Source organism: Cupressus sempervirens, chromosome 2 (assembly GCF_028749045.1).
Source record: "Cupressus sempervirens isolate cs-2001-9-10 chromosome 2, ASM2874904v1, whole genome shotgun sequence".
Lineage (NCBI taxonomy): Eukaryota > Viridiplantae > Streptophyta > Pinopsida > Cupressales > Cupressaceae > Cupressus > Cupressus sempervirens.
In genome coordinates this window covers 419,672,859-419,961,216 of record NC_143119.1, presented here as the reverse complement: position 1 = coordinate 419,961,216, position 288,358 = coordinate 419,672,859, and the positions used below count along the sequence as shown (strand labels likewise).

At 35.7% G+C, this 288,358-nt stretch overlaps 2 protein-coding genes across 5 annotated transcripts; both read right to left on the bottom strand.

Annotated features, from left to right (window-relative positions):
* Window positions 1-91,679: 91,679 nt before the first annotated feature.
* Window positions 91,680-236,652, bottom strand: LOC149572881 (ubiquitin carboxyl-terminal hydrolase 26-like). 4 transcript variants are annotated; one of them, XR_016359991.1, is made up of 14 exons: window positions 236,392-236,652; window positions 235,767-235,853; window positions 234,843-235,439; window positions 197,894-198,149; window positions 196,964-197,718; window positions 195,670-195,778; window positions 190,675-190,856; window positions 190,122-190,406; window positions 189,810-190,017; window positions 181,023-181,094; window positions 98,514-98,738; window positions 98,086-98,405; window positions 92,736-92,877; window positions 91,680-92,356 (listed from the first exon to the last, which is right to left on the bottom strand). XR_016359991.1 is itself a non-coding variant. In XM_089813974.1 (14 exons), exons 2-14 carry the CDS (start codon window positions 235,844-235,846, stop codon window positions 92,262-92,264), a joined length of 3,273 nt encoding a protein of 1,090 aa, XP_089670100.1. In that variant the 5' UTR covers window positions 235,847-235,884; window positions 236,392-236,632; the 3' UTR covers window positions 91,680-92,261. The 4 variants fall into 4 exon arrangements, 3 of the variants coding, with proteins under 3 accessions (XP_089670100.1, XP_089670101.1, XP_089670099.1); XM_089813974.1 differs by having other exon boundaries at window positions 98,086-98,352; window positions 235,767-235,884; window positions 236,392-236,632; XM_089813975.1 differs by having other exon boundaries at window positions 98,086-98,352; window positions 235,767-235,856; window positions 236,392-236,632.
* Window positions 131,385-134,679, bottom strand: LOC149572882 (uncharacterized). Its single transcript, XM_089813976.1, has 3 exons — window positions 132,809-134,679; window positions 132,487-132,651; window positions 131,385-132,366 (listed from the first exon to the last, which is right to left on the bottom strand). The coding sequence occupies exons 1-3, from the start codon at window positions 133,645-133,647 to the stop codon at window positions 131,964-131,966; spliced, it is 1,407 nt and encodes a 468-aa protein (XP_089670102.1). The 5' UTR covers window positions 133,648-134,679; the 3' UTR covers window positions 131,385-131,963.
* Window positions 236,653-288,358: the final 51,706 nt, after the last annotated feature.

Below are 288,358 nucleotides of genomic sequence, written 5' to 3'. Positions count from 1 at the left end.
TTACCATTATAGTAAGAACCATCATTGTTAAGCACATTTTGGCTATCATCATACTTATTGATATCAGCATACTACATGTTATTGTTCTTATTATCAACAAGAATGCTTCCATTATTTGGACAGGTGTTCCATTGCTAGTTTTTTCTTTGGAAGCCATTATTTTGATTAGGAGGATTGAAGTTGTTCCCTCCATTGTTGTTAATATTCCCGTTAAAGTTCCTATTGTAATTCTGACCAAAATTGTTGTTGTCGGGACCAGCATTGTTTCTTTGGAAGTTGTTATTTTATCCTTGTGACAATCTAAGATGTGTCAATTCATTGTTCATCTGTGACATATTCTTCTTCATTTGACCAACTTTTGAAATGAGGTTATTGTCTATTTCCACAGGAAATATGGCCTTCTATTCAAAGAAAGTTGTTTTTGGAGGCCCATAGCCTAGATATGTTATCACTTGATTTTGTGGAGTGGGTGCCTATTGTAATGGAACTGTATTCATAGGTATAAACTAGCTAGGCACAATGGGTGCTCCCATAGGGTATGTTCGTATTGTAGGGACTACTTGTGTTGGAAGCATCATTCCTCCTCCATTAGGATTGGCTTGCTTCGTGAACATGATTGCATCTGTGAAGACTTTATCCAATGTATCAATATTTTCTATAGGAAGTCTTCTCAAAAAGATCGCAGTAAGAGGGTCCATAGCATTCAAATAAATCTAAATAGCAACTTCAATGGGTATGGTGTATGGCATTTCCAACTTGAACTAGGCCATATGAAAGTGATGGTTGAAGTGGGAAACTATCTCAGTCGAGCCCCTTTTGATTGATATGAATTGTTGATGTATCATAGCTGGGTTGATGAATGTTTTGAATTGTTCCAAGAATAAATTTTTGAATGTATCCCAATCTCCAATGCATCTAGGTGGCAAATTGACGTACCAATTAAAGGAAATTTCTCCCAAAGAGTAGGGGAATAGACAAAGAACTACATCCTCATTAGCAACCTACTTGTGATTGCAAATTTCCTTGAATACCTTGACATGATCTTTAGCAGTTCGAGTCTCACCATAGATGAATCTGGGGAAAATTTTCTTGGGATTCTTAGGGAGGTCATGGAGTGCACCTCTCAAGTTTATTGGTGAGTCTATAGCATTTGCAAAAAAATGCCATTGGAGGGTTTGGCAGACCTAACAGTGGTTGTTGAGGAGTAGCTATTGGAATATGTGGTGGTCCACTAGGAGGTTGAAGTGGAGGTGAAGTTGAAGAAGATGATGAAAGCTCAAATGGAAGTGGTTGAACTCGGGATGTTCCCTTGTTACTACGTGGTTTACAGAAGTGGGTAAGCTCGAGAAACTCATGTTCACTTGGTGTAGACCTTTATGATCATTGAAATGGGGATTTTGGATTAATATCCTCTAGCTTGCATCAATATTGGAAAAAGTGCACCTCTGCAAAAGTACACTTTCTTAGCTCTCTAAATTTTGCCAATCACATAGTTTTACACACCTGCAAAGTTACAAATATACAAACCTACATAGCTATGGACCTATAGACCTACGGAGCTGTGGACCTGAATTTCTCAAAAGCTCAGGAAATTTTCTAAACTTTTGTAAAGCACAAATTATTATAAAAGTGCAAAATTCTGAAACTTTAACAAATTTTCTTCATTTTTGGGAGTCAAAAAGGGCCCTCCTTCTAGCACCAATTATGTTGGGCAGTCATTTTGCATGAGGTCAATGGCAAGAATTCATTGCACAATTCCTCTCTTGAAAAGCTAATCTTTTTGGGATCAACTCCAAGGTTCAGTATTTGTCTTGCGATGTACCAAAATTTGCTCAACTGAAGATAAATGTGATTGTTCACGAGTAGGCCTTTGTTGGTTCTAATTTAAACTTGGAATGAAGTAAATTTGTTTGTTTTCTCAAAATAACACACAAAAGAATAATATTTTTTGATTTTTTGATTTTTTCAATGAATGCAATCTAACAGTGCAACTAAAAATGAGTTCCTATTCTAACAAGGGGTTAGCAAAGCAAATAACAAAATTGAAAGAAAATAACATGAAATTGAAATCCTAAATGGATATAAGCTATAGAGAACAACATGCTGCGAGTTAAACTTTTGATGAAATCGATAGGAAACCAATGAAAATAGGAGCAGTGCTTCCTAGAATCCACCGATGTAATCGTTGATGAGAAACTTTAACAATCATATGATATTTCACATTTCATCAAATCGCAAGGCCACAAAAAGTGTGCTCATGTGAGACAAAAGGCTATGCAGACACAATTTGATGATTTCTTCTCAAGCTTGTTATGTCAATAGAATTCATAAATCTATAGCAAACACCAAAACTAAAAGATCACACAACCAGAAACAATGCAATAAACCTTTGGCTCAATCACAATATCATGAACAAAATTCACAAAAATATGACACATTCAGGAAAGAATCACTACACTCCAAATGCAAGCACCAAAAGCATAATTTTATTGCATAATAATGGTGGCCCTTGTTACACATTAAAATGGGATATTTATAATAAATCATCTCCTCAATTTGTATTGAGAGTGAGAGATATCTTCATCTAATAAAATGCTTTTAAAACATTAAAATGAACTAAATATATATAATCTAACAATTAATCAGGTGCTTAGTAGGACTCCATCCATATTTTATTCATTAATTGGATGCATGAGTCCTTTACATGTCAAAAATAGCGAAAACATGAGAGAGAAAGTAGGAGGAAGCCTTCAATCGAAGTAGGAGCATTTGGAGGTGCCAAAAATAGAAGCTGGTACTTTACTAGGCGTGTGTCAAAGTTAAACTATCATCAAAATGTGTTCCAGATGCATAGAAAGCACTATTTTTGGAACTAGTAGTTAACTATCAATGCACCTCTAAATTGTAGAGCTATGGACCTACATACCTGTAGACCTGTGGAGCTACAGAGCTGTAGACCTCGACAGGGTCAAAATCTCAAAATTTTACTAAGTGTCAAAATTGAAATCCTGGCATCTGGGTTTTGTTCTTCTTCATCCCAAAGCTATGTTTAGATGTTTTCCCTTGAAATTCTCTATCATCTCAATTATCTTAGTAGCATCCAAAAGATCTAAAGCCTCATACTTGTCCTTGACCTTCTATCTATAGTTACCTACCTCAATTTGAGTCTCTACAAAATCTTTGAGTTTGGTGTCCAACTCTAACAAGGCTTCTTCTATCCTAAAGGCTTGTCAGATGTCTTCATAATCAATAACCTTCACAAAAATCTTCCTAAAATTCTCCACTACTATCTCTACATGTAACAACCTTTCTCATTCCTCATCTTCAAAAATATCCAAGCATCCATCACTATAGTGTCTTTCTACTTCCAAAATTCACTCTCGAGCTTGGTCCTTGAGTCGATGGATCTCCTCATGCAATGTTTCCATTACTTTATTACTATCTATTATTTTCTCTATCCAATCATTGATCGAATCCAATTCTTCTTTGATATATACATCAATCAAAACCTAGTATATTTGGCCCTTTATGGCTTGTAGAGTCTACAAATCCTTATTCCAGGCACGTACCTCATCCATGATATTGAAATCCTGCTTCAAAATTGCTACGATCATATTCATGTCCTCCTGCGTAGCATGCAGTAACTTCAAATTCCCTATGATAATGGTAACACCTTTCTCCTCAAAACTTTCTCGCCACTCTTGACAAGCTCTCAAAAATGGATCAAGTTGCACACCTCCCCCTTCTCTAATTACAGTGTTCAAAGTATGCTCCGAGTGTTTAGGATCAAGAGGACCAATGACCTCGAGTAGATATCCCTTTAGGATCTCAACTTTCCTTCAAAGTGCATGAAGTTCAATCTCTTCCTTTTCCATATACTTGAGGACCTCTTTGACTCCCATTTTCATCATTTGTCAAGTTGAATCCTCTGTAGGCCTTCCCAACATAACATCCTTCAACTCATAATCTTTGAGGCTAAGGCCTTCTACATCTGTGCCTTCGAGAGGGAGAGCCACTTGTGCAAATAAATCCTAGTTTTGTATGGTGGTGACAAATGCTAATGGCATTGCCTCATGTGATAGAGACTTAGGTTTGTTTAAGATCTCTGCAATGTCACAAATGTCTTCCTCTAAAGCATGAAATTGAGGCTTAGTACTCCTCATTATCTCTTTTCGGATCCATCTAGGGATGCGTCCTACTAAGGACCTAAATTTTGATGATGAAGGAGTGTGTTCTACAACTTCCTTCCCTTTTTCACTCTTGCTGGGAGTTGTATCCTACTGGGAGGGCTCTTCTTTTGTAGCCTCAGTCTTAGTAGACCTTGTACCCTAAACCTTGGTGTCTTGGGAAAGTGGCTAAGAATATTCCACCATTTGTCCTTTTGACACTTCACTAGTCACCATTTGCTCTAGTCTCTCCTCAGATATTGGTTCCTTTTGAATATGTTCTTCCTCCAAAATCTTTGGTGGAGGGGTCACCGAGCCCTATTCTACCACTGTAACTTGTGGTGGAGGAGGAATAAGATCAGTACCCTAGGTATCTGGTGGCATTTGCATCTAGTCTTCTTGTTGAGGTCCACTTGTAGGGGTGTCCCTAATCTTATCCCCGATCAACTTTGTACCTACAGGCATGAAATCAAAATTTGACATGGAGAAAACATCATTTTTCTCTTCAATCTACTCATCCACCAACTATTGTACTTCATCTTTTGAGGAAGAGAGATCTAATGGTTCTGCTTGAGTGGATGGCGGGGTACCCATGGCACTCTTTCTCCTTTGTAACTTTGTGGCTCTAGCTAGCTAAGTTCTTCCCTATAGGGGCACTTTTTCCTCTTCCTCTTCCTCTTTTGATTCTGTTTCTTCTTCTTCATCATCTCCTTCTAGAATGCTTTCAAGAATAGATGGATTAGGCACTAATCCTCTACTGATCCTTTTCCTTTTCTTCATCCAAATATTAATTCTTTTCTTCTATTTCTTGGAGGTAGAAGGAGAAGCCGGCTCATCTTGTGCAGAGGAATGTAGACTTGCAGAATCTCTCCCTCTTCTGGTTGGCTAGGTACAATGGGAGGCAACTGCAGTTCATCCTAGACTTGGGTAGCTCCAATATCTTGAAACCCTTGTGCACTTAGTTCCTACTACTGGGGAGGCACCTATTCTATCTTAATCCTCTTAGAAGAGGTCCTCTTTATTTTTTTTCTTTCCCTTCCTTTCAAGACGGTGATAATATCCAACTAGGTGATCAATTTGGTACACTATTTTTGGACTAATAGGAGACTAGAGAGCAAAGGTAGGAATTGTTACTTTCCTTCCTTTCCCCCTTTCCGGGTGAGCATGTGCATGGAAGATTACTGTGTCAGGAATTGGATCAAGTGAAAAAGGTTTCTTGATCCAATCCTTTGTCATTCTGATTACATGCCTCGCTCGATGATTAATATCAGTCCCTTCTTTCATGTCAACCTCTGGATTCAAAATAGGCCTTTCACCAATTTTGTCAGCATTGAACAGGGGGTCCAGTAACTCCTTAGAATCTTGTTGCCTTGTTTCCTTAGGAATGTTCAACTAGAGAGCCTTTTCTACTAGATACAAAGTCATCCTACAATAGTCTCTAATGCAAACATCGTAGTCATTTGCGGCATTCATCCAGTGATCTTCAACATCATCCTCATGATGGAAGTCTTTTCCTGCTAGGCTCTCCACTTTCTCCACATTGTCAAAATATGGCCGGGGAGAGTTGTATTCTTCAAGAGGATAGTTTTCCCAATCCCACTCGAAGGATGAAATATCTTGTTTCCTCTTCACCTGATACGGTCCTATGATCAATGGGCATGCCTAGTAAGATCTTTGTTGCCTCTTTATCTTCTCATAGGCTAACTTAATTTGCCAAGAAATCTCCAACAGTACCAACTTGTCACTAGGATATCTCAGGAGCTTCTTAGGATTGATGGATGCACCAGCTACCTGTAGATATGTGAAAATTTTGAACTAGATAAAGTAGGCTTCGAGAGCTATGACTCATGATTTGTCTTCATCGGATAACCTCTTTCCATAATCACCCTTGATGAATCAAATGATCGCAAAGATGAACACATCATTCACAATTATGTATTCTTTGCTCTATGTTGAGATCTTCTTCTCCACTAGCTGAGGATAGACTATGTATGGCCAGGCATTCGGGTCTTGCATACTGCCTCTCTTGTAAAAACTAGGATAGTTGGTTGCCCTCACTGCAAGAAAGTACACCATGTAAGAAGTCATGTAAAAATTCTTCTTATCCTTCACTATCCTAAGTTGCTCACACAAGTTTTCACTTAGTGTGGTGGTGCAATCTAGTGGTATCTTTGCCTGTCTGATGGTCTCAATGAAGTTGACCATGAAGGTGTTGAGGTGACCAACTGTAGATAAGCCCATGACTCTGCTCAAGAGAATAATAGAGTACCTGATATCCTCCTTCATGTATCCTCAGGTTATATCCACTTTACCAGTTATCCTTCCCCAAGGTGGCTTGTCAATGAGATAAGAAGATTGTATTATGTCTATGGCCTCTTGCTGATGCTCCCTGTACCATCTCTTAGCCACTTCATAGGAAAGTCAGATGAACTGGTCTGCTCTTGGTAGGTGGAAAGCCCTCTTAATGTTGTCAAGTCATAGATCCAATACCACTTCCCTTGTGATGCTCTTGGCCACCCTCTCATCAAGCACGAAGTGTTGTGATAGGGCCATGATTAGTTCAACTGATTGTACAGATACTAGATGTGATGCTACATTCACCAATCCTGAATGGATCAAAGTGGACATCATAGCTGACCTCTCTATTGGCTTGTTGCAAATTCTCAAGAATTTGCCTAAATTTGTGTGTTCGAGGTCGGTATCTCTGATCTCTGCGTAATCATCATGGAATCTAGACTTTGAAGGTATGCCTTGGAGCTTGAAGTCTACAAGTTTGGGTACTGCTCTGAACGTGGATGCCATTTGGTTACAGTTACCTGCACGTTGTGAGAAAAGCGTTATTAGTCCAAAGTTAATGTAAAAGCTCATAAATAAACATGAGTAAAAATAAAATAAAAATGTCCCCTTTGGGCATTTATTTACCTTTTATTTATAGTTAATTTTGTCCCCCTTTTTAATTTTAATTTTTAAAATTTTATATTCTCTCTCTCTCTCTCTCTCTCTCTCTCTCTATCTCTCTCTCTCTCTCTCTCTCTCTCTCTCTCTCTCTCTCTCTCTCTCTCTATATATATATATATATATATATATATATATATATATATAACATTAAATCCAAATAATAAAAGAAATAAAAAAATAAAATGAATGTGTGGGTGCACCATGGGCGCAGGAGGTGCACCGCAGTTAGGGTTTTGCATTCACGACACCAAGGTTGGGTCCACGTGCAAGGTAGAGCATGGTGGTGTAGCATTCAAGCAAAGAGCACCCGCACGCAGTGTCTAGGGGTAGTGGTGCAGTGTAGGGCTTTGAGGGGCCACGCATGACATTTAAGTAAAGAGCATCTACATGCAATGTCTAGGCACAGGGCTTTGAGCACCCGCACAATGTATAAACAAAGAGCACCCGCGTGCAATGTGTAGGCACGGCGATACGGCTTAGCAAACAACTCAAATGTGTGGTGCATATAGACCTCACTTTAACTTGTAATCGCTGCTTTGTTCGTTGACTGTTATGAATTAAGTGAGTGGGGGAAGGGGAAGAAGGGGTTTCATAACCCCTCCCTCTGCACGTCGAGCAAGACATATTTTGCACCTTGGTGTGCGCACTGGTGTGCGATGTGCGCCTCACTCGCATGCGCCCAGGTGAGCACAATTTTTATTTTTTATTTTTAATTTTTTGATTATTTTTTTATTTTATAACTTTTTTTAAAATATATATATATTTATAATTTTTTGCAATTTTTTGATTTTTCTAATTTTTTGCAATTTTTTTATTTTTCTAATTTTTTGTAATTTTTTAATTTTTTGACTCTAGAACTCTAATTCTAATAAAATTTTCTTCTCCCAACTCTCGAACTAAGAGTCCAAGAGTTGAAAAAAGTAGGGGGTCCCCATTCCTAATGAGGAATGGGGTGTGTGTTGTGGACACCACAATGTAACCAAGGACAAAATTTATGTTTTCATACCAACACCGATCGACATGACAAATAAATTTTAAAAATGGACATATGAAATGTTCATCCCATATTATGGAATGTAATAAGAAGAAAGGGAGTCTGAAAGTGGTAAGAAAGAGGACAAAACTTGACATTACATAGAGATCGAGGTTGAAGGAAATATCAAAGAAGATAATAGAAATATGAAAAAGGTGGCCAAAATGATTTGAAACATAAAAGAGATACATGATCCTTGAATAAGGAATAATACAGGTATTCGTGAAGCCCATATAAGTATAATAATAAAAGGAGATACTTGAGAAACCCATTGAAAATAGAATAATGGCAAGAATAGACATCAAATACTTTTTAAATAATTAAGACTAAAGGAGGTCTATTCAAAAACATATATGTAATGATGTCAGATCAACATTGAATAAGGTACTTTCAGATAAGGGACTTTAATATGGAAAGTGGCCATGAAGGTTACTTGATACTCCTAAATCACTACTTCAACACATAAAGGTAATGAGGTAAGTTATTTATTTTCTTTATATATTTTAATATGAAATAATTGTTAGTACCTTTCTTATTATTGACACATGATTTTGTTATTGTGAAGAATATGAATAGTCTATCAATGATTCTAATGAAATGAAATTGATTTCTAAGTTGGTAATAATCAAAGAATATTGTTAAGTAAAATCAATAAGATTATCTAAGGTCGTCATCTTCCAAGATAAGATAAGACCTACGGTGGAATGGGCTAGGTGACACCACTCTGAGTTACTAGGTAAGGCCTACAGTGAGATGGGCATTGGGTCGTATCATCCAAGGGTTCTAGGTAAGGCCTATGGTGGAATGAATACCCTAGGGTACATCATACAAAGGCACTATCTTGGAGATGATGATCAAAGAGAGATAAAAATAATGATGTAGAATGGTGAGGCCCATGATTGGGTAATAGGGCACCCTATTATAGTTTCTCCTCCCGTACTCAAAAAATGATGAGTTAATAAATGAACTATACTTTTGATTAACAAGTCACTAAATTGAGACCATAAATACCTTGTCAAGGGATTGATATAAGGAAATCCAAAAAAATAAAAATTTATATATAAATGTGTACTAATAATTTTGTTGTTGCAGGCTCATGATCAAGGAATTACGTAACGTGTGTACTGTGTATTAACATCATGTTTACTTTGTGTCATCATCTGTCTGCATCATGTTTCCTTCATGTCTTCATCTATCTACATCATGTTTGCTTCGTGTTTTCATTCATTAAAGATGTATATTTTATATATCTTTTAGGACTTTTGTATAGAAATATGTTTTATATCTATGAAGGAGTTTGTGTATGATGGTTTTGCTTGAGGACAAGCAAATTCGAGAGGGGAGGATTGCGATATCCCCATTTCGGCATATAAATTAACAAATAAATAAGTATTATATATAATGAGTATAATATTAATAATCAATAATTTATATAAAATATTATAATTATACTAAGATACAAATATAAATTGTTATATATTATTTAATTATAAATATTAATTATACATATGTATGTATGTATGTATATATATATATATATATGAATATTATTATATATTTATATGTCATAGATAATTAATATATATATTTGTATGACAATAATATATGATATTATATCTTTGTTTTTGAAATTAAAAGCGACCAAAACAAGGGGGTCAACCTATACAAGCAAAAAGTTGGTAACTAGCAGAAACCACCAGCAGACAAAAGACTAACTAAACATCAACATAGTTCCAAATGTCTACAAAAACCAACAGAGTTTAAGAGAAACTAAGCTAGAACCAAACAAAGATAACTAGCAAACTACGAAAGTTTAACATAAGCAAAATTGGCATAACAAGCCAACCCGAATCTTAATTACAGCTATATAATAGTAAAACCTTAACCAATAGTAAAACATAAAAAGTCTTGGATCCAAGGATCCCAGTAAACTAAAAAACTTAATTTTTTTTTTCCCCTTCCCCTTCGTGTCCAATAGGATCTAGGCCTAGTCATCAGCAAGGAACTTGAAGAGCAACTTGTGGTCCTCCATATCCATACCCATGTCCTCCTTTTCCTATGCCAGCAACTGAAGGGTAGTGGCTACAGCATGTGTGACTTTGAGGCCAAATTTGGAGAAGGTAAAAAATCCTTCCTCCAAAGCTTTAACCCTCCTTTCCAATTTAGCATATCGTTCCTCCAGCACCACTATCCCTTCCTTAGTCTCCGCTTCCATCTTTAATGCTTCCTCCTTAGCTTTATGTACATGGATATCATCCTGCAAAACCCTTGGGTTAGAGGAAACCTTAGAATTATCCTTAACTGGGGATGAAATAGTTATGGGGGAAGTGTCCATCTTGCTGCTCTCTTCACAAAAGGTAACGAGTTTGAGGGAAAAGCTAGCAGACACATGGGTGATCCGTATTCACAACATTACCAACAGATGCTTGGGTCTCAGCATTATCCACTGAGTTATCCCCCAAGTTAAAAAAATTCTCCACCTCCTCCTTTCCATAATCCTTCTTGGAATTGGAATTATCTTCCTCCTCCCTCCCTTCATTATTGTTTTTTGAACTATCTTCCTCAACCTCCTCAACCGGACATCTGATGGATTTCTATTTGCACCTAGCCTGAGATTGTGCAAGCCTACCAGATCTTCTCCTAGCCTTACCCTCGGTCTCCTCCTCTAAATCCTCTCCATCAACCTCAACTAGTTTTTCAATTTTTATCTTCTTATTTCCCTTTTGTTCCACTGTTATTTCAATTTTTTCTTTTTCTTGTTTTCCCTTCTAGGGGAGGGTCAAGGGGTGTGAATTTTAGTGCTCGTACTAGAGCTCGGGGGTAAATTTTGGTGGTGGCACTGGTTATCGACCACCACGACCCTAGGGGGGCATAGGGCAAGGTGAAACTAATAGAGGCAAAAGATTAAACCTTGATGAATTATGGTAAAATTTAAACCTTTACTCCCATTTTCTCTAACATCAACAACCATATCCTCAAGAGAATGTATAAGATAAAAAGGGATAGAAATGAAATCCCTATTCCTAAAATGATTTAACAAAGGGAAATGATAGTAATAGTAGACACTGAACCTATCCTCCAGCATCAGATACCTCATAAGGACCAGGTACACATCATCCCATGGGGCGGGCAGCTTGTCTCTTTTAAACCCTCCTCTATAATGAATCGACTCCTCATCTTCCACGAAGAAGCTATTCATACTTGCCTCATCAGTAATTTTGGTAACCTTTCTCCATTTTTTCCCCTTCATTGAGAGGCCATTCACCATGGCAATCACTTCCTCAATAACTTGGAAGGTGATTCCATTAATGGTGACCTTTCTATCATTCCATCCATTAACAAACTGGAGAGTGCAGTTCTCATCATACCCCACCATCGATTACATGTAGGGAAAAAAACCCCCTTCCTTCAGAAGAAACCAGGTTGCCATCCTATCTTTAAAATTCTCAATTCTCGACTACAATCTCTCTACAACTACTCTCTGCCTTAAACCCTTTAACAACAAATAAATAAAATTTGCAGAACCATGCTTGATGAGCTCCAAAATCCCATGGGAGATTATTATGGGATTCATGAATGTATAAAATCATAATTTTCACACCCTGATGTTTTTTGATAGCCTAATTAATGATATCTTTCATACTTCTAATTGGGAAGTAATTTGAAACTTGCAATGGGTTACCATAATTATGAAATGATATCTCTCTTAATTCGTAATCACTCTGATTACCATTTGTACAGCCACGTCTTCCTTTTATTTCCAAAAATCCATTGTTATATTTAGTGAAAATTATCACCATGTTGCCAAATTTGGCCCTACTTTTAAAATTTATAGTCATCATCATATATTATTCCCGCCTCTTTCCTTGATTATCAATGACTTAATATCTTCATTGAGATCAACCCAATTCCTCCAACACGTGATTATCATTGCATTAAACCCCATGGCAGCCACCACATCTACCACCTTACTACCTTCCCTGTAGACGTGCTACAGGTGGACACTTTCCATTTCATTCAAGACTTGCTTGATATCCATAATGATGTTTCAAATATTCCAACCCGATCTAGCCACTCCCTTAACCAATTCAATGATTAATTTGGAGTTCCCCTCAATTCTTAACTCCTTAATTTTCATTTCCCTAGTTAGTTGAATGCCCCATAACAGCACCATGCCCTCAACCAAGTTATTGCTTCCATTTCCCACCTTTCTTGCATACACCAATAGCACATCACCATTCTTGTCCCATAGCACTCCTCCCATTGCTCCTATTCCTCCATTTATAGTACCATCAAAGTTTAGCTTATACTGCATTAGGGTGGGGGGTCTCCATCTCATCTATTGTCCCATCATCATTTTTTAGTTATCAAAGAGTAAAAATCCTCATGACAACCCCATCTTTCAGCAACTAGGCCTTCATGTCTAACTGGTTCCTCCTTTGGCATTTTGCATTTAGCCACTCTTAAATTTTCCTTCAACAATTTGTCCATTATTCCAAAAACCACCTCCTCTAGTTTACTCTCCTCCCTAAATAATCTATTATTTCTTTATTTCCATATGTGCCAACAAACACATGGTGGAACAATTTTCCTTAGAAAAACTAGTCTAGGGTGATAAAAGGGATAGCACCAATTCTCCACAAACTGTCCCAGATTATCTTTCATAACCCAGTCCAAGCTAAATCTTTCCCAAACCTTAGTCCAAATCCCTAAAGCATACTAGAATTCTAAGAAAAGGTGGGAAATACTTTCTTTCTTTTCTTTACAAAGATAGCAATGATTTGTTATATAAAATCCCCTTCTTTTCAACTTGTCCAAAGTTAAGATTTTACCATGCTGAGTCATCCACCAAAAAAAATTAATTTTAGGAATAAGGTCAGTAATCCATACCTTATGCCACAATGTTGGGTAGGGGTCCTTACTAAACATGAATGTGTATGCTGATTTGACAATGAACTTACCACTTGGAGTTAAGTCCCAAGCCGTAGTGTCCTCCTGAGGTAGTAAGAGGAGTCTTTATTCCTTTATCAACTCTTCCTATTCCTTAAGGAGAAGAATATCCTCTTGGGAGTAATCTTCCTTATAAAGCTTCTTCCACCTCCTCCCCTAATCAATACAGTCTCCAACTTTTCCCCCCACATCTTCTTTAAGTAATTCCATTAATCTTCTGAATTTATTGAAGAGCAACAGTTTCCCACCCATCCACCTGTCTTCCCAAAATTTGATATTAAAACCATTCCCCACAATCCACCTCAAACCTTCTCTTAATAAGCCTCTATTTTTAACAATATTCTACCAGATATTTGAACCTCCTGTAAGGTCAATACTAAATAGATTCCACTTAAAGGAGGTATTAGACAAATATTTAGCTTTCATGATATTGCCCCAATCAGTATTTTCTTCAACTAGTCTCCAGCCAATTTTCATAAGGAGAGCTTTGTTAAGGTCCTAAAGGCTTCTTACACCCAACCCCCCCCTTAATCTTTAGTTTACACACCTCCTCCCAATTAACTAAACTCAATTTATTTTTCTCCTCTGTCCTTGACCAAAGGAAATTCCTTTGTATTCTCTCAATTTTCTCCACCATGTTTTGATTTATTTTGAAAATGGATAAGAAGTAAATAGGGATTCCCTGAAGAGCAACAAAGAGTAGTTGTAATTTTCCAGCATTGCTTAATATCTTCCCTTTCCACCCTACAAGCTTCCTCTAAATTCTCTCCACTATCGTGTTCCAAAAGTCATTAGTCACTTCCTTAGTAGTAAGTGGTAATCCAAGATAAGTATCTGGGAGGCTAGAAAATTGGCATTCCAGAATGTTCCTTATCCTCCTTTGTAATGAGGCTTCGGTATTAAAGAAATAAATCTTACTCTTGTGGTAATTCACTCGCTGCCCTAAACATTCTTCACAATTATGTAATATCATCTTCCAAGCTTCTGCCTCCATTATTGAAGATTCTCCAAATAGGAAAGTGTCATCAAAAAGCTATTGAATGACCTCAGTTTCAGCAGTAGTAGCAGGTTTAACCCCTTTGACATAGCCTGTATTCACTAATTTATAGAATGATCTCCTGAAGACTTCAACAACCATAATAAAGAGGTAGGGAGAAATTGGATCACCCTATCTTAAACCTTTCTCTACAGAAAAGTCACTCTAGGGGGAACCATTAAGTAGGACAAAATATTGCACTGAGCCAACCATCATCATGATCAAGTTTATAATCTTATTGTTAAATCCCACTTTTTCCAGCACATCCTGAAGGAAGTCCCAGTTGACCTTATCATAAGCTTTGGAAATATCCAATTTGAATGCCATCCCCAATTTTCTATTTTTCTCCATAGAATGAATAACCTCATGTGTGGTTATAGCCACATCCAATATCTGTCTTCTCGAAACAAATCCTTTCTGAGGGCTACCAATTATTCTTTCCAAGAAAGGCTTAATTATGTTCACCAAAACTTTGGCAAAGATCTTATAAATAGTATTACATAAGCTTATAGGTCTAAAGTCAAGCAGGCTCAAAGGAGTAGGGATTTTAGGAACTAAAGCAATAAAGGTCGTGTTAATCCTCCTTAGTAGCTTATCGGTTCTGAAAAAATCCCTAGTGACCCAAATCACTTCTGGTTTAACCACCTCCTAGAAATGCTGGAAAAATGCCGAAGGAAACCCATCCGGGCCCAGAGCCTCATAAGCTTTCATGGAAAACACTGCACTTTTCACCTCCTCCTCAATGATATTGCCAAGTATCTGGTTATTCTCCTCCACACCAAGTACCTATGGGACTGAATTAATCAAGCTTCTTCTGATTATTGGGTTCCCTACAAAATTGTCCTTAACAAAAGCTTTACTAAAGTGTTCCACTACATGTCTTCCCAACTCCTCCTCCTCTTTTAAGACCCTTCCCCCTTCATCATTCAGCCTATTGATTGTGTTTCTTCTTTTATGGTTAGAGGTTGACCTGTGAAAGAAAGTAGTGTTCTTATCCCCTTCCTTAAGCCATTGAATTCTTGATCTTTGCTTCCAAAAAATTTCCTCCCTTAGTAGGATATCCTTCCACTTTTTTCTATACTCCTCCTCTTCCTGAGTTGCACCTTCCAAGTTGGTTCCTTCTACAATTTCTCCTTGGAGTTTTTTGAGCTTTTCCTCCACTTCACCTTTAACTTTGAATAAGTCACCAAATGAACTCTTAACCCAAACCCTGACATTCCTCCTAATATTATCCAATTTTTGGGTAAGTTTGTACATTGTAGTACCATCTATCCTTATATTCCACCAATCCTAAACTCTCTCTTTGAATTTTGGGTGAAACTGCCACATTATTTCATATCTAAAAGGTTTTTGTCTACCTTGAAAACCATCCTCCCAATGGAATAATATAGGGGAGTGGTCTGAAATAGTTCTAGTAAGGTTCTCAAGGTGAGAGTTCCCCATTCTATTCCAGTTCCCTATCACCAATAATCTATCTAGCTTAACCTAAATAAGGTCCTTCTCTTTCCTACTATTAGTCAAATTATACAAGTTTCCTATCAACTCCACATCCATAAAGTCCAACCTACTCATGAAGTCATTGAGGTCTTGCAAACTTTCTAGACATTCTCTGTTACCACCTAGCTTCTCTGAATGGTAAACTGGGGTATTAAAACCTCCCATATACATCAATTGCTCATCCTTTATAGATTTAACAATCCTAGCCAATTTATCATACATTTCCTTCCTCCCAAGTTTTCTATTAGAGGCATAGATATTGATCAGCCCCCAACAATGGTTGCTAGACTAGAAATTGGTAATGATAAAAAAAATTCCTTCCATACCTCAGTACCCTTCATAGAGTTTGGATTCCACATGGTGGAAATACCCCCCCGAAGCTCCATCAGCATCCATATGTAAATACCCAGCCCCCAGCCAAATATAACTAGCTATTTTATCAAAACTAGCACAAGACATTTTAGTCTCCTGTATTAAGACACATTCAACTTTTTCCTAAAAAATAAATTGTTTCAGAGCATATTGCTTCTAGGGATTATTTAAACCCCTCAAATTCCAAGAAAGGAATTTCATTTCTTACCTCTAGTAACTATCTCCAGTGTAAGTTGCTTACCACTGGCCATATCCCTAGCTGTTATAGATTAAAATAATATTTAATTAAAATGATTCATATATAATATATAATCATATATTATTATAATATATAGTCATATATAATTAATATTAATATATATTATTAATATATAATATAACTTCCTTATTAAATATAATTAATATTAATGAATAGACACATCTCTATGAATACACTTATACATGTGTATGTGTGTGTGTGTGTGTGTGTGTGTGTGTGTGTGTGTATAAATATAATATCGTCACATTGAAAAGGATATCATAGGGAATATTTTAAAACTCATACAAATTAAAAGATAAATAAATAATGTTTGGTAAGGAGACATTACAAATATAAATGGAACATCCAAGTTCCAACCAAACCTCTGCTCCTAATAGCATAATGGGAATTATTATATGAAAACTCTACTTGAGGAAGATATTCTTTCCACTTGTGTTGTTCATCTATACAATGCATCCAAAGAAAAAATATCCCCACCTAATTCACATACTTTTTCTTTCCATCTATCTATGGATAAGCGGTTGTACTAAATTTAAATATTTTCCATAAAGTAGCATTCAATATTGCCCAAAATACTTACATCGTTGTTGTGTCTTTGTCATAGATAATAGTCTATAAATACCATGCAATCTAAATATTTCTTACATAAATTTCTCTTTCAAAGCTAACGATCCATCTCTAAGATTCCCCGATGTGAAATGTGATACCTTATTTATTTCATTAACAACTACTAATGTGACTTCATGTTTATTTCTAGTCATGATCAATCCCTGAATAAAATCCATGCTAATTACTTTCCACTTGTATTTTTGCATATCATGTGGATATAAAAAATTTGTGGGGTGAATATGTTCAACCTTAACTCATATGCATTCTAAACATAAGGCCATATGTGTAGTAACATATTTCTTAATTCTTGGCCAAAATTATATTGGTCTCATGTCAACTACCATCTTATTTACATCAGAATGTCTTGAAAAAGGCATATTGTGCATCTCATCTAGAATTAACTTTCTCAAACCATCTTAGACTTTTACATACTTTCTACCTTGACATCTTAATACTTCATCTAGATAATAAGTATACATGCCAAGGAGGTATTCATATGAATCTTCTTATAATTCAAATTTCACCAATTCATAATTCACATCATCTTGAAGATTTTGGAACACTTGTTTCTTCAAGTTTCTTCCAATGGTGGATATAGCTTTATATGTCTTCTCTTGCTAAGGGAATTAACCACCCTAATTTTTTCCTTTATATAGTTAATTCCAAAATCATATTCATTGAGGTACTAAATCCACTATACCTAATGAGAATTGATATTAGTTTGTTTTAAAATATGGCGGTAGATTAGTACTTGGTGGTGCAGATGCAGGGCTAGAAGGAGGTCTATTATCTATGGGGCCCACCTTATGCTAGCTTATTCTAGAATCCCTACCATTCTATAGGCCCCCTTATTAATATTAGTGGAGATACTTGAGTCCCAAATTGTCAGTCTTCAACTCAAAGGGATTTCCTAGTAAGTAATGTCTCCATATATATAATGCATGCACTATAGAAGTTAGCTCCAAAATGTCTAGTGCAATATTTAGTTCATATTGTTTTAATTTCCTCTTCATGTCCCACTGATTTCCCGTTCTACATTAGAATTACTCCAACTCCTTCACCTAATGCATCTAATATAATTGTGAATTATCAATTGAGATCTATACTAGTCAAGATAGGAGTTGAAGTGATATTCTCCTTATGAAGCTCTAAATATTATTTGCATTTTTCTCTTCAATCAAATTCCTTTCCTTTCCTCTATAGAGAAGAGATGGCTGAAAAAAATTTGGAGAATTATTTCAAATACTTATGATAGTAACCAATAAGTGTCATAAAATTTTGGGCCTCTTTGACATTCTTTGGAATAGTTCATTCTACTATAGCATTGAGTATTTAAGGTCAACTAGAACTCCTTTCATTGATAATATATGACCTAATTAGTGTAACTATACAACTTATGTTATCTCAATTGTTACAAAAATATCATGAGGTATTTTTCATTCTTCTCTAGTGATTTAGAATAGGTCAAAATATCATCTATGAACATTAAAAAAAATCAACAAGACAAAATCTAAAGACACTATTTGTCAAATGCATAAATACTAGATCTGCATTCATTAATCCAAAAAAAAAAAAAAAAACTCATAATGTCCATACCAATTTATCAATGTTGACATAGGTACATCTTATTCTCTAATTCTAATTTGATGGTACCCAAATCTTAAATCAATATTGGATACAAAATTATAGATCCCTTCATCTAATCAAAAAATTAATCAATTCTATTAGAGAGGATATATATTGTGATATTGCTATCAGGATTTAACTTTGAGTCAAACTCATTGACCCATGCTTCATGAGTAGTGATTCAACATGAATCCATCTCTCATGAGGATATATATTCTTGATATTCACCATGTTCAACATTTTGTAGTCATCACACAACTACAAGATGTCATCCTTCTTCTTGAGAAATATGATTGATGCTTCCCATGGTGATAAATTGGCTCTAACAAATCCCTTTTCTATAAATCCTTGTAATTGCACCCTTAACTTACATATCTTAGTAGTGTTTATCTTCTATGAAGTGTTAGACTGCGACTCAATTCTTGGAAGAAAATATAAAGAAAAATCAAGCTCCCTCTTAGGTGGTAAATCGAGTAATAGATCTTCTTGGAACACATCTTAAAACTCTTTGAGAATTGGTAACTTATCCAATGATGAAGTAGTATCATCAAAGTCCTTAACATGGGAAAAGTAGATCATACACCCTTTACTAAATGCATTGGTCATTTGCATGGCTAAGATTTGTCTTAACTCAATTGGCCTCTTTAGTCCTTTGATATGTACAAGTTTCCTTGTGTCATTCAGACATCTAAAATATAGCCTTGATAATTTCATATATCCTTAAGCTCAATCTAGTAAATTGATCCCCAATATTACATTGTAAATCCTAGAGAGGTTTCATTAAGGTTCTTGAGTTTGCAAGCTAAAAATTTCCAACTCACTACATTGTTAAACATTGTTCTACCTTATTCTCTACATGATTTCAATACTAAGTTGGCTAAGATTTTGATATATAACTAGCTCCAATAGGTAATTCTGATGTAATTTTTTGATCTGTATAATATGTAATAGCTTGAGTATCAATTAAAATAAATACTTGGTAACCAAAGAGCCTACCTGAACTATGGATAGGTTTTTCTTGAAATTTGGCTTGATAATTATGAACCATGAGATATATCTAGTGTTGTTCCTAATCTTGATGTCCCTTATCATTTGACATGTCTAAGTATTGGGTACAATTTTTGCATAAGAAATCTCCTCTACATACATTACATCCATCAAGAGATTCTTTTCTACCATCTTTCTTATTTCTCTTTAAATTTATCTTAATGTTGCCCCATTTTTTTTGTGAAACTTTAATATTTATATTATTTTAAACTAGTTCAAAAGATTCCTAGAGAAAACAAACAAAAAGAAAAAATTTGATTCTTATCCATAAAGATACAATAAGAGTTTGTAGGAGTGTGACATCTATAAAATGAAACCATTCCAAGTTTACCAACATCCCCAAAGGTACAACTAGAAGCTCAATTATTATTTTGATTAAAAACTCATTTTATTATTGTTGTGGTTCTTGTTCCTATTTTTATTTCCACATGAATTCCCTTGAGCGCTCTCATGTTCCCCACTGTTCCCCTTGATATTTTTTATTTTATGATCACTTTGTTGACAATAAGGTCAATTTTTCTATTAGTGACTTAACACTTAGTCAATTGGTTACATTGCTACTAAACTCTACAATTTCTAGAGAGCTTATTAGTCATCTAGTAGTGTTAACCAAGTGCTTTAGTTGCAACTGAGCTAAGTAGTTAGAATGTAGCTCATGTTGACCTTCACAGTGCCTACCATATATTTGAGATAGTTTATAGTATAGCTCGAGCATAGTAGATTCTACTGAGCTATCTAGTAGAAGTGATTAAGAGCTTAGTGTTAACCGAGCTCATAGTGTTAATGAAGTGAATGTAGTGTTGACCAAGTCATGCAGTGTCAACTGAGTGATTCAGTATCTATCAAGTTTCTCAAGGTTCACCAAGTCATACAATGCTAACCAAGTTCATACTACTCAAAGTGGTCAGTATGGATTAAGCTTCAATGTCAACCAAGTGCCAGAGTATGCCAAGTGTTGAAAGTGTTTGCCAAGTTTCAAAACATCATCAAGTTTTTTTTTTAAACCTAAGTTACAAAAATGGGTTGACTTTGTGAATTATGATGAATTTGGTATTCTAGTCAATGTTAGTAACTAGTTAATTGGATTTATATGTGTGTAATATATTGTATCATATCCAAACAATAAATTGAGTATGAGTATGTCAAGAAGTAAGAATAGATGTGTGCAAATTCAAGAAGCCTACAAGTAGTACATGGTACATCAAAGACTTATCTATCAAAGTTAGGTGATCATTGCAATTCAAGCAATCTCATTCAAAAAATCAAAGTTGTTAATCAGAGATTATCCACTAATTCATTCTAACAAGGTGCATTAGTCAAATCCTTTAATCGAGTGGACTTAATAGTCTTTTGCTAAATCTCCTAACATAGTGCATACTTCACTGTATGTTTGTAAATCCTATAATAAGGTGGACTAATAGTCCTTATTGCTCCTAACAAGACAGATCACCAGGAGTGGTCAATTGTAAGCCTTAACAGGATAACATTATACTACAGTACTAAAGCTTGTGGGTATCATCCCCACCCCAGTTTTACTTTCTAATTGGAAGGTTTCTAGGTCACTATATCTTGTGTCAAAATGTTATGAATGTTTTATTGCTTTCATTATTTAATGCATGTAATTAGATTAGAATTGTATATGAAGGATTAATTGGTGAAGTTAGTTAAAGTTTTATTGGTTCCTGATTCACCCCTCCCCTCTTAGTAACCTAGCCTACCTTACATATCCAAAATTTGGTATCAAATCAGTTGGTTCTCACATCAGAAGTTTAACAGCTTGAGATAAGATTAGAGGTAATGGAGGTATACAGGCTAGAAAAGGCTATTGAGAATGAAAAAATGGATCTTGAATTAGTTATTGGTAAATTCAAGAAAGAAAAGGAGAAAATCTCTCATTCATTGCAAAGAAGGAAAGATCTTGCAACAAAAATGGATGACAATCTCTATATTGAAGAAAGAATTGAAGATTTATGGGTAGAAAGAAATTCAGATGAAGTTGATGCAATAATCAAAGACCTACTTGAGAAGATTTATAATCTTCAAGAAGAAGTTAGAAAGCTAAAAAGAGAGCAAGAGTTCCAATTAGTCAGATATGTGGATTCATGGAAGAAAAAAACAAATCCAAAGAAGAGATTGAAGAAAAAGGCAATGAAATTCAATAGTTATCCCTCCAGCAAACTGACTTTATTGATCAACTCAATGATGCAAATCAAGAGCTTATCAATCTAAGGATAGAAAATGAAAGAATAGAAAATGAAAGAATACAAAATGATCTCAGTATTGAAAAGGAAACCAATGAGAGAATGATGAAATTACAAGAAAGAATGAATCAGTTGAATGAGAAAACTCAATATAGACACAAAGGAAAAGTTTTATTAGGATATACATATGAAGGTGAATCATCTCAGCAAGGAGCTCAAAAGAAAAAAAGACCTCCTTACAATCATTATGGTAAGATAGATCATACATCAAATAAGTGTTGGATCAATGGAAAAGAAAAATTCAATGGAAAGTGTTACAATTGCAATAATCATGGTCATAGAGCAAGTGAATGCATAGAGAAACCTAATTTTGAAGGAAAGAAACACAATTACCACAAAAAAGGACACAAATCTTCAGAGTGTAATACCAAGAAGTGGAACCTAGCAAAGAAAATTTTGAAAGAAAAATTTGGTTGGGATTACAACACATGGTGTAGATGTCACTATTGTGATGAGTTTGGGCACACTGGAGAAAATTGTGTAAAACATCACATAAGGAAAACAGTGAAGATGAAAAGAAAGTTAGAGATGACAATATTAGAAAAGAAATGAGGTAGCAATGGGTGCAACAATATTTAGAGAATGCAAGCCAAAATCCTGAAGTTGTTGACACCCAAGTCAAGGAGTTGGGTGGCACAACCACCTTGACTTAGTTCCCTATGGAGATCACTAGAACTATGATTCAGAAGAAGCCATCTAACATCAGTTATAGATAGCAAGTAGAAATATCCATATCATCATTTGAGATGGACTAGGATCACTGAGTAATGATGAAAGAACTAGACCTTACGGAGCAAGGTAAGATCACAAGACCATATCGAGCAAGGTTGGGTTGCATATATTTTTCAAGATGCAGATATCAAGTTGGTAGTTCCTATCATGTAAGGAGACCTTAATGAGTTGAAGGTGTCTTCTAAGCACTAAGGACCAAACTAAGTGGAGGACAAATGTCACCAAGTGGATATGTGTGAGAAGCATTGATGGTGATCATAAAGATTGAAATTTGTTAAAAGGAGGAAATTTGATGTATTATTTCATGACAAATTTTTAAAGCATAGAGAAAAGATAGAATTTAGAGCCTCTAAGTGATTTAATCAGTTGTTTTTGAGTATTTCTCCTGTGTTCAAAATCTTGTCAAGAAATGGCATCTTCCAATAGAAAGGTTAAGAAAGGTTTTGAAATGTTGGTTCCTGGGGTTGATTGTAAGGCTCCTGCATGCAAATTAAGTCTGGCAATTTCAGAGGCACTTGACCCTACTGGAGCACAATCCCAAATTCCACCTAAGGTACTTCTTATTCATAGAATCCAATCATTTTATAACTTTTCTATTTAGGGTCTTGTAACCCTAGAGATGAATGATGCATTCAACAAACTATGTGTGGATGGTATTCTAAAACTTGAGCACAAACATTTGTAAACAAAGGGTTTGATGCATATTTTTGTTCAGGCATTTTAAAGTGAAGTGGATCAAACTCATCTTGATTTGTGTTCATAACATATAGTTACGATTATATCATCCTATTTTGATAACCAAGAAGATGATACATAGGATTACTAGATTGTCCATAATGAATAAAGTGAAGACCACAAAAATCCTAGGTCGGGTTGAGTTAGCAAAGAGGACTCTTACCAAATGGGATGGAAGAGGAATGAAACTAATAGGTGTAACTAACATGCAATTGAAGTTTGGAATCCATGTGACAAGTCACAAAATATACAACTCAAGCTAGTTGAACAAAATGTCATGTGAAGTAGCTAACCTAGTGTATAAGGTGGTAAAGAACAACTTATCCTTTGACCTTGCTGAGCTCCTGATTAATCAATTGAGAAAGAACATGGACAATGTCTAAGTATCAAATAAAAATTTGTGTAACTTTGGTTCTCCCTTGACATGTTTATTTTTCTATTTTCATAAGTTTTTCCCTTCTAAAGGAACTGTAGTATGGAAGAAAGATGCTCCAGTATTGTACCAAATCAATGAACTTATAGCAGAGATGGGAGAAAACTTTGATAGTGTTATGGATAATTTTTTTGAGACAATCAAGGAGAAGATGCAAAGTAGATTTGTGATCCCTAGGAAACTAGTAGAATATTATGTGAAAAATATTTATTTTATGGTTGATTGTGACAAGGTTTATATTCAAGATGTCATGCCTAGAGTGACATGGGTTAAGCCTTTGGAATATGAGGTTAACATTGATGACACTAAAGATATCATTAAGGCTCTTCTGAATGAGCATGTGGATCCTAAGGAAACATATTTTGGTACTTATGAAGAAGTTAAGGCCAAAATTGAGCTTGGGATCAAGTTACCTCAAGTAGTGAGTAGAGTAAGGAAAAGGATTGAGAAAAAAAATGAAGAATACTAAGAAATCAAGCTCTTCTCTCATGCTTACAAAGGGAAAAGGAGATGATATAGTAGATGAAGCTGAAGAGGAGGAGGTAGACAAATCAGAACTTGAGGAAGAGGAGCTTCTGAAGAAGAAAGGGAAGGTTATAATAACCAATTCTACCAAGTCTTCCCCTACTATATTTACAAGAAAATCTACCAAATCCAAAAGGAAGATGAAGTTGGGTGAAGAGGATGAAGTTGAATAGATTATCTTTTAGAGGTTTTCCTATAAATTTCAAGAACGATTGAAGAAGATGGAACAAGGAACATGTATGACATCTTTTAAGTCTCTTAAGTATGAGACCAGGAATGAAGAGAAGAAAAAGAAAATTGAGGATACCCTTGTGACAAAATTGGGTAAGTGGAAGTATTCACCTAATGAGCTAACATAGAAAGTTCTTGATGTACCTTTAAAAATAGTCAAACCTCAATGGGATAATGCAATGAAATTTTCTAAAGACATTAGTGAGAAAATTTTGAGACAACTTATGCCAAGTCTTGGCGAAAAAGAGGTGAAGGAAGAATTGAAAGAAAATGAGAGCAAGCTCACACCTAAATTTAATACATATCTAATATTGCTAAAGGACATTGAATTTTTGGTGAAGTCTACTACTACCACATGGAAAAATATCTATGGGATACACAAGCCTAGTGACTTTTTTGTGCATTTTGATGACAAAGATGGTGAAGAAGATGATGTAGAAGAAGAAGTAGAAGTTAGAGGTGATGAAAATGACAATGTTGATCTTGATGATGAGGAAGAAGTGTAAGAGGCCACTAGAGGAAGTCTTCTAGAAATGCAAAGTATCGAGGAAATAGATGTAGAAAAGATTGTAGTAGAAGTTATAACTTCCTTTCCTCACTCTCTAAGAAAAGCCTTAGTGCAATCAGGCACAAAGAATGCTTCTACCAAGTTGGTTAAGGTCAAATTTGCAACGCCAAGCACACAACCAATCTCTAGAATTTCTCTGTTGAGTGTTTCAATAGCTAACGTACCTAGCACTTCATCTATTGAGTAGAAAATCTTCCCAACATCTAGCTTGACTAAGGAACAACAAGGTATTCATGTTGTTAATGTTATTTTTTTTGTTAGTACTGTTGGTTCTATTCCTACTTTTTCAATTATTGTTTCCACCATGGCTAGTGTAATGATAGTTGAGACCCAATCTCAACTAAGAACTAAAGTTTTGAATAAAGGTAAAGAAGAGGAAGAAATTGATCTAGATGAGGATATTATTATTCCAAATTGGGATACCTCTATCCTCACTTCAAAAGAGATGGATACCATTGGATAGCTTTGGAAGAAAATGGATAAGCAAAAGAAGCTTATAGAAGAGAGGAAAAGATTAATCAAGTCCTTGAGGGCATAAAGAGCATATTTGTTGATGCTCTAAATATTGAGGTTGATGGGAAACAACCTATTGTGGATTAGTTAACTGAAATTTCCCACAAGTATAATGAAGAATTGAATGGACAAGAAAGATTGTTGCAAAGAGTTGAGAGAAAATTTGAAAATAAAGTTTTGGAGCATGTAGCACAAAACATTTATATTGATCAAGTAGAGTTGTCTACTATTCTTGCTACACTAGAAACATCTATCAATAATATTGTTTCATTATTTATCAAGTGACACATCTATCTTTACAAAGGAAATCAAAGATAAATTATCCAAGATAGATGAAGATATGAAGGAAAGTGCACATCAGCTATCACTTGTCCTATTTGTAGTTTTGCACACTTTACAAAGACCAAATATCTTACAAATCTCCAGGCAGAATTATTGAGGGAAGAAGCTAGAATTAGGGCCACACTTGTAGAAATTCAAGGCATGATTCTTCCAAACATGGATGCACTACAAAAGCACATTACACATGCAAAGACACTCATCCATGACAACAACTTCTCCATAGCTTACCACATGATTTAACTATCAGCATAGGTATAGATATCCTTGCATGCATGTAAGGTATTACAAGAGAATTGGGATAAGACTATGTCAATCATTTTGAAGGTACGCACCAATTTCTCATCACATTTTGGTATTAACTTATTGATATTATACACCTTTAGAATTTATTTTTAAAAAGGAGAGCAGAAGACTATCCTTATAGAGTATGGGAGAAGATCTATTTATTAATAATAAGGAGGAGAATATTATTGATAAAGGGAGAGAAGAAGATTATGTGTATAGAAAAGATTATCATACTCCAGATATATGTATAGAGGGGAGATATATGTATGCGGGAGTAGTAATATATAGATAAGATACAACTAAGAAATAAATATACTTACAAAAGAAATTTTGAAAAATTAGAAAAATAGAGTAATTTATTGAGCTACAATAGCAATAAGTCAAAATTGGGTCGGAGACATAGAATGTTGATAAAGGAAAGTTTTTGACTTGTAATTTTGAGAGTTCATATTTTTGGTATGATAAAGGGGAAGATTTTTTATATTAAGGTTAGTTTTTCTATTATTGAATTAACACTTAGTTGGTTACATTTCTATTGAGCTCTATAGTTGCTACTAAGCTTATCATTCATCTAGCTATGTTAACCAAGTGTTTTAGTTGCAACCAAGCTAAGTAGTCAAAATTTAGTTCATGCCAAGATTCATAGTGCCTACCATGTATATGAGATAGTTTACATTATAGTTCAAGTGTAGAAGAGTCTAACAAGTTATCCAGTAGAAGTTATGAAGATCTTGGTGTTAACCAAGCTCATAGTGTTGACCAAGTCATGCAATGTCAACCAAGTGAGTTAGTATCTACCAAGTTTCTCAATGTTTACAAAGTCATACAATGTTGATCGAGTTTGTTCTATCCAAGTGATTAGTATGGACTAAACTTCAACATCAACTGAGTGCCAAAGTATGCCAAGTGTTGACAGTGTTTGTCGAGTGTTAGAACATCATCGATTTTGTCTTCTGAACACTAGTTACAGTAATGGGTTGAATTTGTGAATTATGATGAATTTGGTTTTGTAGCCAACTCTAGCAAATAGTTAATTGGATTGATATATATGTAATATATTGTATCATATCCAAACAAGAAATTGAGTATGAGTATGTGAAGAAGTAAGAACAAATGTGTGTCAATTGAAGAAGGCTACAAGCAGTATATGGTATAGCAAAGATTTGTCTATCATAGTCAGGTGATCATTGCAATTCAAGGAATCTCATTCAGAAAATCAAAGTTGTTGATCAGAGATCAACCACTAATTCATTCTAACAAGTGCATCAGTCAAATCCTTTAACTGAGTGGACTTAACAATCCTTTGATAAATCTCCTAACAGAGTGCATACTTCACTTTATGTTTGTAAATCCTTTAACAAGGTGGACTTAACAGTCATTATTGCTCCTAATAGAGAAAATTGCTAGAGGTGTTTAATTGTAAGCCTTAACAAGCCAACTTTATACTACAGTACTAAAGCTTGTGGGTATCATCCCCACCCTAGTTTTACTTTCTAATTTGAAGGTTTATAGGTCACCATATCTTGTGTTAAACTATTATTAATGTTTTATTTCTTTCATTATTTTATTCATGCAATTACATCAAAATTATATATGAAGGATTAATTGGTAAAGTGAGTTAAATTTTTATTGGTTCCTAATTCACACCTCCCCTCTCAGTAACCTAGCCTGCCTTATATTTCCAACAACCTCCCCTTAATTCAATCTCTTCTTTGAAATTTCCTTTTCTTGTATCCTTGTATGTTGCTAAATTTTGGCATATTTTAGACCTTTTTTTCTTGCTTGATATCCTTTTCATACACTTGATCCATGGTTTCTAGATTATGCATGTCAAATTTGGTACCAATCTCTAATCTCAACCACAATATAAATTTAGGTACCTTAAAATAATGATATGTCATATTGAGGAACATAATTCAAAAGGTAGCAAAATATCGCATGATACTTTATCACAGTCCAATCTCCCTATCTAGGATTTTGGAAATATGTCACATTTGTAAACATATAACTATGAGAGCCATCCTTATATTCAAAAAAATTGCAAGAACATCTACCAAATCACCTCTCCAAGTACTAACTAATTATCAACATGTTCATTGTCAAACTAGGTAGCTTCTTCACCTACAAGTTGGTAGGCACCCCACATAGCTCATGTTTCATCATAAATATCATGGGTCTTAAAGTAATCCATAGAAATTATTGAAGCCTTTGTTACATCAATGATTAATTTCTCATCAAGGTAAGTGGGGTTATCTTTTTGAGGTCTTTGCTAATTTATTTTTCTATCTTTCCTCTACTCGGTTTTGTCTCATCTTGTTGATCCTCTCCTCCCTTTAATTATTCCTCATTTCTCTTTTTTACCTCCCTACAATGTTTCTCCTCAAGTTGTTTCTCTTCTTCATGGATTCCCTTAAATCATGTTTAAAATTATTTATATGGAATCCCTATTTCTTCAAAAGATTCTCATGTTGATTTTAGGAGTTCAAGGATCTCATCCAACCTCCCATTTGTTTCATTTATAGGTAAATTTCTTGACCCAATGCAAATTATGTTGGCAATATGGATAAGTAGGATGAGTAAGGGTTGTCATTTATGGAAACATATAATTCTTGAATGGAAGTCAAAATGTACAATTGAAGATTCCATGTTCAAAGACAAAAAATTGTCTAAGTGTTAGACAATTTTAATATTAGTATAGAGATAGTTTTTGATATTGCAAAGCCTACAATGATATTTAGCATATGAACAATTAAGGACAGATAGTGCAAACATTTCTAATGATGTGGCTAAGTTTGAAAAATGGTACAATCAATATGGTGTCTATTATATCAGATTTACCAATAAAGGCAATGAACAAAGAAGAAGGGGCACAATAATAAAAGATGAATAACATGTCAAGGAATTATTTTATTTACAAAATAATTACTTAATCAATTAGGGATGACATCCTATATGTTAACCCTAATTTAGCATAAGCTAATTTTTTATTTAGCCAAACATGTGGAAGCATTTAAGATGACTAGACAAAGTTTTGCAAAAAGGAAAGCTATAAACAAGAAATCATTATTGTGGTGTGCATGCGAACTATATATGTGATGTGTGAACTTATGTGAAGGCTATGTAATGTGAATTCTGATGAAAGCTCAGAGATATGCTAAGTACAATAGTTAGTAGTAAAAGGGTTATTATATCTATCTCATTTTGTATAAAGGCATTGTATTGTATAATTGGATGTTAGGGTAGTGGGCTCTTCTTGCATACATTTTAAATTGCATTACCAACTCCTAATAGGATTGAAGAACTTAATAGGTTGAGACTTTTAATAGGGCCAAGTCCTCTAACAAGGACTAAGACACTATATGTACTTCATAGACTCCTAACAAGGTCAATATCCTTAACTATATTATTTTGATTAGTGGATTATTCTGTGGGTACCATCCCCACTGGGGTTTTCCCTTGGTCGAGGTTTCCCTAGTTAACAAAATATGGTGTTATGAGTTCTCTTTATATATGGATTTATTTACTATTCAGTGTTATTGGTTTACTTTCATATGCATGTTGTAAAGTAATTAATAATATCCAGTTGTGGGAATAAAAATAGAATACTGAGTCATCCCCTCCCCTCCCCCCCCCCAGTATTATAAATTTCTAACAATTTGTATCAGAGCATGAGAAAGATGATCTAATTGTTACACCTATGATAAGAAAATTACCATTAATTCCCACACTCCTAGCAGCATTTGATGATGATGATGACCACAAGGGTCTCATATCTTCATTTAGTAAGTTGTTTGAAAAGAACAACATAGTGAAATCATTAGAGAGAACTTTGGGAGAAGTCTTGGAGAGAATACAAAGTGTAGTGTCATCCAAAATAACAAAACCTGATTTATAGAGAAAGGAAAAGGATGTGGTGAAGGTGTTTAATAAATAATTTTCTACACTATTAGATATTGCATTTGTACAAGCACAGACAAGGCACGATGCACAACTATTTGATGTAGTTTGCACAAATGTGTGTAATGACTTGCAAACATTGGATGTCTATGTGAAAGAGTTAAAAAGTTTTCTTGAAGAGGGAAAGAAGTTGTATGGGAAATGTATTATGTCCTATAAATATTTAAAAGACATTGACAATAACACCTTACCATAGATGAGTGAGCTTCAAACACTCACTAACAAATTGCAGCAACTGAATGTGATATTGAAGATATTGAGGATGAGTTGCAAAAATTTTATGATGCCATCAGCATCAGTGAGCTAGAAAAGGAAAGGGTAATTAAAAGATTCTCTATATTTTGAGAACATCTATCCCCTAAGATCAATATGCTATAGAGAAATTTGGAAGAATGCCTTACTGCTAAGACATCTTATAAGAAGTTTGCATATAGTTATTTTAATGAAGCAGAAGTGGCATCCTATGCACTGTGTGCACTTTTAAGAACTATAGAGGCACTGAGAGACACATGGAAGAAATAGCTAATGAGGTTAAAGATAGATTTTTTAGATTGCATCTCCAAAATATCAAGTTAAACCACAAGAGATAATTCAACTTTGACATGTAACTAAATTTTGACACCTTTGTCATTGATGTCAAAGGGGGAGAAGAGGACAAGAAGTTTGTATAGAATAAAATGTAAAATTAAGTAACAAATATATACTAAGGGGGAGTAGTATTATTAGGAGATATAATAAAAATATGCTTATAAGTGTAATGATCCACAAATTTTTGTAATTTTGAAATTTTGTAAAGTTTTGTAAAGGCCAAATTTTGAGAAAGTTTTTTAGTAACATTTTGGGACTTAGTCAATTCTTCCATATGTTGCCATCATTACCAAAGGGGGAGATTAGATTTTTGGAAATATGGCTTAGTAGGATGAGTAAGGGTTGTCATTTATGGCAACATATAATTCTGGAATGGAAGGAAGAATGTATAGTTGATGATTTCATGGTCAAAGATAGAAAATTGTCAAGTGTTAGACAACTTTAATATCAATAGAGATAGTTTTTGATATTGTGAAGCCTATAGTGATATTTGGAACATGTGCAATTAAGGAAAGATAGTGCAGATAGTCCTAATGGTGTGGATTAGTGTGCAGCATGGTATGACATCAATTATATTAGATTTACCAGTAAAGGAAGTGAATAGAGCAACACAGGGCACAAAAGTAAAAGATGAATAACAGGTTAAGGAATTATTTTATTTATGAAATAATTACTTAATCAATTAGGGATGACATCCTAGATGTTAACCCTAAGTTAGCATAAGCCAATTTTATATATATCCAAATGTGTGGGAGCATCTAAGCCAAAAGAATAGAGTTTTACAAAAAGGAAAGGTATAAGCAATAAATCATTACTCACGAAGTGTGTGGTATGTATGTGAACAATGTATGTGATATGAAAACTTATGTGAAGGCTATATAATGTGAATTATGATGAAAGGTCAGAGATATGTGAAGTACAACAATTAGTAGTAAATAGGTTATTGTATCTATCTCATTTTGTATAAAGGTGGTGTATTGTATAATTGCATGTTAGGGCAATGGGATCTTCTTGCATACATTTGAAATTGTATTGCCAACTCCTAATAGGGTTGAAGCAACTCATAATAGGGTTGAGTCTTTTAACAAGGTCTAGTCCTCTAATAAGGACCAAGATACTATGTGTACTTTATAGACTCCTAATAGGTTCAATATCCTTAATCAGATTCTTTTGATTAGTCTATCATTCTATGGGTACCATCCCCACTGGGGTTTTCCCTTGGCTAGGGTTTCCCTAATTAACAAAATATGGTGTTATGAGTTCTCTTTATATATGGATTTATTTACAATTTAGCATTATTGGTTTACTTTCATATGCATGTTGTAAAGTAAATAATAATATCCAGTTTTGGGAAAAAGTTTGTAGAATAGTAATTCACACCCCCCCCCCCAACGCTCAATATTATCTATTTCTAACAATTTGTATTCATAGTATCCATCCTAGTTACTTAGAGGAATTGTATCATTAATAGTCCATCCCTTTAGTAATATGATAGACCTATGCCCTAGTATTTAACCTAGAAATCTGATAAAAAAATGTGAGTACTCAAGTGCACATATACAATTATCCAAAATTAATGAAACACAACATAGTAAAAAAAATTCATTTCATATAGAATAAGATGTACAATACTTTTCTCCTACATGAAATAATAGAATATAATAAATACATAAATTTGACCATATTTCTAAAATACCATATAATAATGATACAAATATACCATAAAAGGGTCAGTACATCATATAAATCAAATAGTGATACTATGTTAATAGAATGCCCTAATTATCACATTAGTAGATATCAGTCAGATCAAATAACAAAAAAGGTGCCTTACAAGGTTCTTTGGTACATTCCCATTGTTTCATTTCTGCAATGATTATTAAGGTGTACTAGCTTGGCACAATTAATGGATTGTCATGCACGCAATAGAAGTCAAGATAACATTATGTGAATGCCTACAGATGGTTCTTCATTTAAGGACATAGAAGATAGGTGGCCAATATTGAAAGAAGAACCTCACAATCTAAAGCTTTCATTAACAACAGATGGTATCAATCCATTTGTAGAGACGAGATCTATTTACTTAGTTTGGCCTGTTTTTATTATTAACAATAACATTCCTCCTTAGATGTTTGTAAAGAGGGAGCACATGATGTTGGAAATGATTGTACTAGGTATTTTTCCATTTAATAGTCATCTAAAATAATTTATAAACATAGTATCAAAATGTTCATAATAAATTTTTTTTGTTTATGTTCATTCAACTAGGTAAGTACCAAGTGAAAGATATGAATGTATATAATAAGCCCTTGATTGATGAGTCTTTGGAATTATGGAATGGGTTCACTATGTGTGTGAAAGGAAATTTCAATTTTACACAATTCTCGTATGGACAATACATGATGCCCCTGGACTAACACATTTTTGTGCTATATAAAACTATTAATACATATTTTTGGTATGTAATAGTGCTAATGAATTTTTATTGTATGTTTAAGTTGTGTGTGATAATTATAAATATGCATCTTATAGTACACATGTCATATAATTATACACAATCTTATAGGTCTTCAAACAAAGGGAAAATTTGTATGTCCAATTTGTGGTCCAAAGATGAAATCTCATCACTCAAAAAGTTTAGGAAAGTAGGTGTTCGATGATCATAGACACTTTCTCCAAAAAATCATAATTATCGAATTAATGAAAAAAATATTTTCAATGGGAAAGAAGAGACAACATCAAAGTCGTGAAGAATGACACCTCACATGTGGAATTTAAAATACAATAGAATGAATCTTCAAGGTAATGTTATTCCATCTGATGTAGGTTTTTGTATGAAATTTAAATTTGGATACTATTTTTTGTTTACTAATGATATAATTGATGTTTGTTAAGGTCGTTAAGGCATTGATGAGAAACTTCCAAAAGGACTTAAAAGCTTTCCCAAAAAATTTAGTAGGTTGTCATACTACAAGCACCTCCCAATCATGCATTTGTTTGATGCTATGCATATTGGAAAGAATGTAACGTAGACACTATAGAAAATATTGGATGGAAGGCATGACAAAGAAAAATTGATCAAAATTTGCAATGACATTGATGAATCCAATTGTGCATTGAATTTTTTCCTTGAAAAAAATAGCAATAAAAATTGGATTAATACAAGTGTCATTCCTTGGTTATTAACGCAGCAACAAACTAATGTCATATACGAAGCCATAAAAAAAAAAACTAAATTTTCCATAGGATTTTCTACAAACATAAGTAGTCTCATATCAAAGAAAGGTGATTTTGGGTTAGGGTTGAAAACACATGATTGGCATACCTTCGTGAAGGTAAGTCATATTCTCCTCTATTTACAATAAATGTGTAAGACATCATGTACCTTTGATTATTTTAATTTATAATATATTAAAAAGATCATTTTATTATTACTATAGTATGTTCTACCTCTATCTCTCCCACACAAATTCAACAACATCAGTTTGAAACACATTATATATGATCTTGGGAAATACATGATGTTAAAAGTGTTATTTGTTAAATTTGTTGTATAGAAGTGTTATTATTCTTGTTAATATATTTTTTGTGTGATGAATATCTTTCTAGATGGTTGTCATCTAATGAAATTGATAGAAAAGACATAAAGCAATGGAAGAGAAAAAATCCTCAGCTTTTATGTGAGATGAAAAAGTCTCATATGATTATGTTACTTTCGTTAAGGTTTCGAACTTGTGTTGATTTTTTTAGTGATGTTTTTGTCACAATTTGATTCTTATGGAATGGGAGAAGAACATCTTACACAAGACAATTACTTGCTAATATGGTAGCCATAGTATTATGTGATGATGACATCACATATAGCAGTGACCCTATAACCATGTGTAAAAAGACTCTCAAGAAAATCAATCTACAAATTCTTGGGCTTTTGATGGATCCAAATCCAATAGAAGAGAAACAGGCCACAAGAAATGATTTACATGTTGTAGAGCATATTGTCTGTAAGTAAGCAACAATGAGTCTTTCGCTAGGACAATAGTTCAATAAGATTTATGTTTTATACTAATTTATGGATCATCAACCACAATATGTATGTTTTGTTAAAAGATTTTTTGAGACCACACTGAGTTATTCCACCTGATGAGGGTACTAGTGTAGGTCCTACAGGTATGTGATTTCAATTCTAAATCATCAGAAGGGACATTATTTTCTTCATGATTATTACTAATAGTTTTATATTACTATTGTCATGTTTTTGCAACCTATATTTAAAAAGACAATACATTGTATGTGTGTGTGTGTGTGTGTGTGTGTGTGTGTGTGTGTGTGTGTGTGTGTGTGTGTGTGATTATTTTTTAGGTGTTGATGATTTCCATACGCCTACTTTCATGAGGTCGGCCAACACTCTAAGATTGTTGACTGTAGGATCGGTAAATGTAATCATTTAAAAATGGTCATCTAGACTATTAGCCCCCTTTTCAACATTTTGGCTAAATTAATTTAATCATTTACCTAGACCAAATTGCTAATAATCAATTTATTTGATTATAACCTATAATTTGACTATGCTATCCTAAGTTCATTATTTGATTAAAAGAACATGTCCCCTTTTAATTAAATAAAAGATCCCATTCTTCTAACCCACTTAAAGTGAACACATAAAGTCCTTTTTCTATTTTGTAATTAAAAGAAAAGGCTTTGTGACTTTTGTCTTATATGATAAGTCAACTTATATTCTATTGGTTGACTTGTGTGTGCACATGGATCACTCCTCTTTTCAAATTCCACCATTGATCATCCACCATCTTCATCTTGATCTCTACCATCCATATGACTTTAAACGAGAGAGAGCTTTCCCCCTCAATGATCCATCCTCATTTGAATATTGTTATGCTGCAGATTTTCTAACAAGTTTCTTTGGAGCTTTGTGGAGAACTTCTCTATTTTGTCTACATTCTCTCATCCATGGCATTCTAGCTTAGCTTAGCTTTCATTTTTACTTGTAGCTTAAATCATATAGTCTAATAGTTGGATTGTAACACTCTCATACATGTTTTAGCATAGCTGCATTTTGCATTCTCATCTTAGCTTAGTTTCCATACTTGCATTGCATTCTTGAGGAACTCTTTGAGACATTTGCATTCTTGTATCTTGTCTTTGGAACCTCCCATTACATGGTTTACTAACAAGAAGAGTATTCCTAAGGATCAGCTGAGAGCCCTTGAACTTGAAATACACTCTCTTGCACTCCGTGGATAGGGAGCTCTAAGCCAACATCCAAGCATTCCAAACTCATGGAATCATTTGGATAGAAGGGTTGAGAGTGTGACACAATTCAAGTGTACATTAATAAGGAGCTTGTAAACATCCATGCCTACTACAACTAAAGTTGGTAAATCCTTATTTTGCTATATTTTTTATGTGTTAAATATAATTTTATTTGTACTTTCTTGTTCATTTGAGTATAGTATGACATTGATTAACTTTGTGTAGGAAGGGGTACACCTTTTCATGGTGATAATTTACCATCCTTTCCTGAAGCAACCTATGTTACTTGTTATGGATCATTGGAGGCATCATTATTGTCGAGAAAGATATGATTCTCTTAAAATTGCCTAATCTTTCGAGTACTTTAAAATTGTAATTATTTAGATGTAATTTTAGTTTACTTATTCATAACTTGTTTTTGACTAATAATATCATAATGATGTTGCAAGAAATGATATTTTCTATGAAACTTTTTTATAACTTAACATTGAAGATATTTGGGTCCACATAACATAAAAAGTATGTAGCTTGATATAATTGGTTGCTACATTTTTCTGTTCATCCATTTGTTGAAATATATTCAACATACATAGCTTGAACTAATTTTTTTATCTAACAATTTTGTTTTTTGTTAAAAGGTGGAATGAGCAAGGCCCTGAATTAAAAGATCAGCTCATAATAACTATGGAGGAGTTCTTTGGTCAAAATATTTTGAACATAGCCCAAATTCTTAAAAAAATCTTGCAAACATCTAAAGAATGTGAGAGACCAATATAAAAGGGCTCTAAAACTCAACCCAAAGTGCAAGTGTCCTCCTATGGTGCCATAGCTAGAGTGGAATGAAATTATTGAAGATGCAAAAGAGATAAGACTAAGAGATAAAGGAATAAACCCACCACCTAGAAAAAATAGGTATGTGATAGTATTAATATAATTATGCACAAATTAGTAATCTCTATTTATTCATTAAAATGCTTGACTTGATTACAATAACTGTAATCATATATCTAACATCTATAATATTCTATGTTAGATATTCACCTTTTGAAAAGATTACAGTTATATATCTAACATGTGTATGATTCTATACATTATATTAAAATGTATAATGTAGGAATTTTTCAATGGTGGAAAGAAAATGTATCAATTAATTTGTATTCGTACCCTTGAGTTCAGAATCTACTTGTAAGCAATTCCTATAAAGAAAATGAGATTCATGAAATCTGAAAGTGACATTTTATACACCACATTTTTGAAATCATGTAAAGCCAAAATATATCTCAATTGCACCTCCAGAGAATCAATTAGCATTAGATGACTTGGTAGAGGCAAAGTGTCAAGCATATTTGATGCAAAACCTAATGAATCTCTAATAAATCGATCTGATTCATCGATGATCAGCTCTATGCTGCTACCAACATTACACCCACTCATTAATTAGTCATTCCATTAGATACTCTAGGATAACAGAACTAAACATTGGAAAACAATCCTATTCTATGCATGAATATCAGATCATTACTCAATCTGTTACCAAGAGAAAATGAATTTGCACATTCAGATTTCAATCAAACACATACACATTTTTAGTACATTTTAAGCACATTTGTACATGATGTGGTCAAAATTTGAATGAAATTAAATAATACAATTTTGAAAAACAATGATATTGCATATCATCAACCTCTCAAATGGTTGTGTTGTAGATTACTTTTTCTAGTTAGTAACCATTCAACAATCAGTCAATTAGTAACTATTTAACTATATGATCATTGTTTAAATCACCTCTTAATAGTTGAAAAGATTATCCATTTGTAAATAATTGAATCAAAAAGTAAAATTTCTTTGTTTCTATCTTTCATTGTCTTTATGTAGTATCAGACTATTATGGGTTGTCAAATGTGCAAAATAGTGTCTTCTCTGTAGCACCTCTATGTTTTTAGGAGCATGTCATAGCGAAATAACTTATATCATTAAAATGCAGAGTAGATATGGTGTAAGTATTTGTTGAACCATATCTAGTTGGAAGTCAAATAACATTGCGATGGATTAAAGTTATTAATGCTTCCTATAATAATCAATTATAGAGTAACCTATTTATATGAAAGTCATGTGTTTAGTTTGAAAAGGAAAAAGATAGTTTGAGTTTTGCATTGTTAATAGGATGTGAGTCATTGGGAGTCATCTTCAATTACCTAAATTTGTTGATTGTTTGAAGCACTGCTAGTCATTGTGCCTATGAAGAATGTGAAAGATGATTGTAAAAGCTAAGCATGAGTATAAATTCAAGACATGAATTTAGATAAATAGGTCATTCAAAATTTGATGTAGAATTCATACTATTTGACAAAGAGTGGCAATAAAACAGCCTTCCTTCCCCTTCAGAAGATTTAGTGGTTAGGAAATTGGTGGGTTCAAACAAATTATGGCTTAAGGCATATAAAAAAGAAAAAATATCAAAACACGTTTGCAATACATTGATTTAAATTTTTAATGAGAAGATGTTAAAATAATTGAATGAATTAAATAAATGAGCAAAGTGATCATCTATAGGAGCTACAAAGACGATGTTTCTATAAAGATACAATAGTAAATTAGAAACTATCTAATATTTACATAAATTACAATACCGACCAAGTTTTTCCTGGAAAGTTCTATAATGCTATCAATAATTAAATATCCTTATGACACTAACAACATGCAATTTGCACCATACTTGTACCATCCTAAAATCAACATAGTATGAAATGGCATGTTTATTTGGATTATGGATTTTGGTAGATATTTTTAGAAGTGTGATTGTGGATTTATATAGTCTAACATATTTCAAAGTTTACATATATAGGCTACAGGACACATCAAAGGTGACACAAGCTAGGAACGAGAAGGTTGATCAACACCATGTTGGCTCTACTGGATATATATGAAAATTCAATCATGCCTTAAATAGCAGTAAATGAAATTTCATATCAATTTTTTTATATAAAATTAAAAATAAGCAATACATTCAATATTGATGATATTATGAAAAAAATGCAAGGCATTGAATTTAATCTAACACCCACAGAAGAGGACAAATAAATTGGCATCAAGAAAGGCTATAAAGAAGTGGTTGTCCACCACCGCACAAATTCCAGTGGCCAAACATATGCAGAATATTTTGGTGCACCATTTCATACATAGGTAAATAGGCCTAATGAATAATAATAGTAATTGAGAACTTTATGAGAGGCAATCTATTTGATGTTAATTTCAAACAATGATAACAATGTATGCATGACATTTCACTGCAGCCTACTACTCCTCGCACAAATCTTACTTGTGATAATAAAGGCATAGATCCTACACATGACAAAGACCTTTATGTGCATCAGAATGATATATGTACATATTCAATTTCTATTGAAAATTAATCATGTAATTATTAATAAAATTTAACATCTGAAATTACAATTGGTGTAACCTTTATGTGATAATTTATTAGTATGCATAGCGTGATGTTAGTGTTGAGCATGTTGAGTTTGGGGCTGAAAAAAATGTGAGAGTAAATTATGTGGAACTATCAGGTAAAGAAAAATCCCCATTATATTCTTTAGATTAACAAAATATTTATAACATTAAAAAATATTTAGAATTAAACCCATTTATTTCTTATTGTAGGGGCACATTGGCCTTGTCCTTGAAAAAAGAAGAGGAAGCCTCATGTCATATGATCAAAACCACAAAAGCCACAAGAGAATGTTGAAGATAGTCATGATGTGCCTATTAGCCTTTATCTTCAACAAAAGAAGATAAAAATGTTAAAAACCTTGTTTGATGATGAATATGTTAATGATTTTTTATCAATGTTTCTTATTAATGAATTTTATGTCATGTTATTGCATATTGTTATGTGATTATAATGATTGATGTGTTCACAAATTATTGATGAATGTTTATAGGTATTAATGAATTATATGTCGAGTTAATGAATCTTATGTGAATATAATGATTGATGTGTTCACAAATTATTGATGAATGTTTATATGTATTAATTAATTGTATGTCGTGTTAATGAATGTTATGTGATTATAATGATTCAATGATATACTTATAAAATGATTGAATGAAATATTTACTTAGTTGTTAATGGGGAATTTAGAGTGATTATAGGGGGAAAGGTGAAATGGGCTTCCACCTTCATGTGGTTGGCCTTGTTAAGTAGAGAATATGAAAGGATTCTTGAAACCAAGTGAAGCTCAAACTAAACCTATTGGGTTGGGTGAAAACAAGACTTTCAGCTTGGAGGCATGTGGCATCCTATAGTGGACTGGGCTGAAAGTGAACAAGAGGCTTTTTGCTTTGTGTTATGTGTTTCAAGGTCTCATATTAGGTTATATGATTTTCATACATGATTGAGACAAATAATTTTGTATCAACTATCATGTGTTTCTGATTTGATATGATTTTCTTTTTGAAATGCAGGTTAAAATTTCATTTGTCAGGAATCTTCCAAACAATGCTAATGAAGACTTTGTAAGAAAGTTATTTGAACCTTTTGGGAAGGTATAGTTTTTTCTTCATTCTTTGTTATAAAATGAAATTTTGACAATGGTCAATTTTCTCAGTTGGTTGTTGAGATATTTGTCTGTGGCCACAATTAGAAAGAGTTGCTATATCCAGAAAGAGTAATGTGCCTATTGCCTTTGTTCACTTCTTGACACGTGTTGTAAGTATAAAATTAGATGTCACAACAATAATTTGACATAAGTATGCTTTATTCTTTTTTGATACCACAGTTTGATTGATATAAAATTACAACATTTTTTCACACATTTGAGGTCTGATGTATTCTTTTGACTTATTTTTTCACATTTTATAATGGTTGTTATGCTTGGTTTCTTTGTTGAGTGCGGATGGTGCATTTTTTGTGGTTCATTGTTGAATGGGTATCATCTATTTTGTAATAGGACCTTGATAAAGCAATCAAAGAACTTGATGGAAAAACTATTGATGGTCCTAATAAAGGTCCTAACTTAAGATACAGGTTATTTTTAAAATTTTAGTTAAATTAATTTTATTCTTGTGCACCCTTCCATTGAATATCACTTTTATTGTTTGTACATGAAGTTTTATTACTATTTTAAAGCTCCTATGTTTGTAGTGTTGACCTAATATCAAAATATAGATTCTAAAGTCCAGTAGAATTCACATTAGTTTCATTCATTAATATAGTTATGTGGTTATTCAACCATTGTTTGGCAAATTGGGATGATGGTGTGATAACAAGTGCAAGGTTTAAGGCATTTAATGGGCAAAGGTCAAATTGAGAAGCTAGGTTTTAGTTCTAGAGAGATCTCATCATTAAGATTGCTTCAAATTTGGGTCAAATTATAATCAATACAGAAGAGGTTAATTGCCTTCTCTTCCCTTTGTTGTTGGTATAATCAAATCGTGCAGATTTTTGTTTTAATTTGGACATATGCACTATATGAAAATATATTTTTTTTACACAGCAATATGAATTTGATTATATTTATGCTTTTTTTTCCCAGTAAATCTTTCTTAATATTTATATCTAGTAAGGCTATGTTAATATTTCATGCACTATATTTTAACAATTTGTGACCATGGATTCCTTTTGAATGAATCTATCAACAATCCTATAACAAACCTCACTAAATGTCTATTTGGTGGTTTTACTGATGTGGCCAAATTCATACTTGGTTTATGGTAGAATTTTTATCCATAGTCGATAGGAAGCTTTGTCTTAGGCTATATAACCACATAATTTCTAAACATAGCTTATCCTTTCCCTATTTATATTCTCATATAGCTCATTTCAAAATGATGTACTCCTATTCATAGTGATGAGGAGATAATAAAACTAGATTATGTTCACTTGAGTAATGGGCCCTCAAACATGCTTAAATAGGTAACTAGGTTCATACCCCTTGATATGATAACTCAAAACCAGACTATTCCCAAAGCCAATTTAGATGTGTACAACTGTATAGAGCACTCTTTCAAACTACAAGACTCAAAGTTCAACTCCTTAACTATTTGTGTGACAAGATCCAAAGATCATTATCCCTTGAGTGTATACTCTTCTCCACTAAGTGGTAAAAAATGAATTTAGTGGTAGACCCTCAAGCTCCTATTCTCATCAATCATTTGGATGCAAACTACCAAGGTTCCCAAACCTATTCTTCCTCCAAGGTTTGAACTCTACACTTTAGGCCTAAAAGAGACCTAGTTCCAGGTGAACGCCTTAAAATGGCCTTAACAATAAAGCTATTGGGATGTTCATTTCTAAGGATTGATATTTGTACTAGAGATTGAAGTTGCATATTATATTCAACTACAATCATCCACCTCTCACTTGAGTGTAACACAATATGAGCTTCAAAAAGTGGTAAAATTGATGCAGGAGCATCTGGGGTTTCCTTAAAATCCTGCACTTTTGTTCTTTCTGCCTATTGATGTCGAGTTCCTATTGGTGCCAAGTGATCTTTTCGGTGCCGAGTTCTTGTTGGTGTCGAGTGATCCTTTGGGTGCCAAGTTGTTGTTGGTGTTGAGTGATCCTTTGGATGCCAAGTTCCTATTGGTGTCGAGTGATCCTTTGGGTGCCGAGTTTTTAGTTGTTGCCAAGTGATTCCTTTGGATGCCAAGTTCATGTAGATGTCAAGTGGTAGTTTCTATGAAGTCTTTATTTGCTGATTTATCTATGTCTAGTTCTAGTTTGGGCTCACTGTGCTTGCATTTAATTTTGGTATAGGTAGTTAATATATGTTATGGGCCGACTTGTGGCTTTCCTTGTTCTAGAATATTCTATAAGCCATTTTGGCTAGTATCTAAAGAGGTTTAGGTCTGAGTTTAGGAGGGAGTAGAAGAGGAATTTGGAGAGAAAAACTAAAAGTGGGAATTTGCAGTTAGATCTTTGAATGTGAATGTATTTGTAATTGGTCATAACCTAGAGGCCTTACAGTTGGGCATGTATGAAGATGTTTTGATGAATCAAAAAAATTATTTCTCTCTTCTTCCTCCTTTGGTTGTTGTTCCTTGTGTTTTCTTCTATTGTGTTAACTCTTGCAGGGTGGTTTGGATAGCTAGGTGAGCCTTTGGCCCTAGTTTTTGTACCATTTGCCTACGTCAATTGGTATTAGAGCTTGTTGTTCCTGAGTGTGCAAGTAGATTGTCAAAGTGTGAGGTAGTTTGTACCAAGACCTTGGTTGGGAAAAGTTTATCAAAGCTTGAGGTTCATCCTTGTGGAGATTGGATCATGTAGAACCCTAATTTGGATTTGGTTGTAGGGTTGCAAATCTGTGGAGTTGACCTATAACATGTAGAGGGTAATGATCTTGCAGAAACTTGATTTGTAAAGATGGTTCATGGTAGAAGAAATGTTGATGATGCTATATTGGATCAGTTGAGACAAATTGTAGATAGATTAGATGTTGTGGAGACAGCCCAAAGGAGAGGAGTACATCTTAATGATGTAAGTGGTGATGAAGTAGCAGCACCAAACCATGATCCAGAACCTGAAGAAGATCAAGATGAGGATAGGGTAAATTTGAAGCCTATTGTAGAAGTTGTCCCTTATGATGGAAAATTGGATACCAATACCATGTTGGATTGGATCTCAGATATGGAGAAGTTCTTTGAGTATGAAAATACTCCTGATAATAGAAAGGTGAAGATTGCAGTCACTAGGTTGAAAGGACATGCATCACTATGGTGGGAGCACTTGCAAACTAATAGACAAAGGAGAGAAAAGGAGAAGATCAGAACTTGGCTAAAGATGGTGAACTAGGTAAAGAAAAAATTCCTCCCTACTGATTACCAAGTTAGCTTGTTGAGAAAGATGCAAAATTTGAAACAAAAGGACATAACTGTGAAAGAGTATACTAAAGAATTCTATAGATTGGACCTCAGATCTGGACATGTGGATGATGATGTTGAGAAAATTGCAAGGTACATTAATGGATTGGGATCTAAAATTCAAGATGAAATAATTTTTGTGAAGTTGGAAAGTGTAGCAGAAGCATATCAATATGCCTTGAAAATTGAGGAGATCTTGACAAAGAAGCATGAACAAAGACAAAGAGGTAGAGGTGGTAGATTCTAGAGAGGCAGAGGTAGATCTTATGGTGAAGGTGGCAAATCTGAAAGTTTTGTGTAGGATAAAGGAAAATCTAAATGGAATGATTATGAAAAAGGCAAGACCGAATGAAAAAGCGGTAATTTTTACTGAGGAGGTACTAATTCTTACCAAGGAAGAGGTAATTCCTATTCTAGAGGTGGATTTCATGGTAATTGTTTCAGATGTGGTAAAATGGGACATAGATCTTTTGAATGTAGATCCTCTAAAAGTTGGCAAGGTAATAGAAATAATGTGATTTAAGGAGATGATGATGGTTCACCAAGTGGGCCTGAGGCAGGAGAAAATTTTATGGTGAGAAGAACCTTATGTAATAAGGGAAGTGATGAGGAACCTATTCTAAGGAGAAGTCTTTTCAAGACCAGATGTAAGATGGCTTGAAAATGCTACAATGTGATCATTGATAGTGGAAGTTCTACAAATCTGGCATCAAAAGAGATGGTTACAAAGTTTTAATTACAGAGACTAAAGCATCCTAAACCTTATCATGTTTCATGGATCAAAGATAACCATAAGATATTGGTAAGTGATAAATGCCTTGTGAAGTTCAAGATTGGACATTACTTTGATGAAATTTTATGTGATATTATGCCCAAGGATTGTTGTCATATTTTGTTGTGTAGACCTTGGCAATATGATAGATATGCTATACATGATGGAAGATTGAATCAATATACTCTTTGGGAAAATGGGAAGAAGCAAATATTTTTTCCTTTGATTGAAAGTCCATATGAGGTTAGTTGCACTACGATAAAATTTTGCATCGTTAATGGGAAACAATTTGAAAAGGAAGTAAAGAAGAATCAAGTTTGTTTCGCTATAGTTCCTAGAGGACCAAGTATTGGTAGTAATGACCGAGTGACAATAGATAGTGATAGCCAAGTACTAGTCAAAATTACAAAATTGTTGAATGAGTATAAAGACATTATTGCTAATGATATTCTTGATGGTTTACCTCTTGTAAGAAGTATAAGTCATTGTATGGATCTGATTCTTGGAGCTAGTTTTCCAAGCAAAGCACCATATAGATTAACAACTGCAGAGAATGAAGAACTTAACAGACAATTGCATGAGTTGTTGCAGAAAGGCTTGATCAAAGAAAGATTGAGTCCATGTGTTGTACCTGCTATATTAGCGCCTAAAAAGAATGGAAAATGGAGAATGTGTATTGATTCCAAAGTTATTAACAAGATCACAATGAAATATAGGTTTCCTATGCCGAGGATGGATGACATAATGCATTGTTTGAGTGGAGCAAATTATTTTACCAAGATTGATTTGAAGAGTGGCTATCATCAAATTAGAATTAGGGAAGGTGATGAATGGAAGACTATTTTCAACACAGAAGATGGTTTGTATGAATGGTTGTTTATGCCTTTTGGTTTGACTAATGCACCTAGTACTTTCATGAGGTTGATGAATGAATTTCTGAAAAGATTCTTGGGTAAGTTTGTGATTGTTTATTTGGATGATATTCTAATATTCAGCAAGACTAAGGAAGAACATCTTGAGAATATTAGACAATTATTGCAGAGGTTGAAAGAGGAAAAGTTGTTGATTAATCTGAAAAAGTGTTCTTTTATGCAAGAGGAAATTGTGTATTTAGGATTTGTGATTTCAGCTGATGGCTTGAAGATGGATCCTAAGAAGGTTAAAGCAATTTTGGAATGGCCTACGCTTGAGAATGTGGGCGAAGTAAGATCATTTCATGGTTTGGCTAGTTTTTATAAGAAGTTTATAAGGAATTTCAGTTCTATCTATAATGCTATGACTAAAACAATGAGGGGAGATTAAAAGGAATTCAAATAGACACATGGAGTTGATAAGAGTTTTCAGAATTTGAAACAAAAGGTTTCTGAATTACCTGACTTTGCCTGATTTCAACAAAGTATTTCAAGTTGAATGTGATGCAAGTGGTAATGCAATAGGAGTTGTATTAAGTCAAGAAGGTAAACCCATTGCTTTCTTTAGTGAAAAGTTGAATGATGCTAAAAGGAAATATTTTGTGTATGATCAAGAGTTTTATGCTATTGTCCAAGCATTGAAGAAGTGGAGACATTATTTGATTCCTAAAGAGTTTGTGTTGTATATTGATTATAAAGCTTTACAATACTTGGGAAGTCAACATAAATTGAACCAAAGACATATGAAATGGGTTGAATACTTGCAGAGTTTTACATTTATGATCAAGCATAAGAGTGGAGTTACTAACAAAGTTGTTGATGCATTGAGTAGAAGACATTCTTTGTTGACTAAAATGAAGGTTGAAGTTCTTGGCTTTGATGAAATGAAAGAGTTGTATGATGCTGATCCTAATTTTTTTGAGGCATGGAGAGAGTGCAGGAAACCAAATCTGACAAATCACATAATTAAGTATGATGAATATTTCATTTAAGAAGGTATGTTGTTCAAAGGTATTCAGTTGTGTATTCCTAGAAGTACTATGAGGTTGAATCTGATTGAGGAAAAGCATAGTGGTGGATTAGCTAGACATTTTGGAATTGATAAGACATTGAGTTTACTAAAAGAGAAGTATTATTGGCCACAGATGTATAAGGATGTTCAAAATTTTGTAAAGAGTTGTGGAGTTTGTCAAGTTGAAAAAGGAGTGAGTCAAAATACTAGTTTGTATACACCTATTACTGTTCTTGGGAAACCTTGGACTAACATCAGTATGGATTTTGTTTTTGGATTGCCTAAGACAGTGAGGGGTATGATTCCATATTTTTTGTAGTGGATAGATTTTCTAAGATGGCTGATTGCATACCATGTAAGAAGACATGAGATGCTAAGCATGTTGCTGAACTTTCCTTTAAAGAGATTGTGAGATTGCATGGATTACCAAGAAGCATTATTTATGACAGAGATAGTAAGTTTGTTGGTTATTTTTGAAAGACTTTGTAGAAGAAGATTGGTACTGAGATGAAGTTTAGTTCTACATTCCATCCACAGATAGATGGACAGACATAGGTTGTGAATAGAAGCTTGGGTAATTTTCTAAGATGTTTAGTTGGGAATAAGCCAAGTAATTGGGAAATGGTATTGGCACAAGTTGAATTTGCATATAATAATTCTTTGAATAGGAGTACAGGGAAGACACCTTTTGAGATTGTTACTGGAATGCATCCTAGAGTTATATCAGACTTGAGAGATGTTGCAGGTGAAGAAAAGAGAAGTGTTGTAGGGGAAGAATTTGCTAATTTTATGGATTCTCTACATAAGTAAAGTTGAGGTTGGAACAAAGTAATCAAAAGTATAAGGAGAATGCTGATAATTCTAGAAGCCATCATGATTTTGAATTTGGTGATGAGGTAATGGTTCATTTGAAGAAAGGAATATTTTCTAGTTGGAACATACAGTAAGCTGAAAATAAAGAAGTTTGGACTTTGTCAGATCTTGAAGAACTTTGACAGTGGTAATTCTTATGAAGTTGAGTTACCTGATGACATGGATATATCTCCTATATTCAATGTTTCTGATTTATATAAGTATCATGAGTTAGATGATGAAGTAGTTGTACCTGATGATTATCCTAAGAAGTAGATTGAAGAAGTTGAACAGATTTTGGATCAAAAAGTTGGCAAGAGCACAAGAGGAAAAGATTACTATGAGTATTTGGTGAAATGGAAGAATAGACCAATTGAAGATGCTACATGGATTTCTCAATCTGAGTTGGATTCAGCTTAGGTTATGAAATTTGCATGATTCAAGAGAATCATTTCTCCAACCCCGGTTGTCTAATGCAAGAGCATATGGGGTTTCCTTGCAATCCTGCACTTTTGTTCTTTTTTCTTGTTGATGTCGAGTTCCTGTTGGTACCAAGTGATCTTTTGGGTGCCAAGTTCCTATTGGTGATGAGTGATCCTTTGGGTGCTGAGTTCCTATTGGTGTTGAGTGATCCTTTGGGTGTCGAGTTCCTATTGGTGCCGAGTGATCCTTTAGGTGCCAAGTTTGTAGTTACTACTAAGTGATTCCTTTGGATGCCGAGTTCTTGTAGATTTTGAGTGCTAGTTTTTGTGAAGTCTTCATTTTCTGAGTTATCTGTGTCTAGTTCTAGTTTGGGCTGACTTTTCTTGCATTTAATTTTGGTATAGGTAGTTAATATCTGTTATGGGCCGACTAGTGGCTTTCCTTATTCTAGAATCTTCTATAAGTCATTTTGGCTAGTATTTAAAGAGGTCTCGTTTTGATTTTAGGAGGGAGTAGAAGAGGAATTCGGAGAGCAGAACTGAAAGTGAGAATTTGCAGTTAGATCTTTGAATGTGAATGTATTTGTAATTGGTTGTAACCTAGAAGGCTTACAGCTAGGCATGTATGAAGATGTTTTCATGAATCAATAAAAGTATTTCTCTCTTCTTCCTCCTTTGGCTGTTGTTCCTTGTGTTTTCTTCTGTTGTGTTAACTCTTGCATGGTGGTTTGGATAGTTGGGTGAGCCTTTGGACCTAGTTTTTGTACCATTTGCCTATGTCAAAAACTGACAAGTGTTGTAATGATAAATGTCAACAATGATGTTATTATAACCAAGAAAAAGAGTCAATAATCATAAATGACTAGTATTGATGTTATTAGCCTGTTATTAGCCTCATATATAATGAGACTATTTGATTTTAAGTTTTTTAACTCCAGTTTTCATCGATATTTCGACGCGACCTACCATCGATGGTATGATAAGGTTGTTGAATCATCTATGGATGTTGTCAATATTTTGATGTGTCTAGACATCGATGATATCACAAACCTACCAAATCTTCTCTGGTGAGAGTTAATATTTTGATGTAGTCTATTGTTGATGGTATGACAAACCGGTAGAATCATCTCTGGCTGTTGTCTATACTTTGACATTTTGAACTAAATGTTTGATGTTGCAATGTTATGTAGTGCATGTCCTAGTTCACATTTTTGTTATCATTGTCAGACTCTTTCTTGGTGTATTTTCTATTAATTAAGTCTAATTAAAAGATTTAATTAATGATGTAATTAAATGGAAAATTAATATGATATTTTAATATTTATTTTTATTTAATTAATTGGAAAATTAATTAAATAAAAAGAATTAAATTTGAAGCTAAAAGTTATAAATTTAAGTTTCGAACATGATAATATTTACTTAATTTAATAATAATATATTTAGAGTTCATTTTTTAATAAGTGCTAAATAATATTATTATTTAAGTTAATAAATATTTTATCAATTAAGTTTTGAAAATAAATTTAAAAGTGGAAAAGAAATTAATTTATTAATAATTTCATGATAAGTGCATGAGATTTAAAATTAATAAATTAATTTAAAAAGAACCAAGTAAATATTAAATAAATTAATGTGTATTATTTTAATATTTATTCACATAGGAGTATGCGAACTCTTGTGAGTTGTCATGTTGACAACACAGGAGTTTGCACTCTAATTATGCACATGTTGTCTACACTTAGGAGTTAGCGCATTATTGAGCACATGGTGTCTACAACATTCTAGATACCTCATCATGTTTATCTTCTTATCGTGGAAGTTAAGTGCTTAATTGTCATGCTTATCTCCTAGTTCTTTCTAGACACATTCTAGATGCATCTTAGAGGCCTTTATATACAGGCTCTCCTAGTATGCTACTACATCCTCATATGTCACTTTGGGGGTTCAGTTCTTGGAGGAACTGCAAATGTTGGAGAAGGAAGGGACTTTGCATTATAGATTCGGAGGAGTAGTGATTTAGCATCAGTGTCCAGGTAGACAATCATGATTTACACATATTCTATTTCACACTTTTTCTTGTTCATATCTTCATCTGTCTGCTATGGTTTGTTTGAATAAAACTCTGTGAACAAACCTTTAATTTTGTAATTTGGAATTCGAGCATGCATGTTGTCTTCGTCTGGTTATGAGGAATTTTTTAAAAAAAAGCATTACAACATTCCCTTAGTAGAATCACAATTTGGAAATCAAATCAAGATTTGGGAGGAATTAATTAGAATTGAGAAATTGTACGAGGAGGGTTTGATAGTAAATCCGAAGAGTCCATTGTGAAATCAATTGTTTAGCAATGTTTCCCCATCAGATCAAATTGGAGTTTTGAATTTAAAAAAAAGAGAGAGGATTTATGTTAGATAAAATTGTTTCATTCAAATGGGAGATACAATAATCCTATATTATAAATTAAATAAAATATGATGTCAACACTCAATTGTGCCTGTAGAACTCTAATGAGAATAAAAAATTTCCAAACCACTATTCCAAATATAGAGAGACCTTTAAAATGACATACACATCTCTGTATTACCTTGTGATAAGTGTGTAGATGCAAATTTCAGTCTGAATGCAACAGCGGAAGGGATCAGCAACAATTTCTAAGTGCATCCGGCTTATTGAACACTAAAGACTTTGTACAATTCCTAGTAGGTAAAGGCTAAATTGATATGGAGCATCTACTCTTGAGGTGTGTGCTTATAAAATGCAAGCATATAATAACAAGTACACTAAGTTAATGTATCTTACTTACAATATATGCAAGACCCCAATTATGCTATAGAGTTAAAAAAAAAATTGATGAAAATAACAAATGCTATCAACAATTTCGGCCCTTGTTGCACCACTCTATGGTGATTATGCTTGGAGATGATATGCAAGCACCACTTACCATTTTAGCCTAGCAGCGGTCAACGACTTTTCCAAGAAGGACTGTACCTGCGATGGGGCAGGTTTAATAAATAATGCCGCACGCCTGCCCGCACGACTCGTTAAGCCGCAATGATTGATAATCGCTTGTTAAGCCGATAGGCTTATTGTGGGAGCTTTGCTCCCAAAATTTAGTTTATTGCCGAAAAATTTGTAAGACCATGTCGATTTTTTTATTTTTCGACGTGACTTAAAACTCATTTAAAAGAGTTTCTAAAAATGATTTACTATTTTCACATACTTTCCTTTTAAATATTGTAATTCCTCTCATTTAGAAAACTTTCCAAAATTTTAAATATATATTTTTGTAGATTTTTTTGAAAACATTCTAATATAGAAACTCTATTAAAATAGAATTTTTGTGGAGACAAGCATAAATATATATGAGATCAAAAACATGTAACTATTTTCTTTTATGTTATTAATATTATATTTTGAGTAACTTTAAATATAATTTTTTTCACATTAAAATTAGATTTAACAGTAAATATGATAGAGTTATTTAAATGTGATAAGGAATAAATCATATAATTTAAATTTAAATGTGAATATTAATTTTTTTATTTATGATAATTATATATTTTTAAAAAAATTCCTCCTCTTCATATTAAATAAACTTTCCTTTCTCATGATGTTAAAAAAAATAATAAATAAATTTTTCAGTAATCATTTTTTTTAGATTTCTTCTATAAATATTAGTTTTTATTATTTTCTTTCAAATACATATCCTCTTTATATAAACTTTCTATTTTTCTGTTAAGCTTTTATATAGACTTTCTATAAACTCTTAAGTTTTCTAATTTTGTTCCAACTTGCTAAATGTCTGATGTCTTTTGTCAATTTCTATAAATGTTTATCCATACTTTATTTTTCAATGTGCCGACTTTTATCTACACACTGAAGAGAAATACATGGTAAGAGCTTTTAGATATTGTTTTTTTCATTTGCAATGATAACTTTTACACTTTACAAGACTATTTGATCATATTGTTCATTGTGTCAGATTTTTTACCGCAATCTTTAGTTGGAAATGATTTTTTTCCTCAACAAACCCAATTTACCTTTCTCATGTCATGTGTTTGCTATAGATTTGGTGGCTGGTTAGTCATTCATACATCAGTTTGGCAATGTATGAATGGTTAGTTAGATCACCTAAATCAAACGTGGTCATTTGTGCACTGTGGAAATCATGTTTGTATTATCACGACGAAGATTTATGCCCTACATACTTGCATACCATGCAAACATTTTTACTATGGATTTATGATTCTTTTCTCTTTAAGAATACATATCTTCTGATGAAGACTTAGTTCTATGAAAGGGATTGATGATCCCATTTTTTTCTACTCTACCGATGTATTTTCTTCTGTGTTTTTTAAGGAATTTTTAATATTTCGAGCAAGCTAAAAAAATATAAGGGGTGCCCTTGTTCCTTTTTTCTATTGTGTGAGCTTTCGTGCCATTGTCTTTGTTGTTCCTCTTATGTCAGCTCTTGTGTGAACTATCTCCAACCTATCTAGCCACCAGAACCTCCATTTCACCTCTTGCTCAGTCGTCCCTCCTTTTGTGCATTTTTGCACTGCCTCCTTCCCTTCTCCTTCACCCATGCTACCCACTCTCCCTGTTTGTTTTCCTTCTCCCTCACTGCTCTCAATTTAATCTGCTATTGATCTATTGTTTCAAGCATTTTATTAAATGGTGTTTTAGAGATTTTAATAAATGCTTTCGTTGGACTTTGCATTGTCATTGCCCTTTTTCGTAATTCAAAAACATTGTTTCATTACTCCTAGTTGTTGAGAATAGTTAATGATAGTTTATCTTCTTGAATGTTGCCTTATTTCAATTCTTCCATGGGGTATGTGTTAAGTATAAAGTCCTTCCTTTTTTAATCGAGTTAGATAACTGTAGTTAAGTGAGTTTGGTGTTCTTCTTTTTAGTTCCATTTGATGTCGTTGAATTCAGTCATTGAATTGGGCATTTATTTCTTCCATATTACCACTCCATTTTGTCCCTTGGGAAGTGCATTGTCTTCCTTGATTGGTCTACGAAATTTCCATGTGTATTTCTCTTTTGGAGCTTTATGTATATCTCCATTCTATTAGTGTCTTTGTTCCATAGTTTTTCCAAATAGAAAGTGCCTCTCCTTGGATTGTCTTTGGTAACCATGCAATTTTGTTTGGCATGTATTTGATGTTTTATAGCAGTTGTAAAAATAAGAAAACTGCTACTTACTCATGGTAGTTTTTCCCAAATCTAAATGTAAGATCTAGGTTATTTTGTGCAAATTTTGTGGCTTATATTTATGCCACTTCTTTGTCATTTTCACATAGCATTTGCTTTTTTTATTTTTAGTGTAGGAATTATAAATAATTAAGTGCTATATCTTTTAGGAAAATCTAGAAGATATGGTTTAGGGCAATGAGGGGAACAATAATATGAATTTATTTTATAATAGATTAATTGATGATTGATAAGATTATTATAAAAATTTATAATTTGGAAATATATTATTTAAATTATGATAGTTATTATAATTATTGATAAGTTATTAAAAAAAATTCTTAATATATATTTTATTTCAATTTAAACATGCTCAAGTACAATGTCTTAGTAATGAGAGAGAAGATAGCTTTTGGTAGGAGTTACTTCTTAAACATAATTATTATTTCTAATCATCTTTTGATGAGTATAGTCTTAACCAAATCATTAGTTTCATATATATATTCAATGAATGTAAAATATTCCATTTATATTATTTTATATTACAACTTATTATGAAGTTGTATTGGAATTAATTTTTCTTCTTACCAAAATTGGAAATTTTATCATTTTCGTAATTGTATTGTGTGTCCTTAAATGAGGACTCATTTTGTGTCTCTTATGTCTCATTGTGATAAGATGTAAATTAGAGTACAATGGTGAAACCAATCCTAATCAAATAAAATTTCAACACAATATGTAGATTAAAACATAATATGACGCTCCTTCCAAATCCATTGAATAACATAAAGTTGCAAATTTCTCATAAATTTCAAAAAAAAATTATTTAACTTCAGCATAGAATTATGACTAATTTATATTGATTTTTCAAGCTATACTAGCATTATACTGATCCTTATGCTCACCTGGTAGCCAAGCTAAACTTTGTTTTTGCACATTTCATTTTGTCCATGTTCATTAAATTCCTTCTACATCTCAATTCTAAATAAAAATTCAATCTAGGATATTAAATATTATTTACTTTAACTAATTACACATCAATAAAATATAGAGTTCCATTGTTTATCAAGAATCAATAAAGGAAATGAATTTGGAAAAAGAAAACTTTAATCAATCAATAATAATAAAATGAACTATGTAGTTATGCGTGAAACTTTCTTTGTGTTGTACATACTTAGAAAAAGATGCAAGAAGAGAAATCATCTTTCTCACCCAACCAAATGACAAAATTTGGTATCTACCTACCTCGCATGGAAGTTGAGCTACCTAAAAGTGTTAGTCCTATAAATGATTATTGGTGTACGTATGAGTATCAACAACAAACTTCCACTCATATGCATGGTTTTCTATGGCTTCCAAATGCACCAATGGACATGATCAATTGGAACAACCAATACAAATTATATCAGGCAAAGAAAATCATATTTCCATGATCAATGGTTACACTCCTATTATTGGGTTGAGCTTTTATTTGTTGATCTTATGTGCTAACTCAAATTTTTTTGGAGCACTCAATTGTAACATTTTGGAGATTCAAAGATCTACATTACAAAAAAAATTAATTGAAATTGTAAGCTAATTTTCCATGAAGCTTATACCATAGTTTTTGTAGGATTGTAGTAAATATAAAGATTTTGATTTCAACTATTTTGTAACACTTTTTAAAGATTTAAATGGAATATTATTAAGTTACTTTCACTTCAATACATGTTTTTTTTTCATGTTCCATTTATCACATGAGTGAATGTAATTTTCTGTCAATAACTTTACAATAAATACACGGGGTTTGATCTTGACTATTTCTTAACTCTTTTTTAAGTTTACATAGAAAATTTATCTTAAATTTTTGTTTGTCTTTCCTATCGGCTCATCGTTGCATGCAAGTGCTAGTTATAATGTGTCAACCTGCATCATATGTAATATTACAAAGTGTTATTATAATCTATGGGATATGCCAAACGTTGGATGAGACATATACAGGCCACTAAACAACAAATGAGTGATTCCACCATTTTCATTCTACTGGATATAACTTCAAATACTGAAACAAATTCTATAGTTTAGATTTTAAATGAAGGCATTTGGGGAAATAACTAATTTCACTGTTGTGGGCTCTCAACTGTTCTCATCTATCATGAGATGTTCAATCTTCTATTTGTAACTCCCAAAAAAATCTCAGAACCGCAAGAAATGCTTACCGAGTACTACAATAATTATGAAGGTTGTGTTCCAAATAAGCCAAGGCTGAAAGATTCAATAACACTTGGACTCTCAGAAGTTCATGACAACTAAGAGAAAATTTATGTACACAATGGCAATGGGACTCCATTCTCGTTTGCTTGTTACAAGAGCTTCACATTTCGTTTGGCTAAGCTCAATTTTATTTGAGTCTATAGTACAATCCAATCTGCAATTGCTTTCGGCAAGTATGATTAAGCTGTAGGAACCCATGATATGGTCTAAGTGTAAGATCTGAAGATATTCTGTACTACGGCTTGATATACTCTACGCATATTAGTGTATTGCATGAAACTTTATGCATATTAGTGTATTGCTGGCCTATAATATTGGTTTATTGTCTGGTTTATGTTGCTAGATTATATTGTTTAAGTTATCTGTTTAAATTGTTTGTAAGCAAATTTGTAGATAAAATCCTATTGGAATATTACATAATTGCTTGGTTAAGATTTAACTAGAATAACAACTGTCTATTGAGCTCAACAACCAATAGATTGAAGTAATCTTTTACATAAATTCTTGAATTTAATCATTTATGACAGCTTGTGCTATCATTAGCGAATATCCAACAAGCTTTCACTTGAAATAAGATGTTTATAAAAATAAAATTAACTTCAACAAATTGATAAGCTGAGAAAGTGCCAACTTCAAATAAATAATATTCTAGTTTTAGTTTAAAAAATGCATTCAACCATGAGAGACCTCATGAATACGATCTTGCTGATGTATGCATTCAAGACCAGTGACGTTAATTGCAGAGATGACTATTTGTTCACATCTAAGATCCTACCATTAACAAATATGGCTTGCTTGAGATCTAACTACGACTTACTACAACTTACCGCTCGTCCACTGAACAACTACCAATATAAATGTAAAACATTCTTTAGCGGGGCTTAGGTTTTGTATGTTGTTCATTTTGGAGCTTATTGTTGTTAAATTACCTGGGATAGGAACCGATTATTAGCGGAGCCTTTTTGTGAATAAATATTTATGCACGGCTTCTCATTATAGCCGCACAGGCTTTAAAAGTTTATTAAAGTTTATTAAAGTTTTCCTATTATTGTTATTAAAATGTTTTAATAATAATTTTGTTTATTGGTATTAATAAATGTTATTTAATATATATTGAATGTTAATATATTGTTTACTATATTAAATAATATAATATTTTTAAATTAATGATAATTTAATATAAAATATTATTATTATGATCGAGAGATATAATAATAATATTTATTTATTATCATTAATTAAGTTATTATTAAGTAATTTAGAGCCATAAAATTGTGAATTAATATTACTTCATACAATTATTAATTAATTTAATTTAATGAGATTTAATTAAGATTGATTAATAATGAAAGATGTTGTATTAAGTTTTTTTAAGCTTGTCGAGTTATTGTAATTATGTTTTAATAAAAAAAATATATTATTGATGAATGGTAATATAGTAGTCTTGTATAATCATTAATTAATTTAATTAATTTAATTGAATTTAATTAATGATTGACATTGCTTAAAGAGGATATAGTGTTATCTTATTAAAGTGGTATTATTGAAACATCAATGGTTTAATGAATGATCACCCTTAGGTTATTTTGGAGAAAATTTACTAAAAGTCGAATAGGAGTGATGGTGCTTGATATTTGAATATCCGGATGGGTTTAATTTTTGGGGTAAAAGAGGACTACTTTTACCTAGAATATACTTGAAACGAAAACTGAAACCTCATACTTGGCATAACCATGTGATCGCAAAAGCAAACCGAAACATGTGTTTGCATCTTGATTATTTTTGGGAAATTGAATTGGGTTATTTTGTATTATGTTTGAATAAATGAAAGGGTTAAAACTATATGGATTAGGATGTAACCCTCTAAATTTGAAAACTCATACTAAAATGAAAATTGGAACTTTGTTGTGTATTAACATTGTGATTCAAAATAGAATCCAAACATGAAACTTACATTGTTGTATGTATATTTTTTTGTGTTTTGGGGTTTTGGGGTTGACTAGATTGTTGACCAATTATAGGACATCTACCAGAGGCTCGGGGGTTATGAGATGTGATGTCATGTTGATTTGATCTCGATCTTTTTAAAACCCAACCATGGTAATGTGATGGTATGCTCTATGAGATGTTTGTATTTACTGTTCATTGATGTTTTTCAATCTTCTTGTGTGAAGCCGAGGTGTATGGGTATGAGACACTTGACTTAACCATTTTTGAGTCATCGATCAATTATACTTGGATTACTTTCCAGTCACCTTGATGGGACTAAAGTGTTTTTTTTTTAATCTTGATGAGGTCATGTTGTGACATGCTTGACTTGACCATTTTTGGAGTTTGCGATCAGTATTACTTTGAGATACTTTCTGGTTGCTCGTTGAGAACCGTTGGATATTGTGATTTATCATTGATGCCTTCAATTGCTTATAGAGAACTGTTGTGATTATTATGAATATCATTGGATGCTTTTCAGTTGCTCATAAAAAACTGATGTGATTATTTTGATTATCTTTATGATGCTTTCCAGTCACTTGTTCAGGACTAAGGTGATTTTATGTGATTATGGATTTGTGCTTTTATTGAGCCTAGGGTAGGTTATCTACTTGTAGTGTCGGAAAGTGGCTTCCAATGGGGGCAAGGGCCCTAAGTGGCTGCCAAGGTAACTCATTGTAATTTGTATTAATAAGTGAAAATATTACACTAAATGGGGATTAAAATGAACCTAATAAGATAATTGTATGTTCTCGCCCATGCTTCGAGTGCTAGTACAGACTAGGATGGGAGTAGAGAGAACACTTGGTTGCGACCTTGCATTCCGTAGTATGCCTTGTCAGTACGAGAGGATACTAGTGGCCGCATAGGGATCACTAGGGGGCCAAGGTCTATTGAGAGACTACTAGGGTAACTCTAATGTGATTCGTGCGATGACACTTTTTCGCTTACATAGTAGATTCTTACGTGTCTTTGTGGTGCCTCTGGGTCTAAATGTCAATCTATGTGTTGGAACCTTTGAGTTAGTATACTTTTAGGATTCTTGGACTTAGAGAGTATTTGTGTAATGTGATTTGATATCCTATTTGGGACTTGAGACTATCTCCTCCAGCACTTTCTTTTTTGGCATTTACCTTCATTCTATTCTTGGATGTTATATCTTATGATGGATGTTATTTACTAACATGTTTCTTTATATTGATGATTAGCATGTGATAGATGATGTTATTTGCTTTGTAGGATCATCTTATGCTTTATTCTTGCATGTTAGATTTCTTTATGCATATGTTGTAGCATATTTTAGGAGTGACATCCCTATTTCGATAGTACCGATGATCTCTTCAGTGGCTTGGGATGTTACGCGCGAGGGATGGCTAGTGCCCATGATGGTCTAATGATGCTATTTATGGTTGGGAGGAACTGTGCACTTAGTTGTGTTTTATAATGGATGGTTAAATCTTTTATGTTGGTTGTTATATCTTTATTGATGGATGGATGTATCATGTATGTTATTGGCTTCATTTACTTTATTGCACTGGTATCATGGTCGACGAGGATGATGTATCTTTATTTTACATATGTTTAATCTTTTAAGCTTTTCATACCCTGTGACATGTATAGTTGATGATTGAGTATTCTGAATTTAATTGCCAAGAGGCATTTGGGACAAATGTATATTATGGACTTTGGACCTTTAATTATTCTTTTATGTGGATGTGGTAGTCGTTAGACTTAGTATTAATTAGATTAAATGTGACTCAACGTCTTGGGATCCTTAAAGAATGTAACCTGTTATGTATACTTTTAGTTGAATGTGTGTTATTGCTTCCGTTACTAGGTGTTCAACATGAATGGTTTATCTTTCATGTTTTTAAAAAAAAAAATTGTTTGGCAAACTTAGTAAAAATTTAGGTTAATTCTTTTGGATCCCTTGGCGGGGTGTTACATGTTACATAGATGGGGATGATTTTTGATGGAGTGGTCCATTGATAAATTGACAACCATAGAGGGCATCAATTTTGAAAACAATTAGAAAACAAATAAAAATGAGGAGCATAAATTTCTATTGAACTAAATAAAAAATAAATTATTAAGTTGCTCACATTGAAACATGCAAAGAGTAATTACAATTGGAATATAGTACCTGATTGTATTGTTAAAGCAAAGTGATTGAATAGGAAAGTGAAACAAAGGCATTTGCAAATATATCAATGCATTGGTACATAAGCTAATTAACAATTTTAGAGAAACATAAAAGTCATTTACAAATATTTGGTGCATACTAATTAACAATTTTATAAAATGAATAAATATTAATGAATTTTTAGAAATTGTAATGATTTCATAGATAATAACAATTTTATAAAATGAATAAATTTAATTTATTTATAAGATTTTTAATGATTTTCATAGAAAACATTTTAATATCTATATTTGATTTCCAGTATTGAAGGTTTTCCTACCAGTGACATAAAGTTTCTGTTGGTAGTGGAAAATTTACAGGATGTAAAGCTAGCAGACAACACTAGATAATATGTGCAAATGTCTCCCTATTTATTTTCTCACTTCCATTTATGAAACAAGTTATCAACAATATAAATTATGTCTAGGGCAAATCCTGAGCCATGAATTGTGCCTTTTATTTACATAGATTGTGAGATGAGCAATATACATGACCAATTGAGGTGCCCACCACTGCAAATTAAAGAGTTGAAGCCAAAAGTTGTGACTGTTGCAGAGAAGGAAATGGATGGCAACCTGCCATATTTTGTGCACTGGTTTCCCATAGCTTGCACATTAAGTTCTTCCATTTTCTAACAATCTACACTATGCTTGGGCATCCAATCTTCATACAGTTATCAATCTTTATACCATTGCCAATCTTCTAGCCTACATTCTGGAGAATGTGTAGAGCTCATCCTTATGTCTTAAGTTCTTTATCAACCAAAAAAGAAATTAAGGGCTCAATCATATTTGTTGATCTTTAGATACTTGAAAATCTTTGGTGCAGCAATGGTAGTAAGTTAATAAGAAACCTCCATATCTGAGACTGTTCATCGTATTATATAAAGAGGATTCTGAGCAGATCCAAATTAAAATCTTCAACTTTGACATGGACCATATTTCATCCACAAATGGGTGTAATCACATTAGATGGAAGAGGGTAGGTTGATATCAACAATGAAAGAAAAAATGATCAATATAGTGTGCATTCATTAGAAAGAGCGATCACATTTAGGATCAAAAACACCATCATATATATATAATCACTACTGTCAGCAAATATTACACATGGCCTAATAGGCTATATAGAAGGAAGACACATAAACATAAGTCTCAATGAATCTCTAATTTCATTACCATAAACAATAGTGATTACAACTGTCTATTGATAAAGAGAAGTCAGGGCCAGCCAGACACATCATCACTCTCAGCAATATCATTCATTTATATTGTTGATTATTGTATCTTCTATGATATAGGACCAGCGTACCTAGAATAGCCTTAATGTATTTAGGCATATGCAATTGAGCATATCCATGGTAGAAAGTGATATTGAATTTTAAAATTCCTTTATAATATGGAAATAAACAGATTTCCAAACTAGAGAAAGCAATTGTGATGGGTGGAACAACTTGCAAGGTTTTCCTTTCAACTATTGAAAAAGTAAACAAGCTTGAAGAAGTAATTTGATCTCTAATCACAACATAACCACAATGAAGGCAATTACATCCTTGACTTGCGATAGAAAGCTAGGGTACATGCACAAGTGTAATCATTTCTATCCATTTAATGTTTGCAGCTACTCTATTTTTCCTAAAGCCTAATTTACAGAGGTAAACGTTCATGCTCCATCCACTCAAAATAGCATTATATTTCTTGTAATTATCATTCACCATATTTCAATGCATGTGCTTCATTTAAAATTTCACAAAAAATTATCGCTTAACACTCCAGTAAGGCCTAATTTGAGGATTGTATTAGAGTGAAAATGTCATGAAAAGGGCAAAAAACTCTCTGGAAGTCTATGAGCATGTATACAATCATAAAAAATAAAATTTAAGATTTAAGAATCCAAGTTATTTTATATTTCAAGTATTTTTCAAATATCTAATTTCCTCTAATATGTGCAATTGAGGGGAAAGCTCCAATTGCATTGTTGAATTCTGTAAAACAAACACAACATTAATAACAACACATTTATTTCAGAAATAATTACAAAAATTGCACTATAAGCCATAATTTTATGGATTTCAACATAAAATTGGTCTCCAAGACTATAAGTACATAGTGCTATTGAAAAGAATACAAATGACATCAAGTAGTCACAAAAGCTAGAAGATAGAAGAAACATTATGTGGAATTAAAGTGATATTGCCATAATTGCATGGAGGAAAGTGAAAAAATTAGAAACTTGAACAAAATAAAAATTTAGAATGGGCACAAATGCTAGAGAAGAGTTCAATCTTTCTATTGAATTCAGGGAGCACATTCTCTATTTTCTCTAGTCTCGTACACAAAAAGAAACTATTGTGAGAAAATGGAGTAGGCAACTATCCACACTACAAACTAAAAATCAAAACTCATTAAATAAACATCATACAATATCAAACCACCACACTATGTTTTAATAGCCAAAAAAATGATATTAGACACTAAATAGAATATAAAGAAGGCATGTTATTAACATTTTCCTTCTCTACACTTGCCAACTGTCAAACATCATGCAACTTCCAAATTTGTTTCTAATTTTTTAACAGAAAAATTAAAAGGACTATAGGAATAAAGCCCATAGCCAATGGAAAAAAGAAATTGTAAATAAAAAAATCATTTTGATAGGAAATTTTCTAAAGACCATAGGTTAAAGGAAGAATACACAATGTCCAAGGAACCAAATAATGTGAAAAATGCTAGCTCAAACTTTAGTCTCCTACCTTAATGAAATGGGGGTACAACCATGCTAATGCATGAAGAAATACACATAAACCATAATGATAACATTTGAAAGCAAATTTACTTTACCTTTCTCCTTATCAATTATCCTTTATAAGTGGCATACTTTCCTAGCCTGCTTGTGGGGTGTAATGCCTATTTACTCCGATAGGTTAATCTTCCACAAAAAAGTACCAAAGACAAAATAAAGTCAAAAAAAAAATTCATTTCACGAAAGCATAGTAATTTTTTTCCAAATTTTTTGTTATTTTCGACTACAAAATATGTAGGTCATGAAGATCAAATGCTGAAATTTTCAAAACAATCCATGATGTTTTTGACCTTTTGAAAATTGATCATACATTTTTGTGAAGGATAGTCGCATCCCAATGTATATGTCATCCATTGGCAAACCTTAACTGATGACTAGACTTTTAACTCCACAATTTTAATGTGTCCACATTCTTCCCAATCGTGTGATTAGATGACTTTTGGTTTTTATTAATTCTGTGATATCCTATTTGTTGACTTGGAAATATCTTTTCTTGATGGTGTTTGATCTGGTTTAATTCATGTCCACCCCCTTTTCTTGTTTCGATCAATGTGTTTGACTATTAATATGTGGTGGGAATTCCACCTCGTGACTAATATATATGTTTATTATGTTTATTCAAGGCCATTTTAAGCCTTGCGTAGTTAATCATTAAGTGATTAGTATCATATTATTAAATTACTATATTAAAATTGTTAACTATTGTGTCTTCTTAATATCTTTTTCTAATTATTATAATTTAAATAATATAAAGACATCTAATATTATTTATTAATTATTATGGGCAATCAAAACAATGGTTTGAATATATGTTTAATTTTAAAGTAATAGATGTTATATATGTTTATAGTTATTACATGTCAATAGGGGGTTATAACATGAATGCAACAATTTCTTTGGTTAGAGTATTTTTAAGCTAGTTTTCATAGAAAATAGGTTAGAAAATCAAAATAAAACCTATAGGTTCTTGTTATCCATATTTTGCATCCGTCTATGTAAACAATCAAGTAGGAATAAAACATAATGCCACCAAATACAATATTTCATGAAATAATATCCCCTCCTCACAGCATTAAAATTAAAGATAGATCAGGGTTTGTATTTAACCGTCATCATGTACAACATTTAATATGTAATCGGGGAGAAATAGTTTCATTAAGATCCCATATCTCATAATAATACTCCATATCTAAATTCATCCCCTTAGACTCTTATTTATTTTTCTAAATTGTTAATCTACTTAAGAAGAGAAATTTCAACTTAATCAAGAAAAACCATCATGCACCTTCAGCAAGACTTCAAATTAATGATATGTATTTGATGTATTTTTCATGTGTAAAGATTTCATTCACCATATGCATTAGATCAATGAGCATTCCTTGTGCAATTTTATAATTTTTAAGTGATGTATAATGGACCATCAAGTGCTTTTGTAATACCACATTAGGTAAAGGTAATATAAGGTTCACGCTTAAGATCTGCTTTCTCTTTATCTCTCGTGTTGGCAAAATTGTTGGCTTCATTGGATATGTCATTAATAGATATATAGCCATTATTTTCAAACTCAAAAGCATTAGTAAAAACTTACAAATTTTGAAATAGACATAGTGCTATGGAGTTATTTCATTTATCGTTCACAACATCCACCACTATGCGATTAGAATTAATGAGGTCTTTAATTTTATTCTCCATGAACAATTTATTAATATCATGCTTGAGTTGACAATGATATTAATAACAAAATGTCTTTGCATTAAATGAAGGTGGAAAAACATTGGACATGTCTATGGGATGGATTGGGATAAACTTCACTAATAACTTTAATCAAAATGAAACATGATCCAATGCAGTGACTCAAAAGAAGGTGTTGATTTTTTATACTTGAATGGTTCATAAAATAGTGAACTACAATAGGGAGTCTTATTGTTGAAGTCTTTATTTTATTTTCCTAAGGCTTTTAATGTTTGATAAGTTTCCACATTTTTATCAACTTGGGTCAAAGATTAAGCTTCAAATTGACTAACCTCACATTGATAATTATGTAGCATTATGCACAATTATGTGAAAAATTATATCCACAAAACAAAATCTTTCACTTATGTATATGAAAATCATTTGAATATCAACATCATGAATAAAATAATCAATTTGTGCATACAAACATTTATATTTACTAATAAAATTAGTTAATTTTTCCTTAACACCCTCTTTACAATGCAATGAATCAGTCAAAGTAACTTAGGGACAAGTATTGTTTTGAAAATGTTGAATTCTTGCATGTACAAATAGTAAATGTAATAACTAAATAACTCAGGAAGGAGAAAACCCATTGCGGAGCCATATCTTTTAAGGAACAAGGGAAGGGTTCTGCAAGGAGGATTTCATCATAGAAAAAGGTTAATGCATAAAGAAAAAAATTGTTTTCACATGAATGTGGGATCTATATGCACCCTAAAATGGTCGCCTAGACTATGGGCCCCCATTCTTCAATTTATCAATTTTCTAAATTAATTTATCAATTTCTTGAATCAATGCATTGCAATAATTTATTGTCAAATCATTTTCCTTGATCAAATTGTAATTAATTTAATTATTTCAATATTTCCTAAGGTTTGATCATTTCATCAATAATCCTATTTCATTTTTTTTAAAATCCCTTTTAAATAAATAAAATAATCTTAGTTAATTAAAAGAAAATCTCTCTTTTAATTAAATAATTGTATCTTATTTAATTAAAATCTCTCTTTTAATTAAATTATCTTATCTTATTTAATTAAAAGAAAAAATCTTTTTTAAATAAATAAAATTATGTTATTTAATTAAAAGAAAATCTCTTTTTTAATTAAATAATTTTATCTTATTTAATTAAAAGAAAATCTCTCTTTTAATTAAATAATTGTATCTTATTTAATTAAAATCTCTCTTTTAATTAAATTATCTTATCTTATTTAATTAAAAGAAAAAATCTTTTTTAAATAAATAAAATTATGTTATTTAATTAAAATAAAATCTCTTTTTTAATTAAATAATTTTATCTTATTTAATTAAAAGAAAATCTCTCTTTTAATTACATAATTTGTTCTTCTTCTTTTTTATCGGTAATCGGCTGAAGCCTATTATTATTGTAAGATTAATTATTATTATGTGTTAATCTCGAGTAGATTTGAACCCAAGACCTCTTCGATGAGAGGCTCGCAATTTATCAATGTGTTGTGGCTCCTGCCTAAATAATTTTATCTTATTTAATTAATATATCTCCTTTAATTAAATAATCTTGTCTTATGTAATTAAAAGAAAAACCCTCTTTTAATTAAATAAATAAATCTCTACTTAAAGCTCTCTTTTTGATGAAAAAAGAAATAAATCAAATCAAATCAAATAAAGATTCTTTTTTTTGCACATTTCTCTAAGTGGTGGTTATTTTCCTCGTCTTTTTCAGGATTTGTCCCACATTGCTCTTGTGAGAAGTCTCCCACCTCCACACTTTCCTTTATAAAGAGCCATGTCCTTCTCACTTGGATAGATGTTTGTTGCTATAGTATTGTTATGTTGCAGATTTGGAAACCGATTTTGGAGCAGTTTAAGCATTAGGGTTTGAGCCTTAGGGTTTGGACATTGGAACTTCATTGCAACTTCTCTTTTCTTGCCTTCTTCTCTCATGCATCCATGGCTTCCATCATCATGCTTCATCCTTACATTTTCATATCAGCTTAGAGTCATATTTGCTCTCATAGATTAATCTTGCATTGTTATTTCCTTTCATAGATTAGATTTCCTTTCTTGCATTGCTTTGCATTATTATCATTTAGATTAGTGTACATCTTGATTTGCATGCATATTTGATGATCATGGAGACTAGCACTCTTTCCTCTTTGGATCTCTCGTGTTATGGTGGACTTGCATGGGTACAAACTAGGTCAAAATGAGGGCCTCCATTACAAACCCTTGCACTCCATGAATAGAGAGCTATGAATCACCATTTGAGATCTCATTCTTAAACAATCTTGGATATAATGATTGATAGAAGTGTGTCAACATTTTAGCACACAGGATCAAATTTTACATTATATTTATCCAAATGAAAGACCCTAATGTCTTGTGGGAATTGAGTGAGAAGGATCTCAATGGCAAGTGGTCTACTTGTTGTATATGTAGGGACAATGGATTTGGATTGGATTATGTTAGCCAATTTTTGTTATAAGGATAAGATATTTTGCAACAAGAAGTTCATGGTAGCTTTTATGAATGAATTAGAATAGAAAAATTTGGATTATGATGGAGGATTCAAAGGCATAATATGGTAGGTAGGTGAGACATTGTGGAAGAGGGTGAAGGAAATGATTGATACATGCTTTGAGAAACAAAAGCAAGATCAATTGAAGATGGAATATAAGCATATTGATTTATATGATCTCTTAGTACCAACATGGATAGCATTACCATTTTGTGCATTGGTAGCTATGACAGAAGATAAAAATTTAGGAACAATGGCTATAGATATATGAATAAGCATGGATATCTTGACTTTAGTTTGAGGAATGGAATGTCCTAGAACTTTCACTCAACTGAGAAATTCCACAATGTCATCATCTATTATATGATGTATCTTGTAATTTCCACAAAATGTTCATCACTTTGAATCATCTTGGACTTAAAATTTCAATAAAGAGGATTCCCTATCTGATCAAGTGTTCTTGACTCACAAATTGTTAAAGATCTCTCAGTTTCTTGTTAATTTTCACCAATTTTTCATTAGAAACATGCATGCAAAAGTTATGCTCACTATGAAGGCACGAGGGGGATGATTCTCATCAATGTTAGGCAATGTAGGTGATGGATCAAGAAAAGAAGATTCACTCAAGCTCCTGGATAGGAATAAGCCAACTACCAACTCAAAATCAACACACTTAGCACTCAAGCCATGAAAAGCCAGGATTCTATAACTTCTTCTCATGTGGTTATTGAGTTTAGAACAATGGGTTCTAAAACTTATTCACAAGCACAAGAAGCAACAACACACAATTGCTCCTAGGAAACAAAGAAAGCTAGAGATAAAGGGAGAAGAATTAGTTTATGCTTTCAATGCCTTTTATATAATTTTCAATAAAAATGTTAGTTTTTGATTAAGATCCCCAGTTCACAAATCCTTGGCATGCGCTGCATCAAACATATCAGCAAGCAGATTACCTGAGTTGTAAGACACATCAAAAGCCGCCAATGGGGCAGTAGAGGTCAGCGCAACATCGAGGAGTACATGCATGAGCACAATGGATTTCAAAAGTTTGGCAAAGTAGGAGCCTCTTTTTTTTTTATGATCCTTTTCAATAAAATTGTTAGTTATTAACAAATTATATCTAATTATACCAATCAAACATGTGAATTAAACAATGCAATATAGCAATGAAATGATTGATTACCCTCCTACTAAAGCAGTATGATCTAAGAAAGATGATGATTGATTAATAAATACAAGTACTTAAAAGATGAGATTCAAGAATTAATATCCCTAAATCTAAACAAATTTTTTAGCTAAATCCATATCCAAACATCCAAACTAGAAATTATGTGAGCTATTCAACTTAGAAATTATGTGAGTTATGTCAAGTTTACTTAAGTAAAATGGCATAGAAATAAGTTTACTAGCTTGAGCATGCAAACTAAGCACCATGTCCAACTTTTACATTCATTCCCAACTTCAGTCCCTTAGGAAAGCTTAAAATGGTGGTTAATTTTTCTCTGTTTGGGTAGATATGATATGTTAATGCAATAAATGGTTTATTAAGCATAAATAGACAAAAATAGAACCAAAAGTCAACAGAAGGGTAAATCTAGAAATGAGATATGAAGAGGGACCTATAACTAAAATCTAAACTCAGTTGTTGATCAAGTGTGCTAGAATATTCCCTAGACTAAAAGGTCCCTCTATCAACTAAAATGCTAGATTTCATGTCACAATTTCATACAGATCACTTCCTTCATAATCATCCCATAAATTTATCAAGTGTCCTAATTAGCATTAGTCATGGGTTTTTTTGTGCTCAAAACTTAGAATTGTAAGTCTTAGTATGTAATCTACAACTCTACAACTTTTGGTCGTTGGATCTTTAATCAATGTACTAATAAGAGGGGGAAATGATAGCATTGTATAGGAGCTTTCCCAAGTCAAATATGATGTAGGAATTGACCTCCCCTACAAAATTTTATGATGTGAAAGAACATAGCCCTAATAGGACAAAGGTTGAAAACCTCAAGGAGATGCTTGAATTGATAAATTCATAGATTTCATGTTGCTATTTTGAAGAAGTTCAACAAAGTATTTCCCCACTCAACAACTTCTCAACCTTAAGAAGTTTTGGGCTCGTAATGGATTGACTATGCCACTAGAGGATTATGAAACCTAACACCATAGTATAGTCATTCTAGTTTGAAATCAAGGTGATAGAGAAAGAAATTGCAATAAGCATCCAAGTTTAACCATGACTTAAGCACGACTAATTAGAAACTAGGGGCATGATGGAAAGCTACCAATGTAAGCCAAAAATAAGTTTTACTTGTATGAGGAAACAATTATGACATTATAAATGGCAACTAGACATAGTCATTGTGCTTGGGGTGAAGTATGTCCTCTCTCTAAATTCCCTTTGAAAGTCTATACAATGAACTTTGCAGTATTATTTAATATAGAATTAATCAAAAAATTAATTAATAGCTATTACAAATATATTCTTCCTAGAGTGAAGTTGTGTTAATGATTATTATATTGTAACCATGAGTTCGCTACCCTAGTAGAATTTATAATAGGTTTTAGAAAATCATATAAAAATCAACACTTTGGATTTTCCAACATTTTTTAAAATATAGAATGAATAAAAAATAAATCAAGGAAAAACTTTTGTCTGCCAAGAAGAACAATTATTAGATATTACAAGATGAATATTTATGCGAATCTTAGGGTGACTCTAAGATATAAAAGGCCAATCCATGCCTCTAGATGTTAAGGAAAGACTAAGTTATCTACCAAGATATAAACATTTATAATGACCCTATTATTGGCCCCAAATTATTCCATGCCTTTATAATAGTTTTAACAACTCATTTCTAGTGTGTCTGGGTCATTTTGCTACATATATATTCCTCTCTACTCTTGTATATTGTCTTCGATATATATATATGGAGAGAGAGAGAGAGAGAGAGTTAAGCGTGTCTTTCTAGTCAACCTTCTAATAGGTTGCCTTATAGACAACCAATCAATAGATTATTTCTGCCTTGCTTGAAGGTTTGGAGACTAGGAATACATAGAGACTAGCACCTAGAACCAACTTGCCCACTTTATTGTAACTGTACTTGCACCTTACTCGTGACCTTCAAATTCATTCAGGTTTTGGTTTTAGAGCCCATTCTATTTTCTCTTTTTGTAACTCTCCATAAATGCACCTAAAAACTAATTTTCCCATTTCTTACCCAGGAGCAACCACCAATTAAAGGTGAGATGTCATTGTTAGAAGTGAATATAAGGAGACTTAAGGCAGGTCCCCATGCAATTTCTTAACTTAATTTGGCTAGCAACCACTACTCAATATTTTAAGAAGCAATTTGTGAAGCTAGTAACCTCATGAATATTTAAATTTGTTGGTTATTTTGTATCGAATTATATCTTGGAATAAAATTAGTAATAATTTTTTCACTAAAAACTGAGAGGAAAAAGAGGCCAAGAAAAAGAGGAGGGAAAGAAATATGTGGAGTCACCTCACATTTTTTTAATAAGTCATTGTTGCTCATTTTCAACCCCCCACTTTTTCCCAAGGCCTAATTTCAATTCCTATAATTTAGCTATTCCAGTATAATAGGGAAAGATTTTGACTTAGCATTTTCACATTATTGAAATTTTGCATTCGAACATACCAACTGCTTAAATGTAAGAAGAAATTGGTGTTAAACAGTTGCATGGGGACATGGGGTTAGTGAGGCTAATAGGAATAAAAAATGAGAGAAGATGGCAAGACGCGGCTTAGGAGAAAAACCAGATTGAGTAAATCTAGATTAAATTTTGTATTATTTTTGTTTTAGACTTATTTTTGCAATTGAGAGATAAAGTTGTGAAAAGGAATAGGAAGTTGATTTAAAGAACTAATGCCAATCTCTATAAATTCCAATATGAATTCATTGTCAATAAGAAAGTTATCCGTGTTTGTACCTATTAAATTTTCAAAGAGAGATTTCAATGATTTAAATTTTTAATATAAACGTGTCCATAAAGTTTAGTTGCAAGATTGGGCTTATCTCAAATCTCAATTACAATTTCTCTTTCTTTTCTTAATACATGTATTTTGAATCATTTCTAATTCCTCGTATTATTTCTTATTTTTTCGTCAATCTCAAATGCATTATTATTAATTGGAGTTAGGTTACTAGAAGATACTTTTAATAGAACACTCACTCACATAATAGACAAATTGAAAAAACTATTTAAAGTACTTTAAGGTTCATTTTTTGGTTATTTCAAGAAAGATCAAATAGATTTATTGTCCTATAATATTTTGATTATCTTAGAAAATAAAAATGGTGGTACATGGTAACTACATATTTACTATCATGCTCTAAATAAAATTGCAAAGAAGAGTTGGGATTCCCTTCCACACATCCACAACTTCTTTGTCTAGCCTTTGTTGGGCACACTATTTTACCTTGATCATTTTAGGATAATCAAATTTTAATACAAGCAAAAGATATCTAGAAAATTGTATTTGTAATGAAGATTTCAATAAATGGGTAGTTATGTTTGTTAGTTGAATGTTCGTATAGAATTTATGTTCCAAATGAATGACATATCACATACTTTACAAAAGTCCATCATATATGTATAGCATCCTTGTCTTTAACAAAACATGAGAGGAACACATACTACATGCATCTAGGGTTGTAGACTTAATATTGAATGCACTTTTGGCATCATGTGAATTTAATAAACTAGTATATTATTGAACATTTCAGCATTCATATCAATTTGGAAAAGACTATAGTTAGAGTTTGGTATATTCTACACAAGCTTACAAAATTGCAGTACTTTCTTGGATTTGCTTATATTATCTTGAAGTTGCTTATATTATCTTGAAGTTTTGTTCTTTAGTTCTTATGTCACATGGCCCTATACTGGATCATGTCCACCAAGGAAACATTCTTTTTGACTCCAATGTAATTGCACACCTTCAATGAACTGAAAAAAGGTGTCTTTTATTTGTGTTAGATTTCTCTCTTCTAAACATCAATCATTGCTGAGATATAAATTGATGCATCAAACTATGCTATTGGGAATGATACTACATAATATTGTCCCCCCATTACCTATCACTAAAATATTCACCAATACCATGTGGCATTAGTGTATCATGAATAAGAGTTTTACATCATCGGTCAAGTTATAGAATAGTGATTACATTATATTCTTGACAAAGATATCATGAACTATTCTAATTACTACCCACTACAATTCACAAAATAAGAAGTTGGACAATGGGTGACATATAAAATGGATGACCTATCTACAATAATTTCACTTAGGGCCCATTTGGTTGATGGCATATGATTTGAGAATTGGCATTTGAAATCTTGGATGTGGGATTCTGGAACTTGAAATCCAGATTACGGCTTTGAGAATTCCATTTAGGATTATTTGACTCGCCAAGAACTCATTGAGTATACACATTTTCTCAGTTTGATTGCACGTTTAAAGAATTGGAATACCACCTCTAGAATCGGAATACTAGGTACCTCTGCTCATTTTTTATTTTATCATGTTAATCGTACTCACCTTATTATTGACAAATTGGATTAGATGAGATGTTGGTGATCTCTTTATGTCGCCAATAGTTGAAGCTTTGTCTACAACCCAAAGACTACGTAGAGGAATACAATGATGATCAATACAATTCTGTGCAATGTGAATCCCGATTTGGCATGGTCTGGTGGATTATCAAGGGTTTTGATGCACACTCAGCTCAACTTTGATGTCTCGAATATACCAATGAGTGATCAGACTTAACTAATGTGCTCACGCATATTGGATGTTCTTGCAGTATTTGGATGAAAATCCATGATTGGTGGGTTGGCTAGCCTGCATTGTGGAAGGAGATCCATAGCTGGAGTATGTTAGATCGGAAGGCTTGATGCTTGAAGAATGAAGAGCCCGTGGTAAAAAGGATTGGGACACTCACGGGAAAGGTTGTACCGATCAGTCTCAACCTGTCAAAGGTGGTCTCACTACAGAAGGAAAATCTGCTTCATGACTTGACTGTATCAGGCCATGAGGAAATTACTATTAACCTAAGAAAATGAAAAATGAGTATTGAGCAGAGAAAATATGAGTAGAAGCGGCAATGACCAAATAATCCCATGTTGCGAAAGTGGGCACCAAACCGAGCAGATGTCAAAAAATAATTTTATTTCAATAAATTTGGAATGATTGTTTTCGGAAAAATGGAATTAGAATGGATATTTGGGCAAATCCACCTATTTAGATGGAAGACTGAATCCTAGTTTTGAGGGTTAAATGAGGATACTAGATTCTATTTTTTTGAATTCCTATTCTCATTTGACAGACCCAAACAATGAATTTGAGAATTTTGAAAATTATGTATTCTAATTCCTGCTCAAATCCGTAATTGAAACAGGCCCTAAATAATTAAGCATAAGAAGAGGCATGACAGTAAGAATTTGTTTGTTTGGTGGAACTTAGAAGGAATTGAAATTTTCGAATATCAGAATTTATATATTCAATGATTGTTTCTAAAAAATGAAAATGGAATAGGTATTTGTGTATTCTAATTCTACCCCAAAACTAGCATTCTTATCTTGCACCTGAAACCTTGAAATTGGAAAGAAAATTCCAATTCCAATAAAATGTATTATGAAATCCTTCCAATAAACCAAGTTTTTGAGACTCCAAAATGCATAGGGTAAGAAACCCCCTAATAGAATAATGGACACTTATAAAAATAAATTTCATAGTCCTTATCTACATCCTTCTCACCCATGCTATAATAGAAGATTTCAAAATAAGTGTACAAACATACTTAAAAGCATAGAGAAGAAGATTTTTATCAAAAGCTATATCAGCATCCAACTTGATATGTGTACATAGATTATCTAGACTATAGATAAGGCCATGGACACTATGATGAAATTCAATGAAGATGTGTCATTTCAAAGGCATTAGAGGATAGAAGAATGGCACATGCATAGTAACTTTGCAAGCATATACACTCCTAAACAATACTTGACAAAATGTCTCTGAGAATTATTGTTTCATTTGGCTCCAATTGTCATCGAATATGAATGAAAAATATTTGAGTGTAGTAGCTTAGAAACTATCGAGCAAATGCAATAGATAGGTGTTCTACCAAATTCTGCAACCATCTCCAATTGTCATCTATTTGTGTTTAAATGGGAGCTCTATGATAGTATATGACAAACCACTCAACTCCTTAAATTGCAAGTCACTCTACTCCTCTCATTGTCAATCTCTCGTGTTCGCATAGGTATGACCTAACCACATTCCTTCTCTCCATTCTTCATTTTATTTTTTATTATCTTTGAAGTATTGGATTAAGGATGTAATGATCCCATCTTTTAGCAGTTGACCAAGTGTGTGTGCGTTAGCCTTGTTCTACATGGTCCCGAGGGCTAACGAAGGGTTTAATGGGATCCTGGAGTGTTTTGGCCTAGTCATTTCCAGTTTGGGCCAAAACGAAGTTGATTTACTCAGTTTCAGACATACTTGCTATTTTTAGTAAGTCAGCAGGACACAGTACAGGTCAATTTTGGTGATTGGAATTCGATACTCCTCGGTGAGAGCTTTCCGATGAGCTATCACTCGCATTATTCGGAGTCCGATTGCTAATACATTTTAATGCCTGAAGTTTTATTAAAGTAACGTCTAGTTAATTGTAAAATATTAAAGTGTTACTTTAATATTTATTTTATGGTAGTGTGTACCTAAGGGAGACATAAGGGGTATTTTAATATATGTTTTATATAGTACACATCTTTTATCCCACATTGCCCATATGAGTTGAGCGGACCCTTGGAAATAGAATAAAAGGAAGCATTTGTGGCTTCATTAGGCAGGTGGAATATGAGAAGAAATTGGTGTATGAGTTGCAGCTTTGTTCTTGGCATTTGAGGACGTTTATCCTCTTTTGTAACATTCTAGACGTCATTCCCTTGGGGTTTGGCTTTTGGAATTCTTTGTTATCGGCTTCATTATCAGGCAGTTTAGTTGCATTTCCGGCTACAGGCAGATTTGATATTTTGCTCATATCTTCTTCACTACTTGTCTGACGCTTATGCCGCTTGGAGGGAATGGTATTATGAAGGTAGTGCACTGATTGGAGGACAAAGTATTGTAGCAGCAAGTTTGTAAGCATGGGCTGGAGTATTATGACAATATTGTTGAAGTAATTACAATTTGGTTTAGTTTTTTAAGACATCCAGGGGTGTCCATTACAGTGGTATCAGAGCTATAAGTCCTGCCATCCTGTGGAGATCATATTGATAGCTAGATAAAGATGTATATTAGTCCAGATCAAGATGTGATGTTCAGACAGTTATTGGGTACATTAGAGAAGGGGCAACATATGCAACAGGAGCAGAATAGGCGAATGGATATGATGTTGTAGCTTATGGCTAGACAAATGGGCATCAACATTGATGATTTGTATGCTGCTCCAGAGCAGAAGGTAGTTGATTCCTCAGGTGGGATCGAGACACGTATAGAGCCAGCCAGTTATGATGTTGGTGATGTGGGTATTTCGACAGAGTCTATAGAGACATGCGTGCAAAGTCAGGAGACCACATATGAAGCCTTGTCAGGGGATGATGATGTAGCAATAGTGGAATTAGGAGAATGCAAGGGAACTGTCATATCAACAACCACTTCTATGTCAGTTGAACCATCCAATGAGGAGTTTGGTAATAAGCATTCGGTTGTAGATGTGTGCTCTGATGATAGTACACTTGTTATTGCTAATGAGGTGAGCAATATAGTGACAGAGTCATATTATACTATCGATCAACAAAGTGTTAATGTTCACTCTTGGGATAATATTATGTTCAACATGGATGCAACATTGTCTTATGACAATCTGATGTTTGAGGCTGATGTTGATCATTCACCTGAGTGGAGTTGGGCTCAGTTTTCACTATCTACAAAGATTCAGTTTTGTGTTGTAGCAGTTGGGAGGAAGAGGTTTCATAGATCTTCTATGGAGCCACCTTCTAGTGACATCCAGACTTATACTTCATCAGCACAAGTTTTGGGAGCTAACTTGCAGGACATGTGGTTGGTCCTAATGATGTTCATTTGTAATTTGTTTAATGTCTATATGGATATCACACATTACTTCAATTGGGATCCAGGTGGAGGTTGGAGTTCATTATGTTACTTAATTGCTTGAGGACAAGCAATTTCAAGGAGGGCGGATTTGTAATGATCCCATCTTTTAGCAGTTGACCAAGTGTGTGTGCGTTAGCCTTGTTCTACATGGTCCCGAGGGCTAACGAAGGGTTTAATGGGATCCTGGAGTGTTTTGGCCTAGTCATTTCCAGTTTGGGCCAAAACGAAGTTGATTTACTCAGTTTCAGACATACTTACTATTTTTAGTAAGTCGGCAGGACACAGTATAGGTCAATTTTGGTGATTGGAATTCGATACTCCTCGGTGAGAGCTTTCCGATGAGCTATCACTCGTATTATTCGGAGTCCGATTGCTAATACATTTTAATGCCTGAAGTTTTATTAAAGTAACGTCTAATTTAATTGTAAAATATTAAAGTGTTACTTTAATATTTATTTTATGGTGATGTGTACCCAAAGGAGACATAAGGGGTATTTTAATATATGTTTTATATTATACATCTTTTATCCCACATTGCCCATATGAGTTGAGCGGACCCGTGGGAATAGAATAAAAGGAAGCATTTGTGGCTTCATTAGGCAGGTTGAATATGAGAAGAAATTGGTGTGTGAGTTGCAGCTTTGTTTTTGGCATTTGAGGACGTCTATCCTCTCTTGTAACATTCTAGACGTCATTCCCTTGGGGTTTGGCCTTTGGAATTCTTTCTTATTGGCTTCATTATCAGGCAGTTTAGTTGCATTTCCAGCTACAGGCAGATTTGATATTTTGCTCATATCTTCTTCACTACTTGTCCGACGCTTATGCCGCTTGGAGGGAATGGTGTTATGAAGGTAGTGGACTGATTGGAGGACAAAGTATTGTAGCAGCAAGTTCGTAAGCATGGGCTGGAGTATTATGACAATATTGCTGAAGTAATTAGTGAGTTGATAAATCTGCTATGTATTTGATTTTATGAATTCTGAAAATAACATTTTATTAGCAGCAGTTCATTTCCACTTTGCATATCATTGTAGTTGCTTTCTTGTTTATGTTGTATGATACCAATTCCATGCACGAAACACAACAAACAATAAATGTTTGATTTCCGGAATTATAAGGGGTTTAAAACATTAAACGGAGAAATAAGAGGTTGAATGCAAACTGTTTGACATTATTCTTTTCAGCAATTTGGTTTAGTTTTTGGGACATTTAGGGGTGCCCATTACAGTGGTATCAGAGCTATAAGTCCTGCCATCCTGTGGAGGTCTTATAGGGAATTTGGAACAGCCGGATAGAGGGAAAAAGTAAGTAAAAAACACAGGCTAAGCATTTATGTTTGAGCATGCAACAGGGGCCTTATAATTTTCGCGATACCAGAGCAAGACAAAATAGGATTTCAGATTTGCAAAGTAAACAGTCTAGTACATCTGTGCAGGGGGGCATTGAATCCAGCCATACAGACACGGAGGAGATATTCTTTGATCAAGACAACAATATGGGTGATCGAGATGACAGGAATACAGGATTAGGCGGAGGCGGGAATGCTGGTCCAGATCAGGGGGAGGTACTGTTCAGAGAGTTATTGGGTACATTAGAGAAGGGGCAACGTATGCAACAAGAGCAGAATAGGCAAATGGATATGATGTTGCAGCTTATGGCTAGACAGATGGGCATCAACATTGATGATTTGTATGCTGCTCCAGAGCAGAAGGTAGTTGATTCCTCAGGTGGGATCGAGACATGTATAGAGCCAACCAATTATGATGTTGGTGATGTGGGCATTTCGACAGAGTCAGTAGAGACATGCGTGCAAAGTCAGGAGACCACATATGAAGCCTTGTCAGGGGATGATGATGTAGCAATAGTGGAATTAGGAGAATGCAAGGGAACTGTCATATCAACAACCACTTCTATGTTAGTTGAACCATCCAATGAGGAGTTTGGTAATAAGCATGCGGTTGTAGATGTGTGCTCTGATGATAGTACACTTGTTATTGCTAATGAGGTGAGCAATATAGTGACAGAGTCATATTATACTATCGATCAACAAAGTGTTAATGTTCACTCTTGGGATAGTACTATGTTCAACATGGATGCAACATTGTCTTATGACAATCTGATGTTTGAGGTTGATGTTAATCATTCACCTGAGTGGAGATGGGCTCAGTTTTCACTATCTACAAAGATTCAGTTTTGTGTTGCAGCAGTTGGGAGGAAGAGGTTTCAGAGATCTTCTATGGAGCCGCCTTCTGGTGACATCCAGACTTATACTTCATCAGCACAAGTTTTGGGAGCTAACTTGCAGGACATGTGGTTGGTCCTAATGATGTTCATTTGCAGTTTGTTTAATGTCTATATGGATATCACACATTACTTCAATTGGGATCCAGGTGGAGGTTGGAGTTCATTATGTTGCTTAATTGCTTGAGGACAAGCAATTTCAAGGAGGGCGGATTTGTAATGATCCCATCTTTTAGCAGTTGACCAAGTGTGTGTGCGTTAGCCTTGTTCTACATGGTCCCGAGGGCTAACGAGGGTTTAATGGGATCTTGGAGTGTTTTGGCCTAGTCATTTCCAGTTTGGGCCAAAACGAAGTTGATTTACTCAGTTTCAGGCATACTTACTATTTTTAGTAAGTCGGCAGGACACAGTGCAGGTCAATTTTGGTGATTGGATTCGATACTCCTCGGTGAGAGCTTTTCGATGAGCTATCACTCGCATTATTCGAAGTCCGATTGCTAATACATTTTAATGCCTGAAGTTTTATTAAAGTAACGTCTAATTTAATTGTAAAATATTAAAGTGTTACTTTAATATTTATTTTATGGTGATGTGTACCCAAAGGAGACATAAGGGGTATTTTAATATATGTTTTATATTATACATCTTTTATCCCACATTGCCCATATGAGTTGAGCAGACCCGTGGGAATAGAATAAAAGGAAGCATTTGTGGCTTCATTAGGCAGGTTGAATATGAGAAGAAATTGGTGTGTGAGTTGCAGCTTTGTTTTTGGCATTTGAGGACGTCTATCCTCTCTTGTAACATTCTAGACGTCATTCCCTTGGGGTTTGGCCTTTGGAATTCTTTCTTATTGGCTTCATTATCAGGCAGTTTAGTTGCATTTCCAGCTACAGGCAGATTTGATATTTTGCTCATATCTTCTTCACTACTTGTCCGACGCTTATGCCGCTTGGAGGGAATGGTGTTATGAAGGTAGTGGACTGATTGGAGGACAAAGTATTGTAGCAGCAAGTTCGTAAGCATGGGCTGGAGTATTATGACAATATTGCTGAAGTAATTAGTGAGTTGATAAATCTGCTATGTATTTGATTTTATGAATTCTGAAAATAACATTTTATTAGCAGCAGTTCATTTCCACTTTGCATATCATTGTAGTTGCTTTCTTGTTTATGTTGTATGATACCAATTCCATGCACGAAACACAACAAACAATAAATGTTTGATTTCCGGAATTATAAGGGGTTTAAAACATTAAACGGAGAAATAAGAGGTTGAATGCAAACTGTTTGACATTATTCTTTTCAGCAATTTGGTTTAGTTTTTGGGACATTTAGGGGTGCCCATTACAAAGGAAGAGAATTGGGAATCTTCTCACTCATCTTCCAAGTTAACCAAATAGGTTCTAGCCATATTCCAAAAATCATTTTCCAGATTTAAAACCTCCATAAACTTCAAATTCCAATATTCGTGAATTCTAGCATTCTTATATTCTAGCAAATAAACAAACCCTAGGTAGCCATCTATATAACTCAACAATTGATCCATACATTCACCACTATGTTAGAAACATGTAGACATTTTTTTTTTAAATGGGACCACTAAACACAATAAAAAAGGATTTCTTGCAGCCATTTATATGATATGCACCGAAATTCTCTACATAGCCTTATATGTCCAAAGGAATTTACTATAAGCTTAGCCATCTTAACACCACTAGGCATGCCTTGGCAACATGTAATCTAGGAAAACAATTTCCACAATAGAGGGAAATTTTGAAATTGTCAATACCATTACAATATTTATACATTCCTAATTAGACATGTACACTAAGTACTGCATCATATATTGCACACCCTATTGGATTGTTAAGCTTCAAAATAAGGCCTTGGGACTTCATACTCCTTTAATGATACTTTAACACTATTGTTAGTCAAACAACATCGTTCTACTCAATAGTCTTGCAACCACCAAACCTAGAATGGTCATGCATTTGTACTAGTTGACAAGTTCTCAACAATAGCTATCATGGTCACTTGCAAGAAAACCATTATTGTGCTAGATGTTTAACCATGTTTGGCTTCATTGTAGGCTTCCATATCCATTTTCTCTGACTATGACCTAAGATTTAACAACTTTTGGCACACAAGAAACCTTTTTAGTCCATAATTGGTTTAATCCACATCCTTCTTCACTCGTAAACTAAGAAGAAAACCAAATTGACAACCACGTGGTAGTTCATCTCATACACATTCATAAAGTGCACATCTATGTACATAGCATGACAACAAAATATACACCCAACATTCTTAAAACATAGCTCTGCATATGTCTACTAGTGTAGATATCTTAAATAAATCTATCTAAAGAAGTGTCGATAGATATCGATTATAAAATGCTTAAAATCTAATTTATTACACTCAAAAATGTTTATATTTCATTGTATCTAATTTTATTTAGATTGACTTGAATTTTTAACTTTAATTTCTAAAAACTTAATTATTTATATCCTCAAAACTTATCATTTTAGCATATATGTCTTTATTTATATTTTTTATGTGGTGTTTATTAAATTATTTTTAAAAGTATACAATGTTTATTATAAATATCAAAATTTTGACATGTAGATGGTTGATAAGTAGGAGATATTTCCACTGCAAGTCAATTTGTGATATTGCTATTAGGATTATACTGTGTAGTTTTTTAGTCAAACTCATTGACCCATGCTTCATGAGTAGTGATTCAACACGAATCCATCTCTCAAGAGAATAAATGGAACACTTTGCACTCATGAGGTGAAGCACCAAGACTTCCCAGGAGGACCCATCCAAGCATCACCTAGATCTAATGAGTGTTAAGTGTTCCATTTATTCTCATGAGAGATGGATTTATGTTGAATCACTACTCATGAAGCATAGGTCAATGAGTTTGACTCAAAAACTACATAGTTAAATCCTGATAGCAATATCACGAAGTGTAGATGGTTGTTAAATTTAAGCTTAAAAAGTAATTGTTAGCTTTAACTCGCTCACACCATCACACTCCACCCTTTCGGCCATTGTAGAATTCCTATCAGCATTAACAAGGCATCTCTTCAATTTCGAGCAATCACAATCCACATCTCCTACAGTGCACCATCAACAACTAAAATGTTTACTAGAGGACAAGAAGTGAATAAAGTGCATTGATTTGTCCAACACATCCATGAGCTTCATCGACAAGTCCAACATTTTTTTAATGTCAACTAGAGAAATGTAGGTATTATGACACATACAAATCTTTTGTATCTATTTATTAAGAACATGTTCGTGGTCATCATCACAGAATCAAACCACTACACTATCATCCTTAAAACATTGGCATGTAATTGATGAGAACAACTTAAATGTGGCATTTCATGGTATTCCAGCTTAATTCTCATCTTTTAACATGTAAACTACTGTAAGCCCTACTTTCGTCAACTCTTTTGTCCAATGCAATGGAGATGACAACTTCTCAAGGAAAGGCGTGAAACGAGCTTAGCCTAGTTGAGCAATTGGCCTCTAGCATGTCCTATGCACGTGTTCACTTGGTACAAACCAATCCTTGTTCAAATTTATCCATCGTTAATACTTCATACACAAGTACAATCTTCATGTACGTTTTCTTGGTATTCATCGTCTATATTTTAGTTCTCGGCATGGATGAATGTGTTTATACTCCACCTTGATTCATTCAAGATCATGTGTTTATAACAAGTGACCTCACCTATACACAAGCAACTTTTTCACTCTGCAACTTTTTGCTCTTTTCCGCTCAATTGGTATTTTGAATTACCGGGCCTCGTCCCAGATCCCTGCCCAAACCTGCAACACATTTTGACTACGAAGGGGGTAACCCAGGGAAGTGCTAATGTTGATCGTCCTATTGAGGGGGCGTCGGTGGAGTCAACAGTTCTAATAGTGGGCCGAGAGATTCAAATGAGTCATTCAAGGGCTCAAGGTTGGAAGGAAGCGGTTCTTGGAGAGAAGGCAACTCATATCTGGTTGGAAGCTCCCAAAGTGATTAGCGATGAGGAAGGGGTGGAAATTGTTGTCCTAAGTAGCTTGGTAGACAATGTGTTTGCCAATTTGAAGCTCTGCCTCATATGCAGATTTGTTTCCTTTTGCCCATCGATAGAGATGGTCAAGAAGTGGGTAAGTCAAAGGTGGAAGTTGAAGGGGAGTGTGATGGTTTCGGCCATGTCAAGGGTTCTGTTATGCTTCAAATTTAAAGCAACTGAAGATATGACAATGGTGATGGTCAGAACTTGGTCATATAGGAAACATAGCCTAGTGGTAGCTAAGTGGCATCTGGCATTGGATCCAATGAAGGAACTGAATAGGATGGCACCTATCTAGGTTAGGCTACCAGGACTCCCACTCGAGTTTTGGGATGAGAGGATCCTGAAATCCATTGGTAACTCCTTTGGGCATTTTGTTGCTACAAATACAGTTACCTTATAGAGGTCAAGGTTGGTCTTTGCAAGGTTTAGTGTGAATATGGTTGTGGGTACTTCCTTACCCGAGTCTATTACACTAAGTTTGAAGTGGGGTAAGAAAGTACAACCCATCATTTATGAAAATATGGGGTTGTATTGCAAGAAATGCTCGTCATCTAGGCATTTGATTACAGATTGTAAAAAGATGAATAAGATGATTGAGGAGGAGATAGTGGGGGATTCTCCTCTAGACTCAGGGGAGAAAGGAAATGGGCCTCTAGTTAAAGGGATTTGAGAACTTGATATAGTAGTGGAATTGAAGATGGATGTAGGGAAGTTATGGAAACAAAGTAGAAGAACGAAGCAGATGGCAAGGGAGGTGGCAAATTGCAAGTAGCCCACTTTGGAGTCCCTGGCAAAGGGTAGAAAATGGTTATTCTATCATGGAACATGAGAGGGTTGAAAAGCCATCATAAATAGTTTGCCCTCAAACAGCATCTAACCAGAAAATTGATATCCTACTCATCCAGGAGGTGAAAATGACTATAATTAATTTGAAAAGTATAGCAAGTTATATTTGGCTAGGGGCCAATTTTTGTTACAGTGAAGTAGAGGGAGCCTTAGGAGGGGTGGCCACCTTCTAGTACGTGAATACTGGTCATGGAAGTTTAATTCATAGTTCTAAATACTATCTGATAACTGAACATAGGAAGGGCGATAATAAATGGAATATCGTTAATGTGTATGCTCCTAATACAAGACAAGGAAGACATAGTTTATGTGAGCAGTTGTCTATTTTCCTCTCTCGAAATAGAAACACCTTTTGTATGGGAGATTTTAACTTACCTCTGTACCCATCAGAGAAGGTTGGAGGAATAATTGATTTTAATGAAAGCATGAAGGATTTGGCTGATTTCATAAATAATAATGATTTTATGGATATGGAGATGCGTGGGGTGAAGTTCATATGGTCACACAATGGGAAGGGTGTTGACCTCATCCAAGTCAAATTGGATTGACTTTTGGTCCCGACTGGCTGAGAAGGTTTAACTTCCTCCTCTCTCATGGGATTACCCAGGATGGTCTCGGATCACGGTCCTATCTTTTTTAATTGGAAAGAAGATTCCTAGGGGGGGCCAAGACCTTTTAGATATGAATTATGTGGCAATCTCATCCTGACTTCAATACTAAGGTGGTGGAGTAGTGGGGGATTAGGGTCGAAGGGACTGCTATGTATAGACTCTCTGTTAAACTGGAGAATGTTAACAGGAATGTGCTACCCTGGAAGAAAATATATTTTGGTGACATCTTCAAAACTAAGGCGAAGGTGGAAGGAAAGTTAGAAGAGCTTCAGAATGCTATGGGGGAAGGCCTAGCATTGGATAATATTATCCAAGAGGAGGATAAATATAGAAAGGTCTGGAAGAAAACGATGATTAGAGAGGAGACCTACTGGAAGCAGAGATTCAGGGTGTTATGGCTCAAAGTGGGTGATAGAAATACAACATTTTTTCATAGATCGGCCTCAATTCATAAACGGAGAAATACTATTCATAATATCAAAGATGGTAATAATGTGAAGCTTAATAAACCTAAAGAGATAGGAAATTGGGCGATGACTTATTTCAAAAACTCTTATTTAGAAGAGCAAAGAGACTTCAAGGAGGAGGATAAGCAATGGTTGATTAATTCCATGCCCACGATGATCTTGTTTGAAGAGAATGAAGAGTTAGCTCAAATGGTGACTAAAGAGGAAGTCCACAAAGTTGTATTCTCTATGAAAGCTTATAAATCCCTGAGACCAAACGATTTCCCTCATGGCATTTTTCTAGCACTTTTGGGATGTTATCAAGTTGGATCTCCTTCAGGTAGCCTGTGACTTTTTTAAAACAAGGAAACTTCTTAAACAACTTAGCAAAACTTGTATTACCCTGATCCCAAAGATAAAAGATCTAGAGGTCCTCTCCGACTTTAGGCCAATTAGTCGATGTAACACTACTTATAAGATTTTCTCAAAAATTCTGGTGAATAGATTAAAACCGTTGCTACATAAGTTCATTGGGAAAACCCAGAGTGGGTTTGTTCTAGGACGCCAAATTTTGGATGCTGCCATAACGACACATGAAGTTTTGCACTCAATGGAGAAGACTAGCAATCTGGGTATGGCTTTGAAACTTGACATCTCTAAAGCTTATGATAGGATTAATTGGATTTTCTTGTATAAAGTTATGGCTAAGATTGGCTTTAGTCAAAAAATCATTTGAATGGTGAAATCGATGGTGGAAACTGTTAACTATTCAGTGATGGTGAACGGGTCATCATGGGGGAATTTTGGTGGGGAGAGGGGTCTTAGGCAGGGTGACCCCATCTCTCCCTACCTATTCATCATGGTTGATGAAGTTCTAGGGAGAGCATTTTTGAGAAAGTTGGATGGGGGGATAATTAAAGGCATTAAACTGCTTCCATGCTTCCTCCCGAAGTGATTTAGTAGTTTGTGGATGACACCTTCCTAACTGAGGAGTCCTCGATGAGTGAAGCCCGAACCTGGAAGTCAGTGTTGGAGATATATGCGGTGACTGTGGGACAAAAGATTAATTTAGATAAAAGTAAAGTGTTCTTCTTTAACACCCCCCCTAATTTACAGCGAAGGATTGTTAATATCTTAGGATGCAATATTGCTGAGTTACCTGATAGTTATCTAGGTCTCCCATTAACTATGAAAGATGTAACAATTTCTGGAATGGCATCCTAGAGAGGATGGAGAAAAAGTTGATACTTTGAGTAGTGTGGGCAAGCTACAACTACTGATTTCCTCCCTCTAGGGATTACTAGTGTACTTCCTGTTGTTGTTCAAAATTACTCAGTGTATGGCTAATAAATTGGAGAAAATACAACGTAACTTCCTTTGGTCTGGAGGAAGCGAGAAGATTAGATTAAGTTTGGTTAGCTGGGAAATGGTTTGTAAACCTAAGAACAGAGGAGGAATGGGAATAAGGAAGATAACTAATTTGAATAATGTGCTCCTCACTGAGATGGGGTGGAATCTGATGAAGGAGAAATCTAACTGGTGTAACATTATGAAAGCTAAGTACCTTGGAAATTTGAAGTTCTCACACTGCACTTGGAGCAATGATCTCCCTATGGGATCTAAGATTTGGGAAAATATTGTGGAGAATAGAACGCTTCTGAAGGAGGGTGTTAAGTGGCTAGTGGGGAATGGTAATCGGATTAATTTCTGGGAGGACTCATGGCTTTTGGATAAACCATTAATTAAAACGACGTTTGGGGTTCTTTAGAATCAAATTCAGGATCAAGAGGGAGAAATGGTAACTGATTTTATTAGCTTGGGGAGGAAGTGGAAAAAGGCAGAGTTGCATCATAATGTGATGGTTGGAGGGGAGCTAGTTGATGAACTGAATTCTATGCTGGAAGAGCACAGAATCCTAGGAAGGGATCAGAATGATGAGTTAATATGGAAGGTAACCTCAATAGGGGAGCTCTTAGATAAATCAACTTATAAACTAATGTTTGATAAAACCTGCGAACCTAATGACTGGGGGAAGGTATGGTTTAACCATTTAATCTCGAAGATCATTTTTTTTATGGTGGACCACCATCCATAGGAAAATTCTCACTACAAATAACCTTATGAAGCGAGGGTTTCAATTACCAAATAGATGCCACATGTGTAAGAGGGAGGAGAGCATTACCCACTTATTCCTGTACTATAGTTATGCTTCTAATATTTGGGGGAGACTTATTCAGAAACTAGAGGTGAACTAGGTATTTAATATAGACATGGGGCAATTCATGGTGAATTGGAAGGGCCTCTTTACCCACCCCCTCCTTATCTGTTTGTGGAAAGTTATTCCCCCCCATGTTTGTTGGGGTATCTGGAAGAAGAGAAACAACAGGGTGTTCAGGAATGACGAGAGGAAAGAAAGTTATGGTGGAAAGAATCTATAAACTGATGATTGAGAACATTAGTTGCAGCAAGTGGAGGAAACCGACGTTCCCCCCTTCTATCCTAGAGCTTAGAGTGGCCAAGAGCTAGAACCTGACGGAATGGATAATGGAGACTGGTAATTCAAATCTTCTGGCTAGGAAAAGAGCTCGATGGGAACCCCCACCTGCTAATTGGGTTAAGCTTAATTTTGATGGTGCAGCCAGAAAGGAGGGCTCGGCGAGTGGAGGGATGGTCGGGGATAGCAAGGGTAAGATGATGCTTGCGTATTCAAGTCACTTAGGAAAAGTGTCAAACAATACTACGAAGGTGATGGCTCTGTTTTGGGGTTTAAAGTTGATCATAATTGTGGGATGGAGGGATGTGGAAATTGAAGGCAATTCTAAAGTCATAGAAATTGTTAAAGGAAACATGCGAGAGGAATGGGCCATCAAACGTGTGATAGAAGACATCAGGGACTTTTTATCTATTCTTAATAGGTTTAATTTGAATCACATTTTTCGGGAGGGAAATAGTGTGGCGGATGGCATGGCGGCATTAGGTTAAAGGTGGAGGGGCTAAGATGTTGGAGGGATTTGAACACATTGCTAAAGTTGGTAGGGGAGTTAGTGAGTCACAAAGTGAAGAATGATGAGTCCTAGCTGGATTTTTTGTATTATGTTGATGAGCTAGCGTAGAGGACAGACCCTTGATGTACATATGGCAAGGAGTGATGGATTGGGTAAGGGCAATAATAAATTTGCATGGCCTGAGAATTTGAAGTTGGAGAAAGAGGGTTTTTTAATAATTTCCCTATGTGTGCTCCCATACGCCAGGCAAAGAAAAGTTTTAATTTTTAAATGGGTAAAGTCATTGAAAGTGATGGAAACGAGTGTGAGAAAGATAATGGCAGCTAACACGTGATTTCTCTTGCTAATATGGATGCTCATATTATTAATATTAATTGTGGTTATTATATCCACCTTTGGGTTTTTCTACCTAAGTGTGAAGTCTTCTTTAGCAACTGTATCTGGGTTCCGACGAGGAAGAGAAGAGAGGGAAAATTTGCAGAGATGGGTGGCGACTTGATGCACATTGAGCCAGCTATGATTGAGGAAAATGCGAGAAAGCCCTTGATGTGGTATTTGTTAAAAGGTGGACTTGTCTCGTTTATGGAGGCACTTAATGGACACGATGAAAATTGCTCCATGCAATTTGTCAACTCCTAGGAGGACCACAGAGTAACAATAAATGGTATCTCGTTCCTTATCTCTAAGGAAGTGATTGCTCTGGCAACAGGTTTGGCCATGAAGGGTAGGAAGTGGCAAAAGGTGACTAGGGTGGCCGATGATCTGAGCCTGCAATGCTTCTTTATGGATGGAGAGGAACCTATTCGGCACAGAGGTGGTTTCATGTAGGAGAAGCTTCTTGAACCATGGAACGATGTCTGTTTGGTTTTGACGAAATATTTAACCTTGGAAGGAAGGTATGGAGTCTGTTACTATTACCACTTTCCTCTTCATAATAAATTTCCGCCACCAGGATTTTATTTCTATTTTGTTTTTCTATTACATGAGCTAGAGGATTTTGTTATGGATGTGAAAGAAAAAATTATAAAGGGGGTAAATTTCAGCATTTTACACCAAGGTTTAATATTCTAGCTATATCAATTCCACCTCACCCTAGTCCCCCCTAGGATTGTGGAAGTTGACATCCCTGTCCATCCAAACCCCCAGCCCCAAATCGCTCCCCTTAGGATTACATGGCCTAGTGCCCCTACCCCACAACCTTTACCTAGTGGGTCCCCTGTAAAGCCCACCCCCATGGGGAAAAGAGTGAGACAAGATAAAAGGAAACAGACGAAAGTTGAGGAGTCGAAGGAGGGGAGAGGGGGTAGGTGGAGGTCGAGGAGGTTAGCAAAATCTAATGCAAAGAGGAAATTGAAAGCGGGGGCATTGCAAGAGGAGACGGATTCGGAGGATTTGGGCCGCCCCAAACGAAGAATGAAAGAAAAGGAGGTAAATTTTGGGGTGGAAGGTATGGAGGAGGAAGAGGAGATTTTGGACTCCTCTCGATCGGTCTCGAGTGAAGGAAGAAAGGGGAATAAGGATGTGTTGCATGTTTCGACATCTGTTGAATTGGAATGCGTGGACCTAACGAGGGATCAATTCCCTAAAATGGTGGATTAGGTGCCCTCCCCAATCACGATCGCCTCCCCTGTCAAGGCTTTTTCGACAAATGTTACTAAGCCCTAATTGTGCAGGGAGCTACTAAGACACAAACTGATGACTGCCCTAGTGAGATGCAGAAGGCTGGTAGTGAATTGTGGGAGAGAATCCAGGCACTGGGAGAGAGAATGTGCCTACTCACTAAGTTCACGGTTAAAGTGACACATGCGGCTGCCACCACGTTGAACCTGCTCAAGGACACAGAGGGAGACCTGTCTAAAGAGGATTCAAAGATGTTGTTCGACTTCCTTACGGAAGAATGGGCAAACATCCTTCTGCGAAGAAAGGAGGCCAAGAAATCTTAAGGGCTCCCTTTGTTTATTTTAATGTTGTCTATTTGTTGGTTACCAAACTTGGAATGGTTGTAAGACTGATAAGCCTTTGTTTATATTTTACTATAGTTTCTTTAGTTTTAAAATAGGCAATATGTTTAAGCCTACTGATACTTTATTAATTATGGTTTCAAACCTTGTTTTTGTCTATCTTAATGGTAGGGGGTAGTTTTGATTAATGGTAATCTGCCGGTAGTTGACCAATTTGTTTGTAATGGGCCAGCCCCTAGTTTTGGTTGCTTCTAATTCAAAAACAAGTGACCTCCCTTGCACTATTTATCATGCCAAACTATTGATACCATAAGAGTTTGAAATTTGGCACTCATCTATTCACATGGAAGGTGGATACACACAACACCTTTCAACATATTGAGGGCTTAGCTGATGGCCACCTGCATGAATTTACTAACTCCATACCAAATTCAAATAACCATCTAGTCACCTTCTCGACTGCACACGGTTCATTATATACTATGTATTTTCTATCCCAAGCAATTTGCCTTCTGCTATCTTTAAATGTGCATTTGTTTCCTATCTTAAAGTTTCTAGTTCCATCCTCCACAATTTATGCACGCTTGAAGTTTTTGCCCTTAGATTTGCATTGATATCAAATCAGTTTGGCTATGGAGTACATTGTATTAATGAGATCTATATAATCTTGTGTGCTAAGGTGATAACCCTTAGGTTTCTACCATTACTCATGAATACCTACCAAGGTGTTTATACACAAGCCAAGAGAGATTTGAGCTGTGTGGTGGTATCAGAGTTAAGGCATAAATACTTAGAACCTTTTTCCTTAATTTCCTACACACAATATAAGATAGATGACACTTTTTTGTATATATTTCACATAAAAAGAGATTGCATTCACTGTTAACAAAATCCTACACAGACTACTCGAGTACAAATCCACTAACTGCCCAAGAGTAAGTCACACCCAGCTAATGGAATGGACACGTTTAACAATTTGACCCACATGTTGGCATTGGAAGTATGGTACCAAGGTATGAACAACAAGATTGCATTACCCTATAATCAGACCTGCTCCTAGAGAATGAAATCCCTATCTTCCTTTAGCTCAAAACAGCTCAAGACAAAAACCTGTGCAAAAGGGAAGATTTGAACCAGCACAGTAGACCCCACAAATAACAGCACGTCTTAAGGACACAAATCACATCCCTATCTAGAGCCAAATTGAAACCTAGCGACTCAACTGCACCCAACAGCTTCTTGTTCTCTAACTTAGCAGTAGCAATCAGAAGATCCTTCTCCCCAAAAACATGCTCACAAGGATGTACAAGAGCATATTTGTCAACAATAAAATTGCACAAAAGATTCAACATCTGAGTCCACCACAAACAACTCAATTGATAAAGCATGCAAGCAATACAAAGGAACCAAGATATTTTTCATGCCAACAAAGGAAAGAAGAGCACCTATATCAGACAAAAACCTAAATGTTGTTCCCTATGAAACAATTGTGTTGCTAAGCTCTGATACAAAATGCCTAAAATCGTTAACACTTGCAGCTTGGGAACAATTGGCCGGCAACAAACTGCAAGTGGGAAGCATCACCATTGTTTCCAGATCTATATTGACTCCAAACAAAGCAAATAATAGGTGCCAAATAAATGTCAAATAGGTGTTGAAAAACATACAAATTGAATTGTAGTTCAAAGAAAAATTGCCTAGAAAAGCCACCACAGTTACCAGCTCCTTGTGATTGTCGATGTTTAACTCATTCTTCTCATATAATAATACAGTACTTTTATTTTATTTTAACTAATCTATAAATTTTGTTTATAATAATTATCTACTATTAGCTTTTAATTATAAGATTGCCCGTGATATCACATTTGTAAGTCAATATTTTTCCAACATATTAAATGCTCTACATGAAAGTGTCTACCTAGGTTTGCTTATAAAAAACGACACACAGAGATTAAATGAAATGTGGAACTTAATGACCTCTAGGGTGAATCATAGCAGCATTCGTATTAAAGATCAATGTTTGAATCGAAGTGCATGTCACATGTGTTAAATGCAGCAATGTTGAGTTTTGAATCAATTTAACAACTACATCCAACACTTGGATGTGTTGTGTGCTTCAATGGATGAAGCAAGTTGTAAATTCCAGTTGAATTTTGAAAAAAGACAACCACAATTTGGCAGAACAGGTAACAGGCAAGGGACAGTACTCAACGGCAGCCCATGGTGAAACTACCTAATGAAAAGGAAAGTTATCCTATAAATAAATCACACTTTTCTGACTACATAATTAGTAGGCAACCTCTAGCAAGATAAATGGAAACCAAACTGCTCTAGATGCTACTAATCAAAAGTAGTTCAAAATTATAAAAGATCCAAATGACACAAATCTTTCATAGGGGATGTGTTTCTTAGGACGGCCACAAAAGCATACAATGAAAATATTCAGAATCGTATAATCATAAATGGCTCAACACCAAAGGCATGGGGAAGGTCAAATTCCTATTCAAGAATCTCGTCTTTTTGTGGGCAACATATTATAATCTCATTTTTGTGAGTAACATATTATCATCTCATTTTGTGGGCAACATATTATGATCTCATTTTGTGAATGAATAATTTGTTTTCTAATTTTAGGCCAACTGGTAATTGATTGTGCGCATTAGATGTACCTACGAGATTGGAAATCATTTACGGTGACTAAAAGACAGCATTGTATTAAGTGGAGTTTTAATGCCAATTTCTACAATATCTTGTCTGTTCTGATCAAAGCAAGCCTATGCCAATCATACTGCTTTGGAACCAAATGTCATAATGACTTATTGCAATTGGTTTTGAAACACGTCCCAGATATGAAAACAATATAAATACCACAGAGCCTCATATTGAAATATCAAAAAAATTGCTCACCACATGTTTAGACAACAATTTTCTATAAGAAGATTACAGAAGTGACCTCCATGATTTCTGCATTTTTGCGTTGTACATATTTAGACAGATTTGCAGCATTGCACTTTTTGCTTCCAGGGGTGACAAGCAGCGTACATCCGTAATTGATGAAAACATATATCCACTACATTTTATCAGATTCATTAACACTTTCTTGAAAGCGCTCCCGCTAATGTCAGATCCAACGAGGATCACTAGCCCAAACAAAATATAATTGCTCATCTCCACATCCCATCAGGGGCAACTTCAATGTAGCTGCACCCTCCAATGGACAAAATCAAATTTGGACAACTTCCCCAATTGCATAACAAAGAAAATTTGTAGGATATGCTACAGTTCAAAATGATCCAACACTTGCTAGATCAAACCACCACCATTTTCTGGTCTTATATTATCACTGATTTGACAATGGAAAGTGATTGTTCCAAAAATTACGTCAGTGCAACCTTGTCTAGAGTGCAACCTTGTCCAGAAATAATTTACGTTTCAAACCACTTGAGCAGGTATAGTTGATGTCAAAAGTGTCCCTTTGAATCCTTCTTCCAATTGCTCATTTTCCATTTCCTGCTCTGATAGCTCCTCTGCACATGAAATCATGTAGCAAGAAGAATTAAATTATAATGAATTGCATGTATGAAATACTAAATTATCTCTTTTATTTCTATATGTGCATAAAGAAATGTATGAATTGTGCATGTTTATAAGGATGGTCGTATTAATATAGATGAACAGTTGTTGAGCCTGGTGTATTACTCAGTGTAGCCACTAAATACTATTAAACTTAAATCAGAAATGCAGAATGTAAAATGTTAACAAAACTTAAAGTGCATTTGCTTGAACCAAGTAGTGATGAGCAAATAATCATCATTGATATCGCTATCAAATATGTTATACAAGCTGCCTTGCTAAACATTCTGTGCACATATTTGCTTGAGCTAAGTAATGATGAGCAAACATTACCAGCAATATCTCGGTTTTCATAAACTTCAGTATCCATAACCCACAGACTATCCCCAGGAAAAACATTTAAATCAGCTAAAGTAGCCAATTCATTGACCAGTTCCGTTGTGCCTTTATGAAGTTTTTGATTTTCCTTTACCACCTGACAATAACAAATAAATACATTAAACTAGACAATTATGAAGTACCAATAACTCCACTGATACTAGCTGCAGCATAGCTTCCATAATTAATATAAATAATCAATAGATGTTCTTAGCTATTTAAATATTTCTTGCCTGAAAAATAAGATCTGGAAAGCAATTAACCTTAGGACAGAAAGGGAATCATAAAGATACGAAACTAAAACCACATGGACAAAAAATAAAATTAACATTCAACGTCCACAACTTTGCTTAGGTGCAAGTGAAAACTTCATTGTGCCAATAAAATAAGCCATTTTGAGTGGGTTAGTTGATGTTTTTTAACAAATCCTGAATGTGGATGACCAACAAGATTAAATAGACTCCCAGAAACCAAAGAATACAGGTGCACATTAAAAGGCCTGGAGGCTGAAGTGACTTTATACCAACTATTATCATCTAGACAGCCTTCATGCTAGGATACCGATTCGTATGGAAATGTAGAGGCTTCTGCATTGGATGCGGATGGATGTGGGATGCTTCTAGAAGCCCTGTGGATGCTGGCTGGAAGCCAACTGCAGGCTCTTGGATGCGTCTGGAAGCCTGCAGCTGGCTTCCGGCCAGCACCCGCAAGGCTGGCTTCCAGACACATCCGGGAGCCTGCAGCTAGCTTCCGGCCAGCATTCGCAGGGCTTCCGGACACATTCGGGAGCATCCGCAGGCCCAGCAGCCTGAAAAGTGGAAAAAAAAAACATCTTAAAACACTTAAGTTACCCAATAAACATGTGTTGTAATTGCATTTTTAGATTTTTTTTGCAATGAAACCCTAAAACGACCCTAAAAGTGAATATTGAAGCATTCACAACTCATTTTGGAACTTTGTTTGCACCTACCAGCAATTCTCATTTGGTCTCTAGTTTTCATTGTCATTGTGAAGCCAAGTTCAGCATTTTTGAAGAGGATCGATCGAAGAGGGAGAGATAGCTTTCTCAAAGGAGTTTAAATCATTCAAGGTAAGTGATCAATCCCATTCTTGAGTATTTTGATGAATTTTTTAGAGTTTTTGATGATTTTTTTCATGTTCTTGAAGTTTTTTTTCACTTTTTTTTTTGGAAAGATATGTAGAAGCAACTTTGGGTATCTATTTTAGTAGTTTTTTCTCACTTCTTTCCACTTGTATGCATGATGTTCATAGTTGTTAGGACCTAATTAAAATTTATTTATTTTCTTATAGAATAGGTTGCAAAAAACTAGGCAAGAATGGATACCGGCGGTAGTGCTAGTCAACGTTCAGTGGGGGGCTAAGAAGGGGAAGGGGCTGATAATTTCAAAATTGATATAGGTTCTCCTTTGTGGAGACATACAACACGGATATCACAGGTTTCAGGAGGTGGCTCATACTATTGGAAGTGCAATTATTGTCAAAGTAACAAAGGAAAACCTTTTAATAGCTCATTTTCTCGAGTGAAGCTTCATTTTATGGGCCCTACTAGCAAAGGATTTGGAATGTGCAAAGGCAAAAATGGTACTGGGATGACTAGTGCAGAAATCCTTTCATTTGTAAGAGAACAATGATGCATTAATGAATACATCAAAAAAAGGCTACTACCAAGGTCCTTCCTCAAAGAGCAAGTTGCATGCACCCACTAAACCAATTGCATCCTTCCAACACCCATTCTTGGAAGTACCTATGCCAGGAGAGGATAAGGAAGAAGTGGGTATTTCAATCGACAAAAGAGGCCCATTGCACACCTCATTTAAATTGGAGGCAAGAGACCGCGCTGATGAAGCTATTGCACGTTACCTCTATGAGAATGGGTTTTCCTTTCAACTTGGTGAGATCGCCATATTGGAAGGAAATGGTGGCAGCAATCAAAGAATCACCAGCTGACTACACAAGCTCGAGGTATGAAAAGGTGCGTACGTCTCTATTGCAACAAGAGAAGACACATATCGAGAAAGACCTTCAACCAATCAAAAAAGCCTAGAAAACTTCAGGTCTAACTATTGTGTCAGATGGTTGGAAGGATACAAGAAACTAGCCACTGATTAATGTAATTGCAGTTTCCCCCAAAAGGGCAATGTTTTTGAAGGCTATTGATTGTGAGGGGCAAGTGGAGGATTCCGAATTCATTTCTAGAGTTCTCATCGAGGCCATCGAGATGGTGGGTAGTGAGAATGTGGTACAGGTGGTCACAAACAATGCCAAAAATTGCAGGGGTGCGGGTGGTGCTTTAGTTGAGAGTCGGTATGAGCATATTTTTTTGGACCTCATGCACCGTTCACTCCCTTAACTTGATCATGCAAAGGATTGGCACTAAAGTAGAGTGGGTGAAGAAAATATACAAAGAGGGGGAGGACATACAGATGTTTGTGACCAACCACCACATGTCACAATCCATTTTTAGAACATACTCCAAACTAGAGTTGCTGAAGGTAAATTGATTTTTTTAAATTACTAAGTTTCATGCATTTGTAATTTACTAATTTAGTTCAAAATTAAAATTTATAATTATATTGTTAATTGACATATTGTTAACTTGTTGAGGTTGCTGAGACCCGTTTTGCATCTCATACAATTGTTATGAGACGACTCCTCAAGGTAAAAGCTGCATTAAGCCAAATGGTTATCGGTAATCAATGGGGTGTATGGAAGATCTCAAATTCAAAAAGAGCACAAAGGATCAAGGATTTGATCTTGAATGAGAGTCGGTGGGCTCATGTGGCATATGTATTGGATTTCACCGAGCCCATCATGACTATGCTTCATTTTGTTGATACAGATACACCTTACTTGGGGGATGTGTATGATGGCATGGACACCATGGTTGAGAAGGTAAAACATTCTATACAAGCACATGAGTGATCCCACACAATGCGAAGCCTTATGCAAATAAGTGCAAGCAATTATCCACCATCGTTGGAATAAGATGACTACCCCATTGCACCTCCTTGCATATGCCTTATCTCCTAGGTACTATAGTGAGGAGGTAGTTGGTATCCCAGGTAGAGTTGCACCATTTGCAGATGAGGAGGTTGCTGAGGGGTGCCACAAAGCTCTTACAAGACTCTTCCCACTGGAAGAAATGCATGAAAAAGTGAGGGAAGAATTTGGGTTGTTTGCTTCAGTGTTAAGGCATTCTCCATTTGCACTAAAGGACCAAAATAGAATGGGAGCTATCACATTATGGTACATGTATGGTCAACCTTTCAAGCATCTTCAACCTCTTGCAATCAAGGTCCTATCACAAGTAATTTTTTTGTTTTGTTTTGTAAATTTGTTTTAAACTTTTATGGTTACACTTGCATTCTAGAAGTTAGTGTTTCACACATTCTTTAAAATTAATTTGTTTTTCATTTGTATGTTTTGTGACAACTATCTAGGTTGCTAGTTCTTCTACTGCTGAAAGGAATTGGATTACATACTCTTTTATCCATTCAATGAAGTGCAACCGGTTGGGCTCCAAGAAAGCTGAGGACTTGGTCTTTGTCCACACCAACTTGCGTCTTTTGTCACATGAGAATGATCATTACAAGGAAGGGGCAACAAAGCTTTGGGATGTAGGCCTTGAGTGTGCAGATTTGGATGCAACACTTCATGATCTTATTACAGCCGAAGACGGTGATGATGATAGCGTGGCACGTGTTGCATCTAGCATAAGTGGAACCATGTTTGGTTCAAATGATCTTTCAGTAGTTGGAGATGATGATGACAATGTGGATTTTCTTGTGAATCCCTATAATCCAGAGTCGGACTCTGATTGATTGAATCTTCAATCATTAACTATGTTTTATTATGTTGGAATCTTGAACATGACCTATTTGAACTTATTGTATCTAAGACTAAACACTAATGTTGGACAAACACATATTGATATTGATATATCAAATGAATTTTGAAATATCTTGAAATTTGATAAAGGGTTAAGTATCATAGATTCATAGTCATACTATCAAAGGATTTATTTTTGTATATTTCTTGCATTTCTTTGCATATATATATACATTTCCTCCCCCATCTGCATCCAAAAAAAAAAATTCCCGCATCCGTATCTGCTTCAGAATCTGCATTCGAATCGGTAACTTAGCCTTCATGTGCTGAGTTCAGCAGAGAAGCAAAGCAAAAGCAGTGGCACAAACTTGGATGCAAAACAGAATGATAAGGATGTCTTGTTTATCAGCACAACCATCACACCACAGACTGCAAGTAAAAAATAAAAAAGATTAAAAAATCCTATCCAATTAGTCATGAGGTCATTCTAGTTTCATATTTGCAGCCCAGAATCACCTAGGGAATGTCAAACACAACCAGACAAATCCAGAGTCCAAACACATTGCCTGCCCACAACCGCAAGGAACCTAACTGTGTAACCATAACAGGAACACATCGGACATGGATCCAGGGCTTACAGTCGGCAAACCAGCAAATTAGCTAAGAACTAGAGTCTTCAAAAGCGTTAACAAATCTATTACTGTTCACCTCCCAAAACATCAGCAAATCTTTTTAAACACAAGAAAATGGAGAAATTTTGAAAAGCATACTTACCAAATAAAAATTATTTTGCAAGACAATACTAAGAGAAACATACAAGGGGTAAATCATAATGCCAATCTCCTCAGACCTTATTGATTCTATTTCTAACTGTGCCTTTATACTACACTATCAAATTTCTTCTGAAGCGGAGGACACTTATTCAACTGTAGCATAGAAATCTCATTTGTTTGCAAAAAAAAATCCACAGCACATGCTGTTGGTCAAAAACAAAAGAATTTCCCTCTCATAGAACTAATACTAGTCAGTACTTCCAGTAAAATGTAATCAGTCCTGTACAAATGTTAAATATCTTATTATTCCAAACAGAGTTTGCATACCCGGACTCAGCAGACCAAAAAGTTTCAAGTCGGTGTGAAAAATTATTAATTTTCTTAAAAAAGCATAAACTCAATTCAAATCACAGTTAACAAAAAATTAAAATAAATCAAATGTATCTACAATTTGCATTCCGACTTGGCAGACCAATAAAATTTAACTTGGCACCTTTAAAGCTTTTATTTCTGAAAAACAAACATAAAATTGATGCAAAATACAGTTATAAAATGGGTCCAACGAGTTAGTAATATTTGTCCAAGGCATATTTTAAATCCATGAATTTCATTAATTATAATTTATAGCTTAAAATTTTGATTTTAAAGTGTTACTAGAAGAAAAACAGTGAAATATTACTTACTCCAAGGGACTCCCAGACCATCATCTTCAATTGATAAACTGTTGTGCATCCAGAAACTTTCAAGTTTATTGAGCTACCATTTGCTGATGTCTTCCGAGACCTCTTTGAAGTGCGTCGTTCCACATCAGACAAAGACCCAGAGGAAGTTAAAAGGGACTTAGGAGGTTCTTTTCCTCGGAAAAGATGTACGCGAATCTCCTCATTTCTATATTCCAATTTCTGCATAAATTCACAGCTTTCTCTGTCCTCTATACACTCTTTACAGATCTAATCAAACACCAAAGGAATCACAATCAAGGTGAATATAGATCCAACCTAGACTGTCCTTCAACATCACCCAAGACACCATGAAACAGTCACCAAATTCTGTAGTCTATGAGAAAAATTAAAACAAACTAATTACGTTAATTAAACGCAAATAAACTCACCTCTGGTTGTGTTCTTATAGTGCGTATTTTGTTCATCTTACACTCTTGATCATCAACATTTAATTCATCCTCTGTTTTTGATACTTCCTTGCAGGTTCCAAAAATATCATTTGATTCAGAAGCTTCATATTCAACAAAAAAACTAATGCCTTTATCTGCAGGTACATTCCACTCTTGGCAGAAAACCTCCCAGTCCTTTTCTGTAATAATTGTCAAAGCATCTGCCTGTACATAACAACTTAAACTAAGAAGCTTTCCTTACAAACTAAAATTGACCCACAACATTGGTAATACAATGCTAGAAATGTTCAATCCCAACTAAAGAGCCATTTTAAATCACTAGAATCATTAAAATTATCAAGTTAACTACACAAGATTCATGCTTATTTGACATTTCCGATGAAGATTCTATTTAAAGGCATTGAAGAAATTAAGCATTCGCTGTGCTATTCCCAACAGAGTACAAAATTTGGGTTTCACTCTCCCTTAATATCTCCTAGTTTTCAGCACCAGTATAACAAATGAGCATCCAATTTACAAAAGAATTGTTGGTTCAAAGATGGATCACTTCAAGAAAATAACAACTCTCTTTCCTTGTATATACAACATTTGAACCTTAAATCTTATGTGCTTCCCACTAAATCTCCAGTGACAACAGTGCAAAATCTTATAAATGTTGACCCAAAACATTATGATTAGACTACAGATCTCAATCAAACTGTGCTAGACTGCAGCACATTATATTTCACTTCACACCTACAATAATAAAATTATAAATTGATGTGACATTAGAGACAATTTACCACACTGCAACATTCGCCATCACAAACATGAGGTAAAACATCTGTCCACACGCAACAAAAAGAATATACATACACAATAAATGTAACAAAATTCTGTTAAAAGTGGCACAATACATTATCATGAGATGATCCTTATTGACTTCTACAAGAAACTTTGAAATATATTCACAAACTATTATTAAGGAACAAAATGACTGAGTTTCATTATTTTTGCTTAATAGGTTAGATTAAATTTTCTAATGGAATCATAACTAATACTAAAGAAGAGACTCTTTAAGCATTAACAAGAATCCATACAGAAAACTTGATTTCCATTAGTCAGTTCAAGGTTCAGCACACTCAGAAATTGCATATGCAAGAATTACATGTAAAGATCTATCTAACCTCTTATTTGCGGCCGACTGAGAATGCAGTTTACAATTGATAAAGATTATAAGTCTGTGTTGGAAGGCACTAGAATTATAAACAGATTTCACACTTGTTACTCCAGAGTAGAATCATGCTACAGAGAGAGCTTATATCAGACCAAGAAGATATGCATTCAACTGGAGATGCCCAAGCCACTGAGAGAATTGAAATACCCAAGCAAGGTTCAGCAATCTTAATTCCATCCAATTGTGGAAACTAGGAGTTCCATATACAGACCAAACTCAAATATTCTTCCACTTCAAAAGTCACAGTCTTGCTTAAGGAATTCACACATCCTGAAACTACTATCTTCACTCACGGTAAGCCTGATAATTCTCACGGTGATAAGAATGTCTCCAGCCTAGCCAGAAGAAATGTCGCTGGAGAACCAAGCCATCAATAGAAACTACAGTATCATTTTCACCACAGAAACCACGCAGGAAAGAGGACTTGGTTTTGCTTTGGATTGTCGCATTTATCTTTTCCCTTCGACTTTGTATTTTCTAATTCAGGAACATAAACAATTGATGCCTATCCACAACCCGGATTTCAACCTTTGGTCTGTAATATTCCGTGACAATTTATAATTCCCTAGGTCAAAAGAATCTTTAACAATTATTAATAATTTAATAATATAACTGCCTCCTTTATTAGTTCACGCACAACGTTGAAACAAAATAAAATATATATAGCCTTCACTTCATTGAAAATAGATATCAATATCAAAGCTTCTTTCTCATTACCTTATGAAGTTATGCCCATACTCAGTGTACAAATGTCTTTATTACTGCAAATTTGTCTCTATTAGACACTTCACAAATTTTGGCTCAGATATAGACTCCATCACAACTCCACCTCTTAGGAAAAGTTAGGCTTTTATCCAGCCCTTATGTAGAACTCCTGAGATTCTCGCCTCCAAAAATCATAAAACATTTATCAAGGAAGCTTGTAATTGGTAAAGCTCAGGATATTGATGGTTTGCAAGCAGAATTTTTAAAATGGGGGAAAGAGCTCTTGGCTCCACACGTCAAGAACATTTTTAACAAGGTCATGCAAGGCAGCTTCCCGATTGATTGGACCACCTGCGTGGTTATACCCCTTCACATAAGCAGGGCCATCAAAAATAGCTTCAATTATCGTACCATAATGGGGAATCCTCTTCTAGGTAAACTACATGGGAGTATGTTAGAGTGTTGAATCAGCGATTGGGCAGGAAAAACGGAGAAAAGGGCAAACGTGTAATGATCCCATCCAGAGGGGCAAGATGGTGCACTGAGGGGAGGGTGGCACACCAAGGGGAGGATGACATTCCAAGGGGGAGATGGCATTCCGATGGGAGGATGGCATACCAAGGGGAGGATGGTGAGGGTCGGATGGAACAGACAAGTGTATGGATATAGCTTGCAAGGCATACAACTAAAAGATGGACGAAGAGAAGATATACTTGCACCAAGGACTGAATAATAAAATGTGTGATGCCGAATCTCAATGCTAAATCCTATAAATAGGACATTCACCGGACCCACAGAAATATCAACAAGAGACCAATAATAGATATATGCAATGTATCACTAAACTTATGTTAGAAAACAAAGATGGTGCTCCAATTTGCCAAATTTGAGAAAAGTAATATAGAGAACAGAATAGGCTGAGAGTTGAATCCCACTGAAAGTGGAATAGCCAAGTAGGGAAGATCTTCCACTTCCAAGATGGCGAACAATATGGAACTCCAACAGGAAGTCACAATACAATAAAAATAATTCAAATCACATACTAAAAACTTCCTACATGCTGGCCATAAATACCCTTGAATTTTTGAGGCCTCCGTATGTGAAATGACACATGCTGGAATTATGGATGGTTAAATCAAAATTGGCAGATATTGTATAAGAATCCAAATAGTCATACAACAGACAAAGAAAATACAGCAGGAAGAACAGCTGTCACCATCAATAGCTTTGAGGAAATCAGATGCGGAAGCACATAAACTAAGAATTTTCTACCCTCCGATACATGTTATGCAGAACTGTTCTAACAGCAGAAGAAAGATTGGAGATGGAATTTCCTGGCCCAACATGAATCAAAATTGATATCTCTAAATGGTGTAGGAAGAAGCTTGCTGAGAGAAGAACAACAAAAAATAATTCTGAGAAATTTGAAAATCTGTACAGTTCAGGATTCACGTTTCCTCAACCCTGATTATTCTTTAATATGATTTATTCTGAAATGAAGTTTGGAGGATTTGGACTGTTAGACACCAGAAACATCAGTTGGGATATTGTTATCTTCTAAAGATTCTTACACCCCTTCAGTTCAAGCCAACTTACCTTTCTGGGACGATGAAGCTTATCCCTTGCTGAACATCCTAGGCGTCTACAATGATGTTATTCTTTCTAATGCCGTTATCTTCCTCATTGCGCTACCTGTCAGTGTGAAGGCTTGTAGAAACAAATTCTATCAAAAAATGGAAGCTCCTCTATGTCTAAGTTTGTATCTGGATGGAATGAGTGAGCAATCGAAAGAAAGTTGGATAGTTAGCGGACTGGGCATCAAATTGGAAGATATTATTAAAAAATAATTTGCATATAATACCATATTATGACACCTCAATCTGAAGAGTTATCAATTTGAACAAAGCATGTGTACTGCAGAAGACTATGCTTGTTCAGTGTCTCATAAAGTAGAGAATTACATTGCAAGTCAAACTTTAGACAAACATATGGTGGCTCACGCATAGTTTTGTCTTGGAGAAGAACATGACACTTAGGTAATAGCAATTATCAGTTTTCAGAATGAACAGGACTTTTTGTGTGATCGTGATGCAATGCCAGCCGTGCTGCTCATGTACCTCTGCGTTCAAATATTTATGGAGACCATTTGTTATATGATTCAAGTTGTATATAGTTCCAATCTTATGGACACATTTTCTGAAAGGCCACAACATCTGAGAAAGGAAAATGGATAAACTAGTTTTGGTTGCGGATTAGAATATACAGAGGATTATGCAAGAACAGGCTGGCAAATTATGGCACCAAACTCAGTGTGCCTTATATATTTGAGAATTTGCCTCCAAAGGATATGTGGTTAAAGTTTGAAGATTCCTGAGCGTCTATTGGAAGTTTTTCATCAGCAGTTCAATAGTAATACCATGATTTGCGGCATTTCCCCATTAAAATTTCCTTAGATATATTGGAGTCCCGCCGCCTAAGTGCTCTCCATATTCAGGAGTTCTTGTGTTTCCTTTTTTATTATTATTTGCCAATCAGTATCTAATATTGTTATGTGTTCGTTGCAGGAAGCCTCACATGACAAAGAAGCCTATGCGGATATGGAGCTTGAGCAAATCCATTTCTTCTAACAATTATTAAATTTGAATTGGCCATCATTTAATGAGTGGAAAACATGAAAAACCGATCATTATTAAATCAAGATTCTATTAAAATGATATGATCGGTTATTTGTTACAAAAGGGTGCAATGGTTAATAATGCACCTTCATCCTTTATAAATATGTAATGTAAAATCAGAACAAGACACAATTTTCCATATACGATATTCAAAAACTATCTGCAATTTTCTCAAGCACTCCTGATATATGAAATTCTCATTAGCAAAAGTCGAAACGATTGATCTAAGCTGGTGAATACAGAGCTATTGGCAAATATTTTTGTGTTATTTGGAACTCAATTGCAGCGAATAGAGCATCGTTTTCGAGTGCCTTCATTGCATTCAATTTCAAGCATATTAGTAAGGAGTTTTTATTTTTTTATTTCTACAGAGTTTTAGAAGTTAAATGTTATATGATTCTGTCCTTTATGAATGTTGTATCTTTTGTGAATAATACATTGTTAGGATAGGTGGATTGAGATTAAATACAATCTTTTAAACTTGATAATTGCAAATATTGTGGAATATTCAATTGTTTCCATATTTGCATCTATTTTGTCTCTTTAAGAGTTAAAACTAAATAGACTAGTCTGTGTTTGCTTAGATATAATTGATTAAGTCACATACTGATAATCAAGTTGTTTGCAGTTTAGTAAATCCAATTTCATAAACTCGTACATTGAAGTATTGTAATATAGACTCTATTTCTCCCTCTTTTACAATCCCAGCACTAGTCATTAAGTTGCTTGTAGTTTCTAATACATATGCTGGCAAACATTTCATATCTATCAGTTGAGAGTTTATATATTCACATGTCGTCTCCATTATATCATTTCATTTAAAGCAATGTCACATTCTAATTAATCGTTAAATTTACTCCTTTTCCAGCATTTACAAGTTTAAAGTAATCTCATTTCGAAGTTATCACTCAAGATTATACTTACTCAAGCACTCTAGAAGTTTCCTCATCTTCTTGCCATTTTGGGAGACTCTTGTTGCATTTAATCTATCTGTTTTATATTATCTAGATTCAAGTGGTTCAAGATCAGGTGCACCCACCTTGGCCTTGCAGAGCCAAAAGTGCAGAAGATCGAATTGATCAGTCTTGTCAAGTTGGCCATCACCGGTTGGATATCCCAGCATCGAATTGGCAAAACTCATAGAATTCCAATCTGCAGTTTTGGGAACCAACAAATTGGTGACTCTAATGGGCAACGTTGCGAATAAGCTTTGCAAACTTCTTTCCTAAGACTAATATAGAGATTCATTAAATCACAATCTTAGGTAAGTTTTAGATTTTGTTTTTTAGCATTTAATATTGGCCAAAGTTGTGAAAAGGTTTTTAGTTTCATTTCAGCATTCATTACTTGCTGTTTTACATTATTCAGATTTTAGAGATCAAGTTTTTATATCAATATTTAAGTATAAATACATAATATTTCAAGTCGTTTCTAATTCTGAAAATTCTGGTTGTGTTCAAAGTTCTGATTTTGATTAATCTGAAATTTTCAAGTTCATATTCTTTCATTTCACATGAAGCTTAAAAGCAACTTAATCTAAAGATTTCATTGCTATTTTCAGATATCATTTTTATTCAAGATCAAGTTATTTCTGGTATATACTCTGCTAAGGAAGTTCCTAGACGTTTATTTCTATTTTTCCTGAGAAGGTGGTGACTCCATTGTGAAATATTTAGCATTTTTATATTGAAAGGCTAATCATTGCTTTTGAGGTGTATGTGGGGAAGAAGGTCAGTGAATCTTGGACCTAAAAGATTTGTGCAACTGACTTTTGCGAAAAAAACAAGAAAGAAGAAAGGTAAGAATCAGAAATGAAAAATGCTTTATACAGGACACAAGAGTTTTTAGGAAAGGACTAACAGATAGACTAAGAGGGATAATTCAAGTCATAATAGCCCTAAAAATGAAGAAGAAAATTGTAATCCATTTTTTCAAATTCCTAGAGTGGATGAAGAGTCGCACTATGAAATAACATAGATAGATGATAATGAGAACCATGAAGAGTTAATGCAATGGGATGCAATTATAAACAAAATGGTTGAAACAGCTAAAGGCAGCAAACCAATTTTGGCAAAAATACTAAAGATGCAGCCGAATCATATCCTTGAAAAAATAGGGGTATCAAGAGATAATATTCTCTCTCCACCTAGAAAAGCTGGTAATGAAGAGAAGTCAGATAGATGGAGAGAAGAAAGATCAGATCAAGTTCAAGATGAGGTAAATATGTCATCAAAGTATAACCCACCTCATAGAAAGAATTTGGACTCACAATTTGCCACTAGCCATGTTAACCCACTATATGATAATAGAAAAGGTAAAAATAAAACAACAATTTTGATAGGCATCTCAAAAATAATCAACATGCCTGAAATATAGGGAAACATACTAGAGGTATCCCGCAAAACAATGGGAATATCAGGAAGCCCTATAGTATGAATCAAAATAAAAGAAATACCAATCAAAGTAATCAGGGTTATGTGGCACATAATTAGGGGATAAAGAATCATGCGATGAGACAATCAATGGTGATTGACAGATATTGACAACTTGATTTCAGTGGGATAAGAGGATCTCCCAACCCAATCTCTAACAATTTAAGGAATGCTATTCCGAATTTTTCAAGGAATGGAGCAAAATCTGTCAAGCAGCATGTGATTCATTTAAAAAACACAATTAAAGATTTTGAAGAGGATCATAAGGATGTATTCATGAAACTCTTCATACAATCATTAACCGAAGATGCTGCGGAGTGGTATAGAAGTTTACCAAATGGATCTATTACTGGATGGTGTGATTTTGTTGATCAATTCATTGAACAATTTGGAGATCACAATGACACATGCTTTGCATCACATGAATTGACAAGTATCAAGAAGAATGTCATTGAGTCAATATCAGAGTTTAATAAGAGATTTAATAAAGTTTTAAACAAAACTCCAAGAGAGACCATACCAATGGATTCCTTCTTGATTGATTTCTACTTGAGTGCACTCGACAGTAAAACTCATTATGAGTTAAGATCTCAAAGGACTTCTTCACTGCCACAAGCTTTCAAAGTTGCTATGATGATTGAAAATGACAAGAAAGTGGTAGGCAAAATTAATAAACGAAATGATCCAAAGTTGTACAATCTTAAAAACCCTAAGAAGGATGAACTAAAATAGATCACGGACATGCTCAAAGATATAAAGACTAAACAAAATAGAAATGAGACGCTGACAATCCACAGAAATGACAGATAGAGACTTCAGGATATGTCGTACACTACAAACTGGAAAGATGAAAAACTAGAAAAGCCGAATTATGTCAAGGATACCCCAGATCCTTTAAAGAAAATCAACATTGATGATGGGCCGCAGTGTGATATATAAAGACTTCCTCATGATCCTGAACATTGTATTGTTGCACACTCTGTCTTTGAGGAAGAAGACCAAGAAAGAGAGGAGCAACATGTTGTCAATGCCATATCATCAAAACCATTGCGGGGAAAAGATGATGATGACTCTTTAGAGGAAGATCAAAATTCCAACTATCACTCAGAGATCAAATCAGCAACGTTGTGTCCAACAAGTGTTTTCAGACGAGGAAGATATACCTATCTTACAGAGATTGACAATTGAGGAAAGGAACGCTTATACTATCGCAGTTGTAGAGCAAGCTCAACATACCTATCATTGGAGAAATAAGGATGCGGGTGCAGATCAAGGTAATTCTGCTAGTATGTTTGTAAAAATCAGCAACAAGGAGAAACATCTAAAAGAGGTGGTAATCAAATTCAGTCTAAACAAGCAAAATTCAACCAACCTCCTAAACTAACAAACAACCAGTCAAGCATAATAATGGTAAGCAGGTATTTGATTGTCATACTTCCATTAATCATGCATTGCCTCAATTGAAAATTGTTGTTCCTGTAATGGAAATGATGAAATTTCCTAATTACAGGGAAGAAATTGTGAAGATATTGTCTAACATAAAAGTTGTTAATAATGAAAATGATGCAAGAAATAATGAAGAACCACCTATTGTATATCTAGGGATGGCATTGAATAAGAATTCAAGTCAAGTAGACCCATTTTATTTAACTTTATTGATTAATATCAAATTGGTAAAAAATTGTATGATTGATTTTGGCGTAGCAGTTAATATCATGTATGTTGATGTTATAAAAGAAATTGGTCTCAAAGTAGATACTCCTTATGAAAAATGCTATGCTATGGATAATAGATTTGTTCTAGCAATAGGCATTATTAAAAATGTTGAATTTTGTTTTCCTGCATTTCTGCGAATATCATGAAGGACTGACATCAAGGAGTTATGGCATGTTATTATCTAGACAATGGTCGAATTTGGTTGGTGGTCATGTGCAGTTCGATTTATCTTACGCTACTATACTAGTGGGAGGCAAAGAAATCAGAATTGAAAGAGAGCCCCGGTCATATTACCTTATTGAAGATTACAATCTGGCCTCTGAAGTCAACTTATGTCATTTTGACATGGATAACTTTCAGGTAAGTGTAAACAAACCTAATTCTGAAGTTATTAATCCTATTTCACTACATGCACAAGAAAATTCTGAAAACATTTGGCAAATGTTTTTTGATGGCGTTTGTAGTAAGGAAACAGTGTCAGTGTCATTTATTTCATCGTCAGGATAAATATTTAAGTATTCGTTTTTATTGAATTCTAAGCGCACTAACATTTTTTTTATAGGTAGTGCACTAACAATATTGTTGAATATGAGGCTTTGATAATTGGTCTTGATATTGCTAAGGCTTATGGGATTAAATTACCCATTGTTTTAGGAGACTCACATTTGATTGTATCCCAAATTAGCCATAAGTTTTCAACTAGGAAGTCAAGATTGAAGCAATATCAAAACTATGTGTGGGATTTGATAGAGTATTTTGATGCCTTTTCGATTAAATGGATAGTTAGGTCAAATAACTATTTGGTTGACATAACAGCCAACCTTGCCATCAAACAAATTGATCTCCCATTCGATGAGGTTATTCAAGTAGAGATAAAAAATAGACCTTCAATACCAGATAATGTACAAAACTGTGATGGGGACACAACCCAACAACAGAATAGACACAATAGAAAGGGGAATTATATTAACTGAGAAAATAAGCTAGTACAAACAGTGCAGAGAAAAGAAACTTCAAAACATGCCCTACGGGCTACAATAGCATAAATCTGGAGAATATTTCTCCTTTTAGCACCTCCTCTCAAGCTCCAATCCGAACTGCCTTTTACAATGCCAAAAATCTCCTTAAATAGACCCCGGAGGGTTAAGGACTAGGAGTACATTCTAGAAAGTGCTAGTAGGCATCCACCGACAAAATAGAAGGTTCCAGAAGCCGCATTAGAAGTCGGTGCAAATCTAGAAGAATCCAGAAACGGTAGCCGAACTTCCGGGAGGCATAACTTTTGAACCGTAGCTCCGATTGACGAACCGTTTACATTTTCGAAAAGCTCTCGAAACGCTCTATAGCCCTATGGACAAGCTTCGCTCGTCCCCCATTTTTCGACCCTTTTTGAGGTCATTTAATGCCCCAAACTTGACTTTGAAGCATTCTTAGGAGGTCTCCAAAACCCGAAAAACTGCAATAACTTTCAAACCGTGGGGCCTTTTGACCTGATTCTTTTTCTGGAATGCTCTAAATCTCAATTACATTCATCTGGCCAAGTCACACCTTCTAGGTCACCAAAATGATGGCCAAATTGCATGCTCCTATTTTTTCGGGATTTTCAAATGTACTGATAGTTGAACTATGAGAGTTGGAACCTTTATTTGAGCCAAATGGGTATCCAAAAATGTAAAGACATGAAACAGAAACTAAGTCTAAGTACATTTTTTTTGGGTGACATAGGATTGCCCTTATACCTCTGGATGCTCCTGCATCAGACACCCAGGGTAGATTGAAAAGTGACCCTGTCACTTTATGGATGGTAGAGGAAATCCCAAATGGGAAACCTCAGCTGCTGAAATCCAAGTTGAGTCCTCGATCGGTCGTCCTTTCCATTTGACCAAATACTCTTCATACTGCCTGTTTCTGGTACTCCTACCCACACGATGATCTAGAATGTCTTCTATCTCCTCCTTCTTAGAAGCAGGAATTGGACATGGCTCTAAAACCAGCTCCTCATTTGCACCATCATCATGATACTCTGTTAAATCTGCAATGTTGAAAATGGGAGAAATGTGAATACCATCTGGCAGCTCCACCTCATATGCATTTCCTGAGTTATGTTTCTTCAAAACTTTGTAGGGGCCAAATTTCTTCATTTTCAGCTTGTTGTAAGTACCAACTGGAAATCTTTCTTTTCGTAAGTGCACCATGACTAGATCCCCTACTTGGAATTCCTTATGTCTTCTCCTTGCATCAGCCCTAGTTTTATACTCTTGATTCATCTTGATAATGTGTGCTTGAACCTCCTCATGTAGACGCTTGATGTGTTCAACAAATTCCTCAGCTTCAGCACTTGTTCTCTCCCCTTGTTCTATCTTCCTCAATTCTGATGCAGTCCTTGGACTATTTCCATATACAATTTGAAATGGTGATTTTCCAGTACTCCTATTTACAGAGTTATTATAAGCAAACTCTGCCTGTGGTAGAATCAAATCCCATCCCTTGGGCTTATCTCCAACTAAACATCTCAGCAAATTGCCCAGACTTCTATTTACCACTTCTGTTTGGCCATCAGTCTGTGGGTGATGCGTGGAACTGAATTTCAAGTCTGTTCTCAACTTCTTCCACAATGTCCTCCAGAAATACCCCACAAATTTAGTATCTCAGTCAGAAACTATACTCCTTGGAAGACTATGTAGTCTTACCACCTCTCTGAAAAACAAGTCTGCAATATGGACAGCATCATGAGTTTTGTGGCATGGAATGAAATGTGCCATTTTGGAGAACCTATCAACCACCACGAATACTGAGTCATTACCCCTTTGTGTCCTTGGCAATCCAAGAACAAAATCCATACTTATGTCCTCCCAGGGCCTTGATGGAACAGGCAATGGCTGATATAGGCCAGTATTGTGACTAAACCCCTTGGCAACTTGACAAACCTGGCAACTCTGTACAAACTCCTTCACATCCTGTGTAATTTGAGGCCAAAAATAATGTTCTCTAAGAATGGCAATGGTCTTATCCCGACCAAAATGTCCTGCCATCCCTCCACTATGTTTCTCCTTAATCAGATTTTCCCTCATGGAACTCCTTGGAATGCACAATTGACTACCTTTGAACAACATGCCATCCTGAATCAAATAGTCTAACCACTTGGTTCTATCTACAGCAACAGGTTCTTTACAAGCTTTCCATGCTTTAGCAAAATCAGGATCCTCGGGGTACAAATTCTTGAGTTCATCAAACCCAACTACTTCAACCTGCATTGTTGTAAGCAACAACTGTCTCCTACTTAATGCATCTGCAACCCTGTTAGATTTTCCACTTCTATGCTTCAACACAAATGTATAACTCTGCAAGAATTCTACCCACTTCATATGCCTCTGATTTAATTTACCTTGGCTATTTAGGTACTGTAATGCCTGATGATCAGTATACAAAACAAATTCCTTTGGCAATAAATAATGCCTCCATTTCTTTAAGGCCTGAACTATTGCATAGAACTCTTGATCATAAACAGAATACTTCTTCTTTGCATCATTCAATTTTTCACTAAAATATGCAATAGGCTTACCTTCTTGGCTTAATACAGCCCCAATAGCGCTACCACTAGCATCACAATCCACCTGGAATACTTTTCTAAAATCTGGAAGTGCCAACACAGGCTGTTCAGTCACCTTCTTCTTCAGCAATTCAAAACTTCTCACAGCTGCTGCAGTCCATTTGAACTCTTTTCTATCCCCTCTTATTGTATCAATTAGAGGTGCACATATGCCACTGAAATTCTTAATAAACTTCCTGTAAAAACTAACCAGACCATGAAATGATCTTACCTCAGTAGCAGACCTTGGAGTAGGCCATTCCAAGATGGCTTTTACCTTCTCTGGATCCATTTTGAGACCTTCAGGTGATATAACAAATCCCAAATAGACTAACTCCCTTTTTGCAAAGACACACTTCTTTAGATTAATTAGCAATTTCTCTTCCCTTAGCCTTTCAAGGACACTACGAATATGCAGTAAATGTTCTTCCAAAGTCTTGCTGAAAATTAAAATATCATCCAAATAGACAATAACAAATTTTCCCAAGAACTTCTTAAGTACCTCATTCATGAGCCGCATGAAGGTGCTTGGGGCGTTCGTCAATCCAAAGGGCATGACTAACCACTCATGAAGACCCTCCTTGGTCTTGAAGGTTGTTTTCCACTCATCTCCTTCTCGAATCCGTATCTGATGATAGCCACTCTTCAGATCTATCTTTGTGAAGTACTGAGCTCCACTCAACCAGTCCATAAGATCATCCATCCTTGGTAAAGGAAACCGGTACTTGATGGTTATCCTATTTATAGCTCGAGAATCTGTACACATCCTCCACTCTCCATCCTTCTTTGGTGCAAGTACTGCAGGTACTGCACATGGACTCAGGCTCTCTCGAATCAAGCCCTTCCTCAACAGCTCCTGAACCTGTCTATTTAGCTCCTCTGTTTCAGTAGGAGTCATCCTGTGAGCAGCCTTGTTAGGCAAACTAGCTCCTGGAATCAGATCTATCTGATGACTAATTTGCCTTACTGGTGGCAATCCATCTGGAACATTATCAGAAATAATATCTCCAAATTCTCCTAGTAAATCTGAAACTTCAAATGGTATTTCACTACTACCTTCTTTATCTTTCCTAGGAATCAAAGCATAGCACATACGCTGATGTTTCATGCCATCTAAAAACTTCCTTCCATCAACAAGACAAATCCTAGCACTGCTACATACCTTTTCACCTTCCTTTTTCATGGGCTTCAATTTGTGGCGAACTCCATCCTTTGTCAGAGAGTATGTGTTTGCATGTCCATCATGTATTGCATGTCTATCAAACTGCCATGGTCTACCCAACAATAGATGGCAAACATCCATCGAAATAACATCACAGAGAACTTCATCATGGTAACTCCCAATTTTGAATTTTACTAAACATTGTTCACTTACCAGGACCTTATGATCATCTTTTACCCAAGAAATCCGATAGGGCTGGGGATGTTTCTCCCTCTTGAGCTTCAGCTTAGAGACCATCTCTTCGGATACCAAGTTATCAGTGCTACCACCATCAATGATCACATCACAACATTTATCCTCACACTTGCATCTAGTACGGAACAAACTCCTCCGTTGTCCTGGTTCATTTTCACCACTTAGTAGGACTCTTTCATTTACCAAGGTCTCTCCTCTTTTTGCATCCTCTGAATGTGATGATTGTGCATCCTCATCCACATGAGCAACCCTAGCTTGGCCCTCAGCTCTCCTATCTGTCCTTCCTTGTCGTTGAGGGCATTCAAAGGCACGATGACCTTCTTCATTGCAATGGAAACAGGTACCACGGAAGCCTCCTCTTCCTTGTCCACGTCCTCTACCTCTTCCTCTTTGATTTCCAAAATCTTGATCACGAGAGCGGTTGAAACCCTCATTCCTCTGGTTCCTGCTAGTACCCTCATCTTCATTTTTCTTTTGAGTTTCATTGCGGCCTCCAGATGATCTACCGCTTCCCCTTCCTCCTTCACCACGCCCTCTTTGTCTTCCTTCAAACCTTTTACTCAACTTCTCTTCAACTCGTAGGGCAAACTGGTATGCTTCTTCAATGCTGGTCATTCTCACCAGACTTAATTCCTCCTGGATGCTAGGTCGTAACCCACTGATATAACGAGCAACCTTCTCCTTATTTGCTTCTGCATGCCCCGCTCTAATCAGGAGTCGGTAAAACTCCTCTGTATATTCTTGGACTGATCTTCCTGCTTGCTTTAACCCATGCATCTTCTTAAACAGATCAAGCTCGTAGTCCACAGGAATGAACTGCTTCTTCAATTTGTCCACCATGCGATCCCATCTTGTGATCTTCTCCTTTCCTCTTCTAAGTCTTTCCAGTTGAACCTCTTGCCACCAGATTTTGGCATGGCCTTTCAGTTTGGCCTTTGCAAACTTAACCCTATCTGGGTCTCTTATATCCTCATACTCAAAGTATTCTTCCAGTTCATTGATCCAATCGATCAACTCATCTGGTTTCAAATTTCTCGAAAATATACCCACTTCAATTGTAGGTCTTTTCCCAAACCTAGTAATGGCCCTAAAAAGCCTTTCCTCTACAGGATTCAGAACTTCCCCGTCAACTTCCATTACTTCCTCTTCATTGTCATCCTCACTATTGTCATCTACGGCAATATTTGCTCCTCTACGAAGCTCCTCTTGCAATGCTTGTACCTGTCTCTGGAGGGCTCTAACCTCCTCAGGATCAATAGCTCTGGCCCTTCCGCCACGCTCTCTTCGTGGAGGCATCTTCTAACTCGAACCCACAACCACACAGTCCTGTTGCAAACTGCCTCACAGTCGGCGCTCTGTCTACACACTCAGGAAAACCCGCTCTGATACCACTTGATGGGGACACAACCCAACAACAAAATAGACACAATAGAAAGGGGAATTATATTAACTGAGAAAATAAGCTAGTACAAACAGTGCAGAGAAAAGAAACTTCAAAACATGCCCTACGAGCTACAATAGCATAAATCTGGAGAATATTTCTCCTTTTAGCACCTCCTCTCAAGCTCCAATCCGAATTTCCTTTTACAATGCCAAAAATCTCATTAAATAGACCCCGGAGGGTTAAGGACTAGGAGTACATTCTAGAAAGTGCTAGTAGGCATCCACCGACAAAATATAAGGTTCCAGAAGCCGCGTTAGAAGTCGGTGCAAATCTAGAAGAATCCAGAAACGATAGCCGAACTTCCGGGAGGCATAACTTTTGAACCGTAGCTCCGATTGACGAACCGTTTACATTTTCGGAAAGCTCTCGAAACGCTCTATAGCCCTATGGACCAGCTTCGCTCGTCCCCCATTTTTCGACCCTTTTTGAGGTCATTTAATGCCCCAAACTTGACTTTGAAGCATTCTTAGGAGGTCTCCAAAACCCGAAAAACTGCAATAACTTTCAAACCGTGGGGCCTTTTGACCTGATTCTTTTTTTGGAATGCTCTAAATCTCAATTACATTCATCTGGCCAATTCACACCTTCTAGGTCACCAAAATGATGGCCAAATTGCATGCTCCTATTTTTTCGGGATTTTCAAATGCACTGATAGTTGAACTATGAGAGTTGGAACCTTTATTTGAGCCAAATGGGTATCCAAAAAAGTAAAGACATGAAACAGAAACTAAGTCTAAGTACATTTTTTTTGGGTGACACAGGATTGCCCTTATACCTCTGGATGCTCCTGCATCAAACTGAAAAGTCTTTGAAGATGACAAAAATCTTATTAGGTTTTTGACTTGCAAAGAGGATTATGAAAATCAAATCATTGATTGGAACGGATGTGTAGAGGAAAAGGATGGCAAGGAAACGTTGTTTGGAAGAGAAATAGTTCAATTAAAGACCAACAAAATACCTAAAGGTCTTCTAGCCTTAGAGAGAATCTTCAATGAAAGAGAAAGTGCAAGACCTAGCAAGTCCGCTAAAATCCAAAACGATATCGAGGAAATAAACCTAAGAAACGAAAAATTCTCCTAAAGATGTTTATATAGGAAAGAAATTGTCATCTAGGATTATGGCTGAATTAATTTCCTTGTTAAGTATAGACATGTTTTCATTTGGAGTTATGATGAACTGAAGGTTTACAAGGAAGAGTTATTCCAACATGAGATACCTTTGAAACCTGATGCTAAACCTTTTAGGCAGAGACAAACCAATCAATCCAACTCTAGCCCCAAAAATGAAGGATGAGTTAATTAAGCTGAGAGATGTTGGAACTTGGAACCATCAAACCCATCAGGCACTCAACTTGGGTTTCGAACTTTGGTTCCTATCAAAAAAAAGAACGATGATGCTAGATTATGTGTGGATCTAAATATTTCCTCTCTAAAGGATAACTATGCACTACCTAACATTGAGATTTTGTTATAGAAAGTAACAAGAAACGAACTATTGTCTATGATGGATGGATTCTCGGGGTATAATCAGGTTAAAGTCAAGGAATCCGAACAATACCCCTAGTATTGAAAAGTGCCCCTAGTATGCTAACATAGTTTATTATCTAAAGCATATGAAATGTAAAGATAATCTACGTGATAATCACAAAAGGACCACTAAGTTACAAGCCACTAAATAGGTCCTGATTCAAGGATATTTGTGTTGGAAAAACCAAGATGGTATTTTGCTTTTCTGTTTGGATATTGCTCAGTCAGCATTTATTCTTAAAGAAATGCATGGAGTGTGTGGGGGTCATTTTTCACCAAGGACCACAACACAAAATTTTGCGAGCAGGTTATTACTGGCCGCAACTTTTTAAAGATTGTCATGCCTATGAGCAAGAATGTGAGGCATGTCAAAAAATTTCAGGCAAACTAAAATATGATGGTGTCATCCCACTAAGAAAATTACAAGCGGAAGAGCCACTCCAGAAGTGGGGAATCGATTTCATTGGAGAAATCAATGACAAATCAAGTGGAGGACATAGTTGGATTCTGGTAGCGACTGACAATTTCAAAAAATGGGTAGAGGCCATACCTACTCGACAATCTAAAAGAAAAGTAGTGATCACATTTCTTACTGAAAATATCCTAAACAAATTTGGGGTCCCTCAAAAGACCATAGCAGATAAAGGTATGTGTTTTCGATCTTACGAGTTTGCTGATTTTTGTAGGCAATATGGTATAACTGTGTCATATTCATCTCCCTATCATCCTCAAGGTAATGGACAAGCTAAGTCTAGCAACAAAAATATCCTGATATTATCAGAACGACGTTAGAGAACAATAAGCGTGCCTGGGACTCAAAGTTAAATTTTGCGTTATGGCTAGACAAAATCACTATGAAAAAGGCTAGAGTTTTTTCCCCCTTTAACTTAGTTTATGGAAAGGAAGCAAAGCTTCCTTTAATAAATTTACTTGCCATTTACAAATTTCTTACGAAGGAGCAATTGGATGATATTGATTTCATGGATGATAGATTGAATGTGTAGGTTGAGCTGGATGAAGTCAAGAGGCTTGCGCAAGAACAAAATATTAATCAACAGCAACAAGTTAAGTTTCTTCATGACAAGAGGACCCTGAACAGACTTTTCGAGCTAGGTGATTGGGTTCTAAAGTGGAATGTGAAAAATCAAGATAAAGGGAAACACGGTAAGTTCGAGGCCTTATGGTTAGGACCGTTTATCATTTTTTAGAATAAAAGGGGGTAAAAACTTTATTGAAAATCAGAAAGCACTAATACAAAGAGATCAAGGACCTAAGGTCCCAAGTAAAAACAAATGAATAGAGCCAAACAGAGGAAAGACAACCAAAACCATCATCTATCACCATTCTCCACCCTATCCTCATCAAGAATGCTCCTCAAGTCTAAATAGAGCTCTTGAGGAACCAGCTACCATTCCTCAATTCTCCATCCATCAGCATGCTCGAAAGCCCATTTCGCCAAGCAATCAGCCGTCCTATTCCACTCCCTTGGAATATGTGTAGAAATCACCATGTCCATCAAAGAACTAATATGCAAAATTTGTTGCACAATCCTAGCCAATTGCCAATTAATATCAGTCACTTTTTGTTCATTAAGCAAGTTGATCAAAACCTGGGAGTCAGACTCACAAACTAATTTTCTCCATCCTAAAGCAAGAGCTTTCTCAAGAGCAGCGAGAATAGCCAAACCCTCCACTAGGTTAATGGTTTGAATCCCATCATAAATTGAAAATATAAAAATCACTAATCCCATAGCATCGCTACCAATCTCACCAATACCAGTTGGACCCGGATTACCCCTTAAAGAACCATCAGTATTGATCTTCAAGATCCCCTAGGGGGGCAGCTGCCATCTACCAACCCTATCAATTTTTCGCTTCTCACAACGTCGTCTCTTAGCCCTAGTTAAAACCAAAGAAGATCCCAAAGTCCCCAATCTCTCTACGAACTCTGTATCTTGTTTCCCCAAAGGAAAGTCCACTTCGCACTTAGCCTCCACTGTCTCATGAATCATGCCCAAGAACCTCTGCCAAATTTGTTGTACTAGCCTCTACTCTCCACGAAAAATCCTTCGATTGCGCTCCGGCCAAATCTGCCATAATAAGAAGATAGGCCCCACAAACCACACCTCCTGCAGAAAAGGAGCCATAGAAGGGGGTCGTCCCATCCTCTGCCAAAACTGAGTCAAGGAGGAAGCATGGACACAAGGAACTACCCAAACTCCCCACCAGAAATGCCAAAGTTGCAAAGGAGCAACGAAAAAACAAATGAGAAGAGTCCTCCTCATTAGCCCCACACATGACACAAATACAAGGGCTGTGGAACCCTCTCTTCTGAATATTATCCCAAGTCAAACACTTATTCCAAGCCAGCATCCAGATAAAACAGTTGCATTTTGGCCAAGATAGCTTGTTCCAGACCACCTTCCACCACTGCACTTCAGGCATATCCATCTTATGAGACACCAATCTGCTATATCCAGAGGCAACCGTGTAGATCCCCTTAGAATTGAGAGACCAAGCAAGAACATCAGCCTCCCGGAGAGAACAACATCTTCTACTGGAGAGGATATTATCGCACACTCCTCTTGTAAATCAGCAACTGGCCATTCATCTGGGAGCTTCCATTTAGCCATTTCCATCTGCCCACAAGGGAAAAAAGACTTAAAATCACTCACCCGAGACCACCCAGCATCCTGAAACCGCTAACAAAGAAACAATAGGTTGGGGAACTGAGAAATGATTGGGGGATAGCCATCCCAAGAGTCGGATCAGAATTGGGCCTCTGCCCCATTGTTGCAAATCCAAAATAGTCCATCCTTAATAAGCTTGGCCCCTTTCTGTAAAGTATCCCAAATCACAGAACCCTTCCCTCCAAGTGGGTACCTGGAAATATCAAGAGGAGGAATCCCCAGAAGATACTTCTGAGAAAGAACCATCGCCCAACTCTTATCCTACTCATTACACCATCGCCAGTAAAGTTTAGCAACCAACGCCTCTCCTGTCAAAGTCGACTGCCTCAAACCAAGTCCCTCGTAATGTTTCGGACTGCACACCACTTCCCATCTAACCAAACTCCATTTGGGTGCCTCCAAGCAGCCTGCCCATAAAAATTGGCGCATCACAGAATCTAGGTCCTTAAGAAAGCCAATAGGAGCAACCTGGAGCATGCATCTGTAAATGGGCAAAGCCTGCACAATTGACTTAATCAAATGGGCACGACCAGCAAAGGATAACCAGCGGTGGGTCCAATGATTAACTTTCACCCGAAATTTGTCCAAGATAACCTACCAAGACTCCCTAGGAAGCCTACTCACCGAGATGGGGATGCCAAGATACTTCAATGGAAGATTCCCAATTTGAAACCTCAAAGTGTGGGCAATCCTCTGTTGAATAGAACTTGGAGTATTGAAGAAGTAGATGGAAGATTTTCCCTCATTAATCTACTGACCTGAAGCAGCCAGGTACACATCCAAGACCCTATGATGATTAGATGCCTCCCTCATTGTAGCCAACCCCATCAAAGCAGTATCATCCACAAATTGCAAGTGAGTTTGTGAGGGTAAAGCTCCTCCCCACCTCCAGCCTTGAATAAAACTAGACTCCACATTCTGCTTAATCCATCTCCCTAGGCCCTCTGCCAAAAGAATGAACAAATAAGGGGAGAGAGGGTCTCCCTGACGAAGCCCCCTTGAAGCCCCAAAAAGCTCAGAATGGCTCCCATTAATAAGCACCGAGAAAGCTTCCACCAATCAAAGACCAAATCACGCAGAGATGAGTCCCAAAGCCATATAAGTTGGAACCTAAAGGAAGGCTTCCTTAGCACCCGAGTTGATTCTAAAGCAAGTTTGATAGGCCAATGGTCTGATCCCCTCCAATCCAAAATCTTAGAGAAAGATGACCACATCCCTCCAATCTAGTAACAAGAAACCAGGAACCGATCTAACCTTTCTGCAATACAAAACTCGGCACTCCGACGATTGTTCCAGGTGAACTGCCCATTGTTCGGTTCAATATCCACAAGGTTCAAGGATTTGATATTGTCTTGAAGCAATAGTGCGGAAGGCTCCAATCTACCAATACCACCCCGCTTCTCAGCCAACTCACAGATAGCATTGAAATCTCCAGCCAAAATCCACGGATGAAAGGGCAGCATGCTACGAATCAGCCTGACGTGGGACCACAAAGCATGTTTACCCTGAAGATCGGTAGGTACATAAATATTAGAAAATAATATGACCTCTCCTATCTCAAGGCAAGAAGCAATCATGGATAGAGAGGATTTGGAGGAAATCCACCAAAGACGCTGGATTTTTCTAGGATTCCATAAGCAAGCCAAACCCTCGGAAGCACCATGGGCTCCAATGCATTAGCATTCCCCACTTCTCCACAACCTAGACTTCAGACCTTGCATACTCTCCACAGATAACTTAGTTTCCTGCAGGAATAGAACATCAGGACCTTGTCTTCTGACTAACTCAAGAACAGCTTTTTGTCTGGGGCCGCTATTCAAACCCCTCACATTCCATTACAAAACAATCATTTCAAGGGACATGAAAAAATAGAATCCAGGGGCTTAACTGCCCTCGACTCCACCAGATTTTCACCAGCTAATTTAATCTTTTCCACATCCTTTTTTCTGCCAGGTTTACCAAATTTTTCTACCCCACCCTTCTTAATATCTTTCTGCAAAATACCAAGCTTGGGAGGAGGCTTATTCTTCGCCGTTGAACTTGAACCAATGAGTTGTCCAAGAGCTAGAGAATCCATACCTGCAGTTGAAACAATGGCCAAGGGTTCCTGCACCTTAGAAGTCCCCTTTTGCTGATCAGCATCCAATTGCTTACATTCCTCCCCAAGGGGTTCCATAGTAGACTCAATTATAGGGTCATCTTGAGCTAAGTCCACAAGCCCATGTTCCAAATTGATCAAACCCGGGTTCACCTCCTGTTGGCTAAGCTCATCCAAAACCTCAAACCTGTTAAAGGTATCATCCTGCCTATCTTTAAAAGACCTCTTAAAACCCCTGTTCCTATTCCGAGCCCTGACCGGAACAAAACCATCAGAAGCTGTTGCCTCAACAAGAGCAATGTGCTTCCCTTTATCTACCTCAGGAGGCTTGATCTCAGGCTGTGACGAATGGGATTCCCAAGGTTGATTCCTTGCGCATCTTCGCTGCAAATGACCATATTCTCGACAAAGGCAACAATGAAATGGAAGAGTTTCATAATCCAATTGTTGCACCCAAGAATAAGAACCCACACACATCTCTATTGCATCTAGTAAGGGTCTACTAAAATCAATTTCAACACAAATACGAGCAAAAGTCATTACCTTTTTACCCAAGGTCTGCGATGAAGCCCCTACAGGTTTTCCAAGCACAGAGGCCAAAAGATGTAGCACATCCTCTCGACAGCATTCGATCGGAAACCTTGGTAAGCGAACCCAAACTGGGACACGATTAGGTAGCTCCTCTGTAGGGTTGAAGCCTGCATGCCACGGCTTGATAAACAACCCGACCTTATTGTGGAAATAAGGACCTCCCTCAAACACCTTATTACAATCAGTAGTGCAATTGAAGGTAACCATGAAATAACTGTTAGCCAGCAACATTATCTCCATTTGCCCTTCCGGCTCCCAGGTCCTCCGAGCCCAAACCTCCAAAAATTGCAAGGAAACCCTCATTCCTAGAAACTTGTAGTATAGGGAATGGTGCAAATAATATTCAACATCATCTGCGATCATTTCCGCTGGGAAAATCAGTTTTGGCTTCTCCTTGCACCTCTCGAGACATCCATTGGTCTTCGTAATCTTTGAGCCATTTGATAGCCCCAAATCAACAATCTCAAGATTCGAAGCAAACAGGTTATTGTCAAAGGTCTTCATCCCTTGGCTAGGAAATTTAGGGCCTAAAGCCACCCGAAAAACCATGCGGGGGCTCTTCATTGCTGACTCCCCCTTCGCATCAGCCATTACCACGAACCACCCAACGAAAGAGGGTTACCCTCCCCTCCCTTTACCCAAACCCGTCCAAGTTTGGCTAGAGCCACCACACCCCATCCACCACGACACAGACCAGACCAGGGCTGCGGGAAATCTCAAACCCACCTACAGCGTCCACTGCCCACGAACGACGCAGGACAGCAGACAAACGCAGAGCTTTCTCCACGCGCAACAAAATCTCCACCGCTGGATCGCCACCCCGTCCGCAACCCGTCAGGGAGATCCACCCAAGAGCTGCCCCTTAATCCACTAAGCACCCACCGTCGCAACACACAGAAAGCACAAGAACAGAGCTAGGGCACAGGTGCCCTAGCTCGAGACACAGACGCAGGTAGAACGCTCGGCCGTCATCGCGTTTTTAAATTTAATCTTCACCGTTTATCATTTTTTAAAGGCTGGAGAACATTCTTATTTTTTGCAGAATACTAATGGACGTATGCAAGACTTCCCAGTACATGGACAATACTTAAAGCCATTTTTCCAATGAAGCATTCAGGATGTTTTCTTTCCCTCACTCACTTTCTTTATACTTATTTAAAATTCCTTTCGCTAATATTATGTGGATTGACTCTTGTTTTTGGTATTGTATTTTGCAAGCCTAATTCACCTAGAGATAGCTGAGATTCTCATTATGCTCACAGGGAGCATATGTCCCCGGTAAGAGCCACTGATGCAGCCTCAAAAAATTTGAGGCCTCCACATGTGAAATGACACATACCAGTTTTATGGATGGTTAAATCAAAATTGGCAGAATATTGTATAAGAATCCAAATACTCATACAACGGATAAAGAAAATACAGAAAGGAGAGCAGCTGTCACCGTTCATAGATTTGAGGAAATCAGATGCGGAAACACATAAACTAAGAATTTTCTGCCCTCTGATACATGTTATGCAGAACTGTTCTAACAGCAGAAGAAAGATTGGAGATGGAATTTCTTAGCCCAACATGAATCAAAATTGATATCTCTAAATGGCGTAGGAAGAAGCTTGCTGAGAAAAGAACAACAAAAAATAATTCTGAGAAATTTGAAAGTCTGTACAGTTCTGGAATCACGTTTACTTAACCCTGATTATTCTTTAATATGATCTTTTCTGAAATGAAGTTTGGAGGATTTGGACTGTTAGTCAACAGAAATCAGTTGGGATAATTATCTTCTAAAGATTCTTACACCTCTTCAGTTCAAGCCAACTTACCTCCCTGGGACGATGAAGCTTATCCCTTGCTGAACATCCTGAGCATCTACAATGATGTTATTCTTTCTAATGCCTTTATCTTCCTCATTGTGCTCCCTGTCAATGTGAAGGCTTGTAGAAACAAATTCTCAAAACAGGGAAGTTCCTCTATACCTAAGTTTGTATCTGAATGGAATGAATGGGCACTGGAAAGAAAGTTGGATAGTTAGTGGACTAGGCATCAAATTGGAAGATATTATTGAAAAAGAATTTACATATAATTCTGTATTATGACACCTGAATCCGAAGAGTTATCAATTTGAAACGAAGCATGTGTACCGCAGAAGACTATGCTTGTTCAGCATCTCATATAGTAGAGAATTACGTTGCAAGTCAAACTTTAGAGAAAGATATGGTGGCTCATGCATAGGTATTGTCTTGGAGTAGAACATGATGCTTAGGTAATAGCGATTATCAGTTTTCAGAGTGAGGCTTTTTGTGTAATCGTGATGTAATCCCAGCCATGCCGCTCATGTACCTCTACATTCAAATATTCATGGAGACCATTCATTATATGATTCAAGTTGTATATAGTTCCAGTCGTATGGACACATTTTCTGAAGGCCACAACATCTCAGAAAGGAAAATGGATTAACTAGTTTTGGTTGCACATTAGAATATACGGAGGATTATAGTGCAAACAGGCTGGCAAATTATAGCACCAAACTCAGTATGCTTTATATATTCGAGAATTTGCCTCCAAAGGATATGCAATTAAAGTTTGAAGATTCCTGAGTGTCTATTGGAAGTTTTTCATCAGCAGTTCAATGCCATGATTTGCAGCATTTCCCCATTAAAATTTCCTCAGATATTTTGGAGTCCCACTGCCTAAGTGCTCTCCGTATTCAGGAGTTCTTGTGTTTCCTTTTTTATTATTATTTACCAATCAGTATCTAATATTGTTATGTGTTCGTCGCAGGAAGCCTTGCATGACAAAGAAGCCTATGCGGATTATGGAGCTTGAGCAATTCCATTTCTTCTAACAATTATTAAATTTGAATTGGCCATCATATAATGAGTGGAAAACATGAAAAACCGATCATTATTAAATCAAGATTCTATTAAAATTATATGATCGGTTATTTGTTTCAAAAGGCTGAGATGGTTAATAATGCCCATTCATCCTTAATAAATATGTAATGTAAAATCAGAACAAGACACAATTTTCCATATACAATATTCAAAAACTCTCTGCAATTTTCTCAAGCACTCATGATATATGAAATTCTGATTTGCAAAAGTCAAATGATTGATCTAAGCTGGTGAATTCAGAGCTATTGGCAAATATTTCTATGTGTTATTTGGAACTGAATTGCAGCGAATAGAGCATTGTTTTCGAGTGTCTTCATTGCATTCAATTTCAGGCATATCAGTAAGGAGTTTTTATTTTTTATTTCTACAAAGTTTTAGAAGTTATATATTATATGATTCTGTCCTTTATGAACGTTATATCTTCTGTGAATAATACATTGTTAGGATAAGTAGATTGAGATCAACTACAACCTTTTAGACTTGATAGTTGCAAATACCGTGGAATATTCAATTGTTCTGTATTTGCGTCTATTTTGTCTCTTTGAGACTTAAAACTAAATAGACTAGTTTGAGTGTGCTTAGATATAATTGACTAAGTCACATCCTAATAATCAAGTTGTTTGCAGTTTAGTAAATTCAATTTCATAAAGTCGTACATTGAAGTAATGTAATATTGACTCTATTTGTCCCTCTTTTAAAATCCCGGCACAATTCATTAAGTTGCTTGTAGTTTCTGATTCATATGTTGGCAAACATTTCATATCTATCAGTTGAGAGTTGATATATTCACTTGTTGTCTCCATTATATCATTTCATTTCAAGCAATCTCACATTCTAATTAATCGTTAAGTTTACTCCTTTTCCAGCATTTACAAGTTTAAAGTAATCCCATTTCGAAGTTATCACTCAAGATTATACTTACTTGAGCAACCTAGAAGTTTCTTAATCCTCTTGCCATTTTGGGAGACTCTTGTTGCATTTAATCTATCTTCTTTATATAATCTGGATTCAAGTGGTTCAGGATCAAGTGCACCCACCTTGGCCTTGCAGAGCTAGAAGTGCAGACGATTGAATTGATTGGTCGTGTCAAGTTCGCTATCACCGGTTGGATATCCCAGCATCGGGTTGGCAAGACTCGTAGGATTCCAATTTGCGGTCTAGGAAGTATCTTCCACCTCCGAAACTATGAACCAGTTCCTTAGCCTTCAGCCTTCATCCCTCGGAAATACAAAAAGAAAATCAAATCCAATCCAAAATGCCTACAATGCCAATGACGTCCTTATAAAGCCCTCCAGAAAGTTTCCTGGAGATTACAAATAGGACCTCAACTGACACATTAATTATTACTCTATTATTTGGGCAATTTATTAATTAAAATTTTAAATCAATTAATTACATGAGTATTTGTGATATTATCTAAATTTTAGGACCATTTAATTACATAACCTAATTAAAGCATTTTATTAAAAAATTGGCACATTACAAAAGGGACAGGGAGGTTTCAAACTAAAACACCATTGATCATTGCATCACTCTAAGATATTTCATTGAATGAGTGGAAGAAACAAGGAGACGAAGCTTTTCGTTGTTTTGTGGATTTTAAGAAAGTTTTTACATCATTCCTAGGGATAAGCTATGGCATAGAATGGAAAAGTTGGAAGTTCCAAAAGAGTACAAGGTTGTTGTTTACAAGCTATATGAACGAGCTAGAGCCAAAATCAGAATTAGGGAGGGCATGTCTACAGTTTTGAGAGTGATATTGGGGTCAAACAAGGTGCCCTTTGTCCCCTACTTTGTTTGGTCTTTAAAGTGATAAGTTGGAAGAGCGGCTAAACAAGACCAATGGGGAAGGCATACAATTGGCAATTTATGTGGTAAAGTTGCTTCTATATGTGGTTGACCTTATCCTTATGGCCAAGTCTGATCAAGGTTTGATAAAGCATTTGGAAAATTTGGAGATCTTTTGCTTAGAAGTAGGAATACAAGTCAGAACCTCTAAGACTGAAGTCGTAATCTTTTCTTTAAAAAAGAAAAAGCAGAAACATACCTTTATATTTGGGGTTCACCCCAAACCCTGCCTGGTCAATGAAAAAGGCTTAAGGTTGTGGGTGTTTCCCCGTGGTCTTGGATTCAAATCCAGTGGTCTGCTTTAATGATGTACTTGTTATGTGGGTGAGTAGATGCATCCTTAGGGGTTGGTTTTGCCCCAGCTTGCCTCAAGCTTCTAGGCGTTGGGTTGGGTCGCAAGGATATCCCGTAGTCAAAAAACATACCTTTATATTTGAGGACAGCACATTAGAAATTATGGATGAGAACAAGTACCTAGGAATTGACTTCCATTATAGATTAAGTTGAGTGGCATGCAAATCAAAGAGAATACATGGGGGATGGAAGGCCTCTTACTTTCTCCAGAATAGATGCAGGAAAGTGGAGTTGTGGGATTGGAAGACTAGGAAGACTCCCTTTGACCTTTTGGTGGCCCGGGTAATTCTTTACATGTGTAAGGTTTGGGGGAGTAACGTGTCACATCACAAATAGCAGAACCTCAAGGTCAAGTCTATGGTTCCTTGCGAGATCCTCATAGCAAAGCTGAGCATGTTTCTGCTTGAAGCCTTGACAATTATTTGCTTCCTAAGCTATTAAAAAAAGTGGGAAATATGGATAAACATTGCTGGCCTAGGATGGTGGCAAAAGAGGAGTTGAAATGTAGGGAAAAACATGGAAGAAACAAAACGCAAACCATTGAACAAGTGGATCATTAGTCTCCAAGAGTGCCTAAACACCAATATAGAGATAAAAAAGTGGGTGTTAAAAAAATTCAGGACTGCTATGTGAACAAATCAGATAGGTAGAGAAAAAGCCTATCATGTCAAAGAATTTCATCCCACATGGGATCATGGTGATAGAGAGTATTTAGGATCTGCAATTAACAAAAAGGGTAAAATTCTAATTGCTCAATTGAGGACTAACTCTCATCACTTGCATTCTGAAATTGGTAGATGGAAGGTTCCCAATGAGGTGTGGGAGGAAAGAATCTGTACTTTTCGCACCAAAGGGGTGGTGGAACAGAGTGGCATTTTATCAAAGAATGTGCAGCCTATGAGGATATTCGTAGCCGGAACAAGGACAACTTACGAGGGAACAACAATAAGGAGCTTTTCAATGAGACAAGAATACACAAGATGGCTGCCTTCCTAATGCAAATCCACAACAAAAGGGCAACTTGGAGAAATTACAGCAGACAGATTAACATGTCCTTTTGGTCCCTTAGACTGCTGATCTCGTGGGCATCATTAAAACTCCATTCATTCATTCAAATCCAAAAGCATGTGTTACTTCATCCAACCTCCTTATAAAGAACCCCAATAAACATCTAGATTATGAGGCTGACTTGGCTGACTATAATATTAATCATATTCAGAGAACTTTATTAAGTGACATTTAATAATAAAATTTATGATTATTTAATTAATTAATTAATATAAAGTCATCATTTGAAAATTTCATATTTTTTTTGATAACCTAATAAAATCCATTCAATTAATTGTCACCTTAAAAAATGGGAACATTATCATCCTCCCAACCCAAACATTACTTGTCTTCAAGCAACTTTGTACTGCACCACTAGGATCCCAAACCAGCTGTATGCAGACCACTATATCACTTTGTTGCTACACTCCAATGTACAAAGCTACTGAAACCTGCAATTCTGTTATGCAAAAATATTCCTATGGTTATGCTTATCTACTCTCTTTCCAATAGTGTCTCATCATAATCCCACCACTCCATGCTCATGCTATAGACCAAAATTTGATTAAAAAAAGCTGCATACTCAGAAGTGTTTGTATACTCAACCATTCTACATACTCAGAAGTGTTTTTGTATACTCAACCATTCTACATACTCCAATCTGCCCACCATAGAAGCATAATCGATTGAAAGTTCATCATAAAGTGTCATGCCTGAAAGTCTCTTGAATCAACACATATTCACTCCTTGGAGAGTCAATAGATAAGGCTATTCCCTCATTCATGATTATTCATTGATGTTATCATCCTTGCTGCTACTATCTGTGGTGCTTCATCTACTAAAGCCTTATTATTATCTTCTTTCCATCCACCATGAACTCCAACTCAATTTGTTGGAAGTCCTGAATGTATCATCCAACAGAAAGCAACCATTGAATTCCTAAAATGATATCGCAACCAGCAATCTCAATCATGTAGAAATCATCAGAAATTGTGTAGTCATCAAGATCAATGATTATCTGCAGTACTATCTTGCTGCATTTCATCTTAAACCCATAGGCCATCATGACATGAAATGCTAAAAACTCCTCTAATGGGAATCCTCCTCTTGCTATCAAACTATCACTCTCAAAACCGAAATGTAATTGCCTATATAATGTAACCTTTGCCTATCTGCAGTACCCTCTTGCTGCATTTCCTCTTAAACCCATTGGCCATCATGACACGAAATGCTAAAAACCTCTTCTAATGGGAATCCTCCTCTTGCTATCAAACTATCACTCTCAAAATCGAAATGTAATTGCCTATATAATGTAACCTCTGCCTTCATTATTGAATATATCACTCACAAAATTGAAATGCCTATGCCTTCATTATCGAATATACACTTACCATTACACTTTGGTTCAGTCAGTGAAATACGAGCAATTCAATAAGAAGCTGAGATACAATCAGTTTCCATTGATCTTCTTCCTTAAATTGAAGACTATTTGGTCAGATTTAAATCCTTGCATTCTCAATTGGTTGTGTAGAAAAGATAAAGCCGATAAGCATTTTTTTCTGATTTTGTCAAAATTAATGAGTGTTTTTTCTTGTTTTGCCACTTCTTTATATGCTACTATGCATGGGCTGGATAATCAATTTGATGTGCCATCATTTGAGATTTTCTGTGAAAAGTTGACCAGGGAACATTCCAAAATTCATCAAACTGATGTCACCAAATCTCATGTATTAGGTGACACTCCTCCAAAATAACCTCAGCAAAAGAGTCTAATCCTGAGAAAGGAGACCAAAATGTGGTATTTGCAAGAAAACCTATTTTGAAGAACATTGTTACAAAAAGGAAATCCTTATGTTAAACGAATTACTCAAGGAGCATGAGAACAAGGTACATGAAGACAGTTATCCTAGTCACAAGGAAAAGGGTCATGCCTAATCACAACTCATGCACCTAGGAACATTAGTTTGATCCTTGATTCAAAAGCATCAAAGGTCTTGCCTTGATCACAGCTCATGCACCTAGGAACATTGGTCAGTTCCTTGATTTAGGAACATCAAAATACATTACCAGTTCACCTGACTATGTAGTTCTAGATTCTCTCCATGACCCATCATATGATCAACTCTGAAAAACAAGCAATCCGCTTGTGAATGTTGTTTCAGTAGCTAATATTAATTTGCGTATTGGAATAGTGAGCAATGTTTTCTACATTCCTGAGATTGCACATAATCTGCTTCTAGTATATCAACTAACATAAAAGGGCAACACAGAGGAGTTACCTTAGAGGCAGCGTATGATCAACAAAAGAATGGTGATCTCATTGCAATTGGTTTGGCTGATCATCTGTACATGGTATATAACTTTGATTTAATCTATGATGATCCTTGTATCTCCCTAATTCCTCCATCTAGTGTCGGGAATAATTCTCTAGCACTTAATGGGTTTGTGGATCTAATTCAGATTCACCCACTACCTGTTACATCAGAGTTGATAGTCAGGATGGCTTATAGAACTTTAACCCAAAAAGACTTCATCGGTTCTTCTGATTTTTGATTTCAGGATGGTTTCGTTCCAAGTCTATCTGACTTGGCTTCACATTCTAATTCATATTTGGGAGACATACTTGAGGGCATTTCTCTCTTCTTTGAAACTAGTTTTACCATAAATATTGCCCCATCACACTTGTCTTTGGAGATTGGTATTGATGAGTTCCCACCTTGACTTGATATCTCACGTTTCTTGATTGATTTTGATTGGGGTTATTGTTACATCCCAAATTTTGAACTAATTTTAAATTTATTCATAGTCATTAGCCTGAACGGATTTTTCTTTCATAATCATGTGAAGTAGGTAGTTATTTATATCCGTTGTATTAATTGTTTAATGAAGATGGTCGGTATCCATTATTTATAATGTGATGTTTAGCAGTTGCTTGATTTTAGAATTAAGGTTAATAATTAAATACTTTTAATTGTTAATTTGAAAATTATTATGGAACTTGTTATTATCATGGAAATATTGCACAGGTGATTGCAGGAGAAGATGAAGGGGAAAAGCATTGCTAAACAGGATCAACAGAATGGGATACTGCCTTAGTCCAATTATCAGATTGACACGTATGACCTTAAATTGCCTTGGTAGGGACCTAGCGACTTGAACTCTAAGATACAATTGAAGGACCCGCATGAGCTATCAAGTAAACATTTTAAAACATATAATACTTAAAATAATATATAATACGTACCTCAAAGGATTTTGATTGATCTTTCCACCACATAATTACAATAAATACCTATGTACGTACACATAGATATAAGAATAAAGTGGCACCATAATATTATTATTTCTTTTATAATAGGATGATGCCACCTCATAAGTATATTTGCGTGCATGTAAATAAATATAAACCATAATTACTTTCAATTTATAACCTTCAAATCTTTTTCAATCTTTTTATTCATTTTCTTACTTGAAACCATTTGAAACACTTGGCATATTTATTTGGCGTCCAAGAGCCAAGACACTTCTTTTATGTTACGGCTTCTTGGAAGCCAAAGAGACATATTATCTCTTTATATTTTGAAGTCAAGGGAGACAAAAGACATCATTTTTTCCATCCCCCAACTTCCTTGTTAAAACATCTGACTTCTATGTTCATCACCTATCTTCTTCCATATTACTGATCACATTTTTTTCATAGCACTCAATATCTTTGCAATTATCAACTGGTAACAATTGCATTGTTCCTTCCCATGATTTCTTTATTATACTATTATTCTACCGAAATTGTGAGCTATCTTCATACTAGGGATTAGCGTTCTAGAATTTTACAGTCAAAGGTGAGGTAGGTTGCTAAGCGTCCAACAAAACTCCATTTCTTTTTCAGATTATTCCAGGTCATGTGGTTATCCAAAATCCAAACTTTGCAATATGATTTTCTTATTCAATTGTTACAGCAAATCCAATTTACATAGCAGTAAGCTACAACTCTTATCATGATGCAAAATATCTTGCTTAATATCATAGGTTAGACCTTTTCTAAGTTAGAGTTGTTTATGGCAAATAAGAGCCAAGTAACCATATTATGAAATCTTGATTTACTATGCCATTGGAGATTAGAAATCAAATGATATTTTCTACAAGTCTTAAAGAATACATTCTTCAAATCACAAATTGTGATAAGCTAGAACATATACTATTCATCTATGTTCCCCCAAGTTTCCGGTATGGGGACGGTGGGGGACGACGAGACAGGTTTTCGGGACGGCAAATTTTTTTGGCGATTTTGGGGACTGGGGGGGACGGGGACGGCTATATATATAGGAAAATTTTAAAATATAGTATATACATTGAAATTTGTAAATATACATGTCATTCATATGAAACTAAGCACAAAGCATGTCATTTAAACATTATAGAACCATAACATACAACATTTGAATGCCATCTATGAAATAATATCCGATTTTAGTATTTTACTATTTAGTATTTTAGTATCCAATTCTCAAAGTGCATATCAATACAATATCAGAGAACACTGAACAATGAACATTAAGTTATTAACCATTGTCAATATCATAAGACTCATAATGATAAGCATGATAAATCATAAATCTGAAAATCAAAATCAAAATATGCCCAAAGCTATAGGCTGCCATAAAATAATAAGTATCATATAATCAATGTATCATAATCATGTTCATGTTCAACATAAAAAGCAAAACATAGAAAATGAAGCAGACTGCTGCTCCTATTCTGCCTCTACTAATCCATGGCATCAAAATCAGAATCCTCCTCACTGTCATCCTCCACAGGAAGCGTAGTCTCATCTAATGGAACCCCAACCAGTCCTGGTGCTATGTCATCCTCATCTATCTGGGCCACATCCTCAGGTTCAACATCCCATCGCAAAGCTGGTATCTGCCTATACTCTGGAGTCTGGCGATGGGCAAGTCGAAGAGCATGATGCACTGTCACTAGCTTCTCCGCTCTTTTAGAGGTAAGTCTATTCCTCTTGATAGAGTGGATATATGAATATGTGGACCAGTTCCTCTCTGCAGCTGAAGAACTAGCAACCTGTGAAAGGAGGCGACCGGCAAGTATCTTTAACTCAGGTGTATCTCTCCCATGCCAAGTCCACCATCCAATAGGATCCCTCTGTGCCAAAACAACTCCATCCAACCTTGCTTGTGGCTTACCCAAGTTTGGGCCACGAAAGTTGGTGAAGTCTAAGGAACTGTGCACGAAGAGTAGAGGCATCTTGAGCTGAATACATTTTATCAATTGCTTTTGTGAAGCCATCCAAAACCTCAGGATCATCACATGGGAGACCCCTTCCACCCAACTGTGCATACCATTTGGGATTTAGAGCAAATGCTACCATATGAAGCGAGGTATTCATTATGTTCCACCTCCGCGTCACAATAGGCCTAATATGCTCCTCATAAAAGCCCAATGTAGGATCCTTTGCCGCAACAATTCTCTTCATCTTACCCAACATGCTGTCAATAGTCTCATAGATCTCTCCTAAACTAGGAGCATCAGTATCAGCATATCTAATGACATCAACAATGGGTGCTGTGATAGAGCAAATGTCTCTGCAAGATCAAAATGCCAACAAAAAAAAATCAGAATTAGAATTTTAAGAATTTTAAGATTATTAGTAGGAAAATCAGCAAGCAAAAGACTAATAGTAAATTTAAAAACCAACAACTTACTTCATTGTGGACCACCAACTCTCATCAAGGATCCTTTGCCTCACCGCTTTTCCTTCAGTGGACTTAGAATGAGACCATCGTCCCCACTCTGGATTCACCACCATCAATTGAAGGGCCTCATACACCTCAATCATCCTCTCCATCAAGATGAAATATGTGCAATACCTATAGCAACAATTAAAAATTAAAAATTTAAACTTAAATATTAATGATTAAAATTTAAAACAAAAAGCATCACATGTAAGTAAACTTATAAATATTTTTTTTAAATAACTTAAAGTTAAAACAAATTAAAAGTAAACTATAATTATAATTGACATACCTTGTCTCAGCTAGTTTGAAGAACTCCTTCTTAGAGAAGGACCTGAATAGAGCAAGTGAAGTGTGGTGGTTGCAAATAAACATTTGCACTTCTCTAGCTTTTAACACCGCTTGCTTCACCCACTCAATCTTCCCTATGTCTTTCAATGCATTGTTCAAGGAATGAACACAACAAGGGGTCCAAAATATGTGCATATAAGCACCCTCTATCATCAAACCTGCTGATTTGCACACAGGTGCAGAATCTGTGATAACCTGTACAACATTAGAGGGCCCAATCTCCTCTATGGCATCTCGCAAAATGGTGAACTGAAAATCCGCATCCTTCTTCTTTCCTGAGCAATCTATGGCTCTCAAAAAATAAGAGCCAGCAGGGGATGTGACAATGATATTGATGAGTGGCCGATGTCTAACATCGGTCCATCCATCCATCACAATCGAGCAGCCTGTCCTAATCCAAGTGCGTCTCATATCCTCAAATAATAAAACAACCTTTGAGTACTCTTCATCTAGGATAGTGGTTCGTAGCTTATGCTCACCGGGGGGCACAAATGAGGAATTCATGCTCATAATATCTTTCACCATTTGTTTATAATAAGTGGAACGGGCTGCATTATATAGGATACCATTAGCAATAAAGAATCTACCAATGGATGCCTCACACTTCTCCTTTGCCTGTGCATTAAACATACTTTCCATCGAGCCCTTCTCACTACTACTTATCTTTCTCTTCCCTCTAGACCCACTAGGGCTGCCACTAGTACCAATGGCGAATGAAATATGCCTAGATGATTGTGAGGGAATGGATGGTGATGTCACTGTCAAATTTTGCCCCTCCATTTCAGCCTCTAAGTGCAATCTTTGACATTCTAATTTTTGTTCATCGGTTAGGTTAGGACAAGCTTTGACTCCTTGGCATGTAACACCTAAAAAATGTGACTTCACTCTTGTATAGCTGCCCCTAAAATCATCATGTCATGTCCCCTTTCCAAATAATTAAAAAATAATAATCTTTTCTAAGGCAGGCAGGCCCAAAAAGGTGAAATTTCGGAAAAAGGAGATAATCTTTGGAAACTAATGGACTAATAAATGAAAATTATTATTAAAATATGTTTTATTAACCCCTCTTGGATGTCAGTAAGGGTTATGCCCTCTTTTAAGGGGTTTGGAGGCATTTTGGACTCATTCCAGAACTTGATTGTTGCGCATTTCTTTGTTATTCTTCAGAGGCTGCCAAACCTATGGAGAAGGAGACCCAAGAACGGGAGTTTGCAAGTTTCCAGGAAGGCTAAGGACGGGAGTTTGAAGTCATTCCATGTGCATGCTCATGCAGAATTTGCCTTTGTGCTGAACAGTGCAGATTTGTGGTTTTTCGGGTGTGTTTTTTGTAAGAGTTTGGTATTTTCAGTTGAGTATTTCATATCAGTTTGGGTTGCTGCTGTATTTTAGACTTTTAAATGTTAAAATAGAGCTGAATATATGTATTTTGATATGATTATACTTCTATGATAGATTATTAAATTTTTGTGGTGATTTCGGGCTATTTTGTGCTATTTTCGGAAGCTCGATGAGCATTGTTTTGTCCTCCGTTTGGGAGCTATTGTGTGCATGTTATACAGATCTGAAAATGTCATTTTATAGGCTGTTATGTTGCTCAAATTTCTGTAAAAATGTCCACTTTCAGATTTACTAATAATATGTGAAGCTGTGAAGTTTTTGGCACTATTTCCGGCATACCCGATTTGGGGTTTATTGAGAAATTGGTGGATCTTTGAAATATTGGTTGTTTGATTTTAAAGATCTGATTAGAGGCTTGAAATATCATACAAAATCAGTAAAGGGACATTTCAGTGGTATCAGAGCTAGGATCTTGCTAGCTTGAGAGATTGTAGAAGTTTGCATGTCAGTTTTGACAATTACCAAAATCTTGCATGTCAAAATTTATGGTTGTATGCTAATTCTAATCATTTGCATGTTAGTTCTTGGTGAACTTGGTGGTTGCATGTTGCTTCTAATCAGCTGCATGTCAAAATCTATGGTTGCGTGCTACTTCTAATCATTTGCATGTTAGTTCTTGGTGAATTTGGTAGTTGCATGTTGCTTCTAATCAGCTGCATGTCAAAATCTATGGTTGCATGCTACTTCTAAATATTTGCATGTTAGTTCTTGGTGTTTGAAGAAGTTATAACCTATTGGGGTTACACTCTACTTTATCCAGAATGGACAGGTATAGTACAGAGTCTCAGAGGACACGATCTTGGACAAGTGATATCCAGAGTCAGAATAGTAGAAAGGATGGTTATTTAGACATTCGAGATAAACTTAAGAAAATAAGCCATGACATGTCTGAACAGTTGGTTGAGCACCACCGTATGATGAATGACATGTTGTCTGACCCAGCTAAGGTGGATAAGTTGACTAGATTTCTATTTGGCAGATTTTCTCACAGGGCAGATGACACAATTACCAAGAACTTGCATGAGGAGTTTGAGAAACTAGCTTATAGCCAAGTAGAGGTCTCAGATTCTACTTCGCCACAGGAGGTAGTGAGAAAGGATATTACGCAAATTGATAGTAATGGTCAACTTGATACTCAAATTGAGACAATTGTATACAGGTCGTCAAAGGGTGATGTCACAGGTATTCAGGATGGTATAGTTACAACAGGTAGTGACTATAGTGTAGTGGGTTCAGATGATGATTATGAGGATGTTGTTGTGCATGATGGTGAGATACCTGGTAGAGATGAGCAGACATTGAGCATTCATGACTTTGCTAAGAAAGAGTACCAGGCACAGTTAGATGCTTCGACACATGAGGTTGAGGCTGGTAGTACTTCACATGATTTGTCCAGCCAGCTGAAAGTGAACAAAGACAGTATTGTGACTTCATTATCTGATCATGACAGGTATGTGGAGTTAGTTGGTGTTGGTCATATTACTCAGGTGAGGAGTTTTCTTGAGTTACCAGCTGATTCTAGTTTACAGATATGGACTCGAGATTGTTATATTGGTGTTTGGGATTCAGTTGACTAGAGATCTTTAACACTTTTTGGTAGCAATGTTTGTTTGGGTGCTATCATGGATTTGATTAGCAGATTGCACGGTGTTGTCTTTTCTTGTGCCAGCAGCTTGTCCGATGCTAGTATTAGTTTTTATACACCAGTGTTGGGCTTTGTTCATATATCCAGTCGACCATTTTTGCTGGAATGTGTTGATGATCTTTCATATTTGGCAGTGTGTACAGATGAGTCTCAGGATCATATTGGCATTGATGACATCCAGGAGGATGCAGTGGGTAGTTTTGAAGACTTAGTTTCCTTGGCAGTTTCTTTTGGTACAGAGGAGTTAGACATCACTGCTACAGTTTTTGATATTCCATATGTTGATATGAGCTTTGGAGTTGATTCACAGGATATGGATGGTAATACTCTAGAGACTAGTAACTTTGAGGATACTCCTTTAGATAGTGCATCAGAGGAGGTTTGTAGGAGACAGTCTAGCCAGTGCCATCATGTGTCTAATTAGTTGAGAGTTAGTGAGAGAGACATTGCTATCGCTTGCCAGCATTTTGATGCTACTCATCAGTTGTTAGCATTATGGATGGGGTTCTCCTACTAGTGATGAGCAAGAAGGCAGTTATCTTTCCTTGACAGAGATCCACTCTTTATGGGAGGCTATTCGGATTTTGAGACAGAATTATATGCAGTTGGTAGCCAACAGAGATTATCTTACGGAGTGGGGGAGTACAGCATATGACGCATTATTGGCCAAGGAAGATGAGGTGAGTGAGCTTACTCAGCAACTCGAGGTAACTTCTGAGATTCTTGAGAGTACACAGTTGGCTTTCAAGGAGTCACAATTTCATTTGACTAAGGTGACCATGGAGTTAGAGCAACTACAGTCTTTACTAGATTCTGTACAGTCACAAGCTGTGGTGTTTGGTGATCCGAGGATGTCCATGGTCGAGATTGTCAAAGATAGTGGAGATGGGGATGCATCCATCCTTGATACTAACATTGGCATATCAAGTTCATCCCTATTAGAGTCAGGTTCAGTTGAGTTGGGTGCTGCAGCAGATTGTTGTGGTATGCCTGACATGGTGGTGACCTCTAGTACTAATGGCACGGAGACTAGAGATGTTGTATCAAAGACCATGTGTGATGTTGGTGAGCTGACAGTTGGCATGGTTCCTGCTAGTAATACTACTCCCTTGGTGATTTCTTCAGAGGTAGTAGTCAGTTCCAACTTGGTTAGTGATCGATTACAATTAGTTACATCTGGATTGCAGTCTGAGCCACTAACTGAGATTGGTGCATTCTATTGGCATTACATTGTGAGGTATGCTCATCAATTTACCTTTGATGACCATGTTGATGAGATGATGATACAGAGATGTACTTTGGTTCCCAGTGCTTATCATCAGTTATGGGATAGTTTGACGCCTCAGGATGAGAGTTGTGATGGGCACGACATGGCGATAGGTTCTACAGTTGACAGCTTGATAATACATGACTTAGAGCAAGAGTTTTGGAGTGATGCTTCAGCAGGTGTTGTTATTGATTCTACTCCTTTGGCTATGACATCTCCTGACTTAGTTGGTGATCAGTCACAGTGGATTGCATCACTTGTTCATGGTGAGCTGTTGACTGAGGTTGGTTTTCTTTATCAACATTATATTGCAAGGAATGTACATCAGTTCGCATTTGATCCTTGTGTTGAGGAGTTGATGGCAGGCAAATTTGGTTTGGGTTCCATTTCTTGCTGTTTATCTTGTGATGGCTTTTCACCATCAGGGGTGCATGGGAGTTATGGTTATAAGACAGTGGCCGGTGATCTGCAAAGTTGTGTTGACTGCAGGAGTTGTATAGTGTGTGGATTCTCCATACTTGGTACAGTTTCATTCGGGAGCATTCACCATTGTTGCAGAGTTGGATTGTACATTCCGTATAGGCCAGTGGGATGCGTTGATGGTATTTACTGTGTTGGTAGTTTGATTTGTCCACTTCACTTGGGTTTTGATGTTCTAAGAGTTTGTGTCTCGTGGGTTTCTAACTGTGGAAGTTGTGACTTTAGAGTTTGGTTGAGCAGTAATTGTCAGTTTGATTATGGATTCCTCTTGGTCATATTGCAGAGGATATTGTAGGAGCCTATGTTAATTGACAATAGTATAGTTCATGACTACATTTGGGATCCAGGTGGATTGATTGGTTTATTGTTCAACCATTGCTTGAGGACAAGCAATATTTGGAAGGGGAGGACTTGTCATGTCCCCTTTCCAAATAATTAAAAAATAATAATCTTTTCTAAGGCAGGCAAGCCCAAAAAGGTGAAGTTTCGAAAAAAGGAGATAATCTTTGGAAGCTAATGGACTAATAAATGAAAATTATTATTAAAATATGTTTTATTAACCCCTCTTGGACGTGAATTAGGGTTATGCCCTCTTTTAAGGAGTTTGGAGGCATTTTGAGCTCATTCCAGAACTTGATTGTTGCGCATTTCTTTGTTATTCTTCAGAGGCTGCCAAACCTGTGGAGAAGGAGACCCAAGAACGAGAGTTTGCAAGTTTTCAGGAAGGCTAAGGACAGGAGTTTGAAGCCATTCCATGTGCATGCTCATGCAGAGTTTGCCTTTGTGCTGAACAGTGCAGATTTGTGGTTTTTCGAGTGCGTTTTTTGTAAGAGTTTGGTGTTTTCAGTTGAGTATTTCATATCAGTTTGGGTTGCTGCTATATTTCAGACTTTTAAATGTTAAAATAGAGCTGAATATATGTATTTTGATATGATTATACTTCTGTGATAGATTATTAAGTTTTTGTGGTGATTCCGGGCTATTTTGCGCTATTTTCGGGAGCTCGATGAGCATTGTTTTGTCCTCCGTTTGGGAGCTATTGTGTGCATGTTATACAGATCTGGAAATGTCATTTTATAGGCTATTATGCTGCTCAAATTTCTGTAAAAATGTCCACTTTCAGATTTACTAATAACATGTGAAGCTGTGAAGTTTTTGGCACTATTTTCGGCATAGCCGATTTGGGGTTTATTGAGAAATTGGTGGATCTTTGAAATATTGGTTGTTTGATTTTAAAGATCTGATTAGAGGCTTGAAATATCATACAAAATCAGTAAAGGGACATTTCACATCAAGACAAACATGACAATCCCACACCCTAGTCCCTCCCGAATTCTTTTTATCTTTTGGCCTAGGTGTGACATATTGGAGAAGAGGTTTTTTCCTATTGAAAGGACCCTTTGCAAAATTCTTCATAATGTCGGAAGGGCATTTAAACAAATCAGCTTTAGGATTGGGTTTTTGCCTAGTGTCACTACTAACAACATCAACCTCTACATTTTCTTCTTCACTACTACTACTTGTACTCCCACTGCTGCTCATTGTGTTTAAATATGCAATTGAATAGATATATGAACTGAAACAATGAAAAAATAAAAAAAAATCAAACTTTGCAAGTTACAAATTTATTAAAAAAATGATAGATGAAAGCACAAAGAGTTTTATACTTACTTGGTGGACAAAATAGAAGATCAAACCCTTGGTCAAGCTCTTGGAAGCAAAACTATTACCTCCTCTACTTGCAAAATGAAAACTTCAGCCGGCTGCAACATAAAATGAAAACCAAAGAATGGTTAAAACAATTTAGATGTGTTGAGTTATATACATTTTAGGGTTTTTGGAGGAGTGGGGCCCACTAGCCAACCAAAAAAGACACAACAAATGTTTTTTTTATGGTTTTTTTTTATGTTTTGAGCTTGCAAAAAAGGGAGACGGCCGGCCGTACCCGGTACGGTCGGGGGACAGCTAGACGTCCCCTTTCCGTACCGGGGACGGCTGGCAGTCCCCCTTTTGTCCCCCCACGTCCCCAAGTTTCGGGGACGTCCCCTGCAAAAAAAAGGAATTTGGGGACAGCTGGGGGACGTCCCATACCCGTCCCCCCGTTCCCGGGACGTCTCCGTCCCCGAAACGGGGGGTTTTAGGTCGGGTACGCATCCCCGGGGAACATAGCTATTCATAAATCAGTTGAGAAATCAACGAACGGAGCCGATTGCTCTAAGATCCGAGCACCTAGGACTCATCGGCTATATAGCCATGGAAAAGTTGAAGAGGTGAGATGGAATCTACATTGACATAGAAATAAAAAATCAGTTATGATGAAATAAAACTAAAATCATTTTATTTAATAGCTCATGCTTGTCCCTATTATTGTTTCCATGTTGTCAAGTCGAGCGGTGGTGATCGAGTCAATGAACCCATCAGAAAACGTTGGCCAAAGTCGTTTAATGGTATGTTTGTCATCTATTATCACTTGATGTCAGTGGAGCCAATTATTCAAACATGTTCGTCCAAAACTATGCAGACATTCTAAACACCGGAATGATCAAGTGGCTAGACTAAAAAGTACCCCAGGCTTGATCCCAGGGTAGGGAGAGTCTTTCTAATTCAATAGATTGTGTGGGGATAAGTATGTTCTGAGCTTGGGAGGTTAAGCTTAAGTCAATGCTTCTCCTCTTACCAAAAGCCGAGGCTTGCACAACCAACTAAGACTCACCGGATATTACTTGTATGTTCTTCTTCTTTTCATGTTAAGCATTTACTTTACGTGTTTGTAGGGAAAGATAGTTAATCGTTATTTTAATTAATTCAGTTGATTATTAATACAGTTATTTTCAGTTAATCGTTATTATAGTTGATCATTGATACAGTTATTTTAGTTAATCATTATTTTAATTATTTCAGTTGATCATTGATACAATTATTTTCAATTAATCGTTGGTAGTTAAAAGCAATTAATGTCCCATGAAAAGGAATTTAATTGGCGAAAACTCTTTATCGATCGTTTTTATTTTGTTATGAAAAACCATTTGTTACATATGGTATCAGAATGTTGGGTTCAACACTGAAACTAGGGCACACTACCTTCCATGTAACCCTGAAAATTCTTAGAATAATTGTATAGGATGCAAGTACATAAAACACTTCGCAAGAAGGCACGACATCCCATCTTCTTGTACTTAATTAAAAACATGCCAAACTTCGAGTACACTTGTTGCACCATGCCCCAAGACAATGAAACTCTAAATCAGGCTTTGCAATGAATGAAGAAGAAGAGTCAGGTGGACTCCTGCTAGTAAAGCAACTTATAGGAACAAACTAATCCAAAACTGGAACGCTCGTCAGGGCAACTCTCTTATGCACTTCCACAAATCTTGGATGGTGCGGGATATGTACAAATCTAAATTAGAACTGAATGTTGAGAAGCAAAATTTAGATTCCATAATGTAAACATCCTTAGTAGAGGAAATAAGGCTGCCGTGAATGCAGCAGTAAAAGTATTAATATTAATAAATTGGTTTATTCATATGTAATATTCACTCGCAAACTCTTTAAATTTGATGTAAACACACTTTAAAAAAAAATGCATACAATAAATTGATACAATTTTTTTCTAAATTTCCAAGTTAAATAGGTGAACAAACAAAATGAGCAACAATGAAAACGTTGCAAGTCATGACATGGTCCATGAAAACACACAATCATCTACCGATTTATTACTTCAGATTTTGCAAGAAACGCAACTGAAGTTGGATAATATGGAAAAAAGAATAAATGAGATGGCAGCCTAGATGGGGCAGAACCAAGAGGAAATGCAATCCTTGCCTCCTCTCAGAATAGAGATAGAAGTCTCTGAATAGAACAAGGGAACCTCACAAGCTTCACCCACTCAAACTGAAAAACAAAAGAAACAATAAATAGTACTGATCTGTCTGCAGATATTAAGAAGATCAAACCACCCAAATTTGATGATTCTGACTCCCGAGAGGATGTAGAGGCCTGGTTAACCGAAATGGAACAGTACTTTGAAATTAGGAACTTTTTAGAAACCTCAAAAGCGGTTTGGGGAATATACCACTTTACTAGAGAAGCTACTACATGGTGGGGAAACACCAAGGTTGAGCAAAACATTAAAACCACTAAAATTACCTGGGAAAAATTTGTAACCACTTTTAAGAATCGTTGGTTACCCCAAACCTTTTATGACAAAAAATTGTGGGATTTCCAAAACTTGAAGCAAGGAGACATGACTGTACACAAGTGCTAGGAGAAATTTACCTAATTACTGAAGTATGTACCAACATATCAACAAGATAGAAATTTGAAAATGAGGAAATTCATCATGGGTCTGAATAATATAATAGGAGGAGCAGTTGATGGTCTCACTCCTCGAACCATGGAGGAAGCTTTAGAGAAGGTTGTCCAATAGGAATGTAAAATCAAGAGAAATGAATCCATTCGGGATAATAAAAGGAAAACAAACTGGAATACACAAAGTACAGATATTGGATCTCAGAAGAAATAGTTAAAGGATTATTAATTTAGCAAGCCAGAATCAAACGGGAATGGAATCAAGGATTTTACAAGTAATTTCAGTACAAGTAAGAATAATAAGAGCAATGAGAAGAAGGGGCCACCTTCAGGATGTCACAATTGTAGGGGAGATCACTATGCTAATGAATGCCCGGTCAAGCCAAACACCAATTAGCTGCATTGACCACCCCTTCCACAACAGAAGCATGTTTATCACCAAAGGATCCACGCAGCCCTTGACAATAGACAAGTTGAACAACAGATAGGACTGATCGAAACTCCAAGTAAGATCTACGGGAACCCTGTCTCTATTTTAATTGATACTGGAGCTTCTAAATGTTTTATATCACCTAAATTATTAAGTAGATTTCCAAAGAGACCTAGTTTTATGACAAAACCATGGACAGTCGAGTATGCAAACCAGTTAAGGGCTAAGGTAGAGCAGTGTTTGTTTGAGGCTTGGGTTGATTTTCCAAATTTCTCCACTGAATTGAATCTGTATGTAGCACCTCTTTGGGTCTTACGAGATTATTATAGGCATTAATTGGCTCAATGAGCATAAGGCCAAGGTGGATTGTCTTGCTAAAACTGTAGATTGTTTGGATGACCAAGGCAAGCCTACAAGTATTATTGGGATTAAACATGAAATTAAATCAAAACAGATATCTATCATGCAACTTAAGAAATGTGGAAGAAAAGCCTGCGAGATTTTTGCAGTAAGAGTTGAAGATATGAGAAATCCTATAGACACACCATATATGGAGATGACTACAATTTTGAAAATGGAGAAATCAGAGAGAAATTAAAGGAATCTTTTGAAGACAAATATCCCTACCTAAAGAATTATTAGGATGTGTTTCCTGAAGAACTCCCCAGTCTACCTCCATCTCAAGTCTTTGATTTTACCATAGATTTGTTACCAGGAGTAGAACTCATGTCTCAGGCACCATATCAGATGACCACCATAGAATTAATGGAGTTGCGAATACAATTATAGGATATGTTAAACAAGAAACTGATTCGGCCCAGTATATCACCATGGGGAGCCCCAGTATTGTTTGTTAGGAAGGACGGAACTGTAAGGTTATGCATAGATTACAGAACTCAATAAGGTTACTATCAAGAACCGGAATCCACTCCCTAGAATTGATGACCTCTTTGATCAAATGAAAGGCACTACAGTATTTTCAAAAATTGAGTTGAGGTCAGGATATCACCAGCTTTGTATCAAGGACAAAGATATTCACAAAATTGTTTTCAGAACTAGGTATGGACATTATGAATTCACAGTGTTACCTTTGGGGTTAACCAATACTCCAGCAGCTTTTATGAACTTAATGAATAGCATATTCCAAGAATGCCTAGATAAGTTTGTACTAGTCTTTATAGATGATATCCTAATCTATTCAAAGAACGAGGAAGAACATCAAGAAAATCTGGAAAAAGTCTTACAAAGGTTGAGAGAATGTAATATCCTCATCATAAAATAAATGCATTTAATTAAACCTTGTTAATGGGCTGAATGATTTAATATATCTCGGACCTATTTTTATTTTTATTCGTTTCCATAGGTAGGTGTGGCCGTCGGCTATCTTTGTTCACCCTCGGAAGGTTTACCCGACGGGTATTTAAGCACGGCATGAAGGTAGTCGTAGGTATGCAATTTGGATTATTTCTTTGTACTGCAAATTCTATTTGAGATTCTTCGTTGTTCGCTATTTCGGAAGTGAAAGATCTTCCCTACTTGGTTATTCCGGTTTTGGTGGGATTCAACCCTCACCCTATTCAGTCGCCTATAATACTTCGCTCAGATCTGGCGAGTCGGAGAACCATCTTTGGCAAATACTAATTGAAGGTTATTTGTGTTCTAATCTCCATTATTGTTTGGTTCTATCTAATGAATTTGGATCTCTAAGTTTAGATTTCATGATTGAGATTTTCGTACTTCAAGAGAGTAGACAAACTAGAACTATTTACCACCATACAACGCTGTCCTTCACCATAGTACGGCCATGTCCTTTACCACTGCACGACCCTATCCTTTACCATCGTACAGTCCTATCTTTCACCAACGTACGGCCCTGCCCTGTATCACCATAAGGACTATTCTAGCTGCCATCATACAATTTGTCCTTGCCATCGTACGGCCTGCCCTGGCCACTGTATAGACCATTCTTACTACCACCGTACGACTAAACACTAAATCTATATGCCAATTCCTTGACCATACACCTTCTAGCCTCTCTCTTCCCCATGGTATGACCAATTTCAGCAACTTGGCACAATAAAAAATTACTAGTCACAAAAGATAAAGAGTATTACGATGTCTACTACTAGGAAGCGGACCATTATAGTGGTATTAGAGCTTTTGATTTTGCCCACCTATGGAAGTGAATGCAATTTTATACACAAAGGAGAAGGCAAAATAACCTTAGTGGTAGAATGGCAAATCATCAAGATCCTATGACGGAACTAATGAATCTTTTAAGAGAGCTAAACAGAAACCAAATGCAAATCAACGAAACCCAAAGGCTTATGCAGGAAACTCTACAAAAAAAATTGGCTAGGGGAAAGACAACAGGAGAACAAAATGGGCATAGCGACGATTCTATTTCGAGAAGGACAAACTTTACCCCCTATCACTCTCAACCCTCGATATCCATCTTCCTTCCAAGGATGGAAGAACCACGCAAAGAGAGCCCACTTTTGAGGAAATGTAAGAAAAACTTCAGGAAGATTTGCGAAACGCAAATATGGAAGGTGATATATCTTACAGAGACTGCTGATCTAAGAATGAGAAATTCTAGAGGGGCGAATCATGGTTATTTTAATGATGATCTCAAGAGAAAGATTGGAAAGGTAAACTTATCGCCATTTGATGGATTTGGAGTCATTACCACATAGTCATGGGTTCTAAAGGCGGATACCTATTTCCAACTCAATCCAATGCCCGAAGAGGAAACAATCAAGTTCACAGCGCTTCATCTAGGAGTGGCGCATGAGAGGTGGCGTCATGGATTAGTCACTCTCGGTCACAACCAAGTGACCTCTTATGTCGAGTTCACCAAGAGACTCATTGACCGTTTCGATGGGAAGGATCCTGACCTAAACTTCAAAGATCTAACTCAACTAAAGCAAACAGATACGGAAGACAACTACATCACTAAGTTCCAAAGGCTGTCAATACTAGTCACAAAAATCTCTGAAAGATGCCGAATTGTGTTATTCATGGATGGGCTGAGAGAGCCTTTGAGAGGCTAAATCAAAGGGTTCAACCCATGTGCACTCAACAAAGCTATTAAGAAGGTACGTGACACGGCCGCATCTTCCTTCAAAACTCACACAGCTACACCAACACCATCCCCACAAGAAGATAAGGACAAGGAGATAGTTCAAAAGAAATCTCAATTTGATGAAGATTCTAGGCAAGAGCTTAGGAAGAAAAAGCTTTGTTTCACGTGCAAAGAACCATGGAGACCTAGTCATTGGTGCCTTGGGAAGGGAAAGATTCATTACATTGAGGTGATGCTTGATGATGACGAAGGACAAATACCTATAGCAATTGATGAAGAAATTACCCAGCAAGAGAGAATAAATGCCCTAATACAAAAAGGGGGTTACATTGCTACTCTCACTACATCGACTGGAAGTGGTATCATCAAGGTTCGTGACACACTTCATGGAAAACGAGTCCCAATCATGATTGTTAGTAGTGCCACACTCAATTTCATCAATTCATCTTTGGTCACTAGTAAAGGCCTATGCGCAGTTGAGCATGGAGGATTTGAGGTTAAGGAGGAACCTTGTTAACTTGCACTCATGTGATCCCACGGCTACAAATTTTCATGGGAAACTATACTATGGCAGATGATTTCTTTGTCATAGATTTGGTTGATACTGGTAGCATTTTGGGCATCCAGTGGTTGGAAACTCTTGACCAGAACCCAAAGTTTCAAAAGGATGGACTTTACATTCGAGACGGATGGCAAGGTGCTGCTAAGAGGAATGTCAAATAAAGGATCGAGGGAAGTCACAATCAAGAAGATGAGGCAAATTTTAAACAAGATTTGGTCCCAGACACTGCAAGTAAAAACAAGATAGTCAACACCTCACCCCATTCTTTGAATAATTGGTGGGCCCATCTATTGGTCGAGTATTCCAAGACCATTTTTGCATGTGAGTTGATGGATGGCTATGTACATGATGAAAGATACAAAGTTATTGATGACATCATTTACTTCGGTGGGAAGATCTACTTAATGCCTGACAAGGAATTGAAGAAGCTGATTACAGAAGGTTTCCTAGAACCAGATTTGCATTTGCTTGACGACAAGCAAATTTTTGGGAGGACTGTAATGTCCCTGTCATAAAACAAATGCATTTAATTAAACCTTGTTAATGGGTTGATTGATTTAATATATCTCAAACCCATTTTTATTTTTATTCATTTCCATAGGTAGTTGTGGCCATTGACTATCTTTGTTCACCCTTAGAAGGTTTACCTGATGGGTATTTAAGCACAGCATGAAGGTAGTCGTAGGTATGCAATTTGGATTATTTCTTTGTTCTATGAATTCCAATTGGGATTCTCCATTGTTCGCCTTTGAAAGTGAAAGATCTTCCCTACTTGGCCATTCCGATTTCGGTGGGATTCAACCCTCACCCTATTCCATCGTCTGTAATACTTGCTCAAATCTGGGAAATCAAAGTACCATCTTTAGCAAATACTAATTGAAGGTTATTGTGTTCTAATCTCCACTATTGTTTGGTTCTATTTGATGAATTTGGGTCTCTAAGTTTAGATTGCATGATTGAGATTTTCGTACTTCAAGAGAATAAACAAACTAGAGCTATTTACCACCATACGGCCCTGTCCTTCACCATTGTACAGCCCTACCCTTTACCACCATACGACCCTATCCTTCACCACAGTACAAACCTGTTCTATACCACCGTACAGTCCTGTCCTTTACCACCGTACAGTCCTGTCTTTCACCACCGTACAGTCCTGTCTTTCACCACCGTACGGCCCTATCCTTTACCAGCGTACAAACTATTATGGCTGCCATCATACAGTTTTCCCTTGCCACCGTACGGTCTGCCCTGGCCACTCTATGGACCATTCTTACTGTCGTCGTACGGCTGAGCACTAACTCTATATGCCAATTCCCTTACCGTACACCTTTTGGCCTCTCTCTCTTCCCTATGGTACGATCCATTTCAGCAACTTGGCACAATGGAAATTAGAGGTCACAAAAGATAAGAGTATTACGGCATCTACTACTGGGAAGCGGACCATTACAGAGAACATAAATTATATGGAAAATTGTCTAAGTGCACTTTCTATCAAAAGAAAATTCAGTATTTAGAACACATTATATCAGCTCAAGGAATAGCTATAGATCCATCAAAAAGCAAACCAATTAAAGAATGGCCTATACCTAAAAATGTGGCAAAAGTCAAAAGTTTCATGGGATTGGCAGGGTTCTATAGAAAGTTTGTCAAAAATTTCTCCAAGATAGCCTACTCGATTACATCACTTCAAAGAAGGGGAAGGAAATATGAATGTAATATTCCCGCGACTGTAATGTTCCCACTTTTTAGATCCGGCCGAAAAAATGGTCATACAAGCCTTTGAGTGAGGGTCGTACAGTGTGGCAGAAGTGGCCATATGGAGTTATAGCCATACGGTGTAGGGATAGAGGCCGTACAGAAGCTATTGTTCTAGCCGTACGGTGGAAACTGAGCCTACAGATGGGACTGTATGGTTGTGAATGGGGTCTCTGGAAGGTGGAAGCTATACAGTTATGAGAACTGTACAGTAGAGTGTCAAACCAAAGCGTATACAGTGAAGGGGTGTTGTTGATAGAGGTGTACGATAAGGAGTTCGTACAAGGAGGTATGGAAGCCATACGAAAATGATGCCAAGCGTAGAAAATAATCGGTGAGTGGGGGAGAATTTAGGAATGATGCAAGTGTACGGTAGGGGAATCTGCACTTTGTGTTATGGAAATGGGCGAACATTCGTTCATATAACCAAAGACTTTAGATACAAATAAGCCAACAAAGATGAACAAATCTTCAATTAATATTTGCCACCAATGGTGCTCCGATTTGCCAGATCCAAGTGAAGTAATACATGCAACAACGAAATAGGGTGAGGGTTGAATTCCACCGAAACCACACCAACCAAATAAGGAAGATCTTTCACTTCCAAAATGGCGAATTACAGAGAACTCCAATAGGAATCCGCAGTACAGAGACAAATAATCCAAAAGCATACTTACAGACTACCTACAAGCCATGCTTAAATACCCGTCGGGAAACTTTCCGAGGGTGTACAAAGATAGCCGACGGCGACACAAACTTCAGAAACAAAAAAATAAAAATGGGTCCGAGATACATTAAATCAATCGACCCATTACAAAAGTCTAATTTATTATTCATTTTACAATGGGAACATTACAGCAGTCCTCTCGTCCCAAATTTTGCTTGTCCTCAAACAAATGCAACGCCAGGTGTTGGAGAATGTGTTCACCCTCCCACGTCACATTGTCCAACGGTAGGTGTCACCAACGTACCAAGTATTCCTTCATAATGTGGTTCCATAGGGCCCTTTCGCGTACTTCGAGGATCTCGACTGGTTCCAAAATGAGCTTTCCTTCGTCATTGAGTGGGGGAAGATCAGTAGCAACTATGATGTTTTGCCCTACAGCTTTTCTCAGACAAGAGACATGGAAGACATTATGAATATGGCTACCCTCCGAAAGTTCCAGCTCATAGGAAACTTCACCAATGCAACAAGTTACATGATAGGGGCCATAGAATCAGGGTTTTAGTTTCTCTTTTCCCTTTTCCTTCAGTGAGGATTGTCGATATGGCTGAATCCGCTACTTCAAAACTTCTCTCTATTCTGTGTCTGTCGGCGTACATCTTCTGTTGATTTTGTGCCCTCTGTAGATTTTCCTTCAAGCACCTCAGAATGTCTTGTCCCTCCTATAGCTAGTCCCTCGCCCTTGGTGCGCGACTATCACCCAAAACTATATCAATGAAGGAAAGGGGTTTGTACCCGTACAGAGCTTTGAATGGTGTCATTCTGATGGACATGTCATACGTGGTATTGTAGCAATATTCCCCCAGATGGATCCATTTTACCCATGCTTGTTGTTGTGCCGAAACGTAGTTCCGAAGATAGCCTTCGAGCCATTTGTTCACAATCTCTGTTTGTCCGTCTGTCTGCGGGTGGTAACTTGTACTTGGCAATAATTCTGTCCCTGCCATCCGAAACAGTTTTTTCCAGAAGATACTAATGAATCGTCTATCCCAATCACTGACGATGTTTCGAAGTAACCCTTGCAGACGAAAGACTTCTCTAAAGAACAGTTTGGTAACTTGTGCGGCTTGAAGGTCGGATGGCGAAGAAATGTGCATACTTTGTCAATCTATCAACCACCATGAAAATACAATCCTTTCCATTCACCTTGGGAAGCCTTGTTATGAAATCCATTGATATACTTTCCCACTTATGTTCGAGAATTGGCAAAGGTTGTAGCAACTCGGTAGATAGAGTATGTTTAGACTTGTTTTGCTGGCAGACCGTACACTCTCTTACATACTTTAACACGTCCCCTTAAAGTCCTTTCCATGAAAACCTCTCCCGAAGGCTTCTATAAGTTTTCAGGAAACCCGAGTGTCTAGCTAGGGGTGATTCGTGTACTTCCTTCAAGACTTTCTGATTTAGTTTGGATTATGGCACCAAATATATCTGATTTTTATAGTAGATGATGTCATCCACCACTTTGTACCGATCATCGTGGGTGTGCCCATCCATTATTTCACAGACAAATGTATTTTTGGAATATTCCACTAGCAGATGTGCCTTCCAGTCAGCTGAAATCTGGTCTAGTAAGCAGATGGTGGGTTTTCGGAATAAGGCATCTGCAACCACATTGTTTTTCCCTTTCACATATTCAATGTCAAAATCAAAAGCTTGAACCTTGCTTACCCATTTTTGTTGTCGTTCGTTCAAGTCCTGTTGCTCCAGAAAATATCTCAGACTGTTGTGATCCGTACGGACAACAAACTTGGCACCCACCAAATATTGTCAGAACTTGGTTAATGCATGAACGATGGCCAACATTTCTCTGTCGTAGATGGAATATAGGGGTTCTGTTGGCATAAGCTTCCTGCTCTCATAAGCAATGGTGTGTCTATCTTGCATCAATACCGCTCCAATGCCTTCCCCCGATGCATCGCACTCCAAAATGAATGGTCAAGTGAAATCAAGTAGTGCAAGTAGGGGACAAGTGCTCATGGCCTCCTTCAACTTATCAAAGGTGAGTTGTGCCTTTTCCATTCCACTAGAAAGACACCTTCTTTGTTAGATCCGTTAAGGGTGTGTTGAGCTGAGAGAATCCTTTAACGAACCTCCTATAGTAACTGCACAGTCCGAAAAATCCTCGCAAATCCGTGAGTGATTTTAACGGTCAATCAAGGATAGCCTGCATCTTCTCCTAATGCACTTGAACTCCGTATTTACTGACAACATGCCCCGAGTACAATATTTCTGTCATACCAACTTCACATTTGGATTGTTTGGTGAACAGGGACTGTTCCTCCATGATACTTAGAACTTCATTCAAATGCTTCAGGTGCTCCTCCCATGTCCTGCTATAAATAAGATCATCAAATAATACAAATAAATACTTACACAATTGTTTGTTGAAGATGTGGTTCATGCATGATTGAAATGTAGCAGGTGCATTGGTCAATCCGAATGGCATGACCAGAAACTCATATTGTCCGTAGTGACAATGGAAAGCCGTCTTCTCCACATCTTCTTCCTTCATGCAGATCTGATGGTATCCAAAACAGAGATCTATTTTTGAAAAATAGACCGCGCCATGCAATTCATCCAGCAACTCATCTATCCTTGGAATGGGATATCTATTCTTTATTGTTTTTTTGTTCAACGCATGGTAGTCCACACACATGCACATTGTCCCGTCCTTTTTGACCAATACCACAGATGATGTGAATGGGCTAGAACTGGGACGGATCCATCCTTTCTCTATCAATTCCTAAATCATCCTTTCGATTTCATCTTTGAATTTCTTGGGGTGGCGGTATAGTGTGGTTATGACTAACTTTGCTCTTGATTCCAACTCGATAGTGTGTTCGAACCCCCAATGAGGTGGTATGCCAGCAGGAATATCCATGAAAACTTTATCATCTCTACTTATAATATCCTAAAGTTCATCATCCTGTGGAGGTGTTCGACAACCCACACGACATCATCGTACCTAAAAGTTGCCTCCATCCGATGTGCAGACACTTCCTTCAGACCTTCATTTGCCATTCCTCGGAGGACAACCTTCTTTCTGTCAACAACAAAAGTGAAGTCCATCCGTTTGAAACTTTGAGTGTATTCATCAAGGGTCTCCATCCACTGTATGCCAAGAATAACTTCCATGTCAGCCAGGTCCACTATGAAGAAGTCCTTAGTCACCGTGTGATTCGCCATTGTGATACTCAACTGAGGAACAAGGTGCATGCAGGGCAGGAAAGTCCCTTCACCAACCTTGACCTGAAAGCCTGCGTGCACCTCCGTAGGTAGACTTCTTCGTTTTACCAAAGATGAGGTTATGAAATTTAAAGTAGCTCCACTATCCAACATCACCGTAACCCTTTGTTCTTGAAGGGTACCCCATGCACGAAAAATTGTGCACCTCGAGCTGCCAGCCAAGGCAATGGTTCCTCCGCGTTGTACCAAAGCGGCAATTCTCTTCGTACGGTTTAAATTGATGTTGGTGTCATTGTGGGGTTGGTTATCTTCAACTGGCATTTCTTCCTGTTCGTCCTCATCATCAGACACAACCTCAATGTATTAGATCTTCCCCTTTTCGAGGCATTGGTGGCCAGGCTCCCAAGGTCCCTTGCAATTGAAACACAATTTCTTCCTTCGGAGTTCCTATCTGGTAGCTTCATCCAATGTTAGCTTCTTGGGCGGAGGTTTGTCCCTTGGGAACGCTGGCAGTTTAAAATGTGTGTAGCTTTGAGAGGATGATGCCGATGACGATACCATACTCTGTGCTTTACTGATTGCTTCTGACAAGGTGGCAGGATTGAACCCCTTTACCCAACCTTTCAGAGGTTCTGTCAGTCCATCTATGAAGAGCACTACCTGTCTTCTTTCGGAAATGTCCGTGACCAAAACAGAGAGTTTCTTAAATTCTGCAATGAACTAATTGATCGATCCAGTTTGTCTTAGTTGTGCTAAATCTTTGAAATTGAGCTCCAAATCTTTACCATCAATCTCTCCGTGAATTCCGCATAAGTATTTATTTGATCATGCCCTAATGTGATAGTGTCGTGGTGCCACCATCCATGCGCAACTACCTCCAAGTGCAGCACGGCAAATTTGATTGCTTCTTCTGGCATAGGATTCAGTTGGAAATAGGTATCGGCTTTCATTACCCACGCTTGTGCAAATATGGAACCAGATCCGTCAAATGGAGACAGATTTGCCTTACTCAACTTTCTTCTAAGATCATAGTTAAAGTATCCTCTATTTCCGCCTCCCAAATATCTCATTCTCAGATCCGCGTCATCTTTGTAGGATATATCTTCTTCAAGGTTTGCATTCTTCCAATCTTCTCTCAGTTGTTCTTGCATCTCTTTGAAGGTTGGTTGTCTCCTTCCATGTTGTGCCTCCGTCCGTGGTGGAAAAGTCAACATGGAAGGTCGAGAGCGAGAGTGTGCTGGCTGAGGGTTTGATTTACTTGACACCGAGTCCGCGCTATGACCATTTTGTTCTTCGGATATTTTGTTGTCCGCCAACTTCTTGAGAGTTTCCTCCATGAGTTGCTACATATCACTGATTTGTGCCTGATTCCTAGCAAGTTCCCTCAGTAGTGCCACAAGTTCAATAGCGGTCAGTTCCGGTTCGACAGCCATTCGATCAACGAAATGTGTCCTTCTCTTCTGGCTATAAACTCTCATTCACTGTCCACAAGCTAGCAGGATCAAAGCACTTTAATACCACTGTAATATTCCCACGACTGTAATGTTTCCACGTACTAAGATCTAGCTGCAAAAATGGTTGTACAAGCACTTAGAGTGAGGGTCGTACAGTATGGGAGAAGTGGTCGTACGGAGTTATAGTCGTACGGTGTAGGGATAGAGGCCATACGGAAGCTACTGTTCTAGCCATATGGTGGAAACTGAACCTACAGATGGGACCGTACGGTTGTGAATGGGGTCTCTGGAAAGTGGAAGCCATATAGTTATGAGAACCGTATGGTAGAGTGTCAAACAGAAACATGTACAATGAAGGGGTGTTGTTGACAGAGGAGTGTATGGTAAGGAGTCCATACAGGGAGGTATGGAAGCCGTACAGAAATGATGCCAAGCGTAGTAAATAATCAATGTGTGGGGGAGAATTTAGGAATGATGCAAGTGTACGGTAGGGGAATCTACACTGTGTTATGGAAATGGGCGAACATTCATTCATATAGCCAAAGACTTTGGATACGAATAAGCCAACAAAGATGAACAAATCTTCAATTAATATTTGCCACCGATGGTGCTCCGATTTGCCAGATCCGAGCGATATAATACATGCAACAACAAAATAAGGTGAGGGTTGAATCCCACTGAAACCGCACAAACCAAATAGGGAAGATCTTTCACTTCCGAAATGGCGAATTACAGAGAACTACAACAAGAATTTGCAGTACAGAGACAAATAATCCAAAAGCATACCTATAAACTACCTACAAGTCGTGCTTAAATACCAGTCGGGAAACTTTTTGAGGGTTTACAAAGATAGCCGACGGTGACACAAACTTCGAAAACAAAAAACAAAAAATGTGTCCAAAATACATTAAATCAATCGGCCCATTACAAAAGTTTGATTTATTATTTATTTTATAAGGAGAACATTACATTGCACATACTGAAAAATGTCAATCAGCTTTTGAATGCTTTAAAAAAAGTTAACTATAGCACCCATACTAAGAGTACCTGACCCACAAAAGAAATTCGCTGTTATAACTGATGCGTCAAGAGGAGTAGGTGTGCTAATGCAAGATGAGCAGGGAATTGCATATAAGTCTAGGAAATTGAAGAATTACCAACAAAATTATGCCCCTCATGATCTAGAATTGGCAGTTATTGTTCATGCTCTTCAAATGTGGAGACATTACTTGATTGGAAAACCTTTTGATCTACGATCCAACCACCACGGCCTATAATATATTTTTACTCAACCTAATCTTAATGCTAGAAAAAGATGGCTGGAATTTCTAGTAGACTATGAATTTGACAAAAATTACATCCAAGGCAAGGAAAACAAAGTGGCAGATGCCTTAAGTAGGAGGAGACACATTTCTGCAATAGCTGTTATAAATTTCAAATTAAAAGACCAAATTTTACAGCATCTAGAGCATGATGAATTTTATGCAGAGATTAGTCTAGCTCTCATCAAAGACCCACAAGATCCCAAGTATTCAGAATTTAGGATAGAAGAGGATGGACTGTTAAGATATCATGACAGGATTTATATACCCAATAAAACTGAACTTCAGGGAATGATTCTAGAAAAATCTCATTCAACTCCATATTCAAGACACCCTGGAGTAACTAAAATGTTGTCAGATATAAAACCCCTATATTTTTGGAAAGGAATGAAAGGGAGAACAGAATTTGTGACAAGATACCTGGAATGCCAAAGAGTAAAAGAAGAACATCATTACCCAACCGGTCTTCTGCACCCAAATGAGGTACCAGAATGGAAATGGCAGATAATCTCCATGGATTTTGTACAAGGATTACCTATAACACGGAATAGACACAACACCATTCTGGTAGTAGTAGATAGATTGACAAAAGTTGGTCACTTTATACTAGGAAATCTAACCAATGGAGCACCAGAAATCGCTCATAAATTCATAAAGGAAATTTTCAGATTGCATGAAATTCCAGAGAAAATTATCCAGATAGGGATGCTAGGATAACTTCCAAATTTTGGCAAACATTATTTTCAGCATTACGGACTAAACTAAACATCAATTCAGCTTATCATCTCGAGACAGATGGTCAAACAGAAAGAGTAAACCATGTATTAGAAGATATTTTAAGAGTTTACTGTATGGATCGGCAATACCAGTGGGAAACATATTTACCCTTGGTAGAATTTGCTTATAACAATTCCTACCAATCCATTATTAAAATGGCCCCCTTTGAGGCTCTATATGGCCGCAAATGTAGATCTCCTGTGAGCTAGAATCGGTTGGAAGATAGAATTATTGTTGGGCCTGAAATGCTTATGGAAATGGAAGAATAGATAATCCAAATTGGTTAGAGATTGAAGGAAGACAATGACAGACAGAATAGTTATGTAGACGCAAAAATTACACCTAGGGAATTCTCAATGGGAGAAAAGGTGCTATTAAGAGTAAAACCTCACAAGAGTACTATCATGTTTGGTAAGAATGCCAAGTTAGCCCCAAGGTATGTGGGATCCTTTGAAATATTGGAAGTTATGAACCCAGTAGCCTACAAAATTGCCTTATAACTAGTTTTTGCAATGATGCATGACGCCTTCCATGTGTCATTCCTTAAGAAATACATTATTCGTCATGATCATATAATTGATTGGAACCTATTACAGGTGCGAGAACAAGGGGTGGTTCAAATAGAACCACTCAAAATTCTCGAGGTGCATAAGCTACGCTTACAAAATCGAGAGGTGACTCAATGCAAGGTCCAGTGGGATCAATATGCAAAAGATAATGCTACCTGAGAAGATTATCACGAAATCTTTCAAAAATACCCTCATCTTTTCTCTAGGGCTAGATGTAATATCCCTCCTCAGATATTTTACTAAAAACCCTCGATATACACATGTAGATTTAAAACCGAACAAAGATTTTAATTGATTTGTAACTAGTAGATTTGCATACAAGAAAACTCAGAAAAGTTTGTTTAATTCCTCCAATATTCAGAAGTACACATATAAACCAGGAGTTATCACAAATAAGTGCCAAATACGTTACTGTATTATACAACAGTAATACAATAACATGCAACAATCCAAATAATCCAAATTTATAAACAGAAATAATAGTCAGATTGGTAATATAGATAGAACCTGTAGGAAGGCTAGGTTTGTGTCCAACCTCCAAATGCTTCTTCAAGAGTTTGTGTCCTCGAAGAGATAACCAGTCACTATTTTCAGCTCCCAGATTAACATTTGTTTTAAATATTATATTCTTCATAACTTCCCATGTGAAGCTTGTTGTACCTTTATCACTTTTCCCAATGTGATGCACGCTCTTTTAAGCAATGTGGGATAAAGCACCTTTTTTGTCCTTTAGTCACTTAAGTGAACATAGTACCTTTTTTATATAAAGTGACAAGTTAAACGAACTTAAAAGTCATTTAGTCAGTAAACCATATAATCATCAGGAATCAAATTGACCGACCAAATGAACTCAGATAAGCACGTGCAATAGCTTGTTGGAAAGCTCTCAGCGAGACGCTTCCAAACCAACACTGAGATACCAAGTATTCTGAGCTTTGTTTACTTACTAAAAATAGTAAGTATTCAGGCAACCTGCCAAAACTGCACTGATGGATCTGAAACTAGAAATGTCTAGGCCAAAACTCAAACTGAACCCCGTAAAGAACTTTTTCACCCTTAAACCAAGGAGAAGTGAGCCGGCAACACCGAATTATGTCTCAGAAAAAGGGAACATTACAAAGCCTCCCTTCTTAAAGATTGCTTGCCCTCAAGCAATCCACTCATACCTGCAGAAACCAAATGCCAGGATCCCATACTCGCCTCGAGAAAGAGGTTCTACACCTCAACCGATGTACCCCAGCATGCATCTTCCCAAACTCAGAATGGTGAGATAGTACAATAAGAATCGATGTGCCAAATAACTAAATGCCAAGATCCCAAGGCTCACCATTAAGGGATACCAACTGCCATGTGTTGCTGCCCTGTGTACCAATACCCTCAATTAGAATGAATGCCTCACTCCATGAGTGACCCTGCGAGTCTCTACTGTCAAGTGAAGATGGGAGCTCAACAATATACCAATATCCACCCCAAGATGATGACAACTAAACTCTCCTCCTAGCTCCCCGATAAAAGGCAATACATAGGGATGCTCCACTTGGATCCCAAATGAGAACTCATACATTGTCTGGAATATCATTGACCAGCTCCTGTAATGTTTAGACCCTTGTACCACTATACCACTCCTATAATACCTGTATCAATGACAATTACAGATCCAGCCAATCTGACTCAACCACTATATGAGCCCGATGAAAACAAAGAAATCCTAATCTCTAGAACTCTAATGTGTCAAAAGGCTGAAACACACAAATCATAATCCTGTAACTGTGTAACAACATAGCATAATCCACCAGATGTAAAATACTACTAACACCTAGATTCCCAATCAACATGATCCTGGATAAAGGAAGGAGTAATTGGTGAATTACCAACATCATGAATGCTCACACTGTCTTCAATATATTGCTGGATAAAAAATGTAGACACCTCATGTGGGACGTAGGGTAGTGTATGTTCTCCCCACTCATCTGCAAATAACTCATTGACCCCTGAAGACCAAATAGAATCAGTGACTATACTACTAACATACACAGGCAAATCACTGATAGCTGGAATATACCAACAAGATAAATCACCAATCAACAAGTAGGTCGTGGCACTCTCATAAGAGCTAGGTGATATATCTCTAGGTAAACTGAAAAATCCCTTAGAGCATGCAAAGGATAAATCTGAACTCTCTACACCATAAGTACCCTTGCTTATGTCAAGGTCATCGTAAAAGGACGGTTCACCATTAATTGAAATCTCTAAATTATCCTCACTTGTTGTATCACTAACTATGTGCTCATGTGATGATGTATAGCTGTTGTCATTAAAAACAAAATTTCCAGACTCATCAATTTGTTGATCCATAGAATTTTTCTCATCATAGAAAGTCTCAGACAAGAAACATGTGATAGACTTACATTGTTTGCTTTCAGAACTACCCACTTTATGAATTTCTTCAATGATTTGTGAGATTTATTGTGCCCTTGAACCACGGTTGTCTTCTTCATAAGTGGTTGCCCCACTCGTTTGATTTTCAGCTTTGTGGATGGAGTAATGTATTAATCTCAATTGAAGGTATAGCTCATCTACCTCACTCTCCTTGTCCTCCCCAAATTTTATTGCTAGATCTCTATCCATTAATAGTTGCAAGTACTCGTATTTTATCAATTTCAAAGTTTCAAAACTAGTATGTAAAAGAGGGCTTGTAACACCACATACATTCCCATGCCTCTTTTCTATCACAATCTTCCACATGAGATCCTCAATCAAATTGGAAGAATCATCCATCCTCATCAACACTTGGACAATTTTGTCCTCTTTGACCAAAAGCATATCCAATAAGTCAAGGAGTAATAATGGTTTTTGACCATCTCCTTTGAACACAAGCGGTCTATTCTCCATAGAAGCTTCTAATTTTTCATCACCTAAGGAAAACATTTTCAGATATGTCCTCTAACTCAACATGTGCCAAATCATCTATCCTGCCAACATTGCGGTCCATTTGCTTCTCCTCAATATTTGACATAATTTCCAGCCTAGTGTCACCATAAAATTCATCTAAGTTAATTTCCATGTCACCAAATAAGATGTTGGTGTTTTCCATTCTAAATAAGATGGGGAGTTGCCAACATTGGCGGTTTGGTCAACTCTTCTTTCTGGGCCATCAATATGCTCATCAGAAGGACTAGTGTAAACAGCTCCATAAGATACTTTTGTCTCCCAATTACCAGTTAGTATACTTGTGTCATTATTAGTACTACTATCAAGTTGATTGATACCTTCCCTATGCAAATTTCTGTAACTATCCTCTGCAAGGAGATCTAGAGCCAATTCATAGTATTTATTTCTTATCATATCCTTCTTATTTTGCAGCTCTAGCTGAAAGTCCACATAATTAATGAAAGGAAATTCTTTTTGAAGCTTTGACGAGAATTTGTTATAGTCATCGTACAGTCTCTTTACTTCAGTTTTAATATCCAGTTGGAAGTCTCGTCCCACTTCCTTTGCCATGTAGCTTTTCATGTGCCTTAGATGGACCCAATCCTGTTTCATATGCTCTATCTGTAGGCTTACTTTTGCAAACTGCACTTGTTTTGATTAGTGTTGATTTCAAGACCAGTTGGCATGCACTAAACTATTGTAGATTAACTATCCCAATGTGATTGTTTACTAAATCTGATACCACTGCAATGAGCTTTACTAAATCTGACCACTGAGTTTTGATCCTCGAACTGGGGTATTTTGACAAACACTTGTCATGCAATCTTAACTCTCTTCAATGTATAAATGTTCTGCAAACAATCTGTGTCACTACTTGGAATTAAGCACTAGGGACTGAATGATTAACCAACAATAAATACATTGAAAATCCACTCGAAAGGAAAATCCGACAGAAATAACATTAATCGTTCATTCTAATACGGAGAATAGGAAACAATATACTCTTCGTTGTATTCCAAAAGTTATACTAGAATAACACAATAATGACAAATAAAAACAAATGGCAAGGAAGTGGATTGATAAAGACCGACCCGTGTTGAGGTTGGACTGAGGAGAACCTGCGACTAGAACAATATACTTCTTTCACGCTGCTACAGAACGTTTTTCCCTTCAAATATTATGTGCTATGTTGTTGAGAGTGAACTCCTTCAACCCGTGAAATTAGAAGATGTTCTATGGACGTAGTTATTGCGCAAGCTTTGAAGGAAATTCTCTAATACCCCTGTCGATGCCCCCTTCCAAACACCTTCCACCCAGCTATAAGCAACGTTGCTCAACTAACGCCCGGTCCCGTGAACTTCCAACAAACTCAGCATTCCCTTTTTCCTTGGCTTTCGTATACTATGTTGTAGAAGAATAAGGTTCAACACTGCGCAGGAAAAGATATGGTGCTTTCCCTTAGACCCTATTGTCAACTAAACCCTTCAATCTTGTACCTTTAATGCATAAGAGACCCGTATTAGAGTGAGCAACCCTGCGAGTTCAAGAGTGTTTAATCCTTCGAATTACCTTCATTCCTCGCAACTGACCACTAACGTCTTTAACTATTGCCGGCTGAAAGAATGGGAGTCTGAATCCCATGAAGAATTTCAACCACTATTGTGTTACCGTCCAAGCCGTGGGATGCTTATAACCTATTTCTTGCCTTGACAATCAATGTTACTATGACTTCTCTCTGCCCAGTAATCACCTTATTCCGTAGACCCTCCAAAAATGCGAGCTCCTTAATGACATTCAATTTGGCTTTCTTGAACCCGTGATTCACGCCAGCATACAACGTAAAGCATAAAACGATGACTTATCTGCATAAATTCAGTCGTGGGCACCTAGTGCAATTTATCTGATCTCCTATTGTTTATACTACAAGACTTTTCAAATGCTACGTTCCTGAAACCAATAGCTCGGCTCTAGCTTTATATGCAAACTCCTATCATAAACTGAAGACCATATCTGAAATATTGTAAATGTCCTTCATGAAACGTGTTTGAAGCAGAGCCTATTGCTTCACTGGTTCTGGTATCCTAACCAAGTGGTTGACCATTATTTTAAAATTGCTCCCTGTATGTTCACAAAACGTGTGGACTATACTGGTGAAGAGTCTTCTTTCTATGGTGGTCCGGACTGTTATGTATTACTTCTCGTGCGTCAATCTTGTCCAGTTGTAGGAGTTTGATGCCACGAAGGGCTCCTAGTTCACTCACGAAACTACTGGCATCCACGTGAGTCAAGCACCCGACTTGTAGTTGAGACGTCCACCAAATCTCTGTCTAACTGATGATTTTCTCAAGCCGCGTGTAGTTTACTTCTGCTACCAAGGAGTACTAGTTTCAACGCCAAAGGAAACCCAGTGCGGAAGTCATACCAACAGTGTTTGTATTTATCTTGGGACATTCAACGCCCAACTACTAGCATGATATACTTCCCTGAGACTAGTATTCCAACTAAATAATGAAAAATGTGAGCCACACCAACCTGAATATACTTGAATCTAAAGTATGTAAGATCAATGACCCTCCAAGTAATCTGAGTCTCCCAATAGTCTTCCAAGGAATCGATTGTAGACTTCAAACAAGAGAACTGGGACTACGTCCAGCTCTTAACTCTCAAGGGTTTTTGTCCTCGAGTTACTCAGTCACATTTAAGCAACCAATGTTCTGGATATTGAGTTCATAAATTCTTGTTTGTTAATTCCTTCTGCGATTTAATTGCTAATATAATTTCACAAGCTAGCAAGATGCATGGATTTGATACCACTATAATATCCCTTCCCAAATATTTTACTAAAAACCCTCGATATACACATACAGATTTAAAACTGAATAGAAAGCCAATATTTGATATAAATTCCAAAACTTTAATTGATTTGTAACCAGTAGATTTGCATATAAGAAAACTAATAAAAGTTTGTTTAATTCCTCCAATATTCAGAAGTACACATAAACCAAGAGTTAACACAAATAACCACCAAATACGTTATTGTATTATATAACAGCAATACAATAGCATGCAACAATCCAAATAATCCAATCTAACAAACAGAAATAACAGTCAGATTGGCAATCTAGATAGCACCTATAAGAAGGCTAGGTTTGCATCCAACCTCCAAACGCTTCTTCAAGAGTTTGCATCCTCAAAGAGATAACCAGTCATTGTTTCCAGCTCCCAGAGTAATATTTGTTTTAAATATTATATTCTTCATAACTTCCCATGTGGAGCTTGTTGTACCTTTATCACTTTTCCCAATGTGATGCACACTCTTTTAAGCAATGTGAGATAAAGTACCTTTTTTGTCCTTTAGTCACTTAAGTGAACATAGTATCTTGTTTAAATAAAGTGACAAATTAAACGAACTTAAAAGTCATTTAGTCAATAAACCATTTAATCATCAGGTATCAAAATAACTGACCAAATGAACTTGGATAAGCACGTGCAAATAGCTCGTTGGAAAGCTCTCAGTGAGACGCTTCCAAACCAACGCTGAGATACCAAGAATTCTGAGCTCTGTTTACTTACTAAAAATAGTAAGTATCCAGACAACCTACCAAAACTACACTGATGGGTCTGAAACTAGAAATGTCTAGGCCAAAACTCAAACTGAACCCCGTAAATAACTTTTTGTCCCTTGAAACCATGGTGAAGTGAGCCAGCAACACCGAATTATAATGTCCCAGAATTAAGGGACATTACACTAGAACCTGAACCTTTGCTTTCTTGAAATGATCTAAATAGATATTGTTTAAGTTTTGTTGTGATATTCATCGGGGACAATGAAAAATTTATGAGGGAAGGTATGTTACATCCCAAATTTTGACCTAATTTTAAATTTATTCATAGTCGTTAGACTAAACAATTTTTTCTTTCATAATCATGTTAAGTGGGTAGTTATTTATATCCGTTGTATTAACTGTTTAATGAAGATGGTCGTTATCAATAATTTGTCATGTGATGTTTAGCAGTTGCTTTATTTTGGTATTATGGTTAATAATTAAATTCTTTTAATTCTTAGTATGAAAATTATTATGGAACTTGTTATTATCATGGAAATATTGCACGGGTGATTGCAGGAGAAGATGAAGGGGGGAAGCATTGCTAAACGGGATCAACGGAATGGGGGGCACTAGCTTATTCCAATCAAGTTGATAGGTATGACCTTAAATTGCCTTGTTAAGGACCTAGCGACTTGGAACTTCAGGATACAATTGAAGGACCCACATGAGCTATTAAGTAAACATTTTAAAACATAAAATAATTTAATTAAAATATAATATGTACCTCAAAGGATTTTGATTGATCTTTCCACCACATAATTATAATAAATAACTATGTACGTACACATAGATATAAGAATAAATTGGCACCATAATATTATTATTTCTTTTATAATAGTATGATGCCACCTCCTAAGTATATTTACATGCATGTAAATAGATATAAACCATAATTACTTTCAATTTATAACCTTCAAATCTTTTTCCATCTTTTTATTCATTTTCTTACTCAGCATATTTATTTGGTGTCCAAGAGCCAAGACACTTCTTTTATGTTACGGCTTCTTGGAAGCCAACAAGACATATTCTCTCTTTATATTTTGAAGTTGAGGGAGACAGAAGACATCATTTTTTCCATCACTCGACTTCCTTGTTAAAACATCAGACTTTTGTGTTCATCACCCGTCTTCTTCCATATTATCGACCACATTTTTTTCATAGCACTCGATATTTCTGCAGTTATCAACTGGTAACAATTGCATTGTTCCTTCCCACGATTTCTTTATTATTCTATTATTCTGCTGAAATCATCAGCTATCTTCATCCTAGGGATTAGCATTCTAGATTTTTACAATCAAAGGTGAGGTGGGTTGCTGAGCATCCAGCAAAGCTCCATTTCTTTTTCAGATTATCCAAGTTATGTGGTTATCCAAAATCCAAACTTCGCAATATGATTTTCTAATTCAGTTGTTACAGCAAATCTGATTTACATAGCTATAAGCTACAACTTCCATCATGATGCAAAATATCTTGCCTAATATCATAGGTTAGACCTTCTCTAAGTTAGAGTTGTTTATGACAAATAAAAGTAACCATATTATGAAATCATGATTTATTATGCCATAGGAGATTAGAAATCAAATGATATTTTCTGCAAGTCTTAAAGAACACATTCTTCAAATCACAGATTGTGATAAGCTAAAACATATACTATTCATGAATCAGTTGGAAAATCAACGGACAAAGTCGACTGCTCTGAGATCCAAGCACTTAGGACTCACCAGCTGTATAACCATGGAAAGGGTGAAGAGGTGAGATGGAATCTGCATTGACATAGAAATAAAAAATCAGATATGATGAAATAAAACTAAAATAATTTTATTTAATAGCTCATGCTTGCCCTATTATTGTTTCCTTGCTGTCAAGTCGAGCGGTGGTGATCGGGTCAATGAACCCATCAGAAAACCTTGGCCAAGGTCATTTAAAAGCATGTTTGCCATCTATGATCACTTGATGTCAGTGGAGCCAATTATTTAGACATGTCTGTCCATAACTTTGCAAACATTCTAAACACCGGAATGATCAGGTGGCTGGACTAAAAAGTATCCCAAGCCTGATCCCGAGGTAGGGAGGTCCTTTCTAATTCAATAGATTGTGTGGGGATAAGTATGGTCCAAGGTTGTTAGGTTAAACCTAAGTCAATGCTTCTCCTCTTACCAAAAGCCGAGGCTTTCACAACCAACTAAGACTCATCGGATATTACTTGTACGTTCTTCTTCTTTTCATGTTAAGCATTTACTTTGCTTGTTTGTAAGGAAAGATAGTTAATCATTATTTTAATTATTTTAGTTGATCATTAATACAGTTAATTTCAGTTAATCATTATTATAGTTGATCATTGATACAGTTATTTCAGTTAATCATTATTATAATTATTTTAATTGAGCATGGTTATTTCAGTTAATCATTGGTAGTTAAAAGCAGTTAATGTCCCATGAAAAGGAAATCAGTTGGGGAAAACTCTTTATCGATCGTTTTTATTTTGTTATGAAAAACCATTTGTTACAGTTATGTGTTGAATTGTTTGTGCTTGGAGATATCTACTCGATTTTCTAAGTTTTCTATTTGGCAACTTTCTCCCTCCCTTCAGTTGAACATGGAATGGCTTCTTCATTATCCAGTAAATTTGTTTAGGAAGATGTGTTGCTTGTAGCATGTAGGAATTGGATTGCTTTTTGTTTCCAGGTATTCATCAATATTGGAGCTTCTTTATTATTTTGGCAATAGGGGGTTATCGCTCTTTTGCCTTCCTATGAAAGGATACTTGATATACATCCATCACGTGTATAGTCCTTAGGGTATATGATTGAGTCCTCCATACATCACTCATGCATCATTTTGTTTCTTTCTTTCCTCTCTTTTGGGGAGCATTTTTTACATGTAGTTTCTCCTTTTCTTCACTTTGTTAGAAATTTCTGTTTTCATTGCATCTGCATTGTAAATGGGTACCAAAAATGGTTTTGTTGCCAGGATCCATCTTGCATTTTGCTCACTTTTGGATAATAACCTTCTCCCTAAGTTGCATTTAAGGGAGTTGTTCGAGTTAATTGGCTTATCATTGCTTAAGCTTACTTAGGTAAATTAGTTTTTTGCTTTTTTTTCCTGTTTGGTAGTTTCCCCCTCTTACCTTTCCTTTATAGGCAAGCTATTATACACTATGTAAAATCAAGATCATCATTTAAGCAAGCAGTAATTTTGTCTTGCATCTCATTCATCATCTCATGGTTAGTTTCTCCTGTTATGAACCTGAACACTGCAGCATTGTCGTGATTTCCTGTCATATCCTACAGTGATGGCATTTCTTTGTCTTTTGCTTGCATCCAACATGAATGAAACCCACGGACTAACCACCTGACCATCCTTAAACAAGAAAAGCACGATCAAAGTGATGAAACCATGACTAAGAACTGCCATTGTCAGTTTTTTGTCAAATGCACCTAGCCATATTGACTTAGTCAATTCCTTGCCCACTACTTTCACATTATGTGTATCCTCTTTACGAGAAAGTAAAACTGCTATAAACATTGATGTTGTGTTCAAATTCAGATGATGTCTATGCTTTGTGGAATGGGATTCGTCCCTTAAAGACATTCAAATGGCATGAATAATAATGCCAAAAATCATCTTGAATACCGCTCAATCAAAAATCAAAAATACTGCCCAAAAGATGCAATATGAGGATTTTCCAATATGAAATTTACATTCAAATCTAAAACTTGAAAACCATTCTAGATCACCAGCAAGAAGCAAGGGCCGAATGAAAGAAAATTACAATATTCATCATAAATAAAAGCCAACTTCAATGTTTGTCAAGCATCAATGCCAATCACGCTCCATTACTCACTCATGTTCTTATGGTTCAAACTCTTTAAGAAACTTCATAGGCCATCAATTAATTGATCGTGATTCTTCTATGCAACCAAGTTTTTCCTACCCCTAGCTCTAACAAGTGAAAAATTATCTTTGATCCTATTTGGCCTAACAACTTGAAGGTGGCCGAAAAATTGTCCCTAACATTAGCTTGCTTGTTAATAGCATTACATGTTTTTATCAAGTGCATGGTTTACAAAGAGTTCTTCCATGTTTTATTTCTATAGATATGTTGTACTTAGACAAATACAAAAGCATCACGAAAAAGTTTAGCTTCCTTAAGAATTTTTTTTAGTTTACAATGAGTGGATCCTCTACTCCAAATGGCATTGATAATGACCCTAGAATCTACTTCCACTTGCATACTTGTAAGATTGAATATTTTGCATTATCTATGGGCCAAGGATGTAAGAATTTTCCTTAGGGCAAAATTCACCCAAGACCAAGAAGCACAATAACTAGCACAAATAGACCAACAAAGTATGATCAGAATAAGAATATGATATTCAATTCATTTGTATAGTACACTAAAGGTGTGTGTATAAAGGCCTCTATGATGCATCTAGAATGTGTAGGAGTTAGCCATATGATAAGCCTCACAACTAAGCACATGTCCACCAGGAATGGATTATCCTCCATTAAGCACAGGAGTTAGTGCGATGATGAGAGGATAAGCCTACAAAGGTTTGTCACGTAAAATTATGTTGTAGAGACCATGTGCTTAATTAAAAGCGCGAACAACTATGTTGTCTACATGACAACTAACTCCAATGGTGTAGACACCATGTGCTAAATTCGAGTTGGTTACTCCTATGTTGTCAACAAGACAACTCATATAAATATGCAAACTCCTAGGTGTCTAAGCTAAGAAATAATAAAATAATGCATTTATCCTAAGTAAACTTAAAGTAAAGTGTAAATAATAATTATTTACACTAACACCCCCCTTAAGTGCAACTTAGGAGAATGCACTTAAGCGCACAAAAGCTATGATGAAATGCATAATAGGTCCTGGCTACTAGGCCATGTTAGGTACCCAAGTACAAATGCAATGCTGAAATGATTTGAAATCTCTCTGCAAACAGAGAAAGAGGGAAAACCTCATGGGAAAAACCCTCCTCCAAAAAGAGATATATATACAATATAGAAAAGAAGGATCATTTGACCCCGCTGGTAATAATCCCTCACCCCCAAGAGATCTCGCAAATAAATATAATTGACCTCTATGAAGGACTTGGTGAAGATGTCGGTTACCTACTGCTCTGTAGGACAATACTACAATGTGATGACCTGTTCATGGATCAACTCTCTGATGTAGTGCATATGAACCTCAATAAGTTTGGTACGTTGATGTTGCATTGGATGTTTCGAGATTTCAATAGCACTCTGGTTATCACAATGGATGACTGTGGGTTTGGGTAGATCAAAACCAAATTCCTTTAGAATCTGTTGTAGCCAAATAGCCTCTGTTGCCCCATTCACAACTCCTCGATACTCAGCCTCAGTCGATGAGAGAGCAATGGTGTTTTTCTTTTTACTCTGCCAACAAATGGGGCTGGAACCAAGATGAAACGCATATCCTAAAGTAGACTTGCAAGAATCAAGGTCCCTTGCATAGTCTGAGTCTGTATATCCCACTAACTAAAGTCTTGTTTCAGCTGAATAGTGTATCCCATGTGTATGTGTACCCTAGATATAGTGCAAGATTCGTTTGGCTGCCTTCCAATGAAGTTCATGTGGCTCTTGCATGAAATGAGAAACCATGCCAACTGCAAATGAGATGTCAAGGCGAGTATGTGTCAAGTAGATGAGGCTTCCAACCATCTATACATAGTCACATCAAGTGAGTGGAACACTTTGTTTCTAACTTAACACCTGAAAGAAAGGGAGTAGGTGCAGCCTGGCAATCACTCATGCGAAACCGAGCAAGAAGATCAAGAGCATACTTGGGTTGTGATAAGGTGATCCCTGATGAAGACTAATGTATCTCAATACCAAGGAAATAGTGTAATAGACCCAAGTCTGTCATCGAAAGCCTGTCCTACAAAGTAGCCTTAACATTGGCGATGATGGATGTAGTACTTCTTGTAATGATCAAGTCATCCACATAAAGCACAAGGAGTAAATGTGCATCATCCCTCTGAAGAATATAGACATTCGGATCGGAATGACATCTAGTGAAGCCTTTGGAGAGAAGGAATCCATCTTGGCATACCAAGCTCTGGGCGCTTGTATAAGTCCATAGATAGACTTGTTCAATTTGCAAACCAAGGTAGCATCCTGTATGAACCCCTATGGTTGCTCCATATAGATCTCCATTCAAAAATGCACTTTTCATATCCATCTAATGAACAACCCATCTCTGAGCTACTGCTATAGCTATTGTCAAACGAATGGAATTCATCTTTGCAACTGGTGCAAAGGTCTCAGTGTAATCAATGTCGGGTACCTAAGAAAAACCTTTTGCAACAAGTCGAGCCTTATGTTTATCAACACTTCCATCTGCTATGAATTTGGTCCAATAGATCCACTTACATCAAACCAATTTTCTTCCCTTAGGAAGAGAGACTAAGTCCCGTGTATCATTTCTCATAAGAGAGTTATATTCTTCCTCCATTGCTCTATCCCATTTTGGAATACCTGATGCTTCTTTAAATAATTGTGGATCTGAAGCAACTACAATATAAGCATGTGGGAGTGAGTTGTGCTGTGATCTTGTCCTCCTATTATGTGAAGGATTCCCTGCCAATGGTCCTGCCGCATCCAATGTCTACTTAGCCCATCTAGGTCTAGTGGAAGAAGATGTAGAAGGAGTATCCTCAATCTCAGCTGGATGATGCCTCTGTGTTGGTCGGGGACGAACATCTTCCAAGTCACTGTTTTCACTATCACTCTCTTCACTGAAGGAGAAGGAGTTGAAGAAGTAAAGCTTGGACAACTTTCTTCAAAATACACTTCTCTCATAGAATATATCATGTGTCTCTGGATCTATTAACTTGTAGGCTTTTTGTGAGTGCGCATATCCAATAAAGATGCAAGGTTTGCTTCGTGCTTCCAATGCCTTGCGCTAGACAACCAAAGACTCTAAAGTGCTTAACCGTAGGTTTCCTGCCAGTCCACGCTTCAAAAGGAGTTACTCCATCCAAAGCTTTGTGAGGACTCCTATTCTGAATATAGTTAGCATAGTTCATTGCTTCAACCCAAAAGACTTGATCAAGAGACTTGTTTAGTAGCATGCAAGTAATCATCTCTTTGAGAGTTCTATTTTTCCTCTCAGCAACACCATTCTACTGTGGCGTATATGGTAAAAGTCTAATAGTCTTGTGTTCACATACTCCCCCCCATTATCTATTCGAATAACTTTGATGAATTTCCCTGACTGCTTTTCCACTTGAGCTTGAAGCTAAGAAATTTTTCAAACACTTCACTATTATGAGCCATGAAGAAAACTCAAGTAAGAGTAGTCATCTATGAAGGTGAGTGCATAGCGAGACTTGCTAAATGATGGCATTGGAAATGATCTCGCCACATCACTGTGAACTAATTCAAGAACACATTGTGCTCTCCAAGACTTCCCTTTTTCATACAATTTTTCTGGATGTTTTCCAAGTGAGCAACCTGAACAAACACCTTTTGAAAACTGAATTTGAGGTAGACGATTGACCATTTTCTTGCTGCTAAGCTGTTGAAGACATCTATAGTTGAGATGTCCAAATCTCTCATGCCACAGTTTACTTTTTGCATTTGAATGTAGTAACAAGGCTTGTGCATTTGATTTTGGCACAGAGGAGGAGAAAGTGTAAAGCCTTGAATCATGATTGGCTTCACCTATTGCGATCATAGAGTCATCCTTAATGCTTTTCACTACCACTGAATCTGGAAGAAAAAAAAAATTCAACTTTATTTCCACCTCCATAGTGAGTCATTTAGTAGACTGAAAGAAGATTAGAGGTAAGGTTAGGAACATATAGAACATCCTTGAACGTTCCATTGTTCATCTCAACTTCACCTTTACCTTCAACTTCCACCTTAGTATCATCTCCTACAAAGATGTGTGGTACCTCTAAATGTGTCATGGAAGAAAAATCTTGCTTTGACGCACCCATATGATGTGTGGCACCTGAATCAATGATCCATTCTCCTTGACTAATAGTGTTTGTGAGTAAAGCATGCCCTTTGCCCTTAGAATCTAAGGATGAAGATCCTTCTCCTTATAAGCATTAGGTTGTGGAACATTGTGTTTCTTCATGGTGTTCTTCAACTAATCAATCTGCTTATGCAAACACTAATGTTCATCATGACCCATCTTCTTACAATAGGCACATTTTTTCTTCTCCTGATTAGTGTCCCCCTTCTTGTTTGTATTTGGGGAAGACTTGCCTTGTTGATTTTTCTTTTCTATATCGTGTTGTTTGTTGTTCTTCCACTTCTTCTTCTTGCCTTTTCCTTTGTTTGAACTTTGACTAGCTGAATTTTGAGAACCCTCATTATTAGCCACCAATGCCTTGGACTTTGACGATTTGAGAATCCCCATTGTTTGCAACTTAGCTTGTTCTTCTTCCAACAGTTGAGCATAATCATCAAAAGTGATTTTTCTTATAGGCAGCAACTAATGTAGTCTCTGTGGTGTTGTAAGAAGAAACAAAGGTGGAGTACTCAGATGGCAGCTTATTATGAATGAGATAGATCAACCTGTCATCTTTAATAGGACTACCACAATCATCAAGCTTTGTTCTTAATTCATTCACTTAATGATAAAATCCTATATAGAATCAAATGTCTTAGGATCTAGGGAGACAAGCTCATCTTCAATTTTGTAAACATCCTCCTCAGTCACTTTACCGTATAGGTTTTTGAGGGCATCCCAAGTTTCTTTAGATGCATTGTACTTTGTGATCTAATAGAAGATCTTGTCTTCAACCCCCATTCTAATGTCACCTAGGGCTTTCCTATTTGCTTGTTCCCAAGTAGTAATATCACTTTTAGATACTTGATCACCTATTGGTTTAGGAAGGGTACCATCTACATATTGAGAAACTTTATTATGCATTAATTGAAACCACATTTTAATAAACCATGTGGCATAGTTATGTGATGTTAATTTTGGAAACTTAAGATTTCCCATGATGCAAGAAATGAAAGATAACAGCAGAAAACGAGGAACACAACACCAAGAGGCACCCCCCCCCTATTCACTCAATCAAGAAACCCCCCCAAATGAAAGATTTTGGCACTTTATACTTAGTGCGATTACAATAGCCACTTTCCAATTTTGGCCTTAGTGGTCTTCTGATTTGTTGTTTACAACCTCCTTTTGAAGTTGAAAACTCAAATTTTGCAATGTATCTCAAATATACAACAATTCTGAAGTTATATCAAAGCATTACAATACATATAAGGACCTAATTCCAAAAGTGATATTTTTGTCCACACAAGCCTATAATATGTTTGCAGATCTAGAAAGCAGACGAAAAATTATTCACTTTCAAAAAAAACGGAACTTGATTTAGAGTCCAGATGAGCCTGTACGGAGCAATTGAAGTTGCAAAATGCAAGATTGGACAGGCACAGTCACCAAAAACTATAATTTCTGACAAATCCATGCACCAAAACTAGAAAAGAACAAAAACACAAAAAAGTTCAAGAAATTCTAGCCAAAATCAAAAAAATTGCACCTAATTTGGAGCCCGGATGACTGAGATATGGCCTCCAAAAGTCAAATTGCCAAATCAAAACTAAATTTGGAGAGGGGTCTGAGCAGCAAAACACGAGGTTAAATTTGACGTCCAAATGGTCATCGCAACAGTGATTTCATGTAAGAGTTTGTCTTAGCGCAAAATTCACCCAAGACCAAGAAGCACAATAACTAGCACAAAATAGACCAACAAAGTATGATCAGAGTAACAGTATGATATTCAATTCATTTGTATAATACACTAGAGGTTTCTCTATATAAAGGCCTCTATGATGCATCTAGAATGTTTAGGAGTTAGCCATATGATAAGCCTCACAACTAAGCACATGTCCACTAGGAATGGGTTATCCTCCATTAAGCACAGGAGTTACTGCGATGATTAGAAAATAAGTATACAAAGGTGTGTCACGTAAAATTATGTTGTAGACACCATGTGTTTAATTAAGAGTGCGAACAACTGTGTTGTCTACATGACAACTCAATTGATTATGCAAACTCCAGTGGTGTAGACACTATGTGCTAAATTGGAGTTGGTTACTCCTGTGTTGCTAACAAGAGAACTCATATGAGTACGCAAACTCCTAGGTGTCTAACCTAAGAAAAATAAAATAATGAATTTATCCTAAGTAAACCTAAGTAAAGTGTAAATAATAATTATTTACACTAACAAAAGAAAGATGATGTTTCTGCTTCATTGTTGGTTCCTTGCTTTCAAATTCATTGATAAGTCACAAAAAAAATATCACTTTAAAATATCTAGTGATGCACCTACAAGAGGAGGAAACCCACTAATTACAAATTTACAAATTCAAACTATTCAATGCAATGACAAGGACATAATATTTTATTCTAATTGCATAAAGTTTGAAAATAAAATCTTCTATAGCAAAATTAGATTTACTTCAGTTTAATGTGAAACTAGATGGTGCCCACTATTAGTTTTTTTCTTAGTATGACACGATGGCTATTGGTATATATTTTGGCATATTAATGGCAATCTAAACTCGAACAAAAAAAACTAATTAGATGGTAGCCAATGATACTTTTTTAACGTATTAACAACGACTAATGATATCGTTCTATTTAAATAATAATACTAATATGTTCTATTAATGATTTAATAGATCATAAAAATGACAAGTACCATCAACTATTGGAATGTCCTGAATCAATGGAGTCTATACCAATATAACTATCAACAAAGCTAACTATGTGACCAGATGCACCCTCTTCCCATCTTAGATATGTGCATTGTAATTTCTGAGATGGATGGAGAAACAACATATTGGATCTGGTCCAGAAACCTATACTGATTTGGATTCAGTGGAGTAAGGCAATTGACAGATAAAAAACAGTTGATGCAAAATCTGAGCCATGTCAAATAAAATGTATCACTTCTTTTCGTATATACTACGCATTGGTCTGGTAATACTTGAGACAGCTTTACGTAAAAGTTTATATTCTAATTTTTTTAACTTTCATGGCAAATTTTCACATATGTTTTGTAATAACTTCAATTGGTTCATCTCAAACATATAACTTCTATGTGTAATTTTATCCACATCCACATAACTCAACTATTAGTATTCAATAAAGCAATGAACAACTTACCTGCCATAAATAAAGAAATGAAAGCTTTGCTTCTTGATGCCAAATGATCTACAATTTGTTCTTCTCAAGTAAATCCTGTCTTTTTAGTATCATAGCCTTTTTCTTGCACAATAAAAGGAACTGATTACCATCCCATTAATAAGTACTGGTTACTCTTACAATTTTGATGTATGCAAATAATATTTTAACAATCTGTGATCATATGTAGACGTGTAAGATGATACAGGCCAATGGTACAATGACCATGTAGCTACATTTAGATTGTTATCTCTCAGTACCCAATAAACCATTAAATATTGAATCAGTGCTACTTCTACCTTCAAAAAGAAGCCATGTCGGAAGACCTAGCTGACTGTAAATCCCAACAATTTTTTAAAAACTAGCAACTAAAATGGACATTTTAACACCCATAGAGATGCCTTGAGTGCCAAAATTTTGATGTTCATAAAAATCTTCAAATTCTTTATGTCAAGAAGAATTCACCTTCAGAGCACAATGAATTAGATTCTGTTGATTCCCATATTCGGCATTTTCATTAGCCTAAAATTGGAGGTTGGTGGCCTTTGTTATATACCAAAATCTGAAACTTAGAAAGAACTGTGAACTTAAGAATAGAAATATAAAAACTTTGGGGAAACTATTTTTTATTGAAGATTAGCCAAGGTAGAAGTGCCAAAAAAAAAGTGTACAAATAAATTAATAATATCACAAGTGAAATCTAGAAGAGAATTTAGGAAACTGCATGCAATCAAACTTCTACTCTATACTAACCCCAAACACCTCCAGTGGTGCAAATAAGGAAAACAATACAACAAATAATCAAATAGACTCAAGCATATCTCCTAGATGCTAGAATGAGCTCTTGGATGTGGATGAAAGATTGAAACATTGAAACATTGGTTGCTGCATGAGACATTCCCAATTTTTTAACTGTATCTATATGACCATTCAAGAATTTTCACAAATGATAATGTCTTTGAAATGAGGATTTATACAGAAATTTAGCTAAAGATAAGGATGATTGAGATCATGTCTTAAGATTGAACGGCTAGGATTGGTTAGCACATAGGACAAGCTAGGATTAGTGCAAGTGGAAGGATACAGTTAAATCAAGTTTATGAAGCACTAGGATTGACTTCAGTTGCATGGGAAGATGAGATGCAAGCAACTAGATGCCTGTGATGAGTGCAAGTGGATGTGAGAGATTGAGGTATCTGATGGATGGCAAAGATTTTCTTAATTTAAATGAATGGTCAAGCTGTAAAAGGTTTCTTTTCGACCTATCTAGTGAAGTGAAAATTTCTTTCAATTCTATTCTCTAAGCTACCAATTCGCCCTAGCATGGTCCTATGCGATTTCTGCCAAGTTCTAACCCACAACTTGTGGGTTCAACCCAGAAAAACCCGAACCCAAGCCGAATTTCAGCTCCAAATGTGTCCAGCCAGCAGATTTTGATGTTCTATTACCAAAAGAGTTGACTTTGAAAAAATTGACTTCTTTTTTAAAAAATGTTCTAAAGGTGTCCATATATCGCAGTGGTAAAAATATTGTAAAAATCATGGCATCAAGCAATATCCAACAGGTTGCTATGCTAGTACAAACAAAATGGAAGGTTTACTATAAATCATAAACCCTTGCATATTCAACTCTCAATCTCTAATGTTATCAAATCTATAACAAACCATGAATTGTGTTTGTCGTTGTTAAGAACACTGGATTGTGTCTGCAAGAGTATCACAAGACTGCCTTCAGCACTCTATTGGGTGTGTAGCGGTGGTGATCTTTAGATAATTGTGAGCAAGTGTTAGGACCATGGTAATGAGACTCCCCACAAGTCAAGTGAGTCATTCGGGTCAGTGAGTCGAGTTACCTTGGCTGGGTCAAAATGACCCGTGACCCTAACTCGTTGGGTCAACTGGGGTCACTCGCCCGACTCGGCTAACTCAGTTGGCTGACTTGGCTGGCTCACCTAGCTGACTTGGCTGACTCATCTGACTCGTCTGATTTTTAATTTTTGTTTTCAAAATTTTCTTAATATATCTAAAATTACCTTTGTACTTATGTAATTGATGTATGTTATGTATGTGATCAAATTATTTTCTATTTCATGATGTTATCGTGTCTTTAAGCTTTATTCAATAATGGGTCATGGAATTTCTTGAAATCCTAAAAAATCTCTAAATTTCAAGGGTTTTGTCACTTTGCTGAGTCACTGCCAAGTCATAGGCAAGTCCGAGCCGTGTCACGAGTTGAATTACCCTTGCCGAGTTTGGGTCGGGTCCGAGTCTCGTTGCTTTGGTTAGAGCCATGTTAAACCCTTAAGGCCAGTTCATTAATTTAAAGATATCTTTATCCAAATCCTTGACAAACTACAAGGTCCTATCAACTCAAAAAGTAGTAGTCTTCATTGAAAATTTAGAACCAGAAATGAACTTAAGCAACTTGGCAAAATATTAAAACACAAGAACAGACAAACATGAGAATTTTGTCCTGGGAAAATCCTCCAACCTGAGGGGACAACCCCTGCCGCACTTAATAATGATTCTTTATTGAATATTCAAAAGTCTAGATATGGTGCTCACAAAATCTGGAATGAATACTTCACTGAGAACAATCACTCATGGAATGTCCCCTTTACAATTATATATACACTGACCAATATATACTGAATACGAAATGTCTTTCTTCACTCACAATGCCATACACCACAGAATATAAACACATGATAATCACCGAGGTAATATCAACAACGAATGTCTACCAGAAAACTTGAGCACTCGCACAGTATCTTTGAACTGGAATAACACACGAATAGTCACACTCACAATAGAGAAATGTGCAGCCTAATAATCAAATAATCGCCTGAAATCAAAGAGACCCATGAATAGAAGACTTTTGAGTACCATTAGGAATGAGTGGACAGAATTACTCCAGCGATCAGTTACATACAAGATGCCGCAACATAAGTTGAAGATCCTCCATCGTCTTTAAAGAATCGTCCTAAAATACATGACCCTTGATTACACAACGGTGACACTACTAATGATATGTCCACCTCGACAGCCACATATACATGGGGCACAAAGCTGGACAACAGTTACAAAACTCGAGATACTGCATTGTCTGAACCACAAACACAGCAGTTACCATATCCTTGATCTCCAATTACCAACAGTAATGCAACATGTGAATCTTGGCTTACCAAAAAACCACGCAAGAACTCTTCAATGCCCAGCTGCATATGCCCTTTCGTCTGCCTAAGACTCTTCATAGTCTTCAAAAAAGCATACTTCATATAGGAAATAATTCACCATTATACTATTTGCAGTCTTTATTAAATAACTGGACCGAAATGAATGAAGACTTTCAGCCAGCGAACACATAAAGCATCAAAACTGATGAAGATTACAATCTCTGATAGACACAACCATCACGAGTAAGCAGATATCTCTCTGCAGTGACACAGCACCAAACAAAAACATTATCACGAGAGTGGTAGTAGTAAACTACCAAATGATAGTTGTGTCGAAATAGAGATCATATCGATCTCTGACGAGTATCCTCTAACAAATGTAGTATTGTCAATATAGAGATTATATTGATCTCTGAAGAGTATGCTATGTATCACAGTGTTCTATAAAAGGCCATGGATATGATAGTCATCAAGTTCTTATATATGAAATGTCATCCAAAGTCTATTGAGACTACAGTCTACAGAGGTCATACTCACAAATGATTGTCATGTCAAGTAAATCCAATAATCCAATTCGAATGACCTAGTGTACAATAGTAATCTAATATCGATGCTGATGATGATATTTATTATTTGTTATGACCCATATGATATTTGATCAATTATAAATGATAAATGTTCATTGCCATTATTACTATTTTAACTCTAGAGTTCAAATATATATCATAACATTCAAGTTTAACAAATATTTGGCTAGTACTATGGCAGTGTGTTTTGCTATGTTGTTTGACTAGTAATATAGTGATGTATTTTAAATTAATTAAAGCTGCAAATATGTCTTGTTCCTGATGCCTTATTGTTGCTATTTTTATTTTTTTTTAACTTTAAATATATATCATAACCTTCTATTTTACTTAATATTCCATCTATTAATATGCTAATATAGTGATGTATTTTGAAATTAATTAATGCACCAAATATGTATATGTTCCTGATTTTAATACGCTTTTATATTGACAAACCCAACATAAACTCAACCCCCAAAAAGTTTTGACTGAGCCCATGTACCGGACCATTGAACCAGAACACAGACTGATAGTTTATTTTTAAATGCGATGAATGAGGAAAAAAGCATTAGCTTAATTAATGACATGAACATTTCTCGGATTAACTAGCGATGGAGGAAAGTTAGCCTAGATAAATTAAAGAAGGTTTAAATAAAAAATTAGTGAAGAGAAATATGACTTTACTATTAAAGGAAGGATGAAAATTAATTAAATCATCAATTCAACTAATTAGTGAAGAACTAATGTAGGACTAATGATAGTTGTTGGAGATATGGATATGTTAGGTTAAAAATTAAAATATAGAAGCAGACTTGTACTATTTTTCTACATATGAGCAGTTACTGAAACTCATGATGATTAGTCCAACACAAACACCTCTGCTGCCACAACTCCCATTCAAACTTTTTCTGTATGTGATGTTAAGAAATTCTTTCAAAGTTAAATAGCCAACATTGACCTAGGAGTGCTAACACACATTATTAAATCCTTATACATGAGCATGTTCCTTGCTACCATAGGCAACACCATTGCCATATACGATTAATATCACCAATTTGAAATTTTAAGGGTAAATTAACCCTGATTTGCATACCAATGTAAATGCCATCACCCACCCTTCAATAGAAGGCTTAGTAGTAAAGTGAGTATAAGTTTGATGAAGCGAAATCTGCGCAAAAAATATTTGACAAAGCTTATCTGAAATGGTGCCTCAAAAGAAAATCAAGGCAAAGCAAGTGCCAGATCTTTATCAGGGATGATAATGAATCATTTCTTGGTTCCCTCTATTTTATTATTAGGTCTAGGACAAATCACAGAAGCAAATATTAGGAAAATATTACAAGAAATCACACATTCACAATATCATATTTATCAACCTGCTCTCTATTAAATTCCTTAAAATGGACATGATTTGAAAATAACAGTCTAAAATAATTCGCCCAAAAAAACCCCAATATTTTAGTGAAATTTACCTAATTTATCACAATATTTTTTGTTCTTTAGTTTTTATGTTTACGCCCTTGCACTGCAAAATTATCTATATTCTGCTTGTTCTTTCTGCAATTTTTCTATTTTAACTTTTAGGGTTTTTCTAGATTCAATTTTTCGCAAACATTTAAGTGTTTCATTCCAATTTGAGGGCAAATCAATCAAATCAATAACAGCTACCTTAAAATCAATGCCACCTTTGGAATCAAACATTCCAAATCCTGATAAGGGTTTAAAACTCGAACTATTTATTTTACATGGTTGAAATACTTGCTGAGTACTTAAGCTTTTGTTTAACAATTTTTTGCTGTTTAAATTCACTTCTAGTTCTTGCCAAGACTAACTATTCAAAGAGTTATCACTCCCTTGCAGGACATAACAGAAAGTTCGATGCACTTTGTATGTGTAAAAAACACATTTTTGACAGTGAAAATACATGGCTGTCTTTTATCTAACCCTACATGCCCACAGGAAAAAAATCACACCAGCGTTTGAGCATTTTTAAATGAGCTTCTAGCAGATTCAAAGACCAAACTGGAAGAATAGATCGCCTCCTAATTCTCATTAGAATTGGCAAGAAGAAAATGTAGAATCTTATAATTTGTAACTTGCATGTATATGCAATTTATGATGACGATTCTCAATGGCAATCATCATAAATTCATATTATTAAAGAGCTTGTATTTGTGTGATGATATAATTTTTAACTTTTAACTGTATTCAAATCTAATAGAAAACACTCTCCCAACATTTTATAATCTCATTTGATACATTTTGCAAAAGAAATAATTGTCTCTGAAAAGAAATTTTATATTTCTTTCAAGTTGCCAAGGTTCACCAAGTGGAATTTTTGTTCTACTATGTCCAAGTATACGAATTGCGATTGAGTGTTCATCTTAATAGCAGATAAATATATATAAATGTTTTACAATCCCATAACCCTAACCCTAGTTTTTAAATGTCACCAATAGTAATCGTAAAATTGAACGTTTTCTAGTGTTTAAAGTTACGATTAGGATCTTTAAGGTTATAATTAGGATTTTTACCAAACTATAGTAAAATATGACTTTCCAACCCTAAATCCACATTTAGGGCTACAGTTTTCTTTGAATGCTTGAGTATGCCCTAACCCTAACCATAAACTGTCAATTTTCCCCTACAGGCAATCCTAGTTCTGGTTCAATGGTTCGATTCACAGATTTGGACAAAATTAATCGGAGGTTTAGTTTGTTTTAAGTTCATCCATGCAAAATATAAAAAATCATAAATATATACATATTTACAGTTTCAGCCTAAAAACAAGAGTTAAGTTCAAAATGCCACATATCACCATATATTAAACAAAACCATCGAAAAGTTAAAAAGATTACTTCACTGGTAAATAGTCAAACTCCAATGTTATGATAGATATCCATTACTTTATGTTATAATTAAAATAATACTATAAAAATGATAATAATAAAAAGTCAAACAATAATTAAAAATTTGTTTCAGTCCCCCTTCTCCCATCATATTTGGCAAATACTACTAAAAAGCTCTTCATTTTCTTTTCATTTATTTATTTATAACTAAAAAATAAAATCCACAGCTATGCACCCTAATAGAATTTTTTATGATGGCTATAGTACCGAGGTCAAAGGCTCTACCAACACCGAGATCATTCTATATTGCACACATTCAACAGGCAACTTCAAAAGCAAGCAGTGGCATTACTCCATGGAAAAGCTCCAGCAATTAATGAAAGGAACAAACCATTCACTTATCCAACAATGCACAGCTTCCAAGGCATTCATGACAGCCATAATTCCATGCTCAAATGCCTCTAAATACAGCCACAGAAAATGCAAAGAATGTTCAAATGACAAATTTCGTTTACAATAGTCATCTGTTTCCTGAGCACGTTTGCTCTGGGTACCATAGCACTTGCTTGGGTTCGTGCTGGATTTGTCCAACTTCCCCAAGACAAACCCACAGTCCTCTGTGAATATCTGGCAGAATGCCCTGGTATGGATTATCTGAATCGAGACTCTATATTGGAATCAACTAATACTGGGTATAAATGAGTAACATAGTTTTTTTCACGTTTATTCAAGGATAGAATTTTATTGATACATTACTTGGTACTACACCAAACAAACATTAAAGTGGAGCATGAACTTATTCTAGATTTAATTGTTTTTTGTTACTCTTTATTGCAAAGACACAATTGAGATACCTGATCTACTTACATTTGGGCTCCTTTGCATGTGTTCACCTCGCTTTATTACAAGCTCTGGAGGCCTATAAAGCAATCGAAAATGCTGCACATGTTACAAGATGCTTCAATCAGTTGCATGAGATAACCATGGTTGTAAAGCATTAAGAATTGTATCTTTATTTAAGTAAATGTAAAGTTTACTGCTGAAGCAATCATATAGGTTGGTTCATACAGGCTATAAGAATAATATAGACATAAAAGTTATTTTAGGCATTGAATCGTAAAATAATTCATAACAATGCCAATAGGAGGTAAAACAATTATATTTCAACTAGTCTATTAAATTTAAGTTTTAGAAGAGCACAAAATAAATAAAATTACTTGCATCATTCATGCATCTTCTTCAGTGGACTTCAAGAATTTACCATAAACTACTATCGCAAATGCTTTAAATGGCCAGTAATTTACTAGTAACAAGAAATAATTTATTTAATTCAGATATAGAAAGTGTTGCCATTGATAGACAAGAATATCCATATTTATAAGGACGCATAAAAAGTCAATGGAAAAGGCCTACTAATTAGCCAAGATGGATTAATCCATCCTCTAATAAGGAAGTGCCTTCGAAGTCTAAGGAATCGGAGGAAGGATGGATGAAAGTGAACTTCGATGGTGCATCTAAAGAGAATCCAGGGCCCTTAGGAGCAAGGTGTATTGCTAAAGACTAGAAGGGCCATGTTTCGGCGTGATCTAAACAAGAATGGACATTGGTACTAATAACAATGTCAAAGCTTGAGCAGCTTATTAGGAACACTAATGGCTAAACGTACAGGTATTCCCCAAATGGACTTGGAAGGGAATTATGGCATCATCATTTATGCAATTGTTCAAGAATAGCCAAAGATTGGCACATTGAAAAACAAATTAAATTGATTCAAATCTACTTGCAACATTAAAAAAATTCAAGTCTCTTGCACTCAGCACGAAGGCAATAAAGAGGCGAACGCTCTATCCAACATGGTGGTGATGTCAAAAGGTGAGGAAGATTTGATTGTCTTTCCCAAACATAGGCAAGGACAAGTTGGGATCATGATTTTGATGCAAGAGCAACTTGGATTCATGGCAATCTTGCATCACCTAAAATTATTTCTTTTCGATTTTGTTCTTGTTTCTTAGTTGTAGTATTTTAGGTAGCCAACCTTCGATTCGGATCTATTAATGTTGTGATCTTAAGGTTATTATCTGGACGTCATGCTCTATCTATCCCTTGGATCGCATTGCATTTGATATTGCCTTGATCGAGTTATGTTGGATTCTTCTTGAGTTACTAATCTTCTTGCCAGTTTCTCAACGAATTTGTGTTTTCCAATCTTGGAAGATACTTCCCGATTGGTAATGTGTATTCGCATTTATCTAGATGTTCTTGGATCATGTGTGGACTTATATCTTGGATCACAACGGATTACGCAGCTTATATGATAGGATCTATGTAATTTAGGTCCTCCCCTATCTTGTAATAGGTTTTCCAGATTCTTGGAGAATGTAATATGTTCTAGGCCAACCTACATGTCATGAAGTCTTTGTAAGGCTTGTACTTGAACTCCCTAGGCATTGAGTAGTAATGAAAAAGGAAATAGATCTTCAACCAAAGAGCAACAATGTGAATTTTGTTGTAATCAGGCATGTTTACCTGGAATATAAGACTACATATTACAGATTCATTGTAGTTGAATTTCTAATAATTAAAGGTTGATCTTGCATATCTCTCAACTATTCCTTATTGCTTCTATTGTGTGACTCTTGTTGCAAAATTGGACCAATCTCTTTGACGTCTCTCTTTTCGTGACTGCACTAAGCATTGAGGCATTGGAGTAGAGCGCCAAATGCAAGCATATTGCACCCACATTTATCTTGATCCTAAGTGTTTGTGTAATGTTCCCATCATAAAATAAATAAATTATTAAAACCTTTGTTTATGGGTTGATTGATTTAGCATATCTCGGACCCATTTTTATTTAATTGTTTCAGTAGGTGTTTGTCGTGCCTCCTATTGGCACTTAATTTCTCCCTCGTCGGGGTATTTATCTCTGTGAGGTTGAATTGTTTAAGTATGCTATTTGGATTATTTTCTCTGTACTACAAATTTCTGTTGGAGTTCTCTTAGTTTCGCCATTTCGGAAGTGAAAGATCTTCCCTACTTGGCTATTCTAGTTTTGGTGGGATTAAACTCTCACCCTATTACGAGGCTTTGTATTACTTTGCTTCAGATCTGGCACATTTGAAGCAACGTTTACATCTGCAAATATAATTAGCAACTATCCCAAATATCTATGTACGGTATCCATTTTTATCAGCATTTACCTTGTGCAAATCAATGTTCTAACTACTATTTATAATTGGTACCCATCGTATGGCAATACACTCATTTCTTTAACACAAATTCAAGTCAAGAGTTATTCCGAAGGACTGAAACTAACCACGTACCACACCCGGCCTATACCCTTTGTACGCACACAACACATTGTTCCTTGCCACCATATGGAACAGTACCTCCAACCTTCACATTTCACCATACGATCATAATAGGATCTCATCACCACCGTATGACTACCCCCAGTTCATCTTGTATATGGTCACTCCTTGTCATACGACCTCTAGCGCTTCATCATATGGACATGACCAACCAACACTCACCATACACGCCTCACTTGTCGTACAACCAAAACATCATTCTCCCCATACGGCTAGCCTATATCGTATGCCCACACTGCCTCCCTCTTCCTTGGACTATACGACCAATTGTCTGTCACGTACGGACTTGCCTTCACCACTAAGTGAAGGACATTATTCCTTCCCAAATTTCCATATAGTCGCTTCAAGAACATTACAATGGTATCAGAGCCAATGATCCTGCCAGCCTGTGGACAGTGAATGGAATTTTATAGTAGGAAACAAAGGAGATCCCACTCAGTTGATAGAATGGTGGATTCACAAGAACCCACTCTTGTTGAAGTCATGGCACACTGAGGAATCTTTCAAGGAATCAGTCACAAATCAATGACTTATGGAAGGAACTCTTCAAAAACTCGCAAAAAATAAGATATCTAGCGAATAAAATGGTCATAGTACTAATTCAGTATCAAGAAAGGAAAATCCTCGTTCGGCCTACTCTCGACCTTCCATGCCAACTTTCCCTCCACGGATGGAGGTATCACATGGAGGAAGGCAACCAGCCTTTGAGGAAGTTCAAGAATATTTGAAAGAAGACTCGAAGAATGCAAACTTGGAAGAGGATATCTTACAAAGATTACGAGGAATTGAGAATGTGATATTCTAGAAGCGAAAGCCGAGGATATTTTAACGATGATCTCAGTAGGAAGTTAAGCGAATTTGTCACCATTTGATGGATCTAGATCCATATCTACTCAAGCATGGGTAATGACAAAGGGTCATTGTGATGTTGGATAGCAGAGCCACTCTAAACTTTATAAACTCATCATTGGTGAAATGAAGAGGTCTACCTACAGACTCATTCAGGATTCCAAGTCAAGGTCGTCGGAGGAACACTCTTACCCTGCATACACCTTGTTCCCCAATTGAGTACGACCATGGCTAATCACACAGTGATGAAGGATTTCTTTAAAGTAGACCTAGATGATATGGAAATCATTCTGGCCATATAGTGGATGGATTTACTAGATGAATACACACAGAGCTTCAAGTTGATGGTTTCAGTTCTGTTGTCGATGGAAAGAAGGTTGTTCTCAGAGGGATGGCTAATGAGGGACCGAGGGAAGTTTTCAATCAACAGATGGAGGCCATTTTTCGGCATGATGACATTGCTTGGGTTGCACACTACTTTGTTTCGGAAGAACCAATAGAACGGCAACAAGTGTCCTATCAGGATGATGAGCTACAGGCCATCTTGAATACACATGATAAAGTTTTTGTGGACATTCCTCCTAGCATACCTCCCTATCGTAGTTTCGATAACACCATCGAATTGGAAGCCAACGCCAAACCAGTTATCACTAAACTGTACTGCCATCATCGAAAATTTAAAAATGAAATTGAGAAGACAATATAGGAGCTACTCAAGACGGGATGGATCATCATCAATGGTGTTAGTGAAAAAGGACGAGATGTTATGCATGTGTGGACTACCATGCGTTAAACAGGAAGACAATCAAAAATAGATACCCTATTCCCAAGATGGATGAATTTTTGGATGAGTTGTATGGTGTAATTTATTTCTCTAAAAATAGATCTTGGTTCTGGATACCATCAAATCTGCATGTGGGAAGAGGATGTGTAAAAAGACGGCTTTACGTTGTCACTACAGGCATTATGAGTTCTTGGTCATGCCATTCGGATTGACAAATTCACCAGCTACTTTTCAGCCCTGCATGAATCCCATCTTCAACAAACAATTGCATAAGTTCTTGCTGGTATTCTTTGATGATAGAAATATTATACCTCGAGATCATGGGGGCTCAATCCTTGTTTGCCAAGCAATCCACGTGCGAATTTGGAATTTCAAAAATATTATACCTAAGACATGTTATCAGCAAATATGGAGTGCAGATCCACCAGAAGAAGATTCAAGCTATCCTTGATTGGCCTCCACCAAGACCGCTCTACAAGTTGTGAGGTTTCTTTGGGTTGTGTAGCTCTATAGAAGGTTTGATAAGAGGTTTCTCTTAGTTCAACGTAACTTTAACCGATCTGACGAAGAAGAGTTATTTCTAGTGGAATGAAAAGGCACAACACATTTTTGACAAGTTAAAAGAAGCGATGAGCACTTGCCTTGTACTTGCTTTACCTAACTCACTCAACCTTTCATTCTAGAGTGTGATGCATCCAGAGAAGGCATTGCCATTGTATTGATGCAGGAAAGGCAACTTATAGCCTATGAGAGTCAGAAACTTAACACAAGTTGAACGCCTAAGTTCCATCTACCATGTAGAGATGTTGGCCATTGCGCATGTCCTAACCAAATTTCGGCAACATCTAGTTGTACCAATTTCGTCATCCGTACGAATCGTAATAGCTTGAGGTACTTTTTAAAGCAATAGGATTTGACCGAGAGGCAACTAAAATGGGTAAGAAAGATTCAAGCTTTTGACATTGACATTGAAATATGTGAACAGAAAGAATAATGTGGTAGCAAATGCTCTGTCGAGAAAACCCACCATTTGTTCATTGTCTCAGATCTCAGCTGATTGGAAAATACACTTATTGGTGGAATACTCCAAGAATACATTTGCATGTAAGCTAATGGATGGCAACATTTAGGACGACTAATATAAGGTGGTTGATGACATCATCTACTACAAGGACCGGATTTACTTAGTACCTGAGTCCAAGCTGAAGTAGACAATCTGAAGGAAATGCATGCCTCACCGTTGACCGGACACACTAAATTTCTAAATACCTATAAACAGCTCAAAGAGAGGTTATCATGGAAAGGACTTAACAATGATGCATTGTAGTATGTGCGGGAATGTGCAATATGCTAGCAAAACAAATCCAAGCACACCTCACCTAATGGACTATTACAACCCTTGCCAATACCAAAAGAGAATTAGGACAGCACCTCTATGAATTTCATCACCGAACTTCAGAGGGTAAATTGAAGGGATGCATTTTCATGGTTGTTGACCAATTGACAAAATACACACACTTATTTGCCATACCCACAAAGTTCTAGGCCGCACAGGTTGCCAACTTTTTCTTCAAAGAAGTTTTCCACCTACACAGGGTTCCCCAAAACATTGTAACAAATATGGTCACTTTCTCAGTACCTTCTAGACAATTATTTCGATTAGTGGGAACAGAATTATCACCAAGTACCAACTACCACCCCAAGATTGATGGACAAACGGAATTTGTGAACAAATGGTTGGAAGGCTACCTACGAAACTATGTTTTTGCACAGCAAAAGGCGTGGGCCAAACAGTTGCACCTCGAAGAATACTGTTATAATACAACATATCACATGTCGATCAAGATGGCTCCTTTCAAAGCAATCTACGAGTATGAGTCCCTTTCATTTGTGGACATGATTTTGGGTGGCAACCGCACACCTAGGGCAAAAGGCTGGCGACATGAAAGACAGGACATTCTGAGATTCTTGAAGGAGGATTTGCAGAGGGCACAAAATTAGTAAAAGATATACGCCAACAAACATCGGCTCGAGAGAAGTTTGGAGAAGGGTGACGTGGTCTATCTAATACTCCAGTCGTACAGACAATCATCATTGAAGGCAAAAGGAAAGGAAAAACTAAGGCCACCATTTTACGATCCTTATTATGTAACTCACTACATTGGTGAAGATGCCTATGAACTTAAACTACTAGAGGGAAGCCACATACATGTCTTTCATGTATCCTGTATGAAGAAAGATGTGGGACAGAACATCACCATAACCACAAATCTTCCACCTCTCAATGAAGAAGGAAAACTTGTGTTGGAACCAGTAAAAATCATAACCATACCATCAAGGAATACTCGGTACGCTAGAAGCACTCACTGCTCAACAACACCACTTGGGAGGGGAACACATTCTTGAGCATCCGACGTTGCATTTGCTTCAAGACAAACAAACTTTGGGATAGGAGGATTGTAATGTTCCTGTCATAAACTAAAAAAATTATTAAAACCTTTGTTTATGGGCTGATTGATTTAGCATATCTCATACCCATTTTTATTTAATTGTTTCAATAGGTGTTTGTCGTGCCTCCTGTCAACACTTAGTTTCTCCCTCAACAGGGTATTTATGTTCGTGAGGTTGAATTGTTTAGGTATGCAATTTGGATTATTTTCTCTGTACTGCAAATTTGTGTTGAAGTTCACTGAGGTTCGTCATTTCGGAAGTGAAAGATCTTCCCTACTTGGCTATTCCAGTTTTGGTGCGATTAAACCCTCACCCTATTCCGAGGCTTTGTATTACTTGGCTTCAAATTTGGCACATTTGAAGCACCATTTTCATCTACAAATATAATTAGCAAAAATTTGGAATATCTGTGTACGACATCCATTTTTATCGGCATTTACCTTGTGCAAATCAATGTTCTAACTATTATTTTTAATTGGTATCCATCGTCTAGCAATACACTCATTTTTTATAGCACAAATTCGAGTCAGGAGTTATTCTGAAGGACTGAAACTAGCCATGTACCGCACCCAGCCTATACCCTCCGTACGCACACAACACATTGTTCCTTGCCACCATACGGAATAGTACCTCCAACCTTCACATTTACATGATACATAAATTTGAGAGTCCTCGTCTTAAAAATGTCAAAGCACCAAATGAATGAATTACAGATTTTAATAACGTCCAAAAGTCTGAAGCAGCCAATGGAACCCACGAATAGCACACACCCCAGAATGGGGCACCAAAACTTAAAACAATTTGTAACTTCCATTTAAGATCTGTCCCTCAATTGTGAATTTGATCAATAGGTTTTGTATGGCTGTGTTTGTACAAATGAAGTACTTAAATTGTCCACATTAAAATATCCACATAGCTGGAATGAATGCCATTGTATACCAGAAACTTTATAACAAAATGCCACTCTATCTACCATGCAAACGTTACAAAATAGGTGCATTATATTTTCACATTCTTCCTCATGTTTCATTCATCTACCTATTTCACACCTCAGACAATGAGAACTAGGTCTTGGTTGAGCTACTATCATTTTCAATGTCCCTTTAGCATTTGCTCCTATGTGTGCTTTTTCCTAATGGTCACATATGGGATTAAAATCTTTGTTATAATAAGAGTTTTTTATGGCCATTGTTTTACCATATGATCACAATTTTTTCCTCGCAGACTTTTTTATTTCTTCATTGGTATCCAGACATTCTTGTATAGAAAGTTATTTACATCCCATTTCTTCATCCATTTGTCTTTTTGCTCCATCCATGCGCTCTTTTTTTTATCTAGTTTTTCCTCCACAATTATCTTAGGCCAACAGTGTTTTTTCATATTATGAATCCTTTTTAGGTAACTTAACCAGACCATTGCTGATGCTTGTTAGGGAAAAATGCATATTTCCACCAATAAGATCTCATATGAAACAGTAGTTTTAATTTTGAGACTGCTGATAACTGGATGTTTTTGAATTCTTTCTACTTGCCTCCATTTCAAATCTGACATGCTGCTGCCCCAAATTTCACAACAGTTTTAATTGAATTACCATATCTGGACAACAAAGGGCTCAAAACACAATATAATATCAGATCCAATGCAGAAGAAGAATATGAGTTTACCATGACAAAGATAAAGGTAGCTGGATTTTAGTAGGGCATCTAGCACAAAGAACAAGAAAATTGATTGTCCAAATCATATTTCTGTCCATGTTTCCCGAGTCTACCATATACAATAATCGCAAAATTCTCTAAACATTTATTAAGACTCAAGTTAATCTAAAAGCTTTTTAAGGCTCGAGGTACTCTAAAAGCTTTTCAAGACTCAAGAAACCTAAAATTCCCTAGTATAGTAAGACACGGCAAGAAATTGCTAAATAATGGCATTTACACAGCAGTATCAAAATTATCCAATCTAATTAACTAAAACCAGAAACTTAGCCATAATCAAATTAGATTGTTATTACAATTTCGCCTTTCATAGGCAATTTAACTCAGTTTACAGAGTCTTGGCTATAGTTGTTTCTAATTCATAAACATGAATCTTCCAATGATATTATTGTTAGTCTGATACTAGACACTACAAACAGCTGCAAATCAAGATTCTCTTAATATGTTGTTTTATTCTTAGAGAACATTAATATTTAATTATTTTCAATACCTTCCTGCATAGAACAGAATCAATGCATTGCTCCAAATTTCCTGGTTCTTCTACCATAGAAGCATTCTTCCCACTTGCTGTCAAGTAGGCCTTCCATTTTGCAATCCATAATGAAGGCACCAAATAATAAACATGTCCAGGTAAAACAGCAATGCCTTTACCCAAACATAATTGTTCATGTCTTTGCCGCTGTTCCATCTTGGTTACCCTATCAGATGCGATAAGAAGTAACTTTACTAAAACATTTGATCTAAAATACACCCACGCTACTTACACACTCCTAGATAAAAATGTGAAGATATGTAGGCTTACCTCAGACGATCTTGTACAGTTGCAGCTGTAGATAATTCCAACTCACAAATGGCACAGGATTCTGAATTTGAATCGAAGGACATATGGCCTTCAGGATTCTCAGGTTCAACTTCCTCAGCATTTTGCAAAAAATAAAACCAGATTTTCTCAGGCACTAATTGCCGTTTCGCACCAGGTGCATGTTCTGGCAACAGATTCCCATGATAACATCTAAGTGATGCTGTTGGCCCAGCATCACCATCACATGGTGCATCAACAATTTTTCGCCGCAGCCATTGCATCAACCTAAAAACATAAATAACTAAATAAAAAGAATATCATGCAATAATGTCAAACTTGCATATGAAAAAATGGTAACGTGCTTAATGAAAACATTCAATTTATCAGCCAAGGTTTCAGGTGAAAATGGAACACAGAAAAAAACTGGATAAGCACAATGTAATTCAAATTTTGCTCTAATAATTTAAGGGAAAAATAGGAAGCAGAACACTATAAAAATAATCAAGTCTTCAAGGACCTTAAAAACCATAGAACAATGGGAAACAACTATTACCATGTTCTGGAAACATAATACAGATTTTCATCACCACAATGCCCTGATAGGGAAGCTTCCACCGCCTCTTTCATAGCTGTTCTGTTATCTCGGTAACTATTAGCTGAAGCTTCCACTTTGGCTTCTTCTTTGATGCAATCAGTACAGTAATCATTGTCTGACAACACTGGACCTCCGCCATACTACAAGTACATATATACAATCAAAAGTTCACCACTTCAGAATATTTGCAGGATTTGAATAATGAATATTAAATAATCCAGTTTCTTAGAAGAATAATGAAATATCCCAAACCAGATATTTATGTATTTCTTCCCCAGATAACATTCATAACACATACATGTGAAGTTGCATAGTAAAAACCAGTAATATAAATCATAGAAAATATCTACAATAGTTGTATACCCAGTTGTTTCCTCAAAACTGATATTCAGAACTTAAACCATAGGTAGATGTATAACAAACAGCAATGGAAAAAACAACAGATCCTCCAATAGATATAAACCTGTACTTTTCAAAATAAGATTCAGGACTTGAGCATATGAAAATGCCTTACAAACCAATAATATAAAAAAAACGAGTAAACTCTTATACAATTCCTTAAAACACATTAGTGCATTATACAGCAGCAATACAATAACCAGCACAAAAAATCCAATCTTAAACACAGTTTAACAGTCAAATTGGAAAACTAAAAAAAAGAACCTGTAAGCACATGTGAGACACCTGATGTTACTTCTCCAAGGACAATGGGTTTGCGTCAACTGTCTGTTGGAATGAGGGGCTATGTCCTCATACAAGCTGAAAGCTAAAGCTTTCCAAATACTCTCACAAGAGAGACTGAAATCTGTATAATAAATCAAGCATACCAAATGAAAAGACTCATCTCATTTTATCCTCACAACTGTGACTCTTCGACTTCCCTCCTAGCTTTTCATCTTATCTCTCCTTGTCCTTTTTGCCCACTTTATAATATTAAATTGACCCTTTATATTTCAAGTCCACGCTCTCCAAGTCAAATTCAATATTATACATAATATGCCTTAAATATTTCCAATTTCCCAAAACGGGGACATTACGAATAATGGCACTTAAAATTGTGTTAGATAATACTCAATCTACGACAACTAAAATTTCTATGCAGGTACACATGTACTTTGAGATAAAAGTCAAAAATATGTAAAAGAAGTATATTAAATTGTGGTACATAACTTTTTTCTATCTTCCAGAGAAATCTAGATGTTTTTAGGGTAAAAATGAGAAGCGGACTACACATTGCCACATTGAGACGGTCAATATTTATAAAAAGAGAAACATTTGGGTAAAAAATTGACAAGCACAAAATCCAAACCAAAACCCTCCACATTCCACATTGATAATCACCAGTACAATCATTACACATTTATAAACCCAAAATCACAGCCTAGTGTCAATCCATTACCATGGCTTATATAATCAAAGATAGAACAAGGTTAGAACACTAATAAAAGCTTCAATGGTGAAGACCAAAGTAGCATTAAAAATAAAGAGAAAGAAATTACGACATGTTTTCTTGGTGAGATGACCCACTTAGAGCGGCAGTAGAAACACCTTGTTAGTGAGGCTGCCACCAAGGCCCAAACCTGGGCTCACAGGCCTTGTGCCTAGGCTGGGTTGCTGTGATCATAGGTTGAACAACTGGGGTGTTTGGCAGCTTAAAAGGCTGCTGTCAACCGATCTCTAAAACATGTTTTCTTGGATTTATAGTCCTGGCTGTGAAAAGCCTAAACTTCTTGAACAGTGGATCAAAATTAATCAAACCACTCTAACCTCAATTTTAAATTGAAGCTCTAGATACTTAATGAAATTTTAGATATCAACATTATTCTAATCTCTCTAACATTAATGCTCCAAATGCTTTGATATATTTACTTAAAAAGATTTTTGTGGCTTTTCCTGAAATATATTAAGCTGTACATATTGATTTTTCACAAATTTTTGAATTCCAAATTTTATTTTTAGTGACCCTCGAAACCATGATCCAGACCAAATGCACTGAAGTTTAAAGAGTTGGTTATTTGGTTAGCGATTCTGAAAGTAAATATAAGTTTGTAATGGACTTAAAATTGGTGATCAACTTCATTGAACATAAACCAATTCCAAAATAATGTTTGAGAGTAAGCCTAAACCGTTAGTCCAAGAGGAAATGGAAACCTTGAGCATTGTGTTGTTGATCCAAATCTCAGAAGGACAGAATAAATATGATGCCTGAAATGTCTAAGAATTGAAGATAAGACCAAATTGAAGTTACCGAGTTGAATCCTAGCTCAATAAAATTAAATGTAACTAAGTACAGCAATCCCCAACCTACATAAGTTTAGACACTTCCCTAAGTTGAAACTCAAACAGACTGCATCCATGTCCCCACTTTGCACACTCATTCAAATAAAAGAACTTGTCAACCAACAAAAATAAAGTTTTCACAGTTAACCAAAAAACAATCATAGTAAAAATATGTATGACAAGCTATGGTACAAATTTATGATGGGAGAACTAGACTTGTCAAACATAGCAGGCAGGATTGTATTAACACACCTTTGCACATGGTACCCAATATGCTATTTGGATAAGCCTCAAAAAGGGAACTGCATTGACAGTGATGAGGTAAATCAGAGCTTGCATTTTTGTTGACAAGGTGTTTATTGAGTAGACCATGTAACTTCAAACAATTTCTGCTGTTGTCAAAAATCAACAGTCCTCTCAACAAATCCAATGACATACAAACAAAGAAGAATTGATACAAACCAACCCAACTACTAGTTGTCTATAACTCAAAGGAACTGGAAACTGCAATGAGTCAATGTGTTGAACTTAAGGCTGCTCAACATGTTACTAAGGCAGTTACAGATCCTTAGATTAATTAGTTGAGACGTCATGTCAAGGAGCCCAAGCATGATAACAATGGTGACATGTTTAATATATCTACTGCCAGATAACACTGAATGGAACAGTGAACACTGGGGTCTTAGGGCTCAGATGGTTAAAGCATCATTTTACAGGCAAGAGGGTATGATGTCCCATTCCCCTGTCTGTATGCTACCAGATGGTGTGTCATGACAGCATTGCTAGCCACATTAAAATGTTTACCCAGCACACTGCAGGTTATAGGAAGGCTAAGCCAATTCCTGCAGCCTTAAAAAAAAGGAACAGCAAATACAATAGACTTATCCTTCAAGTTAAGGGGGAAACTCCCTGAGATCAAAGTAAACCTAAACCAAATATGTAGACAATTTATTATTATTAACACTGCAAGTTGTCGATAGGGACTCATTAAATGTGATTTTCTAACTTACTATGTTTTTGCCAGTTGCCCTCAATGTATTTGTTGGATTGTAAGTCAAGCCTTGCAAATGAGATTTGTGGATACAAAGGAGGATAAACTATGATTCAAGTATTAGCAAACAAAATTTCATATTGGCTAAAGTGGAGACCAATATTTGGTTGCTAACTATGATTTTAAGTAATAAAACTAGTGAATGTTGAGCACTAGACAAATCAGCATCCCATAAATCTATATAAAGAATAGAAAAGTCAACCAAGGAACGCCACAGAAATAAACTAAAGTGAATGCAACCCTATAATTTAGGGAGATAGACCTCGCCAATGCAAAACTTCACTAAATCTATCTCACTAGAAACTTCTCATGATGACGACCACCAGATTAGGCTATGCTAGAAAAGAAAAACTTTTGGTAGATAAACAATTTTCATAAGTCTAAAGCAACTATGACTTGGAAACTTGTCAAATCTCCTAAAAAAATGGAGAACTTTTTGGAACCTTTCAGAATTGTTGAAACCTGAAATTTTACTGCAAGTCTCTGCATTTCACTTAAGGATTGTGGTGAAACATTGATTTAAAGATATATAAATCATTTGTATTCAATTGTGAAACCATATTCTAACCCTTCTGTTAATCGGTTCTAATCAATCCATCTGGACTCTGGAGCACAATCACTGAAGGCATCACTCTGCAATGAGAATCGCCAACGATTGTAATTCAAAGTTCAATCTCTTTGATTGAATTCCTCTTGGTGACAACTTACTGTAGCAGGAATTTTGAAATGTAAGAAATCTCAACAAGTACCTAGCTGGAGATGTAAGACAACACATGGAAGTAGAATTTGAATCAAGCAGTAGCAATAGAAAATGAGAATTTGAACAATAAGATGACGCGATGCTAAAATCCTTCACCTACAACATAAATCTTGAAAAGAAATTCACTGTGGCAATTCAATCAGCCTTGTATCCAATAAAGATCAACAGAAAAGTGCTGTTTTCTGCCATGAACAATATAACAAGACTTGCTTCTGTGTTTTCTGTCCCTGTCGTTTTCACAATGTTTATCATATTCTGAGTTTTCTGCCCATGTCATTTTCCCAAGTCATTTATATATAATGAAGAAAATTAGAATTTGCATCCTCCACAAGGTTATATTCATCATGTTCAAAGGAATTGTCCTTACACATTTATTGAGTGCTGTAATAAGTTTCGGGAGTAGGGAGAAGTGAGGATGGGAAAAAGCATATCCAAGCACACCACATGGCTTTGAAATCATTATACAACAAGGAATATGCAGATTCTTTTTGTGCACATGTTCTGTCTAGTATTCAAAACATGTTAGATATTGGATATTTGTAAAATTCGTGTGAACAGAAACATATTAAAATTAATAAGATTTCTTATGCATTAAAATGACCCCAGTTGAAAGTTCAAAGAATAACTACATTATGACTGTGTACAAGGATACAATCAGTGGAGCCATTATACATCTTGTTGGTCATAAGAAATAGTATTATTGAATCATACAAAATCAAAATGCTCCAGAAATTCATCATTGTCAAATGGGGCACAAAGAAATAGACATGTACAACTGCAAGAATTCTGTAACTTTTTACCTTCGGACCAGCAGTGAAGAATATGTATGTACTACAGCATATTAAACGTCTAGGCACCATACCTTAGATAGCAGCCTAGCCCAAGCATTTGTTGATATTCTTTTCATGGAATACAACCTTGCAGGGGGCACATTCCCATGCTGACATTGAAGATTTGAATTGTCCAGAGAGCTGCAAAATCAAAATTGGACTTAAAATTCTAATCTATATTATAGAAAGTTGTAATTGATTACCTATGTAAATTTTAAAATAAAGAATCCAGCAGGGCAAACAAAGAATCAAAAGTCTTCCAAAGTAAAGTATATTTCACATGCAGTCCAGCAAAAAGAACAACGCAATCCAATAATAATGTACAGAGCATTGCCTTCCAAATTTTATCCTGATATTTAAACACTTAAGAAAAAAAATCAATACCAATCGACTTTACAAATACAACAATGCAATGGCATAAGCTAGTAGAAAATGGACCAAAAAAATAGGACTCTAAACAGGCCACCATGGAATACATGGGGCTGAATACTAACACTGATGTCAACAAAATTAAGGTAAATATAATGATATGCCCTTTCTGGACCAATGTTCTGCAGTCAAAATAAGTTAAGAATGCACCAATGGCAGAATCTAAGCACTGACTGCTTTCTAAATTGTGGCTTAGGGCTGCAAACTACAACTAATGAGCTATGTGACAGGAGATATAAGTTTTCTGTATGATTATTATACCATACATCACAGAGCAAATTTGTCTGTTTGATCACATTCATACAGTCTGTTAGATATAAAAGAAATGTAGAAAATCCAGTTCTTTTGCTAATTTTTATGTTACCACAGCTAACTCAAGAAAATTTAAAGCTCAAAGAATCAAAACAAGTCAATGAACACAGAAAGTAGCACCAAGGAATCAAAACAAGTCAAATAACACAGAAAGTGGTGCCACTAATCACAGTGTCTCCAAAACAAACAGTTGACATTCAGAATGACCAATGCACAATGTAAGAGCAAGAACAGGAAAATCTCCAAACTTAAGCAACAAAAACAGATGAAAATCAGTAGGAAAAGCAAGACAGTCAATCAACTCTTTTTATATCATCTGGCAAAAGAAATTAGATACTGTATGAACTATACCATGGCATCACAAATGCAGAATACAGATTCTGCACGAGAATATACATGAGCAATCATTAATCACTCTTAAGGACCAAATGACGACATGAGATTCATCACAATTAAATAATCCACTAAAGAAAAAAAAAATGATGCATGATAGCTATGGGAGTGAATAAAAATCTTAACTCACTATCTTACAATTAGTACAGTCATTTGTCTGGGCTGTACAATAGAAAACTGGAAAATACATACATGTGTGTTAGATTATCAGCCCACTGGCGAAGCCAATCTGTTGAGATCCAGAAATATGGTTCATCAAGTGAATTTACAGGTGCTTCAGAAAGAATTGATCTTACTTCACTTTTGCGCTCTGTAACTTTATGTAATAACTCATCTTTCTTCAATCTGTATTCTTCACATATAGTGTCATACTGTTTGTTCAATTCCTCTACCTCTTGACAAAGGTGTCTTGGCAGTGAAGGAAAATTGATCGATGAAATTTCACTTCCATCAATTGCCATTGGTTCAGCCTCTGAAACTGATAAGTTGTGTAATTTTACATCCTCTGTCAACCTTCTCTCACTATACATAAGCATATATGCATCAGCAGAAGAAAAAGTAATTGTATTATTAGATTCAGTAGCACCTTGTAATAATTGTTGATCTGCCAGAGACCCTTCTACAGCACCATTCAGAATGGATGATTTGGAATCAGCATCCTTCACAGGAGGACCAACCTTGCAGTTAGTCGAGGACGAACTTTCACCAAAGGGATGAAACCCCAGCTTTGAGACTTGTTCATCATCAAACTCCCACCATATTCCATTTTGTTCATCTTTAATGTGAGCTACATAATGACCACTGTTTACTGTTGCTCCCTTGTGTATCAATATAGCTGACAAATCATATATAAGAGGCTTCAGATTTTGATTTTCACTCAAACGTGGCCCCATATCCAATGTTCCTGGAAAGCAGAATTTTGAAGTCACCTTTTTCTTTGATGTGGTCTGCACCAAGAGCATGTCATAAGGAAGTATTTGATGAAAAATTAGTAATCAGTTCAGATTATTGTCAGACCACCATACATTCAGTTCTGTTACAAGTATGTGCCTATAGTATCACTTCTCAAATACAGAGTATAATAGAATCAGTTAAGTTTATACAATCAGTCATCAATAGTACCTTTGCAAGGAAAACATATCGTTTAAGCTGAAAATTAAGGACTGGAGGAAGGGTCCGTAATTTAATGCAGCGTGTTGCATCTGTTCTAACTTTACAGGATTCACAGAAGTACTGATTTTCACCTTGTAAATTCTCAATACTTAAATAATCATCTAAACTCTCATCCAAAGTATTTAAACCTTTGACATTCAGTTCTAACTCATAGAAGTCCTCAAGTTTACCAGAAGCCTCAGAATCTTTCCCACACATGGAACATCTGCAAGATATAAATACAATTACATACCAGATAATAATTAAAAAACAATACGAAACTATAGATTAAAATATGTGTCAGCTGCACAGTGAAAATCAATTTTGAGACAAATTAAAAGCATAAATTACTTCAACTAACACTCAAACTACAGTGACATCAAGACACAAATGAATGGTGTATATTCAAATCTCTATTTAAAGAATATATTTTACAGAGATTTGGTCAAAATAGGAAAAAAAACAAAATTGGCTCACAAGTGATTTATTTGTCTTATAATACACGTCATCCTTAAAGCAATTAGACAGACACAAAAGCATACACAAGCCACTCAAAAAAGGCCCTTAGAAAACAAGAGCTCTGTGCACAGAGCTTGAGTCCCTGCCTTGTGCTATTAGTGATTCATATTTCGAAAATAAAATGGAAATGGTTATAATAGCATAACATTTAAAAAATACTGTTTTACAAAATTTCAGAATTTACCATATACACAAATGAATGGTGTATATTCAAATCTCTATTTAAAGAATATATTTTGCAGAGATTTGGTCAAAATAGGCAAAAAAAAAAAATTGGCACACAAGTGATTTTTTTTGTCTTATAATACACATCATCCTTAAAGCAATGAGACACACACAAGAGCATACACAAGCCACTCAAAAAAGGACCTTAGAAAACAAGAGCTCTGTGCACAGAGCTTGAGTCCCTGCCTTGTGCTATTAGTGATTCATATTTTGAAAATAAAATGGAAATAGTTATAATAGCATAACATTTAAAAAATACTGTTTTACAAATTTTCAGAATTTTTTACCATATTTTTAGTTTAATTTATTTTAGGCTCTTGCCTTCCATCTTATAAATATTGAAATCGAATAACAATAAATTTCAAAAAATAAAATAAAGATCAACTAGATACCATTTCTTTATCCAAATTATTTTATAAGTATAAATTTAATAACAATCAAATTTTAAAAACTTTCTATTATTTCTAAAAATAAAACAATTCTTGTTTAATATGTTTTCAAATAGAAATAAATATTCAAAATGCAATTTACTAAAAAAATTATTGCCCAAAAAAAATATTAATTGAATATGGATTTTTTATGTACATTTTTTAAATAATGATCTAAGTATATGTATTTTTAAAACTAATAATCTAAGTATATATATTTTTAAAATCCTTAAAGCCTATTAAGTAATTATAAAGTATAATATATTTTTTTAACTAATACTCTTGAAAGTGTAAATAGTTTAGACAAGGAAAGTTTCTGGAAAGCAGTTTTCATGAAAAGGCGGTGCTTGGGGCTAAGGAGAGGGAGAAGGATCTCCCGCATGATCAATCATGTTGGCAGACGGTTAAAGATGTGGTGCTAAGAGTGAACATGGTATTATTATGGAGGATCAACATCGGCATCAGACACATTTCCAAAACTTTGTCCACCCTAGATATTAACAATGTCTGTGTTTGTTGAGGTTTATTGCCACCGTGTTGCAGTGTTTATTCATTTTCAAAGGATGGTCCATGATTGAATGGAGGTGATTTACACCAGTCACTTATTACAGAAGATGTAATTGATGGTGTTTTTCTCATATTTTTGTGGTTTCAATGTGTTAATTCTGTAACTTTAAATCATACCAGCTTTGTTCTTACATAAGATCCCTTCTTAAGTCATTATATATTTGTCTTCTCTACTTGAAAGGTATCAGTGTCTCTCTTGGATAACATAGTTTATGACTAACTAATCTCCTTGGTTAGTTTAGGTATTAAACTAAAATTCTCCTTGGAAAGTTGCCGATTTTGAGAGAGCATTCAAGGCCGACTTTGGAAGGGACATGTCCTTTGTAAGGACATGCCCCTTGGTTACTATATTTAATAAGGTGTGGTTGTAGTTAAAGGACACACAAAAGAACATAAAGTCTGCTCCTTTAAGCAAGTCTGCCCTATACAAATACTTGCAGAAGTAAAACATTTCAGAATAATAAATATATTATTGACATCTCTTTATACAAGTCAGAACTAAGGAAGATCATCTTCAGCAAGCACAATAGAAGGTATTATCTAAGTTTGATCACACAAAAAAGAAACTTTACATGGTATCAGAGCTCTGGTAGTCGAACCTAGGCCCTCCAAATTAGACAATCAGACTCAATATATCTAGCATCATTCTTCTATCTTCAATGGCATACACAATCAGACCCGAGGACAGGTTTGATGGGAAAGAACACTTCGATGCTTGGAAATTCAGAATCATGATGACTCTTGAAGAAAATGATGTAAAACAGTTTGTTGACTCAGCATCCAAACAACTTGCTATTGAACCTAATAAAACTATTTGGAATAAAGGAAACAGGAAAGCCATGCAGATCATATTAGATGGAGTGAAAAATAAAATAATGCCCATGTTAATGAAACATCAAACAACATTTAATATGATGAATGCATTATTAAATGCATATGAGGTCAACAATGCAACTAGAGTCCTCGCGCTAAGAAGGCAACTAAACCATATACAAATAAATAAGGGAGAATCGATGAATTTTTACTTCCTAAGGGTTGCCAGTCTAAGAGATGAACTTGCAAGTATATGAACCATAATTGATGACAAGGAACTAACACTGATGGCTATAGAAGGGTTACCAGATTCATGGAAAACATTTGCACAAGGAGTAAGTGCTAGAGACAATCTTCCTGACTTCAATAGACTTAGGGAGATTGTCTTCAGGAAGAATCTAGAAAACTTAAGAAAGGGGGAAAGTTGAAAACTGAAGAATAAGAACTTCATGTTCTCAAAACATATTCTTATAAAGGTAAGAAGCACTTCGAGAAGAAAAAGGGTAATCAAAAGAATGACAAACCTAAGAAAGATCTATCCAAAATAAACTGCTTTGAATGCGAAAAATTTGGACACTATAGATCTAATTGCCCTGAGAATTCTAAGCAGCAAGTAAACTATACAAACATTACTAGGAAAGAAAATAACTATGATCCTGAGAATCATGTATTGTGTTGAGCACTATCAAATGAAGTCTCGAGTAAGGCATGGGTGATTGACTGTGGATCATCTCAACCTGTTACAAGATACAAAGAAGCACTAGACTCTATATCAAAAGAAGTTGATGGTTTCAGCACATTTTGTCAAAGGGATTGGAAATTGCACCCTAAAACTGAAGTCGGGTAGTGTTTTATATCTCAAAGGAGTACTCAATGTACTAGGAATAAAAAGGAACATAATCTCTGTTATAGCACTTGAAGATGATGGACATAATGTTGCATTCATGGACGGTAAAGTATTGACCTGGTCTAAAAACTCTTCATTTAAGAAATCTAAGTTCATTGGTTAAAAAAAGGGATACTTCTATGAATTAAATACAGAACCTAGTCGACCTATTCAAGCCTTAATTCATGAAGCTGCTGATATAAATGAAATATGGCACAGAAGATTAGGTCACCTAAATTTCAAAACCTTATCAACTATGGAAAAGATGGTCACTGGTTTACCTAAGTTGAATAAAGATCATTAAAGCATATGCAAAAGATCTGCTCTGGGTAAGAACACCAAAAGTCCATTTCATGATAGCAATAGAAAATCTAACAATGTTTTGGAATTAATCCTCTCAAATTTATGTGGACCTATGTCTATTCCTTCTTTTGGAGGATTTGGTACTATATACTTTTTAGAGATGACTTCTCTAGGAAAACTTGGATTTACTTCTTAATGTGTAAAGCATCAAAAGAAATCCTTAAGAGATTTAAAGAATTCAAAACCTTAATTGAAAACTTATCCGGACACAAAATTAAAACACTCATGACTGATAATGGAGGGGAATATACCTCAGATTTGTTTAAAGAGTTTTGTAAAGAAACAGGAATTAAGAAGGGGTATATCGTTCCTTATAATCCACAACAAAACGGGATAGTGGAAAGGAAGCATATAACAAATATATAAGCTACAAGAGCTATGATATTTGATCAAAATCTAGAATATTATCTTTGGGCATAAGCCTCTTGTATTACTGTCTATATTCAAAACAAAAGCCCTTACTCCCACCTTAGAGATAAAACTCCTGAAGAAGTCTCTACTAAGGTTAAACCTAACATAAGTCATCTTAGGATTTTTGGGTGTCTAGTATATATACATGTTCCAAAAGAAAAAAGAACCAAGTTAGAACCCTCCGAGAGGAAAGGTAATTTTGTTGGGTATAGTGAAACATCTAAAGCATATAGGATTTTCATACTTGGTCAAAAAAATATTGAACTTAGTAGGGATGTAATATTTGAAGAAGATTTAGCATTCAAAAGAGTCCTAAGTTCTGGAGATCCCTCTCCCTTACCTAGTTCTGAAGAAAATACTGAATCTCAGTGTCAAAGGGAGAACACTGAAGAAATTGAAGATGAAATTCAAAGAAAAGACCACTTTGGGCCATTAAGAAAGTAGAGGAAGCACAAAACTTCGCTGCACCATCTGGGACCTTTAGAGAAAGCAAAAGACCCAAAAGATTTTCTAGTTATGCAACAAACATGAGTGATTTATCTAAACCAAAACCAACCAATGTTTCAAATGCTATTAAACATACAGCTTCGAAGGATGCCATGACAGAAGAATACCAATCCATTATGAAGAATGATGTTTGAAAAATTGTTCCAAGACCTAAAGGAAAATCCGTTGTTTCTTCTAAGTGGATATTTAAAATCAAGCATGTTGCTGACGGTAGCAATGAAAAATATAAAGTTAGATTCGTAGCCAGGGGATTCTCTCAGAAAGAGGGGATTGATAATGAAGAAACATTTTCTCATGTTGCCAAATACACCTCTACAAGAGCAACCTAGCTATTTTAGCATCAAAAGGATGGAAAGTACATCAAATGGATGTAAAAACAGTATTTCTGAATGAAAATATTACAGAAGAGGTATATTTGGAGCAACCTAAAGGATTTGAAACTCATAACCCTAAAGTTTTTGTTTGCAGGCTCAAGAAAGCTCTCTATGGGCTTAAACAAGCTCCAAGGGCTTGGTATGAAAAAATTGATAAATATCTCACTAGCTTAGGATTCTCCAAGAATGAAGCTGATCCAAATCTATATTATAAAAGGGATAAAGATGATATGGTAATTTTGATACTGTATGTTGATGATTTACTAATAGCAAGTGATGATCATCTCATAGATCAATGCAAGAATAATCTAATCAGAGAATTTGAGATGAAAGATTTAGGACTCCTTCATTACTTCCTAGGATTGGAAGTATGGCAAAATTCTGACAGCATCATACTTAATCAAGGAAAGTATACACTAGACATCTTGAAGAGATTTGAAATGTGGAACTGTAGGCCTATGTCTTCTCCAATGGAGACTAATTTACATAAACTTAAGGAAGCAACAACAGAATCACCTTCCATAGATTCTACTCTTTACAGGCAGATGATTGGGTCCCTTATGTACTTGGTAAATGCAAGGCCTGATATTTGCTATGTTGTTAATGCCTTAAGTTGGTTTATGTGTGAGCCAAAGGAGATTCACCTAGTTGCAATCAAACACATCATGAGATGCTTACAAGGCACCCTTAATCTTGGGCTCAAGTATGAGAAAGTTGAATTGGACCTTCATGGGTACATAGACTCAGATTGGGCTGGAAGCGTTACTGACAAGAAAAGCACTTCAAGATATTGTTTTGGTTTAGGCTCAACAATGATATCATGGATATGTAGAAAGTAGTCACCAATAGCATAAAGGTCCATAGAAACCGAATACATTGCAGCAGTAATGGCCTCTCGAGAAGCAGTTTGGCTGAGAAAGTTACTTGTAGGACTATTTGGTCAAGCCATGAATCCTATGATTATTCATTGTGATAATCAGAATTCCATCAAGCTTTCTGTGAATCCAATTTTTCATGACAGGTCCAAGCATATTGAAATTCCTTACCATTATGTAAGATATGGTAGATAGGAATACTAAAAAATTAGAATACATTTACACTCTAGATCATACAGTAGATATTCTTACCAAACCTCTCTTTTGAGTAAAGATAGATCACTTCAAGAAAAGACTTGGTATGGTTGAATTGTAATACATTTGTATTCTTTAAATTATTATTAAAATTATTTTATTGTCAGGCTATTGACTGTTATGGGCTCCACCATTTGTATTCATTATTTAAGAGGTGACGATCTCAAAGATGATAAACACTGTTATAAAAGATATTATGAGAAATGATGATTTCTTAGATAATGTGTTGAACAGTAGAGAACCACTGTCAAATCTAGATGAGTTTAAGAAAGTAGTCACCAATAGCATAAAGTTCCATAGAAACCGAATACATTGCAGCAGTAATGGCCTCTCGAGAAGCAGTTTGGCTGAGAAAGTTACTTGTAGGACTATTTGGTCAAGCCATGAATCCTATGATTATTCATTGTGATAATTAGAATTCCATCAAGCTTTCTGTGAATCTAATTTTTCATGACAGGTCCAAGCATATTGAAATTCCTTACCATTATGTAAGATATGGTAGATAGGAATACTATAAAATTAGAATACATTTACACTGCAGATCATACAGTAGATATTCTTACCAAACCTCTCTCTTGAGTGAAGATAGATCACTTCAGGAAAAGACTTGGTATGGTTGAATTGTGATACATTTGTATTCTTTAAATTATTATTAAAATAATTTTATTGTCAAGCTATTGACTATTATGGGCTCCACCATTTGTATTCATTATTTAAGAGGTGACGATCTCTATGATGATAAACACTGTTATAAAAGATATTATGAGAAATGACGATTTCTTAGATAATGTGTTGAACAGTAGAGAACTACTGTCAAATCTAGATGAGTTTAAAATCACATTGTGATATAGACATTACTATGCCTATAAGTCACAACTTGAATAAAGGAAGAATTTAATCTTTCTCCAAAGTTTATCCTGTGAACTGGTAAATCTTAACTCAAGATCATGTTATGATGTAGTCCTACTAGTACCTATGAGTCACAACTTGGATAAAGGAAGAATTTAATCATTCTCTGGATTCTATCCTGTATGTTGCATTCCATGCAATACTATTATCACTAGTGTAAGTGTTAAGTCATATCACAAGTATAGTAATATGACATTGTATCATGTGTTCAATGATACCGCATGCTAAGAAGATTCAGATAAATATAGAGTATCAATCTTTGCTTGTTCCTCTTAATTGATGTTGCTAGATATGATATCTCTCGGTATGGTTATCAAGTTAAGAGGGAGTGTTAATTCTGTAACTTTAAATCATATCGGTCTGATTACAGATCGTACTAATCTGTTCTTGCATAAGATCCCTTCTTAAGTCATTATATATTTGTCTTCTCTACCTAATACGTAGCGGCATCTCTCTAGATAACATAGTTTATGACTAACTAATCTCCTTGGTTAGTTTAGGTATTAAAATAAAATTCTCCTTGGAAAGTCGCTCATTTTGAGAGAGCGTTCAAGGCCAACTTTGGAAGGGACATGTCCTTTGTAAGGCCATGCCCTTTGGTTACTATATTTAATAGGGTGTGGTTCTAGTTAAAGGACACACAAAAGAACATACAGTCTGCTCCTTTAAGCAAGTCTGCCCTATACGAATACTTGCAGAAGTAAAACATTTCAAATAATAAATATATTATTGACATCTCTTTATACAAGTCAGAACTAAGGAAGATCATCTTCAGCAAGCACAATAGAAGGTATTATCTAAGTTTGATCACACAAAATTTGCAGAAACTTTACACAATGGGTAGGCATACTATTTCTGCACAAATTTTCTGTCAAACCTGGATAAACATGTGTTGATTCCATGAGAGGAATGTTGTTCATTGAAAGCTAAATTGGAAGAATGAAGAATCTTCCAGCAAAATTTTTTCAATTTTTGGTGTCAAAATTTTATTTTTACCCCTGGCATAATTGGCCCCAGCCAATAAGAAAATAGAAATTCTTGATTGAAAATTAATTAAAAAATAAACTGTCTTTTCAACTTTAGAAATTTATTACCTTTAGTTGTAAAAATTAATGGTGACCACCACCAAAAACATTAGTAGCCTGCCTTAAGGCAGGGACTAATAATAGGGCCACCTCATAGAAGAAAGACATAAATTTCTTATTCAGTCTACCATGCATTCTACTTTATGTTCATTTAAAGTATATACAATATATTATATTAGTCTTATCAAATAAAGAAGCAGACAATTTCTTCCTACCTTTCAAAAGGGCTTAGATATTAGCCCGCCCTACCATCATGCATATCCTTAGGCATGACAACACACCATACCACATTAATATAGGAGCCAATCTTGAAATTCACAGAGCATTGTTCTTTTATCACCACATAACAATCCTTCTACAAGCGTTTGGACTTGTTGATTTTTCAAACCATCATTTTCCACCATCTCTACTAAGACTGGATTATTTTGTACTTCCACTCTAACAATCACCTTCCAACATTTTACCTTATAACAAATGATTTGAAAGAACTTATTCCTACACTAGCTTACTATTCTCCTCAACTAGATTCAACAAGACCTTTTTCATCATGTGGGTTTCCTTGTAATCCTACCCTAACGTGTGAAGTAACTCACTCAGCCACTTTCTTCACTTAAATTTGAGAATAAGCCACTTAAACACTCTTTAACCTGTTTGGTCGCACAGAAAAAAAGCTCCACCAAATCCTATACCACACATCCATCTCCCCCTTTAACTCTAGCATTCCATTTTATTCCTAACTCTAGATCTAACAAGAGTTCTCTTCCCTTTCTTGATTTCTCTTGCCTCTACCACTATTAGATGGGCCTTTCCCTCTAAAAAACCCTCCTCTTTTTCTATGTTGTTGCCTTCTAAACAATTTATTTTAGAATTTTCAAGGCAGATAAATGCAATTTTTCTACAAGATAAATCAATGATCCTTCCTCTACCAATTCAGATTCCCATTCTATACTTCATTAGCAAAATATTTTGCAACCAACAGTTTTTGGATCAATTGCAAAACAGCAGTTTCAACCACAGAATGCAAGGCACATCTCTCCTAATTATAAGGAAAGGCTCCCCTTGTCTATTGCTACTAAAAATAACTATCACTAGAATAAGATCTAAAGATTAAATACACTAAGCTAATCAAGTGGGCGTTACATTGACCATATTCTCTTTCACTGGAATAAACTTTCAAGAGCAATCTAGCAAACACATTGATCAAGAAGCTTAGGGAAGCTCAAAGGCTTTCCATGACTTGTTACAGAATTTAGGAATAGATATGAAACATACATTTAGCTCAAAAACTCCAACATTTGTTACACCTTAACAAGCAAACATAAAATATAAAGAAGCACAAAGACTACAACTTATCCTTTAGCTTGATAATTCTAGCTTCAAACCTAGAAGCAACTCAAAGATTAAAAGATTAAGTTGAAAACATTACATTTACTCTAAACTCAATAAGCAGATCAAAGACTACAACATTGGGTTCAAGTCTCTTTTAGATAACACAATACTCACAACATGCCTCTTTTGTTGATTGCAATTTCATTTACATCCAAAAAAACACAGTTTTGCATTGCCAAGAAGTAATCTATTTACAATGAGCCCTCTCAGATTTATAGAATAGAGTATTGGAAGCATTTGTTGTTGCACCAAAAGCTCAAGCTGTCAATGCCCGATACAAATGTCAGATTTAACCGGACCCATGGGAGAAAGTAAAGCCATGTCACAAATCTCCGAGGAGGTGATAACCACCAAGTCAACAATCTCCCTGTCAACACTGACTGAGCCTTCAGCACCCATTGAAGGAAGATTGAAACTCGTAACCCAAGGCTTTGATACCAATTGTTAGAATCATTTACCTTTGCACCAAAAGCTCGAATGTCAATTCCCGATAGAAATGTCAGATTTAACCGGACCCACGGGAGGCAGTTAAGCCATGTCACATATCTCCAAGAATGTGTCGACCACCAAATCAACAAACAGATTGTGAGAAAAACGTAGCAGAATCCTAACTAGTTCTTGACTTATTCAACATTAGAGTCCTATTCTACTTCAACCTGGGATGTCATCACATGCAATTACATTTACAACTTTGCATGAAATGTGTCAAGACTGAATTACATATTGCATGATAAAAGAAATCTATGCATCTAACAAGATGAATTTAATTGCATCATCCTCAAAGAGGTCATGTTGCTTTAGAATGTCATATGTTTGAAGTCTTCAGATTCTTGGTACATACGGAGCTGTAGTGATGAAATCTGAGGATTTCCAAGGTTGGACGGCATCTTGATATGTACTACGAGCTTCAGTTTAAAAATCCCTACTAGAATTTTAAGAAAAGGAGAAAAATAACTAAAAATGGCCAATTTGCAATTTCAGATTTTTAAAGCTACATTGCTAGTGAGGGTAAGACATGTGTTCCTAGGTGTAATTGGGATTTAAAGTCCCAATTACACTAGTACATAGTGGAGTGGAAACATTATGCAACCGAAACTAAAAGCTCTGATAGCACAGAGTACTGAAGAACATTAAAGCAATGGAAACAAAACTCCCAGTTGCATGGTAGTATATGTGATAAAAGGTGCGATTGCAACTTATAGTTATAATTGTATATATGAAAAAACATATATTTAGTTGCAATTGGAACTAAAAGTTTCGATTGCACTCTGTAATATAAATGTTTATTAGTTGCAATCAAGACTAAAAACTCCAACTACACTAGGCAGTATAATCAAAATTAGATGTAGTCGGGACTTAAAGTCACAACTGCATAAGAGGTGTAGTATATGCTAATTTGCAATTTGAACCAAAACTTTCAATTCCAAAATGTAAACATGTGTGTTACAAGAGTGCAGTCAAAACTTAAACCCAATGTTTAACTTGCAATATGGTTTAAAAATGCCCACTGCATTAAAATGTTCACTTGCATCATTCCTCATAATTGAGATCTTAACATTTATGCATAGGATCCAACCTACACATTTTGCACAAACACTAAATCTATGGTATGTCTATGCAAAGGTTGTAAAGACCCAAAAATAATGTAGGATATGATCAAGACAAGAAAGAAAAACAAGAAAATGACACCAAAAGCCCTCGCTTGAACACAGAAATGAGAACAAACCCCTAAAAACGGTTACAAGAATGAGATTGGAGACATAGTTAACCCTGAGACAAGGGCATTCGAACTAAAAACAAAGCCCCATTCTATACAACAAATATTCATCAAAGACCAAAAAATAAATGAGAAAACCTTTGAACAATAAACTTACAAAAGAAACAACAACAAAAAAAAAGAATAATCCTGCTTTGGATGCACAAAATCCACTTGTTGACAGCTTAAATTTGAACACAACCCAAGCACAATGCTACGCCCAAAAGTTTCTAGACAAAATAGAGAGACTAAAATGTTCAAGGCAAAACTTAAAACGTATTTAAATGCTAAAGAGATTTTGGAAAAGGCCAAACTCAAACGCATACACATTATTTGCACTTCAACATCTAGTCGGGCTTTTTGTCCTAATTACACAAGTTTTAAAATGACCTCATGATGTAGGTTGGGACTCTAGGCCCAAATTGCTCTAACTTGCAACACATAAAGCCAATCACTTGCAAGGTAGGAGTAAAGCTTCAATTTCAAAACAAACTTGCCAAAACCTAACTTTAAGACAACAAAAACAAAAGATTTTGACCCTTGGGCTAGTGAAGTCATGGCAACACATATGTTTGTCATTTGCACCTTCATAAGCATGTCTAAGGCCTTTGAAAAACAAGATTTGAAGGATAATCCATAATTTCTACTAGACTAAAATTGGAGATAACACAGCTGTCTCTATCAAAGCTAGCTTATCTCTTCAACTTGGTTTGCATCATCTATAATCATTGAGGAGCTTGAAATCCTCATGCTAAATATATTCTTCCAACTTGTGTATCTAATTAATCAGTTCTTCTAGATTCACAACTACAAAAAAAGTACAAACACCTAACTTGGTCCGACTACCCATTGAAAAGGACTCATAAAAACCTTTCTTCTCCTTCAACCAAGAGTTGCCCATCTATCCTTGTTCTCTCTTCTTCTTCTACTTCACAAATTTCTTCTTCACAAGTTGAATATCTTCTACAATCTATCTCTATTGCAATAATTAAGACTTGAATATTTTGAAACAAGTAGCCCATCTTGCTTGTGACAAACACCATATCTTTTAGGAAAGATAATGACACGCACAAATTTCTACACAATCAAAACCAAATATTCTACCTTGAAAAGTTGGCATAACTATTTCACACACACATTTCACGACAATGACCAAACTTGCTCTAAGGCCAATGATGTAGTCAAGGATGGAGAAACAAACTAACAGCAATTTTCTTACAACAATAGCAAAACCCCAGTGGAGGAGAATTGATATACCACAGTACTACTCGAGACAAATGCAAGAAAATTTGTTTTCTAAAATTTGGATCACATGTATATGAAAGGAGGATTATAACACCAAATATGGGACAGCAACACTGTTGATTTTTTCACACAACAAGGAAAGGTTGAATTATTTCTTGGGAAAATCAACACTTCAACCTATAGAAATAGCAAAACCATTGATCAGCTACTCTATGTACTAATTTTGACCTCCCAATGTCATCCAAAAATGAAGAAACTCAACCTCCCATTCAACAAGTAAAACAATACTTTCGAATATAATCATCTTAGACATCTTGAGAATTTAATATTTTCTCCTCTTGACCAGAGAGGAAAGGGTGTGCCCCCTTTGCACTTTATCCGAGATGGAAACAGAGATCCATTTTATCTTCAGGGGTCCCATCTACTATGAGATCAGGGGTAGATTCCACTACCTATTCAAAGACTACGGATCCCTCTCGGCATTTTTCAATTACTCAGACCAGAGGTGCCATGCCCTCTACCTCCAGGAGGCCTCCCAACTCAAAGATCACCCCTTACAGCTCTAATTCCCTTTGAACTAGACCTTGGATTGACTCATCACGGACTTCTTTCCATCCACACCCACTTCCCGGAGTAGTAAACGACCCCATTTGCCTCTCTTCGAACACAACAGATTGGTCAGACCTCAGGATGGGCTCCTTAGATAGCAGCACCCTACCCCCACAATTATGCAGAGGCAGAGACCGTGCCAAACCCAGCCCCTTGCCCGTCCTGGTCCTTATCCCTCTATACGGGATTTCTTTGTATCGAGAAAGGAATAATGGTCCTTCTCTCTTTCATCTAGTTGTTTCTTTTCCCTTTTTGTAGTGCTTTTTTTCCCAATCACCGTTGGGTGCTCCTGCTGGTTATTTTTCTTCACTGTACTGTTGTATCTTCCAGTCCCTTAGACCCTTGTTGGTCTCTTGTTGGATATTAATATCATTATCTTATCTTATCCTCCAAATGTGGTGCCAAAATCAAAAGGGTTGGATCTTGGTCAAACACAGCTTGCTCCATCAAAAAGAATCTCATCCAATTGCTCACAATAAATAGATGAGGCAAAATAAATCAACGAGATGCCCTATACAACATATACCCACATGCAAATGGTGTACTCCCAAGTTCGAGGACTACTTTAGATTGGTCAAAGTGCCTCTTAGAAGTAACTCCTCATCTACGATACATTATAGATGCTCTTACAAGCGTAAATGCTTTTCATAACCAACCCTTGTATTAATAGGTGTAATAACATATCATTAATCTCCAAACAAGTGTCTAAGTGGAGATCTTCAAGATTCTTATCAAGCGGAAATCCAAATAGAAAGAGAAAGCACTTCAAATTTGCATGAACTTAGCATCAAACTACCATGCTTCAATTTAGTATTTTCAAACTACAACGTTTTGATTTTTAATCTAATACAAATATAGACCTCCTAAATGCATTCTCCATGTTGATTTTGCTACCCATTCCCTCTAGCTCGTTATTTCTTCTAGCTTTCAAACCATTTGTCTAGCTGTTGTTATGCTCATTCCACTAGTAGATAAAAATGTCCCTCAAGCATCAGCAATTATGTACATGTTTCAAAAATGAGAATCTTGTTGTGAGATTTTCACACCATCGCCCCAAAAAAATTTGAGGACCCTCTTTTTTTGGGCAAGCCTTGGCAATTTTCGCGGTATTGGAAATTTTTTGGTTGCCTTAGCAAGATTTGGAGTTGTCCAAAGGTTTTCAAATTGACGATTTTTACAACTTGGACACCTTCGGGCCAGGAGAGGATTTGATTTGTTTTCACCCAGTGCAAAGCTTGATTTTCTAGAACATGTAATTTTATCCTTAGGCCAAGCAGGATTTGACAGCATTTTTTCATTGGTTAAAACAATATCTAGCAGGATAAAACTACAAATTTTAGACTTCGATGGATTTTTGAAAATTTGAAATAATTGTATAAGCTTGAGCATCTTCAAAATAAATATTAGAATTTTAGTCATTTTGGAAAATCTTGAATTTTTTGGTGAAAAGGAAATTTTTGATAGTGAAATTGAAATTGGAGTTTGAATTTTGACTGCCGAGAAAAGGATTTATTGTGTTTAAAAAATTGAAATTGTATTGCAAAATTGAAAGTGGACTAACTTCAAAATCGCATTAATTTGGTTGAAAGTTTGCCTAGAGGATTTTAGAAATGTTGAAGGAAATTGGTAATTTGGAATTGAAAATCGATTTTGGCTTGCTAGATTTGATTTTAATGATATTTTAATTACCAAAGCATTGTTAAATAGAAATTTTGACATCTCCTAGGCTTACCTTGTTTCTATTTTGCAAATTTGGATCGAACTGGCAATTAAATGGACCAATTTCACTATAGGACTAAGTAATTTTAATGTTGCATTTAAATCTAGGCCATTAATTAAGGAACTAAATTTTGTTTTCCCTCTAGGCAGAGCAGCCCACATGGACCGGGCAAAAAGTTTGGTCTAAGAGGGGCTTCCCCCCCCCTCTTATTTCCTCGTTCATTCTTTCCACCTCCTCTTGCAAGTTGGAGCAATTTTCTTCTAGGGGGCGAATTTCCAGCTTCAAAGATTTTTGGGGCCTAATTTTTCCTTCTTTGGCAGCAATTTTTTCCTCCTTGGTTGGGCAATTTCTGCCCTAGGGCGATTTGAAGGAGTAGATCCGAATTTTGGCAAGTTGGGTGATTTCTGCCCTAGGTCGAATTTGTGATGAAGAGGCCCGATTTTTGCGAGATTGGCAACAATTTTGAAGTCTGATTTTCCTCTTAAGGGCTGCGATTTTCTTCTTCAACTTGCCGATTTTATTTGGTGAATTGGCAAGGCAATTCAAGGTCAAAATTCAGTAGCATGAACAGATTTTGCGAGCAATTCATTTGCTAGGGCATCATATTTTGGAAGATTGAAATTTCCAAGATCAGATTTGAATGTGAAAAGACCCGATTACTGGTAAAGGCAGATTTAAGGTGAAATTCTCATTCATTTTTAGAGGGGAAGATTGGTTTTAAAGGCGGATTTTATTCCTTGTTCTTGCTTGATTCGTTTCCCTTATATTCTTCTTGCACTTTCCATCTACCAATTCATTATTTCCATTAATAGGCTGAAGTTGGGAGAGATAAGTGTAGATTTCATGATAGGACACTTGGAGAGGCAGAAATAAGCTAGACCACTCTAGGATTGAAGTTTGGAGATTGATAAGTGTAGTCCATTCTAAGGTAATGAAGAGGCAAAAATAAGTGGTAGTCCCATCCCTAGGAAGAAGTTTGGAGAATGATAAGTGTAGAGATAGAACTTGGAGAGGTAGCAATAAGCTAGATTTCATCAATAAAAATAAGGTTGGAGATTGATAAGTGTAGTCCATATCATTTAGAATGGAGGGGCAGAAATAAGTGTTTAGGATGGTAGATGTTACTACAAGCAAGAATCCAAAGGGAACGAATACCAAAAAAGACGAGGAAGACATATGCCTAAGACAGCCTTCTTCTCGAAAGTGAGGCGAATAAGTGATACCAATATCGGCAAAGTGAACATGGTACAATTGAAGGATAGATTGAAGAAAGGAAGATCCCCCGTGGCAAAAAAGATCTACAAGAGCGGAATTGTACACGCAGTGTCTTTCCCTCCTACCTTGCCTTGTCCGGAATTGGTAATGGAGTGTGCATCCCAGTTTGATATTGTTACCAAGTCCATCATTTTTTATGAAGGGAAGAGAGTGTTGGCTAACATCAGCGAACAAGTGGTTGAAGAAGTATTCAATATTACCCAACATAGAGGCATGACAGTGGTAACGATGGATCAAACAACCATGTTCTTTCAAGGTAACCAGGACGCCTACTTCATTCATCTAAAGTAGAATTGGTCAAATGAAGGCAAGAAGGGAGTCACCAGGTCGTCAAAGCTCACCAAGTCAGATTTCAAACCGGAGTATGGCGATCTAATTGTGCTTCTTAGCCGAATCATGGGCATGGCTCAAGGTATGCAATTCGAGAACTGGATGTACTACTTTATTGATGAAATTGAAAATGGCAACTTAGGACAGTGCAAAATCAAAACCAATTCTATATGGGATCCTATCTTTTCTATTTGATTGTGAGACTATATGGAAATCTTGGACTTAAGGCCTTAGGAGTGATTGGCAATGGGTTGGGGCAATGTTTGGTGCATGAGTGCTATCTATAGCTTCATTTGCACAACACTAAAAATTATAAAATGTTTTATGGCACCTTTGCCATGAAGACGGTAAGGATATTACAAGGGACACCTACTAGAAGGCTCTCAACGGAAGTGGAAGTAAAAGTTAAGAAGTATGGGAGTTGGTTCATCCAATTTCTATAATTCACATATATTAGAGTGGCAAGAAGTACAGTTTGTCCCAAGAGACTTCCAAGGTACCCACCTGACAAGATAGTTTTGATGGAGTTGGCTAGGCAACTTGAGCATTATGACAAAATGATGAAACTTAAGGTGAGACAGGGATTACCTTCTCATTTGGAATAGGCAATGATACTTGCCCCAATCCTGTTGCCTTTGCAGTTGCGGAGAAAGAGTTAGGGCGATATCATCTAGGATGGTATAGAGCAAGACAAGGATTCGATCCTAATGGTCTTATGAAGGCATCTCACAAAAACACATTCAAACATATTCCTACTATAGAAGATTTTTGGGCCAATGCATAGGATGACTTTCATGTGAGAAAGCTAGCTTTCTCAAGGTTGTCAATGAGCATGATGAGGGCAATCAGATGGAGAGGCCTTAATATTCCCGGTCAACTGGAAAATAATGAAAATGTGCTAAGAAAAGATTATGATACAGTGGATGAAACTAGAGGAAGAAGGTCCAGCGGAGTCAATCAGATAAAAAGGTGAAGGCAATAGCCAGCAACCAAGAGTAGTTAAGGGCAAGAAGAGAAATTTGGAGGTTGAGAAAAGTAAAGAACACAGGAACCTCCAGCAAAGAGACGGAATGCAGCACCGTCAAGGGAGAGCATAATTGAGGCTAGAAGCCAAGGGCATAATACAAGTGGACAAAGGGTCTCGGTGGAGGTGAGTTTTGATTCGGAATCAAGTGGTTATAGTGAAAGTACCAAATACTCTCATCTCTCAAAGAACCAACATGGAGATGATGTGATAGTCACTAATGAAGAAGAAGATAGGCCAATTGATATTGAGGAAGTAAGTCAGGTGCCTAATGCCGTAGGTGATGCTTTGCTAGTCAAACCAGATCCAAATTTGGGGAGATGCACTGCACCACTATGGTTAAGGAAAATGCTTATGCCAAGAAGCAAGGTGGTGACTATCTAAACAATTGAAGATATTCAGGGGTTGGTGAAAAAGGAAGATAGTGAGAAACATAAACAAATTGCAAAAACAGTGGCAAAGGTAATCAGAAGCGATGATGAGGGTCACCGAACAGTTCAGATTGCTATACCAAATGTTAGCAAGGTAGTGGATGAGATTGTAGCCTAGAAGTATGAGATAGTAGAGCATAACTTGGGAAGAGTCACGGATGACATGGAGTGTGAGGAGATCCAGGAAGGCATGGTTTCAATTAGAGAAAGGTTGAGGAAGGCAAACGAAAGTATTGTAAAGTTGGAGGTCGAAAACAAGTATTGGACAGATTGCCAGCCTATCCAACAATTGCATCAAGCAGCCCTTCCGCAAGACAGCCGGAGCAACATAGAAGAGATATCGGCTCAGCAGCGCAAAATCAAAGATTGGACCAGTGATATAATTCAAGATGGGGCGAAATTTCTTGCCTTCCTTTATCTCGACATTCAAGTCATTGGTGGCTATTAAAGATAAATTCAGAACATTTGAAGGGGAGTGGAAGGATTTCCTTCCAATCAAGGACTTAGCCATTCCCAGGCTACAGGCATTTATCGAGCTACCGAAGAGATATTTGGAGAGAACCAAAATGACAGATGAAGGAGGAATAAGTACGGTGGAGTCTTGGTTTGTTGCCTTAACTATCAGATTGAGGATACTTGAAGAGATACAAAATGAGATTGCACAGCACAGCCCAAGCGTTGACACTTCTATTTCAACCATGTTGTGCAATGTTGGGGTTGCACTTGATTTTGAAGATATCAAAGAGGAGAATGTCAATGAGACAAAGTTTGGATCAAGATTGGATGAGTTGGGGAAGGTTTCCATCAAGAAGAAGCATTTGGGCACCCTTGCCTCCCTCAATGCCTTTATCGGATATGCGAAAGAATATGAGAAAGATCATGAGAAGACACTGCAAGCAACGAGCAACGTGATGAATTCAGCTAAGCTCAAGATGAAGCACACAACTTGCCCTCCCATGAACGAAGTCAACGAAAGGCTAGCCAAGTTCATTGCCTTGGCTAAAATGATGAAAGAAAAGGGAGGCCTTGGCTAAAACGATGAAAGAAAAGGGTAGAATTATATTAAAGGAACATTTGATGTAAGCCCAAGTGGAAAATTCTCCTTTCTTCTTGGGTAGGATAGGTGTCTGATTTTGATTGGCTACCATTTTGGTGTCTTCTCGTTGGTTGCCACTTTTCCTTGTTTCCATCGGTCCATTAATGAGGTAGCGTCTTCTCATTGGCCGATGGGGTGGCAACCCTAGTTAGGGTTTCTAGGAATTGATCTGGATCGTTGATTTTGCCTCTTAATCTCTGTCGTTGGTTGGAATTTCAGCCCCTATATAAGGCCATTTGCTCTCATTTGTAAAGGGTTGAAGAAAATTGTTGCTTAAGATAATACCAAAATTGCTTCTCTTATCATTGTTGTGACTTGCATGATGAATAGGGGCACTTGGCGTTATTGCATGGTTTTTACTTCCAATAGTTAAAGGGTTCAAGAAAATTGTTGCTTAAGATAATACCAAAATTACTTCTCTTATCATTGTTGTGACTTGCATGGTGATAAGAACAATTGGTGTTATTGCATGGTTTCTACTAGAGTTAAATTTCATCGAAGTTGTTAAAGTAGATTTTATTTCAAGAAAGTTGCTAAGAGTAAGAGTAGATGGATAGTTGTATGGTGATATTAGTCGATGTTTGATAGGGATCCATAAACTAGGCCACTAGCATCCTGGCAACTTGTTAGGAAGCCTTGCGTGGTAATCTAGTCTCTTTCCCTTGAATCATTGCATCTATGGAGGTAGAGCTGCTGGTAAGCTTTCATCAGATTTGATCCTTGTCCATTTGCTAATCTTTCCATTCATAGGAGTAGAAGTAAAACAGCAAGTAGTTCAGTAGTTGGAGTTCATTCAAGAGGAAAGTTAGGAAGGCATAAGTCATTTGAACACGCACCCTCCATCATCACCATCAACATTATTTGGCGCTCATATACTTTTACAAGGCCAGACGTTATCACCATCACAACGAGAGTTTGACAATCCTTGAATGAACAATATAAGGTCGCCTATGTAATTAACCAGCAAATCACGTTAATATAAGTGAGTTAGTATCCACAGGTGTAAGGAACCTTGGAGGTTTTCTCATGTTCTTCATGAGTATTTACTTTTGAAGAGAGGAATTGATTGTTTGATATTCCATATCAAGTATTCAATTGCTATATGTTGTGTAGTGGTACAAAATTGACATCAATAAACCTACAAAGAAAATCTCAAAACAATTAAGTATTTTAAACTCACTTTCCAAATTTGCATAATCAAATCCCGAGGTGATTCAACCATAATTCATTTTTGGTGCCCATTTTGGGCGCTTAATTCATCAAAGCAAACTACCTCATTCCCTCTCACTAAGAGTTAACATAATTGATACTTGTAGCCAATTTGTCTTTTTATCATACCAACAATCCTACTAATAAGCTCCAACCATTCATGAAATTTATTATATGGCCAAAGAGGCTATATTATGATCATAGATTAAGGTCTTGCACACCTTTCCTTCACATTCCTTACAAATTCTAAATGTTGTGATCATTTAGCTCTGTCTCCCAAATATAATTGATTGCATGGTTTATAGATCTTCCATGGCTAACAAAGCACGATCCTAGAACATTAGCAATCACAATTTAAGATATATAATTACATTCAATATAGTTTAGTAATCTCTTTCTTCCTTCCAAGTAATGGATAATAAACAGTGTTTTACATCCAAGTGTTCTACCTATTCAAACATTGAAGAAGTCATCATTTGTTTTTCACGAAGTTGAATGATTCCTAACTACCTTCTTTTCTTATCAAGGTAAAAAGTGCTTCAATGCTCTACTATGATAAGTTGGTAGTAGCTACTTTCAATTGCAGATCCTTACAAGGGACCCCATGAGTCAACTAGTCAATCACATATTTTCAGAAAATCAATGACCTTTAGGCCCCATGATTTATAAACCAAGTTGGATGGGAAGGAACATAATATTGAATCTTTTATCACTAAACATTCACTAGCCTTGCATATCAGGAGAGGTTCAAAGTGGATGCACATTTCCCTATTAGAAGGGCCCAACCTAGCCCCATCATCCCGAAACATCTTGTGGAGATTTTTAGATTTTGCATTAGACCAATTACAATGATTAATGACGACAATTGAGGTTGTTTCAAATTATGTCTTTGAGTTAATAGTAGAAATAAAAAGCAATAAGTATTTGTGTTCACATAGCTAATGATAGTGATGATTAATGATAGTGACAATATATTGACTAGACCCTTCTTTGTTGACTAAACACCTCTTTGTCAAATTATATAGTTCAAATTCTCAAACTTTATTATATTGTACTAGCCATAGTTGGCAAGCTCTATGAGACTGATTGCCAATGTTTTTGTGTAACAGCTTGCCAAAAAACTAGCAAATATTTTCTAATACGTTTCTAGCAACTCATTGAGTTTTTGGAAAAACTAAACATGTTTAAATCATTAACTCTGTAAGTCCTTAGCCAAAAGAACAAAGAGAAGTGTCAAATACCTAATTTCTCCCTAAGTGATAAAATTATGAAAATTGTGTGACATGAAGTTGTGTGGTTTTCAAGGCCTCGATGTTAGCCTATTCTAACAAGGATTGCCCAAGGGCATTGCTCCTCAATCTCATTTGGGCCATTGCCCCCAGACCCCATAGGGAGCACTACCCCTTGACCTCATTGGTAGCGCAACCCCTAAACCCCATTGGGGTCTACACTCCTAACCCCCACTAGTTAATGGGATCTCATCATATAAGAGATATGATTATAATTATGGGGTTTGGAAGTGGCAATCAAAATTGAATACTTAGACAATTTGTTGGACTGATTGGCAACGTTTCCCTTCAAAATTTGTGATATGGCTTAACTGCCTCATGTGTTCTATAAGTCTAGTGGTTGTATCAAGCATTGACAAGTTGATCTTTTGGTGCAACGGCAACCCTAACTTGTAACAAGTGGTATCAAAGCTTGGTCACAAGTTCAAATCTCCTTGGGAAACATTGAGGAGGGATTGATGGCCTAACCGCCAACATTCTACTTCGAAATTTGTGAAATGGCTTAGCTACCTCTTGTGTTCTATAAGTCTATTGGTTGTATCAGGAATTGATAGGTCGATCTTTTGGTGCAACAGCAAGCCTAACTTGTAACACAATTATCTCTATACCTATAATAATGTTATTGATTGATAATTAAACACATACTATCAATATCAAAGATTTAAAGTGTCAATATTATTATAAAATACAATACAACCTTCAACTTTCCACAATAAAGGTAGAGGACAAATTAGAGGTCATTGATTTGGATGGCATTGATACTTACAAGGTAGAATGAGAATACTGCATTATTTATTGCAAATTATATTCTTGATTTGAGAGGCAAGCAATGGAGAATGTGGCTAAAGCAAAAGGAGCTATCACATTGTCAATTGTTGATATTGATAAGGAAAAGGAATAGTTGCCATCTAGCAACATGATATAGGTTAATTCAAAGCCACAAACACAACCTTCGATGCTAAGTGAGGAGCTAAGACAAATAGGAAGATATAAAATGTCCTAATACGCAATTTATAAATTATGTGGATGACCTTCAAAGGCAATCATCATAAATTCATAATACTTCTCCAACTAAACTTTGTGTCACGAATATGCATGATGATTGAAATATAATAGAAAACACTTTCGTACTCATTTATGGACACACTATATACATTTTGACATTGAATTTTACAAAAAAAAAAGACTAATTGCTGAGATTTTCTCGAGTCTTTGCTGATTTGCAAATTTTGCGCCTACCAACTATGGTAGTAGGTTTTGATTAGAACTGCCTTGGGTTTACACTTGATATGATTCTATTTTTTCCTTTTATACAAAATGGCCCTTTTATCAAAATTTATAAGGATGCAATTGCAGAAAATCCTTCTTTCTACTTGTCAACATTTAGAATGTCCCCTTTCAGATTTTTAATGAAAAATAGCAGATTTACAACAAAATCAACGTTCTTAACCACATTGAAATACAAAAAACACTCTTAACACAACCATACCCAAACAGCAACAATTAACTATACAAAATAGCATAACTAGCTAATCAATGCATACATTTGCACATAATGAATCAAACTCCAACAGCAATCAAATATTAATTATACTCTGATCTCTACAACCAAAGACTGTTATGACAATCATTCAACAACGACAACACTCTGCATTCAAAGATAGACTGAACTGAAGTGCAAACTAGATGATCCAATGGACCCGGTAAGGACAATGCCCTTAAGAACCAAAGGGTTTCAGAATTTCAGTCAGCTAATTCAAACTATCAATGGGTTTCTGTCCACACATCAGTCTCCTACGTGTTTCTGTCCACATAAGATCACTTGACCACAAAGTCCCTGAAAGATACAATAACAAAACATGGATAATTGGAATTGAGATTTCTTCCTAGACTCATATGACTACTCATGCCAGAGCTCAAACAAGTCAAACTAGATCAAAATTGCAGCCAAGGCCAAAATTTGAACTTTACATGCTACAACTTAAGTTGGCCTTACTAGCCTTCTATAATTCCAATTGAAGATTCAATGTCTTTACTCCCTTCCGACTTGGCATGGATTAGGTGGGAAGCCCCAACCCCAATCCTGATGTGTCGATGAATCTGCCCTCTTGTCACAATCTAGCATGTGTCACATGTTATCCCCAACAACCATCTAGCATGTGGCTACAATAGACCTCAATCTCCAATCTCAACATCTCCATGGCATGACCCAAGCAGCAATGTTAAACACTAACCTGTGATATTTCCAAGCATGGGTTAGGCTAGACAAGAATCTCAACCATGATTCTGAAATGTCCCTAAACAAGGAGTCTTCCATTTAGTTTTTTTAAAAGGGGGCATGACAGTATCAATCCATTTAGAAATGGCATCATCGTTGGAATTTGGACCAAATCTATTGCTTCCACCATGGATTACAATAAGGTTTCAAAGTTTACATCAAAATATTTTCAACTTGGTGTACTAGATTTACACCCAATCTAATAGCCAAGCTAAACTATATACTTCCTCAGCATCATAAACCATTGATTTAATAGACTAGAACATTTTAGGGCTTGTTTCAGACTAAATGTAAAATATTTTTTTCTCTAAAAGAATCGAGGCTTAAAAAAATTCCTGTTTTCTTTAGTTATCAAATTAAATTTAATGAAAAGAATTTTAATCTTAATAATCAAGAACGATAGCACAAATATCCCTAATAAGCATATGTAAATGACACCAAGACATATTAATCTGAAGACATCTGATACTACATTCTTAAAATAGGCTAGATAGTGACCTCAAAATTCACATCTCAATATATTTTAAGTTTGAGATGTCGATGCTAGCACAAGTTATAGCTTATTTGCACAAAAGCACGTATCATTTGTAGTACCTCTCCCATTTGCTTTCTACATAACATCCCAATGGATGTGATAATGACCTTATGTATGATTTTATGTTGATGTATGGGATATTTTGTTATGCCTTGGTCGGCTTTGGATGCCTAATTGCAGCTCCTATGTGACTGAACAAGTTCATCTTATGCTTTGATGGTTTTATATGTTTGTATTATATGATCATGTTCAACTCGTGAGAGGTCTGTACCTTCGGGGCGATCTTAATTATGTGATTGCATCAGCAAGTTGTTTATGCCTTATGTTTTGTTGTGAGAACCATTGTGTTGTGGCAGGTTTTATACCTGATTTGTGATGCTAAATATTCTGATTCTTTAATTCTAAGTTTTGAGTACTCATTGGGTTCTTGGTGTTTTGACCTGAGCTTGACTCATCTATGTGATTTGGTGATTATCCCCACGTTATGATTTTATACTCATTGTGTTCTTGGTGTTTAGTTGTTCTTATGTTCATTGCAATAATCCTTGCTCTCTGATACCTCTTCCAATTGTTTTTATTTTATAAAATTTTGTGATAATTTCCCTTCAATGTTGTCTTATGCTGGGAATTATATATCATATACATCCTTTAGATGTTAAAAGAAATATTTCTTTATATAAGATTAGTAATTATTATTTATTCATTATATGACAACATCTAATATTATTTAATATTATTTTGTTGTATACAAGATTACTAAATATTATAAAAATTATATATCTCATTTAATATTTTGATATTTATCAATTTGAAATAGATATAAGATGAACAGGGGGATAATTATATTTTATTTTATTTATAGATTAATAATTATTATTAATATTACCTTGATTAATATCATATTTATTGATCAATAACAGCAATAAGGTACTTAAATAAAGTGTATGTATTTTTAAAATATATTTGTATTATGCACACTAATTAGGGCTCCTGATATTCATTCTGAGATCACTATTGTGGTCATGATGGTATGTGGCTTATGATGCGATTTCATGGTTTCATTGAGGTATGTACCAGTGGTTACCTGGATTATGATTGTTAGCATGTTAGATGATCTTTGGATGAGGATCATTATGATTGTATCATGATATTGTTATTCCATGATTGTTTGTTTGATTTGATCTGGTGGTTGCACTAAGTGGTGCATTTGCATATTGTACTTTATTTTGGTTACCAGTATCATTACTGATTTAGATGTTAGATTTTGTTGTTATTATTATTCTGATCGTATCTGCATGATGATGCTTTATGATATTGAAATAAAAGAGGGGTTAAAATTTAATCAAACCAAAAAAAAATACAAGGCAGAAGCATCAAACAGCCTTAGCAAGATCCACTAAGTGGTCAAATTGTTGAGACAAATCTAGAGGTAAATGACTCTTATCCACAATATTCCAATTTTGTGTGTAGTCAGTAGCCCATTTGGCCAAACAATCCGCTACATAATTCCACTCCCTAAAGATATGAGTGAAAGTAACAGAATCCAAAGCACACAAATTATAAATCTAGTTAACAACCAAGGCTAAATGCGAACAAACATCCTCAGAATGGTGTCGAGTCAATAGATGCACCACCAACTGTGAATCAAATTCACAAATGAGCTTGGTCCATCCAAGTGCACAAGTACACTCCACATCATACAAAATAGCAACAGCCTCCATCATGATAACCTTTATAAACAGAAAACATAAACAAAACAGCCCCCAAGCTATCTCTACCAACTCCAGCAATGCCCAAAGGACTTGTGTTTCCCCAAGAAGACACGTTCGTGTTGATATTTAGAATGTCCTATGTAGGTGGAATCCATCTCCCCACCCTCTTAATCTTTTGAAGAGGTTGAATGCATCTATTCCTCTTAAGCGGGCCTTGTTGAGGAGGAAAATGATGAGAATTGTAGCTAATAGCATCACCAGGATCCACAACCTCAAATATCTCACATTTAGCCGCAACAATTTCTCTCAAAGAGTGGAGAGTTTTCCACCACAAGTGTTGAGCCTCCAACAACACATCTTGAAAGATCTGACAATTCCTCTCCAACCAAATATGCTAGATAATAAATGAAGGTCCAAGAGTCCAAGCAACATGAAGAAAATAAGTCTTGACAAGAGCCTTACCCATCAAACAAAAAACTCGGCCAAAGAAGACACATGCCAACAAGTTTGATTCCACACATCCCACCAGAAGTGCGAAAAAGCACTAGAAAAATAGATGAGCAATCGTTTCTTCATTGCTGCTCGCAACACACACATCGAACAACCCTAAAAGCACACATACATACATCATCCCAAGTGAGATATCAACTGTAGAACACCAACCACAAGAAAAAATTGCATTTGGGCCATGAAAACTTGAACCAAAATGTTTCCACCAAGGAACTCGAATGTCCCCAAAAGTTTGTTGCACTAACTCAACATACCCTACAGAAACAGAGAGCTTTCCATACAAACCACTGCTAACTCAAGCCAAAACATCATTTCCAAGGTAGTGCACTCCCTAGACTCTAGAATCTGAGCTAGCTCTTATCTATCATCATGGAGGCCATTCAGAAGGATGTTTCCAATGAAAGAAAACTACCAACCCACAATTATAAGCAGCCTCATAATGGTCAATAATATCCCAACTAGTAGCAATAAAGGTATCACAAAAGGTCTGAAGGTGGGGATAAGAGGAAAGGATAGACGAATGACCATCCCAAGAATCTAACCAAAAAAGAACTTGAGATCATGTATGACAAATCCAAAAGAGCACATTCTTAACAAACTGAGCCCCTTTTTTCAAAATACTCTAGATTATAGAACCTCTTCTGTTCAAAGGATACTGGGGGACTTCAAACACATCAACCTCTCCAATATGATAAGAGGTGAGAATACAGGCCCAAATTTGATGTTCGCTAGTTCACCAATGCCAATATAACTTTGCAGCAAAAAACTTGCATATTTAAAATAGTCAAGCGCAAACCAAGGCAACCTTCATTCTTAGGTCTGCACCTAGTTTCCCACCTAAGAAGGCTCATTTTTTAAGTCAAAAAGTTCCCACTGCAAAGCAATTGATGAGAGGGGGGATCAAATTCCCGAAGAAAATACATTGGGGCCACATGAATAAAACATCTATAAATAGGAAGAGCTTGAATAACCGACTTTATAAGAGTCAAGCAAGCAACAGTGGATAACCAATCATGAGTCCAAAAAATAACCTTCTAACACAACTTGTCAAGAAAAATCTGCCAAGAGGACCTAGGGTGTCTACCAATAGTAAGAGGAATGCCCAAATAAATAAACAGAAGGCACCCAACCGGAACCACTTAATGGCAGCAATACACCTATGAATGCCTAAGGAGCATTGAAGAAGAAAATGGAGGATTTATGCTCATAAACCTTCTGACCTGAAGTTGCAAGAGAAACATCCAAACCTTGCCTAAAAGATTTAGCTTCTTGAAGACAAGCTAATTCCATAAGAGGTGTGTCATCCACAAATTGGAGCTGAGAAAATTGTGGCAAATTCATTGCCCCATTGCATCCCATGAATCAAGCCCTAAGTAGCACAAAGTTTTAGAAACTGGCCCAGACCCTCAACCAAAAGAATAAACAGGTAAGAGGAAAGAGGATCCCCTTGGCAATGGCAACCCTCCACCAAAATAATAAACAAGGGGAAAGAGGATCCCCCCTTGGCAAAGGCCTCCTGAAGCATAAAAAGGCACAGATTGTTCCCTATTAACATTAATTGAAAAAGACACAAAAGTAACACAACTCGTAGTTCAACTCACCCATTATGCACTAAAATCAATGGCTTAGAGAATTTTTTGAACAAAACTCCATTTGACTCTATCATAAGCCTTGGCCATATCTAATTTGATAAACACCGATTTCTCCTTTGAAGTTGTCATTGAATGAACAACCTCACAAGCGACCACTACCCCATCTAGAATCTATTTACTAGCCACAAAACCCACTTATTCCTGAGAGATCGCAATAGGAAGACAAGTTTTGAGCCGCTCCACAAACAATTTAGTGATAATCTTATACACCACATTATAGCAAGCAATAAGCTGAGAGAATTCAAGTTTGTTTGCACCTTCCTTTTTAGGAATGAGAGCCAAGAAGGTAGAAATCAAGGCTCCAAGCATCTGCTTGTTACAAAGAGATTCCCTAACACCAAAAGATCCAATTTAATAATATCCCAAAAATCCTAAAAAAATCAACAGGGAAGCCATTTGGGCCTGAAGCTTTACCTTTGCTCATTTCAAAAACAACCTCTTCCCATTTGGCATTAAAATCGAACGAATGAGAGATTTGTCGCATTGGTAACAAGAGAGGGAATGCAATAAAGGATCAAATTATCATTTGCAACAGCTAGAGGGGCATCTTCAACAAAAAGAGCAAAGTAAAATTGACAGGCCTCGTGAGTCATAATCAGCAAAGAAGAGAATGGAAGCCCTTCACAGGAAATAAGAGAGGAAATATGCAACTTATTAAGAGAAGCCTGAACAAAATGATGAAAGAAAGCAGTTTTCCTATTCCTATCTTGCATCCAATCAATTTAGGTCTTCTGTTTCCAATAAATCTCCTCTCAAAGTTCTCACTCCTCCACATCATGCATGCCCTGGGATTCAGCTTTCCAAGAGCCACTAAGAATCCATAATCCCGAATTTGGCGAGTAATCACCGCAAGATAGTCAAGAGCATCTGTCTTCCTAAAATGAAGGTTACCAAAACAAGACGTATTCCATCTTTTAAGGTGATATTTGACATATAGCAGTTTCTTCACAAAGACAAACATAGTGGTTCTACAAGCATGACTTAACCACTAAATCATGCAATAGCAAAGGTGATAGTTTCATCAACCATTAATTATTGAGCCAATATCATTTTTGCAAGGGCGATGTACTCCTGATTATTATATTATCCCTTTGGTATATGTTGGTAGATCTAGACTTAATAATGCATTTTGTAATAGACCAATAGAGTGTTTGTGCATTAGAGTTGCCACAGTTGTCACGAAATGGATTTAATAAAATGTTGATTTTATTGTCTTTGGGGATTTAATTTTAAATATCGGCTAATTCGTCGTAGTTGAGTTCCATTAATTGGAATTGATTTAATTTAATTTGGGAAGTCTATATTTAAGTCATTTTCGGCCCATTGGGCAAAAGTAACTTATATTAGAGGAACTAGATTTATTCCTCATTCGCCACTTTCGAGACTCGATGATTTTGCTCCACATTTGTGTGGAGAGAATCAATGTCTTGCTTGTTGGGTTTGATCCAAACATCGGATCCATATGGGTAGCAACATGTTGGAACCATGTTGCAATTGCTCCACTTCTTATGAAGCCATTCGCATTTCCTCAAAGATTTTATTTTCTTCTTCCTATTTCAATGTCTTCAACATGGTCAAAAGTAGGGATTTTGTATTTAAAGCATTCCTCATCTATTTCAATTGATTCTTGTTTGTTTTGCCTTTTGGGATGGAAATTAGTAGTTCCCCAATGTTAATGCTTTCAATACTTGAGTGTGGTTTATGCATGTGATGAGGTTATCAGTTTGAATTTTTCCGTCGTGAAATGGCTTATTTCTCCCATGATGTTGAAAGTGAAATTTTATTAGATTTTTGGGTTATTTAGATCACAGGGGAAAATGGGTTTGAATTTCTTAAGCTCAACTTTGGGTTTGATTTTTGGGCTTTTTCATTGCCGCATCATTTTGTATACCATCCAAAGCCTATCAAGCGTCATGTTTGGCATGATCTAATTATTGAAGTTCATTAGGATTGTTGAATCAAAATAGTCATAGGACATGTTGGGTATTTTTCTAACATGGACCAAAGTGCACTTTCAATGCTAAAATGTCAATTTTCATACCTTGTCAGATTTTGTTGGAATTTGAGTTTTTGATGCACCTTGTGATTTGTGAGCTTCCCTCCTATTTTGCGAGATGTATGTTGGATTCTATTGAATTCCATCTCTTTCCATAGTGGTCAATTGAGCAATTTGGCATTTAAGCCTTTATTACATTTTTACTCGATTTCTTCCTTCAGTGCTTCGGGAGTTGAGTTATCCTCCTACTATTGTCGTAATTGCTATTGTATTGCCTTTTGTGATGGCACCCTCAATGCTTGAGGGTGAGCATACATGTGCTATGTTGATATAGGGTGTTGAGATTACATCCAAGCATGTAGTTCAGCTATGCTCCTATGCCAGCATCTGAGTGACTCGTGCTCTTAGTGAGACCAATAGAGCTTACCATGTTCTTTTGGACTTTTGACTTTGAGAGCCTTGCTTTGCATTGTACTTATATTGCTTTATGATTTATACACTGTTGTAACGAGATAAGATGTTTGGTGTTTGAGCAGTGGAGCGGAGTGGCTCTCTAAGGCGAGTTGGGACACAAAGGGGTCCTAAGGTATCCCTTGATTGAGTTCTTAATAAATGATAGCTAAACAACTAAATGGTATTAAAATATAATAACAAGAATAAATACGACTACCATGCCACCGTTCGAGGACATTGATATGGTTTAACTTTCCCTTGTCATTTGAGGATGTTGATATAGCATCGTACCTTTCTGTCTACAGATATTGTTATGATAAAGATAACCTTGATGGTTGTGGACGTTAATATGGCTCAGTAAAGCTTCCTTGTTGATAGGAGGATTACTCGAAGCCGCATGGGCCATCATGTGCCATGTGATAACACTCCCACTCTTGAGTATCCACACCAAACCTTTGTTAGTACTAGGTAGTGACCCTGGTGTATAATGGATATGTGATTCCTAGTTATTGTTTCCCATGTTGAGTATCCTCCATGGATTGTTGCATTTGTACAAATGTGTTGCATTGGACCTCTATAATATCCTCTAATTCTATGCATCTAGTTGGCATGTATGTACTTTCCTTATGTTTGTGGTTGGGTTGTTATCTTCCAAGCACAGTGGGGTAGTAGTCCTGAGGGTTCTACATGGTAGGGTACAGTATCATTGCAATATACCACTACTAGGGATGAGTGTGTTGGTTCGCAAAATTGCAAATTGGAATCCAAGAGCCTACGAATTCTCCAATAGGATTCTGCAGCCAGTTCAACTTCTGGCCAACAAACAAGAATCCCCTGATTCCCCTACACTTCAAGCTCCACTACACCTAGGCGGGTAAACCTTCTTCTCGAACCTGATTACTTGGTTCAAAGCTTTTCTAAAGCAAATTTAAGCTTTGGAGTTCTTCGGCTGGCAAGGTCCTTGAACTCGATTAAAATGAAACTAAATGTTGAGTGTTTGGATTGAATGAATTGTATAAGGTTTTAATAATGGATTTGAGGTTTGTAAGAAGGAAGATATAGATTTTTTGACTTCAATAATAAAAAGACCAATGCCTTTGCTCATTCGGGCAATAGAGTCAACTTCAGTGAAGATTTTCACGTACAAATTTATAATGTTCTATGCTCTTATACTGCCAACAATTAAATAATCAAGATGCGACAGATCAAATATACATGCAATCTTAAAATACTCCAAATTGAACTCAACTCCTCTGGTAGGGAGACAAACTAGACACAGATACGGAAACAATTAAACATTTCACAATATCTGTGATGTCGAGTTTAAGATGCTAAATGACCGTGTCCACTTATCTAACATTTAAATTGTACACAAAATTCAAAAAACAATTACAAGCGACGAATCATCTACAGTTTAAATCTTCATGCCATTTAAAAAATAAACAAAGGACCTTTTATTTTATTATTAAAACAAAATAACTGAATTCATATTACAAAGTCATATTATTGCTCCTCATTCCTCCTTACAAGTAGATATAAAATACTTCTTTAGAATATGCCTTCTATTATTTATTTTTAAAAGAGTCACCCTCTTACTCTTATATACTTATGAATAGAGAGGGATGTGATTTTTCATATTGAAGACTTAGATTCCTTCAAAATGAATTACACTTGTTCTAAAGTTAATAATTTTCTTTTAACTTATTATTTAAGTAAACCACCATTCAACTTGTATTTTTGATGCAGGAGCATCCTAGGCTTTCTTGCAATCCTTGGTGTCGAGTTATTGTAGCACTTAGTTGGTGCCGAGTTACTGTAGCTCTAGTTGGTGCCAAGTTATTGTAGCACTTAGTTGGTGCCGAGTTACTGTAGCACTTAGTGGGTGTTGAGTTACTGTAGCACTTGGTGCTGAGTTACTGTAGCACTTAGAGGGTGCCGAGTTATTCTAGCACTTAGTTGGTGCCGAGTTACTGTAGCACTTGGTGTCGACTTACTATAGCACTTAGTTGGTGCCAAGTTACTATAGCACTAGTGCCGAGTTTTCCTGTTTATGCCGAGTGTCACCATTTTGGATGTGACTTCTGCGAGCCGACTTGCGGGATTTATTTTGACCACAACGTTTATGATGAGATCTTACCTTGGGATGTGTCTTGACTGTTGTTGGTCGACCTTCCTATTTGTACGTTCTAGAATGTTTTGTAAGCCATTTTGGCAAGGATAAATAAAAGTCTTGTTTAGTCTTTTGGCAGTTTAGTTTTTAGGGAGGAGGTGCAAATGCGAATTTTGAAGAGCTAGGGCTACGACTTGAGAACCAAAGGATTGCTTGGTGGACCTAAGGGTACAAGTGTAGATTCTCTTGGTGTTCTTATCCAGTTGTGTATCTAGGCTATCTAGGATTGGATTTGTTAGTTGGATCTTGTGGATCTTGCAGAACTAATTTTGTAATTGCTGTTTGTAGTTGGCCCTAACCCGAAAGGCCTTACAGCCGGGCATATTGCATGTAATCAATTATATCTATGAATAAAGAGCTGTGATTTGGTATTAGATCTTGCATTATTGTTGTTTTGTGTTGTGTTTCCGCTGTGTGGTTTTATTGTTGGGGGCTAGGACATCTCCTTTGGGGATTCCCCTGCCTTGCACTGCATCATTTTATATCGCAAGTTGATACTATGTGACATTGATTATATTTAATCCTCCTTATTGATAATGAAGTTGGAAATATGCCTTGATCTTTACAACTATATTATGTGATGTTGCACGTACCAAGATCTCCTTTGCAAGTGTCGTTTGTGAAATATGACCTTTATAGAATGTTCTTATTTATTATCCGGCATGATAATAATTTCTTCTCAAAATTATTCCATACAAAATATTTCATTGCCGTGAATGCATAAGATAATAAAATAACATTTCTTCACTAGGTTTTTGGTATCAACACATACTCAAGAATCAACCATCACACTTACTTTGTGGCTTCCTCAACATATATCTCATTTCCTTGGGTTCCTATACTTGGTCGCTTAAATGTATTAAGGCTCAAAAATATTTATTCCCATCATAAATGATTTGGATGAATTCTAGAATGAATTGATTTCTATTTCTTGCTCTTGCCGTCCAAATCATTTGTTCGGGACACAAATAAGCTAAGTTTATCTCGCTTAGCCAGATATCCAACATTTCTAACATCATTGGATCTTACGGTGAAGACAATCACGATGATACCCTCTAATGCCTGAAGTCTATCGTTCAATTGAACCTGGATGCCTGTAGACTTTTCTTTGCCCAAACAGCGTCAAGGAAATGTGTCAACAAAGTAAACATGCCAGAGATCTTTGTAGATTGGAAGGCATCCTCTGCACACTGTCTTTGGTCAAAACTTTTCATTTGTCATTCGTAGATTTATCTCTCTATGCATTACAGCATGATTGATAGAGAACAAGTGTTCAAATGCCCATATGATGGTTGAGTGTATGATCGATCTGAGGCTCGTAGTAAGTGTTGTACGCCAAAGTTGTGCTCTAGTCACACATATTAGTATCGTGTGTGGATTATATCTTAACAAACATATCCCGATATGGTACTTGGGATATCTCCCTGATGCTTTTCACATGCCTAATAACAGATACAATATATGATGCTTTATATATGCAGCCTGATTTTCTACCAATGGATGTTCTCTCTTTTCCTGAACAGAGAACACTTTCAATATTATTGTATCTAAATACTTTGAAACATATCATCGCAGCTACATGCACGTCTGCTGGAGTAGAATGATGGTGATGGCAGCCGACAGCAACCTCTTAAATCTTCATGGTGTCCTCATTAAAAGCCTCTAATCTGAAGTGAAAAATAGAAGACACCAATTGCATAGCCTAAAACTGATGAAAAACCCAGAGAACAGTGACTACTGGTCTTAATTAATGGAATTGTTTATCATCGCAGCTGGAAACTTTATCTCAGCCTTAATAATTGTAGCTTCAGTCCTTGAGACCCAGTATAGGATTCTTTATATTCATTATTGCAATTGTGATTTGTATTCATTCAAAGGTTGGCGAAATAAACATTTACAAATTTGTGATTCTGAATTGAGGAACAATAAATTATATTCTTCATTTTCAAAGTTGTGATCCCATAGATCAGATTATATGATATTTATGACTGTCCCAATCATCCTCAAGATTCAGAATCATATACCAGATTATAAAGCTTGTCCTCATGAACATGTCAAGTTATTTCAGTGGATATGGATCAAACTGGAAAACCATGTCAAGTCTTTCAATTTCAAATGTATTAAATTCTTCTGTCCACATCATTACTTAGCTCAAATGGAGGCACAAAAATTTGAAAATTTGTGCTCCATCAGGTTGTACAAATAGTGGATTTCTTCCAGTGGTGAAGCTCTTGAGCATGATTGGCTCCTATCTAGCTCTTCTTATCATTTAATGTTTTACAATTGTGCTTGCTTTAGATCCATTGATCAGTTAGATTTTGATGTTGTTCATGATTTCGAGAGTGTATGGCCTCGAATCATGCCTTCCACCACTCCTCACTGTAGAGATGTATTCATTTTAGACGCGTGTTGGAGCCAGTAACCTATAATTTTTTGTTCCTAGGCTTTTTATTGAAACTACACCCGTCCCTTATTTCCACACATGTGTGCATTCTTCCTGCACATATATGATTTTGTGCATACATGACCTAGAAATACACATTTGTTCTGAACGGTAGTGTTTCTTTGCTCTTGGGCATTTTTTACAATAAGTTGTTTCCAAAGGTCTATGTAAAAACAAATTTCATGGTTAAATTCCCCATGTTTTCAGGATCCCTTTAATATTTTCATTTTATGTTTTCCATTTCGATTGTGTAGTTACACTCACTTTTCGATTTGGGTTTAAAAATGAACTCGGCATTGTTTTGCATTGAGGATAAGTTGCCTCCTCGATTAGCAATTGTGGGCATTGGTCCAGTCTCATTCCATGCGGTTAGTAGACTCAGTCTGGACTACCACGAGGTGGCTTGAATGTGTTTGTCCACTCTTCCTATGTGTTTGGTTGTCTTGGAACCCTTGGAAGGTTGTTGAGTCTTCTACTTGTGAACAATCAAGCAATGATTGTGCTTTACTTCCAATCTAGATAAGTATCATGGTTAATTAATGGACATGTATACTTAATGTATATCTTCAATTCTAAAAATAGTTATTCAGTGCATATTTGACCTTAGTTTTGAGGATTCCTTGGTGGGGCATTACATCATCACCATCCAAAAGTGGACAAAGTGAAGGTTTAACATGTCTATGACTATTAATTTATCTTGAAGATTTCTTGTTATCTACTCACTCCATCATTAATCCCCCAACCTGTCTATGTAGTTACACCTCTATTGCCCTACTCTGTGACACAAAGTTGAAACACACAAGACAACATGCACATGAATATTAAGTGATACTCTGAAATTTCTCTCACTGTCTGAGGAACAATTGCATGCCATAAAAGAAAATAATTTAGATAAGATCCTAACATATGTAGCTGAAATCACAACAAAATTAAAATTACTAAAAGGTCCAAATTGTAAAGCATGCACAGCCCTGAAAGTTGCCTTCAGCTAAATCATCTTCCCAAACAGTCCAGCCTTCCACAAGAGCCACCCAAGCACAGCAAATGCGATGAATGCTATGAATGCTATGGAGGAGTCGATATCAGATACTAGCAGTTCACAGGAGATCCCATCTATGCATTGAAGAATCTGAATTTAACAATGCATAACTTAATTCTGAATTTCAATTCTTCCTCAAAAGCAAGAACCAGCAAACATGGTATAACTTTGTCCGCAACTATTTCTTGAAACTAACCAGCAGTCATCACATACTTTCATTTACAATTCTTCCTTAAAAGTGACATCCAGCAACCAAACTATATCTTCTTTATATTGATAATTGTAGGGAGTAAAGAATAATTCAATAGTCCTTAATAAACAGCATTTTAAATATCTAATGAAGGTGTATTGCAGGCATGGTATATCTTCATTACAATTCTTTCTCAAAGGTAAGAGCCACTAGCTATGGGACATCTCCCTTGTATTGATAATTGTTGGAAGTAAAAATAGAATCTTAAATTAACAACTTTTTTAAATATATGCTAAAGTAAGTGTACTCCATCAATAAGGTATACCAAAACAATTTGCTAAGACAACTTACCGAGTTACATGTGAGAGACTTCCACGAAACAAATCCTGCACCACAGTTTTTGCTTGAGGAATTTTTGAGTGACTAAGAAATTGTTCCAATAAAGAGAGAAGTAATGTCAGAAATTCATGACTATCCTGTTGGACTCCATTATCTAGTTCCAATGTTCTTGTAAATGCAGCTGAGTCTACTGCAACCTTTATGCCCGAATGCAGCTGTGAAAACAGTCGTGAAAGTTGGCATAAAACTGGCTGTTCTTGCAAAATTTCAGGCTCGGCAGAAAAGAAACCATTTCTGAATGCTGTATTCATGTAAAGGCATTGAAGTATGCTATTAGCATAACATGTTGCACCCAGGTTTGTTAGACCTGAAGGAAAATCCAAACTAGAACGTAATGATTCATGTGGGTCTACACCAAGTGCTGTTATGGTGTCTGCCACTTTTTGCCATAGCCCTTGTTTTCGGACTCCATTGGGTGGTGGGATCAATCCACAAAAGCAATTTGGCGAATCTTTGGAGTTGACTCGGCAACCTTGGCAGATAGGTTTCCCAACATGATATAACTGTATCATATCATCTCTAGTTATCTGACCAGTCGAATTAATTTTCCTGCACAACAAACTCTGTTAAAATCAGCATTCAATGATAATTTGAATTTTGCAGAAATGACCATTGCTCATCTTTTGTAAGATAGAACTCAAAAAGTTGACAAGAAAAATTAAGTATACAAAATGTGGAATTTTACCAAACAAGTTCAGAGATACTACATATTACATACAATACCCAACTAAAGATTTTGCAAGAAGTTTGACATCTAGCATAACATACCTGTATCGTATCAATGCAGTAACTTGAAAAACATTATAACGAAGGCACACATCAAATCACACTAAAAGCCAGAAGTTACTTGAGAGATCAGACAAAAAGATGGCACACCTTAATATTTGGCGGCGGGTATCCTCAACATTTCCTTGCCGTTGCCTTTTGCTCTTGCCTCGTGTATTTGTCCCACTCATTTTATACCTGCTAATGTTTGTAACAAACTTCAGAGTACCTTCAATTTAAAAGCATCCAAAGTTCTGAATGATTATTGCCAACTGCGTTTAAAAGAATCAATAAAGAAAAGACCAAATTTTATGTACTATTTAAGAAAATTCTGTCCTCTTTAATTCAAATTCAGGTCCACAAATTACCCTAGTTTTTCGTACATTTCTTGAAGCAACCTTATTAAACATAAATCACACTAGAAGAGATAACAAAAAGGTGAGATTTTTTTCCAATTTTTGAAGTTTGTATAAAAAACGGAGCGTTCCACGCCATAGACAGACGGAAAACATAAACATACAAAATGAAAAAACCACTACGTTACTTAAATTTCAGAAATACATAAGAACATACAAAATGAAACAACCATCTACGATCCTTAAATTTCAGAAATACTTGAACAAGTAAGGGATTTAATAAAAAAATTAGATTGAAATTTGAGGAATTGATACTTAAATTTCAGAAATACATGAGCAAGTAAGTGATTTTAGATTGAAATTTAAGGAATTGAATGTACCTTAGACGTCGATTTAAGAATTGAAATCAATCGTTCATCTATTTCCACTTCTCCACGGCTTCTTCCTCTTCTTTATGGATTCTAAATTATCAAACATTTGGCTATTTTCCCTGTGGGTTTTACTAATTCCGCGCGTTTAAATTGCAGGCCTTTTGCTTTGTCACCAATTAAGTTAAACCAACTATATATTTATATGGGTTTGGCTCGTAAGGTTGCTACTTAGGTGAATTAAGGCCTTTCTATGCCTGAATAGGAGAGAGTTCGAATTTTCTCCTAAAGCATTTTTGAAAACCGTATTCTAGGCAGCCGCTAATATGATCAGTTTAGGTGTATAATGAATATGATTATACTCATAACTCATGGTTTACTTTCATTAACATGGGTATAAATTATATTTGTATTAAATGATTTTTTTGGGTGATTAATATCTTGTTTAGCGTAATTTTATTTTTTAATTTAATATATAGATTTTTTTATTAAAAAAATTAGCAATATATTTTTTAATATATATTATTTTTTATTTTCAAATATAAATTGAGTACTTTTTGGTTAACTTTTTATTAGTATATACTTTTAGTGTATGTGATTGTATCTAAAGATGTTCATATATTTAGAAATAATCTTAAGAGATTTATGAAAAGATTTTTTCTAGAACATTTATGTAAATATTTTAACAATTTTTTAAAGTATTACATCAATAATTGTTTTAATGTCAAGTATTTCACATCTTGTAATTTATTTTTTTTTATTTTTTTGAATTATATATCAATTGATCAAAAAGCATAGTACAAAAAGGAGCGAAGAGGTAAACCTCGATCCACCAAGTTAAGATCAAAAAACTAAGTACAAATAGGGAAGATCATCATATAAATAGTTCTACGAGAGCATAAGAATCAAAAAGAAAGCCAATAACAATCACTGTAGAACATCATCATAGTCTTCCACCCATGAGGTCCATCCTTTGTCCCCTTCCATTCACACAGTTTTCTTCCTTTACAATATGTGAGCAAATAGTTCTATATTATCAAAGTAGGGTCCTCTACTTTCCTTGTTTTCCTTAAGCAGTCTTTTAAGAGCTTCATCAAAAGCAGCTTGATTGTCAGCAATGTTGGCCCATTCCAGACCATTCTTCATCTTGTAAATAAACATCATGGCATGTTGTCACAACCTGTCTTCCCTCAAACCGAATAAATCAGTGAACTTAATTACACGTAGATTTTAATCTTAAAATTTCTCATTGTTTTTTAAATTAAAATTTGCATTAGTGGTTGATTTTTATTGTTAAAAAGAAACGTAGTTGATTACAAACCTATTAATTTGTACCACTAATAGAAATTCGGGAATTAGTTAATAAATTAGTTAAGAATTGGGAAGCTTCAACCACCTAGGAGAATGCCCACCCAATTTTATTTTTTAAGCCCCAAAAAGTTTGGTTGGGGAAATAAGGAAGAATGGACGAGATAAGAAGTAAAGTCTGGCAAGCAGATCAGACATTGAGTAGACTTTTTGCTTTAATTGTTATTGTTGAATTTCTTTAATGGTTGGCCTCTCACACTTCTGAATCATCTTTGTATAGGAGAAAGATTGAAGGAATGGCCCAACAACATTTCATTTCACTTGTCCATTGCACCACTTTCAAAGTTCATTCAAAGTTCAGCTATCAATTTCCTTTTGCACGCCAACCGAGACAGTGAATTTGCACAATGTCAGGAATTGTAATATTATTAATAGTAGTAGAATACCAAGTCTGTAGTTATCTCCCTCGTCAATAGTCAAAAGTGTTATTACCCTCGTCAATACGATTCTCTGCATTAAATAAGAACCCACAATTATTTTTTTGCTTCCATCAACCAACCGAAATTGGAATAAGAATCAAGTCTATTTTACACTGTGTTAGTACCCTGCAACCACAACAAGACGAATATATATACACGGCATTCCCTTACAAAACCCATTTTTTCTTCATTTGCTTCTGTGTCGAACATGAATTGCATTTGGATGGAGTATGCCTGAAATTTGGTATCTTTTTTTCTCTGATACAATCAAAAGCCCTCAAGTGAACTTCTTATTCAAACGACTTGTTTAGCTTAAGAATTGGCATTCAGTTCAAAGGGCATGCTTTCTACACCTTTTGTGTGTCACGTGCAACATCCCATTAACAAATTCTTGACTACCAACTGTTATTGTGGCAGCAGCGAATGAGCTTGGTATGTTTGCCAACCTTTTACATCTTGTATTTTATTTTATTTTATTTTAATCTAAGAGCTCATGCACAATAAACGTTCTTGCCAAAGTACATATATCGATAGTATTTTCTTGATTGCCTATGCCAATATAATGCCAGAAATGTTCAATTTTGCTTCCTATAGTATATTTCAAATAGGAGGGTTACCTCTTTTGTGTTTCTTTGTTGTCACATGCACATATTTATGAAGGCTTTTAGTAGGCCTATTGCTATTTGATTGACAATAGAGTATTAATTTGGACATTAATCTTATATTGAAATCTAAATGTAAAAACATGCACAATGAGTAGGAATTGTTAATCTAAAGAAAGGATTGTAATTGCTTATTGAATTAGCGTTGAGTCATTTGGGGTCTTGAGGTGTAATCCCTTATTGGCCACAACCTCAATCATCTTTCTTTCCAACTCAATATTAACGAAACCTTTCTACTATGATGGAGCAAGCTTAAAAGGCTTCATTTTCCTTGTCCGTTGCAATCAATAGGGTGGGATCATCTCAACCTTCTTAGACATGGGTGTATGGTTGAATGTCTCCACCAAATTGAGGATACTAATGCAAGAATTGGACCATTGAGCAGTTGTAGTCTCAGTTATGCCATATAAAGATGGTTTCCATTGGTGAGAAAATTCTATAGGTGACATTTAGCAATAGTTTTATTCCTTATTAGTTACTAACTTACACTCACCATAATTACTTAGATCTTTATGGGAAATACTTGAAACTTAGATTTCATTCAAATCATTGACTCCCTTTAACTAAAACCATAGGAGATTTATTCCACCATTTCCCTGGTGGCTTTGAGTGTCAAGTTGGTGTTTATTTAAAAATTACTCCTTACTCATTAATCGATTCAAAACAAAATTACTATGATTGATAATAAAAATCTGAACATTAGTGAACATGCGATGCTCTTGACTGCTTGATTGGACTGAATTTAGTCTTGTCTTGAAATGAAATAACCATTCTTCCAAATTTTCTTTTTCTTGAGTGGTTACCCTACCATTATATAATCTTGAATCAATACTTTAATTGTTTATTTGGAATGTTCAGACATATACTATACCAAATTAGTGAGATGTCATCAGGATAAAGATGCATTTATCTGATAACTTAATTTTGGGCATATTGTGTCCTATCGTATAAAGTTAAAATTGATGAATAGTGAATGTCTATGACTCTATTTTTGGTTAATGCTTAAATGTTGCATACATTTTTACTTTGGAATAATGTTGTTCTAAATGGATGAAAGCTCCTAGTGATTAGGACATTGAAAGTATGCTTTCATCTGATAAATCAGGAAAGAATAATATGAATCCTTCTTATTATTATCCAAGAATTTTATGAGAAGCTTGAGATTTATGGTGGGATAATACTCAGAAATTGTCATGCAACTCAAATATTTCACATGCTATGAATGTTGTATTATGATAACTCTTACAAAATGCATATTTTATTGAAATAAGTTATGGAAATGCCTATGTGTAGATAGTGCATATTGAGAAATTGTAAATGTGTTCATTGACTTTTATGTTGCATGAGTGCATTATGTTACCTTTCGAAATGGATGGAGATTTTTTTTTTGAATATGTTATAAATAATGTATTGCACAATTCCATTACTTCTCTTGGTTTACCTGGTTAGTCTTCCTCGATGTTGGGCTAGGTATCTTTCATTTTAGGAAAGATTCCTGGGAAGCTTATCAGCTTCGTGGTAGGGTGGTAAAGCACTCCTACAATATTCTTGGCCTTATGTTCTTAGACAGGTTCTGGAGCTCATTTCAACTTGGTCATCGTGGTTAAACCATCTGGTATCTGGTATCTGGTATCTGGTAACGAAATTATGGTTTTTGTTAGATTTGAGCATATATGTATATGTATTTTTTTTGTTAAAGTTAATGATAGTTAATCAACTAATGTTGACTGGTCAATTTTCAAATGACTTTGACTCTTGTTGAATATTTTGCATTATACGGAGATTGTTGATGTGACATTGGTTTTGCAGGGGCAATCCTTACATATGGTATCAAATCTCTTGGTTCCACACTTGGGCCTTGAGTTCACTATGCTAGACATACAACTGTAAGTCAACTTGTTTCCTCTATGTTGTATGAATTGATGAGATGGGTTACATGTTGTGTCTCTCAGATATGATTATTTTTTATATACAAGGATATGAAGTTCCTTATGCATGTCATGATTTTGAGTTGAAATTGCATTCCTTAAAAGATTGTCAAAATGGAAAGTTTATGGAATGACTGGTAAATTGCGTACCTCATATGTTTAGGATTATATTTACTCTAAATCATGTGATTTTATAATATGCATATTGGAGTATTAAAATTGAACTATTGAGATAGTCAAAGGATGGTTGACTTTTGCACTAGGCTATGAGAGCCTACCAAATGGAAATTTGGCTTGTGATAGCAATGAAAAATGTTTTTTTTTTAATTATGTAAATGACATGTGATTCACATGTGGTGCAAGAATTTATTTCTATTTTATGCTAGATTCATGAGGTTCATTGAGTAACCTAATATGATAAGTAGGAAGAACATGGATTTCATTTGCAAAAGTATTACATGTTTCATTATGCATTTAGAAATGTGTGATTATCAAGATAAATTGCATGTGATGCATGAGAAGTTTGGTTATGTTCTTAGCGACCCTTGGACGCAAGGTATCATTAAACATCTACTCCCTCTTATTGACTAGTGAGAGTCATTGTGTTCTAAGTGAATTGGGTTTTTATTTTATCATGTTTGGTTTCATGAACTTGGATGTGATGAAGGACTAGCTTGAAATTTTATGTTCTTTATGACCACTGAGCCACCAATTTCTTATGTGACCTATTTATTGTGACTCTTGTTCACTTTTATTATGGTTTTGTATCTCCTTTTTGGACTTTGACTTGAGAATTATGAATCTATTTTTGAAGATCGATATTGAGGTGGCTAGGGTGTGTGCGTATTTTTGATGATGCTAGTCCTATGATTTGGAAGTGATGTCATCTATGATGTTCATTGTGGAGCATTGATAGGATGTATAAGGGAGTAGATTGTGAAGAACATGCCACTCTTATATGTGAAGAACAATCATATATGTGATAAATAATTTTCAAAAGTAATCAAACAACCTTGATATAATGATTGTACCCTACAAAAGGAATAATCATAAGCGTTCTCTTTAATAAAATCAGAATTTGTTGAACATCTTGTTGTAGAGTAGCATTGAGATGTGTACTCTCCTTCATGGCTGGGTGTAATGTAGCAATTATGGGAAAGATAGATGGATACTTCATGTTTAGTTTCTTCTATATGCCAGTTCTGTAGAATGGAAACATGTTGTTCTTGTTTCTTCTACTAATAAATTTGGCTTTATAAGTGCTTGGCCAAGCCATTTGATTTCCCAAATAATGCATATGTGTTTATGTGGCTATGTTTATCTGGTTTTACTACATATGTGTAAATGTGTAGTTTAATTTTAATTCCTTGCTACATTCCATGATTAGGCTACTAGGCACATGGTTGCATGTAGTGTGTTCCATAGTTGCACCTAATCCATTTGATCCATCTTGTTTCAGGAAGCTAGGCTTCTTGTGTCAAGGTTGGGGAATTCTTCATGTTAGGAAGAATCCTAGGGGAGGTTCCACTCCATGGTTGGTGAGGTTAAAGCACCTCAAACCATATTTTATGTGATGATTTAATGGTGTGAAGGTCATACATCAAAACATGTGCTTATATGTTGGTTAAGCACACTATGGTGATAAGATGGGCTTGAGGGCCAAAGGTCACTAAATTGATAAAAAATGGATTTACTGATCTTGCAAGTGATTGATGAGCATACCTAGATGATTTACTTAATGGTGTTGATCATATGGTAGATGATAATGCATTTATGTGATGTGCTTATTGTTCCATGTCTGATGTGTCGATCAACATTTTCTATGATGCCCGTTGAGGTATGATGCTTTAAATTGTACTTCATGTATTTATTAAATCATGCATTTGATGGATGGATGACGTGTAGGGCAGCATCCTTGGATAATTTCATGTGTTACATTCTTAAATGCATAATTATTTGATAACTTGTGAACATGGTGAATGAAGTAGTTGTTCACTATTCAACCTAGGGTTTTGCTTTCTTATGATATGTTGCGTTCAACAATTTGGTCAATAATTGGTTATGAAATGTAATTTTATTTGAACCTATCATTTCGACATGTAAGTTGGAAACTAGAATGAAGTTGCATAATTAATTGGAAGATATTGCTTCTACTTGTTGAATAAAACTATGTGTAGTCAATTTCAGACTAGCCTGACTTGACTTTTGGCCTATGTGGCAAGTGAATCAAAATGTGGTCTTCTTATGGAAATGCAAAAAGGGTATGTATAGATCCCTATTTTATCTACTTGATAATATTTTTGCATTGGTGTTATATATATGTGATGATCCACCATGCATGCGACTTCTACTCTATAGAAAGTTGTTGACCCCTTTTATTTAGTCTATCTGGTCAATGAATAATGATCAACAATGTGGTCATCTTGAGTTATCTATTTGACTCCTAGTCGATATATTGTTAAATATAGACTTGGTAATTATGTACTCGACTTACACCTTTGGTCAATATATCTAATTGGATTTGGGTTTATTACCTAATGATGAAGAATTGTGGTTCAATGTTGCATGATACATTTGACTATGTGGCCTTTATATCCTTTATTTATTTATCATAGTGGTTGGATACATGTTACTCATTTTGAGCTAAATGATGCAGTGTGATGTAGATGCATAATGATGATTAATTCTTAAAGATTGCATTGATGATGTTATATGTGCATGTCATTATATTTCATTATGAATTATATGTAATGGGATTGCATTACTTGATTATGTTCCATGGACATTGGCCTAATGATGTGGATGATTAATCACTTAGCAAGTGCCACATGTTAGATAGTATATATGGTACACATGGTATGAATGGCTAATTATATTATGTTACTCATGATCAAGATGTGATTAAAAGATGAGTTAAGAAGTCATTAAGTTGAACCAAATTTTGACTCCTAATCATTGAATTGATCTCCTTGAGAAACTGATATTGTGAATGAGCTAAAGGTATTGTGAGTGCATGAGTATGGTAGGATGTGGATAAGAAGTACCTACTAATGAGTAAAAATTGACAGGTGATGCCAAGGTATGGTAAGTGCATAGGTATGTGTGTGATATCATGTGATTTCGAGGCAATATGTTACTAATTTTGAGACTTTTGAGATAAGGAAGTATTTGATTTCATATTTCATTGGAAATTTGATTTGATTTATGATATATGATGGACTGAAATTAGGTGTTGTTCTTGTAATGCAACAGAGGGAATGACACATTATCAGAAAGTGGAAATATTGTCGAAGAGAGGTAGCCTAACCTTGTAAAACTATAGAATGGTAATGGAATTCACACACTCACATAGGAAAGTTTTTCAAATTATCAAATAATTGATATGCTTATTTTAAGTATTTATGTTTTTCCATGAACTGTGTTACTTCAATTATGTGTTATGGAAGGTTGTATGTTAATGTATCTAAATGCAATTAGATTTCATTCAAGTGATAACTTTGACCAAAAAAAATTAAATAGAGGGTACACAATCTTGTTGATTCTTATAGTACCTTAATTAGAATATATGCATACTTTTAAGCCTTGAAACAATGGAAGTCAAATTGTGAAAAATTGTTCTCTTTGGTTATGGATGCAATATTCATCAAGCATCAAGGATGATGCATCTCCTAAGGGGGGAGGGATGTCACAACATGTCTTCCCTCAAATTTTATAAATCGGTGAACTTAATTACACGTAGATTTTAATCATAAAAATTCTTATTGCTTTTAAAATTAAAATTTGCATTAGTGGTTGATTTTTATTGTTAAACAGAAACATAGTTAATTACAAACCTATTAATTTGTACCACTAATAGAAATTCAGGAATTAGTTAATAAATTAAATTAGAATTGGGAAGCTTCAACCACCTAGGAGAATACCCGCCCATTTTATTTTTTTAAACCCCAAAAAGTTTGGTTGTGGAAATAAGGAAGAATGGAAGAGATAAGAAGTAAAATCTGGTAGGTAGATTAGCCTTTGAGTAGACTTTTTGCTTTAATTTCTACTGTTAAATTTCCTTAATGGTCAGCCTCTCACACTTCTGAATCATCTTTGTACAGGAGAAAGATTAAAGGAATGGCCCAACAACATTTCATTTCACTTGTCCAATGCACCACTTTCAAAGTTCAACTATCAATTTCATTTTGCATGCCAACCGAGACAACAAATTTGCACAATGTCAGGAATTGTAATATTATTAGTAGTAGTAGAATACCAACTCTGTAGTTATCTCCATCATCAATAGTCAAAAGTGTTATTACCCTCATAATATGATTCTCTGCATTAAATAAGAACCCACAATTCATTTATTTTTCTTCCATTAACCAACCAAAATTGGAATAAGAATCAAGTCTATTTTTCACTATGTTAGTACCCTGCAACCACAACAAGACGAATATATATACATGGCATTCCCTTACAAAACCCACCTTTTCTTCATTTTCTTCTGTGTCAGACATGAATTGCATTTGGTTGAAGTTTGCCTAAAGTTTGATATCTTTTTTTCTCCGATACAATCAAAAGCCCTCAAGTGAACTTCTCATTCAAATGGTTTGTTTAGCTTAAGAATTGGCATTCAGTTCAAAGGGCATGCTTTCTACACCTTTTGTGTGTCACGTGCAACATCCCATTAACAAATTCTTGACTACCAACTATTATTGTGGCAGCAGCGAATGAGCTTGGTATGTTTGCCAACCTTTTACATCTTGTGTTTTATTTTTATTTTTTTAATCTAAGAGCTCATGCACAATAAACATTCTTGCCAAAGTACATATATGGATAGCATTTTCTTGATTGCCTATGCTAATATAATGCCAAAAATGGTCAATTTTGCTTCCTATAGCATCTTTCAGATAGGAGGGTTACCTCTTTTGTGTTTCTTTTTTATCACATGCTTAGATTTATGAAGGCTTTTAGTCGGCCTATTGCTATTCAATTGAAAATAGAGTATTAATTTGGAAATTAATCTTATATTGAAATTTGGATGTAAAAACATGCACAATGAGTAGGAATTATTACTATAAAGAATAGATTGTAATTGGTTATTAAATTAACGTTGAGTCATTCGGGGTCTTGAGGTGTAATCCCTTATTGGCCACAACCTCAATCATCTTTCTTTCCAACTCAATATTAGCAAAACCTTTCTATTGTGATGGAGCAAGCTCAAAAGGCTCCATTTTCCTTGTCTATTGTGATCAATAGGGTGGGATCATCTCAACCTTATTAGACATGGGTGTATGGTTGAATTTCTTCACCAAATTGAGGATACTAATGCAAGAATTGGACCATTGAGTAGTTGTAGTCTCAGTTATGCCAGATGATGATGGTTTCCATTGGTGAGCAAATTCTATAGGTGACATTTAGCAATATTTTTATTCCATAATAGTTACTAACTTACACTCACCATAATTACTTAGATCTTGATGGGAAATACTTGAAACTTAGATTTCATTTAAATCATTGACTCCCTTTAACTGCAACCATAGGAGATTTATTCCACTATTTCCCTAGTGGCTTTGGGTGTCAAGTTGTTATTTATTTAAAAATTACTCCTTACTCATTAATAGAGTCAAGACAAAATTTACTATGATTGATAATAAAAATTTGAACATTAGTGAACATGTGATGCTCTTGACTGCTTGATTGGAATGAATTTAGTTTTGTCTTGAAATAAAATAGGGTTGTGTGAAGGAACCATCAAAGAACATCACCCAATTTTGGTGTGTGAGCATCAAAATTGATTCATCAGGGAAATCAATGTTCAGTGGAAGAAGACTCTGCATTGGTGCTTCTACTAGTTGATAAGCAATTGTTTATCCTTTGATAGCTTTCCGATCAACATATTGAATGTCAAACTCACTTAAGATCATGACCCACTTAGCCAACCTCCCTATTAGAGCTACCTTGTTGAGTAAGTACTCCAATGGATTAATTTTGGAAACCAATCATGTAGTATGGGTGAGCATGTAGTGTCTCAACTTTTGGGAAGCGAAGACAACTACCAAGCAAGCCTTCTCAATGATGATATAATTCATTTTATAGGAAATCAACATGCAACTCAGATAGTAAATAGCTCTTTCTTTGTTATCATTGTCTTCTTAAGCTACCAAGATACCCAAAGATGTCTCTATTACTGAGATGTACAAAATCAGAGGCTTCCCGTAGATAGGAGACAACAAGATAGGTAGATTAGCAAGGTATTGTTTTATCTGTGTTAAGCTTCGATCACAATCTTGACTCCAGTTATATTTCACACCTTTATGTAGAGTTTTGGTAAAAGGTTGTGACATGTTTGCTAGTTGTGAGATGAATCTGTGAATGGATTGAAGTCTTCCTTGTAATTCCCTCATCTAACTGAGATTACGGGGTGGAGGCATGTCCATGATTGCTTGAACTTTCTCTAGATCAACCTCAGTTCTTTTTGCAGACACAATGTAACCAAGTAGTTTTCCAGATGTTACACCAAATACACATTTCTTGGGATTAAATCTCATACTAAATTTCTCCATACGATCCAAGATAGGTCCCAAATCTTGAAGGAGAGTATTGAATTTTGCACTCTTAACCAAAGTATCACCTACATAGTCTTCCATTTTTTTATGCATCATATCGTGGAAAATTTTAGTAGCTACCCTATGATGTGTAGCACCAACATTTTTCAAGCCAAATGGCATCATGTTCCAATAGAAATTTCCCCATGCACAGGTGAAAGAAGTCTTTTCTTGATCTTCTAGTGTAATTTTGATATGATTATAACCAGAAAATCCATCCATGAGTGAGTACATTTCATATCCCACCATCATATCCACTATCATATCAATGTTAGGGAGTAGAAAATCATCCTTCGGACATGCTAAGTTCAAATCTCAAAAATTTGTATAGACTCTGATAGATTTTTCATTCTTGGAGACTGGAATAATGTTTGATATCCATTCAACATAGTTAATAGTGCGTATGAAACTAGCTTTTAGAAGCTTTTCCACTACAGCTTTGACCAATAATGCAACATGAGGATGAATTTTCCTAAGTTACTATTTGATTGGTTTAACTCCTAGTACAATAGACAAGTGATGCATTATGAGATCAGGATCTAATCTTGGCATGTTTGAGTATGTCCATGCAAAGTTTATCTTTTTCTCTTGGAAGAAAACAATGAATTCCTCTTTTTCTTCTAGAGATAGCGACGGTGCAAGATGTATCATGTGAGGTTGTTCCTCTATTCTCAAGTTGATCGGCTGTGTTGGTTCTATCAACACTGATTATCTTTCTTGAAAATGACTAGGAAGTGCATCATATATCTCATCTGTAGGTGCCTCAAAGAGGTTTTCACCCTTAGATACGTCTTTTATTTTTACTATTTTAGGTTTTGACACTACCACAATGTGGTTTTCACCATCAAACCTTCTATTTTTTTCTTTTTGATTGTATGACTAAGATATTTGATGCCAACCTCAATCATGTTGACACTTTGTTCACTAGTGGAAGACATTACTGGTTTGATAGTTTTTAAGTAGTAGGCAAGAGCATAATCATTATGGAATGTGAAAACTTCACTAGATGCATTAGAATTCTAGTCTATGAGCTCGGGATAGGCGACTGAAAGAGATGTGGTGGGTTCCATTGCATTCACGATTTAATCATTAAATTCTTGGACAAGTAATTTGAGACCTAGAGCAATTTCGTTCACAAGTGTGTTCAAATGCCTTAAAGGACTAATGCCATTAATCAAAGACCCAAGGACACTAGTTGGATGGGACTCATCCGACCTGACCCTAGATGATTCACCTACTTCAAGGAGGTTTTCATAGACATGAACTTGATCTATGTCTTTGTCTATAGTTGCTTCTAAGAGAAAGTCAAATTCATACTCTTGAGAATCTATACTATAGGGTGATAGACTATAGAATTCCCTAACAATGATGGGAACAAACTCTCCTTCATCATTTAGATTTTTAAACTGACACTCAATAGTAAAGCATGACTAGACTCTCCTTGCTCTTGTTGGGTATGATGTGAATCAGTAGTATCATCAAAAGAATCACTATCACCATCCATGGTGCTAACACATGGTACAAATTCATCTAGTTCTATAAAGAATTTAGCCAGATCATTAGGAATTGGATAAGGATAGGGATCCTGATCGTCAGCATTATCTTCATGGTCATCAGACTCAACTTGTGACTCATATTCAAATGAACTCTCAGGTTCTGGTATGAATTTGTTAATCCCTAGATGGAAGGGGACCTTCTGGAAACCTATGTTGATCTCAGATTGGTTTTGACAATTCAATGTCAACACATGTAAGTCATTTACTTAGTTCATGCCGAGCTAGTAATGCATGTTGAGTATACTATGTAAATACAAGACCATGCTGAGTTGCAATGAGTACCAAGTCACTCATGTGCTGAGTCACTCAAGTGTTGATCAGATAGACCATGCTGAGTGATTCAAGTGCCAAGTGAACAATAAATGTCGAGTAGTTCAAGTACCGAGCCAAAAGAAAAATTATGGTGTATGTCAAGCATCAGTAATTGCATATGCCAAGTAACACAGATTAGACTTTTTTTTTCTTATGGCACAAAAAACTATGTCAACCATTTTTCAGCTAACATAAGGTTAGATTTTGATTCTTTAGAGATAAGGATGAATCTACGTGAAAATTCCCTATGCAATTAAATGCAGCCATCAGAAAAAGGGAAGGTTTAAGCAACAAAATGAATGAATCTTAGCTATAGATTCATACCTAACCCTAAGCTAGCTTAGTCTTCTCAAGAAGGATGAAGCTCTAAACTTTTTAAGTAGAGAGAAGAGATTTAAGATTAGTGTGAAGGGGTGAATGATTGAATTGAACGTGTGAACAAGATAGTTTGTAGAACATTCAAGGTGACTTAGCTATGAGAGTGAATTGAAAAATTAGTTAAGTGAAGAATAAAGGATATAGGATACAACATTGTTGCATTAGATCATGAAAGGATTCATTAGAGATTGAATAGAGGTGATATGTTATCAAGAAAGTAAGTGACAACCACAAGATCTATGTTGAGACATTTGGATAGGTGATTTTAGTTAAATCTCCTAAGTGAAGTGGTCCTAACAGGGCTTACCAAATCCTTTAATAGGGTGATATTCCAAATGAGTGATCAGAAATCCTTTAACCAGACACACTTCTAACAGGGTATTGAAATGCTCTAACAAGGTGGGACTTAACAGTCTTTGTGAGCCTTTAACAGGGCAGGCCTTTCACAGGGCAGGCCTTTCATAGGGAATAAAATGTTTCATGGTCAAACCACTGTAACCTTAATTGGCTACACTTTATTACTGTAGTAGTGAAGATTTGTGGGTGTCATCCCCACCCTAGGTTTACCTTCTCATTTGGAAGGTTTTTGGGTAATCATATTTGGTGTCAATGTGTGTGTGTGTGTTTAATTGCTTACATGTTTTAGATGCATTTTCTTTACATGTTATTTCAGTATGTTAATGCATGTGAGGTATGAATGGTGAAATTTTTATGGGTCCCCAAAAAAAAAAAGTTTGTCTTTCCCACTTGTAATTCCAACAATTGGTATAAGAGAAAGGTTCTCAGAAGGAGAAGCTTTGCAGCTTAGAGGTAAGATCTTGAAATGGAAGTCTACAAATTAGGAAAGGCCATTGAGAACTAGGAGATCAAGATACATCTTATACTACATCAACTGAGTGAAGCCAAAGATGCTTTGAAGAGTTCCTTGAAAAGAAGGAAAGAGATCTCTATAGTAGAGAATGACACACAATATAAAAAGATCGACACCACAAAGCTATTTGCAGATGGTAACTCTAGTGAATTTGATGCAGCAATTATAGATCTAATGGAGAAGAATAGAGAAAAAGCTAAAGAAATCATAAATCTCAAGTTGGAACAAGAATCACAAGCTATACTTCTATGTGAGGTGACTGAACAAATGAAGAAAGCCATAGAAGACAAGGCCATGATTGAAGAAGACAAAAGAATGTTGGCAAGTAGATTGGAAGAGAAGTCAATAGAGATATCCAGGATCTCAAACATGTAATTAGATACCTTAAACCAAATGATGAATGTTCATCATGAGTTGAATGTCAAGGACATTGAGATAACTACATTGATGTTGCAAAATGAACCACTGCAGAATGACCTGAAAAGAGAAAAGGAATTTGCTAAAAGTTTTAACAAGCCAAATGAAGCCATCAAGTACTTTAAGAAATTACTAAAATCTCCTAGATCGAACAAAAATACATTAGGATTGGGCTACATAAGTACCGAAGAAGGAGAATCGTCCAAAGTTATTGAGGCAAGGAACAACAATTGTAAGAATTCAAAACCTTCTTGTCATAATTGTGGAAAGAAAGGACATACTACTAATGTGTGTAGGAGCAAGAATATAAATCATAATGTCAAGCCTAAGAACATGGTCCATTGTCATAAGTGCAATAAACAAGGTCGTCAAGCGCATGAATGTAGAACCAGAGCCATGCATGCACCGAAATTTGAAGGATACTACTACAACTGTCAGGAGTATGGACATAGAACCTTTGAATGCAAATCCAAATCCACATGGTCATCAAGCAAGCCAAAAAAGGTAAGAAGCTATGGAAACTCTTATAATTGGGATTAAAATACAAGATATAGCTCTCACTATTGTCAAGAATATGGACATGTACTTGAGAATTGTATTAGGACTCACTTCAACAGTAACTACAAAAGGTGGTTGAGTCAAACCACATGCTTTAGCTATTTGAAGACTAGTCATATTAGCAAGAATTGTCCAACTAGGTCCAAGGCACCAAGTTGTGAATTTGATAAAGGCAAAGGCAAGGCAGATGTTGAACACATCAAGAATAAGATGAATAAGACATGGAAGAAGAAAGATTGTTGTAGTACATCAAATGGAGAAGGGAACACTTCACCCAATAGGTCAAGTGGTCACACCTCATCAAACTAAGCAAACAAGAGGTATGTGGGACTAATATTCAAAGTATTGTATCATACATTAGCTCCAAAAGAAGTTAGTACTAAAACGACTGCATTAGCATGAATGAAGATGCAAGTTATTGCTGAAAATTCAAGATTAAACTTTTAAGTTTTCATGTTATTTCCGAGCATGAAAAGTTTTAAATGGATGCCAAGTGGAATGCTAGTTAGTGTCAAGCTGCCGCTTGAGCTAGCTAGTAGATGTTAAATTTGTAGTAGCTGTTGAGTGATCGTAATACTTATGGATGCCGAGTAAATATGAAATCATGTTGATTTCGAGTTTACAATTGTACAAGCACTAAGCATTAATTGTAAGGTTTTTGAAGGGTACATGGTTGTTTTTCACTCATTTCTCATCATTTCAAATTCGAGAAAGAGCTAAAGGTGTGGAAGGTGATTCAAAAGTTTGTTTGAAGCAACTACAAAGATCTCACCAATGATCTCACTCACATTCTTCAAATCACAAATGTATTTATTCACAAGCTGAGCTACGCAGTTTACATTTGTAGAAACCCTAGTTTGTCAAATTGGCATCAAGCTCAAGAAATGTAGAAGGAAAAGAAGTCTTGAATGTGCAATTAGTCAGTAATGATGTAAAGCAACTAGATTTTAAGGAAATCTTGGATGTTGGATATAAATAAAACTCATAAGGCGCATTATCCATGATTCCCCCAAAAGTTATTATGGTACAGGATGTTAGAAAATGTTATAACTACAAGATAGGTGGAATTGGTGATATGGAGTTAAGGGAAGCATACGACAGATTGTGTGAAAATGACATCTTAAAGTAAGAATTCAAAATCGTTGAAAGGAAGGGTTTGATGCGAGCCCTAGAATTCCCCACTATTTTCAAAACTGACTGGATAAGAATTATTTTAAGTAGAATCCATGATGGATCCCTATGGCTAGAAGGAGGGCCAATAAAGATTTCAAAGAGAATAATTCATAGAGTGATTGGTTTTCCAACCCTAGATTGGCCAAAGACTCTGCAAAGTGACTCAAAAGAGGCAATAGAGAAGAACACAGGAGCCAAGTGGAATAAGCATGGAATGACAATAGATACCATCATAGATCCACCAATAAAATTTGAAATTAGGGTCATTTCTCACAAATTTTATCAATCAAGTAGATTGAACATCATACCCTGTATTGCAGTGGATGTGGGATATAAAATTGTGAAGAAGGATCATACCTATGATCTAGCTAAACTTCAATTGCAGCAAATAATGGAGAACCTTGGAGCAGTCAGGAAGACCAATAGTGCTTAGTGCAAATTTGGGTCAATTCTAATTTGCATATTTTTCTATGTATAGAACACATTCCCATCTTTTGGTAAAATAGGATGGAAGACAAACGAGACAGTTGCTACCCAGATAAATGAATACATTGAGAAAATGGGTTAGAATTTTGAAACTATCATGACAAGCTATTTTGAAGACTTTAAGAAGTCTATGAAGTAGAGGATGAGAATACCTATTTCCTTAGTTGAACAATATTACAATGACATATGTTTTCTTGTTGATATTGATTACACTTATGTACAGGCTATTATACCTAGGGTAAGATGGCTAAGACCCTTAGGATATGAGATTAATGTTGATGAAGCCTTAGTTGCCATCACTGCACTTCTTGCTAAAGAAGTTGATAAAACAACCAAAATATTTGGAAATTATGATGTGATGAAGTCCAAAGTAGAAATGGAGTTGAAGATAGCCTCCACACTAAAGAAGAAAGACAAAGTGGTGAAGAAATTAAAGGAAAAATTCAGTGAATGTGTTGAAGAAGAAGAAGAGGAAGGTGATGATGAGGATGAAGAGGAAGAACATGAACAAATTAAAGAACCTCTTGCATTAACCCAAGGCATGGGTGAGGATAATGAAGAAGAAGAGGGTGTCAAGGAAGAGGAAGCCAAGGAAGCACCAGTACATGTCAAGCCTAAGAAAAGAAAGGCCAAGACACAACCTGTGGTCAAAACTAAGAAGGTTGCAAAACCTAGTCCAACAAAGCCAACAACACCAGCCACCACTCAAAAGGCCAAGGAGAAAACAAAACATAAAGAATAGGGAGGCCATGAGTAGAAGAAATAAATAAAGAAGTGCATTGCTCAACCAAATTCAGATGAAGAAAGAATAGAATCAGATGATCAAGACCAATTCAAAGTGGTAAGTCATATACCACCTTCTAATTTTGAGAATATGTATGAAAATATTAGAAACAATGCTAATTTGTCTGGTCTCAAGAATGTAAGTTTTGATAATTTGGAAAAAGAGGAGGAAAATATAGTAGAAGAAGCCCTATATAAAATGATGTCCAAATTTTAAAATACACCATTATAATTTGCCAATTCAGTACTCTAGTCATTATATGATTTAGTTGAGCAAAAATGGCACTATTGTTTAAATTTTGAAAAATAAATAAGGAGACTACACTGGCCCAAGTTATGATAGAACTAACAAAAGGGAAAATTGCTAAGGCAAATAAGAAATATGGTGGAAGGTTCACACCAAAATATAAAGCCTTTAGCATTCTCCAAAATGATATTGAAGATGTTGTGAAGAAATCCACTCAAATGTCAAAATTAATTTATGGATTGACATCTATAAAGCAAGGAGAGAAGGACCCCCTTGAGGGTAAAGATGGTGATAAAGAAGAGGATGACAAAGAAGATAGCAAAGAAGAGAAAAAAATTGAGGAGAAAACTGAGAAAATGGACACTGACATGGCAACAGCTGACCAAAAGCATGAGGAACAGAATGTGTGAGACACACAAATGCTGAATGTTAGTCCTCCTCATGACACAAGTGCACTTGCAGAGACTATAATTGTCAAGGATGTCTCTAATGCATCAACTAAGAATATCAATCCTTTAACTGCAAAAGATTTGAAAAAGATCTTAGACCAATCTACATTGCAAGCTCAACTTTGCACTAATCCAATTTTGATCAGTGTAGAACTTCATAAGGTAGTAACAAAAGTTACAAGGGATAAGGTGAACACACAAGAACCACCTTCTGTCATCCCTACTATTACTAGTAATTAACCCTTGATTCAAACAACTAAAGATACATCTATAAAGGTTGACACAAGTGTCAAAGAAGACATAGTTGAGGAGACGTAGACTACCACAGAAGAGGAAAAGGAGAAAAAAATAGAGAAAATAGGATAGATAAATACATATGTACCTACAACAAAGACACAAGGTGCAACTCCAGTCATTGTCATAGTTCAAGAAAAGGCTTAAGAAGGTGAACAAACACCAAAAGTAAAGGAGTAGGAGGCCATTCAAGCATTGGTAACTTTACCAACATCAAGCTCCTCACCTACAAAACTTCTTCAAAATTCGAGAATGGAAGCAATACCCTGCAAATCTCAGTGCCAAGATCAAGCTCTTCTAAGGTTGAAAAGGTAATTCACTATGGTGATATAACTTTGGATGAGGAGATAGTGATTCCAAAATTTGATTATGACACAATGACTATTGATCAAATAAACATTTTACAACAAGCATTAGAGAAGAAGAAACACAAAGAAATGCTTAGAAAGGAGCACAAACAAAAGCAAGCACTGCAAGAAATAAAAGACGTCTTTTTAGATGCATTCAACTTGCCTACTAGAGAAGTTTCCAAGCCACTATTGGAACAATTTTCAGGTATTGTGGAGAAGGTTAATAATGAACACCTAGATACTAATGCCAAACTTTTGGAATGGTCTAAAAGAAAGTCCCAAGGAAAAGTGAATGAGAAGATATCTAATGATATAGCACTTACACAAGTTTCTTTGGTAAATAAGGTTGAGGATGTGAAGAAGGTACTTGAAAATATTTTCTCATTGTACACCAAACTGTGTGATTCCACACTCTTCATTGAAGACACTAGACATAGAATACTGAGCCTAGAGAGGAATTTAAGCATATCAAGTACACAATTATCTAAAAGCCCATCTTAGAATGAGAAGCATTTCCATACATTGCTTCAATCACAGAGTCCACTAGCTATGTTAACAATAGAATAGGCTAATATAAGAGCCAAATTGACACAAATTTAGGCCTCTCTCACCCCACACATGGAAATCCTCCACAAAGAATTAGGCTATGCAGAAACATTGTTGAAGAAAGATCCCAATCTTTCAACAATGTATGGCCTAGTACACCTTGCAGGCGAGCTCACCATTCAAGTGAAGTCATTAGATGTTGCATGTGACAATTGGGATGTAGCTTTGAAAATAATCATGGAAGTCCATAAATCATTTCTGGACAAATACATTATAAGTATATAGACCCTTTGACATAAGTGTCAAAAGGGGGAGATAAAAGAAAAAAGGGGGAGATAAACAAACAAGGGGGAGACAGATTAAAAGGAGGAGCAAGAAAGGGGGAGAATAATGAATAAGGGAGTAATTGAAACTCCAAGTGATATATAATTTTGAGAAATACAATGTAAGAAATAGAGTAGATCATAAAGAGTATAAGTACATTGAGGACAAAGAGTATCAGTCAATAGAGACAAATCTACTTAGAATGGAGAACATATTGTGGATACAGAACAAGCACATTAACTCAGGGGGAATTATACATTTTAGAGGTACATAGGTTATTGCAAAATTTTGAAGTTTTGTATATAAGTTGAATCAAGATTATGTTATACTCAAGAAGATCATATTGTTTTTATATATTCAAGTGTTTTTGACATTCATGTCGAAGGGGGAGATTGTTGATCTCAAATTGGTTTTGACAATTGAGTGTCAACACACTTAAGTCATTTACTTTGTTCATGTCGAGCTAGTAATGCATGTTGAGTATAATATGTAAATACAAGACCATGTAGAGTTGCAATGAGTGCCGAGTCACTTAAGTGCCAAGCAGATAGACCATGTTGAGTGATTCAAGTGCTGAGTGAATAGTAGATGCCAAGCAGTTCAAGTGTCGAGCCAAAACCAAAATTACAGTGTATGCTAAGCATCAATAACTACATATGCTAAGCATCAGTAACACAAATTAGACATATTTGTTTGTTATGGCACAAACAATTATGTGAACCATTTTTTAGGAGACATAAGGTTAGATTTAGATTCTTTAGAGATAAAGACGAATCTACATGCAAATTCCCTATGCAATTACATGAAGCCAATCAGAAAAAGGGAAGGTTTAAGCAAAAAAATGAATGAATCTTAGCCATAGATTCATACCTAACCCTAACCCATCTCAGTCTTCTTAAGGGGGATGAAGCCCTAAAATTTTTAAGTAGAGAGAAGAGATTTGAGAGCAATGTGAAGGGGTGAATGAATGAATTAAAGGTGTGAACAAGATAGTTTGTAGAACATTCAAGGTGACTTAGTTGTGAGAGTGAATTGCAAAATTAGTTAAGTGAAGAACAGAGGATAGAGGATACAACATTGTTGCATCAGATCATGAAAGGATTCATTAGAGACTAAATAGAGGTCATATGTTATCAGGCAAGTAAGTGCCAATCACAAGATCTATGCTGAGACATTTGGACAGGTGATTTGAGTTAAATCTCCTAAGCAGAGTGGTCTTAATAGGCCTTAGAAAATCATTTAACAAGGTGACATTCCAAGTGAGTGATCAAAAGTCCTTTAACTAGACACACTTCTAACAAGGTATTGAAACCTCTAACAAGGTGGGACTTAATAGTCTTTGTAAGTCTTTAACAGGGAAGGCCTTTCACAAGGTAGATCATGTTTCATGGTCAAACCACTGTAACCTTAATTGGCTGCACTTTATTGCTGTAGTAGTGAAGATCTGTGGGTGTCATCCCCACCCCAATTTTACCTTCTCATTTGGAGGGTTTCTAGGTAATCATATCTAGTGTCAAAGTGTGTGTGTGTGTGTGTGTGTGTGTGTGTGTGTGTGTGTGTGTGTGTGTGTGTGTGTGTTTAATTGCTTACATGTTTTAGATGCATTTGTTTTACATGTTATTTTAGTATTTTAATGCATATGATGTATGAATGGTGAAAGTTTTATGGGTCCAAGTTTAAAATCCTGATTCACCCCCTCCCCCCCTCCTGAAGTTTACCTTTCCCACTTGTAATTCCAACAAACTAGATTGGATGTGTCTTGATTCCTTCTAACTATCACTTAGACAAAATCAATTAGACCATTTTTGTTGCATCCAATGGGACTAGTTCCCTTGTACCCAAAGCGTTTCATGAGTTTAAGACCCAGACCATATTTTTTAGGATTAATTTCACAATATTGTTCTATGAGGTCAACTGGAGTCTCCTCCTTGTATATCCATGTAGACATAGCTCTATTTTTAGCTTCCTCCTCAAGAGATATATAGCATTGACAAAGGTACCATCGTACTTAGTTTGAGGTGTCAACACAAAAGGTCTCTTTGCTTTAGATGGTCTCCCATAATGACAAGGAGACTCAAGAAGAGATGTCAAAGATAGAACTGGTTCTATGTGGTATTCACCCATTCTAGTTTCTTTCAGCTTGAGTAGCTGCTCAATTTTCTTTAGCTTGTTATCATGATAGTTTGTAGATTCCCTATTAGTAGGTACAAAGTTTTCAACTAATTTTAGCATGTTATAGGTATAGCTAGTACTTGTAGGTATGGTGAATTCAATGCCATGAAATGGGAATTTTAAGCATGGATGGTAAGTGGAAGGCACAACTTGCATCTCATGTATCCATGGTCTTCCTAGCAACATATTGTAAGCTAAGGGAATGTCGAGGACCTGACAAGTGACATCCCTTTCTATAGGACCAACATGGAGAGTCAACACCATAAGACCTAAAGATTTTCACTCGACTTCATCATATGCTTTGATAGTTACCTTGTGATGAGGATCAATGGATTCTTTATAATAGTCCAATTGTTTGAGTAGAGCAATAGAGACAATATTTAAACCAACTCCATTACCAATGAGCACATGATGAACACGTTTGTAATGTATCATGACCTCAATGTGTAGAGGTTGATTATGTGGATGACTCAGTGAATTATCCTCCTCCTCAGAGAAGGACATATAGTAAGGTGAGGTCAGATGACCTACCATAGATTGGAACCTCTCAAGATCAAGATCTTGAGTACATTTTCCTCAGTGAGGACTTTATCAAGAATCTGCCTATAAGCAGGTGAGATTTTGAGCAGTTCAAAGATCATGATTTGAGCATTAGTTCATTGTAACTGATTGAGGATTTTAAAGCTAGTAGCCACAAAAGTTGTTGCAAGTTTTGTTCCTTTTCCAAACAGACCAGCAAGAGGTTTGTCTTTGCGTTGTTCTAGATCAGGAGCATAACGCGTAGGACCTTTGAGCACTAACTTGGCATGGGAATGCATAATAGTGTTGGCACAAGATTGTGATGGTTTGTTGTCAGATGTATTGGAAGTAGGGCCCCTCAAGACAAATGGTGTCTTAGGTTTAGTTTTGTCTTGTTTGCTCTTGATGGTGATAACATCACAATACTCAATGTCCACGCGTTCAACTGTGTGGACTATCTCATCATCATCATTAGAGTACGTATAGTTGATCTTGTTATGAGACTTCTATTTTGAGTTTTCTCCTTTTTCATAAGATGGGAATGGCTCCTTGAAAGCCTTGTGATATGTGTTCTTGTTATTTCCATCCACAACAATGTCACCATCATCAATTAGTTCTTGGACTTTGTGATGCAAGCTGATGTAATTGCTAGTTTTGTGACCTTTGTTCTGGTGATATTCACAAAATGTAGTTTTGTTCCACCATGGTGGCTGTGGTTGTGGATCATAAGGACAAGAGTTATCCAATGGAGAAATGTGCTTGTTTTGTAGCAAGGTCTTGTAGACCACATCCAGAGGTTCGCCAAGAGGTGTATATTCTCATTTTGGACATGTGACCCAAAATGAGTTTTTTAGTTTGTTTCCAAATGTCTTGTTGTTAATAGGAGGTTTCTTAATGTTCTTGGATGCTTTGAGATTGTCCGTAAAACTGGAAGCTACCTTGGTAGGTTTTGGAGTAATTTTGTCAACAACTCTGTCATGCACAACCTCTCTATTTTTGTTCATATACTTAGATTTGTCCTTGTTAGAGGTGGATCCTTGTTTAGTGTCCTCTTGAAGGGTTAGTTAACCCTTTTTGACCATGAATTCCTTGATATAGATAGCTTGTGTGACCATGTCTTTAAAGGTGCGTGGACCTTGAAGTTGAACTCTATACCCAAAATCAGGTAGGAGATTATCAGTGAAGCTGTCAAGCTTTTCCATTTAAAGAATATTTCATAAATATTTGGTGTAAAGTTGTCTCCATCTCTAAAGTAAAAGGTTCCCCAACTTTTTGTTTAAGGTTACACAGGTCTCGAATGTTAACCAAGTGTTGTATGTTGTGGGAGTACTATTGGACAAACAGGTTAGCAATCTCATTGAATGTTGTGATACTAGTAGGAAAGTGTGAAAACCACTCCATAGACTGACCACCTAGACCTTTTGGGAATAGATGCATGAGATATGTTTGATTATGCATAAATTCCATAGATAAGGAACTAAATTCCCACAAATGATCTTAGAGATTAGTAGTTCCAAAGTATTTACCATACTTAGGTAACTCAACTCCTCTTGGAAAAGGAGGCATGTCTATACTCTTTTCAAAAGGGAATGGACAAAGAGCATCTAGGGTGTATGTTTTTATAGGTTTGTCTTTATCACACATCGTTTGGACTAACTATTCTTGCATGATCTTCAACTGTTTTTGCAATTTGGATATTTTAATTTCCTCTTCAAGTGTAATGATAGTTTCAACCTCAAAGTGATGAGGTAGCTTGGCTCCCTCTTGAACAAGTTTGAGAAAGTATTTCTCTTTCTCTTCGTTAAGAAAGATTTCCATGACTTTCTAGAATTTTTTTGTCCTTACAACATTTTTTGATGTGTTCAGGAAGTATTTCTACCTCTTCCTCATTCTCATCAGTATTCCTATGTTGATCTTGGTTTTACTATGTTCTCCATGTTTAGGTTCTTGATCAGCCATTGTAGGAATGTGATAAGTTTCAGTGTTTTTTGGTTGGAAAGGTCCCTTGAATAAGAATTTAGCTACGTTATTTAGAGATGTATGACCTTTGCTATTTTCAGGATTCTCTTGATACAAGGGGTTCTTGGTTTGTTGTAAGTTTATAGAAAATGTTCTTTAAACATGAGGTGACCTGACAGGTAAAGGAGATCATGAAGACTCCTCACTAGATGAACTAGAGATAGACCATGTATGAACTGGAAAGCAACTTTTTCTGCAATTATGACCCCTAACTCTACCTCATCTAAGTCTAAGGGGATAAAACATGTTTCTGCTTCTTGTTGCCATAGTCATAGATAAGGACAAAAAGCAAAAGCCTAGATAAGGACCACACTAGAATGTAGTCTCAAAAAAGAAAGGTAAGAGTGTTGTATACTAAGGTACGAGTCATCTAAGTAATGGCTAAAACAACCAAAGGTTATGACTATTGTGACACAAAGTATGAAAAAAATGATAGGACAAGAACAAGATAAACAAGTAGCAAAACTAGTTTGTGTGTAGGTCACAAGTTATTGGCTAAGCAAGAAGCCGTTGTTTGACACTGTTTGTAGACAGAAAAGAGGTAAATTGTTGTAGATATAGACCAGACTTAGAGCACAGATAGCTTTGACAAAACAATTTGATAGTTTCTAGGACAAGACTCTACACAAAGATTCCCAGGGAACTATGCAAAAAGCCACAAAGAACCAGGCAAAGATTTAGAACAACAAATTTAAGACAGTTTTCTTGTGCAAGGACTTTCATAGAGCCACGCAATGAATTGACAATCTGACAAAAGGATAGGAGTCTAACATAAATAGAGAGTATTTGCAAGATCCCACACAGAGATTTGCATAGGGCTGCATGAGGGCTTGGACAGAGCCGCATGAAGAAATGCTAACAAAGTGTTTTCTCACACAAAGTTTCATAGAACTAGGCACGATAATGGGGACTAGATTGACAACTAACATAGATTTTTGAAGAGACTTTGCAAGTTTAATACAATTCTAGGTAGATTGTTGGTTGTTTTGATAGATAGCAATATGATTTCCAAGTTGTTAAACATCATTTTGATTTTGAACAAGACAATTTGTTTTCATATAGATACAGGAAGTAAGTAGTAGTCGCAAACAATCCAACTGAGGACAAAGAAACTCAGAGGGATGAGGGAGTCTTGACCTTTAGTTTGTTTGATAGGTTTGGACAAGTTTAAGACTCAAAAAATACACACTCTATCTCTAAAACCAAAAAAAGGTAGAGAAGGCAAAACCTTTGTCCCACAACTTATATGCATGCATTCATCTCACATAGTTGTATCACCCCACTAGAGGGTGCCCATGTTTTTGGTGTATTCCAAGGGCTCAATAACATATACGCTAAACGAACACCCTTGTGACAAGGGTCAAGTGCATATACCACCTTCTAACACCCAACTACATGCCTATGGTGAGTATCTATAGGAGGGATTCTTCCCCGTCACACAAGGATTATGCCACCTTTCACAGGTGAACCGGGTAGCAACTAACTAAGAGGTTTTTACTTGGCTTCCATTCAAATTAACCCCGATGGTTTTGCAAGAAAAGTTGAGGCCAATAGCCCACACCAATATCTATAAGTGCACACACTTGACTAGCAAGATTGGGGCTAGTGCCGCCTAGTGTAGGATACAGAGCCCCTTTTTAATATGTGATATTAGAATGAAGAAGAGGAAATAAATATGGCTTTGGAGTCTTTTGCTCTAAAAAGCTACTTTATTATAGTGAGTTGGAATCTCTGGCAAAAGGAGTGTGCTCACTTGGGTCATTCCCAAAGGTTGGATCGCTCTGGCAGGCCCTCTAAGGGTTGACTTGGACTGGTGGTTTAGATCTAAGGGTCTAAGTTTTTGATTTCCCTCAAGGGGAAAGAGCATACTCCTCTACCTCATCACCTTGCCCAAACAGGCAAGACATGTTAATCACCAAGTTCGCTTAATCAATCCAGACTTGTCTTTTCTCAAGATTTTCATTCCCTAAAAGGAAATCATCATCCCTTCATAGAAAAGACTTGTAATAGAGAACCACTAACTTGCTTGCCTCCCTCAAGTGTCATCTTTCAGAGGCTTCTAGGTTTATGATTTACTCTTAGGCATCACTTCCAAGTAGTAAAGAGCACACTCCCCTATTCCCCTGTCTCGCACAATATGAAGTTCACAAACCCTAATTATACTATGTGTGAAAAGAAAAAAGAAAACATGATATTTTGAGTGGGTTTTAAATAAGTCTTTGACATGCGTATCTTTGACAAGTGCCCTGCAATCACATAGTCAATACATGTTTTAAGTATTTAGATAAAGGTATCTTCGTCAAACATCCTAAAAACCACTATTAAGCTATAGAAAAACCATAAATCCGAATGAAAATGCTTCAGAGAACACTATTAGTAAAAAATAATGATAAACTGAATTCTGGAAAACTATATTTTGCATGTATTGTTGCAAAATTTTGCACGAAATTATGCACAGGCCTGCATAAGAAAATGATGTGCACCATGCATTTATGCACTTTTTCATGTGAGGAAGTGCAATGAAAGGGGAAAAATCCTCAATTCTTCGCATGAAAATGAGATTTCTCGCACAAAAATCTAGAAAATTGTTTGGATGAATGTGAGAGGATCATTAAAAATGCAGAAAACATAATAAATGAGGCTAGAAATTTTGATTTCTCTACCCCACAGTGGCCGCTAGAAATGTATATGTGAAATGTGTGCCTTTGATACTCACATACACTTCAACATGGTCATTACCAAAGATATCATTCTGGAATAAACATTGAATTGTTCATTTGATTAATCCAACAGTGCAACCTGTTGCCTCCTAACTAGAAGGATTTTGCCTTTGCTCTCAGAATGAGAAGCGCACAACCAGACCTCTAGTATGAAGGATTTATGCAGCTATATGAAAGTGTAATTAAGCTAATATGATATACATTTTAATCTAATAACAAGAAAAGAAAATTATGCTATATGAGCACATTTTAATCTATATGATATTAATACTAGTTAATTATGAAAGTTATGAAAAGATTAAGCAAGTGAGTATCTAATCTGATAGTAATTCAATGCAATTCAATTCCAACCTTTTTTAATGAGGAATTGGAGGCCTCTTAAATAGAATTCTTGAAATCAATCAATAGTCGAGATCGATTGGAATGGATGGTCAAGATTGAAGTTGAGATTCAATCAGGATGGAAGATTCCCTATGCAGGTGAGGTTAGCTAACTCAGATCCTGAGTGTAATGAAGAGTTAACTGAATTTCACATTAGTGTGAGAACAAGTTGATTAGGTCAAATTCCATTTCAAGAGATAGATCACTGAGAATTCCCATTCCTGAACTAAAGAGAAGATTTGAAGAGATTATTTAATTTAATAAAATAAGATATGACCTCATAAATGTATTTTTTTAATTAATTAAATAATTAAATCCAATAATTAAAGTGAGGATATTATTAAATTAAATATATTTAATTCCCTTGTACATTAGCTAGAGAAGTAATTTAATTAAATTAAAGTATGAACACTTATTGATTAATAGGTTTGATGTAGCTAATTCGAGTTGATAGTTAGGAATTAAATAAAGAGTGTGATTAATGAAAATTAGGGTTTTCTACATTTGACACTTAGGTCAAGTAGCGAGAATCAAAATCAGAGTTGCCTAGTAAAATAGGAGTTATGAATAATCAAATAGACTAGAATTGGTTAACATGGCAATGTGCCAATTTTGGGGTAATACACCTACCATATAAACATGTATTTATGATAATAATGGTGCAATAGTAGACTATAGGTATATTAAATCCCTAACTCCATAGGCTCTTTATTTTGTATTATTTATGTTCTTTATCCTCCCTGGTTTTGTTCTATGATATTTGCCCAACCTAGTTCAAAGTGATCCATTACCAAAACCAATATACATAAGGAACTATTGAAATATTTGTCTATATCATTATAAATATAGTCACCTTCTTATCCAAATTGTCCTATTCCTTGCACGATTGAGACCCAATCTACAAGAGCTTGGTAGTGAAGAGCTCTTCTCTCTACTCTTTTAGGCAATATTGGTTGAACATTCCAGTTCAATGATAATTGTTACTCAATTTGAAGTGCATGAAACAAAGTTCTATCAATAGATAAAATGGTGCTAGAACGAGGGTCATTTTAAGCATTCATGTAGTTTATTGGTGTACCATTGGTTATTCTAGGCATCATTTGGTCCTATGTAATGTAAAAATTGGCATAGGGAAGTTCCAGGTCATCAATACCATTAGATTTTGGTTTTGGGTTTGAGGACCCTAACTAGTCTCCACTCGAATGATAGTTCAATGAGTATCATATCACCCAAATCCTACATCAACTCAACTCTTTTTGTGCAACCTATATTTGGTACTTGCGATCATCTTTTGTCCCTAGAGAGTTTGTAGAACTCAAACTCATAGTCTGAAATAAGGAAAACAAGAAAAAGAAAAGTGAGGATATGTCTTCCAAACCCCAACCTTCTACCACTACTTAGAGCGTAACTATATCCCAATTACCACTAGGGAAATTTTTTTCTCTTCAACAACTTGCATTTGTCAGGGGATAATTGTCACCTTTGGTAACTTTCTCTACAATGCATAATTTACCATCACACCTTGAGAAGATTTTCCCAAAGTATAGGAATTTGGGTTCTTGAAAAACAAAAGAACATATTTAGGCATTCAAGGATGCTCTAGTACAAAATGATATATAACATGAGGATTTTTCCATGTTCCCTATTCAAAGTGACCCTTGGCCCCAAGTTAAATTGGTATCTTAATCTCTTTGCCAATTCAATTAGCAGTTGGTCAAAATCAAGAAAAAATTTCTTTCTACATTTTAGTCTAAAAATGACCCTTATTTGTGTCATCATCAGTTCATTGGTATCCAAAAGGAACCCAAATAACCTTTTCTAGTATTCAATAATCAATTCCAACATGCTCTCAAATAGTATTCAAATGCATTTTCTCCCACATCAGAACTAGCCCTTAGAATGTACTTAGATGTTATTCCCTGAGTTGTGTCTATTGAAAATTTGGCTAGCTTAGACTTTATGATGTTGTTATTTATGGAAATATATCAATCATATGAAGTGAGAAGAGCATGAAGATGAAGTTATGGCAGTTAGACTTAGAAAATTGTCTTAGTGTTATGCAGTTTATTTGGTAGATTAGTTAAAGTTTTGATTGGAAAGATTCATAAGTGTATTATGGAAATTTGCAAATTTAGGTATGACTATTTGATACTATGATGATGATGTGTGCAAGTTTTCATGATAGTACAGATAGTATGGACATAGTTATAATGGTTTTACTAGTTACATTATTGTACAGGCAGAACATAGCGTGATAAGAAAATAAGTATTTTGGCTTCAGGAATTATTTTATTTACAAAATTATTAAATAAATAATTAGGGATGACATCCTAGATGTTAACACTAAATGGTAAGAGTTAATTTTGTATATTGATAAAATGTATAAAGGTATGAAGGCTAACTGAATAGATCTTTATCAAATAGCAACGTATAAAGGAAAGCTTGAAAATGCAAAGTTATGAGAAGTTTTTATGTGATATAATATGATCAAAAAAATTTGTATATGATGCAAATTTTGATGTATGATTAAAGGAATGTGAATAGTGATAAAGTTTTATGATGATTAGAAAAGGCAAGATTAGATATTGAAGATATCAAAAGTAGTGCAAAAGGTTTTTTGTATCTATCTTATGTATTGAAGAACTATATTGTTTATTACATGCTTAAGAAGTAGTCACATCTTTTATACATTTTTTAATTGTATGTAAAAAATCCTAACAGGGTTGAGGCTTCTAACAAGGCCTAAGTCCTCTAATAAGGACTGAGATACTATATGGATGTAATAGACTCCAAACATGGTCAATATCTTTAACCAAATACTTTTGATTAGTGGATCATTGTTAGAAATAGGTGATACTAAGAGGGGTGGGTGAATCAATATTCTATAAACTTTTTCCCATAATTAAATATTATTAATTACTTTATAACATGCATATGGAATTAAACTAACAATGCTGAACAATAATAATAACCATACACAAAGAGAACTCATAACACCATATTTTGTTAACTAGGGAAACCCTAACCAAGGGAAAACCCTAGTGGGGATGGTACCCACAAAATGATCCACTAAAAAAAAGTATCCTATTAAGGATGTTGACCCTATTATGAGTCTATTAAGTACATATAGTGTATTGGACCTTGTTAGAGGACTAGGCCATTTTAATAGCCTCAACCTTGTTAGGAGTTGTTTCAGCCCTATTAGGAGTAGGTATATACAATTACATAATGTATGCAAGATGATCCCACTACCCAAACATGCAATTATACAATCCAATTTCCTTATACAAAAGAGATAGATACAAAAACCTCTTACTATTGATATCTTCAATATTTGATCTTACTTCCACTACTCTTCATATACCTCTGATCATGCATCATAATTTACATCATATAGTTTGCATATTACTTCACATAAATATCTTATACATTACATCACATAATAAAGTCTTTAACTTATACCTTTTCATTTTACAAAACTTTCCATGTTGGCCTTCAAGATTTCACACACTTGGTTAAATACAAAACTAATTCTTGCTAACTTAGGGTTAACATTTAGGATGTTGTCCCTAATTAACTAAGCAATATTTTTGTAATTGTTGACCAACATTTCCCTCCTACCAAAAAATAATTTAAATTTGTCTTAGGGTCTATTCCAATTATCATATTCTCAAATACTTAAATATTCATCTCGCATGTATAGGGATATGTCAAAACCTTAATATATGTATTATATTTCTAAGTCTTTAGCCTCTTATACTTAATGTTGTATGTTTTTGGGTTCAAGTCATGGCCTTGTGACTTCCTTTTATGACATGGTCATAAGTTATCATACCTTAAACTTTAGGTTGACTACAAGAGCACAAAATAGCTATCTCCACAGTTGTTGCAGCTTCATAGTATTTTATGTAACATCCCATTTTAAGTTGCAAGGTGGTGATCTTCATATTTTCATATGGTCACAAGTGATTAACGTTCACTCATAGTTCATGCTGCAAAATGGAAATATACTTTGGCTCACGTATTTTTAGGGGTTAAAGTGAAACCATGAGTTAAGAGTGACGATGTGTGGTAAGCCACATTGTGGATGAACCTGGTGATGTGGTAGTCTAGTATCAAGTGAGTTGGTTCAAGGATAAGTCCTGATTGGTCGAAGTGATGACATGGATAGTAAAGTGATTGCATTTTTTTGTGTCATTAGATATTTCAAGAATCAATGGTTGTTACTTTATTACTAACAAAAGTCACATGAAGGATAGTCATAGCAAGATAGCGATGGTGTGATGTGTGGAATTGTGAGATCTATTTTAGTTGTGGGCCACAAGCAAAAAGGATGTTAGAATGAGTTGGTGTACAAAAAGGTTTCAATTGGTCAGGGTACTAACAATGAACAATGGATCTTTAGGACCATCAAATTAAAGATAGATTTGTGGTTGTCATTATGTTGCTAACCAAAGATATGAGGTCATTATCCATAGTGACATAGCGACAGACTAACACATGTCTCAGCCGGCCTGGGTGGCGAGTAAGTAGTGGCAATTAAGTTCATTTTTGTAGAGTTGATGACATTTGATGTTAGCTAAGAATACCACAATGATGATGTGAAGGGTTATAATCATCCAATGATCAGGTCACAATAGTTAGTAAGAGATATTAAGGTCAAGCAATGAAGCAATGATAACAACTAGTATGAGTTCACGATTTCCTAGGGAAAATAGTTAATAAGGGTAGAAAGGTGGGGAAGCTACAACTAGGATAAGGTGGTCAACTCATGAAGACTTTGCAAGCTGGTGAAAGGAAATAATATCGTTGGTCCACTTGGCTCATCTTGATTGCTTGACCTAGTTGATTTCTAATTCTTGATAATTTCTCAAGCCAGGGATGGAAGAAAGTAGTTTTTTGCATGATCTAATCTCCACAATTGATCCCAACCACTTCCAAATGAATTCCATGCTAAAAAGATGTGAAAGACATGTTGCTTTCTGACTAGTTGTCCAATTGAAGATTTTTTTTCATTTAATGGCATCATTTCATGTCACTTTCAGGGTTTCTCCTAGTCAGGGTTGATGATTTTCATGTCTCTAAAAGTTTACCAGATCAAATCTATCATCTAGATCTCACCTAATCACCCTTTGGAAGTCTTGAATGCATGAATAAAGTTGTGAAGCAATCTATGAGTTATGCTTGAACTATAAAAACACATTTAGGAAGCCCTTGAAAGGGTTGATTCTTCTTTATTTTCTTTGGCATTATCTCGATATGCACATTGTAAATACCCTTTGCCTTTGAACTTCATGACATTCTTCTTTATCTCTTTTAGCCATTGATGAACTATGTGAGGTTCATTTGCCTCTTATCAATGTATTGTGGTTGTCTGTCATTTGCATGACTGTATCTCCTTTGGCCTATGAATGATATATAGTGAAACTCTTATTCCTTGTGTCATTTATTTGGTTATTTGATCTATATGTAATTGTTTGATTAAACAAGTCTGAATCTATATATTTTGATGTCATGATAGTTAACTATGCATGTATGGGTAGAGACAGGGTTGAACACTCTATTTTGATGCATCACCCCCTTAAGATAGATTAGGTAAGTGTTTCATGCATGATTTCTTCCCCTTTTCTTCTCCAAGTGTAGTTTAGGTGCATCTTGATAGTAAAGTAAGTTGGCCTTCTCTAGAGACTCAACCTCATTGTTCAAGTCCCATAACTTCAAGGTTGTTTTAATGTTTTACAAGTTTCCTTTAGGTAAAAACTTTAGGAAAGGGTGCAAGCTTTTGTGATAACAATTTTTGGCACGACTGATGGGACATATATCAGAAGATCTCAAGTTATTGGTGTCAAAGAAAGATTTCATGATCATGTTGAAGAGATGATACTGCCTTCAGTATTTTATGCCTTCATGAGGCTCTTTTTTGCAGGTACTTGGTGACTCCAAGCTTCAAATACATCTAGTTTTAAAGACCAAGTTGTTGATTCCTACCCAAAGCACACACAAGGGCATCTTCTAGAGGTAATTTCCAATACACTGAGCTTTCATTTTTAAACCCTAGAAGAAGAAGAGATAGATTTTCCCTATCACCAGTTAGGAGCACAACAATAACTCATCCACCTATAAGGACTCTTTCCACTCCTTTTGTTGGTAGATCACAACCTAGGTTGTCATTCCCTCATCTTAATAGACCATTGTTTCATATGACTCTACCTAGGACTTGTGCATTTTTTTACTTTCAATGGTAGAAGTCCTCTTTTTCTAGCCCAAAGACATGACATACCAGTACCAAAATTAAAGAGTATAATTGATTTTACTAGTTAGACCTCTACTTCTCCCATTAAGTACATTCAAGAACTATCTAATGTATGTAATATCCATGGAATAATTGAAGATGATGTACTAGTTAGGCTTCTAGACTCATCATTAAAAGGAAAATCACTTCAATGGCATAGAGGGTTTCCTCATAACTCTATAACATATTAGTACGTGTTAGGAGTAGCCCTATATAAACATTTTGAAGATAAAAGTGACTATGTTTCACTTCTAGAGAGTTGACTACTATGAAGAGGGTACCCCATAAATACATGACTAACTTTAACTATAGATTCCAAAAACTATGGGATAGAATACCAACTCTAATGAAGCCTACCCCCAGTAATGCCTTCTTTCATTATCTAAGAGCCCTAAATAGTGATATTTCCACTATAATCCAAACCATGGGAGGTGAAATATTACTTGATTCTTATGAGATAGTAATAAGGGCATAAAATATTATAATACAAGGAGGTAAGCTAGCTCCAAGGCCTCCTATGTCCTTCTTCCCTGATATGCCAAATCACCAACTAGCAATTGCCCCTGTTCCCACATCTTCCACATTACAACCCTCTTCTTTAGCCCCTCAAGCTTCCACATCATCTAGTGAGATAGGAGAGTTGAAGGTCCTAATGCAAGATATTAGAAAAAAGTTGCAAATTCAAGATAAGAAGTTGGAGGATAGTTTCTCTGTGATTCAGAAGGTGAGCAACAAAGTGTTAACTTTGGAGAGCTAGCAAGCTCAAGGTAATAAGGCTCATCAACTGCAATATCAAACTCCTTTGAATGGTAGGTCTCCAAACTAGAATCAAGAAAATATTTCTTTCAATCAAAATAGGCAGAATAGTCATGCTTCTACTTCAAAATAAAATCAAAGTAGGGCCCTAGTCCCTCAAAATAATATGGTTCAATATCAAAATTTTTGTCCCTCCCACAATTACTTTTATGCCAATTGTATGTGTCAAAAGACTGAATCCTATTTAGCTTTGACCAATCAAGAACCTACAACAAGATAATCATATAACATAAGCCAATCCAATGATGCCTCACATTTGCAATAACCTGGTGATTGCTCCTTCATGATTCATCAAGAAAAAGAACATTATCATGTTAATCAAGACCCTATGTGCACAACACTAGGAGAAAGAGAAGAGCCATTGAGGATGCTACCCCTCCTCCTCCTAATCAGGCTACTTGTACATGAGGTATTGCATTTGATGTTGAGATGTGTTAGGAGTAGCTCTATGTGTTAGGAGTACCCTTATGCCAACATCAAATGCAATACCTCATGTACAAGTAGTCAATGATCAATCTAATGCCCCTCATTAGCAAAGAAAAATTGTAAGTAGCAAGAATGTTGATCCTCAAGTTGTTCCATCTCAACCTCCTAAACATGTAGCTCCTAAGGCTTCTACTAAGTCACCTAATGACTTATTCAGTGTGTTAGCTTAGATGAAGAAAACAAATGTGAATATTTCCATGTGGGATGTTTTTGCTACTATACCCATGTAGAAGAGGTTAGTGTAGCAAGAATGGAAAACATCACAAGCCTTGTCCAACCATCAAAGGAAGGAGAAATAAGTAAGAAGATTAAACCTCCTCCATGTTATGTTTCTCTAATTATAAGATATAAACTACTACACAATTGCATGATTGATTCAAGGGCTAGTAGTTCATTGATGCCTAAAAGTGTTGTTGATGTCCTAGGAATGAAATATGAGCACATTGTTAGGGATGTATTATAGTTGGATGGTAGTACTATCAAAATTGTAGGAATCCTTAGGAATGTTGAAATGGCCCTACGTGCTTGTCTTGGTTGCATTGTTACACAAGATATATTAGTAGCTGAGGTCAAACCACATTTTGCAATCTATCTTTCTAGAGACTTTACTACACAAATAGGTGGCTATATTTCCTTTGGTTGGTCATACATGTATTTTAGAACAAGACCCCTTGGCCCTTAATCACATAGAGACCTATACTCCAAGCCCTATAAATATAAATTGCAATATTTTTAAAGAAGAGGATGAAGACATAACACAAGAGCTTGTTACTTCCTTATCAGAGGTACCTGATTATCTCTTGGATGAATGGTCCACTACTTATCAATTCAACCCCTAATAAAAGAAGCCCTAGAAACAAGACTTGGTACATATTGCATATTAGAAAAAGATGCTCATGTTCCCCATCTCATGAAGAAGGAAGAAGATGTTGATGGATTATGGATCATGTTCTTTGATGGATCAAGAAACAAGATTGGTTCAGGGGTCGAAATCGTGCTTATTTCCCCTGAATTAGAGAAGTACTATTTCTCTTATAAGCTCCAATTTAGCTACACCGATAACATGGTAGAGTATGAGGCATTGATCCAATGACTTCTACTTGCTCAAAAAAGAGGAATTCAAGCCTTACATGTATATGGAGATAGTGAGTTGATTGTCCATCAAGTAAGAAATTAGAATGTCACCAAGAATGGTTTGCTCAAGTCTTATAAACATAGAGTGTAGGATTTGATTGAAGGTTTTAATGCATTTAATATTTAAAGCATCCCTAGAAAAGAGAATAGACATGCTAATAGACTTGTAGCAGTGGGTGCATCTTATGATGTGCCAAGGAGCCTTAAAGATGAGAAGTAGTAGATTAGAGTGGTGGTTAGGCCCTCTATCCCTGATAATAATGTCAATTGGTAAGTGTTTGAATCTGATGCACAAATTGTGAGTTTCTTGCACAATGAAGCAAAAATTTTAGATAGAATTTAGTCAAGATTAAATGATCAGTATGGGGATCAGATCATTAATCTTAGTTCCAACAAGTTGCTTGAGGGTGTGATTACCATTATAAATTTCTTTCACTCCCGATGATCAACCAAGAGATAGAGGCATGAACCTTGCTACAAGTAAGGATGATCATATACTACTCATGGTTGTTGATTGAAGGACCTTAAAAATGAAAAATGTATGTATCAAAGTTGAACAAGAAAATTGCATTCATCTATGTCAAGAATTTAGTGATGTGTTTTCATGGACATATGATGACCTAAAGGATTTTGACCCAAGCCTATTTTAGCATACCATAGACTTAAAAGGAGATGCCAAACCAATAAGACAAAAGCAACAGCTGGTGAATCCTAAAATTGAACCATTAATGAGGAAGGAGATATCTAATTTGATTTAGGCTAATATAATCTTTCCTATCAAGCACTCATCATAAGTAGCAAATCATGTCCCTATTAGGAAGAAGAGTGGAGAAATCATATTATGTGTAGACTTTAGGGACCTTGACCAAGTCTCCCTTAAAGACCATCATCCCCTTCCTTCCATGGAAAAAATCCTATCCAAGGTTAGTGGTTCAGAGAGGTTCTCATTCCTAGATGGATTTCCAAGCTACAATCAAGTATTGGTCAAAGGAGCCAATAGATATAATATTGCATTTACTAGAAAGTGGGACACCTATTCTTATAGTAAAATTCCATTTGACCTAAGAAATGTAGGTGCCTCTTTCCAAAAGGCAATGGAAATGACCTTTAAGAATATGATAGGAAAATTTGTATTGGTTTATCTTGATGACATTACAATATATTCAAAGAATGATAGAACATTTTGGCCACCTTAGGAAAGTTTTCTTAAGGTGTCAAGAGCATGGAATATTTTTGAATCTAAGTGTGTCTTTTCCACTAACCAAGGAAAGTTTTTAGGAAATAATGTATCCAAGGATGGTCTGACTATTGATCCAGAAAGAACTAAGGCTATTCTTGCTCCCCCTCTTCCTAGCCACAAGAAAGAGCTACAAAGTTTTCTTGGTAGAATAATTTTTTTGTTTAGATTCATTCCTAATTTAGCTACCATAGTGAAACCTCTAATAGCCATGCTCAAGAAGAATATGGTCTTTACATGGACCAAGGAAGGGAAATCAAGTTTTGAAGAGATCAAATAAGCCATAGCCTCAACCCCTACTCTCATCAATCCAAATTTTAAGAGAGATTTCATTCTTTATACCTTAGGAGGTGATTCAAGTATTTCTATTGTTTTGACTGAATTGAATGATAAGAATGAAGAATATCCCATTGCATTCTTTAGTGAAGGGCTAAAATATATGATGATAACTATAGTTATGTGGAGAAACAAGCCCTTATAGTCATAAGATCTTTAAAGAAATTCAGACATCTTATATCCCAAAATAAGATCCATTTGTTAGTACCCCATCCAAGTGTCAAGGATTTCCTTTTGAAAAAAGATATCAATGAGAAAAGAGCTGGTTGGATTACTAAAGTTATGGAATATGATGTGGAAATCCAAATCACTAAGTTGGTAAGAGGAAAAGGATTTTGCAAGTAGACAGTCTCATCTCAAGAATCAAATGAAGAAGTCGCCTTGGTATTGACATACCAACAAGAAGTGAGAGATGAGAATACAAGGAGTTGGGTAGATGACATGATGACCTTCTTATTAGGAAATGGATATCCTCAAGGATTGGATAGAGCTAAAAGAAGACAATTTAGATTGTACTCAATCCCTTATGCCATAGTTGATGGTATTCTTTTTAGGAGAGACTTCAATGGAGCATTGTTAAGGTGCATAGATTCAAAGCAAGCTAAAAGGATGATTATATAATTACGTGATGGTCCTGATGGTGGCCACTTTTCAGCAAGAACCACTACCATGAAGATAATGAGAGCAAGTTATTATTGGCCATCCTTGTTCCATGATTATCATAGGCATGTTAGGAAGTGTGAAAGATGTGCCTTCTTTTCAGGTAAGCAAAGACTGGCAGCCCTTCTACTTCATCCCATTCAAGTGGATCAAAATTTTGCCCAATGGGGATTAGATTTCATAGATCCTATTAACCCTCCTTCTAGCTCTGGCCATAAATAGATTCTAGCTGCTATAGATTATTTTACTAGGTGGACAAAGGAAATTGCATTAAAGGATGCTACTAAGAATTCGGTTGTTGAGTTCTTAGATAAGATCATCACAAGGCTTGGTACTCCTTCTACCATCATTTCAGATAATGCAAAATAATTTGTAGGAGCTCAGATATGTGCATGGGCAGTAGATCATGGCATCTATTTGAGTACATCTTCCAATTACTATTCCTCAAGGTGATGGATTGGCTGAATCATCCAATAAGAATTTGATTAGAATAATTAAAAGAACAATAGAGGATAATTAAAGGTGTTCCCATTAGAGGTTGTGAATAGCTTTATGGGTTGATAGGATAACACCTAAGAGGGCTGTAGGAAATTCTCCATTTATGTTGGTTTATGGAAGAGAAGCTAGGCTTCCTATATCCTAAGAATTTCCATCTCTAGAATTGGCTCGTCAATTAGAGCTAGCTAAAAATGATGCTATGATGGTGAGGATAATAGAATTGATGGAGTTGGAAGAGAGGAGGAACCAAGCAATGTAGGCTTTGGAAACACATCATTAGTAGATGACAAATTCCTTTGAGAAGAACGCTAAGGTAAGGAATTTCAAGGAAGGTGATCTTGTGCTGAAGTGGGAAGTGGATAGAGAAAAACTAGGGAGACATTCAAAATTTGACACAATATCAGGTCATCCCTATGTGATAGTCAATTTTAAGTAGTCAAATGGTTTCTAGTTGAGCAAGCCTAATCGTGAAATTTTGCATATTCTAGTCAAAGGAATACATCTTAAACCCTACTTTTGGTGAAGGGTGTTGTTCATGCACATAGTTAGAGTATTTTCCCTCATGTTCTTTCCTATTTTCCAAGAAGTGTAGGGTTTACATTGTGTTGTTCCTCAAGAATGACAATTTTGAAGAGGTTATAGAGGCTTTTGTAGAGGAAAAAGTCATGTTTCGTGGTTCAAAATGCAGAAAAAGTAATGAAAATGATGAATTTTAGGTTTTTAGAGACTCCACAACCTAATGGATTTTCAATGGCTACTGGTTAGATGTCAAGCAAGCTTGCATTCCCTTTGAGTCATCAGAAATGTTGTCCAAAATTTCCCTCCCACCAAAAAATAATTTAAATTTGTCTTAGGGTCTATTCCAACAGTCATATTCTCAAATATTCAAATATTCATCTTGCATGTATAGGCATATGTCAAAACCTTAATATATCTATTATATTCCTAAGTCTTTAGCCCCTTATATTTAATGTTATATGCTTTTGGGTTCAAGTCACGACCTTGTGACTTCCTTTTATCGCATGGTCACAAGTTATCATGTCTTAACCTTTAGGTTGACTATGAAGGCAGGAAATAGCTATCTCCATGGTTGGTGCAGCTTCATAGTATTTTATGTAACATCCCATTTTAAGTTGCAAGGTGGTGATCTTCATCTTTTTGCATGGTTGCAAGTGATTAATGTTAACCCAGGGTTCATGTTTCAAAATGATGATAAACTTTGGCTTATGTATTTTCAGGGGTTAAAGTGAAACCTTGAGTTAAGAGTGTAGATGTGCAAAAAGCTACCATGTGGATGAACTTGGTGATGTGGTAGTCTAATTTCAAGGTGAGTTGGTTCAAGGAAAATTCTTGATTGGTCAAAGTGTTGACATGGACAGTGAAGTGATTGCATATTTCTGGGTTGTCAGATATTTCAAGAATATGTGGTTGTCACTTTGTCGCTAACAAAAGTTTCATGAAGGATAGTCATAGTGAGATAGTAATGGTGCGACACATGGACTTGTGGGATTTGTTTCACCTATGGGTCACAAGAAAAAAGGATGTCAAAATAAGTTGGTTTACGAAAAGGTTTCGATTGGTTAGGGTACTGACAAGGAATGATGCATCTTCAAGGCCGTTAGATTAAAGATAGATGTGTAGCTATCGTTATTTCACTAACCAAAGATGTGAGGCCATTATCCCTAGTGACATAGCGATAGACTGATACATGTCTCAGTGGGCTCAAGTAGCGAGTATGTAGTGGTGGTTAAGTTCATTTTTGTAGGGTCATTGACATTTGATGTTAGCCCAGAAAACCATGGTGATGATGTAAAGGGTTAGAATCATGCAGTCATTAGGTTGCAATAGTTAGTAAGAGATATTAAGGGTAAGCTATGAAGTAATGATAACAGCTGTAGACACTTAAAATTGTCCTAAAGACTATATAAATTTATTTAATATTTCCCTTGACATTATAATTAATTATATTTGTCATATTCTTCTACCTATTTAATTAAATTTATTTAATTAAATAAGTTCACTTGCCTAGTGTATTTAAATTTAATTTAAATACCCCCTTCCCTCCCCCCTCCTCCCCCCCCCCCCCCTCTAATGTGTTAAATTTATTTAACACATGATCCCTCCATCAACCCTTTTTTAAAATAAATTTTGTTTATTTAATCCTCACATCCTATTAATTCCTCTAAACCCAGGATTAAATTAAATTTCATTTAATTTAATCTTAAGCCTAACCTAGAGCCTAGCCTATAACCATCATTTTCATCCTCTTAAACCTACTTCTTCTCTAATCCCACTTAATCATCCTAATCTCCTTCCTAATCCCCCTCATTAGCCTAAGAGTGTTCTAACACATGTGTGAGATAGCATGCCTACACACTCCTCTTGCACTCTTGTCTCCCACTCTTCTTCTCAAGTTTGCTCACACATGTGTGAGCAAACTTTGAATTTTTGACCACTTGCATGGCTTGCATGTCACCTTATGTGGCATCTACATGGATGCCACCTCACCAAGCCCTCCCTCAAGCCTATAAATAAAGGCCTTGTCTCAAGCATTTGCATCTCTCATTATTGCTTTGTTACCATGTTGGTTTGAGATTTGAGCTTGGATTCATAGTTTGAGCTTTCATGGTAGTTTGAGTTTGCATTGGTAGAGTTTTCATGGTGATTTTTTAGGTGCATACTAACCATTTGGTAGCTGGTTTAGCTTTGCATTGGCATGGTTTAGCTAGTTTTCCTTTGCATTTACATTTCCTTTGCATTTACTTGTTGATTTAGCTTGCATATCTAGTTAGTTTCTTTGTTGCATTTCATATTTTTACCATTGAATGCTTTCAAGTATGGCTTTCTCCATAGCCATTTCTTGAAGTATTCTTCATCTCATATAGTTTAGGTACATATTGCATCATCACTCACATTTTCACATTCACTCAAGAGATTCAACACTTTGTTGTGTTTGGGAGAGCACACCAAACATACCCCCATCTTAACACACCAACAAGGCCCCTCATGGGTGCCCTTGTTGAGCTCTAGAGGTGGCTAGAGGATTTGGTTTGTTGGTTGCTTAAAGTTGCAAAACTCAAGCAAGCATTAGTTAGTTAATGTTTCTTCATTTTTTTGAGTCTTTGATGCATATTTGAGTTTTTAAAACTAATTTTTGTTTGTTGATTCATGCTCCCAACAGGTCACATTTTCTAGCACACAACGGCTAGTCTGAGTTTGTAGTTTTGTGAAGAAAACAATTAATAAGGGTAGAAAGGTGGCAAAGTTGTGACTAGGATAAGATGGTCAACTCATGAAGAGTTTGCAACCTGACAAAAGGAAATAATATCATTGGTACACATGGCCCATCCTAATTTCTTTCCAAGTTGATTTTTGATTCTTGAAAATTTTTCAAGCCAGGGATGGAAGAAAATAGTTTTCTCTGCATGATCTGATCTCCATAATCAATCCTAACCACTTCTAAATGAAAGCCATGCTAAAAAGATGTGAAAGACATGTTTCTTGCCGAGTCATTTTCCATTTGAAGTATTTTAGCATTAATGGTGCCATTTCATGTCACCTTCAAGGTTCTAGTTAGGGTTGATGATTTTCATGCCTCTAAAAGTGTACCAAATCAAATCTATCATCCAGATCTCACACAATCGCCCTCTGATAGAATTGAAAGCATAAATGAAGTTGTGAAGCAATCTATGAGATATGACTAAACTAAAAAAACACCGTTTGGAAGCCCTTGAAAGGGTAGATTGTTCTCTATTTTCTTTGGCATTGTTTTGGCGTGCACATTGTAAATTCCCTTTTCCTTTGAACTTCATGAATTTCTACCTTATCTCTTTCAGCCATTGATGTATTGTGTGAGATTCATTTTCCTCTCATTAATGTGTTGTGGTTGTCTATCATTCGCATGACTGTATCTCCTTTGGCCTATGAGTTATATGTAGTGAAACTCTTCTTCCTTGTGTCATTTATCTGGTTATCTGATCTGCACGTGATTGTTTGATTAATCAAGTCCAAATATATATATTTTAATGTCACGATAGTTAATTGTGCATGTATGGGTAGATACTGGGTTGAAAACTCTATTTTGATGTATCACCCGCTTAGGATAGATTAGGTAAGTGTTTCATGCATGCTTTCTTCCCCTTTACCTCTCCAAGTGTAGTTTAGGTGCCTCATGATAGCAAAGGAAGTCAACCTTCTCTAGAGACTCAACCTCATTATTCTAGTTCCACAACTTGGAGGTTATTTCCATGTTTCAGAAGGTTGCCTTTAGGTAAAAACTTTAGGAAAGGGTACAAGCTTTTGTGACAACGGTAACCAAAATGATTCCTTAACCTATAATTCACTATTTACTATTATGCATTCTTCTCCTCTGTTTAGTACCATTATTGGTGTTTATTGTATGACTCCTTTTGTACTATCCATACTTACTTGTGCACATAGTCACATCATCCTAACATAGTTTACTAGCATCCCTTAACCACACATATGCCAAATATTACTCTATCATCTGTACTCATCAAAATTATTCCTACTCTGCTAGATAACTATCTAACACTTAGACAATTTTTATGTCTAACTATAGAATCTTCAATTGTACATATTTCCTTGTTACCACAAGATATATATTGCCATAAATGACAACTATAATTTTTCCTACTTAGCCATATTTCAAACAATCTCACCCTTTGGCATTGATAGAAACATATGGCAAAATTAGTTAATTTCAAAATTGGTCGTTGCAAAAATTTCAAAAGTTCAAAATTCAAAACTGTGGATCATCTAATTTACAACCATCTGTCCTTATCACTCCTATTATAATATACCTAGCATAGATACTACTCCCCCTTAGTACATATATCATGTACTATACATAATTTTTTGTATACTTCTCCCTTATACTCTATACAATTTTCCTTTTACTTCTCCCCCTTTGACATCAATGACAAAGGTGTCAAAATCTATATACGTGTCAAAATTTTAGTTCTTTTACCTCTTCACTCGATTTATAGTTAAGAAATGTAGTATGTAAAGCTTACCTTCAGACTCTTTAGGTTCTTCTCCCATGTATCTTTCACTCCCTCTAATATACTGAGGATGACACACAACCCATAAGATGCAATTTCTATTGCATTCAAGTCTAACTATACAAACTTGTCAAAGGATGTCTTTCCTTTCAGACACTCCTCTACTTGTTGTTCAAGTGTGTTGATATTCAATGATAGGTGTTCTCTTAGAGGTGAGAACCTATTAGCAATCCTTTCTATGTTTAGTTCTATCAGACTTATCTCATCATAAGTCTTACTTATTTGTCCTTCAATGTCTTCAATTCTAGTTCTTGGATAAATAAGTTGATCCACCAATGCCTTAACTTCTTCATGATTTCTTCTTGACTCATCATCACTATCCTTAGCAAAATTAAAAGACAGAGAAAATTTGGCATACAATGCCTTTCCTTCAAGCTTGCATCTCCTTAGCTCCTAGATCATTCCTAATGTTCTAACACACCGTGTCAAACATTTGAGCATCATGATTTTCTTGCACTTGGAATTCTACCACATCTGATAAGTTGGTGAGTTTAGCATCAAATTCTTGAATCACTTCCTTAGCTCTATCCTCTGGATCAAGATATGATAATATTGTTAAAATTGTAACTTTGATCACCATATTCATCTGAGTATGCAAATCACACAGATCTTATCTTTCATGTAATACCTTATGAAGGCACACACACACACACACACACACACACACACACACACACACACACACACACACACATATACATATATACGTATATATATGTATATATGTATATGTATATGTATATATATGTATATACATATATATATATATATATATATACATACATAAATATATGTATATACATATATATATATACATATATATATATACATATATGTATATACATAATTTATATATATATATATAAATATATGTATATATGTATATACATATATGTATATATGTATTTATATGTATATACATATATACATGTATACATATATACATGTATACATATATATATCTATGTATGTATGTACATATTTACATACATACATACATACATAGATATATATATGTATATAAATACATACATACATACACATATATGTATATATGTATATATTTATGTATGTATGTATGTATGTACATACATACATACATACATAAATATATACATATATATGTGTATGTATGTATGTATGTATATACATACATACATACCTATATATACATATATAGATATATATATATATATATATATCCTTGTCTAGGCATGATCAATGACTTCTTGAGATGATTGTGTTTTAGTATTAACCTTAACTAATCTTAGTTAAATTTGTTTACATTTCAGAATAATATTTATATTATTGACATTACTTCATACAAGTCTAAGTTACAAAGATTATCTTCAACAAGCATCATAGAAGTTATTATCTTAGGTTGATCACACAAAATTTGTAGAAACTTTATATGGCATCAGAGCTCTAGTAGTCAAACCTAGGCTCTACAAATTGATAATTAGACTTTGAATATCTAGCAACTTCCTTCTATCTTCACTCACAAGTTCAATCAAAACCAAGGATAGGTTCGATGGGAAAGAACATTTTTTTGCTTGTAAATTCAAAATCATGATGATTCTTGAACACAATGATGTGAAACAATTTGTTGACTCAGCATCCAAGCAACCTATTATTAAACCTAATTGAACTATTTGGAGTAAAGGAAATAGGAAAGCCATGCAACTCATATTAGATGGAGTGGAAAATGAAATAGTTCCTATTCTAATGAAACATCAAACAACATTTGATATGATGAATGCATTATTAAATGCATATGAGGTTAACAATGCAACTAGAAACCTTGCACTAAAAAGGAAGCTAAATCATATATAGATAAAGAAGGGAGAATCTATGAATTCATACTTCCTAAGGGTTGCTAGTCTAAGAGATGATCTTGCAATTATAGGGACCATAATTGAAGACAAGGAACTAACACCTATAGTTATAGATGGATTACCAAATTCATGGGAAACATTCACACAAGGAGTAAGTGCTAGAGACAATCTTCCTAACTTCAATAGACTTAAGGGAGATTTCCTTCAAGAGGAATCTAGAAAACTTAAGAAAGGAGGAAAGTTGAAAACTGAAGATGAAGAACTTCTTGTTCTCAACACAAATTCCTATGAAGGTAAGAAGAAGCACTTCAAGAAGAAGAAGGGTAATAAAAAAAATGACAAACCTAAGAAATATCTATCCAAAATAAAATGCTTCAAATGTAAACAATTTGGACACTATAGATCCAATTGCACTAAGAATATAAAGCATCAAGTAAACTATGAAAACATTACTAGGAAAGAAGATAACTATGATCCTGAGAATCATGTATTGTATTCTACACTATCAAAAGAAGTATCTAGCAAAGCATGGGTGATTAACAATGGATCATCTTGACACATTATAGAATACAAGGAAGTACTAGACTCTATATTAGAAGAATTTTATGGAGAAGTTACCATGAATGATAATTCAGTTCATTCTATCAAAGGAATTGGGAATTACACCTTGAAACTGAAGTCAAGTATTGCTCTACAACTCAAAGGAGTACTCTATGTACCAGGAATAAAAAGAAATCTAATATTTGTTATAGCACTTAAAGATAATGGACATAATGTTACATTCATGGATGGTAAAGTAATGACCTAGTCCAAGAACTCATCATTTATAAAATCAAAATTGATTGATCAAAGAAAAGGATACTTGTATGAATCAAATATAGAATCTAGTCAACCTCTTCAAGCCTTAATTCATGAAGCTACTGATATAAAAGAAATATGGCACAGAAGGTTAGGAATCTAAATTTCAAGACCTTATCAACTATGGAGAAGATGGTTACTAGTTTACCTAAGTTGAATAAAGATCATTCAAGTATATGCAAAGGATGTGCTCTGGGTTAGAACACCAAAAGTCAATTCCATGCTAGCACTAGAAAAAATAACAATGTTTTAGAATTAGTCCACTTAGATTTATGTGGACCTATGTCTATTCCATCTCTTGGAGGATTTTGGTACTATTTACTTTTTATAGATGACTTCTCTAGGAAAACTTGGATTTACTTCTTAAAAGGTAAAGAATCAGAAGAAATCCTTAAGAGATTTAAAGAATTCAAAACCTTAACTGAAAACTTATCAAGACACAAAAGTAAAACTCTTAGGTATGATAATGGAGGGGAATATACTTCATATTTGTTTAAAGAGTTCTGCAAAGAAGTAGGAATTAAGAGGGAATATACTATTCCTTATAATCTACAACAAAATGGGGTGGCAAAAAGGAAAAATAGAACAATTATAGAAATAGCAAGAGTTATGATATTTGATCAAAATTTAGAATATTATCTTTCAGTAGAAGCCTCTTGTACTAAAATCTATATTCAAAACAAGAGTCCTCATTCCTACCTTAAAGATAAAACACCTAAAGAAGTCTTTACTAAGGTGAAATCTAATATAAGTCATCTTGGGATATTTGGACGCCCAATAGATATACATGTTCCAAAGGAAAAGAGAACTAAGTTAGAACCCTCTGGTAAGAAAGGTATTTTTGATGGGTATAGTGAAACATCTAAAGCATATAGGATTTTCATACTTGATCATAAAAATATTGAACTTAGTAGGGATGTGATATTTGAAGAAGATTTGGCATTCAAAAGAGCCCTAAGTTCTAAAGATTCTACTCCCTTACCTAGTTCTGAAGAAAATCTTGAATCTGAGTTTCTTGAAGGCTTATATATATATCTCCTTGTCTAGGAATAATCAACAACTTCTTGAGATGATTATGTTTTAGTATTAACCTTAAATAATCTTTGTTAAATATTTTTACTAACCAATGCCTCAGTTGAGCACCAATTATGAGAATGTAGTTGTGGGCCAACTTGGATAGGGTCATGTCCCTTCAAGGGACAATGCCCTTTAGTAACAATATTTATATAGGGTGTGGTTGTAGTTAAAGGACACACAAATTATATATAGTCTACTCCTTTAAGAAAATTTTCCTTATATGAATACTTACAGAGACAAAAATATTTCATAATAATATTTATATTATTAACATTACTTCACACAAGTCTAAATCACAAAGATTATCTTTAGCAAACATCATAGAAGTTATTATCTTAGTTTGATCACACAAAATTTGTAGAAACTTTACAAATATCGATATAAGTGTACCCTGTAACTTTTTAGTTACATCCATAAGAGTTTTTTTTAAACTCTTCACCTGTTTATTCTTGTTGATTATCTTATTCAAAGATGATATTAGCTCTATCTAATCATCAATCATCTGAGCTTGTTAGAGCTACAAGGGTAAGATATGTACTTGGTGCACTTATCTTTTCCTCTTCTTCTTTTCTTTTCTTCTCTTCATATTCTTTATTTTTTTATTCTTCTACCTCTTTCATCTTTTTCTCATCCTCTTCTTTCTTCTTTTCTTCTTCTTCCTTTTTCCTCTTCTCTTCTTCCTCCTTCTCTTTCTCCTTTTCTTCCTCCTTCTTTTTCTATTCCTCTTCTTCTTTCTTCTTCTTATCATCATCCATTTTCTTCTTCCTTTTCTCCTCTTCCTTTTTCTTTTTCTCTTCTTCTTCATCTACTTCTTCCTCTGAACTGGAATCACTAGTGATATTACCAACAATTTTTGTACCAAGATCCTTACAAGAATCTTTTTTGGTATCAACTATGAGCTTGGGTCCTCCATTCTACATAGTATTTATTCCAATTATGATCTAGGGTGTTGTTGTTGCTGCTTTATTTAGGCCTCTCATCATCTACACAATTTCTTTTTTAGTTTCTTCATTAACCTCTTGGTAGTTTGCTCCCATTATTAGTATAGCCCTTTTCTTATTACTAAGATAGGAATCTAGACTTTTCATCAAACCTGCCATATTCTCTTCATTGTTAACTTGGCATAGTTTTCTTATTTGATTTTTCCTAATGTTTCTATCCTCATCAACTACTCTCTTTCTCCTATTTTCTAGCCTCTCATAGAGGTCTTTTGGAATATCATTCATAACATCCTCAAATCTCTTATTAGACAAAATAATGGGTCTAATAACAACATTTTCTAGCTCTAATCTGTCAATCCCTGTATATAACTGATTAAATTTATTTAATTGAATAAAGTTTCCTTAATTAATCATGGAATTGTTTAACTTATCAATCTTTGTCTTCTAGGCCTTCCTCCTTGATTGTGCAACTTTTGATGCTTCTTTGTTTCCTTCTAAGGCTCAATCTAACCTTGCATCTCTTACTAGGAAAACTAGGGATTATTTCCTTTTATCTCTTTCCAAGACCTATTGCCATTATCTTCACTCTTTTCTTCTTGGGAGAATCATGCGATTCTTGTTTCACCTCTACAATTTTGATTGATTTTCTTTTTACCTCAACCACTTCAGCTTCCTTTTCTTTTAATTTCTTGGTCATTGGAATATTAGGTGTGATGGGTGTTTGCTGTTGAGATACTCTTGCATAGAGGGCAATAGGTGTTTTTGTAGCAAGTGTAGCCACTGTCACTCCTTTTGATGGTCCTACAGATACCAAGGGTGGTATGTACATCATCCCTTGTTGACCAATTTTCCTCATGCTAGTGATTTCTTTCCTTACTACACTTGCTTCATCAACTAACATTCTAGCTTTCTCCATAATCTTCTTCAAGATAAACTCTACCTTCTTCTTTGTTGACTTCTCCAATTGGTCTTGACTGGATGATTGCATCATCTCATCATATGTTCCCAATCTATCGATTCCTCATCTTTCTTTGCTTCAAGGATAGCTTGGGCATATCCTTCTATTTCCTCTTAAGTGATTTCATACCCCAAGGGTTCAATATATAACATTCTACACTCTATAGCCTCAATGTATGAAAAATTAGTTTCCACCATAAAACAATTTTCTCCATTGTATTTATCTATCATGGAGGGTGGAATTCTGAATCTTTCCCTCATCTCTGTCTGATATGTATTCACAATCATATTAGCACTATTATTAGCATTCTCAAGAATGTATCTATTATAAACTTTGGAAATATTTTTCATTGTGCTCCTATCACTATTCATTATGGTTAATGCTTGCATGAATGGAAATCTCTTGATTAGATGGAAAAACATATGAGTGATCAAGGATTCGAATCTAAACTAACTATTTTAAACTTTCTTTATCTTCTCTAGGTTCTTTGTCAACTGCGTGATGGAGGAGCATCTTGGGTTTAAGAGAAATCTTGCATCACCCAAAATGTTTTTTTTTCAACCTTTTCTATTTTAATAAGGACTAGTAGATAGGGGGTTACTATTTCTAGGAACTTGCTATTTTTAGTAAGTTTGTCATATGAGCTTGGAATGTTCTAATTTTCTACATGAAGGCTCATTTTAGAATTATAAGCCTATCATAAAAATATCATTGATCAAACTTAAGTATCAGAGAAGCTATTGCAGATTTTCGGTGGAAAATTTTGGAGAAAAATCTTTGAGCTCAGTTTTGAAGGCCTTAGAGGCCCTGGATGAGGTCTAAAAACTTGATGAAAGGGTGCTTTTGTAGTTTTGATCTTGTAGATTAGGAGCTAGCATTTTCATAAAGTGGTTATAAGAGCCAATTAGAGCAATGGTTTGAGAGTTATGGCCTTCCAAAGTTGGGCTACCCAAAATATTTAAAATAAATATCAAATATGTATTTGGTCAACTCTATATGTATTGGTCGGGTCTGTCGGCCGTAGGTATTAAGATTGAATGTCTAGAACCTTCCTTGGCAACATAAAACTTCCTATTTAAGAAAGGTCCAAACATTGTCCAGAACAACTTTGGGTGATAGTTCACAACATTGTCTTGTAGATTATTATAATGAAGGTGCCCATATGGGTTAGCATATTCTAATTGTGAATTCTTTAATTCCACATTTGTGGTGATAATAATAAGCCACTATTTTGTTCTCACAATTATTTTTGTTTCATTTTTTTGTTATGGGTTTATGGTATTAAGAGGAGCACCCTTCATCAAGTGGTATTAGAGCTAGTGTTCTTGAGTGTGTGGATAGATTGTCAACTATGAGGCAATTAGCATTGAGATTGGGGTTTGGGTTAAGCATGTAGATAGATTGCTAATTGTGAGATAATTTGCATTAGGGTTTTAGTAGAAGTACAAAAATGCCTCCATGAAGAGAGTGTGGCCAAAGAGCTATAAGTGTTACACTTAAGGGTTTTAGAGCTCTCCGAAGATAAATACAAACATTGGAAGAACAAATTTGAAGAGGAATAAATATTTCCATAAGTGATGAAAGTCAGAATGAGGACAAAGAAGAAGAAAATGTCAAAGCATAGGCAATTATAAACCTCCATAAGAGATGAAAGTGAGAATGAGGACAAAGAAGAAGAAAATGTCAAAGCATAGGCAATTCTAAACCCAAAGGAAGAGAGGATTTTTAAGGCCATCTCAAAGATTGGAAAAGGACCTAAGTTTGAGGTTCCTACATTTTTCAATAAATTTTAACCCAGAGGAGTTGATCAATTAGATCAATGAACTGGAGGAGTACTTTGAGTATGAAGATATTGAGGATCTTGATAGGGTCAAGTTTGTGAAGGAGAAACTGAAGGGACATGCAAAGATCTGGTGTCAAGAGGTTCAATTGGAGTGAAATAGAAAGGAAAAGGACAAAATCACTAGATGGGATTGGATAATAGATAAAATAAAGTGAGAATTCATTCCTATGGATTATGATCTTGATCTGTTGAAGAAAATGCAAGGGTTGAAGCAAGTGGGAAAATCTGTCCAAGAGTATACCAAAGAGTTATAACAAGTTCTCATTAGAACTGGCCATGAAGAAACTGATCAGGAGAAAGTGGACTATTATCTTAGTGGGTTAAGGCCAAGTATTTAGGATGAGTTGATTTTGGTTCGAAAGAATAGTATTTAGGAGGCATACCAATTTTCCCTAAGAGTTG

Excerpts from the sequence above, each read along its gene's own strand:
- LOC149572882 (XM_089813976.1), bottom strand. The coding sequence starts at position 133,647 with ATGGAGGGGCAAAATTTGACAGTGACATCACCATCCATTCCCTCACAA. Across the intron at positions 132,652-132,808 it reads TTCAAACTAGCTGAGACAAG|GTATTGCACATATTTCATCT; the intron begins GTATGTCAATTA and ends TTGTTGCTATAG. Across the intron at positions 132,367-132,486 it reads AGTTGGTGGTCCACAATGAA|AGACATTTGCTCTATCACAG; the intron begins GTAAGTTGTTGG and ends TTGATCTTGCAG.
- LOC149572881 (XM_089813974.1), bottom strand. The coding sequence starts at position 235,846 with ATGAGTGGGACAAATACACGAGGCAAGAGCAAAAGGCAACGGCAAGGA. Across the intron at positions 181,095-189,809 it reads ATTCTGTTCTATGCAGGAAG|CATTTTCGATTGCTTTATAG; the intron begins GTATTGAAAATA and ends TAACATGTGCAG. Across the intron at positions 92,878-98,085 it reads TGGTCTGGGAGTCCCTTGGA|GTGGTAAAGGAAAATCAAAA; the intron begins GTAAGTAATATT and ends TGTTATTGTCAG.